This window comes from Centruroides vittatus, unplaced genomic scaffold (assembly GCF_030686945.1).
Source record: "Centruroides vittatus isolate TY-2023 unplaced genomic scaffold, ASM3068694v2 contig_318, whole genome shotgun sequence".
Taxonomy (NCBI): Eukaryota; Metazoa; Arthropoda; class Arachnida; order Scorpiones; family Buthidae; genus Centruroides; species Centruroides vittatus.
In genome coordinates, this window is record NW_027122045.1 from 680,450 (window position 1) to 908,179 (window position 227,730).

General features: G+C 25.5%; 2 protein-coding genes, 1 long non-coding RNA gene and 1 pseudogene across 4 annotated transcripts; 3 read left to right on the forward strand and 1 right to left on the reverse strand.

The window, feature by feature from the left end:
* The first annotated feature begins 3,076 nt into the window (after positions 1–3,076).
* On the forward strand, positions 3,077–28,790 carry LOC136973491 (nuclear receptor-binding factor 2-like). The gene is made up of 3 exons (XM_067268221.1): positions 3,077–3,183; positions 17,182–17,266; positions 27,890–28,790. The coding sequence occupies exons 1-3, from the start codon at positions 3,163–3,165 to the stop codon at positions 28,597–28,599; spliced, it is 816 nt and encodes a 271-aa protein (XP_067124322.1). The 5' UTR covers positions 3,077–3,162; the 3' UTR covers positions 28,600–28,790.
* A 7,734-nt stretch (positions 28,791–36,524) lies between these two features.
* Positions 36,525–220,451, reverse strand: LOC136973492 (uncharacterized). 2 transcript variants are annotated; one of them, XM_067268223.1, is made up of 12 exons: positions 220,074–220,209; positions 175,141–175,238; positions 159,483–159,537; positions 118,792–119,062; positions 63,073–63,309; positions 62,701–62,816; positions 57,385–57,514; positions 53,288–53,340; positions 51,914–52,011; positions 51,511–51,838; positions 47,929–48,003; positions 36,525–39,787 (listed from the first exon to the last, which is right to left on the reverse strand). In XM_067268223.1, exons 3-12 carry the CDS (start codon positions 159,522–159,524, stop codon positions 37,712–37,714), a joined length of 3,426 nt encoding a protein of 1,141 aa, XP_067124324.1. In that variant the 5' UTR covers positions 159,525–159,537; positions 175,141–175,238; positions 220,074–220,209; the 3' UTR covers positions 36,525–37,711. The 2 variants fall into 2 exon arrangements, with proteins under 2 accessions (XP_067124324.1, XP_067124323.1); XM_067268222.1 differs by lacking the exons at positions 159,483–159,537; positions 175,141–175,238 and having other exon boundaries at positions 220,074–220,451.
* On the forward strand, positions 60,050–61,386 carry LOC136973493 (uncharacterized; annotated as a pseudogene).
* Positions 220,452–220,980: 529 nt separating the features above from the next.
* LOC136973504 (uncharacterized) lies at positions 220,981–222,989 on the forward strand. Its single transcript, XR_010880508.1, has 3 exons — positions 220,981–221,035; positions 222,346–222,582; positions 222,716–222,989. It is a non-coding gene; the product is annotated as an uncharacterized lncRNA (long non-coding RNA).
* The last annotated feature ends 4,741 nt before the right edge of the window (positions 222,990–227,730 follow it).

Below are 227,730 nucleotides of genomic sequence, written 5' to 3' on the forward strand. Positions count from 1 at the left end.
TTACTTTTTGAGGCCTCTAGTGTACTAAAGCACCAGAAAAACGATTAAAATTATAATTTTTAAATAAAATACTTCACAAAATGAAACATTTTATTCCTAAATACACAGGAACTACACGAAATAAATAATATATAACAAATATTTTTGAGGTCCCAGCCAATTGCCCCTGCCACGTCTCGGACCTTAATGATAGATCCTGCTGTAATAATGGTTTTACATTGCATGAGATTACAGAAAGGGCCACGGTGGAGCGTTATCCTGTGGGCAAAAAGGACAATTGTTTAGGGCCCCCACCAACAGAAGGCCCCAAACCAATCTTATATAGAAAAATTTCCTCGAAAGAAAAATATCTCAAGTTAACACCGTACACGGGGATTTTTCTGGGCCCCGTGATGCCATAACGTGCCACTTCATGCCTAGGGCCTAGCACAAACTACATCTTAATGATCCTAATTTGAATATATTAATAAATTATACTTTCTTTTTTAATTAAATAAGTTATAATATAACTTATTTATTTAATAGAAACCAAAGAAACCAACGGATGAAGGGCCTGGACGAAATTCAATAACCGTTTTTATTATTTATAAACAATTGATAAGAATATAAAAAATGTACGAAAATAATAAAATTTATAATTTATTTTTTTTAATAATTTTATCAAATACATTTTTTATTCAATTGACTTTACTCCATCCCCGGATCCTCTGATGATCCCGTTTTATCCTATTGATTTTTTCTATGGGACACAATGGGCTTTATTATGTTATGTATATTATTATAATTAATTTATGTTTACTTTCGTGTAAAAATAGAAACATTTGACAAGAAATCCAATTGATTTAATTAGATGAAATGTTATTGTTTCATATCTATAATGCATTTGTCTTTCGTTGAATTTTTTAGAGTCACCTCCGGATATTTATTCAATTCGCTTTAAAGCTTATTTAATTTTGTTTTTCTGTTTTCTTTTGTCCATTTTATTTTTTTTCCGTTGCCATTTTCTTCTTATTTCTTCATAAATTCTTAAATATTGGCTTCTTATTATGCGTATATTAAGTCATTTTAGGTTAATGTTACCTTAGGTAGCCAAACTGGCGGCTCGTCTCTAACTCCAGCAAGGAAACAGTGGGACGCACGTTCTAACCTAACCTAACCTATTCTAATAAACTACCGTTATTATTAGCAACCAAATTATTAGGTTAGGTTAGGTTAGGTTAGAACGTGCGTCCTACTGTTTCCTTGCTGAGACGAGCCGCCATTTTGAGCTAAATTGAGCTAAGTAAATTAGATACAAGATATTAATGTCTGTAAGTCTAGCGATGACCTGTTTACATATCTTTCAATACAACTATATTTACTTTTTCTTACGATAAGATGACATGAAAACCTAAATATCAGTTAAATCGATAAAGTGTGCTAAATTCCTGTTGTCAACTAAAGATGAATTTCCTGTAATGCAGAAATTAAGATTTTGTATCACTTGAAGAGCAGATTCATTAGATAATTGTCCAACCGAAGTTTGGAGGATTCATCTTGTGGATCCTCCAAACTTCGGCTGAAGACACTTGTCCATGGGTTGATCCATTCTCCCTAGTCAACTCCACAGTGGCAAAACACTACTATAATGAAAAATTAAGTAGTTAGGTTATATTAACCGCATCTATTGCAAGTTAGGCAAACACGGGCAATACAATCCAAATCTAAATATTAGATGCTGGACGTCAAACATATATAACGGTAACATAATTGACGATGCATTATGCACCACGAGTTAGAGTACAGAATGACTAAGACAGTAAAGGATCTTGTTCTGAGTAACTCGGATTTGAGTTCCTTTCGAACCTTCAGAAAGTTTTAATGGGTACATATTGAATCCCGTTACGTCATTACTCTCATTACCCAAATGACGTAATGAGATCCAATATATCCAGGACAAATGGACTTAGTCAGGCCAAATCTAAGAGGGTCTCATTTCTTGTATTGCTTTGGACACAATAAATTTTTATCGTGTGCTGAAATTCTGACTCAGATGAATTTTAGAACAGAATAGAGCTGCAGCCGCTCTGCAGGAGAAAATGCAGTGAAGCAATTTATTTAAACATAATTGTGATTCTTGACAAGAAATACCTTAATGCTGTCCGGGTTAATCATGTGAATGAAGTAATAAAAGCATCAGCTTCCCACTACAAAAAACCAAAAATGCGTTGTTACCAAAAAACAACAGCAGATTAAGACCTTCTGGGCTTCTTAGGCACAGAAGATAGCGTGCCTTCTCCACATAATTTTACGATATAAACTAATAACCATGAACTGTAGCTATAGAATTGTTTTTAAATTGTAATATACAATTGGTAAAATTTGTTCGTATTTTGATGCCTGCAAGACCCGGGTCACTAGGCATGTGCCTTGCGTTCCTAGTGGATTACCTTAATCACTCTGGACTCTCTGGAGCATCCGAGATCGAGTGGAAAAACTCGCGGGTTTTAGAGGTGGTACGTCTTCCCCTCATCATTTGGTTGCAATAGCGTATAGAGGGGGAGACAAGGGGGTCTATCATGCCCCGGGAGCCCCTGCGAGTGGCGCCCGGGACATGAAAGTAATAGCAACTATTCTTAAGATATTATAGATATTTTAAGGTAGGTATTACATTTTATTATTATTTGTATTATATTTTTATTACGAGTAAATTCCATGTATTATATTACTACGTGTTTCTGGAGGGAGAGGGGGCGCCAATAAAGTGTCGTGCTCCGGGCGCCAGTTATGTTCGCTACGTCACTGTCCGGCTGTCCCATTGTGAGTCTGGTCGAACCCACAATGGGCTTCCCAGAAAAGCCATTTTAGTGCCCGCATATGGAAAAGAGTTATAATTAGATAATTATAACGAAAACAATTAATTTTAAAAATTAACTAATATAAATTTTACTACAATATACAAAATATTGCCAAAATAATAAAATATTAATAACATAAAAATTTAATTATAATTAATAAGTTACATTTAATTACATAATATTCTTAAATATTAAAAATATTAATTAAAATTATTAGTTCCAAAAATATTTTCGTATAAGTAGGATGGCGCTGGTTGACGTTGTTTAGATTTTTACACGCTTTTCCTTTTCTTTTTTCTCGGTTATTTTTATTTCGTAAGAAAAAATGGACACTCCGTTGAATCTGGTAAAGTATTCTTTTTTCTTTTTCGGTTTAGTCCATATTAATTCGAATATTAATGCATAGATTATTTATTTATGTATTGCATTTAATTAGAATTTGAATAAAATACGGTTGTAACTAAGCCTTAAACCTTTGACATATTATGGATTCGGCGTATTTAAATGCTTTCTTATAAGAAATTTTAATGAGATTATACTTAAAAAGTAATTTTGTAAGAGAAATAATTTAAAATAATGTTTTTTTATTCCATATTTGCTTTTGTTTCTTCGTGAAATAAGGGCTCAATTCAAGCTCCAAATGAGACGGTTGGGACCTTAACAGAGCTGTAGAGCATACCGGTAGGGGCAAAAAAGTCAAAGGAACCGCACCTCTGCGTGTGACCGTTTGCCGGATACGGCCCTCTGAAATCTGCGTATTTCCAGGTCATGTGCGATTGCGAGTCGCTTCACTCTGCAATTGCATTTAACTATTTAGCCAGCTATTTTATGTGGTTTTGAGTAGCGCACCTAGACTGTGGAGTATTTGATATTATATAGTTTTAGAGGGATGCTGAGGTGCGAGTGATAGCCAGTGTGAATGACTGTGTAGAGTGTTGTTCGATGGACAGCCTTGACTGACACGGAGTGTAGAGAATCGGCAGTAGTGGTTGACCTTTGGTACTGAATATCTCTCTAAGTTCTGTATGTACGATATGGCTACTTTGACATTTTTGCTCCTACAGGGGGTGTACAATTCTGGGTGGGTGGGAAACCCTTCATTCATTGTTCACATCTTATTGGTAAAATTGCAGTTCTGAATTAGAGATTTGGAACCCCTCTCCAAATTCTAGGTCTCCTGGATGACTAAAATAATCAAAGGAATCATGTCTCTAAATGTCATCCTCAGCAAGGTATTTGTTGTGGCCTAACAGTGTGTGCAGCATGACTCTACTTTCCTGAAGTCTGTGCAATGTAGTTTCTTGTGTTCTATGAGCTTTTAGTCATCTCTAGTAAAGTCAGAAGCAGTTGAGTTTTAGCATTGTTTTGAGAAATAGTTCTGGAGTTTTAAATTTTACCCCATTTTTGAGGGTCCTCAAAATTCCAGATAGGCTGATTTCGGGGATTATATCTATATGAAGGATTACATATAGTCCTTGGTTCCTTTGACTTCTTTTACTTCTATGGACATGGTCTACAGTTCTGAAAAGGTAGAGCTGTATTTGTATCAAATCGTTCTGAAATACATAGGAATCATTGCAAGAGCTTCTCATACCTGAATTTTACACAATGCCTGAGACTCTGCATCAGTACCTAGATTTTTATTTCACCAATTTGTTGTCTTAAAGGCAATTTGGAGTTTTAATGAAGTATCCCTCTTCATGATTAATATTTTATCTAAATATATCAATAGAAACTGGTAATGCACTCATGAAAAAATTCAGTATTCCTTAAAACTAAGCAAAAAAAGATTTAATGAACTAACTTTTTCAGTCTTTTTAAGGCTATAGACACAGTATGATATTTTATCTCAGAGCATTTTATTTCTTGGCCTAATTCCATTGCAATATGTGGGAGTGCAATGGAGACAAAAAGTTGCAGTGATGGCACCAGTTTGGTAATGAAACGTGCTCTTGTCTTATGTGTTTATGTGAGAGTATGCACATTGTGATCTTTTTGTCACCACACCAAATGTTGCGGCATAGCTGATGTTTAAGGAGCAAGCCACATGTGCCATGAAAGACAAAAGATGCCATGAATGATAGTTTTTGTCAATAATGACATTTTTGTTTTTTATAAAATACAAAAATCACTTTGTATTTTATAGAACTAGATGTAATAATTTGTTGAAACTATTGACGTTCATTCAAAAATCAGAAAAAAAAAATTTTATAGGATGTTTGTAGCTCTCTGTATAAATTTTCTTTTTAATGGATAGTCTAGTAATATTGTATGTACTCAGTAGGTCCTTTTTCTTCTTAGTTTTCTATGGCATTTCTTTGGATTCTACTTCTACTAGATCCACACCAAAAATGATGATGTTTTGTCTCAATATGCTTAGCCAATACAACAAAACATTTTATTGCTCAGTGTGCCCAGATAACCAACCAAATGTCGCTAAGACAAAATATTGCAGTGTGTCTATAGCTTAAAAGTTCTTCAGATTGAGTGAATAAAAGCTCTAATATAATTGAATTTGAACAGAGTTAACTGTGCATCTTGGCAATTTTGTATGATTCATAACTCTGTTTGAATTCCATTCTCTTAGAGCTTTGACTGATTCAACCTAAAGAAAACTTTTTTAAAATGTTGAAAACATTAGTTTATTAAATTATCTCTGTTGGTTTTAAAGTGTATTGAACACTTTCAATATTTTACCCATTTCTTTTGCCTCCTAAGCTTCATAGAGCATACTCTGTAGGAAGGCTTCTCAACTGATGTTCCCATCATATTAAACCATAAATAAATTTAGATTTGAGAAACTTCTATGTATTAAATATATTAAATTATTTAAAGATAAATTATAATAAATTGTATAAAGTAAATAATAATGAGTTTTTCAAAAATTTAGTTGCCAGAATGTGATGATCTGGCAACAATGCTTAGTTATTGCCAGATTATTGCAATTATCAGTTTGCAAACTGACACATTAGAAAATATAGATTCTTGTTAAAATAAATGTTGGAATATGAAGGACATGCAATATATAATAAACAATTTTATAAAATGCTATAATAATAATAATCATCCCATGAAAATTGAATGAAATAAATGATAGAAATTGATGAGAAATAAATGAGGTGCAATCTTACATTATCAAAGTGTTGCCCTTCCTTTCTACATCGTCAGCAATCATCAGATAAAAATATATCCTCCTCTTCTCATAAAATATTGACATAATACTTGAATGGTTCCTAAGTATAGCAAAAAGTTCTACTGACATAATTTAACAGATAAGATTTTATTACTACCAGTACTGTTGATACACAAGTTATAGTTTGTCTCTACATAAATGAAAAATCAAAATGGCATATTTGGTATAGACACATGAAATGCACATGTTCTTGTGTGATGTCACTGTATTCTATAAGTTAATGCACTAAACGTGTTCTGTACTAAACAAGTTATTCCAAACAAGATGGTAGAATGTGATTTGTATAATATAATATTTAGTAAATGTTTCAAAATTTCAGAATAAGATTGTAAAAAGACTCAACAATATTAATTAAAATGATCTATCTTTTAAATTTTTTTGCAGTTGTGGAATCGAAATACACTGTCACTGTAGTGTTCTCAATTTCTGTTGACAGTTATTTTAATGGACGAATTTATTTTGATGCAGTTTGTTCCGCTGCATGAGTAGTCATTTGGTGTATTAACGAATGACACAAGGAAGCTTGCACTAGTGATGATGAACAAAGGTGTGTAATATGCATTGGCAATGACAAACATGAGGTGCATGAATAATGGGGTTAGTGCATATGGTTATCAACAGTAATCTCTTGAAGATATTCTGCTTCAAAACACTCTATTCTATCTAGTTTTGACAGCGATATTTAAAAGTTTATTTCCTGTTTTGTAGAAGGAATTTTATAATGTTTGTATTATACTGGGCAATCAAATGAAAATTTACCTGTGAGGAATAGATTTGACAATGCTGGGAGTTGATATCTGACTGAATTGTTGTATTGACCATAATAGTGGTTTATATACACTGCTGGCCATTAAAAATGCTACACCAGGAAGGAAAGCAAATAGCAGAATCATATTTATTGTACACATACAGTATAATGGAAAGAAGACATGAATAAACTGACAGATAATTTTGAGGTTCAGAACATGCAGAAGTAAGTACTCAGAGCAGCTGCCTCTGGCAGCAATAACAGCTGTAATCTGGCTGGGCATCAAGTCAAACAGAGTTTGGATGGCTTGTATGGGCACAGCATCTGTGTGTCTTCAATTCTATTCCAGATTTATCTGTTGTACTAGCTGGTGAGTGGTGGTGTGCCAGTTTTTTGGCAACCATTGGACCAGATATTCTAAATTGGTGACAGATCTGGAGAACGTGCTGACCAGGGCAACAGTCAAACATTCTTTGTATTTAGGAAGGTCAGGACAGAATGGTCAGGACAATGCCTGTTGAAAGGTAGTGTAACAAAGGCCTTGAAGATAGGACACAGCAACGAGCCCTAACAGATTCGAAATGTAACAGTGGCTGTCCAAGTTACCATCTATGCAAACAAGAGGTGACCAGGATATGTACCCAATGACACCCCCTATCATCACTTTAGGTGCTGGATTTGTATAATGATGATGAATGCAAACTGGCAATGATTGTTTCCCTCAATACCTTCACACAAGGATTCGGCTATCATGATGCTGTATGCATAATCAAGCTTTGTCTGAAAAGACAACATGATGCCACTCCTACATCCATATTTGTTAATTAATGACTTGAAACCATGTCGTGCTTGATTCTTGTTGACTATGAACACAATATAGTGCTTACGATGATCACTTGGCTTTTCTTCTCCCTGTTATTTAGTTGAAGAAAAGCCAAGTGATTGTCGTAAGCACTATATTGTGTTTGTAGTCAACATCCATATTTGTTGTTGAACGTTCTATTGTAGGTGTGCCTGTCTCTGTAGCAGTTTCACGGAAAGCCACAGCAATGGTTGCCGTGCCAATAATCTGTGGTAATACAGATATCATCACACTGTGAGGACACATGATGTTCTGAAAACAACCTAAGTTCCTGACTCAGGGTACACGATGTGGATGTACAATCCTGCAAAGGTCATGTGGACAAGATGTCTGTCTTCTCGGGCGTTATTAACCGGTGGCCGCTGAGATTTCACATGGAGTTCTGTGTGACCCTCCTGGACCCATCGATTCCATATTCTCGTGACAGTCATGGGATCACAATTGATGCAAGTAGAAATAGTGTGGAACAATAAACTGCAGTCTTGGTAGGCTACAATTCTTCTTTAATCAAACTTTGACATATTCTGGTAGGCATTCCTCTTTGTTTCATGAGGCTTAACAAAACCTTTATAGAAGCAACCAATGTGTGAATTGTGATTTCCATATGAGAAACCAGCTTTACAATCATTCTTTTTATACAGACTCTAGGTAACTTTACTCCTATCTGCTTTGCATGCATGCATTGAAATCGAATGCTAATCATTTGCATAACCCAGTAGCCTATGTATTTTCATTGCAAATTTCATGTTTGTTGCATGCTGCCTTCATGGTGTACCAATTTTAATGGCCAGTGTTGTATTTATTTACAAATGCTTAGTTCCAAATGTTTTTCATTGAGTCTTCAGTAAATGTTCAAGCTTTGAGTGTTGCTTGTAACTTGCAGCAAGATAGTAACAAGCATTGTCAGCTTATGGAGCTGCAAATAAATATTTTTATTTGATTATTCTATATGTAATTTTGTTCTAATGTATTATGTAACTTTAACTCTAAGAGAAAACATAAGTGCTACAAATTTTAGAAGTACAAAGCAAAGAAGTTTAGGGAAGTAGTCTTTATGCTAAATATACATTGTTTTTAGTCTTCCTTTATAAAGAGAGAGAAATACTATTAGGATGCTGTCTGTTCCAATGTTTTTGATTTTAAATTTTTTATAGCAGTTTTCAAATTTTGGAGGATCATATCTTTAGAAGTATTTCTATTGAATCTATTGTTCATTTTGGTTCATATTGGATGGTTTACGACAGTAGGGATGCCAATGATGTCCAATTAGAGAGAAAATTTTTCTGTTTAATGAAATTTTATGATAATAAATTATTGTTTTTCTTATTTACAGGGTTCCTACAAACTGTGAAAGTCAGGAAAAATAGGGATTTTCATTAGTGTTTGTCAGGGAATTTGTTAAAAATTGTCAAAAAGTCAGGGAATTTGTTTCTTTGGTTTCCTTGTTGATTTTGTTTTCTGACAATATGGCTGACCAAGTGTAGCTGTCTGCGGGCAGCAGAAGTGGTACTGTACAATGCAACTTATGAAAAGGGGGTGCAGAATATTTTCAGGATTGAAAATTTCATCGAAACATACACAAAACTTTCCCAAAATTATAGTGCACAAAACATACAAGCGTACAACAATATCAATTGTTATTTTTAAATTTTAAAATACTTTTAGATTTCAAAACTGCTGTATTAATTATGCAGTACAGTGAGTGATTGGTTAATGAACAGTTTGGACTGCGAACAAATTGGACAACGAACACTTTTGCCATTTTTTGAACACTGGGAGTTTGGTCGTGGGTTTGTGCCTGGCCAGGACAGGCTGACCATTTAGAGTTTGCTGGGTTTTTTCCACGTCTGTAATGCCTGAATAGGGACCAGTTACCCTTAAAAAGACCTCCTAGAAGGCATCTCCCCTAGGCAGATCGCCTAAGTGTTTTGTTGCTGTAAATTAATAAACAAACAAACGAACACTTTTGCGAAAGATTTTTATGTTTGGACAACGAACACTTCACAGAACAAACACAAAAAGAAGCGACATAAAATAATGAATACCGATTGGTTTTTCCCTTGTCTTCAGGTAAAAATTCTAAACGTTTTGAAGCATGAATGATGTTGACATCGACGCTCAACCCGATACTGTTTGGATAGTATTCCCCTCAAACTTTGAAACAGTCTATTGTAATTCCTGCTTTTTGTTTACCTTTCTGACAAATACTTTTTTTATAGTCTTTGTGAGACTGTCGAGCACGGGCACTCATTAAGTTTTGCGCCAGTTTTTATTTTTTAAAGGTGAGAGTTTAACTGTCCTACCTGATATTCATTAACGTTTTAACACCAAAATTTCGAATTTCATTTGGAATTTATTCATTCGAATTCCTCATATCTACATAATTCTTTGGTGTGCTAGTTGATTTCTGTTCTCTGAATTTTTGTGAGTGGTTTTCTGAACTTTTTATTTCAAAAAGAAATTGATAATATTATGGAGCCTAAAAAGAGTGTCAAGAATCCTACTCACTATAGAAACAAAGCAAGAAATAATAGCCAAGATAGAGAGTGGACAGGCAGTATGGCTTGAACAGGTCTATAGTAGGCATAATCTTAGCTAAGAAAGATATAATCAAGAAGACTCAATGAGCTAAACGAGTAATGAAAATCACATCTGAGAAACAAAGATGTGCCATCCATGAAAAAATGGAGAGATTGATTTTGATTTGAATAAACGAAAGGGAAATGAAAAGTGATGTAACTAGTATGACTATCATTCAAGAGAAAGCCAGAGAAATTTTTGAAGAACTGAAGAAACAAACTCTACATTTGTCACATGAGGAGATAGAATTCAAGGCTACCACTGGATGGTTTGCAAAGTTTAGAAGGAGATCTGGCATTAAACATCTGGTAATTCACAGTGAGTATGCTAGTGCAGATAAAGAAGAAGCTGAGAAGTTTTGTCTCAAATTTGAAGAAGTATTAAAAAAGAAGAATATTGTCCACAACAAATTTTCAATTGTGATGAAAGCAGTGTCCCTCCTGCATTCAGGGAGATGGAGATGATGTCCCTGAAATTATGGATGAAATTGTGACAACTGCTAGAGATCTGGAATTGAAGAAGATGACATTGAAGAGCTCATAATGGAACCTGAAACTGATCTGACAACAGAATGATGACAAGAACTCTTGAATGAAGAACACCAAGAAACTCGGCGAGACATGTTTTCGTCTAAAAAAAAAGAAGGAAAATGAAAGAGGATCAATGCCGACATCTGCTATTAAAGATCTTTCAAAGAAGTGGGAGGATGTCGGAACAATGGTCTTAGAATGGCATCCAAATCAGGTTGAGGTTAATAGGCTTGGAGATCTCTACGACGATATTACTATTAATTACTTCCAAAAAAATCCCGAAGAAGAGAGATAAGCAATCGACATTGGACAGATTCTTTAACATCCCACAAATGGAAAAACAACATGACTGATAAAAATGCAAGACTGTGTATATATGTATTTTTATTATTACATATAAATAAACATAGTAAGAAAGTATATAATTTTTTATTTATTTTTTGGGTCTTCAGAATGAATTAATCAAATTAACATAAAATCTATGGTAAATTGATAATCGGGTAACGAACAATTAGATAGCGAACACAGTGTTGGAATGGATTATGTTCACTAACTAATCACTTACTGTATTATAAGTTAGAGAGGAAAAAGAGGAATTAGTATTATCATTCTTCATTTTAATACTTTTGATTGCATAATAAAAAAACAATTTCTGAAACTTATTTCCCAGTTAATTAATATTTTATAAAGTTTGGAAGATTTATTAAGGGACAGATTTAATAAATTTATACTTTTGTACGTCGATTATACAGACTTTTTTAAATAATAATTAATGGTTTTTTTTTCTTATTTTTCAAAGCCACGAAATTTTAGTATGAGTTAATAACAGGATAAATTATTTTTATTTAATAAAACATTTTAGTTTTATGTAGAGAAGACATGCCATAATTCTGTCTTTCTTATTTTATTTTTAATTTTACTAATTCATCAATTGTAAAAATATATAACTGTTAATTAGAAAAAATAACCAGTTAAAAAGTTGGAGAATCGTGCAAAATAAGTCAAGTGATGTTTTATTTTGTTAATGTGCCATACCGTAAAGGATGTGAGGTTAGGGAATTTGTACACAGTTGGTCAGGAAAAGTCGTGGAATTTAAAACAAAAATTTGAGTAGGAACCCTGTATTTAACACTCCTACTAAAACTGAATAAATTGGTAAGTTTGAATATATAACATTACTCAAACTTCAGCATACAGTGATCAGTTTGTAAAGAAAAACACTTTTTTTTTTACTTTTTAAAAACTCTTTATTGATCAATGCCTTGGCACCGCTAGGCATAGCCAAGGAAATAGTACATAAAGGTTACATATTCAACATAAACATTTGATGTTACAGATTTACAAAAAGAAATATGTGATGTACTTATATACATATTAACAAATCAACACAAGCAGCAGAGAACAATATGTACAGACACTAAAGGCTACCTGCCAGTAGTGGAGGAAAAAGTTGGGTTGAAAACCCTTGTAGACAATGCCCACGACAGCATTTTAACAGTTAGAACAGCCACAGGCGATACAATAAAGCCAATTAGGATAACAGTACTAATGCATAAGACATATAACAAAACAATGAAGTAGCTAAGATACAGTTAAACCACAAAACCAGGATGAGGCTAAGTCACAGTAGTTCTCCTAAAGTATGTTTTGATAAGATCCTTGGTAGCTTGGAACAAATTATCATCCTGAATCAGTACACTGAGGTTGGGCGGCCAGCCAGAGTCACAGGGCAACAAAGCAGTAACTCGTGTCCGCATGTCATCTAACATAGGGCACTCCAAAAGGTAGTGACGAGCACCATCAGGAACACCGCACGTAGTACAGTTTTGCTGATTGGATAACCTGAACCTGTGTAGATACTGATAAAACTTGCCATGCCCTGTGAAGAATTGGGTAAGGCAGTGCTCAATGTTTCTCTTAACAGAAGTAGAGACCAAAGGAAAAAAATTCCTCGTTATGTAAAGAAAAACAAACATTTTCAGTGGTCTTAAGCCAACATGATTTGTGGTCTTGGTGAGTGGCATTTTAGAGCTGAAATAAAGCTTTCCAAGTCTGCGCCTGGGAGTAGCTGCCCTTATAGTTGATGGCAGAGTCCAGAGTCTTGGATCGGCTCAGTTCTGGTCAATATTCAAAGATTTTTGTAAATTGAGGTGGTCTCAATCCTATCCATTTTGATTTATCAGGACTTACATATGTTTTGCTAGAATTGATTGTCATTATTTCTATCATTTTAATATATTAACCTTTATTACTTTTAATAATTCTGTCAATCTAAAATTTGTTTATAGTCGTATATTGTTATGCTTAATTCTCAAGTAGGTTTTATTTGAATATTCTCAGTGTATTAAACTGAAAATAGCAGGTATTTGTTGTTACAGATGCAATTTAATTTAAAAAATGGGCTTTGCTGCAACACACTCCATTTCATCTCAACTTCTGCTCTCGTCTAAATTTGCAGCTCAGCTCACAGCTTGCCTGTCAAGACCTTAGCTCACTTCAATATTTCCAAATAGCTTAGCTTTGACAAACTTTAGTAGCTATGTTGTATTATTTTTGTATCTAAGATGGTAATGCCGTCTTATAAGAATTGATTGATCAGTTGATTTGTTGCCAACCTGAAATTTTTTTGTTATAGATGGATGTGATCTAACCACTCAATTATATTGGGCAAATTTAGTAGCCAACTTGCCGACAAATTTACTCACTTCTATTAAACTAGACCAATATAATTACTTAGGCTAGTAAAGGAGCTTGATGATTTATCGAACTGAGCAAGTAAAATTTAAGAGTGGGCTACTTCTGTTGCCATTTATTCGTCCATTTGGTTGTAAGTTTACTCTCTGTCCAGGAATCTTGTTCTGCGTAATCGTGTGCAGCAAGTAACACAGCAAGTAAATAGCGTCTACATCTCGTCTTCTATTTTAACATTTACATAACTGAGATGTTCTATATTCCACAATAATGGATATTGTTTATAAATGACTAAAATATTAATAATAATAATAATATTTCAGTCATAGGACTGCCTTTCAAAAGTAGAATGTTTGTACTGGAATGTTTTTAACTTTGAAACTGTAGAATGCCACGTGGATTAGAATTTATTAAAAAGGTAAAGACTCTACATTATGGTTAGTCAATTGTGATCTTGGTGAGTGACTGAAAGTTTAGAGTTGAAATAAAGCTCTCCAAGTCTGCCTGGGAGTAACTGAGTGGATAAAGCCACTGAACACTTAGTTGGTCCTGGCTTTTCCTGACCAATAGTCTGACCATGTGGACTTTCCCGGATCTTCTTCATGTATGTAACCTCTAAACAGGGACCAGTTTTCCATAGAAAGTTCCTTACAGGAAGCTTCTGCCCTTGGCAGATTGCCCTTGTATTGCATTACCTTAGTTCATCAAATTCCTCTGGAACTCCTTTTGTCTTAACAATTCGATCTTTTACAACGAGCAGCCATAAGCAAAAATGTAATTTTATAATTTTAATTTAAAATTACAAATATAAATAAATTTAAATTATAACAATACTCAAACACCAAAACACTTGCTGAGCTTACTGCTATCTTTAATTTCTAACGTTTTCAACCTAATTTTTATAGGTCATCTTCAGGAAAAATGTATTACATTTCCACATTCGAACATAAAGCTTTCGAATGCTCGCAACATTTAAAATTTTTCGAATCTTTAAAAAATTTTTAACTGTTTAAATAATAAAGGATTAAATAATAAATATTAAACTAACCACAAACAAATTATTAATACACTACTAACCAACAAACATAAAAATAAATAAATAAATATTGCATTGAAAGTAGATTAAACTAGTTAAAGCTTCCATGTCCTTTCTACGGGTTTTTTAATCCCATTTCTTTTTCTATTATGTATTTCCAGGCTGTTGGGAGAGTATTGGCGTCTTTTGCATTTAAACACTTGTCTTCTACCTTACTCTTATATATTTCTACTTTTTCCATCCCTAACACAATCGTCGGGGAATGGACCGCCTTGACTATTCTCACTTCATCCCATTTTATGTTTGCTCCTTCTGTTCGTCCCATGATCGCCAAAATGGTGTTATTATGCCCTTTTTTTACATCATATTTGTGTTCGCTTTATACGCGTTGCCAAATTTCTTCTAGTGACTCCAACATAATCTTTTGTCACTCCTAATTGCTCATTCTCAAAGGGAATTTTATAAACTCCCGCCTTATCTTGCATTCTCATTATGTCCTTATCATTTCTAAGCAATCTGTATATGCTTGGTGCTCTTTTATATATCATTTTTGTATTTTTATATTTACATAACTCTTCCATCACTCCTTCCATTTTCCTGTTGTATGTGAACTTGCTGATCCGATCCTCTCTATTAAATCCTCTGTCTCTATGCTGTTTGTAACTCTTAAGCAATCCTTCTATTACGTTCGCTTTATATCCTAACTGCTTTGCCACTTTTTAAATTCTGCTAATCTCCTTAATTTGATCTTGTACGTTGGTGCAATATACGAACGCCCTTTTAATAAGCGCCGTAAACACTGACATCTTATACTTGAACGGATCATTTGACCATGCTGGTATATATAGTGGCGCAAGCGTGGGTTTTAAATACACTGATGTTTGTATACTGCCCCTTCTAAACCTTATGTTTATGTCCAGAAAATGGAGCTGTGTATGGCTTTTTTGCTCCATCCTTAGCTTTAACCCATGAGGATTGTCATTCATAGCAATAAAAAAATCTTCAATCCTTCGTTCATCCTTCCAAATTATTAATATGTCATCCACATACCTCTTGTACATTATAATGTTCTCTTCATATGATCTTAGGACATCTTTTTCTTGTTGACGCACCACCAACTCGCATAAGAGTCCCAACATGGGACTTCCCATTGGGACACCCTTCTTTTGCTTGTATGTCACCCCATCAAATTCAAAAAATGATTGATAGCACATCAAATCCTCAAGGAAGGAGGTTGTCTTCGACCTTGAAGACAACCTCCTTCCATCATACAAAATTAAACGTTTTTATACAACTTTTGATTTGGTTCATGACAGTAACATTCAGCTGCTGCTAAAATAGCAAGAATTATATCTACACAACTTGTAACTTGAAAATGGATTAGACTCTGAAGATACATTGACAGTTTAAAAATACTTGAGAATAGGGATACAATATTTTCAGGACCAAAATTTACCTGAAAACTATTGCGCACTTGTACACAAAATAATAAAACAATTTTCAAACTAATTAACAATTATTACAGGAAATCCTCATTAGTTTGAAATTCAAGGAACAAAATAATCACAATTTCGAATTATTCAAGATTTACATATTTCTGTACAGTATATCAAATGTTATATAACTGATGTAATTTATTAAGCAAACAGAATATGGCTACTTATACAGAACACTATGTTTGTTAATTAATAATTGATAATAATAATATAAATAAACTGCAGGTAAACAGCATGTGTCCTGTGAGAACCTCATATGATGCCAGATAGGTTTTATAAAAAGTAAAGCAGAATTCATGGAAATGTAGCCCAAATTATTCTTAAAGTTGCCCAAAAAGTAGTAGCCATGAGCTCTACAAATATCTCAATCTTGCAATCCGGAAACCTAGCTGTATTTTATGAAATAAGTGAAGAAAAGGGATAGTCCGTATGTAAGGTGACACCCGAAAATGTGTTACTGTAAAAGCAAAATCATATTGATCAGATTAGAGTCATTCTCGGTCTATTGTTCTTTTATAGTACGGAGGACTTTGATCTAAACAAATGAGTAAATGTACTCGAATCACAGTCCGGATGGAATTTTCACTTTGAATGTCAAAGTAGCCGTATTTCGACTTAAGTAAATTCCTTAACGTGTAAGTCTTTATATCCTCGGCTGGGACTAAAGTGTAGTTACAAACTAAATAACATTTTGAACTATTCAAGTTTGAAATAACGTGGATTTCCTGTACATATGTATGTACTGTATGGCAAAAAACATACTTGGTTTATGGGTTAGTTTATCATATTAAGATTACGATTGTTTTGCCAACTATACATGCGACAAACAATTAGCAACTGACACATACTTCAAGTGGTAACACAGAAATTTTACTTGCATTGCCTTATGGTGGAGTGTCGGATTACCGGACGTGTACTATAGAGACTCTACTGTAATACGAAATGTCTACTCTTGCACAACAGATTTACAGAAAAACAAAAGGAAAACGATGATGTAAAAAATACTTAGGATATTTTGTATTTTTTTGTAAATTTTAATGTCATAAATTCAATATTTATTTCTTCTCTGTTTCCTTTTGTCTCCAAATTAATATTTTCTAATTACAATTACCAGTTGAATTATTATATTTTATATTATACATAATTGAAATAACTTTCTACAGGTTTATAATGATGATAATTAAAACTTATCGATTTCTTTACTCTAGGCTCATCAGCAACAACGAAAAGCCGATTCATTCTTAAAATTGGGAAAATTTGACGAATCGGTAGCTTGTCATCAGAAAGCTACGGGTAAGTTTTAATTCCTAAATTTATAACTTTGAGCCATAATTGCTGTTTATTCGACAGAATAAATAGTAATGTATTAAATTTATTACATTGTGTACAAATAAACTTTCTTCGAGAACTAATAATGTGCGTATAATGATAATCATTGGTGCATTTTGGTAATTTATGTAATCGTAACTAATAAATTTAACCAAGCTCAACTAGATTTACTCCTTAAAAGAATTTTGCCGATTGGGCAGACCTATACATTTCCACTGTTATTCGTACGACCTTTGTTAATCTCAAGAATGGAGTTTAATAGATGAAAATTGAGACCGGTATGGATAGCTTAGGGCTGGACACCTCAATTTAACCTCAGACCTCGAACTTCTGGTCTGGACTGGAAATTGTGTGATTTTTTTTAAAATTAAAAGGCGATTAAAAATTGCAGCCTGACAATGTCACAAGAAATAAATGCTCATTTATGTTATATTAGTTGAAAAATTTTGAATAGCTTAAGAACAAACAGACGTGTGAAAATATTACTTACAGACACAAACCATAACATGACTTTTTAACCAAACTTAATTAAAACTGAGTTACTTTTGGGCTAGAATTAATAAATAAATTTTTCATGTAATAATCTTATTTTAGTCATGATTAAGTTAAATACAAGAAATAACAATCATGTAGTGCAATGGTATTCAAACATTTTAGCAGTGCGACCCCAAGATAATTTTCCGCGACCCCAAATGGGGTTGCGGAAAATTACCTTGGATTGAATACCACTGATGTAGTGGATGCATCAGTTGTTATATGAATTTATATAACAGTATATTCAATTAATTATTTCATCTATGGAGTAAATCTGATCCACTTGCAGAAAGTTAAGTTTGTGCTTCAGTAATCCGAGTATGCTTGTATGCCTGAGTATGCTTGTAGGGAACATCACTGTTGTTTATTACATAATGTTACTGTTTGTTTTTCTGTATACGTAACACATTAATTACAAAAAAGCATTGATAATGTACTGTACATGCCAGTATATCTTAGGCACGTACAGGGTGTCTGAAAAGTTATTTTGCAGTAAAAAAGTTGTAATGACATTAAAGTTATACATACATCATTACGTACAAAATCTTTAATTTATATGCAATACTGTATGGTCAACTAGTAACAAATGGGACCAACATACAGTAGATCCCCCCATAACACAGGTTCATATAACACGGATTCATATAACACGACAAAAAAGTTGTGATTGTGTTTGTATAACATGCTAAAAGAGACTCGTATAACACTAAAATGTCATTGTCGACTCGTGTCACGACAGGATTGGTCGAATCTGGACCAATAGCGGATATTGTATAAACTGTTTAGTTTAAATGAGCAGCGGAGCTACACGGAGCTACTAAAAACCATTTATTATTTAACGGCCGTAAAAATTATATTTTTATTAATGATGTCTCCGAAGTTCAGCGAATTTTTTGCAGAAAAGTAACATATCAGGAAACACGCGCCTGCCGTTCGACGAGCTGCTCCGCGACGAAAACAATCTTAAGCAATGGCGTCGTCGAATGGTGCACTCTTGGTAAGTAATCTACAGTTTTTTGTTTATAGCATAGTTTATATGGATTATTCCCAAAAAATTATACATGATTTGGAAATGTTGAGTCAAATTAGTCTAGAATTGGTTAATTTTATGGAAGAAAACCTTTCGAACAGCTGTAGCCCTTAAACTGCACACATACCGGGCTGTGATTGGCTCGTGTATTTAAGTGACTCGTACAACACGGAACGTATCTACCATGTTATAGTGGGTCTACTGTATAGGTTTTTTATGCAATGCTAACATGTAACTTCAATATTGTTACAAATTTCTTACTGCGCAATAACGTTTTTGACACCCTGTACAGTACCATCAACAAAAACATGATTATAACGTTTTATTTAAAAACATTTTATACAAGATATTTTAAATTTTTAATCCAGAAGAATGTGTATGTTTAATTTATTTTGCTTTTAGTAAATCCAAACTTTAAAATTAAAATTTATTCTGGAATTGTGACTTAGACATTTTATAGAATGTTAAATATGATTACTTCAAAATATACTTTGCTGAGTAATTGTTAAATATAAATAAAACAAGATGTCGTATCCTGTTTTGTTCAGTTTGTAGTCTCGTGCTTAGATGTCGAGAGACTCAACAAATCCAAATTATTGTTGATTATTGGTAAGAATATGTTCAAATTTTTTAATGATAAACATAGAAACTTATTTGTTTCTTCACACTTAGTCGTTGTAGTTTATTGAACGAACACTTTTGAAATTGGTAAACCAACATGTGCAATATCCATTAACATTCAAACATGTACAGAATACGTAAGTTGTTACTAGATATTTAAATTTTTAAACAAGTTGTCTCTAGAAGTAAAGTTTTGCTTTTTATGGTAAAATTTAAATATATATTTTATACTAAATTACTACGATTCACTAATAATATAAATGATATTATTTCTGTATATAGAGAATTTCTCAATGAGAATGAAATGTGCAAAATTGTATAATTACTCTTCTCATTACACATCATCTGGTTTACTTAAAGGAAAATTCCATTTAGCTAAAATAATTAACTTTAAAGGCTGTAGTTTCTTCCTGGAGTGTCTGTCTATATACAGATAAAGCATTCAACTCGTTGAAAAATCCAATAACTTACGCACGTATATTATTAATAATAATACAGGTTATTTCCTTTGAATGCCCTTAGTTTTAAACTGTTCTATAAAATTCATTTGTTCAAATATGTGAATAAAATGTATTGGAGAATATTGGTCAATACTCTGTTTCGCGTGCATACGTTTAGAAGAGCCACTACTGCCGCACGATCTAGATTGCCGACCCTATTTTTTGGTCTGCCTGATCTACCGATATCATCTCTATGAATTTTTTTCATCTTTGTGCACATATCAAGGATTGTCTATACGCCACAAATTATCAGATGTAAGACCTCCCCATACAAGAATCATGGGTGCCATTAACAGCGTGACTAATATACTAGCCACCTTAGGATGCATACTGGTTGCCATGTCAGGAGCATATTTGGAAATGTACTGATTTATTGTATTAACTAATTATTTCAGATGCACTTTCTATTACCATTGTCTATTGTACTATATTCATGTTTCTTTTCCAAAAATTAACCCACAACACCAGGGATGCTAGAGGAAAACATTGTGTTTTAGGCAACGGAGAATACTTTTGCCTTCTTTGGCTATTTAAAGTGTCTTCTGATCAACTTGCAAATAGGATATTCTCTCTGTCATTTGATTAATTTATTATTTTTATATAAAGTATCATTTACATTATTTAAGTTCATCTCTTCTGCTTAATTTTCCTTACTTCTTTATTTGTTCAAACACAATTTCCTAAATGAAATTTGAGAATCATTTGTAAATGAAAAAAACCATTAGTTCAAATGGAGTTTTGTTTTAAAATGAGCGAGTAATGCTTGAGGAAGAGAACAAAGATACTAGGATTGTTAAATAGATGAACAGATATTGAGAAGAACAGTTATTATATTATTATTTAATGGACACAATAAGTTAAAAGCAATTTTATAAGTTATGTTAATGTTAAAATGTTACTGTTAATGTATACTTGAAAAGCAAACTTATGGAGAGCATTTCATTAAATGAAATTATTTGAATATAGGTTGCAAATCTATAGAACTTGTAGATTTTCAACAAAATTTTAATATTCTCTATAGATACTATCAATATTTGCATGATATTAATTTGAGTGATTGATTTGAAAATTAAAACTACATACGATGCACACAATCTTTCAGTAAATAATATATATTTGAATTAAATACAAATGGAATGTTTTCCGCCTCTTACTGGGGCCTGCGTCAAGCGTCAATCATTACAGAATGTTAGAGATTCTAATTTTAGAATATTATTATGACAAAAAGCTATACGCATGTAGTACAATAACTTATTTATCTATTGTATCCTCTTGTTGTAATATTGTTTATTTGCTGTCATTTAGAGCAGCAGTTCTTAACGTTTTTAGTGGTCAGCACCCCCTTGAATCTGAAAATAAGCTCTTGCACCCCCTTAAAAAATTGTGTGTATTTGTTGCACGGGGATTTTACCCAATTCTCGAACCATGCTAGAGTGAATCCGTGCTATAGAAGTGCCATGTTATATGGGGGTTACCTGTAAATATTGTTACAAACCTCATTTACGTTCTTATTCAAGGTATTCGAACCTGTCTCAAGTAGAGAGTGAGGAAGTGGGGGTGCCGTGCTGCTGGGTACCACGGTTTGTAGAGAACAGGGTTGCCTAGTTCGTATTTTTTTTTTTTTTTTAAATTTTTGAAATTTCTCTTGCACCCCTGGAAATACTCTCTCGCACCCCTGAGGGTGCACACACCCCAGGTTAAGAACCACTGCTTTAGAGGATTATCAACCATTTGGTGGATATTGCTTCACAATCTTTACTATTAATGCAATGCAATGCTTCCAAGGTTCTTAGATTTTGAACATCAAACTTTCCTTAAGCTGGCCCAATATGTGAGCGAGCATATTGGGCCAGAGTTGTTAAGATTGTGTCTGTGTGGTATGTAGTTTTAATTTCTGTAATTGGAGACTTTTATGATAATAGGCATTTTTTTAACTGTATTATCATTGTTTAAATAGATTTTACTTCAGAAAATTGTCATTGAATGTTAATTTACCGTACATGTGTAAATTGACAACCTAAATACACTTATTATTTACTTTTTTGTTCTGTGGGCACTAATAGGTCCTTTTAATCATACCATCATGGGTTTTCCCTGACTTGTAATGGGGGTGACCAGGTGGTGAGAGACAAAGACTAAAATTGTCTTTTCTCTCAACTTTTCTGTAGAAAATTTATCTCACTTTTTATTTATATACTTTCTTATAAGTCTGTTTTGGGATCTTTTACAGAAAAATTTGCACAGATATCATTTAAATAGCATGACCGTAAAATTTCAGCAAATTGACCTTTCACATCGCTGCCCCTCACCGTGGCTCCCATAAAGCCTACCTATACAATTTCTTTTTTTCATAGATTTAAAATTTATATATTTAATATTGTTTTAACAGAGAATACAGCTCTCACCTATATAAATAATAAATGAATATGGCTCCCATTGTGATAAGGTTTGGCCATCCCAGGTATATTCTTAACCTGTCTTACTGGGTACAAGTCTCTTAACCTAAAAAGTGCATCAGCTAGCAATAATATGAAATCATTTAATAGAGTTTAATTTTTAGGCTTACACATTTAGATGAAGGCCCTAAAAAGTGGAAGCTGTATGATCTACATTTCTGTGGCATAAAAATATAAGCGAGGTTAAGGCCGAAGTTTTAAATGTGAAAACATGTATGTCGGACGTTCGCCGCCGCTTTCCTGTAAGCCTAGAAGTTTGACAATGGTGTTTGGAAAGTCAGTGGAATCGTGCTCGACATTCCAAACGCCATTGTCAAACTTCTAGGCTTATAGGAAAGTGGCGCCGAACATCCAACGTACACGTTTTCGCATTTAAAACTTTGGCCTCAACCTCGCTATAAACTGTGAATGTACTAATTTATTTGTCTTCTAAATATGAATAAATTGTAGTAAATTTCTGTCCCAGTTTATTATCCTTTTGGTTATATTTAAGAAACTTGCAAGATTCTATACTTTTACTCTTTTCCAAACATAATACATAGTAAATTTATGTATTTATTAATATTTATCATAGCCTTAAATGTGAATAATTTGTGAAGATGAAGTAAGCTTGTACAGTACATCAAGCTCTTTTTTTGATGTATGCTGGTATGTTGTCTTCATCAGCTGTTCACACGTAAGGCTATGAAACTATTACTAACTATTGCTTTTGTCAAGGAATGGCAAACACTAGACTAGTAGCATTTCTTTTAGGTGTGCGTGTACACTAATAGATTTCTGACAACAGTACTGGGACCATCAAACATTGTTCATAAGTCTAGTACACAATTCATAATATTCTCTACTGTAACTTGATTAATGATGCGACTAATGCGCACAATACTTATTCCATTTTCTACTAAGCCTTCATTAATTTCATTTTCCAAAGTACTTGTTGACTCCAATTTAAGTTGACTGCTTCGAATATTTGTATAAAATTTAATGTTTACATTGAAAAAATAAATATTTTAAAATCCTTATTAGTTAGACAAAAAAAGATATTTCTAATTCTGTTTACAGCCAATCCTATGTTACTAGTTCATAATTAAATAGCATTAGAGTAAGAGTAGAAATACTTGGCTGTCTTTGCGAACTGCATCATTCGGATGCCCATAGAAATCAATGGCATCAAGCAACTGGACAAAAATGTGCTAATGGAAGACTTGAGAAATTTTTCTAAAACTGTTCCATAGTCTACCAAGGCCAAGAAGTAAGTTTGCGTAGAGTACAACTTTTCATTTTTTTACTTTTCTTGTTTATTTTTTATTGATTATCCCATGTACTGTACAGTACATTCCAATAGCATTAAGTTAAACTTCTCAATGGGGAACTACAATATTAATGTGTAATATCCTCTATAAGCCAAACTCGACATGCTTTTTTGAATGACTGGAGAGACCTTGAAAGCATGTAGAGTTTGAGTTATAGAGGATATTACACATTAGAATTAAGTTGTTAACTTCATCTCATAACTACTGAGCTGGAACTTAACAGAATTACAAGTGTCACATTCTACCCACAGACTTAAAAGAGTACACGATAGCTGGGCAACAGAAACTTAAAACATTTTGCATGCTTAGCAAGCATACTATTTGGCAGTTTTTATTTGTAAAATATATGTATATATATATGGTTAAGACTTATCAGGTGTGAGTTATGAGTTATTTCCGACGTAGGAAAAAGAAATATTTTGGAACACAGTATTAGTAGCATCATTAATTATTGTATGTCAGAAGCAATTAACAAAAAACATCAAAGAAAAAGAGTTCTTTGAAAACAAATTCTTTCAAAGAACTTTTATACTTTTGTTTTAATGGATAATGTAGTGTATGTTTAGTTAGTTGCCCGCTTACCGTTGCCCAGTTGACTGTATTCCCACTTAAAAACTCATCACATTTTTCATCACAAAGCCTGCCCAAAAACCCCAATGTGGATGAAAACCCATCATATCTTGCAAATCTGACAACACTATCCAAACATTTACTAAAATGTACCAAAATGGTCTTTTCCTGACTTTTTTAATTAATATTTCCTCTATACACACTATTTTTCTCACTACAAGAAACAATGTGATGAATGAGAGCAAGGAATCTGTCTTTTACTTCATCAGTTGTCAACATATCAATTACAATAAAACTTCTATTATCCAGATTAATTAATTAATTCTGCAGGTGATTCGGATAATTGAAAATTTGGATAGATGGATTAATGTGTAAAGAATGAAATTACAGGGTAACAACACAGTATTATACACATACTGCATTTATTTATTTATCAATGTGCAAGTAGCATCCTACTATATCTTAAGGAGATCCTTAAGATATAGATCCTTAAGACAGATCCTTAATAGGTTTATCATACAGTTTCATGATGTAAGAGTGTGATGTCAGTGGGAGAAAGGAGAGCAAGTGGTGATTCAGATTAATTGATATTTGGATAATCAGAGTTCTGTTGCAATATGTTTTGATTAATCAGTGTTGGCAAACTTATTTTAATTCTCTTTTCTTCTAGAGAAGTTGGCTCAATAGCTTTCAAAGACGGCCAATATGCAGCAGTCTGCTGTAAAAACTCAAGACCATTCCGCACAAACTACAACTGAACATCTCCTTTTGCAATAATCTCTTTGAAGCAACATCTGCAGGATTGACCTTTGATGGTATTTGTAGGTAGTATTCAAAAGGAATTATGAATTTCTCTTGCTCTATTAGCTAAGACTTTCACTTTCTGGGATGACTTCCAATCCAAGCTACGTAATTGTTAAATCACACCACGCATATCTCAATGGAATGTTTGTTTGCAATAAGCTACTCTCCGAATGCAATAGTTTAGCGAGTAGAACCAGTCCTACATAATTTAATCTAGACAAAGAAACTATTTAAACATTATTGATATTATTGACATTAAGATTATTGATTATTAATGTGCTACTCTTGTTTTAGTACACAGTAATCTTACAATTTGATTATTTTCTGTGAATGAACTTACATGCACCATATGCTATCTCTGATGCATCGTAGAACCATCTGCATGGAAAGTAGATATATCTAGGCATTGCTATATCTTCCACAAGCTTGAGTTGGTTTTTTAAATGTTATCTCGTTCAACTTCAATATGTGGGAGTAGAAACTGATTCCATTCAACTGCACTAATCCATAATTTTGTAAAATAATCTTGGCTTGAATGATCTGGAGACAGCCATCCAGTTAGATCAAACAACCTACTATAGCAAGAGAATATGTCACTTATTTAACTGCTGAGTTGGGATTTTAAAGATGAAAGTATCTGCATTAGGATTACATAATACCGATGAAACCAAAACCTTAAAAATACTGCAAAAATATCTATCGCAATTTATACCCTATCGGTGTAGGGAATGAATTACAAATTTAACACTCCTGTTGTAGTCTTCATAAGCACATTGAAAACAGCTTGTGGTTCTGTGCTTGCATTTGTCTTCTTATGTAATGCGGCAAATAATTGACTTTGTCTGCTTAGTCTTAAACATACATTAGCCATATTTTTCAGTTGTTTGCATTCTGTCGTAAAGTCATTACACTGTTTTCGTAACTTTTGTACTGCAGTCAAGCAATACTCAGTAACGCCTTAAAGTCATTTCTCCTAATTGCTATTTATTTTTCTTAAATGATAACCTAACAATATATTGATTATGACTGTTTTTAAAAATTGTTTTTCAAATTCTTTAGTAAGATGATGATCTAATTGAAGTTTCTCAAGCTCCCAAAATTGTATCAGTTTGCATTGTATATTTGTTCTAACTATACAAGTCAATGGTTGGTATATACGTCGATAAATCATTTTAACTCACAAGAACAATGTTAAAATGATTTATTGACCTAATCCTACGATTTACAGAATTCTACGGAACGATAAGTTGAAACTAAATCGAAACAATACATCAGGAGTGTATTCAATCCCATTAACTGACTGCCGTTTTAATTCAGAGTTAGTTTACGTTGGTGCCACTATGAGGTCTTTAAAACAGAGGCTGCAAGAGCATAAATACTCGATTACTAAAACTTGGACAGTACCGTCTTGGCAGCCTTTGCAAAAGAACAAGATATCAATGTACATTGGGATTTCCATAATTAAGACTGCCACTAATAAACATGTTATTAAATATATTGAAAAACTTGAGATTTACAAGGTGCATAATACCAAAGGTTGTATCAACCATAGAGATGCTGATAGTCTATCCGGTGCATGGAAATCTTTTTATTACAACAATTAATTCTCTTAATACTTTGTTTTAATTTGTGTTATTTTTATGTTATATTATTATTTTAAATTTAAATGATGTTATTGCTGGCATTCTATTTTTATGTTCTATTTCATTTTAAAGAGGCTTAACCGAAGAGGACTATTGAAAATAGCTCGAAAACGTTCTTATTTTATTAAATTTAGTTTGTTGCTGGAAATACTAAGGTGTTTGATTTCATATCATACACAATGCTTCTAGATCAAAATACCCTGTAGCATTGGGGCACACCTGTATGTTCCTGCCTTTCTTTACTTTTAACAGCTCAATCAAAGACAAATAAAAACAATGCATGGAATCACAATGCTCTCAGTTAGAAAATATTTGCAAAAGTTTTTTAAGGTATTATTTCAGTATTAGGAAGTAGTCATGTATATTAATTAAAGGGGAGGAGGTTCTCCAAAAGTATGTCATCATATACAACAGGGAAGTAGGGGGTCAAAAATGACTCAAATTTGTAATTAATGGATAGTCCATAATAACTAACTACCCACATGAAACAATGAGAGAACCATTTCATCCACTAGCAGTTTTCACAAATTCAGTTTTAGAAACACCCCATTTTGTTGTATACAAATTGCTCAAAATATCTAGTGAATATAATATGAGTGATGATGATATCCTTGTTTAATTTCTTTAACTCTACAAACATACTAAGGCATTATGGTGTTGAACCTCTACTCAGATAATCAGTCTGTTCTCATCCATGTGTATCATCATTGCAGTCATAGGGAATGGCTGAATGTATTCTCTGGGTGAATCCCAGATATTTATTACTCTGTGTCTACTAAGTACATAGAATATACAAAATAAATGTACTAGGTCACAAGGTGGGGGACACAACCCAGCTTATACTATATAAGTGAGAAAGAAATATCAACTCTGCTTGATGTCATTCAAGTCGAGTTGTGGTCAGCATTGTTGCCAGCTTGCCAGCTGTTCGTTCCATTTACATTTGTTATGAATCAGTTGGATTGTCTTTGATTAATAAGATTAATACTCATTATTAAGCATTGATTTATTAAATAATTTATAAAATTTGATTTGGAGTTGTGTAAAACATTATAATTTACTGAAAATTTTAATGTAAAAGATTCCTGTTTAATTTTATTGTTTTATTTTCTGTATTAGATTTACTTAAAGAAGCTTTATTACAAACCAACTCTGAGAAAGCAAAAGAATCCTTGGAACTTCAGTTAAATTATCACGTTCGTCAGCAAGCAGTTGTTCGCCATAGACAGCATCAGTACGAAACCATTTTAAAGGCTAAAGAAACACTTGCCAATCAAATTAATACCGGTGCAATCTCTAGTGCAGCTAATGTCGAATCACCTCACAGTATAAAACTAGGAATAGAAACTGCAATCTATCGAACTATGGCAGAAAACGATTCTCTGTTACAAGTTCTAATGTATCGTCCTTCTGCTAATGGAGACAAAATTGTAGAGAACACGAACGATAGTAAAGATACTACTAATCTTTCGGACATTGCTCAGAGTGCCGTAAAGATGCCAAAGGACGATAAAATGATTATAGAAGAGTTACGCACGAATAATTGCGAGCTGCGTAACTTGGTTCAACAACTGATATCCGAATTGGAACAGGAGAACCGAAACAGCGAACAGCTTCGAGAAGAAAATGAGAAACTGCACAAAATGATAGATGATCTGCAAAGAATGAATATTAATAACTGCATGAGACATCTACCTGTTCACATAACGGTCGACTCTAATTCTCCTTACATGTTTTCTCCGGTAACCGAATTGAGCCCCGGAGGAAGCATGCGAGATTTGCCTACCTTACCGCCTTTAGACTTGCCAACATTTGATTTTAATACATGAAAATCTATACATAGATAATACACGTGTTAATAATTGTTTCAAGCTTCTGGAAAATGAAATTACAATGCCCATAAAGTACATTCACTGCCTCCTAAAATCTTGTGATTACTATAAACTTTGTAGATGTAATTTGACTTGTATTGATCTATCTTAATGAGTCCCTGGTGATTAAAGTGATTCTTTACAATGTATCAGTTAATTTTATAGTTTCTGAATAGAATTTATGTTTGAATTACAGAAAATAGTGTTTTAGTTATTCCAACAGGAAAAAAATACAAATATGTACAATTTATATTCAGTATGTCAATGAAATATTCGCTCAATTTGTAATTTTTCCTGGATAAATTTCAATTTTAAGCGATAGGCATTAATAATAATTCACTTAGTTTGTCTGAAATTTATTTTAGGTGCTTGAAACAAATTATTTTTACCTGAACTACAGTCCGTTTGCTATAACTCTGTGCATGTTTCTGCAAGGAATAGTTTGCAAAAACAGTACTCTTTGCTAACAATTGTCTCCAGAACCAACTCTATAATAATTAACGAATGGTAACATTTTTATTAGGACGTTGCTGTTTCTTATACGACGAGACGGTAATGCAGAAAGCTACATTTTGTAGCATACGTGACGAGCTCTTTGCATCTTTGTGTTTTATGCACAAAGTTAGAGCAAATGGACAAAATAAACTTCCATTTCTGAATCTGTCTTTGGTCGTACAAAATTGCATATATTTCATTTACTTATAAAATAAAGTCTATTTTTGTTATGATAAGTTAACAAATAAACTTTAATTTATTCGTTCTGTAAAGAAGTATTTGTAAATATCGGTTAATTTTATAAAGTAAAAATAACTTTTATTGACGTCGTGTATACTTCAGCACTCAATTTTTATTAATGTAGATGTTAGATTATATATATATATATTTAAATGATTGATTTTAATTTTAATTTAATATTTTATTTTTGTGAAATGATATAATGAACTGGATATTGAACCAGTCTTTAAGAAAATAAAGTATTTTTCCCGTTTATCTTAGATCTCGTGTGTTTTTATTGAGACAATTCACCTATACACACTGGGATGAAACCATTTAATCCTCTTGCAAACCTTGTAACCGGTGCTGTCAACGTTTGTACGCGATTCGGTTCGATAGATTCGGAATTAGACAATTCGAATTTTTATCCGGAAAGAGGATATTCTTTGATGTAACAGTTGAAAAAAGAAAATTTCGCTTGAAGAAGGATCTAGTGAGGAGCCGAAAATGTTTGCGTATGAACTTTGACAGTACTGGTTACAAGGTTCGCAAGAGGATTAAATGTTTTTATTGAATTTTAAAGTTACATTAAGAGGTTTTGTTACTCAAACTTTATGATAAGTAATAATTTAATATTAAGACAGATTCTTATTTTATTTTTGGTGATCTAAAATTTATTTAATATCATAAATTATGGATTTTCTTATCATTTTTAGTGTAATACGTACAGTATTTAGGCAATGGGTACATTCCAGTTTGCATCAGTTTCGGCCACAACCGATGCACCAGTGAACGATTTAATCATTCTTACTGGAATGTTCAGCAACCTAACAAGATGGAAGAAAACAGTGCTATCTGTAGACTTATTTTGTCAAAACAACTTTGGGTTAATAGGTATGAGTAGTAAAAATGGGCCCGCCAGTGGCAGAGCGGTTCCATCCCTGAATACTGGGAGTTCGGTTGTGGGTTTGTGCCTCACCCAAATAGGCTGGCCATGTGGAATTTTCTGGGATTCCTCCATGTCTGTAATGCTTGAATAGGGGCCAATTACCCTTAAAAGACCTCCTGGAAGGCATTTCTCTCCCACGTAACATCGCGTATCCAGAGAAGGCAATGGGGAACCACTCTGGTACTAACTTTCCCAGGATATCACTTGGCATACTAACTAATCCGTACTAACCTGTGCCGGGTGTTCGCCAACATCGGGGTGATCTGATATGGCACATGAAGAAGTAAAAATGGCATTGATAATATAATTATGGATGCAGTCTTATTGCTTTATCTGAGCTCACTATGCAATGTGCATCAGTTGCTGCATCAATGAACTCAATGTCAGAGCATATTATAGTACATTGCATTTCGTCGATGTGCTGTTTGATGCTTAGTGAATGTACCCAATAATTTATATGAAATAAATCACTACTGAACAGTTGAGATGAGAGTTTACTAATCATTGGCAGCAGGACCAATGGAGGTAGATGTGCAGATTGTTCACTGCTCAAGGATGGCTAATTAAAGGGGCAGCATTTGATTGATTATGTGTGTAATGAAATTTATTTTTATGGTACCGTTAAGAAATCCCAGAATTATATATACAATGTCCATATGATGTATCTGCCCCATATCCATTTAGAGATAATATAACCTTGATTTGGTATTGTCATTGTGTTATTGTATCTCGTGTAATCTTATATATATGAATTGACTATTTCTTAATTACTTTCATTGATTTTTAAGGGGGGATAGTTTTTTAAAAGTGCAAAACAATGGTTCATATGCTCTTGGTGGTCGTTATCGTCATTGATTATGATCAATAAAATCTCATCTAAGACTGCTTTGGGTGATCAAATGAAAGGTTTACTTGTGAGGCGTAAGCTCTACAGCAGGCCTTGGCAACCTATGACCTGCGGGTCACCAAGTGACCCACTTGAGTTCTGAAAACTTTATTTTCGGATAAATTTGAGACATTGTAGAAAGATTTGGAAAAATCATTATGATCTTTCCATGATATCAACGTGTTGGGCTTCACTTCCTATGAAGTTTTCATCCCTGAAAAAAATTGGCTTTGCCATTTTGTTTACATTCAGTTCAACTTATAAATGTGAGCAAATATTTTCACACGTGAAATTTATTTTAAGTAAGAACAGGAGCAGCTTAACTACTGAAAATTCAGATGCTTGTATTTGTCTTAAAACGACGAACTATAAGCCAGACTTTACTAAATTGACGTCGCAAGTTCAGCATCAGGGGAGCCATTGATATCGAAGAGAAAAATAAAGTTCATTCAGTTATGTTTGTTTTTATAATAATTAGAATTTTAATTTTTATGTTTAAAGTTTAAAGTGTATTGTAATTATTTTTTCAATAAAATTTATCTTATTATTCACCAAAAAAGACTGTTTTAAAATGAAAATACCACTGACCCGAGACGTCTTCTTAATACAAACATTTTTGGTTGATTTTGACTCACAGCCAAAAAAGGTTGCCGACCACTGCTCTACAGTGTTAGTAAATGTAATGCCTCAAGTCCATAATAAATAAATGCTCACGATTTAAATGTTTCTCATGATGTGTAGCAAAACAGTGACAAGCACATTGGCTCTTAGCATTACAAATAAACTTTTCATTTAGTTACCGTTGTAAACAAAAGTTCAGTAGATGTGTGTGTAGTTGAGATAATTTATTATTGTAATTCATTCAGGAGGTAAATTTAATCCACAGCCTCAATTTGTCATAGGTAGATTAGATGTGTGGGCAGTTTTTCATCTTTTATTCATACTGATCAAATGTTATGAGCTCACTAGTTAGTGAATGAAACCACTGAACATTGGTAGTTCTGGATTTGTTCCTAATGGTCAGGCTGGCCTTGAGGAGTTTTCTGGAATTTCTTTACATTTAGAACCATCGGAAAGAAAAGAACCGATCTGAGGTGGGCTTGAACCCGCAGCCTCCACTTGCCGTGCAGTGCGCTTGCCAGTTGAGCCACCTGGACCCCGAACAAGCCTTCTCTTCCAGACGTATTTAATTTTGGATATAATCGTCTACTTCTGGTAGGAAATTACTTTGTATTAATTATTTAAAATTAGCGGAATTGTAGCTCGATCGTTTAGGCAATCGTTGGATGTTTCTTTACATGTTTAACATGTAAATAGTCACCACGATGCTACTGGTATATAATTAAATAGAAATAAGCAATTAATTGTCATAATAAAATGTTTACTTCTTAAATGGTCGTCGTCAGGTTTTGATGTAAATGGAATGTTTGTAAAAGAATGTAAATTCCAAAATTAAAAAGTCGCACGTCGTGAAGATATGCGCTTGCTCGATGACATATTTAAAAGATTTGTCTAATATTCCAGCTGGAAGACTAATTTTTAAATGCGTCGTTGAGTTTAATTGACACGCACAGTTTAGACGACAATTAATTGCTAGTTTAATGGCAATTGCTTATTTTTATGTAAATAGAGGCTAGTTTTCCATATAAACTGAAGGTATATTTAATGAATAATGTATTCAGTATACATAATAAATAATTAACTAATATTTCAGACAAAAAGCTCTCTTACAATAGAAGTAATTCTGAATTCTATAATTTAATAATACAGTGTGGGAGCTTGAAAAGTCTTCAAGAGGTATTGTAGGCTGTATTGATTAAAAACACTGCACGCACAAACAATGCATTAAATGTCGTATGTGACTAGAATAGGAAGCAAATACAACGTCACCTGCCGTACAAGTACCAGTGTACTAGTATTGGTCGAAAGCAATCGAGCCGAAAGACTGTAACCGCAACCTACAATACACACCGTGGAGAGACTTTTCGAACGTCCCATAAATAAACGATTGAATTTGAAGTGCATTTAAGACAAGTGAAAGAAAATGAGGAGAGAGAAATACAACTTTAAAACATTTTATTTAACATTCTTTCTTTTATATTTAGTTTTACAAACTTTTTCTGCAGGACAATACAGTTGGGACATCAAATAGAACAAACAACTTTTATTTTGAGGAGGTAGTACAAACATGGTACTTGTCATCTGATGGATGGCCATGAATAATCGGCAACACGCTATGCAACGATAGCATATTTACGGCAATACAAAATCACAATTCCGAATAAAGTAAAATCAACTTTTTTAATCTTTAAATTGGAGTCTTCGATGCGCGTCGAACGGCACGTTGTTTGGATGTTCGCCCTTTTTTTTTTTTTTTTGCATTTTGTAACATTGCACCAAAGGAAAGGAGTAATAATGCATTTATTTACATTATTATTTTGGTTTTTTTTAATATATATATATATATATAACTAAGAACATTATTACTGTATATAATGATGCTTTGCATCACTTTAAATTGCCAGATATACATCACTTCATAAGGCAGTTCTTTTAAGACAGAAAAGAAAGTGATTTAATCTAGAAAATCATTTAAATTTTTATAATATCAAAGAATTTTCTTCTCTGTGGAGTAAAATTATACAACAAAATGAATAGTATGTATGTATATATATATATAGATAGATATATATATATATCATTACAAAAAATAGAAAACATGCACAATTTATTTTTATACACTTGGAATAATATACAGATCATACAAAATTTTTTTCTGAGCGCTATTATTCTGGAGTTCGTACGCTTAAGTACAGTTACATTATCGTTTTTTGGAAATCTTTCGTACGGGATTCTGTTACAAAATTGGTTTTGGTCTAATTTCTCATACATATATATATAAATACAATATCTTTTGTTCAGTTTTGTATAAATAAAAGCTTAGATTTTGATATACTACAGTAAATTAGCCCTAGAATTTGAGTAGTTGTCGACTCCTTTAGCCAACTTTTAACAGTAATTGGAGCATCCGTTCACATTCTTGGTCTTTTAAATTATTAAATCTTTACGATACTGTATGATCTAAGTAAATTAATGACACGTTCTATGCATATTTTGATTATTTTTTCGAGAAAAATAACGGTAAATGTACAATGAATAAGTTGAAAGCCGACAAAAATATCAATTCTGTAGCTAGTTCTTTAAGTTTATTTCCTGCTTTTCGTTCTAATTATATTAAAAAGTTCCTTAAAAAATTATTTTTTGTGTAAAATTTTGTATCCGCATCGACTTTCTCGATATTTGGTTTCAAGCTATTCAATGTATTTTAAATTATGAATGCATTAATACAGCACGATCGTAACAAGCAAGGCTAGGAATGTATGTAGTTTGCTTGATGCAATTATAAAAGAATTTATGTAAATGACTGATCTTGTTGATTGATTTCTTATCATCTCTAGATTGAAAAGAGATTATACATAATGTAGATTTAAATTTAGAAATTGAAGAAATAAATTTATTCATCTAAATATATTTGGTTATACATCTTTTTTGTTAATTACAACAAATATTGTGATAGCAATGTAATATATCTAAGAAAGAGTTGACATTTAACATGTTGCTTATCCAGCTGTATTAAAGCCACTTTGCCAGGCAACCTGTCTATTAATGAGGATTATACAGTTTTGAATTACCGTATCATGTCGGAAAATGGATTTTTCTGTACTTTACATTTCATTGCACTTCCGTTTGAACCCTTTTGTTGCTGCAATGTCCATTTGATATTCAGATCTACATTGCAAGATTTCACACCAATTGGTTTCTTCCTTCAGTACACGATAGCTAAAAGACAGGGTGTACGCAATTTAATGTCTATTAATCATTACCATCAAATGGTCATTGACTTCTTGACAGTTGATTTCAAGCTTAGAATAATACATGTATGAACTTATGTACAATACCTTTTAGTATTAATTAACTAGAAAGAAAGAAATAATGAAAAACTATCATCAGGTTGCATTGTATTCATTATGTAAATATATAGAAAAACTTTCTGAATATTTGCATATTGAATGAATATTATGTGAATATGTATTGTTGCTCATTTAATACCTCCTTGAAATGCCTTAAAACAGAGAAGAATCTCTGAATTGCTGTTCCATATGACAAACTATACAAACAGCTACAGCTCGATGATTGAGACGAGGTAGGCAAAATGAGAGGGACAGCAAAACAAGCAGTCAAAAATGTTCAAAAGGAAAAGAAATAAACACTCACAAATGCTTTTTATAGTTTGTTAATAGTTCATACAAGAGTGCTAGAGCTGGAAGTGCTCTCTATTGGCAACCATTCTGGAAGTGGGTGGCAAAAATTTGTACCATTGAGCTGGAACTGTATACATACCTCTGTTCATTCTCAGTAAAACTATGAAATGTATTTACTCATTCTCAGTCACTTATTGATAGCCATTTTGATATCCTACATTTTAAGGATGAAGAGCAAAGGATCATAAATATATAAATGGAAAGTTTAACCAATACGTCATCGAGCCAGTTATTTTAACACTTAAAGTATATAACACTTCTATTACAAAGATAACTTTGTTCATTTCATTATCGCTTCAGATAAACAATGTAAAGACTTCTTATTATGTATAGCATGCAAACAGATAGACCAGTTTGACTTGTTCACCACATAATCGAGAAGTATTTTACTTGAATATATATAATCAAAAAATATTTAGATGAATAAATTTATTTCTTTAATTTATAAATTCACTTCTGTCAACGAAATCTAAAACTGAAACGACAAAATAAATGCAGAGTTTATATTTTATTGACTTGAACATAAGAATATAAAGCCTGTTGGAGGCAAGCAACAAATGAGAAAAGTTGTTCAGAATTTCAGTGAAGATAAACGTATATGTAGGGTAGCCCAAAACTATAAAGAATATTTTCGCGGTTACTGACATTTGGATCGTCCTATATGTAACGGATAAGTGAGTAATTTATTAATTACAAATGCTCAACTCCTGTTCTGTCACGAAATACAGTCGAGTCCGCTTAAGTCGCAACCCGGATAACTCGACACTTGTCGGTACGTAGTCATTTTTTGTGGTCTCGGCCGACTTAATGCCCGTGTAAGTCGGCCGAGACCACAAAAAACCGACTATGTACCGACAAGTGTCGAGTTATCCGGGTGACGACTTATGCGGACTCAACTATAGTTCAATAAAAATTTAAAGTTGAAAGAAAATGAAGTTTTGGAGATCTCTAAATAATTATAACTACAAAACAATGTTTTTCTCAGTTGTGAATATTTCATAAATTTACTTGATATAACCTTTAACAATTTTCGTTGGTCCTGTTCTTTCTGTATTGCAGATTTTCGAAGCAAACTTACGAAGCTGCAAATTACAGTATTATAGTTCGAATGTAAGTTAAGCCAGCTCCACACATTTGGTATTCATCGAATGCCGAGCAAACATTTGGTCGGTATCTAGTAGTGTAGATGATTTACCTTTGCTATTCAATATTTGCCATTTCCCACGCTGTGTCGGTATATTGTGCCAAGTCAAAGGGGATGATGAATTGGCAATTATTTGGCAATTGGCTAATACAAAATGTGTGGAGCTAACTTTATGTGAAGGGTGTATAAAATGGCTAATTCTCTTAGCAATAATATAAAATTTTAAAGGTTACTTAATGAATTCTGAACAGCTTATTTCTTACTTTTTACTTGAATGTAACAGGCTTTATAGTATCTTATAAACAATTCTTACCAAATTTGCTAATTTTAGGGGAAAAAAAGCAGAAAAATGTATTGTAATTAGTTTATTTACTGCACTTAGTGTATAAAATGTCACTTTTTATATTCTCAGAAAGAAGAAAATTAATTACCAGTGTACTGTATCTGAACTAATGTATTATGCACCGTATTACACTACTACTGATGTAATCAATGTATTGAGAAATGTATGGTTGACTGCCTTGGATAACTGAAAGAAACACTCTGAGCTGCTATATGTGGGAATTTTTATATATATATATATATATATACATATTTTTTCAATTAAACATATCAAATTTATAAAAAATTCCTTCTGTGTCGGTGGTGTTGTAAAGGGAATGGAGTATATATAAACAGAAACTGACTAGGTAAATGCTCTTTTAAGTAACGTCTGATGAGCAATAGTTTGTTCCTACAGAAACAAAAGTTACAGCTACATAAAAACATGAAAATAATTGATAAATATAATTTATCAATTAAGATCACATCATAAATAATATATATAAAGCATGTTTCTGTTTGTAACTTTACAACATATGTATATATATAAATCAAAACAAAAGATTTATGGCACAAAAATCTTTTAAATATTTTAAGTATAAAATAACAATTGGTTTGTGTTTTTTTCTTTTTTTACAATTTTATTATTATATATTTTGTATATATCTCTTATTATTATTATTATTATTCTTCCTCATTTAATTGGTCGAAATGATATATAAAATACAACCTAATCATTTTGTATATGCTTGATACATACATCCATCGTTGTACATGAATGGATAGAGGTGAGAAACATGCTGAGGATCTGCGACTGTACCGGGGCCCATAAATTCTTTATATGTTGGTATGGTACCCGCTGTCGAATAATGAGGCGAAGTCCATGATGTCGAATTGTAAGGATAAAATGGCGGAGTTATGAATGATGGAAGTTGAGGATTGTATTCCGACACGCATACAGTTTTAGCCGTTCCTCGTAGTTTATACGTTAGCGGCGAGTGTACGTCACTTGTAGACCCATAGGGTAGTTTTAAGTTGTTGGAATATATAGAAGCACAGTTATCTGTAGCAAATGAATCGTTTAATTTGTATCTATTGTATTTTATGTCAGAAGACAGTTTTAGATTGTCTAAACAGGGACGAACTGTTGATAAAACTGATGGAGCACAAACGGGTGGTGACATAAAAGAGTTTTGATATACTGGAGTTTCCATTGTTGGTGGTGGCGGAGGTGTTATATCTTCTATTCCTTTCAATAAATCCGTATTTTTTACGTTAGAATTTAAAAAATTATTCTTCTTTATCGATAAATCCAGGCATTCGCTTTCTGTTGACTTATCCGATGTTGCTCGACTTGTTGGAAGCGTATTTTCTTCACTTTTTATTAAAGGTTTCTTCTTCTTTATGCTCAAATCTAATACCTCGTTCTCACAGTTTTGTGACTGATTAAAATGAAACAGTGATGAAGATGAAGAATTCTTATAATTTAAGTGAGATGATGACGATGACGGTGGTAACATTGCGGATGAAGTGGATATAGGAGGAGAAAATCTGGTTTTTAAACGTTTTGGTTGGTCATAAAATGGTCCAGAAAATTTACAGTTAGTAGATTTCATTTGGTATTCGAGATTTTTAGGCAGTGATTGATAATAATTATCTGTGCGTAAAGAGGATTGTATTGGAGTTTTCATCTTGTACGGAGTTTCTGAAACTCTTGTTAGTGGATGATGATTATTGGGATTTGCTATCGAATTATACAACCTTTTCGTCATCATTTTCGATCCATTAGAAGTACTGTCAATGTACATGGGTTTCTGATGGGGAAATCTATTCGCTTCCATATATGTACTCATGCAGCACCGTGAATCTGTAGGTCCTACTTTGGGGATAATTAACTCTACATTTCTGCAGCAACTTGTCCTATCTGCTGTTCTATATAGTTTTTCACTATTACATTGAGGGAAAGAATTACAAAGATTACAGGTTTTATGTGGGGGTGGAGACGGTTGAATATGTTCAGTGTGTTGAATGACAGATGGACGTCTCTGCATTAATTTAGCATCCCTACCGACTTCTTTATTGTTTCTGTGCGTTATATCGTCTATGGTTCTTCCTATTACAAAATCCGACGCTAATGTTTTCAACGAAAAGTTTAAAGATGCCATACTGTTTGTTACGGTTCTGTTACTTCTGCTGTTAGCCATTGTAGTAAGACAAGTAGTTTGGTTTTTACGATACAGTAATGGTGACATAATGCTAACATACGACTGGTGTTTCGCTTCCTTCCTGATCTCCGCTTTTGATTCTGTTTTTATGTCACTGATGCAACACCTGGGACTCGAAGATGTCGGAAAACTGGTGGAACCGTGTTTGTTGCTCTTATTATATATCTTACTAGGCAAATTTAAAGAATTTGTAGGTGTAACAGGATTATTAACATTAGAAGTGGTACTAATGGCATAATGACCATCTCTAACTGGAAGACGACCTGTTCTGTTAACACTAGGACTTTTCTGAACTCTTTCATGACTTGCAAAATTAGATAATTGAGAGTCATTGGTGGTGGTGGTGTTGTTGTTGTTGTTTAGTCTAGAAATCTCCTTAACATTATTTTTAGAAACATAAGAAGTGCTTGTGGGTACGGTCCCTTTCAAAGTCATTGGAGTGGATTTCAAGTGAGATTTTGAATCTAAAACCATAGTTTTAGGTAGCTGAGCAGATGGCAATGAGATTGGTATTGGTGGTTTATTTTCTTGGCCATGATGTGAATGATATTTTGAAAGTAAGCTGTGTTTAGAAGTACTTGAAACCTACAAATTTAAATATAAAAAATGTTAATTGTTATAAAATTATATATTAAAACACATCAATTCCGTCATTGAATTTGATTAAATTCTTCTGCATTTATGAATAGCAAAGCGTCACCATAGTCCACGTTTAGATAAACATGACATTAAACCGTATCATTGAAAATTTTCTAAAAGATTGGTGAATGGATTCAATTATTTTACCAAAATGAAATAAATAAGTAATGTATTATATATAGAATGGCCATAAAGTTCCTCCATTTTGCATATACATTTTCTTCCCCACCTGTTCTTTTATATTACAGTTGAAAGTTACAATAGATTTAATAAGGCAGAGTTGAGGAGTTTTCTCTGTCATAATGCAGTAAAGCAAGTTGATACATTTTAAATATCTACCTTGATAAAAACATGTGGGATTCATTTCAAACTGGTCAGCAAAATGTTTTTAACTGATTATTTGGCAGCCTTGGGGCAAGGAACTTTATGATCATTCTGTTTGATTATTTATATATTTGGCTTACAATTATTATTTGATGAATTTAACAGCAGTTGTACAGGATGTGGAGAAAGTATGTCCACTGTTACATGTTGAGACTTCTCACTGATTTCAGATATGTGAAAACATGTCTGATGATATGGAGTCATAGGCCTCAATAATGAAGAGAAGGATTATTGAAGCTTGTGACTAAACAGTGGTGCCTCGAATAACGGATGCTGCGAACAACAGACTTTCTGTTTGGCTGTTATGTGACTTGAGCAACGAACTGACTGTGAACAACGGACTTTCCGGCATAATTGGCGACTGCTCCATGGATGCATTCTTTAATAGTTCACTCTGCGTCTCCGCTGCTGTTTGTAGGCATTTAGGAACGACTGTGAAAGAAAGAAAGATGGCAGCGCTTGCACTATTGATAGTATCATGATGGAGGAATCTATAATTCTAAAATATGAGCTTTTAAAGGCAAAAGAAGGGTCCCAATTGTAAAATTTAACCATAAAATGGATTATTTGTTGAAAGAGCATTCAAAATAGACACGAAAAAAATCAGAATGCTGGCTACCATTCGAAAAAAATTCGTAAAGACACTTACATCATTGCGTGCACTAACTCGCGCTTTCACAATTTTTAAATTTTTATTCATAAAACCACATAATGGACCCAGAAACGAAACTATCTGAGCCATGGAGGACGCCATGTTGCTTTTTACCGTAAACTACTGCTACAAGCGGCTGTTTCTGCCGTTAGACGGTGCGCACTCCCACTGGAATTTAGGAACGTGTTCCGCAGGAATTTTTAAACGGATGTCGCTCACGCAGAGTTACGTGGAGGAATAAAAGAACGCACCCCATGTTCATTTTTTTATGATACAGTATGGTTACTTTATGCTGCGGAACGAATTAGATGTTTTAACATGTATTTCTATGGGAAAATGCATTTCGTATAACGGACGTGCACCTGGAACGGATTAAGTACATTATATGAGGCAACACTGTATATCACCAGACATGTAACTGATATCAGGAAGAAGTCTTGATATATGTATAACATATAACAATGGACATATTGAATGTATTAAAAAGTTACATACAAGATATGGCAAAAGGTTTAATATATATTAGATTTATAGTAGAATTTAATACAAGAAATGGCAAAATTAAATTATCAGCATATTCTTGATCAAGAGTATATAATTTGAATAATTTCAGCTGTCCGCAAAAGTGTAATCAATTATGTATATAATTTAGATCTGTTACAAATTTTCATTCACAAGTTAATTAAATATATGAAGGTGGAATTGGAATTTGATGATAAAAATAACTACATAAACTGCAACAAACTGTTTAATTGAAACATAAAAAAGTGAAAAAGGGTACAAACACTTCCAACTCATTAGCTATCTTCAGGCATTACATAAAAGAATAATTATACGAAACAGCAGGGCCATCGAGAACTTGTATGGAGCTGAGGGTAGAGCTCCTTACGCCACCTTTTTTTTTCTTGAACAAATGAAATAGAATACGTCTCTATTAGTAAAAAGCAGTCTTAATCCTGTTTTTACCAATAAAATCTTTAATTTATAGGGGTAGAATCACTATGACTTGCAGAAAATTCCCCAGCTCTCTCCACTCGATGGCCCTGTTCTGGTGTTAAGAATAACTATAATTTTCTTTGCTCTTTATATCAATATTTCAATTAAGCAGTGTGTCAACATTTTATTTTTGAGTATAATAAGATAAAAATTACATTTAAATACTTGAAAAAAATATCTTTGTGTCAATTCCAGCCTTGTTTTTCTCTCCAACAAACATTTTTGGCTCTAAGCCTGCTTCAGGTCTGTGTTCGTTATGTCTTTGTGAAATTACAACAGTTATGCAACAGAGCTTGAGGTGGTGGCAAATCTCAACAATGCCAAATTGATAAAACCAGTCCTTAATGAATAGCATCTAAGAAGTTTAGAAATTCTGGAAATTTATAAAGCCATTTTAAAAAGATTTTTCATTAACCAAAAATACCGTGAAACCTTATCTGGTGCCTGGAGATCATTTTATGAGAATCCAAATAAAAACTGCCTAATACGGGCTCATAAGATATAATTTTACAAATATGATGTCACAACATAAGCAATCACATATCCTGGAACCTAGAAAATACACAGCCATAGAAAACACTGTTACATCATCTTCAGTATTTAAGAATTTTAAAAATCTTAGAAAAGATATCATTACATGAGCAGACATTCCAATACAGAATGTCGACATTTAGAACCTTTGACAGACCTGAAGCAAGCATATCAAATGAGTCAAAAATGTTTGTTGGAAAGAAAAACAAGATTAGAATTGTAACAACGGTGTTTCTTTTTCAAGCATTTAAATGTAATTTTTCTTATTATACTCAAAAATAAAATTAATATAAACATAGAAAAACTGCTTAATTGAAATATTGATATAAAGAAGAAAGAAAATTATGGTTATTTTTGGCTCCTCACCAGGGCCATTAAGTGGGGAGAGCTGGGGAATTTTCTGCGAGTCATAGTGATTCTACCCCTATAAATTAATCCTGTTTTTACTAATAAAAACTCTAAGACTTCTATTTACTAATAGATACGTATTCTATTTCATTTGTTCAAGAAAAAAAATGGCATAAGGAACTTCTTTTCCCTCAGTTCTATACAAGTTCTTGATGGTCCAGCTGTTTGATATAACTACTCTGTTCACTTTTCTGTTTCAATTAAACAGTTTATTGCACTTTATGTAAGATATAGTCAATAGCAAAAGGTTCATTTTATCTTTCCAGATCAAAATCAAGAGAAGTCAAGATTGAAAAATTTATAGTTAGCATATTCAAATGAAACAGTAGAATCTCATTTTAACAGATCACTCAAGTTGCTGAAAATAACAGATTCTCAAAACAACAGATTTCCCACCCATTCAGGAAAACATCTGTTATTTAACACCCTACTTATAAGGAATACTTGTACTTGAAATTATTCATTCTCTTGATATCTTTACTCTATAGAAACAAGTACACACAGTAGGACACAGAGAATGTTGTCTTGCTAGTGTATACGCCTCCATCAATTTCACCTGGGAGAAGGAAATCTGGGGAAAAATCTTGTTTCTAGATTTAGATGTCTCCAGGTCACAGGAGGGCTTAGTTTACTTCGTATTCCACAAATTCAGCAGTATTCCCCCTGTAATCCCTGCCACAACATTCCAACTTCCACAATAAGTCAATGCAGCCATAGCTCCCCTTATTAGAAGGGCATTCTTAATACTTTCTACTTCAGCTATCATCAATATTGAGCTTGATGCCGTCCGGTCAGCAGTATGTTTGGCAGGCTATGGTATTGCCAAATACAACCACATCCTAAACAGGGTCAAGAGGTCGCTCTTCCCCACTACCAGCTTGCGGAACCCAAGGGAATAGACTCCAGTCTAGTCTTCTTTACTATATTGTGGTTGCCTGTCAGCCCATATGTCTCGTATCTTCAGACGAAACTCCTTGCATTTACCCATCTTACCTCGCCCAACTTTACAGATGCACTTTTTTAAGTGTGAAAGTCAGGTGTATATTTGGTTCTGTTAGAAAATACAACAACCTGGACACACACCTGCTACATAGGGGCTGTCCTCTTGATTAGTGGAACACCAGCATTCTGTGGCGGTGGGAAGGTGTGACACCGAATTGTCCAAAATGGTCATACAGCATAGCTACGCCCCACATTGGGACCACTCTGTGTTACTTAGGAGCCTTTTGTTTATTTGAGTCTCTCTCCTCACCACCCTATTGGCCCCATGCAACTCCTCCACCCTTGAGTTGCCTGATATTGGTTAATTTATATAAATGTATAAATAATAATAACTGACCTCTTGTCTCCACTTCCACATTTTAACATAAAATTTTTGAAAAGTTTGTATTCTGTTCGATTAAAGTTGTTCCAATTCTGTATTTCAAGTTTTGTTCTGAAAAAGTGTTTTATCTGTGTTGCCTAATGATGATATTTTTATCAATATCGAAAGCGTTAGCAAAGGAATTAAAAATGTCCTTTATTACCATTTTCTGTTCGTTTATCCTCTTTTCTTTCTGCCTATTGAATAAAACAACCGCTCGATATTAGCAATGTCCTGTACAGTACAGCACGGTCTATTCATTTATGTTGAAACTCATCAGGAGGGTCTTCACAACTCGGAAAGACTCCATGACCTTGCTAAGTTTCAATGCTACACTTGGATACACTTAATCAAATCAGCCTGATGACTCGCTAAGTACAATTCTTCAGTTGTACATAAGATATCCCAGATATAACAAGTATAGCATCTATCTCTATAAATTTCTGGAAACTAAATATTGAAAAACGTGAAGTTTGCAATAGATGAAGCTAGAAAAAGAATCCATTATTTGAAGTTACAGATCCACTAAAAGGGGAGGTAAAATTAATACGTTATTCTGAGAAATCCATTCCTCGAGCTGTTAAGACGAGATTCTACTGTAATTAAAAATAACTTACAAACCTTCAAATATCCAGTAAATTTAAGCTAATTAATGTGAATACTCAAAAGATCACTATCATTTTTGACCCTGTTAATGGACCATCCTCAGTGTACTTGGGTTGAAAACATTAATGTTCATATATTTTATCCACTATTAAAAGTGCATAATTTGGCTAAATTACCCAAAGTAAGTTCATTTTCATTAATATACTTTGTTTCTATGTAATATATTAATAATTCAAAATGTTAACTGTAAATTAAAATCAGGTTTGTTTTGAATTTGTGTTCTACAGTATTATTATTAGTGAGGTTGAGGCCAAAGTTTTAAACGTGAAAACGTGTGCGTCGGAGTTTGGCACCGCTTTCCCGTAAGCCTAGAAGTTTGACAATGGTGTTTGGAAAGTCAGTGGAATCATGCTCGACATTCCAAACACCATTGTCAAACTTCTAGGCTTACGGGAAAGCGGCGTCGAACATCCGACGTACACGTTTTCGCATTTAAAACTTCGGCCTCAACCTCGCTATTCTTGGAACATATAACACACAAGACTGACGATGGCTTAATTAGAATTGAAAACATTCCTGAAAACAAATTTTTATGAAATTGGTTTCCTTAATAAGCAGTGGAGTCTTCATGAAAAACATTTTCAAAATTCAATCATTAATATTTCTTGTAAAGTAAATCCTGAAAAATCCTTTTAGAAGCCAGATGATAAAATATATTTTAAGTGCTTTACACTTGGAGCTAATAAATTCTATAGTTAATTTTTTAAAATGTCAAACTTTCAGTAAAGGTTGAAGTTGAGGATAAACATATACAATGATGGAATATAAATGGCTTCAAATGATATTTAAACAAGATTTGTATATTACGATACAAAGTTTATTGCTTTAATACAACTGTAAGTTTTGGACCATTCTGTGAGAACTAATAAAGGTTTTTTATTGAAATAACTAGTAGAAACTTTCTTTAATTTTTTGTAAATGAACAGAAAAATAATACTGATATCTAATATTGTTCATTACAGACACTAACCGAATGCCGAAACTCTATCGGGCTAGTTTAAAGCTAATTACTAAATGAATTACGTACCAGTTTGGTTCTAGAGGTAAGCATTAGGTGCCATCTTGTATTAACATTAATAATTATAATTTAATTAATTAATTTAAATAATTTACAAACTACTGGCATTTGGTTGGTGTCTAGTCATCTAGTCATATAATATATCTGGTTTAACAATGATGTTCATTACAGACTCGCACATACTATATATATGTAAGAGTACGAAAGTAGTGAGCCATTTATTCAATAATTTATTTATCTTAACAGTCTTAGATTTTCCACTTGATAAATAATCTCTATGTAATATTTTATCTATAAAATTGATGTTTTGTGTGGGAAAGGGAAGTAGAACTTGCATTAGAAAGTTCTTATCACAATTATCTGACAAACATCTGTCTCTTGCATCAGATGTGTGTCCGGTCAGATGATCAGAATCCTACAAGCTGATTGGTGGGAACTGAGAATAAATAGGGGGAAAATTCACAAATTCGGGGCAGTCGACAAAGATGAGATTTGCCATAAGTGACAGGCAGTCAATAGAAACCTGACATTGCCATAATTGACGGCAGTCCACGACGAGAAGAACTTGCCATATTAGCCACAATCCACAGCTAGAAGAAACTGCCATAAGAATAGCAACAGAAGATAGTCCTGCATTCATCTCGCATTCTCCAAGTTTGATCTATGAGGTTTTATCATTATTTTTACTGATTGTAAACTCTCTCTCGGTTTTTACTTAGAGGTGTATCTTAGATTTAGAGGTTCAATTAATGATAGATTATAGTAATTTAAGTGTCTCGATTTATGTATCTTTGTTTTATTTTATTCGTTAAATCCTTTATCGTTATTGTTAACTTATTGATTCCCTCAGTTATTTAAGTATGGACATTCACACCGCTATGATCGGAACTTACCTGCGACTCCTCCTGCTCGATAGAATATAGCCCTCTGTTCAACAATTAGATGATAACATTGCGAGTTAGGGCACGAAATCTTTCCATAGCTGATGTCAGTCCTAACGTCTGAAGGATCAAAAGATTCCGAGGACATTCTATAAAAAGCCATCCAGTGACAGAATGAGTGGGACTAATGGTCCTGACGATTAGAGGGTATTACACCCTCACATATATATAGTGATTAGCAAGCATTCTTGTGAATTGAGCATTGAACTAATTAAAGTTGTTGTCATTCCTTGATCAGAATATTTACAGTACATGTTTTCTCTGGCACGACTCTTTATCAGACATTAAATGAGCTGTCTGTAACAAAGCTGAAAAAAGAAAATAAGGTGAAGATCTAGATCTATATGGACAGACTTCCTATTCAAGGCCATTGAGAGGGGATCTAAAGATTTATCCCTGACACAAAAGAAAACTTAGTAAAAATAACATAAAGAATAGCAACCTTATAAATGGCTTCAAATGACGTTTAAACATTTGTATATTTCATCATGGAATATGTTTGTCCTCAACTTCAACCATACCAACAAAAAATAAAATTGTTTATGTAGAATACTTTTCATGAATAAAGAGTTTGTTGGTTGAAAAAGTTGACAGAATGGCCTGCTCTACCCCATGGACCCCATACAAACTCTTAACAGCCCTGCTACTATTCCATTAGAAGAAATGTAAAAGAACAAATTGATGAAGTTATGTATAACAAGCAGCAGACATAAGATTGAAATATGAAATTTTCAAAGTACTTGATACAAGATGATAATATAGATGATTCAAAACAATATGTATATCTGCATAAATGAATAAAGGATGGTTTACAGTCTAATGGCAGTATGGTGCTCCAACAGCAAAGTTTTTGGAGTTCTACTAATTTTGCTGTTGTTAGCTCTACTTAGACATTGAACTCTGGAGTTGTGTCATTAGACTAGCTCCACTTTGATACTAATGAATGCTATGTTGAGTTAGCTGCCGACTAGATTTTGACTATAAACTGGATGATGATCTTGTCAGCTTCAGCAATGGTTAGCAAACTTCAAACTCCACACTGCTGTTGTACTATAAACCAGCCTTAAATGTATGTTTTTACTATAAAATACATTCTATTAATAATAATGTAAATGAAATCTTATTTACCCATGATTGAGTAATGCTCTTCTTTTTCTTCTCATTCCATTTAAATTCATTTTCTAGTTTTTCCTTTTTTATTAACTAAAAAATTGAAAATTCAATATAAACTTAGAAACATTCAAAAACAAATAATTGATAGAGTTATTTTTGAAAGATATTTGTAAAATATTACAACCAAATTCATATTAAATATTTCATTTTAAACCAAATTACAATTTTTTTTTAATCAAAAAGGTATTGTATTTTTATGTGAATTACTTGCAGGTTATTTTTATTTGAAAGAGAAGATATGGGTTATGCATTGGGGTGCATTATATACAAAGTTTATGTCTATAAGCATGGATGGGTTATGTAAAAGTACTTTTTCATTCTTGCAGTTTTCTGCAGAATATATGCCATTGTGTAGTGTATACACAAAAATACAATGTTAACGTTACGCACAACCTGTCAGAATAAACGATGAACAAATCCATGGCAAAAACTGCTACAAACAAATTAATCCCCAATGCCGTCCCTGGGTTTTTTAAAACTCTTTTTACATTACAGACTTTTAAAGGGTTTCTTTTCATTTTTATCATGTCAGACTCATAATAAATGAATGAACAGTAAAAGATGCAGCCTAAAATTCTATGGATCCTTAAAATTTCGTGAAATTTGTCAATCTAGATTAGAATCGGCCTTTCAGACTAAAGCCCCCACTTCTACAAACAGTTGAACATTATATTATATTATAGACTAGTGGCAATTATATATTTATGGGAAACTTTCCATGCCAAGGAGAACTTGAACTAACGAAACTACAATACTAAGTCATTAGCCATACTTTTGTAGAGTAAAACAAAGAAGTTTGTGTTATGAGGCTATGAATTGCATATTAATTAAACTACAACTGTAAAATTTTGTCTTTATATAAGAATAAGAATACAATAAGTACTACAGCTGGTAACACAATCTGTTATGGCCACAGTACAGTGATTGGCAGGGGCGAATCCTGACCAAGATTTTTGAGCATGCTGAAAGCTATAATAAGAATAATAGGCCTATCTCTAGCACTAAACAATACACAGAAATGTTATTTGGTGTGAATAAAAAAGTATGCACTATTATAAAGCCCATTATATCTACAGATGAAATATATTATAATGTAAAAATTCGAACCCGCCGGAACCAAACGCTAGCAATAAAATGTTTTATTGTTTGGTTCCCACAGATAAATTATGAATCATGAGGAACAAAATTCGAATAGTGCTGGTTGGTGAAGAAGAGGAACATGACCAAGACGATAAAAGGGCGACGAAAGAGGGAAAGGGGGTCGGTTACGTAGTGTCCGTTAGACAGTGTGCACGTTCCGAGTCCCGAGGGAACTCGACGTCGAACGAAAGGAACCCGAACCGAGGATATCTTGCACTTGTGACAATATCGACTCGGACCAAGAGATATGACTCCCCAAATTCGTGTAAACTCTCCCTCCGCGTATCCAAACCGTAGGCGACGGTAGCTCGCCCCTTTTGTAACTGTAGCTTTAGTCTTAATAAATTGTTGTTGTTTTTATATGCTGTTAATGTCATTTATTCGAGTATTGCCGCCGCTCTATCGTCGGACCCATCCACTTCCTCACTCTCACTCGCGTAACAAATCCAAACCGCCATCTTGACCATGGGCAGGTCTCACCGACCTGTTAGCCGAGAAAAAGGAGGTGCGACTCCGTCCATCTTCCGGTGCACCCACAATAATGAAAGAGTATTAAAAATTTGTGATGAGAATTCAATTTTTGTGGGCCCTTGACATTGGGGGCCCAGGGCTTAAGCCCTATTAGTCCCTATGTAGATCCGCCCTGTACACAATACATGTATGCTGAATGGGCACTGCAAGCTTTTGACACAATCTGGCCACATTAAATGCTTCGAATTACAAGAGTTTACACGTTAGAATAAATTATTGTTGGCATATTTGTTCTCATATAAAAAGTATATTGACAGTCAAAATTTTCTCTTAAGCATACAGTGCATGCTAAGCAAACTGAGAATTCACCCCTGGTGATTGGTAAAATTCCTGAGATTTTAATACAGTGGAATTTACCTCATCACATTCTCACTATTCATATGTTACAAATGACTTCTCAGTTATAGATTGTCTTTAACTCAACAGATCTTAGAAATAAATAAGATAATTTTGTGTATACTGTATACAAAACTTCAATATCAGTCAGGGCACACTACTGTATTTATAAGCAGGATTATTATGAGGGAGAAGCTAGAGATTTTTATTGGGGCCCATGGCAGTTCCTATCCCTATAAATTAATGTCATTTTTACTAACAAAAATTAAAATTGCTTTTTATTAATGAAGAAACATTCTATTTTTTTTTTATTTTTGAACAAACAAAATAACTATGGCTAAGGAGCTAAAGGACCCACTCTACCCTAAGCTATCAATGGCCCTGTTTACAAGTTAAGCAGTTATTGATTGTGTGTAGACTTGTTAAAAATGTTTATTAAAGTTTATTTTTAGAATATTACCATGGTAAAAGAAAATATAGAGAAGCTACACTTGATGTTTTTTAAATCTGTAGACTATACATCTCTCATACACTGTAGAAACACTAAATTCCCAACTAAAGTGTTCCAAACAACTTTTTGGAAACTTTAGTTGGGAATGTACAGTAGACCCCCTATAACACGGTAGATACGTTCCGTGTTGTATGAGTCACTTAAATACAACACAGAACGTATCTACTGTGTTATAGGGGGTCTACTGTAATGCAGATGATGAAGAGCAGATGAATGCTGATGACATAGACATGACAGAACAAAGCATGGACACACATGTCTCCAACATTCCCACTGTGTCAATTGGAGAAAACACAATTTGTTAGCAAGGTATAGCAAAATTAAAATTTTGCTGCTATTATGTAGTATTTTATTTTGATAAAAGTGTAATAAATCATTTTCAGTTAATATCCGTTACGTAATTGATGCAGTATATTTACAACTTAATAATGCAAAGGCTTTGGCAGAAAGAGGTGATGACTAATGTGTCATGGGAGAGGAGGAAGAGGTTAAAATGTGGAATTTTAGGTTGAAATCATATATGGATGGCTCTTTGCTATTTGTCCCGAAAACAGCACCTAGAACTCCTTCCCCTAGTAAACATGCAAAGGGCACTTATAAGCAACATTTCCAATGTTGTACCATATGTTCATCAAGAAGAGAGGGAACAAATAAGTGCATTTGGTTAAATGGTGGTCGTACAAAGTGCATTTTGTGATTTAAAAGTGACTGCATAATAAAGCACATTTCCTTGCTTACGTATGAAGTCTTTAGGTAGTAAACAATGTATTTAACACTTAAGCAATGAAATTGATATTAAAAATAAAATATATTATGTATTCTAATTGAAATTTTTTGAAAAAACCACTTTACATCAGTAGTTTATTATTTTTCTCAGTGATTTTTTTCATTATGTTAATGAGAAAAATAATAAAATGCTGGTGTAAAAAAGTTTTGAAAATGGTAGAATATGCTACAGTTCTAAAATTATTGCTAAGAATATAAAACAGACAGAGTCAATGATGACTTATTAAATATACCTTGCTTGGAAGGAGACTTCTATGCAAACCTTTCCAGTCTTTTTTAAAGCACTTGAGATCTTTCACTTTAAATTTGATGTTGTCCTTATGAGCATCTCCATTCTTTTCTAAATCAATGACTAGATTGTTATCATCATGCCTTTCTTCTTGACTCTCGTCAGTACTGTCATAATTTTCTTGAGTTTCACTATTCATTCGTAATATTTTATCCGTTTGTATTCTCTCTTTCATTTTTAATTTTTCTTTCTTTGCACATGTTGCCGGTGGAGGTAACGAAAATTTTTTCCCTTGATTTCCTCTCATGTAACGCTCAAATGGTAGCAATAATCTAAAATGTATTATTATTATTAGTTTATTCTACTAAAATTGCTTCTATACACTTAACGCAATGAAGAAATGTTACCTTTCGTAATGACGTCTTGTACAAGTTGCTGCGCTAGTGCTTCCTGGATTTCCACCCAATTCGTCGTAAACATGCTTCCATAATTTTTTATAGGTAATCTGCAAAGAAAATAAGCTCTCGAATACAATTTTCAAAATTTTTTTTTTTGTTTTTAAAAAGAATTAGAACATTATCGATAAATATATACAGAGTGGTTCAGTGCTGAATGGGGTACTTTGATAAACAGTAATTTTTTGAATACATCAAGGGAGTGATGAAATAAAATAATATATACTAGTTTACATGCAAAACATTTGTTACTTTTATAGCTGTTTCAAATATAAGTGGCTTTCTTCAAAGGTATTATCTTAACTTGGTCACAAAATCTGCACATCACGTTACGACACAGTCTCAGCTTCAATTGCATGCTTTAACTTCTGGACTAGGCTGAAGAGAATTTTGTTGCCTAAGAGTGTTTGTTACCAGTGCACTTATATTTTATATAGATTACTATATTTATTTTGGCATATCAATAATAATTTAACCTTCAAATGTAACAAAAACAAAGAGGGCTTCACTTCACAGCAGGTTTTGCACATTTGAGAAGCCTTACTCTTCATCCCAGAGAACAATTACTTCCGCTTCAATGGGAGGATATACCTGCAAAAGCAGGGGGTACTGATGGACTCACCACTATCCGCTGTATTAGCGGAGCTGGTCCTGAGACATCTTGAACACAGGGTTTTTAAACTCCCTCTCACGATAGCTTACCCCATAATATACTTGAGGTACGTAGACGACATTCTTTTGGCGTGGCAGGATACAAAGGACTCCTTCCTGATAACAAAAATTTATCAAAAGTAATGATATATTTTGACATTCCCTTTCAATTTTATGCCTGAGGCAATGCTACTTTGCCTATTGGAGCAACTTTGCTTCGGACAATCTGTAAGGATAGAACTTTGATATCATCTAACTCTTTCTATATATTCCTATGATATGAAATTGTTGGTAAGCTAAGCAATGTGGATTTTTCTCAAAAGATTCCATTACTATCCAAACATACCATGTATATACATCTGTTACATTATTAATATCTTCATATATTTGTACAAAAACTCATTTTATGGTAGAATCAATTCATGTTTGAATGAACTTTGTCTTTTCTCTACATTACACTTCATCTTTGCATTGTAACTGGATGAATTTTAAAATATCAAATTCTCTATGATTTAACGCATAACAATACTTCCTTATCCTGACGTACTTCACAATGCAAGAGAACATTCTGAAGTACATCAGTTGACTCTGCACCATTCTGTATTATATATTTCAATATTAACAGGCGACCGAGATGTGTTTTAATATAATAAATATTTATTTAAAAAATTTTACCTTTTCATAACCACCCAGTTTCTGCGCATACATATAGAAGAAATAGAGATCAACTGTAAAGATAAAATGTTTTAATTTTAGAAATAATCGAAACAAAAACTTAAAAAATTAAATTTTGATAATACAGTAGAGCATCGATTATCCGACTTATCGGTTAACCGACCGCGTTCTAGTCGGCAAATTCAAATGTCCGCTAGTGATGTGGCGCTACAATATTTGGTTATGTCTTGGCTACTTTAATATTATTTTTGTTAAATTTTTGCATGTTTTAGCTGGCAGCACTGGCTCGACCATGAAAGGGAGGCTAGTATTTAAACCAGGCCTAATACATTATACTAATAGTGTATTTTTTCATACTTTTTGGTTATCCAACTTTTCAGTTATCCGACCAACCTCAGTCCCCAATTAAGTCGGATAATCGATGCTCTACTGTATTTAGGTTTTTTTCATAAAGGTATCCCAAGTGGAATGTTGGTAATTTGTTCCCAAAAATCAGACAGTTTGACGTTATGGATAAATGTATTTTTATTAAACGACTTAATTTTGCTCTTTGTATATTTAGAAATGAAATTCTTGAAAAATTCTAGGTGTGTTTTGGGTTTCTTACTCTAAAATGGTGCCATATATTTTTCAGAACAGATTTCACCGTCTAAATATACATTTTCAAATTCTAAAAATTAAAAAAAATAAGCTTGTTTCTTTTTATTTGAATTGTCTTGTATAAAAACATAGTAAGGGTGATTAACTGGTGAGGAACACACCTGAGATATGAGTTAAAATTACCTATGAAAATTTTTGTCTGGATTCAAATCTTTCAGAGTAATAGCTGGATGACTGAGGGAGTGTAAGACATTAGTCTGTTGTGATCATTTAATAACTACCATATTTCTATATATATTGCTATTCATACAACTTACTGTACCTTCTTTGCTGTAACATCTGATTTATTGTTTCTTAAAAGGTGTTTCTTATGTAAATCTTCATTTTCTGATGGAACCCCCTTATTGTATATTTCAGAAATCATCGAAGGAAGGAACATTGAGCATCTAGATCTTATAGAGCGTAACTTATAGGAAAAAGTTAACATCAAATCCCTAATGAAATCTCTAAAGTGTAAACCCTAAAAGATGATCGGCTATTCTATATATTAAAAGGATGCATGCCAAGTCGGGACAATCACTGTTCTTATTGTTTCAGGAGTAATAATGACTAGAAGTAATCATCCGGAACACTGAATTTGTCGGTTCTTCTATGATATTGCCAACAGCTTGATTAAAGAAGGCTACTTGTTGACGATTGAATTCCCATGCAGCTTCCTGTGTTGTTCTGTGATTGTTCCCCACACAATAGATCAAGTTCCATTCATTATATAGTCAAAATGAATTTGTGTGGTTGCAGCTGTCTGTCTTAGCCCCCCCAAAATTTTTTTTTTAATTTTATTATTTTCTGCAGTGGAGTTAAAAGGTTGGCAACCTGTTGAGTACACAGGAAGGGTATTTCAGGCGACGCCAACTGGCTACGACGTCTTTTTTCTTTTGCTCTCCGTAAGAACGGTGAATCGTACAGAGTAGTGCAGCATTCTCTCCATGAGGACAGTTTTACAGGCGTGTGAAGTACAATTTGAAATCAAGACCCATCGACAATTTTTTGTCTCGGACAAATACGTGGTTTCCATATATATTTTAGTGCCCTTCAAGTGACGTGTGTCGCCGAATATATATAGAAAAACATTATCATCCATTGTGAAATATTCTTCTCTACTATGATTTCTTTGTTCTTGCAACGAATTTGATTATGGCGCGTGAACCATCTGTGACTACAATATTGTAACGGTGAGAACTTCAGGTGCGCATGGAATTGTATCTTGTGAACTTAGATATAATGATATATTTATGTTGTGTATATAAACTTATTATTAAATTGCATCTTTGTGTCTCTTCACCACGTGGTAATTCACCTACACCTACAATTAGTGAAGGTATTAATTCTTGCAATTTACCACAAATTACTTCTGGTCATTATTGCACCTGAAACAATAGGGATTACTCCTATTTGGCAAGCTACTTTTTGCTCACAGTGTACTTTTAACTATCATTTCTATATAATTATACAAATACTTTTGTTTCTGTTGTTATTTTTTAATACTGATAAAAGAAAAATATTCATTGAAAAGTGCTGCTGTACACCTGATGCAGGACTTAAGGACTTAAGAGTCCAAAATGGATTTTGTGAATAGTGACAGCATATAGAAGTAAATTACTTTGGCAAAACAATTGTGGTGTGGTTTCTATTTGTTTTGGAAGAAAATTCACTATAGTATAATACTGATTACAAGCAAGAGGATTAAGAACTATTTTTTCTTAATTATTTTTTAAACAAAATTACAGATGATAAAACTTAAGCAGTGATAACACATTAATACTTAACATTGAGATCAATGTTCATTGAGTTACTTCACATACTAATATGCAAATCAATTTTAAATTTTAATAATTACCAATTACAATTTTTCTTATAATTACCACCAAACATTGCCGACGAAAACAGATATTGATTACCACATTGTTAAAATGAATTATACTTATTAATCTTTGAAGTATCTTACTGACCAAACACTATGAGATTTGAATATTACTGTAAATATTAAGTAGAAATAATGTATTATGTTTTCTGATTTATAATTCCATTACGAAATGATTTAAATGGCAATTTTTGTGTTTTTACATTAAATTAGAAAGTAATATCTTAGAATAGAAAAATTAAAAACTATGGGCATTAATAATTCCTTTTTTCTACGAGTTTAGTCATGTCTACAGTGAGAATGGCCAACTGTCGATTAAAAAATCCCCAAGACTTTCAATCCAGATCCCCAAACAGCAGGCTGATGCCTGTACTGCCTCAGTCATCTCAGTTCTCGGTCAGCGACTGTTATTTTATAATCATAATAAAAATTAGTTTTGCTTAAGAATCTTTCATTATGGACTCTGTAGCTCCATTTTATAATAAAAATTCATTGCAAATATATTCCTATTGATATGTGCATAGAGAATTTTGTTAAAAGAAACTTTTCTGTTTTGTCTTCAATGTTTATTGTATTAAGAATTTGTTCATGTTATTAAAGCTGTATCATTGAGTACATTCCAGTACACATCAAACAACATCAATGAACCACAATGTACTAAAACAGTGGTTCCCAATGTAGGTACTACTGCCCCATGTGGGCAGTGAGTAAATCTATGGGGCAAAAAAGAACAAGTGGGCAGCAGAGGGCACAAGGGCCAGGGTATTGACCGAACGGTTACCATAGGCAAAGGCTGCGGTCATTGACAACATTTCTTTTCCTCCGTTAAAACGAGTAAGAAGAAACATTGTGTTTAATGGCTTCAAGATGTGGAGAACAATATATAGTAAGGACAAAAAGTATGAGGTTCGTAGAAAAGTTTTCTAAGAATATTTCCAAGACTTTCTCACACAAGAGAAAGGAGGTGTTGAGATACAGTTGGGCCATTGGGTATAAGTTTATGGAACCAAGGGAATGGTGGCTTGAAAAAGTTTGGTTATCACTGTACTAAAATGTTATCTAATATTCACAAATGAGTTCATTGGTGCACTGATGGACTCATGTGATCCCAGTGAGTGTGATGTGAGTTTGTTGCTGCACTGATAAGTTCATTGGTGCAGTAACTAACGAACATTGACTTTTCAGGCTGTGAATGTGATCTCTGATGAAGCAGTATGGCCATCTCCATGGTTATATTATTAACACCATTTTTATTACTCAGCTGTATTAACCTAAAGTTATTTTGACAAAATAAATCTGCAAATGCCAATATAGAACTGTTTGCTTCTGCCATCTTGTTAGGTTACCAGACATTCCAGTAAAAGCATATTAAATTGTTCACCAGCACACTGGTTGTGACTGAGATTGATGCATATTGAAATGTACCCACTGTCAACTTAATGCATGCATTGAAAATTAATTTGTAATTCTTGCATTGTTATAAATATATACACAATTCTGTTACACAATTCATAGATGATGTATTTATAATTTATGTAAAAAAACAAAACATTTTATTTATACATAACCTACTTACTCTGTTTAAATCCTAAATGAGGAACACGATGAATAGGTGTATTCCTATTCTTCATGAATTTGAAGAGAGTTTGCAGGAATTCTTGTTCATCTTTGCATGAAGGTTTCTTTAACCCATTCTTCAGATTTATCTGAATAATATATTAAAAAAATTTATTATTTGTGTAAAAATATTTAGAATTATTAATACAGATTTTTCTATAAAAGTATACATTAATACAGTCATATTGACTCATATGATTGATGATGTAACAATATATCCTATATCTTGCATCTATATTAATTCAAAACACTATGAATTACTCATATACGGAGCTACACTTTGGAATTCTTCAGATATTGAGAGAGACATGGACAACGATGCCTGAAAAACTATATGTTTTGCCGCAAGACATACCATATGATTTACATCAACTAATCAACTAAATATTTACTGAACTGGTTCGTTAAATATTACAGCTCTTGTTTAGGACTTTAACGAGAGTTAAAGGACCATCTTGTTACGTATGGATTATATGCTTATATATTTCAGTGTAACGATATTATATTTTTACATAATACCTTTGATTTTTTGCTGAACAGCAATTTTATAAAGCAAAGAAGAGAAAAGAAAGAATAAAGCAAGTGGGAGGAGCAAATGTACTCTTGGCCCTTTCTGCGGGTGCCCTTGGCTTTGAATGGTTCATTGCCATTGGAATTTTCATTCATTCTATAAAATATTAAGGAACTTTGCACAAACCACGTAACCAGAGATGGCAGAAGGAAAGGATTTATAAGTAATCATAGGCAGACAGCTGAAGGGAGGGAGGTAAGGGTTGTTTTTGCAACCAAGTAGCATGGGTTGATTCAGTGATTCTAGATTTGACGATTTAAGAAGGATATGTTTGATGTTTTTTAGTTATTACAAATGAGTAAATAAAAATCAATGTTTTTGATGAAATGGCAATGAATTTTGAAAACATCTCCGACAACTTTACTTACCAAATATTTGGCAGCACTGAATTAATTTGCCATCGTAAAAGCAAACTAGTCCACAAAGCAGTGCAAGTGAAAGGCTTTTTTGTTGGTATGCTGATAAACGAATGAATTTACCTGCTAGTTTTTCAAAACGCATAAGGGGTTTATGAGGTCAAGTATGAAAAGTGCAGAACTAATGCCAGATGGAAAAAGAACACGTAAGACATCGCAAGATGGAGGATGCAGAGTATACAGCCAAAAGCAGAGTTTTCAGAATACATTTTGGAAATAGGTACAAGAAAGTAACAAATTTCATGTAATGATATTTAGAGCGTTATATTGCATGTAAAGTATACATGCATATTCTATAAATTGCCAAAAATACAATGGCACGTGATAGTGAGAGCAATGGTTTTATCAATCAAGACCCACGATTTATAATTTACATTATTTTCTACAGGGTCCTTCAATTGCAAGTGCACCTGTCAAAATTTGCATAATGTATGTACGGAAGCAGTAGGTAAGAATGCTACCTGTACAATTTGTAGTCATAACTCTGTCCAGTAAACATTTTCGTGCACAGGAGTAATTGTTAGCAACAATAAGTATCAAGAAAGAAACTTCAGTCTTTATTTTTGGGGATACTATAGATTACCACCTATAAAATTTCGGGACTTTGAGTATATATCTGAACTGAGGGGACCGAGACGAGTTCAACGATACCCTACTTTTGGACCGGAGACGAAAAATAAAAAAAGTTATCATACTTTTTTCAGCGATCGCGCGACCATCGGGAGTCGCGTCGCTAAGCCTATCGCATGATTAACAGGTAGTCCGGCAAGTCGGCCATATATACCTTCAACAGAGGCAGACGTTGATCCACGAGCACACTGATCGTCTGCAGTTGGAGTTAAATCCGGTTAATGTTATCTTAGGTGCCAAGATGGCGGCTCGTTTCTGATTCCAGCAAGGAAACAGTGAGACGCACGTTCTAACCTAACCTAACCTATTCTAATAAATTACCATAATTATTAGCAGCCAAATTACTAGAATAGGTTAGGTTAGGTTAGGTTAGAACGTTCGTCCCACTGTTTCCTTGCTGGAATCAAAGACGAGCCGCCATCTTGGCACCTAAAGTAACATTAACCTTAAATCCTTTTTGCACGCCCTCGCGCTCCTCGATCTCGGGGCCTACGGCCCCTCAGCCCGGTCGGCTAGTACAACGCGCTGCTTTCGCGGCTTGTCCAACAAACCTAACCTATCCCTCCGGGAGATGACCGTAGTCCTACGTCATGGTTTGCAGACTTTACCGCAAGATGGCGGTACTAACACCGTTGAACTCGTCTCGGTCCCGAATTCAAATATATACTCAGTCCCGAAATTCCATAGGTGGTAATCTATAGTACAGTCTTACTTGCTCTCTATAATTTAAACCAAAGAAAAGTTGCAAGTGAAGGAAACTGGAAACCAGGAAAACAAAAAGCCATATTCAGAAGATTTCATGATGAACGATGCTTGAAACTCAAGATACGCTTAAATTAAACAAAAAGTTGCATGTTCAAACATGCTTAGGAAGGCCACAATTCAAAGCTGATCAGCTGGAGACTATAGTGAACATTTCTCCTTATGGTACTGTACTTCTACAAATGCTAAGTAGAGAAGTGATGCTCTCCGGGCATTTAGAACTTTGATTTAGTATATACCCTATGATGTACAGGATTTCAGTTGAGTCCCACTGTCACGTATTTAGTCTGCTGCCCAAATCTTCAGTGACAACTGAGGGCAAGTGACATATATATGCTGTTCCTGTAAAATTATATCTGCACAGAATGGCCAACACAAATTACATGCTGATTCCAAATTTGCAATATGTACAGTAAGTATCCTAGAAGGTTTTACTAACGCTCTGGAACCTTCACAAAGTAGCTATTCTGTCTCAAGACCAGTACAGAGTTACTTTGTAAGACCGTGACTAGGTCATGGGGACTAACACAAGCATTCTCCAAGTCGTTGCTTTCTATTTGATCAAGACATGCAAAATAGATCAACTTGGCACATGATATTCATGCATATTAGACACACATATGTTGCCATAAGTTATAGTATGCACACATCTTCAAATGCACTGACTCATATAAGAGATTTTGATTGATTATACAAATTGCCCAACTTTTGAAAATCATGAACGAATTGCTCAAGCCTGTATTGATATTATTTGTGAATAGTGGGACCAGATGAAAATCTTAGGTGGGTGAATTCATGTATGCAAACTAAAGTATTTTAATCTATTGTGGATTATGACACTAATACGAGAGTACAGTACATTTTTTTTCCTTCTGTAAATTGTATTAACAGGATGATAAAGTTATAAAAATGACCATCAGATATTTTGAGGAATGCAATTTTGATTCATTTTTTCTTGCATTCACTGCTTCAGGACAAAGTGCCTTTAATCATGTTGAGAGACAATATAATTTATAATTCTGTTATAATTCTCCTAATCAAGGAATTAATTCTTTTGCACGAACGTTAATGGAAGACGTTTGAATGCACAGGGCCAAATCATTAATGAGGGTTTAGAAAAATAGTTTTGAGTTTGCATGTGAGTACCATGATAGGAGACGTAAGTTACGACTTGTTACAATATTATTTTGTAATAAAATTCTGTACAATATGTTAAAAGTATGACAATGGCTGATATTTAGTCAGAAACAATAATATCAGGCATCCTGTTGTGGCAGAGTTTGTTCTTTCTACTGAATCGTCATAACGGATCCAACAACAGAAGGTACAAATAACAATATAACAACAACTGTAATAATTATATGTACTATTAAAATATTAGTTTCGTGATTTTCGCTTGATTCATGTTTGTAATAATACGGATAACTCAGTGCATAATAGTGACAAGTGTTTTATGTAAAATATCGCAGAGTCCGGATGGAAAGCTATTTGTGTAAGGAAGTCTCGATATCTCTTGCAAATTGTAAAGTGCACTGACATAACTTGTTGCAGCCCCGGGAGAAGTAATTTGCGAACAATTTAGTCTATGCGCTTCCCGTCATACCAAATATTTCTAATTTCCAATGCTAACAATGGACTGCAAGCCTATGATTCAGTTATCTCTATAAACAATGGAATCTCAATTAAATTTATTAATGGATTTATATACTTATATAAATACAATGCCTCTCAGATGTCGAGAGACCAAGACCCGTACTTTCGAAGCACCCAATATGTAGAAATCAAAGAAAGAACAATTTTTACTCTATTTTTTATTTAGTCAAATTCTATTATTTAAAACAATGATTATTCGTTATAAACAAGAAATGCAATGGATAGAAAATTTGTAACACGTTTTTGAAACCTCTGTAAATGTGAGGCGTAGGATAAATGGTTCTGCTATACTTTGTGATATTGTTTTCAAAAATTCATAATTGTAGTGTAGCAATAAAATGGTCATTTAATAACAACCGCCGACTATAAATGTGTAATATGATAATCAGTTTTAAGTAATAGAGCAATAAAAACCAGTGCTTTAATAGTTTGCAGATGATAAGATTGATCAATCGATCATGTTGCATTGATGTATGGAAACATTTGAAAGAAGAATAAAAAAAATAGAAACGTAAACCAAGTATCTAATATATCAAATATAGAAAATGAATTATTAAAAAAATTCTCCATCTTTACTACTGACATATGCAAAATGACAGGATAAAAATTTTCGTCGAATTGCTTAAGTTATTGCATTTGTGAAGAGGATAAATTGTTCCCAAAGTTCAACCTCTCGTAATTATACTTGACTGCTGTCTCTCCTTTCTGTGAAAGATTAATGACCATGACAGGAGATACAAATTTCTGTAATTATATTTCCTCTCGGATGAAGAATATCTGACGTGAAATCATGTTAAAGAGAAACGCAAATAATATTTAAAGGAATTGATGTAAAAAAAAAATTTGATTGACGATCATTTCCTTCCCCTCTTAATATCCGATTGGTTGATTTAAATCCATTGGCTTTGCATTGGCTTTAGTTTTGACTAAAAAAAAGAAAGAAAAAAGTAACTGAAATAAATAATAATGCTTCTTGTACTTCATATTTTGATCGACAGATGGTGTTAGGTTAAGCAAGCATCATCAATAAAATTTTTCCTCAACGGTAGGTGGCGTAAATATTTGTAATCTAGCGCCATCTGTGAGTCGACGTTAACTAAACGGCTATCGGATTGTGTAATGGATACAAATAATTTTAATTCGACAGGTGGCGCTTTGTTAAGCTTGTAGCTATGTAAGCGCCACCTAGCGATGATTATTATTGTTATACGTTTTTCAATCACAATCTAAGAATAAATCTTACTTTTACTTTTATACTGACTTCTCTATTTTCTTCGGAAGTGTTCGATTCAGAATCTGGTGATGCGCTCCGTTTCGTTTTGATTTGCTTCTTTCGTGGTCTTCCTTTTAAATTTGGAGCTTGAATATATACATATAAATTAGAGATATATTTAATTTTGCAATTTAAAAATAAATAAATTTAATTCAATTCTCCATATTTAAATTCTTAATTATATTATTGCTCAATTATAAGAACAAAGATAGATTTGGATAAAATGTGGATTCTATAAAAAAATAAATTGAATAGAAATTAAATATACTGTATTTAAAAATAATTTTCTGTAACATGAAACGTATTTAATGTGTTTTTTTTTTTAAATAAAATGAACCTTACCTAAGTGATCACAGTTGAGATCATTTTGTAACAGAGCATCGTGATCGAAAGTATCGCGGCAGAAAAGGATGAAAGTGTTATGTGACGTTAATGTAAATCCACCTAATGCTATCACCAGTGCATTTTTCAACCAAGAATCTGATGTTTCTTCTATCCTCTTTAACATTGTTCTATATCTACAATACCTAGGATACGACAGCACTTTAACCTTTGGTACGTCAGGATTCGCTTGTTCACCTGAAACAAAAATTAAGTTAGATGTGTCAAAAACAATATTGAATTCAATATTGTAATATATAGGCTACATATTACAATAAGTAGGCTACATTCCAAAATCTTTACATTATTACTTAAAATAAGTACACTTGAAAGGATGAATTGCTTTACTTTATTATAATTTGAACAGCATTAACAATTTATATCAAACATTAACTTTGTTATAACGTAAAAAGCACAATACTTCATTAATAAATTAAATAAAATTATAGTAATATTTTAATAAACGTTTATAATTATAGCAATTATTCTATTTGCCGACATTTTCGTGCTAATACTAAAAATCAAAGAAGTAGCTAAGTTCATTATTCATGAGGTTATGTAATACTGTATAAAATATACTTTTTTCCCTATAAATTATATTATAGAGTCAAAAGAACAATAATTTTAAAATAAAATTAGTACAGGGGTGTTGGAATGAAGTGACAACCCATAACAATATATAACCCTCAGATTATATGTATATACATTTCAAGGAATAAAAATATTTCACTATTTTTAAAGATTATATAAATCTACATTATAGAAAAATCAACAAATATATAGTTATTCACTAAAAATAACTGCTTTCCTTTAAATGAATTGCAATTATATAAGTTCCATTAACTTACATAATATGATATATTGACTTTACTAATTAATTTATATTGACTTAATATAGAGAATTATATAAAGCAAAATAGTAATTAGTGAATACTTATATTCTTTTCTTAATACTTATAGTTTATTCAAATTACAAAATAAGTAATTTAAACTTTTACAAAATTTCTAAATAATTATATAGAAATAATAACAACTCAATTAAGAAACATTAAACACTATTTATTTAAAGTATATAAATTTTAAACGAAATTAAGTGAGTGAGATTATATAATTTAAAAACACATTAAATTTCATTATACAGCAACAATAACAAGACAAATGGAATAAATTAAATTATATTTTATTTTTAGAATAATTGAAAATTAAAATAATAAAAAGATTAAATTTCTAAATAAATATATTTAAATAATATAAATTTTAATTCAAATAAATACTGGTATATAATTTCAGTAATTATTATTATTGTTGTTATTATTATTTTACTTTTAGTTAAAAATATTTTCTTGAAATCAATTTATTATATTTATAATTAATAGAATTCTGTCACAAGAATGGAAATTAAATTCCTGTCATGTGACTGGGAAGCAGCCAAGAGGCTTGTAACTTGTTAGATTATGTGACTGGAAATAAATTTCTAGTCAAGTTGACAGATTTCTTCTCCTCTTTCCTTTCACATTTATGAAAAATTTATTATTCATGCAAATAATATTTTCTTCCTTTTTTTTTTTTCTTCTGAAGTAGGAAAAAATTTATTAAATAATATCCTTAAAATAATTTTAATATATATATATATAAATTAATGTTTTAATTGAATATTTATCTATAGATACAAACACCCATTTATTAACTAACATTTAAATTTATGAATAATATAAATTAATAAGTAAATAACAAGATTTAATTTATTAATATATCAAAAGAAATATTCAACATGAATAATAAATAAATAAAAATTTTGAAAAAGTAGAAAAGATATTTTCTTTTGACCAAAAGAAAATTAATATTTGAAAATAAAAAATAAAATAAGGAAAAGTAAGAATAAGAGGAACATTTATAACAAAAAATTTAAAATTTAAATCATGGAGTATCATTCAATTTTATATTTTAACAAAGAATCTTTGGAGGGAAAATATTTCACAATGTATAATCTAAAGAAAACAAACTTTGAATTTAAATCATTTAAAATGCTTCATATATATATATATATAAATTTTAGTTGAAGAAAAATCAATAGATTTTATCACTCCCAACATACTTCATATTATTTTTAGTTTTAATAAATTAAAACAAAATAATTTATTTAATGAAATATTTCCAGATCAGTCAGAAAGATTATGATGATAAAAATTAAATTATAAAAGGAAAAATTCAATTTAAATTTCCCACTTTAATGTAAATAATAAACTGAATTAAATATACATAATTGAAAATATGTTTATAAAGTAATATAATTTTCTAATAACATCTTTTGAATAAATTTAATTAGTAAATTATATACAGAAACACTTTTCAAATATTAAAATACTTGACTTTTAATCTTTAACACGTCTATCAATATCATTATTATGCATTAGTTATCTTGCCAAGTTATATCTATCTAAATTTAATATAGATTTACAAGAAAAATTGAAAAATTTGTCGAGTACATTTAACTTATATTATATAAACAAACCACTCGATCAATTTACGGTTTAATAAAGAAAAATGTGTTTTAGAAAAATAAATAAATAAAAAATTGTTTAATAAAGAAATGATTTATGAAACTTTTAACTTTTCCCTCCTCCTCCAACAATAACAACAACACAAAAAAAATTAATTTATAAAATTAAAAATTATTATTTTTTAATAAATTTCATGGACAATACATTAAACTCACCTAAATTAAATAGCTTATCGATTATATTTAATGTATTTAGCGTGCAATTATGTAATAGATACCTTTAAATCGTATTAAATATATTTCAATTTAATTAAATACTTAATTTAATTGTGTTTGGAATTTAAATATATTTAACGTAAATTAATTGTTAATTTAAACACATTTAAAATGTAATCGACATAACACGTGATCGTGAAATATGCATTTATATATTTATTTATTATTACGTAGGTAAATTACATTTAAGAGAAATATACACGTTCCAACAATACCTTGTAATCGATATTTTAAAACAGCTGATGTTTTAATTACAATTAAAAAAAGAAAAAAAAAGAAATAATAATAATAATAATTAATAATCTTTTCGTAGATTCGATGCGAATGACGTTAAATTTATTAAAGAAAAATAAAAAAACAACAATTTTTATACATTTATTAACATAATAAGGAAGTATAAATAACAATTACAAGCACAAATATACATGTAGTCTCTAACAATGTGTAATAATTATCCATTGTCAGTGTAGATGTAGACTAATTAATTTTCGGAGCACAGGGATGAATTTATTTTCAGGCCACAATCAAGCCTATTTCATCTCATTTAATTAAGTTGCTTGGTCCTTTTATTAAAGAGAAGTAATTTCTGTCATTTTGTAATCTCCTTCAATACCTGAATAAGCTATTTATTATTGAGTGAATCATTCTCTGAGGAATATCTCTTGTATAATAATATTTTATTGACATTCTTCTAAATAAATTTTCTACTTACATAAATAATAATTTGAAAATTTAATATCACTTTATATTAAAAAGAAATTAAATTTTAACATTACATAATAGCTTTCTCTATTATTATTATTATTATTTTTCCTTCTTCCATTCTTTAAATTATTTAAATTTCTAAATTAAATCTTTAAATGTTTTGGTATGATTTTTTTTTTTTTTACTTTAGAAAAAATAATAAAGTAAAATTTCTTAATTTAATTATTATTATTATTTTTTAAATATTAAAAATATTTAATTTAATGGAAAACTTGAAAAGAAAAAAGAAAGATTCGCTTGTATTAATTTTATTTTTCTTCTTTTTTTTAAATCATTAATTAAAATTTAATAACTTGAACTTTCATTTACTTTATTTTTCATTTTTTTAAAATGATTTATTGAATAATTTTTTTATATGTAAAATTTTTATGAAGATAATTTTTATATATTTACTGTATATAACTTTTAATATTTTACAGTTTACTTGATTTATAATACTTATTTATTATATTTTTAATAAAGAAAAATATACATGAAAGAAAATGTTTTTTTAATAAAGAAAAATGTAGTTTATGAAAATTTAACATGATTAAATAATAGATTTACTCTATAACTTTTAAGTATTACAAATTTAATAAGTAATGAATTTAAAATATATTTTATATAATAAATATTAAAAATGATCAATTTATTATTTTTTGTAATTGTTTGAAAAGGGGGAAAAACAAAATTTAAAAAATTTAAATAATAATTAATTTAACTTAATTAATTAGTAAAATTTAATTTAATAAACTTTATATTACTTTAATGTACTATTTAGTAATTTTTATAACATACTTTTTTCTATATATTTATATTTTTATGTATTTAAATATAATAAAACTAAAAATTATAATTTTTTAAATTCATTTTTTGTTAGTCGTATGAAGATTATAGATACATTAAGTTTATTATAGTAAATTACTTAATATAATAAATTATAATTTATATAATAAGTTATTAAAGCATCAATATATTGTAATCTATATTCTAAACTAATTACATATAATAACATATAGGTAATTATATAAAGTTTATATTATATTGTTAATTAATACGAAGTGGGTATATATTGTTTGTAGATATTGGGAAATTATATAAATATAGAAATAAACATGATAAATATATAACTAATTATGTATATTTTTTTAAGTGATTAAAAATATTTTATCTACGGTTATATATATATATTTTATTGGATAAGAAGAAATTATATTTATTTAATAAAATAATAAAAATAATAATTATAATGTTAACATATTAAATACAATAAAAATGTTATTATTATTATAAGCAATATAATAAATATTATGATTATAATCTTATTTATTTATTTTTCCATTTATAATATTTAAAATTAAACAATAAACATTTGCTATTTTTTTTTCTTTGTATTTTAAACATAATTAACTATATAAATTTAGCATACTTGATTAATTACAATTTCTTTCACTAGTTAATTATATTAAAATTTAAAAACGAATTAAAAGTATTTTTAAGAAAAACAGTTTTAAGCATTTATTATTTATTTATTTTTAATCGAAAACCGAAATTTATTCTATTGTTTCCATCTCTTTTCTCCTTATTATCCAGTTTATATTAACATTAAGTAAATTTTAAAGTACATTTATAAAGAGAGAATTGTTTGGGAATTAATTTTTTATTTTATTTTATTTTTATAAGCTTTAAAAAAAACACGTGAAAGCTTACAAAAATAAATGTAATAATACCTCTTTGCTATGAAATCTAGCAACGTAGATTCCATTTAGTTAAGAACAAAGCTTAGATTTGATTCAATTCAGTCAATTTGTTTCCATACTGATGACATCTTGGGATTGTTTTCCCATCTCCCAACATAAAATTTTCACCGGATGGTCACATTATCTTTTATATTCCATCCATAAAAATGATTTTTTTCTTACTGCAAAACCGTATGAAAATTTTATTTTATGAGACGAAATATATATATATATATATATATACTTTTTTGGTCTCATGAAATAAGTAGGAAAAATATTTTTCGTATTTAGCTTTCCTACTTTTCCTTTGAAAATATTAAAATTAAAGGGAGATAAATAAAATTAAATAAATTTAATACATCATTTATTTATTCATTTCCTTTTTTTTTCTTTAGGTTACAAAGACAAAATGTTGATTGACAGTGGGTGAATGAAGCTAGGTAACATTAAAAAGTGATAAAATTTAACGTGTATAATGAACGTATTCAATGTGAAATTTCACTTAAACATGTGAGTAATTTGACAGGTTAAGGAGTGAATCCAATTAAGTTAATTTTTAATTTATTTACATTGTAAAATATTAAATTTTGTTGCCAATAATAAACTTAAAGTTTTATTTTATAAATCATTTTAAAATTCATTTTTCTTGGTTGAAACAATAATAAATGAAATAATTTATTAATGGGTAAGTTAACTTAATATATTTTTATATAATAAAAAAGTTTTATTGATTTTATTTTATTTTCTTTTATATAAAATATTCATCTTTAATGTAATTTTGTGTTTACAGTTTAATGACGTATTTATGTTATATCATGTTAGTTTTTCTGATATTTATGATGATAAGTTAGTTAGATTATCAGTAAATAAAATAAAACCTCTGTAAACCGGAATATTTTTTCGGTTTCCGTTTTAAACAGGTTTTACTGTAAATACATTAATTTTTGTGTCATTTATAAAGTTAAATAATCAATTAAATTTTAAAAAAAGCTATGTTAAATTAATGTTTAATATAATAAATAAATTACAAAATACTTCTAAAGTTCAAACAGCGAAGCTTTCATTACATAAAAACAAATTACATTAACTTCCATTAAGAAATTGTGTCATTTATTATTGTTTCAATGAAGAAAATTAAAGTAATTTTAAAGGATTTCCGTTTCAATTACATTATTTTATATGTTATTTTCATGTAAATAATACAGGCAGAAAAACAAAAATAAATGTACACACAGAAAAAAAAAACATTTTTAAAAATTAACCATTTTGTTTTATTTTAGAATAGAAACAAACATCTCAAAAAATAAATAAAGTAATAATTTATTTCCATCATAAATAATTGAAGAAAATAAAAGTTTAAATTATTTATAAAGAATTCATTTTAATATATTTTCTTAGTAAAAATAAGAAGGTAAAAAAAAAAAGAAAGATTTTAGATGAAAAAATTTTACATAATTAATGAATTTTTTCGATTTACTTTAAAGGGAAAAAAAATTCTTATTTATATTTGAATAGATACTATAATTTAAAATTTCGATTAAAGAATATTTGAATTTATTATGATTTTATTTCTATTTCAATTTCTCTTCTTTTTTAATTCCTCTCCCTTTTTTTAGTGTCATTTTTCAAATGTACTTAAATTTAACTCGAAAATTTAGCACCAGATGGCGATACCATTCTTGTGCAGGCTGTTTCGCTTCCTTTTACATAATAAACAAATCAAATCCTCTTAGAAATTGCACAATTAGTAAACGTTAAAGATTTAAATATTTATTTCGATTTATTAATTATTTATTTATTATAATATCGCTTATAATTTTTTCTATTTATTTTTAAATAAGTAAATAAATAAATAAACGAGATATAATTATAATAAAATATTCAACAAATTCCTTTTATTTAAATATCTATTTATATATAAAAGAATACGCTTTTATCAATATTCTGAATGCCTATAAGCAATATAATTTTCGAGGCGTTTAATATGTTAATTTTATGGCTCAATAAAATGTATAGTATGCGGGAGTTTAGTATCAGTTTTTCTTTTATGTCATGCGATATATTCCTTACATTGTTTTTTAAATATTGAAAAATTGAATTTTTATTTCTTTTTTATAAATTCAATATTTCGCCGTAGATAAGTAAATAAATAAAATGTATTTAACATTAAAATATTCGACTATTATCTACTGTACTTTACCTTATCTGTTATGTACTGTATTTACTGTACTTTATGAATTATATACTGTACTTAAATGTTATTATTTAATTTATTTCTACATTACCATTTGTTTATTATTTCATAAAAATCAGTAATTTGTACGAAACAGTAAACATGTTTTTTCGATAATAAATTATGTTGAATAAAAATCGATTTATGAACAACCAATTACTGATTTCTCTACGACAATAATGTGAAACGACACGTAAACTATTGTCATTAAATATTATTTATTAATTATATTTAACTTAATGTGTATTTAACAATAGGGCCTTACAGTATATTAATTAAATATAAGGGCGAGAGACGTCCCGATAGCGTTTTTCGTACGTAAACGATTACACCAGAATATTTACTTTCACTTTATGGCTATGTTTGCATCGTAAAATGCCAGAGATAAATTATGGAAAATTTTAAAATATCTAACTAATTTCATAATTAACTATCGCGTTTAATTTATATTATGTGTAAAAATAATTCATTCTGTATAATTTGTGTAAAGAGAAACCGAGCTTTCACTTAACTTTCATTGTCAGTAGTTAAGTAAGCAATGGAGAATTTAATATTTTCATTAGCCAACAAGATCATTGGCAACTGAGTCAGAGCCTCTTTCAATGGGATATAAATTACTCACAAATACTGATAATGACTGTGCATGCAACAATCGCAACCAAATGTTAACAGATGAGGCATAGTTATCTAAGTGTTTGCACAGTTATGTCGGGAATGCCAAGCTTTCATTTGAATATATTCATTGATTCTGTTTGTGATTCAATAGTTACAATATTGAGATTAATTTTACGAGGTCTCTGTTGTGAAATTTCGCTTCAATATTATAATTATTTGGTGATAATACTAATTATTATAATTAACTTTTGACGTATATAATAGTCTATATTTATACACAAGTATTTTTATAACTAAATGTAAAACTCGAGGAAATAAAATAAAATTAAAATGTTTATTATTCGGGGCACTTCAAAAGTCAGTTAATTGTGGCAAAGACAAAATTTTTGCCGTATTGTAGCGAAAATTGCTACATTTTGATACGGAATAAAACAGAAATTTAGTATTTACAACGGTTAAATGACTCTTGGGCGTACATAAACATGTAAATTTACTCCTATTGTAAAAGATAACCACGTTATTCTAAACTCAGTTTACGATTTACATTTGCGAGGTGTACTCGAAACACGCAAACACGCGGTTAACTTACTTTTGGACCCCACTTTATATGTATAAAACGTTTTTACTTATGTATTAATATAATTAAAATAATTATAGCAACGTATATTTAAAAAGGCAATTTAAAAATTTTTCTAAAACTTTATATATATATATATATATATATATATAAAGAAACAGTAAATTCGACAGCTGTTTGACAAAGATGAGAACAAGTATTGGTTGAGTTGGGATTTTCAACGACAGAGATTTTCCAGATGAAAACATCAACTGACAGTTCAAGCATGAACTTGACTTGTATGAAACATCACTCAATCCCGAAGAAAGGAAGGAAAAAAAAAAAAAACACTAATTTACTATCACAAACTAGTTCTATATAAGAAGAAACAATATCAGATAATGGCATATCTAACAAAGCAATGATAATGATAATGATAATAAATTAATTAATTGAAATTAACGCTTGAAGGCATTCACGTAATTTCAACACAATAAAAACCCATTAAAGAAATTCTAATAATATAATCATTTTGAATTATTTACTTGTTTCGTATTCTTTTCTCTTCGTCTCTTGACAAGATTTAATTCTAAGAAAACAATTTTCTTCCCTCTTAAAAAAAAAATAAGATAAAATAAAACAGAGTAAATAAGAAAACGACCAGATTACGTAGAAGTAAATATATTAGCCTATTGTTAAACCAGTGTAATAACGATGATAGTTGAACCATTTATTTATTTAATAGACTCAGAATTCTCAATCCATCACATAAAACTCATTGTTCCAGCAACATCGTATATTTAGTAATCAATAATTGCCTCCAGCTGCGAGTGTATTCAATTCTCTCTAATGCATAAATGTTTCCTTGCTTCATTTCCGTGCATTTTTTAATATATATATGTGCATATTTATTTATATATATATATATATACATACGTACACTTTATTTACTGAAAGTATAAATTAACTTTGTCATAAATAACATAAAAGTCCCATTATAGTTACTGACGTTTTGATTATTCTAAGAAATAATGAAACGAATAATATCCTTCATTCCTTTCAAATAAGAATAAAATTATAGAAGACGTCGATTTAAAAATGAATTGTTTACCGTTTCGAGGTTAATTTAATATTGTTTTCAACATTTAATAGTTACTTTAACGGTGTTTTCGATATTTAATATGGATAATTCGACGTGGTCAATTTAACGTGCTTTATCAGCATTCAGCATAGTTAATTCAATATTGTTTTAGAGTAATCAACGTGATTTTCGACATTAATTCAACGTTGTTTTTAACTTTCAGCATGATTTTTAACTTTTAATATGCTTAATTTAATATTAATTTATAATAATCAACATGATTTTCGACATTTAGTATGCATAATTCAACTTTATTTTTCTAACTTTCAGCACGGTTAATTCGATATTGTTTTCAATACTCAACACGGCTAAATCAAACATGATTAAATTTAACATGTTTTCAACATTCAACACGGTTATTTTAGTCTTATTTTCTTTGATAATCATTAAAAAGTTTATTATGTTTTTTTTTTTCGGCAAAAATTTTATATTTTCCAACGATTATCATCACACAGCAGATGTTTTTATGGATACTCAGCAATGTCTTTTTTTATTTTATTTTATTTTATTTATTTTTCTTTAGATTCGTTGAAAAGTTACGATAGTGACATAAATCATTATTACAAAAATAATGCCACTTTCACTTTCTTGAAATGTGATGAAATAAATGTAATTCACTTTCGTTTAAAAAAAAAACAGCAATAAAATGAAAAAAATAAAATAAATCCTTTTGTAAAAAAATAAAAAAATAAAAATCCGAAAATCGAAATAAGATTATATACTTATAAAACACTTATTTTTAACAATTAAACATTAAAAATAACAATAATAATAATAGTAAATGTATTTTCCCTCTCTTCTAAGAAATTTCAATATCATAAATAATAATTATTTAAATTTATTTAAATTGTAATTATTTAATAGTGGAATTCTTGAAAAACATGTTTACAAATTGATAAAACTGAATATTTGATATGGTAATAATAAATAAATAAATAAAATCACCATACAAACTTCAATAGAAACATAACAAGTCACATCGATTCTTGTGGACATAACAGGAAACAATAATGAATCATGTGGATTAAATCACGTGATTGGGTGGGGTTATCATCGGTGACGTCAGCGGACACTATCCCAGCCAGACACATGAATAAATGAATACATATTTTTTTATGAACCACACACCACACACACACACACCACAATATTGATTCTCATCAATATTGATTGGGTCTTACTTGGTGAAGAATATTATAAATATCACAGACAGCAATTTCTGAAAGTGATAACGTATTTATTAATTAAATAATTTATTTCTCGTGTTGTAAATTGGTTTTGAAATCATCCAGATGTTTATGAAACATGTGAAAATATTCCCTTTTCCATTATTTTCTAGTAAAAATTTATTGAAAAATATATGAAAGAATAAATTTATTTATAAACTATAAATAAATTTATTCTTTCATATCTTTTATATTATGTAAGAATAATAATAATATATATATATATATATATATATATTTTACTTTTTTAAAAATTTATTTTATTCACACTTACAATTTATATAACTTTTATTAAATGTTTAAATCTGAAGTTATTAATTTACTGTATTAATTTTATAAAAGTTATACTAAAAAATACAATTTATTTATTTAGAAATAAAATAAAAATTACAGTTTATTATTATTATTATTATTTTAAAATTTAAATTAAAAATTTAATTGTCTTTTTATATTTATAACAGTTATAAATTCAGTTTCAAAAGACATTTCTAGTATAGACTTTATAAAAAAAAATTTAAGTAATAAAGTAAATTAATTCCTTTAAAAATTATACCTGAAAACTTCAAAAAAAATAATTAATTATATTTTTAAAATTAAAATTAAAAAATTTAATTTAGTTTTTTTTTTGCTAAAATTTAATTAACATTAAGAGATAAAAAATTAAAAAAAATTAAATTAATTAAAGATATTTTATTTATTCATCTCAATTTTACTTATTTACTCTTTTATATTTATATATATATATAAAAATGATTTTTTTAAAGTACAAAATTTGAATTAAATAAACAATTTAATTGAATATTATATTATTTTATTTTGTTTAAAATTTAAATTTTAATTAATATTAATGCCCGAATTTTAAATTAATTAATTAATTACTTTTTAAAGGATCTTTCTAAAAGTAAATAAATAAATAAATAAATAAATACTCAGCATTTTATTCCAGCGATTTTATTGATTTATAAAACTTAAATAATCTATAATTGAATTATTTATTTATTAATTAACATTTTTAAATTATATTAAATGGTTTTAATATTTCGTCCAGATAATTTATTTAAAAATAATTTAATTAATCAGCGGATTAGAAATTTTTAATGATAAATGAAAAGAGAATTTTTAATTAAAATTTATCTTTCTTGGTTACAGTCAGTGAAGCAATTCTTGTTATTTTGATATAAAAATTATACAAGAATTAATTGTATTATATTGTTACTTGTAAAGCATTTATAATTCTTTACAAGTAACAGTATACATTGCGAACTGTTACATCAGTTGTCAGTGAGAACAAATTGAAAAAAAAACCGAATTTATATTGTTGTGACGTCATAATACAGGGCTGCAGTTTTTTAATAATCTTTTCATTTAAAAAAACCACGTGACTTCCGGTCCTGACCGGAAGTTTGCATATAGTTAATCGGAGTCTCTGTCCATAAGATGAAAATCGAGACCGTTACATATCTGGTCTCGATTTTAATGTAATTATTTTAGTTCTCGAGATTAAACAAGGTGAGGCGCGAACCACTGACCATAGTCGCGGGTTCGGTCCTGGCCATTGTTCTACATAGGTAAAGAAAATCTGGAAAACTCCACGTGGCCAAGTCGTTGACGAGGTGCAAACTCGCCACCAGTGTTCAGTGGTTTTATTCACTCGTCCAATGGTGGTCCCTCCCTAGAGGCACCCTCCCTGTCAGATCGTTCTTGTGTTGCTTTGCTTGATCCCATCAAATACACTAATCTCTATTACTTTCATGTTTACTGCTGTTTATTATACTTCAAGAAAATTATCAAATATGTTTACCGTTTAATTAATTATTTTAAACTACATTTTTCTCAAAAGAAAAAAATATTTTTAAAACTTGGGGGTGCGTTTTAAATACAAAATAACTAACTTTTTAAACTGGTAGCATTGACACCTTTCAAATTATGCATTGAATTTAAAATGCACCCACTATTAAAAAGATATTTTTAGAGGAAAAGTTGATGATAAATAAAAGTAAATGCGATTATATTTAAAATAATATTGGTATTATTTAATAAATTATTTTTAATTATATTCTTATTATTGACGAATGTGTTTATTCTGATACTTTCTCATTCACCCTCTCTGCTTACTATCCTACTGGGACTTTCTCTCCTCTTCCTTATTCTCTTTCTCATTCCCCTCATTCTCTTTCTTTCTTCATCCTAGACACTTGATTAAGCTTTACCTCTAATAATAATTATTATACTACTACATTTTTTCCCTTGAAAACACATTTTTAAAGTGGGCATCTTTAATTACAATCTACAATTTGAATTTTTTGCATGAACCGAAACATATAAAATATAATTGTAAATAAATTAATTGCTTAATTTATTTTAAACGTTATATTTATATAAATGTTTCAAATACAATTTCTACTGATTCTTCTCTATATCGATTTCTTCTTTGTTTATTTACACCCTTCACCTCACTATTTTTTTCTCTGTGTACGATAACTTTTAGCGTTTACTTTTATTTTTAACTTTTTCAATTGTTTAATAATAAATTTTTTATTTTTTAATTCTGATTTTATTTCTATTTACAAAAAAATAAACCAATCATTATGAAATATTTTCTAAAAATTTAAGCTATTATTATTAAATTTATTATACAAATATTACGAGTAGTTACTTGAATTTGTTGCATTGTACATAATGTAAATAATATGAAGCACACAGTAAAATTATATTTTATACCCATATTTTGTGCAAAATTACAATTTATAATATATTATGCAGTAAATTAAAGTGTACTTCTATAAAATAAAGCAGTTTTGCTGTCATTCTATCCTTTATACAAACGGTTTTCAACCTTTTCTCACTCGCCTACCACTTGAGCCTTTTATGTATAGATTTGTAGCACTAACTGGGAGGGGGTTGGTTGAGAACTGCTTTTTATGCTTATAAAAATTTTATAAAGCATACAATAGTACACTTTGGAAGACACAGTTTTAACATACAGTATTAAGTATCTCATAACCTATAAACCGTACTGTTTAGCAGTAGTTTAAGAAGTTTACACTGTTTAACAGTGCTGTACAGTATTAATAGTGTAATGTATATGATAAATTGTACACAGCATTAAAGCATACTTTACTCAATTAGATTGTGTACTGTTTAATTACGGCATCAGATGATACAGTAGAGATTAAGACAAATCGTACGCAAGTGTTATTTAAAAAAAGTATTTTTCATTTATACTTTTATCAATAAGACAGCGTAAGAAAGCAATAAATACACAAGTACCATTTATTTAAACTCAACAGAGCTACCCGTTTAACATTAGAATATTAAATCCCCCGTAACCGCAACGGCAACAATTACACATTAAGTATTCATACACTACTGTTGAAGTATTGTAATCATAACACTAAAGTGATATTCCCTAGCGTAGTAATGGATGAGTATTTATATTTGTCCACGGCAAGTCGACTACAACGAATCATACATCTTAACACGTATCGAGGGATGGAGAAAATCGAAAGAGGGAAGATTGCGATAAGGAATTATAAGAGGCCATACATAAGTAAAAAATGAGTAAGGAAGATAAAACTGTTAACGAATGATGCAGACAAAAATATTCGAAATCATTCTTATCTGTCCCAGTTGACATCACAAAGATTCAATGGTTGGTCGATCTCGATGCTTGGTTATATACGACGACAATTTAGTAGACAGTTTTGTACCAACAATTTCTCTTGCTTTATGGCTGTCATTAATGTTCAATTACAAAGAGTGCTATATTTTATGCGATCCATTCTGTCAAGTTTTCCAGTAAAAAAAAAAAAAGGAACGTACTGTATTCACTTTCTTTATACAGTATTTATTTATTTTTTTGCATACTTTTCTTTTAAAATTAAAGTGATATAGATTAATGGAAGAAAGGATAGACATACGTAACGTACTCCTTTATAACTCGTCTTACAGGTAATGAAAATTTTATAACAGTCCAAAATGAAATTATATTAGATTTTTTTTTTTCAATGTCTTCGGAAAGTGAAATGAATTTTTTTTTCTTCTTCTCCTTCTTGAAACTTAATAGAATATTTGAATGTGTTATTGAAATTTTAGGGAAAATTGTTAATTTTTTTTTATATTAATTGTTTTTCAATTTTTAAGAACTTTTAGAAAAATTTAAAAATTATTATTTTTACTTTTTTAAAAATAATTTTCAATGAAATTTAACAAATTTCTAACTTTTTTTCCGAGAAAAATTCAAAATTGTATATTACGTTTGCTAAATTTTCTTGAAAGAAATGCTGAAATTCTACTAAAGTTTTTATTGAAATAATGCTGAAAATCTACTAAATTTCCTTGAAATAATGCTGAAAATCTACTAAATTTTTCTTGAAAAAAATGCTAATGATTTATTAAATTTTCATTTTCAAATGTTCTAGACAATTTTCAAAGAAAATTTCGCAAAATTTTAACATTTTTCAAGAAAAATATAAAATTATTTCACTTCAAGCGTTAAAATCTAAATTGATTTTCTTGACTTTTAATTGTTAAACTCAAGAGAAACTTAACAATTAATTAACGTTAAACAATTTTCAAAAAGAAGAAAAAAAATTAATATTTGTTTTTGAAATTTGTTAAAGATTACAACTAATTCCATTTAAAAAAAAAAAAAAATTGATTGCTCCTCGTAGAGATAAAATTCAAAGATGCTTTTCGGATTTCTAAAACGTCACCATACCTAAATTGTTGAAATTCTTGATAATGCCACTTCTGTAACTAAGTTGAATCGATATTTAGTTCTTGAATCTATTAAACTAAGTTGAATTATGTTTAATCATTAATTCATTCATTTCATTGGAATGAAATTAATCAATAGATCATTATAACGGTGGATTATCAGAGGTTGATGAATTATTAATTTGTTGAATTATAATTAATCGCTGATTTATTGACTCGATTAATTATATTAAATGAGTGATTTATTCATTTATATGTTGTTTTTTTAATGAAAAATTCATTGTCGATTTTTGTTTATTAATATTCTTACATTTTTATAAATAAATTCATTAAAAATTCGAGAAATTCGTTGTGAAATTCTTTAATTTTTCTCTTATACAATTAACTGGAAATTTAAATTTTGCATCAAATTCTGATGAAAATTTACTTTTAGAAAGTTCAGAAATCCACGTTTATATATTTATAAATGAAGAAATTTTTCATTGAACACATTTATTTACGAGCATTTGTCCGTTTTAAACAGTTTCTGGGTCGAAACAATCCGACAATCCTATTTTTAAGATGTGATAATTATTGTTAGACGTGAGACATTTTTTCTGATAAAATATTTTTGAGGAAAAAATTTCGGTAGCCCAAAAATCAGTTAACCACTGTAAAAACTTAATTACTTATTCAAATAAATAAATAAATAAAAATAATATTTCCATTAATTCTAGTCGAACCTCCGATACGTCAACCTCTCTAGAACGGCCATTTTTTTCAGAAATATTTTAATTTAAACAAAACTACGTATAAAATAACCTCCAAACAACGGCTATTTTTGTGTTCTCGTCAGTGGCTGTTGTTCAGAGGTTTCGATGTACGTAAAAAAATAAAAAAAAAATAAAAAACACTCGGACTTTAGGGCCACCCTAATAAATAAACGAAGAGAACTTTCATCGAGTATTCACGAAAGATTGAATAAATTTACTTTAAATATATAAATTTGCAAATTATTTAAATAAACTAATAAAAAATTTTAAATAAATATATAATACAAATAATTTTAAATAACACGAATATAGTATTTAAATAATAATAATAATAATAATATAAAAGATTTGTTTAAAGAAATAAAAATATATTTTTCGTCTTAAATGAGAAAAATAATTACAGAAGAATTACTATCATTAAATTTAATCACTATCAGTGAATTTAATAATGGATAAGAGAAAACTTATTAATGCATTTTTCAGTGTTTTTCTTTTACTTTACATTCGCTCCAACAAATTTCATGCATATTTAATGAGTTGCAAACATTCTCAGAAGAAATGTAATATTTTATCTGAAAATTAAACAGATAAGGAATATGGAATGAGGAATTTACTCAATAAAAAAAAATTATAATAATAAAAAGAAGGAGGGGGACAAAAAAAGGACACTTTACTAAAGAATGTTATTCAATGTTATTAATTGTTATTTCATGAAAAATTATATAAATATAACATTTTATTAAAGCTTATTAAAATATAACATATACAGTAAAACCTGTGTAAACCGGATGCGAATATTCTTTCCGTTTTATTCAGGTTTCGTTTTGGACAGGTTTTACTGTATATAAACAGTACTTTTATTTAATTTTTGAAATATCATTATATGAATAAAAAAATGATAAGTAAGTAAAAGTTTATTTATATTATTTCGACTAATAAAATCGATAATAAAATAACAATAAATATTTATTTATTTATTTATTATTATTATTATTATTATTATCGTTCTTTAATCATTTATAATTTAATAAATAATATTTTAAAAATTAAAAAACACAAATTATATTAATAAAAGTGTTATTTATATACAGTAAAACCTGTCCAAAACGGAACCTTTATAAAACGGAAACCTGTCTGAACAGGAAAAATCCTTTAAAACAGAGCGATTTTCTGTGTTAAAAAAAAACCTGTTCAGAACGGAAAAAATATTCGGTATGGTGCGAGTCTGGTTTACACAGGTTTTACTGTAAATAATATTATATAATATATATACATTTATTAAATGTTAAAAACTTATTATTTTTAATTATTCTTACTTTAATATCTAATTTTAAATTTCCTCCATTACAGTTATATATTAATATAAATAATAAAAATTTAAATTCTTGAAACTTTAATATTAAAATCAATTTATTTAAGTTTTATGTTAAAATTAAATTTTAAATATATTTTTAAATTACTTTTATTTTTTCTCTTTTCCAACGTTTCTTTTTCTACGTCATTAATAAATAAATTTTTTCTTATTTTAAAACATTTTCTTTGCATTTTTATTACTTAAAAGCAAATCAATAAAGTAATATAATATGTTTTTTTTTAAGATTTAAAAGAGTATTATTTTATTTTATTCCAATTATCATCAATTAAAATCATTAAATTTTAATTTAATTTATTAATTATTATTTTTTACGCCAATTAAATGAATAATAAAATGATTATTAATAAGTTTATAAAATTAATTTTAATAAGCTAAATTTATAATAATAGGAAATTTAGTGAATTACGTTAAATTTCTGTAAGTTTATATATCGATCTTGATTCTTATTTACTTCTCTTATTTTAATAAATATTTATTAAAAATTTATAAGATAATATCTAATATTTATAACATTAATTTAGTTTGCTACATTTGTTAATCATGGAAAAGTTAAACATAAACATGTTTTCTGCTTGAATATAAACATAAACATTCTCCTTGTTATTATTTAACTAGTAAATATGTTTACGTTTATTTCTTTATTTTATTACTTTTAAGGAAATGTAATTAGATTTTTATAAATTTTGTCATTTTTATTATTTAATATTCCTACTTTTAGTTATAAGAAAACACGAACAAAACAATAATATTGTATTTTTTTTTCCTACGCAGTTATCATCATTTCTATTTATATAATTTAATTTAATTTAAAAAAAAATATTTTTAAATTAATGTAATATACTTAATTTCTCTAATTTTAATCACTGTAGTATTTCAATCTTGTTTTTATAAGCATTAATTTTGTTTTATTACCTTTAAAAAATTAAAGAAAACGAACAACGAGTTGCGTAACTTTCCCAGCAAAAAAAAAAAAAAATTAAATTTCGTGTTGCGCCATCTGTTACGATGTTTTATTTTAAATAATTAAATAATTTTTTATATTATTAATTATTATAAAATGGAAAAAAAACTTAATTTTTGGAAGTACAGATGATGTTTATTTTTAAAAAAATTATAAATGTTAATAAGGAGTAAAATCTTCATAAGTCCGACTCCACTAGAGTTATGACATGAGTTTCTATTTCCCTACCCTTGACCTTTAATCATCAAAATTTAATAGCACCAATCCCTCTAATAAATAAACCTCCTTGCAGAATTTCGGAATATTTCGGCAAAATGCACAGGAGTTATTAAGCTTAAAAGTGGATGGACAAAATCATGCCCCAGACACACTAACATCCGTACTTGTACATACAAAAACCCCCATTTTTTCACTTCTTGACGTTTGAAGGTCTCCAGTCCGAAAATTAAAACTTTGGGGGTCATTTTTCGACCGAACGCCATATTTTCCTGCGTTACAAATAACAGCCGAAAAGTAAAAAGTACTTATAAATGATATACTTTGCTTTAATTTTAAATGTACTTTTCGAAAAATTATTTAAAATATGTTAATGGTAATAAAGAAGTCAATTAAAAAAATAACGCAATTAAAATTAACATAAAAAAAGTACTTTTATTAAAATCTTTCTCTTGTAATTTATCATTTATACATCACTAAGCCATATATTTTATTAAAATGATTATAATTGAATCATTGTGGAATCCTAAAATCGATATCACTTTCGATAGAGACTTTCATTAATATCTAACACAGTTCATCAGGAAAATAGAACACCTAATATCGATTTCAATACATTATGCGTTTTATTTTATTTTTTTTTTTAATATTCTTTTCTAAGAAATTCAGAAAAAAAAACCCAAAAATTAATTCAAAAATTTCAATTTTTGTTAAATTTAATTTTATCTCTTCAAGCAAATTCTCTAGTAATGGATATAACAATTCTAAAAAATCCTTAAGGCATTTATAGTGTTTAATACTCGTTGTAAAATCGAAATAAACGCTAATATATTGTTAAATTTTTATCTTAAGTTTAATTTCTATCATTTAAAATATATATATATATATATTTTTAAAATATTTTTATATTTTGATTTTGTTTTATTCGATTCCATCAATTCACTAACTCGTAACAGCATTCTTAATATCTTCAGATTGAAAATCGATATCTACAAAAGTGTTTCTTCAAGAGAAAAACATATTAACGTTACAGAAATCCAATGTAAGGCAGATGTTTCTATTCATTGAAAATCGTGCAAAGGGAATAATGTTTGATAGAATGCTTCAGAATAAAGAGATCCATGCATTCCACGGATGGGTGTAATCACTATTTAGAAGTAGTAATCAAAAAGATTTCGTTGTAAATCTCCTTTATACATATAAAGCTGATACCGCTCTTATATCATCTTATCTCTATCAGGATTACATGAGATCACTTCACATCTTAATATACTATGATAAAACATAATTAAACAAGACGTGAATATACGTCGAAATGTTATACAATGACACACTTAAAATCAATTATAAAATATAAAATTAAATAATTTTATTTAATTATTATTAATGTTATTTTTATATAAAACTACGAATATATATATATTTTTTTCACCGAATATCTAAAAGAAAAAATACAAGTAACACGATATTTTCCTTTTTTTTTGTGATTATGAAACCGATTTTTTTTTCCTTTTGAGTTCAGTAATGTAATCAGAAGAAAATTAAATTTTCTGTTTATTCACTTTCACATAAATAAATTTAATTCAACTCTATTATATAGATAATAAAACAAATATTATGAACATTATATAATGCTGAAAAAAATCATTATCTTGTATTTACACGATCTTATGTTCAATGTAATTAACATTATTATTTAAATTAATAAAACAATACATCGTGTACAATAAATGTAATTAACTTAAATATTGTAAACTGTAATTGTTATTAAAAGATTAAAAAATTTTTTTTTCGTATGCGGATCTTCGTATTAAATATAATTATTTAAACACAGTTAAACTTGTTAAATGTTAATTAACATTAAGAAAAATGGCATTTAATTTTTACTTAATGTTTTAAAATTATTACTTTTTTTTTAAATTTAAGCAAAGTAATAGTATTTATAACCTCCGAAAAATAATAAAAAAGATAAAGAATCCAATAATGCATTCAAGCTATTTTTAACTCTTTTTCAAAATTTACAAATCGACTTCAAACGATCAATTTTTCAAACACGATTCGGAATCTACATAAATCTTTAAAAGAGAGTAGTAGTAAAGAAAATTTAATCAACCGTTTCTTCCATATTTTTATAACGTATCTAGTAATATAAAAAAAGAAGAAGAAAATACTTCTCTCTCTCTTACTATGGATACGACCTAGTTGGATAACTAAACTCATATAGAATGTATGTATTTGTAATATGTAGTCATTTTCAACAGTATTGTAAATTACTAAAAAAAAAGAGGAATATTTCAGTGAAATATCCATCTTGTATAATTTAAATAAAATCACAAACGTGATCTCATCTTTTATCCAATGAATGATAGACGTAGTCGATATAATGGAAACATCGAATTTTGGCTTTCTTCCAATAACAGCTTGTATTGACGCACCTAATGGAATACTGTCAATCTTTCTAACCATAACAACCTCAAGGATAAAATAACAAATGATGTACACAATATACACGGTTTATAGCTGATAAAAACCTATTATTAATGTTATTACATGTTAAAAAACATTGAGTGAAAAGAATAGAAAAAAAACACTTTTTAATTTAATCTATTATGAAACGTTCTTAAAAGATAAATGTAATATATACTTATATACGTGACTGTTACTGTATAAATAAATAACATTTTTTTACTATATCATGTTAGATAAATTGTATATATTCTAATTTCTTTTCCTTTATATTTTATCTTCATCTCTAATAGTAGTAGTAGAGGCACTACATATATTTTTTCGTCTTGAGATTTTTCTGTCTGAATTTTATGTAAATTTATTATTTAAATATACCTAAAATTTACTTAAAAATAATAAAGATTGCAAATACAATAATGAATAACAATTATCGTGTTTACTTGTTAAAATAATTCAATCAAAGGTTGTCATTCGTCAATTCAAAATAAGTAAAAACGGATATTTTTTTCCTATTGGTCAATTCATTTTTGAACTGTTTAATAGTGAGCATTAGGTAACTATAAAATTGTCTTCGGCAGAAATAATTTATTCTAATTGGTTTAAATAATCTTTCATTGTCAAATGAATTATTTATTACTCGTTAAATAAATTTATACTGTATCGAAATAAATAAATAAATAAAATTATTGCATGTTATTATTAGTAGTAGTAATATATTATTCTACATTAGTGCTTCTAATGTTATATAATTATTACATTATAATTTTATTAACGGAAATAAAAATCTAAAATAAAAAATCAATATATAAATGACAATAATTTTAATATTTTTTACAATTTTTATATAGAAAGCAATAACTGAATTTTTTATCAACAATAAATCTATATAAGACATTTTTAAATTCAAAAATTTGAATTTAAAAATTTATAGATTTATCAGTTTTTCTTCGAAAGAAATTTGCATTTTTTTATTCTATTTTATTATCTATATTTTAGATATTATTTATTCACATTTTTCAGATTTATTTTTTACTTTTGATAACAAATTTTGATAAAGTTCAGATTTACCCTTCGATATCTTATAGTTACAAAAATCTTATTCTGTGGCAAACCTTTTTTTTTTTTTTTTAATGCATTCCTAGCATAGTTTTGCTTTACCACATGGGACCTATTTTTTCCTTTTCCTTATTCTGTATGATTCAATCGAACTTGCATTGGTAGGAGGAAAGAAGGAAAAAAAAAAATTCCATTTTGTTCCAAGGGACCTTCACGCTACTTTCGTTACCAATAAATCGCTTCTTGAGGATCATTTCGAAGAGTTTCCAATGTAACTCTATTACCGAACAGAATAAAGAGGAAAAAATAATAATAATATAAAAAATACAGTCGTATAGATCCCAATTTTTAACATTTAAACGTTAAATCAACGTTTAAATTTTTATCTATTTATTAACTAAATAAAATTTTTAATTAATTAAATAATTACACAAATTTATTTACAAAATAAATTTAAATATTGTTTTCATTTCTGTTACCATGTTTACTCGTTAAAAATAATCAATTATATTATTGAAACGCTCCGATTGGTCAATTCAAAATAAACAAAAACGGACATTTTTTCTCTATTGGCCAATTAATTTTTAAATTATCCAATAGGATGCATAAGATAACTTCAAAATTGACTTTAGTAGAAATAATTCATCTTAATTGGTTAATCTGATAATTTCTATCAACGCCCGTTTATCTTAATTAGTCTACTTTAATCTTTAATATATCCAACAGCACGTTACTAAATTCAGATTGACAGAAAATTTAATTTTTAATGCAAAAAAGAAAAAAAAAGAAAGGAAGGGAGAAAAAAAGGTAAAATAATTCTCTTAATTATTGAAAAAAATTAATAATTTATTAATTTTAATAATTTTTGAATAATTTTAAGTTAAATAAAACCCATTTAGAGAACATTAAAAATAATCATATAATCGTTCTTTAAATGATTAATATAGAAAGCAATTATCAGTAAACAGTAAAAAAGTAGAATTAAATTATTGATTTTTCCAAGTAAAATTTTCTTGACAGTCATCTTCCAAGTCATTAAAAGTTAGTGATGTCTTTCATTTTATCATAAAAAGTCACCGAGAACACGATTTTTATTAGAACTTCTTACAATAAAAACAACAGGAGAATAAAAAAAAATTTTTTATCGCTATCATAATCTAACTGAAAGATTATTTTCATATATATTTTTAAAAATTTGTTATTTAATTAACCATTAAAATATCCTTTAGCTGCAGTATCCAATATCATGAATGATTCGAAAAGCATTTTTAAGCATCATAAAAACCAGTAAGGCAGAATTTTTCCTATGGTTTATTGATTACGAACAATTCTTTGTTAAATTTTAATATTTTTCTTGATATCTTGATATCATGAAATTTCTTAATAATAAATTTCTTTACTATTTATATAACCTATTATTTTTATTATTTTTAGTTTCTTCGTGAAAAAATCACAAATGACGAATGGCTTTTTGTGATTTTTTTCTCCCTTTCCTTTTTTTTTGTTGATATTCGATATTCTTGCCAATATTTTATTTTCTTTATTTCTTAGAGAATATATTTTTTATTTTCTTATTTTCTTTATAAGTTTATCTGAAAATAATTCGTAATTGATTCTCTTGAATTATATGCTATTTCTATAGAAAATTATTCAGTGTATAGAAATATTTTTAAGGAATAAACAAACAAAACTTTACATTTTTTAAAATTTACTTTATTATTTTACTTTATTTTTTAATTTTTTCATATAAGCTAATACTCTAGAACATCATTTACTCTATAGGAACAAATTCAAGAATATTAAAAAATAAATTTAATTAATTATAAATTTAGATATTAATTTATATATATTTTATTTTTTTTTTTGTAAAAATTTATTTGAAAGTAATTTTTTAATGACGTTTTTGGTATGACAGAACTTGAATTATTCTATAGAAAGAATTTTAAAAAGTGAGGACAAAAAATAAAAATTGACTTAACGAAATTTCTAGTGTTATTTTTATAAAAATTGATTTAAAATTTTAGTGAAAGTTATAACAAAAATTTCAAGTAAAATATACTAAAATGTATTTTGTATTTTTTTTTACAATTAAAATTTATACGTATATATTAAATTCTAGAATATATAAATTTATATTCTAGAGAAACAAGTTTAAATATAGGAAAACAACATTAAAAAGGAAGGAAATTATATATAATTAAAGAGAGAGTAAACCATTGTCAATATGTGATCGAGGAAAACGAATAGCTAATTAAAGACATACAAATAATAAAGTAAAAACATAATTAAAGAAATATTATAAGGAATCAAAAGGTAATTAAAGATAACATAGATATGAATTGAGGAAAATTAAATATTTCCTAATTAAAATCTAAAGTAATTAAAGTTTTGTCATAAAACTTAGAGTTTCTGTTTCAAATTAAACAGTAATTAAAGATATAAATCAAAACCGAAGTTTTAAAATTACATTTCTTGAAAATTTTCCAAAGCGAAATTTTTATTATATTTATTTTCTAATTTCTTTATTTTCATTTAATGATTTATCTTGTAATTTTCGAAGTTTAAACATTCATTCGTAAATTGTAAAGTGTACATTAAATTAAGATTTAGAAATTGAGAAAGAATATTAAATATTTTAAATAATAAAAGAAGCGATAATTATCTTTAAAATTTAAAATGAAAAAAAAACTGATTGAATATTTTAAATATTTAAAAATCTTGAAAGAATTTCGAAGATTTTTATTCCTTTTTTAAAAGTTTCATTGAAAAATTCAAATTTTATTTATTTATTATTATTTTTGTTTGGAAAAATTGAAGAAATTGAAAAATAAAAAATTCAATTTTTTTTTTCAATTCAATTTCAAAATGTTCATTCGAAATTTTCTAATTTTTTATTGAATTTTTATTGAGTTTTGAAAAATATAATTAAAATTGTAATTTACCTTTTTGAATTATTTAAATAAATAAATTAAAATAAAGAGTAAATTTAATAAGAATTTTTTATTTATCATTAAATTCCAAGTCAAATTAAGTTTTTATTGTATTAATGAAACCTTAATCTTTTAAAAATGATAAATACTATTAAAATAAAAAATAAAAATAAAATACAAAATTAAAGATTAAATAAATGAAATGGAATATGAAAATTAAATAAATAACTTTTAAGTTATTATTTGTTGACTTTTAAAATTAAAAAGAAAAAAAAATTAATGTTTTATACACAAAATTTTACATTTTTCTATCATTTTTAATTTTATAAGATGAATTTTTATAGAATAATTTTAAAGAATAAATTAAAAGTTTACATAAATTTTAAATTTATAATTAATTTTTTTAATTAAGTAAATTAATTTAATAACTAATGCAAATTAAATATTTATATATAGTTTGTAAATTTGAGAGACATCGAAGAAATTTTTTTTAAATTTATTAAAAAAGTAATATAAAAAATAAATTAATTTTACGAAAAACAGGCTTTTAAATAAGTTTTATTTAAATGAATAAAAAGGATATATTATTATTATTATTCATTATCGATTTTTATCGATGATTTTAAATTTATTCCATTATTTAAATTTAAAATATCGCTTTTAAAAAACGTATATCATTAAAGAAACGGATGGTTAAATTAACTAGAACAATGTTTTCGCCATTAGTTTCAATATAATTCTTGAAGCTAGAATTCTATCGATCCATGATCAAGAAACGAAAGGATCAACGACACTATTTTCAATAGTTAAATTCAATTGTCATCAGTGACGTTCATTCAAATTTTAAATCAATAACAGTTTTCCCTTTCCTAAAATTATTTTCTAATTGATATATAACAACATTTTGATACTTTAAAGTAAATATAAATTAAAATTAAATAATAGAAACGTTTAAAAACACTATTATTATTATACAGGGGTGGCAGAGAAGTCAGTTTATTGCTTTTTATTCGTGTGAATAGAAATGGTTAACTAAGATTAGGGCAACCTATTTTTCTATTACAAAATCGGTGAAAATACGAAAAAAATGTGATTAATTATTTAAATAAGATAGCAATTTATTCTTCTCAATGGTTAACTAAATTCTGAATCACCCTGTATATAAATTTATTATGATAGATTAGATTAAGATAAAATTTAATGTATGATAAGATTAATGGAAATTGATGATGTTATTCATTATAAGTAATTAATTTATTATTATTTTATTAAGTTCTTTCTTTTTATTTTTTTAAATAAAAAAGCACCTTTCATTAAATATGAGATAAATAAATAAATGTTTAAATTATTTTTATACATGTATCACAGTAAAATCTAGTAAAGTTATATACAACATAGTGGAGCCAACATAAAATGTGAGCTGAATCTCGCATCGTTTACAATCGTTATCGATCAGATGTTGGTAGACAGACGTACGGATCACGATGCTAATCACTTTTGATAGGATAAATCTGTTATTTTTTTATGGAGTGTCATTCAAACTTTCGCCAGGGACTGAGATTTTTAATATAAGTTATATAATATATATATATATATATTTAAATTTAAATCACAATATACCATCAAATAAGTGTAATTTAAGCATAAATATAAAATAATTATATTTAAATTGTTTTTATGTACCTTAACTTTGATCAATTGGAAGAGTTTGATTTACCCTGTTACTGGAGACACTTGGTTCATTATTTAATTTTTAAAGTTTTAAAATTGAATTTTTTAAAATTAACAATTTAAAAATTATTTGAATTTTTTTAATATTTAACAAATTCATTATTATTTAAATATCTCTATTTTTATTTTTTGATTTTATTTTTGCAAATTAAATTTGATAAAAAAATTTTTTTCTACAGAAAAATAAATATACATACATAAGATTTAATTAATTTAAAAGAAATTACATTAATTTAATTAACTGTAATATTAATCTTTTAACTGAAAAAATAATTAATTAAAAAAGAATAAATAATAAAAGGAAGACAATTTTTAATTACTTAAAAATTACAATATAAACTAAAAAAAAAACCGAATTAAATAATGGTATTTTGGTGAATCATCATCATTATTTATTAATTTGTAATAAATATTTAAAAATTTTTGATAACATTTAAAGAAATAAAAAAAAATTGGATTTATATAAATCAATTTTCTGTTACAAAAATAAAGTTTTTAATAAAATTGGATACTTTACTACACTTCATAAATTATTCTCTCGATTTTTTTCCCGTAAAAGAATAAGAAGAAGAAAAAAACATTAAAACGAAATTCAAAATTGAATTATAAACGACATATCGAAATTTTTATTTTATTTCATTTTTAATGAATATTTTATCATTACAACTCTGCAAAAATCTATTCTTTATACTTATTTTTTTACAGTATAAGACCCTATATATTCCATTTTATTTATTTACAGTACTGAAAACAATTTATTACATTGAAGTATTGTATTCACTTTTTTTCAACAATATGGTTACATATTTTATGAAGTGTAACTTTGTAAAAAAAACAGTTTGTTTTTTCCTTTCTAAAAATTGCAGTTGATCTTATATATATATATATACTCTATATACAAAATAAAGTAAGATAATATTAACAGAATATATGATTACTTTGCTTGAATGCTTTTGAAATATGTCTCTAGCAATAGAGAAAGCAAATAGTAATTTTGAAGTTTTCCCTTTTTTTTTTCTTTCTATTTTATTTATTTTTTCTTGCAGACTTTTCTCAAAGGTTGAGATAATTTGATCGAAGTAGAAAATATTGTTGATATTTTATATCAAAAACATACTTTTTATCGATTTTGTCAGTCGATAAAATAGGGAGTGACGTTCGAAAATAAATTCTTTTCTTATTATTTTTTCACTTTATATATTTATTTTTGTATATAAAATTGAATGAATATATAATAAATTTGATATTATATATATGATATTATATATATATATATACATACATACACATACATAGAACTTTTATAATAAAAATAATAATAATATAAATAATTTTATAGGAAATATTTAATAACAACACTTTTTCTGACGAATAAAATTCAAAATTGATTTATTATAGTCCAATAAAAGAACATGGAATTGAAAACAACATAAAGAAAATTTAATAATATCTTTTACAATAAAAAATAAGAGAAAGAAAAATAAATTTAGTTTATCGTTTTTTTTCCGGGAAATTTATTTTATTTATTTATTTTATATTCAGCTTCATTTTTTTCCTTTCCAGAAAGGATATTAAATTGAACATATTTAACTAAAATGAAGAATAAATGCGCAAAGTTAATGTTATATACTTTATAGCTTAAAATTGATACGAAAAATAGTAATAATGATAATTAAATGGGTATTAATAAAAATATGTATTAATGCTCCTTTAATCCTAACATAATTAATTCTTATATTTATTTAATACCTTACTAGCTTAATGTCTACCTTTATTAATATCCATTACTTTTTTTAAACTTTTTTTCTTTATAATAATAATAGTAATAATAATTGTATTTGGAGCATTTAGTTTTATAAAATTTATTAAAAATAAAAATAAAAATTTTCTACTTATACAAAATTTACTTTAATAAGTAATTATGTTTATTATATCTAAAATTTAACTTGTACAATAAAAATTTTTTATAATTAAATTAAGTACTGTACTTAGCTATGTTTTTCTCATTTAATAATACATTTAATAATTAAAATTATAGTTTTTTAGAAGTAAATAAAATTCAATTAATTTTTGAAAAGTCTATATTAAATGGAAAATAATAAAGTTTGTCTATAAAACTTTATTTTTATTTCAGATTTTTTTTTCTTCCTTCAAGTAAAAAGATTCAATCGATTCTCAACGTATTGTTTTCTCGGTAAGTACAGTACATTATTTAAGAGTTTCTTCTATGTTAGAACAATAAAAGTATATCATAAATTTTTTGTTTATCAATTTATTTATTTATATTTTTTCTTATCTTGTGTAAAATTTAACTCTAAAACTTAGTCAATTTTTATTATATATCATGTTGATAAATTATTTTTAATAATTAAAAAAATATCTGTTTGTAAAATGTTGTAAAGTATATATAAAGAATTTTACATGAGCCATATTTTATTTTTAGACAGGAAATTGCATTTTTAAGTATCTATGATTAAGTAGTAAAGGATTTAGTAGCACTTTTAAGATATTACACCACGGTTATGATAGAGAGTGCTTTTACTTTCATGCCAAGTTACTGCTTAGAAAATTATAATTGTATCAGATTTGATGGCGATAAAATATCTCTTTTATTATTATTTTTAATCTTAAAGTATTTTATCTTCATTTTTTAATTAATAAATAAGATTTTTTGTCAATTATATATTTTTAAAAATTCCTAATTATAGGTGTTTTTGTCTTATTGTCTTGTCAATTTTGCACGCCCTTTATGTTTATTTTTATTATTAATTTTTTTTTTAAATTTTGATTTCTATTTAATAAAATAATAAATTAAATTTTAGTATATTAATTGAAATTTTTAAAATTCAACGTCAATAACAGTTTTAATAAGATTAAAAGAGTTTTTATTACTAATGTTTACTCTTAGGAATTTTAATAAAAAAAAATCTTAATTAAATGAAATTTTTTAATACAAGTTTTAAAATTAAAATTAAAAAATTACTTTTTTAATATATAAAAACCCACACAATTACGTTGTTCCATTACAAATAATTAAAGTAATTATAAATGTTTAAACTTTTTAATTTCTCTTCTTAATTCATAAAGTATTTTTATCTTCATTTTTTAAATTTAATTTTACTAAATTAAACTGAAAATTCTAAATTTTAGGAGCCTTTATTGTATATAATAATAATAATAATAATAATAATAAATTCGTTTTTATTAAATAAAATCTCTCTTCTCGAAGGCAAAATTAAATTAAATTTTAATTAAAATTGATTTAATACTAAAATTCACAAAACTCAACGTTAATAATTACAATAAATAAATCTTAATCTATCAAGATTTTAATCAAAAGTTAACAATTATAATACAAAATTTTATTAATATAATTAAAATATTGTTTAATTTAAGACTATTTAATAGCGTAAAATTTGTTCATGCTTTTAATATTATAATTATTATTATTATTCAATAAGCTCCTCTTAATCTTCAAAATCTTCACGTTTCATAAATAAATTAATTAATCGATTTATGGCAAGTAATATTAAAATTTTCTTAAGAGAATTTACTTATTAAATTTTTATTATCAAAAACTTGTTTGCGTAAAGCATTTATTCAGCAGGAAAAAGAAATATATATATATTTTTTTAATGTAAGAAAACGGTGTAACTAACAAACAAATAAACTCGTAATTAGAATGTTAAAACAGATTAAAAAATTTATTAAATTTTATAAACTTAATACATTTTAATTTGACTTTAACACATTTAAGGCTTTTACTACTTTATTATTTTTATTTTAAAGTAAGGCTTTGTTTAAAGTGTTTCTTCCCCTTTATCACGTAAAAATGTTGTATAAAAAATTGTAATTATGTTTAATTTGATTAATTACTAAAGATTTGAATCAATTATTTTTCTATATTTTCTTTTGTTGATTTGTAAATTTACAGGGAAAAAAGTGATATTCTTTAATTCAACTTTTTCAAGATTTAATTATAAAAATCTGTGAAGAAAAAAAAAATAAATAAAACACGAGAAGTAAATATTTTATTGAGATTTATATTTGCAGGTGATCGAAATGTTGACACTGATGATTATCCTTTAAATAATTAAAGTAAAATAAAAATAAATTTAAAAAATAATAATAATATATCAATGCTATTTGGTTACCACTTAATTCTATTAATACTTAAATAGAATTAATAAAAGTAGCTATTAACATTTAATTTTTAAAAAATATATATATTTTATAATTCAAATAATCTGGAATTATAATTATAATTATTGTGGAGAAGGGCCTATTCTAGAAAAAGGAATAGAGTGAGGAGGATGTTAACAAGAATTTCATTTTATAAATTTTAAAACTTTAGTAAAATTTATTTAAATTTTACTAGATAAAAAACGAATAAAATTTTAATAAAATCTATATAATTTTTCATGTATATTTTTAAAATAAAATAAAACACTAACTTTAAAGAACTTTTAAAATAAATTTATTACTTGACCTTTATTTATTAAAGAAAAAACTATATGTAGAATAAATAAAAGTTTTAAGAATTTAAAAATATATATATATATATAAAAAATTAAATAAAAATCACATTTTACAATTGAATATACCATTTACTTATTTTCATTTTTTGAAAACAAACGTCTATAAATAAATAAATATATATATATATATATATATCTTATATATTAAGATGAATAATGTAAAAGTTCATCTTAAATATAAAAATCCCAAGCTATTATCTCGATTTATCAAATGTCAAAATATTTCTATCGGTAAAGAAGAAGAAATAGTATATTTCATATCAAGAAGGATTCTAGGAAGCAATAAAATGACAACCAGGAAATCATTCTAAAAAATTCAATTTCATATCCAACGTCATCGACTGCAAGAATAAGAAATGTTTCCAAGATCTGAAGAAAAAAAATATATATAAAAAAAAATAAAAAAATATTCGACAAATAGCTACAGCATATTATGCCTCTGAGCGATTATAAACACTGAAAATAACCTTAAAATGATATTCAAACATGGAAAAATATATATATATATATTATCATAAACAGCATGAAAAAGTCAAAATTTTCGTTAGTTTATATCATATTATTCAAGATTTTATACTAAATTTATTCAACTTTTTTATGTATCTTGTTAGATTTGCACGATAATAACCATAAATTTAATGTAGAAAATATATTTATGATTAAAAATAACATGAAAAATTCAAGATTTTTCAAATTTTATTACGAGAAATATCTAAATAAATGATTATTTATTTATACAGACAAACGGACAGATAATGTTAATAAATATAATACGTATTTAAATTGGTTAATTATTCGGATTTCTAATTAAATTTCCATAATTTTATACATGTATAACTCGTTATAAATCCATAATTTAACTTAAAATTTCATTTACTAGATCATAAAAGGGATAAATTGAATGGAATTAGAACAACGTACATGTTGAATAATGCTAATTAATTTTATAACAAACATGTATTTTTAAATTTTTTTTTAATTATTATTATAAAGTTATACTTCATATAAATTTATTAAGAACAGTTTATAAATGGAAACTTCATTCGAACAAGCAATTTCGTGATCGTGATTTCGATCCATTTATTACATCCAACTGAGAGCTTCACGTAATGTTTAGGCTAGATAAAATTAAATTATAAGTATAAATAGCTTAAATATTAAAGATATATTTTGAAAATTTAAAATTTTTATCAAGATATTAACATCTAACGTAATTTTAGATTTAATATTAATGATTTTCAGCATCATTATCATTGTTTCTGAATTTTATGAAGTGAAATATTTAATAAATGTTGAATTATTTGTACAGACAAACCGACAGGCAAATCATGTTAATAAATGTTTAATTTATTAATGCGATAAAACGTATATACGATATTGCTACAGGAAGATTGTAAAATGTAATGATAATGATTTAATTGTATCGAAAATGATACAAAATGGGAACTTTGCCAACAGAAAAATATAGAAAAAAAAAATTAAAATAAAATAAAAAGGAAGAAAATAAATAACTTACAATTTGTTATAGAAGTTAAAAATTAGTTTTCAGAACTTGACATTTAAAAACAAGATTTATTACTAGCATATTATTAAATAATAATAATAAACTTTAATAAAAATCCTGACAATTCTCTGAAAACTTTTAAAACTTTCCAAAATTGAAGCCAATAAATTTAAAAAATAATAAATAAAATCTAAATAATTTTAAAGTTTAAAACTTTTATAATTTTTTTTAAAATTTTATATTGATTCTCTGATGTTTATAAAAAAAATAAATAAAATAAAAATAGAATCAACTTTATTTGTTCTAATTTTTATTTATTAATGAATATAATAAAAACAATTTAAACATTTAATTTAATCAATAAAATAGATTAATTTTATTATTTAATAAAATGATATATACATTTATTATTATTAATAGTTTATTTAAAAGAAACTAAAATAAAATATATATAAAGTTCAAAAAATCTCTTGAATACTAAAGTAGAAATCACATAAAATAAACATAGTTTGTATACTTTTATAGTAACATAAATAAATCGTTCAAAACTATCACACACCCCTTCCACATAAAGAGTAAAGTAAACACCAAGTATGTTGTACAAAACATCACATTCTTATTTTATTATTATTATTATTATTTTAACCAGAGTTTTAATGTAAGAAAATTTAGGAAAATACTAAATAAATAAATATTGAAAAAATATTCGGAAATTATTACAAATAAATAAATATTTTAAAATGTGAATAATTTTTTTAGTAAAAAAAAAGAAGGTAATAAATAAATATATATATATATATATAAATCTATACTTTAACGAGCATCCATTATTTATTTTTACTCTGCTAATACTTCTTTAAATTTCGTTATATTCGGTCGTTAAATGAAGAAAAACAAACATCGATAGTGGTTGTGTGTTTGAGATGATATTTTATTGATTTTCTGAAAACACACGAGACCCATCATCCATTTCCAAATATTACTTTAGTTCCTGTAATGCCCTTTCTTCTTTTCCAACTATCACCCTTATAGACCCGAACATGGATAAACATTCGTAAGTTTTGGGCGGAGTTCCCCCATTTGTCTACCAATAGAGAGTAAGATAAATGACGTACAAATATTTGATTCTATTACTGGTTCAATATTTTTCTGGTACAATAATGGTTGATAAATATTAAACGTCAGACATGAAACTGATAAAAAATGAAAGAAGATTACAGTCTACATTTAATGGATGTATAAATGATTTATTCAAAAAGTCAAATTACTGTTTAAAAACAAAAATAAAAAAGAGAGAATTAAAAATAAAATAAAATAGATTAAAGAAGTAATAATGATGTACTATTTTACTGCTTCTTAATTTTATTAATTGCTACTTCTTTTATTAATACTTATTTAATGTATAATTTTATTACTAATCACTTAATTATAAACAGATATCGATAAAAATATATATATTAAACAAATATTAATTGGGTATTAATTAAAATAAATACTAATAATTAAGTAGTAGTTAGGTACTTAATTATGTATAGGTAGTAAATGAATGTTAATCATTCCTTTTATTATTAATAACAAGTTTTTGTTAATTTTATCCAGTATTAAACCCAGTATTATTTAAAATTAATACTGGGTTACTTAGTTTTATTTATACCAATTTAATACTAAGTTTTATTAAAACTTTTATAAATGTTACGACCTACTTTATGTATATTTATATATATTTAGTACCTACTTATTTTATCAGTATTTCTTTGTGATATCATTTTATATCACAATTAATAAATTGATTAATTAGAATTATATATAATATTAAAATATGATAAATTTAAAATTTATATAAATTTTTCTACATTTTATTATTATTATTTAATTAAATGAATTTATTATTAAGTAATTAAGTATGGATGCTTTGTGATGGTGGATAATAATGAGTTATGTACACGTCACCCTTAAAGAGTATTACTGGCTGCAACAGATTTTTATGTAAAAGTTAGTTAAGATAAATTAATACGATAAAAATTTTAGAAAAATTCAAATAATTGTTCTTTCCCCTCCCTCTAAAAAAATGAATAGAATCAATATGTAGTTGATATAAAAACATTAATATGTAATTAATTAAAAGCAATTAATTAGTTAGTTAATTAAAATAATGTTTAATTAAAAATCCTTTCCAGCTTTTAATATTAATCAATTAATTAATTAATATTAAAATATGATAAATACTATATAAAATCTTTATAAATGTTTATTAAAATTAATTATTAATCGGTTTTTTAGTTAATCTATTGTTAATTTTTTAAAATAAAATTTACATTTTTCAGTCACGTTTTTTGTCAAATTTCACTTTAATTTTCTCAAATAATTATATAAACTAACAATAATAAAAATAATTAATTTTCATATTAATTTATTTAATTAAGTTAAGAGAATATTTATCTAAACCATTAAAATCAACAGAAAAGTACTTGTGTATACCAATTTAACAAGTACTTATTCTAATACCTATTTTAATTGATACATCTTAAGTATTATTTAAATAAGGTATTAACATTTATTTAAAACTGAATTAATTTATTCTTATTTATATCGAGATTCACTTATTAATTATACCTAAGTCTTATTAAGTGTTTATTAAGAAAATTACGTATTAAATGGACATTATTATATACAAGTATTAAATGGTAATATTAATTTTTATATTTTAATTTAATATTCTATGTTATAATGATATTAAAATTAAAACCATTCAGATCATCTGAACTCATCAAATATACTCTATTGAATATTAAGAATAAATTATGTATTCAAAACACAATAATTACCATACCAACTATTCTCCGTTATATATATTAAGGAACAATTAACAGCTATGAATTATGAATATGTTCATAACACTATATGTAATAATTAAAATGATATTAGTAAATGCTTAACCTCTAAATTATGTGCTCAGTACACAATAATCATTGAAATATTCACTACTAAGTATATTAACAGAACAATAAAGAATATCTACAATATTCATTAAGTAGAAACTTTCTTTACATTTAAGTATTTAACCTTTAAATTATGGAATTGAAAATACAATAGTTATTAAACAATTAACAGTTATGAATTATGCAATATGTTAATTATTCTTTATCCTCTTAAGGAATAATTATAATCAACAAATTATGAATAGTCAGACAAGAGAGGAGATATTGTTAAGTATTCTCTATCATGTGTTAGAGAAACTCTTAATCTCTGTAAATGCTGAATATTCTCAGAACATTACATTTGCTAATTATTCTAATTATGTGTCAGAAAACTCTTAACTACTGTAAATGATTTATGTATTTCAGACAGTAAATTTGTTAAATATATTTAACAAATTTACAGTTTTGAAAATGTTAAAAAATAATTTGAAAGATATGTTTATTTGTTTAAAAAATAATACAGAATTAAATTAATTTAAAAATAATTGTTACAGGTGTATCGTAATTAAAAGTTTATTTATAATGTATTTTTCTTTAACAAATCTAATTAAAATTATTATTTTTTTATTATAATCAAATTACTTAGAATTATTTTTTTTTTATTTTTGAAATGTTAGTAATTAAGTTTAATTTCTATTTTTAATTGTATAAAAGTAATATCTATAATTATCTTCATTAAAATTTTAATTATTTACTGTTCTTAAAGAGCATTTTTATAAATTATTATTATATTTACAAGAGTAAAATAATATATATATATATATATTTAAAATTTAATTGAAAAATAAATAATATATTTTACTTGATTAATCCTTTATTTAAATACAAGTAAAGAATAATTTTATTTACTATTGTTTAAATTGCTTATGAAATTTTAATTCCATCAATACGAATCTAAGCAAATATTCATTAATTTATTTACTTTAAAATTGTGAAAACAAATTTATTTACAAAATTTAATTCATTATAATATTAAATCCAGTTATAAAATGAATAAAGTTTATTTTTATAATTTTCATTTAAAGATTTAAATTTTACCAAATTTTTTCTTTTATATTTTTTAATTGAATCATTTATTAAATGTAATTTACGTTAATTTTCTAATAATAAGAATAATGAGAATGTAATTTTAATTACTTAAAGTAAATTGCTGTATAAATTTATATTTTAATTATAGTTTATTTAAAACTCAATTACGAATAGACTTTTTAATTATAATATTTTAACAATATAATTTATTTATTTTTATAAAATATATTTTTTATTTTATCATGATTATATATTTATTAAAGCAGAATTTCAAACATGTTTTTAAAATTTAATATTATATATAAAAAATATGCTTATAAACATAGAAAAAAACAGAAAAATTAAAGTTATATGAGTAATATTGTCAGATAAAAATGGAAAAAAAAATTAAATATTGATTGTTTATTCTTTTTTTCATATATATACACAATATTTTCATTTATTTTGGAATCAATATTTTTTTTTATTTTTTTTTATTTTTTGGAATTTGTTGTTGAGTTAGAAAAATAAAATTGGATATATTTTGAAGATGACATAAACTTGCCTTAAAGCAATAGCCAACTCAGTGGGATGTTGAAGATGGGGATCGATGTCCTTTGCATTCTCCTTGTGACGTCAATTCTAGTATCTGCATTAAATTGTCCCATGTTACATTTATCTGACAACCAGTACTTTTGACCATTGAAGAATGTAACAGAGTTCTACGTTTTATTATATAAAGTGGTTTCCTTTTTTCCTTTTTTTAAAATCTTTCTATTCGATTTTAAGTAATTCATTTTTGTCTTTAAGGTACAGAAACAATAAAACTTTTAGTTTCGAACTTACCTAATAAATAATAACTTTACTTGGAAAATATACTTTGTAAACTTAAATTGTATTATATTAATTTATATCCGCTTTATATTGATAAAATTAAATATAAATTAGGTATTAAAATAACGAGGTATTAATTCCTACTTATTATTTATTTTTATTCACACATCTAATTAAAAACGTTAATAAAATTAAATATTAATTGTAATTAATTACAAAGTATAGTTATTATCTATGCTAATAATGGTAGTAGTAATAATAAATGTAATATTTTATATTAAATAATTGCTAACTGTTGCAATATTATTAATATTATACGCTAATAGTGTTATTATTATTGATACAGTTGAGTCTCCAATAACGTCCAACTTTCAACAACGGCCACTTCTAAACGGCGGCCATTTTTAGGAAGTTTTTTGAACAAAATGTTTAGAAAATAATCTCCAAACAATAGCCATTTCTAGTGTTTCCATCAGTTTCCACTGTTCAGAGGTTTAATTATAATATACTTAATAATATATATTATAGTATATAACAGAATTATTTATATTTTAATATAATACAGTCTACAAACACTGCTTGTAATACTATTTATTTACTAATTTTACTACTATAATTTTCATTACTTTAATTATAATAGTAATTAACTATTTTTGCTGCAAAATAATGGATATAAAAAGTAGTGTAATTAAACCTTATTATTATCTAATAATACTTCTTGTAATAAGTGTTTCTAGTATTAAAACTAATATTATTTTATCACATGATTTTAAAGTAAAAAAAAAAAAAAAAAAAATTTTAAACAATAGATTTATAATAATAATAAAGTAATTTTGAAAAGTTACTTTAATTATCATAACACTAGAATTAGATCACTTGTGTAACACTTAAGTATTAGTAACAATGATGTGGCGTAAACAATTATTCTAACGCTTATTATAATAGCAATATTATTATTATTATTACTATTGCTGTTATCGCTTTTACATGATGGTTACGAAAGAAATAATTTTTTCCCTCCTCTACAAGTAGAAATAATAATGATTATATCATAAAAGTTTTTTAATATGAGAAAAATATTCTAATTAATTTTTTCATAATAATTTAATTAAGATTCTGATAATAATTATTAATATAATGTTGACTTTTTAAAGCATTTTTCTTATTTAGTATTGAAGTTTTTGTTAAATCATTGGAAATAAATGTTTAATACCCCTTAGGTATTCATCTTATTTCCGTAAATAAATAATTAAGTAAATAAAATAAGCAGTTGATTATTATCTCTATATTTTAATAACACCTTTAGTTCTACCAGTTATATGTGATCAGGCAAGAAAATCGCAGGGATTTATCAGTGCAACATGATTCATTATCTGTTAACTGAATAAACTTGCCACTCAGTTATTGATATATAATATTGAACCATCATTAATATAACATTCAATAACAGTTTTTGTGATTATAAAAGAATAAAATAATCTTATTTAAATTATTCGTAACAAATTGTAGAAACATTGTTACAAATATAAAAACTTGTGATGTATATTTTGTACTGTAAAAGAAGCACAAGAAAGATCATTTTTCTTAGTTTATGTTATCTTTTATTCTATTTTTTTTAATATAAACAAGTGTAATGTTAGCTAATAAAATTTACTAGACAGAAGATTGATTTATTATATCATCAAAAGATGGCGCGAAATTCCTTTATATCTTTATTCTATCATCTATATTTGTTGTTTTTATGTTATTATACGTTCGTGTCTTAAAAGTATACTTACATTTATAAATTACATTTGTTTTAATAATAATTTTTAAATAATATTTACAATTAAACAGTAGAAACAAACATACTAGACACTACATAAGTATAGATTACACTATCTTATTAAGGAATACACTACTGTAGTGTTTATATAGTACACTAAAATTCAAAACATTTAGCATTGTTTAAAGGACTTAATTTTAAATTAAATTTTTAAATATTAATTAATTTAAATTCTTTTTTTAAATTTATTATTATTTTAAAAGGAGCAAATCACCTTTTCCCCGTATTCATTGATCTTTTTCTTCCTTACTATTATTAAAGTATGATGGATATTTTTGAATTTAATAAACGTGTTAGATAAAAATTGATTTTTCAACAAAACTTACAAATTTTTCTTTATTATTATAATAAAATCATTTCATTACTTATATATTATGTCTGTTAAATAATGAAAGAACAGGTTTTAATTTTCCTTAATTAAATTTTATTAAATATTTGAATATTTTTTTTTATAAAAGGAAAAAAAAAATCAATATTTTTATTTTCTTTAAAAGCTTTAATAATTTATTTAACGTTACAAAAATACATTAAATTAAATATTTAATGTAATTTTGCTAATTATTTTATTCATCTCGAACTTTTACAAATTAATTAAAATTTAAGGTTTATAATAAATTTATTTTATGTAATTAATTAAAAAAATTAAATGATGCTAGAAATTTAATAAAATTGTACTTTTTCTTAAATATCTTATTATATAAAAAATTTTATTAAATTATTAAAAATATTTTTACAATTTTAATTTTCTTATATTTTTATTAAATTAATATTAAATATGTTAAAATAAATAAATATACTTTGTAAAATTTACCATACAAATATTTAATTTATAAATTCCATATAACATTCTTTAAAATATGTTTATTATTTTTTATAGTTTAGTATAGTTATATATTATATAATTTTATTTTTATATATATAATATATCAAAAATTTAATATTCTTTTAACAAAATTTATTATATATAATAATAATAAAAGTATAATATATATCGGAAATGACTATAAAAATTTTTATATCACTTATTTATATAAAACTTATTTTCTGCACATGTGAGCACTGTTATTAAATTTAAAGTAAACATGATCGAGAGCAAGATCAATAATCTACAATTTATAAATAGAAAAAAAAATTTCCTAATATACCAATATTTTTATTAAAGGAAAATAAAATATAATTTTTTTTTAAAAAATATATTAGAATAATATTAAAATTTTATAATATTTTCGCTTTTTATCAGCACTAAAAATTCAAGTAAAGGAGTAAAAAATGATGGGAGAGGAAGGAGGAAAATTTTTTAAAGTGGTAAAGAGGAAGTAAGAGAAAGTATAAAATTTAAAAAGTGAGGAAGAGAAAGTATAAAATTTAAAAAGTTAGGAAGTAAGAGGAAATATAAAATTTTAAAAATGAGGAAGAATAGGAAGTACAAAATCTAAAAATTAGGAAGTATAAAATTTAAAAATGAGGAAGTAAGAGGAAGCATAAAATTTTAAAAATGAGGAAGTAAGAGGAAGTGTAAAATCTAAAAAGTGAGGAAGAGAGGAAGTATAACATTTAAAAAATCAAAAAAGAAAATAGGAAGCAAGAAAATGTTTTAAAAAGTGAGGAAATCAGAGAAAGTAAGAAATTTCAAAAAATGAGGAAGTAGAAGTAAGTAATAAAAGAAATTGAGAAAGACTTAAAATGAGGAAAAACACACGAAAGAAAATAATCTTAAAAAATTGTGAATTAAATAGCAATAGATAGCAAATAGATAGCAAATAGCAAATAAATGTTATAATTAAGTTAAATTTTATTGTTTAAAGTAATTTAAATTTCGAATAAAATATAATTTACATATTTTAAAATATTTTCAGAAAATTATATTAAAATTTTATATTTACCCCCCTTTATCAATAATATAAAAAAAATTGATATGAGAAAGTGAAATTCAGAAAGTAAATTAAAGGAAAGAATAATAATAAAATAAATTAAAAGACAAATTAAAATAAAATAATTTAAAAATAAATATAATATTAATTTAAAATTTAAAATTTAAAAATCAAAAATATAACTTTATGAACTTGTTACGACTTGTCATTTTCTATAAAGCAAACAATAAAAAGCAATCTATGTTTTATGTATTATATAAAAGAAAAATAAATAATAATAAAAAATACACGTAATAAAAATAATCCAATGATTTATATTATGATTTTTATTTACGAAATAATTTACTTTTTAACTTGACAGGATTGTAGATAAAAATGGAATCTACCAAAAATCGTTTGATCTACAAACGTGATCTTGTCACATTCCCAATGTGCTTTTCTTGTCATTTCACCAAAAGCTATTTCTATTTGTCAGTTTGTCAGTTTAAAAACTTCTTTTTTATGTTTCTTTTTTTATTTTTATTTTATTTTATTTTACACGATTACACATGTAAAAAAAAACTTTCCTCCCCTTTATTTGTAAGAAGTTTATTCACTTCAATACTATATTTAGTACTTATTTTATTCTTGAAATATTTAATGTAACATTTTTCTCGTAAAAAAAAATAATAGAAATTATAAAGTTTATTACATTATTAATAATACAATTTTAATTTCGTTTTCTAATTGTTTAATATAAAATATTTAAAAAATTACAATATTATATATTATAATTAAATTAAATTAAAAAGTATAAAAAATATTTTAAAAAGTTGTTATATTAATGAATTTTTAAGTATTAAACAAAAGCTTACGATATTAAATATATATATAAAAAATTAATATAAATTACTAAATGATAAGAATTAAAAAATATATTTTATATCGTTTATTTTTATATAATTTAATTTAAACAATTTTATTTATTTATTTTCGAAAATGTTTCTACTAAAAAAATAATTCTCAGATACGCTGAATTTATACATATTTTATTTACATAAAACTTTAAATAAAAATAACTTTTATAAGTTTTTTTTATAAATTAAAATAAATTTTGTATCTTTAAATTGTTATTTATGAAATACTTATCAATTTATTAATATTGAATTATAAAATATTAATAAAACTTTAAACAAAAATAGTAAATAGTTAATCTAAATGATTTATACATTATTAATACAAAATTAATTTAGTTTTAATTTAAATATTAAGATGTAAAATTAAAAAAAAATTGTTAAATAAGTAAATAAATGTTATAATTAAACACTAATTAAGAAATAAATAAATAAATGTTTTCTGAATTAAAAAAAAAAATAAGAGATACTTTCATCAATCACCAGAACACAAAGTATATAAAACATTAATAAAAAGTTTTTATTTTATTATTATTTTTTTTTAAACTTTACACTATGTGACTGATGTCATGTTTTGATATATTACATTTCTTATCCCTTTTATGGATAAGGCAACAAACACGATAGAGCCTTGAGTGATGCTTTAGAAAAGTGTAGAAAAGATAGTACAAATAGAGATAATCGCAAATAGTAAAGGATATGTACCTTTAATTCTTGCAGTGTCCAGAAAATGTTTAAATACTCATTACCAATATTAAATTTTCTTAATTACTGAAAATTGTATATTTACTACAGTAAATTAGTTATAGAATACATAAATTTATAAATTAAAATAGCGTTTTACTAATTTTTTTAGTTATTATTATAGGAAATAAAATACTTTTTTTTTATAGTTAAAGATTATTTAGAAGAAAGTAAATATAATTTATATATGTTGTATTAGTACGTAAGAAGAATTGGCTAGTGTAAGAAAGAATTACTGTGTTTATTTGTGTATAAGTTTTAATGAAACTGTTCAAGAAATTTAATAGTTTAAATATACGTTTATATAATAGATAATATACCATAATAATTTAATAGATAATATATTTTGCATTCTTTTAACGTATTATTTTGGAGTCATTCTAAACTTCTATGATGTAGGAATTTATAAATGATTTTAAGTTGAAGGTAATGAAATATTTATTACTATTTTTATATATAAATGTTTATATTTTTGATTTATAGTAGCTTACATTTTAAATTTTTTAATACTATTTTATAATGGAACTAGTTATATCACATACTTAAATAAATGAAAGTATAGCTTTAGTTATTTCATGAAAATGTTATGTAAGAAAGTAGGAGTATTGAGTATTCTTAAAATATTTACAAAAGTAAACACTTAAAAGCTCTTCGTAATAATAGCAAGGAACACAAAACTTTCATAAATATTTCATAAACAACAGCTTGTAAATTGAATATAATTGATACAAACTAAACCATATGTATTGTTTGCTAAACTAGAATATCAGCAATTCTGAATACTAATAATTACACATATAGCAATAATAATCATTTAAGCAATATCAACATGATTGACCAATGGGAATTATACACGAGAATTACCCATTTGGAAACGTTTTATCCTCTCAATACCTATATTAATATACTACTGTACATTTAATAAGAGTTAATACAATTTAATAATAACCAACGTTTTAAAATCGAAAACAAATTAAAAATGATAATAATAGAAACAAGAGCTTTATTATTTGTAAAATTGATACTATTAATTTTACCTTTATCTAATTGAATGCAATATCAGTTATATGATAAAATACTTCTACTCAAATGATATTAATTCTGTCAGCAAGTACCGCAACTATCTCTTATTTGCTAGCATTTTTGACCATCAGGTTGATCGATTTTGTGTCACAACAACTGTTAATGTTGATAACGTCAGGATAGCAAACATGTTTAGTGTGAAGATCCATAAAATAGAATCCTTACATGTGTTAGTTTAATCTGATAAATCAATGAATAAAATTCAGTTCAATCAGCAGAATTAATCGTGATCAAAAGTACGAATTAATTTTTTTTTTATATATTATATTCCATTATAAAATTTCGTTATTTTTGTAAAGTTGTTTTGATTTTTTACTACTATTTAAGTGATTAAATATACTTAATTTATCAAAAACGTCACTAGAATTGATGCCAGGTGTTGATTCTGTAGCAATATTTAAGCATTTATAACACTAGAAAAACTTATATTTTGCTATGTGACGAGGCTGTTTCAGTGCTAAAAATTTATAATGCTGTTCTTATTTTATGATAAATATTTTAACATTATAATAACGTCATACACGGTTATTACAATGTAACAGATTTTTATTGGATTACTTGAAACTATAACAGTGTATAACAGTGTATGCTGGCTGTTACATTAAAAATTCAATATTGTAATTTATAAATTATTTTAAGTGAAGAATTTACTTTTTATGACTTTTCCTTATATTATATTTTATTTTAAGTCTATTTTAACAACAATTACAATAAGTCGTAAACCTAAACTTTCTAAAAATAATATTATTTTTACAAATTTAAAATAATAGACAATATAAAAATATATGTTATCTGTACGTAAACAACCGAAATACCACGTATCGACTTAACAAAACTCGTGCTAAGTCGCAAAATTTGAAATGGTATTATAAAGATTTACTTGGAAATTCTATGCAAACAGACAGATTATCTTATTTCGTTATCGTTTTTCCAACTCGTAATATACTTTACAGTGTATCATATTATGTAAAGGATGTACAGTACATTACCCATTAAATAAACTGTAAATCTCTTGTAATGTGTAAAAATTGTCGTGAAAGATTGTAGCAGAAAGTTAAACGAAAATTAATATTTACATCCCTCGACGAGACTAAAAATTTCAAACCACTTAATGTCCAAGAACAAATCTTAATTACAGGAGACAGAAATTTTCATTTCCTTAGCGCTTTTCTCGATTATTTCTTATAACCATTCATAAGCTTATTTATATTATAATAAGTTTTAACGTTAAATTAACGTCTAAGAAAAATTTTATGAAGAAAATAATAATAATAAATAAGCATTAATTATTTGTACTATTTTCCTTAAATTTGTATTATATTTATATACAGGCATTATTTTAATTTAAAATAAAACCACATTAGTTATTAAATACAAAAAGTTGTTATTAAAAGTTAATCTTTTCACGTTTACATTATTTACGTTTAATTTTTTATTTTCTTAATATTGCTAATTTCAATAATGAAATTAAATTTCTATTTATATAAAGAAATGTGCAATAAAATGTATTTTTAGAAAAATAAATGTACATTTCAAATAGAAAATAACAATTACAATAATTAAAATTTTAAAAATAAATCCATCTACAACAATTAAAATGAAATAAATGAATAAATAATAGAATTTATAAACATTTAACACTTATAACGTTAGATCAACGTTGAATTAAAGTTGATTTACTTATTTTTCTTATCAAATTAATTGGTTATACTAAAACATTTTGTAGTAGAAAATTTTATTGTTAAATTGACTTTTGTTTAAGTTATTAATATAAATTTTTATGTTCACAACATTAGAAATTACATAAAATTTAATTTTTTTTTAACTTTACTCGAATTTTATTAAATATTTCATTTTCTTAATTTTATTAATTTCAACAATGAAACAAAATCTATTCTTAGAAATAACTTGTACATTTTAAACTAAAAATAACAATTTTTAGTTTAAAACATTAAAACTTTAATAATATTCACTTTAATAATACATTCACTTACAACAATTAAAATGAAAATAAATAAATGAAAAGAACATTTATGAAGAATCTTTTCACTTTACATTAGCTTTCAAGAAAAATTTAACTTGTTCATATTTTTATTAAAATTAAATTAAATTAAATTAAATTAATTTTTCTTAATAAAGTAATTGAAATTTATTTTATAAGTTGTTAGAATTACAATGAATTTTTTTTTTGTTATTAAACTATACTCTTTTCTACGTATTTTAATCGGATCGATGAAGCTTAAATTATTCATTTGATGGTGATTAATTATTTGAACTATGTTAATTATAAAAGTGCTATTAATATCAATGAAGAAGTAAAGAGGACACGCCTAATTTTACAATTTAGATAGAAAATGCTATTTTTCTTCTCCTTCTTTTGTATTTCTTTAATAGGATTACTTCTTTTACTCTTTAATTAGGTTATTAATATTGCAATTTTTCCCCCTTCTTAAAATTTAAAAGTGAAAAGTTTGTTATAAATAATTAATTATCTAATCGAAATTTTAGTTAAAAATTCTTCTCTTCTTTTGTATTTTTACAAAATGAGCTTCTTTGACATTACTTTTTTTTCCTTTCCTTTTAAATTAGTATAAATAAAATTTACTTTGCAAATTAGGTAAGACATAAAATGAAACAAAGTAAAGTAAAAATTCATTCATCACTTTAATTGTTTAGAATATTTTCTAGTAAAATTGAATTTTATAAATTTTCTGAAATTTGTAAATTGGCTTTCTTCTTCTTTATCTTATAAATAGACGAATTCAGAAAATTAGAAATTATATTTATAAACTTGGTTAATTTCACTACATTCTGAATTAAATTATTATAATTATTATTTTAATTTACTTTTAGTTTATTTAATTTTAATAAACTAAGTTTTAATTTAGAATATAGTTAAATTATTATAATTATTAATTAGTAAACAATTAATTATCCTATTATTATTAAAAATTAACATTTTCATTTAATAAAAGAAATGTATATTTTAAGTTAAAAATAAAATTCAAAGTGCGTTTTTATGCCGTAACAATTTAGGTAAGACTTAATTAAAAAGAACAAATTTCTGAAAAAAATATAAACAAAATAACGACAAAAAGTTTTGGTATTAAAAATAAAATAATTAAAATGTTTAAATTAAATTAATTTAAAATATGATTAAAATATATGCTCTCCACCTCAAATTAGTAGTGGCTTGCCCCTGTATACATCATACCTTTTCTTTAACAACAAAGTAGTGCTGGTCATCTATGTAACTCCGTTGGAGGGTGGAATTTTTGAATTGAATTCACGTGACTTCCGGTCTTCATATATAATTAATCGGGGCTTTCTGCCCTAAAGCTTTACATATCTGGTCTCAATTTCGTCTATTTAACATCGTTTTCGAGATTACAGAACGACAGACAGACACACAGATTATTTATAGGTCTACAATTTTTTCATATTGCAGTCCAAAAAACTAAAAAATTTCAATATGAAATTAAGTCTAATATAGCATTTTCAAAATAAAATTAACGTTATGTAAAAAATAACATAAGATTAAAATAATGTTTAAATTCTTATATTGTTTATATATTAAATACAATTATTTAAAAAAATTTAACTGTAATTTTTAAAGCTTTCAAAATATTAATTTTTTTGTATTTGTTTATTTATTACGCGATAGAAAGACGAAAAATGTTGTAAATCCCTGCTTTAAAGAATGAAATTTTTAAATTTAAACACGATTTTAATAATTTATTAAAGCTTATTTTGTAAACATTAACAATAAAAAAAAGTTATTGTCAATAAACAATTTTTTTAAAATTGTCAAGATGTCAACATTAAGATATTTTGATAAATTTATTTTGAATGATTAAATAAAGGAAAAAAAATATTCAATTTTTTTATTGTATATACAATGAAAACGATTTTTTAAAATTTCTTACAATTTTATTTTATCAAGTTAAGAAAAATAAACAAATTGAACGGAAAAAGAAATTGAAAAGAAAATCAAAATATCTGAAAATATCAAACATAGCCACTTGTTAGCGCTTTAAAGCACATGCTGTCAGTGCTTAAGTCCTATTTTAGTTAAAGCAAGTATAGAGCAAGGCACCCCCAGCGTGTGACAGTTGAGCTTTACAATAACTTTTGTTAAAAGATCCAATAGAACATAAATGTTGGTTAAAGTCAACAATGGCTCAAGAACTTCGTCTATTAAAAATGGCCAACTTCGAAGATTGCTTCGTGTCTCTCTTCCTCCTTTTTTTCATTAAGTTTCAAAGTGAAATACCTGAAATTTTATTCTTCTGTTTTATTATCCAGGAGTAACAATAACTTTTATCAAGTGTTTATTCAATATATTTTCGTAAAATCATTTAAATAAACTGAAATTATTTTTAATTTTATTAAAAAATGTGCTCTTATTCTTTGGCATTTTACGTCTTATTGATCTTGAAGTGGTAGTTAAAAATTCATTTCGAGTAGTTAAAGTGTAATGTAATCTTTGATCGATCATTCGTCTCTTATGAAAGATTACACGAATCATTTTTGACAGCTAAAGTTATAATTCAATGCATTTACTTGCTTTATGTATAATTATGTAACTAATACATTTTTAGCCATTTCAAGTTTATCCTTAACATCTATTGCTTTTCATATTTTTAATTATATATTAGCGATGATAGATCCGTAGTTGTGAAATTTACCCATTGATTGAACATTAAGATGAAGACGTAGTAAATTTTCAAAGCGAATTTAATTCAATTCAAACATTGTAGGATCGAGAAGAATATGTTTTTCTCGTGAATTTTATGGTAAATATTCATTCAACTACATGAGAATTTTCATAAAAATTGAGCTTAAACATTAGAGAAAGTAAGACATCCTCAGGAAGATCATAAATAAAGGAATATATTTGAAAATATATAAGAATATTCACTGAATATCGTGCTAGAGTACGAATTCTAGAGTAATGGTGCCACTTGAAATGGTTCATCCTTACGAGCCATTGATATTGTAGATTAAGAAGGAATCTTATCACGTTGTTTAGAATTATGTTAAATTTTCGTAAATCTTCTGTAATAAATTCTTTAATAATTTAAATACGTAAGAATCAAACAGTTTGAGTTGTTTCTCATCAGAAAAAATTGACTTCTCTTCAAGCTTTGAGGAAATTATTCGAAATTTTTTTGAAGAGATCGTAGCAGCAATTGGCTCATTTAACAATAAAAAATATATATACTTGATTAATTTATGCATGTATAGAAAATTGAAGATAAATATTTATTCTTATATTCGGAAATTGAAATACTTATTTTACGAATTCGTTAAATTGAAATGTATCTCATTGTTATTCTTATCATCTGGTCTCTCCAATGATGCCATTTTGGAAACATTTCGTTATCAGAAACTGCTAGAAAACACGATACTGTTTAGCCGTGAATGTTTATTATTTACTGTATATATATACATTTTTTTCTTACATTTTCTCATAATGAATCATTATACGTATCAATGTTGTCGTGCATTCAACAGAAGGACAAAAGATTTTTTAAACATTTCAAATTGAATTAGAAAGAAGAAAACGAGTATTTAATTGTAAAACTGAGGTTTTGGTTTCGTTATTTCGAATAACCACATTATATACAATGTACGAACATAGATGAAGAATTGCATACTCTGCCATGAAGACAGTGCTGCAAATCTTTGAAAATCCTATCAAGTTATCATAACAAAATAGGATTAAGCTCAATTTCTGCAACATTTAATATCTTAACGTTCTTTATAGATATGTAGTTTTACGTTACGGATGTTACATATTCCGCAATTTCGGGCAAACGTGCCATTTAGACAGATTAACATTCGAAGATGGCAATATGTTACAGCAAATTTAGAAGAGATACTTCTAATGTTACCAGAATTGGAATTTCTGAGTTCATACAACGAAGTAATTACAGATAAAGAAACGATTATTGTGTCAATCTTTGGAGAATTTACAGAAGTCGCAATCTAATGGCAAGCAAAGGGGTGCAGATCTTTGACTATCGATGGAGCAGTCTCCATTGTTTAATAACATCGGGTCGCAAGTTGTTGCACTTGACATTAATCAACTTCTCTTATGTTAACCTTCACCTAATCGGTCGATATTGTAGAAACCTACACGAACTCCACCTGTTTAACATTCGACACTTATAGTTCAAAGCAGAGGATGAGGATTGTCCTCGAATGTTCAAGCATCTGAAGAAGATAATCATAAAGTGACATAGAGGAGATATTTGGGAAAATAACTTAAAAGTGTTTTCGCATGAATGCCCCAAATCTAGAATATGTGCGTATGGATAATGTATCCTGTCTCACTGATGAGATCATTTCAGAGATCGTTCCCTATCTCAATACTCAGGAATGCTTGGAATTGCATAATTGCAAGATTGAGAGCGTGTTCTCTTTATATCCGATTATTGATAGCGTACATACTTTAAAATTTTTTCCCTTTCTTTCAACGAAGAAGAAAGAGAATTTGTAAATTACATTCTCAAAAGTGAAAAATTATTTCGTTTCCATTTTAATTCCGCGCCAATGAAAAGATTAGAGTGAATTTTAGTACATTAAGAATTATTTTACTTAAGTAAATTATAATTAAAGTAGATGCTACATTAATGAACTTTGTTTTTATAATTTTAGCTACTTTTGTGGAATTTCTTTCAGAATAATTTTATCATATTTGCACTTAAAATTCAATAAAATGTTTATTTTACAATAGAAAGTTGTATATGAAATGTGCCTATCTTAAAGATAGTAAGCTCTACCTAAATGAATTAACGAAATAAGGCAACGTGGCTTACTCCACGTGCCTTAACACACGTGGACCTTGGCAAACATGTTGCCTTATTGTAGGTGCATCTCGTGGGAACTTTCTACTTTCTTTGGAAAACTGACCCCCATTTAGGTTTTAGGCACGCAAAGAAAACCCAGAAAATTCCACATGACGAAATAAGTGTTTTGGTATACATTTTAATATTAATTATTAATAAAAATAACCAGTTTGCATTAAAATACTTCAACTTGAAATTCAAAATTCTAGTAAATTGAGTTTTAAATTATCTTATATACGTATCATTTGCTTAAAAGTGATAAAATATACAAAACAGATTAGTCAGTCAATCAATTATTATCACTCATATTGGAAGATAACTGTGAAACAGTAAGAATTTCTTGGGGATCGCAGCCTACCAATTGAGAAATTCTAGTGAAAAATTGTTTTATATACTGGACTTCTGATATAGTGACTATCCGATATAGTGAATGATTTAGTCCAGTTCTTTGAGAGTTCACTGTATCGAAAGTCTACTGTATACACGTTGATAACTGTATAGTAACGTAAGTTCGTCAAATTATAATAATTTTTAATGAAATTAAATTAATTGATTTTGATAATTTTAACGTAATTTTCTAAAAATATAAATAAATTAGCGTACTCCAAACCTATATTGTAAGGACTCTAGATTCGAAAACATTGCGTAACATTCATGTTTATTACTAGTCTCTAGACCTTATCTAGAACGTTCTGACAGGACCTAAGGGAATAATTAGCAGAAATACAAACGTTGAATGTATCTCGACAGAAGATTCGGGAATAGCAACTTAATTATTTAAGTTTATACCTCGCATGAGAACTCTATCAACAAATACTACGTCATTAATAGATCCAATGGGAGATATTTAAAATAGTCAAGTCAGAGAAGAAAAGAAGCTAATTGAAGAAATATTAAAGAATCTGTGAGGTAACATTGCACTCATGATACATTTTATTCAATTAGAAAACTTTTCTTCTATTGTTTATTCGCCATTCCAACAGCGCATCGATAATGCAATTTTAATAAATATTATCGAAATGCGCAAATTATATCGCTAAATAAAACTAAGAACAGAAATAACGGCATTTTAAATATTTAAAATAATTATTACACACGTTAGAATAAAGGTGTAAACTTTTTAAATTCAATTTTATCAATACAGCGCATAATTTAATCTCATTGGTTAATTCAAATTCAAATTCACCAATAGATGGTGGTACAATACTCGTTACAAAATATTTTTGTCTTAATTGGCTAACTTAAATTCGAACAAACAAATCAGACGAAAAGATAAGATTCATTACCTCCTATAAGACGATTTAAATTTGAATTAACCAATAATCTTTTCAAATTTTGAAATTAACGGTTTTATTCATTAATTTGAATTTAAATAAACCAATTAGGAATTAAAACAAATTCTGATCAAATACCGCTTAAATTTTCAAATTCGTCTTATTTTTAAATCTTAAAAGAAAAAAAAACGATTTACGATTTAAAATTACCTTTAATATTGCATGAGAAAATTTATCGAATTTATATATATAAATCTTACATTACAACGTAAACTGGTTTATGTTATTTAAAATGGTTTACGGTTTGATATTCCTTACACTCATAGTTATAAATTGAATCGAATCTTCTTTGAGGTTCTTCTTTATCAATGTCAAAATCGTTTTCTGTAAAAATTCTAACTTTCACGTTTGACTTCACAACTTCCATCAAACTGCATAATCAAATAAAATAGTCAGTGCAGTCATATGAAGGATAAAGTTCTGATTTGATAGAAATGTCACGAGATTTTTTTTTCTTTTTTACTTTTCTTAAAAAAATAATAATAATAATAAAAAGACATTTATCAGAACGGACATCGATGAATGTTCAAGAAAAGTACATTTACCTTTTATATTACTCATAAATTAAAGATTTATTTTTTTACCAATTTTAATGTATTAATTTAAATATTTAAAATGTTATAAATTCTAGAAAAACGTACATTAAAATTTTATTTATCGTAAAATTCGATTTTAAAATTTAATTTTTTATTAATTAATTAATTAATTAATTAAATGTATATGTTTAAAATTAATTAAACCAAGATATATATTTTGAATTAAAATTATTTCATTAGTAAGAATATTTAACATTTTTTTGGTCTAATTATTTTTTTTAATTTTCTTGAGGAGGAGGGAAAGGAACGTGAATAGGAGACGGAGGAATGTAATAAATTTTTAAAAATTTAATTAAAAAGTGTAGTAATAAATTCATAATTAACTAAATATTGTATAGTGAGGATAGTCCATTCTTTTTAATGGTTAAAACAGCTTTAGATAGTCTTTTCTAATGAATATATTTCGGATAGCTAATTTTTGGGCTACCCTGTATTCTATTTTACACTGTATGTAATACTCAGATTTTTGTACAGAGACTAAAACAGATAAATAACTTACATAAAACAGCGAACAGACATTTTTAAAAATGTATAAAAAAAATAATTTAACGTTTTATCTCCAAAATTCCATCTCTATTTTCAATAAGAAAAAAGTTTTAAGCAATAAAATAAAGTATAATAAAAAAACTTTTATTTTTCCCCTTGGTTAAAATTTTTATTCTGTCACGTAATATAAAATGTTACATACGTGATAAAAGTACTTTATGTACTCAGTATCACTCAATGCATAATATTCAGTATCACATTGGTTGAAACAATTTCACTGTCTGTAGCCATAAAATAAATATAATAATATGTATAAATTTTATTATATAATAATAATTATTATTATACATAAATATATGTTTACATGTAAATAAATAAATAAATCAATCAATAATTTATAATTTTTTTATATGATTATATTAATAAGTATTCTTTTAAATTATAAATTGTTAATTTTAAATAATAATATAAAAACTTATTTTTTAGATTATCTATGTATCTATTTTACTTTTTAATTATTTATACATTATTAAAATTCTTAAAATTATTTATTAAAAAATAAAAAATGCCCCTGTACATCATACTTTTCCTGATAACAACAGAATCTAACTCAGTTCTTGAAATTAAGGAAGGACAGACAACAGATGGATGTCAGTTTGAATATATATATAAATATATAAATATATTGTAAACATGTAAAACACATTTATAAAGTTAACCGAGACATGATTTAAAATATATTTATGGAACGGTCTATCATTTCAAAACAGTAAAATATACACGAAACAGTTTATCAGAAATGTAACGATTAACTGGAAAAAAAGTAATTTAAAATTTAATGTAAAATAATAAAAAAAATTAAGTATTATTATTTATCTTTCTTTCCTTACCTAGACATTGTTTCTCTTTAAAATCAGATTGTTTTGTTTGTAAAAAAAAGAAAAGAAAAAATTCAATAGAATAGGTTACGTATCGTTAGAGTAAATTTAATGTTTTCTATGAATCAGGCCAATGATGTCTTTCAACTTGGATAACAAATAACACGATTAAAGGGAAGAAGTCGCGCATCGAGCTCAGTAAACTTGAAACGTGACCAAAGCAACCACCGTAAATGATTTCCTTTTTCTTTAAGGAAACAAGAAATATATATATATATAAAGGAAACCAAAACAATTTTGTGTCTCGGATCTTTTGCTATTATGAGATTCGAGGCATGTACTTCATCAGCAACAAGTGTAAGTATACTACAAGACCGTGTATCTCTTATACTAAAAGAGAAAGATAGATTAAATCTGAAAATTCTTTAGTTAAAAATTATTTTATAGATTTATTATTATTTACACACTTAACAATTTTCATGGCTAAAAAGATTTTACTGTATATAATTTTTTACATTTTAAGAAAAAATATGTTTAAATTTTTAGTACTTTTATCTTGCTGTGATTTTTTATTATTATTATAGTTTAAATTGTACTTAATTTGAAAATTTTTAAAGAAAGTAATAATAAACTCGAGTAAATGATGTAGTTTATTTATTATAAATTGAAAACGAAAGAGCCTAAAAATGGAAAAAAAAGATGTTTCCTTAAAAATTGATTAAAAAAATTGTGAGGAGATCAATTTAACTCAATGTTTACCATTTTTTTTAAAGCTTCATTAGTGATTCGTTTAGAATTTTCCTTTTTTTAAAGTTACTTTAGATATTTATTTATGTCTCCTTAGAGACTAACTCCACTTTAGTTCTGAATTTACCACTATTATTGAGGGAATCATGTGAATGTTTTTAGATTAGAAACAATGTATCGAGAAGAGGAAGGTATTAAATGTAATCCTGTGATTACTTACAAAAGATATTGATAGATTGAATTTAGTTATAATGACGAAAATGGGACTCACCCATTTGCTTCTCCCGACTGATCTCCTTGATGTCAAATCCGCAGTTGTTATCCGTAAAGATCTTGGCCAAATCTCTTCCCCCTTCGAAGACATTCTTAGTTTCTTCCAAAGATTGTGGAGGTAAACCGACATCAGGTACAGGTGCTGTGACATCTTCATCGCACACGGATAACAGTCCATACGACCAATCCACTTCATGGTTATCTATGATCCACTCTACTAAATCGGATAATTTAAGTATCACCTTACCGGAAACGGCCAGAACTTCATGCTACAAAATAAATAAATAAATTAATTAATTAATTAATAGTAATTAAATTATTGGGGGTTGTTAAATTGTGCATAAAAATACATTTTGCCAGACAACAATATTTGCATATTAGGGTACTCAATTGTAAAATTCTTAATTGATGTTTTTCAAAATTACAATTACGGTAAAATCTGATCAAAACGGAACGGAACGGAATTATTCTTCTGAAAGGAGCGATTTTATTATGTTAAAAGAATAAACCTGTCCAAAACGGAAACCTGCCAAGCCCGGAAAAATATTCAATATCGTGCGATTCCGGTTTACACAGATTTTACTCTACGTATTAATGAAAATAATGTCAAAACTTATAAACATAATTAAATTTTATTAAATAATTTAAATCTTACCAGAGAAAGTCTAAAGGATAAGTAAATAAAAACGCAATTAGCAAGTAACCTTTTATATTAAAGTTCATTATTGCGTTGTTACTTTTGAAAAATTACAATTAAAAATTTACTTGAAAATGTTAAAGTTTATAAAAAATTAATTACACTTCATAATTTAATTTAATTCTGATAATTTAATTTTTATTCAAGGAAAAAGTAAAAAAAAAATAAATAAATAACACAACTAAACACATTACTTAAAAAAAATTAACATAATAACAAGAAAAAAATTGAACAAAATTAAAAACTTTTTTAAGGGAAAAAAAACAGTAAAAATGTTTATATTTTTATAAAAAAAATGAAAAAATATATTTTATATTTTACAAAAATAAATTTAAATTTTAAAAACACACAAAAAATTTAAATTTTTGTAAAATATATATACATATATATATATAAAATAACAGTAAAAATTTACTTTATACAAATTAGAATTTGTAATATTAAAATATAAAAAATATGTAATAAAATTTAAAAAATAAAGTAAAAAAATGCACATGTATTATTTTTTAAATAAGATATTAAAGATTTGTTTATAACATTTATAAAGGAGTAGAGAAGAGAATATTAAAACAGATAAACACAAAAAAAATGTTATAACTTTTGAAATATGTTACAGGATAAAATTTTTTAAAAAAATATATAAATATATATTCGAGAAAATTGAAGTGAAAGAACATTTTTGAGATTCTCTATCATAAAATTCTTTCACTGTTAAAAGTATTCAAATGTTTATCAAGTTTCTTGAAGCGTAAAGAAAGAGATTATATGAATGTTTTTTTTAAACATCTGCACTCCTGTTTAATCTAATTTTTCTTACTCTTTTTTAATAAAATAAATTATATTTTTTAACCTACTTAACTATATAAAGTATTTTTTAAATAAAATAATTACACATTTTTACTCAGACTATAATAGATGTTAATTACAAAAGTTATAAAATCGTTTAGGAATTTCGTGTTTTTTACTTATATAAATACAATAAAAGTAGTATAGGAAGGCTTAAAAATTAAATAAACTGTTTTTATTGGTACTTTTATTCGTTACATAATACAAATTATTCAGGGTTTTGTATACTTTATAATTAATTTACCTTTTAGTATGAATAAAATTATCAATACTTTTAAGCTATGGGGTGATGTGGGTGTTAGATCCCTCTACAGGGTTTAAGGATTAAATTTAAAGTAAAAAATATAAATAAATAAAGAAATAGTTTATAAACAAACGGTACTTTACGGTACACTTAATTTTAATTGTACTTTTTGCTTCATCTCCTACATCACCCCAGAGCAAATCTTAGTTACGTCAATGGTATCAAGTTTAGTGTAAATAAAGATACCTTATAAGAGCTTAAAAATTTGTACAAATATTTTTTATTGATAATAAAATTAAAATTAACAAATTGTAAAAATGTACAAAGTTTTCACCAGTAGTTTTCATAAATTATTTTTTAAATTTATGAATAAAAATGCGCTTATCTTTAAAATTTCATTTTATTTTATTTTATTTTTTTTACAGTATTTATAAAAATGTACATCCTTAAATTTTACTTAATGTAATTTATTCTCTTATGTAAGAATATTTATCGAGATATATTTTATCTAGAAAGCAATATATATCTTTTACAAATGTAATTTAGTTTAAGATAGATTTGTTTTCGTTACTTGAAAGCTTTTCTCTGAATTTATTTTCATTTTTTTTTATTTTTATTTTATTTTTCTTTCTTTCTTAAAGTTAGAAGTAGAATGTAAGATTATCCAAGAAAGGAAAGGAAGCTTGAATGACATAAACAATCTTAAATCAATAAAAGACTTTGGAGATTAAATTTATTATTCTTGCTTATAAATTTTATAGCATGTAATTCAATATTATAAATTATGTAAATGCTATTATATAAATTATTGAATAGTGTTTTATTTTAAAAATATCCTCGAAATATTGAAATGTATTACATTTATATTTTATAAATTCTAGTGAAAGTTTCTTTTCTTAAAATTTATCTCCTTTTATTGTTATTGACGTTTTCGTTTTTATTTTATTTTATATATATATTTTTACTATCGAATATGTAATTTCGTTTGATTTATTTTTTATTGTTTTTTTAATTTTTTGAATTTATTACTTATATTTTTATTATATTATTTATGTAGATTTTCATTATATAAATTTTTTTTATTGTTAAATGTAATCAATATTAGAAATAAAACAAAATACTATTATTATTTTATTTTTCGTTTTTTAAAATGGCGTGTTCTTCATAAATTTTTATTTGGAAAATTGATTATTTATTAATATTTTTTTAAATCATTGTTACGTCATTTTTCACTTTATGAAATTATTTGCTTTTTAAATATATTTTTTTTATTTTGCGAAATTGATTATTACATTTTTTTTATTGTTACGTCAATTGCTATTTTGTGAAATTAAATCGTTATTTTTCCTCTTTCGAAATTGAATACTTATATTTTTATTATTGTTACGTAAGCATTTATTTCATGAAATAGTAAAAATATACGGCATAGAAATGTTTTTAACTGAAAAATTAATTTACTAGACATTTGTGAAATAAATTAAGCACAAATTTATTATCGTGTAAATTAAATGAATTAAAACCACGATTGAAAATTTAGGGCGTGTTTTTTGACGTGTTATTTATATACTTATAATCTCGTATAATTATTTCCTTTGTGACGTTAAAATGCCGAATGGGAATACGGTATATACATGCAATAATATATATTAAACTCAAAAAAGTCCTGTTCTTCTAGATGTAGGAGAGTTTAATAATGTTTTCAGGGAAATATAATTAAATGAGTTAGAAAAACACGTAAAAAATAATCTTATATTATTTTTGTTGGTTTATTTATATACCTTTACTAATTAATATTACTTAATACTATAGAATTAAAATTTCATTTAAAGAATATTGGGATTTATATCATCAAAGTGAGGATTTCATAGTAAAAAATAAATTTTTTAATTAAATGAATGAAAATAAAATGACATACACTTAGCACAGCAATTTTTTCCAATAGTTCAATTTAAATAATATAAAAAAAATAAAGCTGGAAAATCTTCACACAATAGCTTTTAGCAATACAAAACAAACAAATCAATTTTAAAAACAATATCTTAAAAGAATCTCCTTCTAGTATTTATAATTTTCTAAGATATCGCTTCACCAGACAGATAGACAAATAAACTGATAACGTAATCTGTTAAATAAAACATGTTCAATATCGATCTATTTATTTAAACGTATTATGTTTTATGCATACGGTTTTAAACATAATATTAAAAAAAGAAGTAAATTTAGAATTAAATTAAGAAAATAATTAGATGCTAATTTTTTTTTATTTTAAATTAAATAAAATGGGTAGTAGGCATAATTTAAAATAAAATTTAGTACATTTAGATTAATTTAAATAAAAGTTCAATGTATTGATTTACATCAATGTGTTTTAAAATAAATTTAATTTAATGTAGAAGATACAAACTTCTTTTTTTTTTATTGAAATAAAATAAATTAAATCTAGTAGATTTTATTTTAAATTTTTTTTCCTAGTTTAATACTTTAATATTTTTTAAACTTGTTCAAAACTATTTTCAGAAAATGCCTCATAAAAATGTTTTATTTTTCAGTTATAGCTTGTGGAGCAATATCAAACATCTGTTGACTCATTATTGACTCCCTATTGGAAGTTATTAGAGTTGAGTGAAAATAGCATTTGATGTTATTTCCAGGAGTCATTTATCACCTCAAAGAGAGAAGTCGATCAATAGAATCTTTCAACATAAATCGATGGATCATAATCAGTGTATTACTCTTTAACTCTTGTTTACTTTATTTTCACATTATTTCCCCCATCCAAAAGCAATATAAAATATATTAGGTGAACATGGTAATGATGGAAAAACCGAATTTTTATTCGTATCAGTATGATAATAAGCTTGAAAATTTCTAGAAAATATATTATATTTATACATTCAATGTTAAAAATTTTATAGTAAAATACTTTTTAAAGTTATAAATAAATGTAATAATATATTTTTAATAAAACATATTTAAAATATTTTTGTATAAACATAAAAAAGCAATATAATTTTAAGCTACTCGTTAATATACAAGAATAATTTTAAACAGAAACAGAATTAACATGTTTATTTAATGTCTTTAACATGTTTATTTCGTACATTTAGAAGTTATTTTTAGTTTAAATAAGTTACTATAATTGACACGTGAAGCCATTCAAATGCTGAAAAATAGAATTTAAATTATAATTTCAATCGATTGTTACGCTTAAAGAAGACATTCAAGAAATAATTTTGTTCGCTTATTACGTATGAAATACATATTTATACTGAATTTTAGTATATTGCGGAACATTTAATAAAAGTTTAAACAGAATTAATATATTTGTATAAAGTTTAAAAATAGTTTAGAATTAATAATTAAAGAACTATAAGCTATGTGTTTATATACGAAAGGTTCTAAAGTAAGTGTACAGTTATGTTTGGTGTTTATTATTATTATTTTTAATCTTTTATCATTTCTTATACCTTAATTTACCCATAAAAATATTTTTTTCGTAATGCCTACCTTTGCATACCTTGTATTCATTTATATACATAATATATAACATAGAATTTATAATATTGAAATAAATTAAGAAATAATTTTAGGCTCGCGTATTTTAATATATTATCAAACTTAGTTTACATTAAATTTACGATATAATTAGAAGCAGTGAAAAATTTGGTATTTAATTTTCATATTATTATTTGTTTTTAGCAAACTTTAAATTATACGTTGTTTATTATATAGAACAACGTGTTTTACTTTTACAAATATTAATGATAACATGATTAAAATATAATTAAGTATTTAAATTTAGTCTTTAAAATGGTTAACTGACTGTTCGGCCACCCTTAATTTTTTTTTTAGTTTTCTTTGAAATATGAATAAACAGAAGGATTAAAATCCATGTAAATATTTATTTCCATTATATAAATAGATGAAAATATCCATATAAATAGAATTTTTAAAGCTTTTAAATACACAAAAAATTAATCACGTGTTTTGAAATTCGATTTAAATGTTTACTTCAACCATTTACTGCTTGAAATAGATATTTTATAACAGATTTAATCTATAAATAGTGTATAAAAATACTGAAAAATACAGAAATAACAAAGCTTAAAGTATGTTTATTCATACTTTGAGCTGCATTAAAGAATTTTATACTTTTAAATTGTTATTTTGTAATGTGTTTTTTAATATATTTAAATGTACAGAATTACAAATTAATTATAATTTAAAACAAAATCACTATATAATACATTTTAATCTTCGTTCGTTCAGGTTAAAAAAAAAAAAAAAAAAAAAAACGTTAAGATCCTAAGATAAGGCAGAAAATTGCTACTAAACTATAAGAATAAATAAGTGAGTAGAACAAAAAATAAATCATTATCAATAAATAATTAACTTCGCATCCTACAGTTTCATTCATTTTATTAATACAGAAATAGGAAAAATAATTGCAGATGTCTTAACTGGCCCAACTGGGATACATTTAATAAATTATAAATTAATATAAATCCAATAAACATATTATTCAATGTTTTAAGACAAATATGAAGCTGATTATCTATTAAAATAAATAGTACATAGTTCTAAATTAATAATAAAAACTATTAATACATAATTAGTTATAGACAAGAGGAATTAGTTGTAATGAATAATTTTATTCTTAGTTGTTAATATCATTATTTATTTCCTATGGGGTATAGTTTATAAATATACGATACGATACATTATAAAATATTAAAATTATTTAAAATTGTGTGTCATTATATCATATTAATGAAGTAAAATTTTATAAAATGTAAATAACACATTACCAATTAATTACAATTATTTACTATTATTCTTATTTATTCGTAAATATGTATTATAAAGTATTAAAAGTTAAATATATAAAATGTTTATTATATTATCAGCATTAACGAATCAAAATTAATCGTATTTAATATTTTATAAACTGTAATTAGTGAAATAAATTACTCATTAATTATAACTATTTACTATTATTATTTACTACCTTAATTAAGTTATGCTTCATAATTGTAGTAAATTGTCTAGTATAGTAAAAAAAAATCATTAAAACATAAATATCGAAGATTTCTAAATTATTTATTTTAATTTATTGACTGTTTATAATAATTAACACACGAAAACTAATTCCAATTAATCACATTTCTTTCTTATACTGAAAAATCTTTACTTCTTTATCAGCAAGAATTAAAACATATTTAACCATTTTATAATCAGTAAGAGAGGATACACATTACCAATTAATTATAATTATTAACCATTATTATTTATTTATCTCCCTGGAGTAATGGTTTATAATTATGTACTACGATAAATTAATGTAGTAGTATTATAAAACAGATAAATATATATAATATTTATTATGGTATCAGCATTAATAATGACTGAATTAAAATGTTTTGATACTTTAATATTAATTTATTCTAATTGAGTTAAGTTATTATTATTATTTTCTTTTCTTTTTTTTTACATTCTCATAAAGAAGAATGCTATTTAATGTCTGAAGATAAAAGCAAATTCAGTGCAATCTACTGTACTAAACTAAATGATACAAATGACAACATTGATAAATGGAAAGTTTCATCTTCAATATTTCATCCACTTCTATTCATCTGCATTCACAAATATGTCTGCTCTCTACCTTATTTTTTTTATATTTTATTTTCTTTTATTTTTATTTTAATCTACAGATCAATCTCTACTGATTATCAATCTTTTCATGAACATTTTTGGATACTGATGGAGATTAATGTCAAATTTTCAAACTGATTTATATTTTTTAATAAATCAAAGTCAAAATTTTAATATATTAGTTTTGATATCAAACTTGAAAATCTTTTTATTTTCTTGGAAAAAATATAATTCTTTTTAATATCTGATATGTAAATAATGAAAATAAATCTTATGACTTTTTTTTCATTCCTTTTATTTGAATTGTGAATATATATATATACACTTACATAAATATTTATATATGTATATATATACATAATTGAAGTGAATTTACATAATGCTAATGCATGTATTGATGTAGATATATACATTAAAAGTGTTTATGTATATAATTTTTTTTTAATTATTTTTCTTTTCAAGTAAGTAAATTGTAAATTAAAAAAAGTGAGTAAATATTTAACGAATGTCTTTAAAAAGAATATTTAAATTCAATTTATTTATATTTTATTAAATGTCATTATCGTTTTTTAATGTTTTTTTTTCTTTTTGGGTATTTTTCTGATGGAAGAAAAACGTTAAAATATTGAAGATTTAATAGTTAAGTTATACAGTATTTTACAATTAGAATATAAAGAATTTTAAAAGGATAAAAGACATTACTGGGAGGATTTATATTGTAATGATTCTGAAGTGTCTACATAACAATTTAGATCAGTGTAATTACAACATTTATACGAATTACAGACCGTCATCTAACATACCTGTTTAGTACAGTAGCTATTACTGTACTATACTGGTACGTATACAGTAAATTTATTACAGATGCAGTTTACCTGTAATTAATACAATACATATCTATACTTGGCATTATAATTTCTGTAATATCTTAAATAATTTTATATAATACTAATAAAAATTTTTATTATAGTATATATTATATAATAAAATAATAAGTTTTTAACAATAAAATCATATAATAAATAACCCATTAAAAATAATTGAATAAAAGTAGAAACACATAAAATAATGACAGAAGGATCTTAGTAAATAAAGATTGATGTTACGGATGAACTTTTGATAATAAAAAACATCATCATAATAAACTCATTTAGCGAGAAAAATATAATAATATATAATTATTTATTAAATCTATTCAATTCAATTTAAGATGAAATGATTTATAAATATTCACAATAGTTATATTTAATAAAATAAAATTATTTATTATATCTTATTTATTGACATTCTCTCTTTAATTTAAAGTAAATAAATATAATTTTACATTTAAAAATGTACACATATAAATATTTTATAAAAATTATTAAATATAAATATATATAGTTTGAAACAAATAAATAAAACATTTATCAAAATAAATATGTTTAAGCTTAAAATATTAATTGATCGTGTTTAAATGACAAAACAAGTTTAATTTTAAAGTAAATAACCTATAAAGATTATAAATTTAATCACTTTAAAACGAAAATTATGTTATATATTATTAAGTTTATAACTTTATTGTAAATTCATAAATAATTTATTTCCATATTTTTAAAGAAATACTTTAAATTTAATTTATTTGCCTTACATATATGCATATAATTTATTATTATTATTATTTTTATTACATAAATATTTATTACTATTATTATTCAGTTTAAATATAATATAATGAAAAATGCATTTAATGTTTTTTAAAGAAAATTTTTCTCTTTATATTTTATAATTTTAAATAAAAATTTTTTTTACCGTTTACATTTATTTTAGCTATAAAAATATTTGTACTAAAATAATAACAATAATAACTTTATTGTAATAAAGGCAAGACTTGTTACATGGGAGAGAATAATAAATAATTACACGTGGGAAGAAGGATAAATTACAATTTTACAAGAGATTAAAAATATGTTTATTTAAAAAATTAAATATTTATTGTAAAATATTCTCAATCTCTGAATAAAATATTTAAGAATTTATTCATTTGGATTCTACTAAAGTGTATAAGATTAAGCTTAAGGCTATATAAAAGGATTAATGATGGAACAGAGTAATGTAGATGATAATCTATGAAACTCAATAATATCTCTTTCTACAAGAAACAGACGAACCATTATTGCATAAATGACTTTAATCAATATCATGGTTTGCAATTATTATCTACCTAGGACAATGATAAGTATAATAGAGTGATACTAATCAATATCCATCACATTGATTAAAGTCATGAATGATTTTGTTAATTCGACTAATTAAGTAATTTCAAGTACTAAAAATAATATTAAAATTCAAATTAAAAACAACAGCAGAGAGGAAAAAAAAATCAATGTAATTTAATTTATTTAAGTTTAAAAGTTGTAGGAATTTAATTTAACTTTTGATATTAAATTTTATTTCTTCTTCTTTTTTTAATTCTGTAACTTAAAATAAATTATTAATTTTCTTTAAATAATTTATTTTATGATTATTATTTTTTCCTCTTCGTTTTTTTTCAAAATAAATTCGTCAGTAGTAGAAAGTATTTATGTAATAACTTTAAATTATTTAAACATTTTCGAAGAAGAAAAAATTTAATTAATGATGTTTATTTTTAATATTTCTTCTAAGAATTTCCTCTTTTTTTAAATTTATATTAGAATTAAGGAATCATTCATTAATTTTTTTATGGTCATTTAGAATAAATACATAAATAAATATGAATTTATATAATTTTATTAATGTGTCCTGATTTTCTGATGTATAATTCATCTGATGTTTTGATATCCATTATCTAATGGATTTTCTCAGCAGAGGTTTAGATATTAAAGAATAAAATATTAAATGTAATTAATTTTTATTCTATATCATATAAATGTTCTTAATAAAGAAGAATATCTTAATATTAATATATATATTTATTACTATATTATATACAAATTAATATGTAATATAGGATAAATTATCATATCTTTTTATTTATTAACATTGATGGTTGTTTATCTAATTAAATTTATAATTTAAACATTTTATTCTTAATTAATGTATAAATTAATTAAGATTATTATTGATTAAATAATTTTTTATTTAGATAAAATAACATAAAAATTAAATAAATTAGTTTTATTTTTAAGCCTCACTGAAAAAATATAAGTAAAAATTTAAAAATTAATAAATAATTATCTTTTAAAACTGAAAATTAAAATGATTCTTTAGTTAAAAATTTATTTATTTTTTTTATATTTAATTATAATTAATAACAAATTAATTCTATAAAATCAAAACATTATTATTATTAAAACGTTTTTATATAATTCAATACAAAAATTTCCTAATAGCTTATTAAAGTTTAAAAGTTAAAAAAAAACGATAATAAAATAAACTTTTAAATTATTCTTTAGAAATAATTATTTAAAAAGAAACTTAATTATATTTATAAAAATATAAAAGAAATTCATTCAATTGTAACAATAAAAAATATATATAAATTATTTTTTTAAATTAAAAAATATATAAATAAAATTTATCTACATCATTAATATTAATGAAACATTTGATTTATTATACATTAAATATTTATTTAATACAGTATATTTTTTAAAGGAAAGGAAAATATAATAACTTAAATATTTTCATTAAATTTTTTTTTAATATATATCAAAATCAGTAAGATTCTAGTAAGTGGAAATAAACATTTATTTTCTTTTCTGAAACATAAAAAGACATTTATTTGCTATCGTAATATCATTTACACACCAATGGAGAAGAGGAGCGACGTGGAGTCTGTTGCCATGACAACATGGGATTGGAATTTTGCCAAGTGCAGTGAATGGGATGTTTCGAGTTACTCAGTTTTACGAAACAAGAGAGAAAGAAATTGATCGCTAGTTCGCTACAACCTTTGCTTTTATTGCTTTGCTTTAATACAAACTTCCACCTCCCAGCGGTAGAAAATTATACTAAAGAAAATAACATTTATAACAAATGAGGAAACAAGTAATAAATAAATAGGTAATACTAAAAAAGTAAAGAAAAAAACAATTAATTTTACTACAAGTTTAAAATTTATTTATTTATTTATTTTCATTTCAAATTTTCTTTTACTGGAAATAAACTTTAAATAGGTTATTTTTAGCTATTATTTTTTTACAACATTATTTTTTTATGTTGTAAAAAAAAATTAAAGTTAAAGAAAATATTAAATAAATATTAACTGAAATTGGAATGATTTTATTGTACTTAAAAAAATTTCAACTTTAATTTCCTAGCAGTTTTGTTTGATTATTTATACGTTAAAAAAAAGCGTTTAAATAATGCTTTTTATTAACAATAGTCTATCAATTTTACGACTTTTTCTTCGATTTATTTCTTTAAAAAATGGAAAATTAATTTTTTAAAATAAAATTACTTTTTGTTTAATTTTAATGTTTAAACAATCGAAAAAAATCATTAGGAAAAAATAAGCAGTTAAAAAATAGATTTAAAATTTTTTTAACCATTATTTAGGGTCTTATTTTACAATAAAGTTGCTTTTTTTCATTGTATTTTTTAGAAAATTCAGGTTTTGAAAGTCTTCTAACAACTTTGTCTGATTGTTTAGTGGCATTTAAGTGGAGATAAGTAACGTAAAGATCTGTAAATTCTTAGTGACTTCGTTGGATACATCTGAGAAATGTCTATTGACAAACAGTATTTTCTTTTTTTATTTTTCTATCTTTTTTTTCATTGGAGTGGACATGGATCAATATGATTTTATAACGTTCAAAGGAATAAATTTACGATCTCGTTATAAGAAAAGATGTATTTATTAATAGGAAAAAAAATTCCTCGTATTTTATAACCAACTTAAATTAACTTTAAATATTACATTTTAAAATTGAAATAATTTTGCTTATAAATTTTATCTTAAAATAAATAAAATAAAGTGAAATTTTACGATTTTTCGTTGCTACTTTGATTTTTTTTATGGGCGAAGAAATTATATTATATGGCAATTTTATCTAAAGAATTTTAATCTAAACATGTTTAAAATTATTATAAATTGCGAGAAAAAATTAATAAAAACTTACATAATAATTAATATAAAAATTAAGTAATATAAAAGAATTTAATTATTAAATAGTTGAACAATTATAGAAAATTCATCTTGTGTAATAATAATAATAATAATAATAATAATAATAATAACAACAATAACAAATTAGTGACAAATAAATGGTAATTTATTTATCGGCAAGAAACAAATTTACGAATTACGCTGTTAAAATAATAATAATGATTGTTATTATGATTATTATTTTTAATCATAATTAATTTTTATCAAAGCGAAAGGCAATTTCCATAATAAATGAATACAAATTGGGCGGAGCGTAAATATAATTAAAATATAATGATTAATAAAAGTTTATTAGAATATTTTAGCCATCGTTTCTCGAGATAATTTTATTTAATCATACTTTAATTTTTAATGATTCCAGTTGAGTGAAGCTAAGTAATATATTTACAGTTATCAAGGAGATAAAAAAAAAGTAAAGAATGAAGCTTTAAAAAAGGAAAAAAAAAAAAGTAAATTCGAGCAATTCTAGATAAATAAATTTCAAGCTCTTTCTCTAAAATCAATAACAGTCATTTTTTATTGATTTCAAAAGAGGGGGGAAGAAAAGAACTTCTTTCTTTAATCTGTTTCTCGTTTCTTCAACTTTTTTTTCCTTTTTTACTTTTATAATTTTACATTTTTTTTTCCTTTTTAATTTTTTGGAACGATCAATTTTACGAAACGGATTATAATTTTATGATAGAAAACAATTAATCATTGTAATTCTTTACTCAAAAATTAACCATTTAATATCATTTTATTAACATTATGAATAATGTCGATAATGATAAATAATTATCCTTCAGCTGCAAAAATAAATAAATAAAATGTCTGAAGATAAGTTTATTTAACTCTTTTTTAAAGTAAAAAAAAAAATGTTGTATATAAGAACACCCTAATTTTAATTAAGTAAATTATGTTTAATGGTTATTCTTAAGCTTATTAAAATCATTAATATATAATTAAGTTTACAGTTTAAATTTTTTTTTTTAAGATACAAAATTGATATAAAAGTTAATAAGGTTTAAACCTTGATTTCAATTTATTACGTAATTTAATGTAGTAAATAAATTAATATTATTTAATATAATTTATTTTTTTTCACGTATCATTTTAAATTATGATTGATTTATCGAGTAAAAATAAATAAATGAATTTATGAATATACATCATCACTTAATTGTATTGTATTTAAATTATATGTATATTTTTTTAAAAGATTTGAAGTATAGAACAATGAAAAATATGAAAAAACAGAACAGAAGAAAATAAGTATCATTGAAAATTGAAGAGCTGTCAACCTTGGAAGCTTTCAGGAAAGAATCTTTGATGAAATTGTGGTCTTGCTGTCATTTCAGGTAAAATTGGCACTATAACCACTTTAAGTAAAGTTATGGCTTTATTATCGTTTTAAGTAAAATACTGGCATTATCATAATTTTAAGTAAATTTGCCACAATGCCATCATTTTTATATACTTGTTAAACGATCCTTACTTTAAACAGAATAAATTTTCCTCTGTTATATATTTAATAAATATTACAAAATTATTATAGTGTAGTTGAATCATTTTATAGAACATTTTTGCTCTTTCAAATTCAATTTTTTATACTTTTCCTTCATCTTTCAGTCAGTTTTAATAGAAATTTTCCACTTTATAATGTTATTTTAATTATAATTATTTTTAATATACATATATTATAATTTCTGTATTAATTGATTTATGTATTATTTCCTTTTATAAATGTATTAAAATATAATAGAAAAAAATTATCGATTAAAAAACTATATTAAAGAAAATATATTTTAAATATTTTAGTGGAAAAATTAATTTTTTTTAACATACTTTTTCCTAAAATTCATTTTATAAAGTAATACAAAAAGCTTATTATTAATTATTTTAATTTAAATCATTAAAAACATATTACACTATTGACTAATGTTATTAAAATTATAGTCTGTCTGATTGTCTGTACGCTGCTACGATATAACAAGTGCAATATTGTAGTGTGTATCTACTAAACTATCATTACAACGGTAATAGCTATAGAGTTTTCTGATTGATTGCTACTATTTCAACTAAGAAATTACATCCAGAAAATGCCATATTACCGTCTACTCACGGACACACATACAAACTTATATATCGCTAATATTAAAATGAAAAGCAATTTTGATATTTTGACAGTGCAAGAATATGTAAATAATTAAAACTAGCGAATTTAATTATTGTTCGCCTTATGCAAATCGGATTTTAGTGAACATTAATTCCATCTGAACGCATTTGCAACCATCAAAACCATTAAAATAACGATTTTCCAACTAAAGAGAAAGCTTTTAATATTTGATAAGATTTACAAAAGGAGGAAGAAAGTAAAGCAAAATAAATAAATAAATAACAGTAAAAGAAAGAAAATACTACTTTAACTAGATAAATAAAATCGTCATTACTATTGAATTTCTTTTATATTTGATAGAAAATAACAGGAATATAATTTACTTTTTTATATATAAAATTGAGAATTTAAACCTTTTCAGCTATTAGTTTCATTTGATCAAACTTAAATATAAAATAAACTGTAATGCAAAACAACAAGTTTTCAACCCTGTTTAATGATTATATGAAATAACAAGAATTCGTTTTATTTGAAAAATTCAATAATTTATTTTCTCTTTACATTCCTGAAAAGAGGAGAGGGGACGTAACGAAAGTAAAAATTGAAAAAGTAAAAGAAAAATCCATTTGCTTGTATAAATTATTAGAAAAATACTTTCACTCACTTTCATTATTATTTAATAATTTAAAACGAAAAAAAAAAATTAAAAATAAAAATACAATTTCCCCCTTTCTTTTCTTATTATTATTTTCTTTCAAAAATACTTTTAAATTATTTACTTTTTTACAAAAAGGTGTTTACGATTAAATATCAATTTTTTATTATGTTTTGGAACTTAAATATTTTAAATATTAATTTGTTTTCCTTGTTACATATTAAGAATTTTTATTTTGTAATATACAAAAGAAATTTTGAATATTAAATGAGATTTTATTATGATGTTTATTGTTCAATTTTTGTAAATAATTAAATATATCAAATTCAAATCAAATCTTTATTGTATTGGTGTGTTTACGTTCGTGTTACGTATTGAATTAACAAAGGAAACACAATTATACAATATATTTTAGTATTTTCATATACATTAAGTATTGTGTATCAAAAAAGAATTTTTTTTATACGTATAGTATATTATTAAGTCATAAATTAATAAATAATATAATATTTATTCATCATAATTTAGTGACTATTATGATTTTGCCATAGTTTTCTTCTTTATATGAAAGAAAATGCATTGTGGACATGCATACAAACTAATACCACTAATATTAATTACTTATTTACGTATATAAATACCGCATATAGAATTTTTTTCATACAATTTGGTAAATTATCAATCACGTACCCATTTATTTTGGGATAGTTTAAGATAATTGGGTTTTGATAATGTTTAAACAAACCTGTTAACTCTTTCTATAAGCTCCTTATAGAAAAACCTAGTTTATTTACATTATTATATTAGTATAGTATATTAGAGAATAATTAAATTTTTAAACAAATTGAGGAAAAATATCAATCTTAATGTACAAACATGAATATATATCTTAGTAATTAAATGTTTAATAAATTGTACGCTTGTGTACAGATTAATCATTGTATTTTAATATCATTTATAACGTTAAAGATGAACAAGCAAAACGATTATTTCATTTAACAAATTATGCACTGTTAATACATTAAATTTACTGATTAATGAATAGAATGATAAGCTCAGATCTAAACATCAAATACATATATTTGTACGAAAAATTAATTTATTATTAAATAATATAATCTTTTCTTTAAAAATTTATAAAATTTATATTATTATTTTTTAAATAAAAAAAAAATATATTTTTTATTTTATGTGTTTTCCATTTATATTCTGTCAGATTTCTACCCTGAACATGTCTTTCATTTATGTAATAGTGAAGAACATAGAAGGAAAGTAAGGGAAAATAACTGGATATTTTGGAACAAATCCAATAAAACTGAATGAAACGATTCTTTCTCTTTAATTATCTCTTTTCTACAAACTTTACTTGTCATATATAAAATTTATTTTCATTTATTTTTAATGAAATTTTTGCTTTTGACAGAAATTCCATTTGTTAGAATTTCTATTCAGTTTACATTCCCCTATAATTATCTATTCATCTATATAACAAATTGTTATTAGTTTCCATTTTAATAATTCTAGTAATTTTGTTCAATAATTATAAATCATTTATTTGTTTCGTATATCCTATTCTACGTTTATTATCATCATTTTACAAACGAGTAAAATTAATTTTATTTATTTTCTTCCTTTTGAAAATATAATTCCGCCTCCTTTCTTATATAATTCTTCTCCCAAATGATTTACTTTATTCATATTTTATTTTATTTCTTTGAAAAAAAAATAAATAAATAATTTCAAAATTTTTAATCTTTTTTAAAATTAATTTTTTATAATTTAATTATAAATAAAATTCTTCCTATTATTTTTAAAAACAATTTTAAAGACGTATCTCATATTAAAAGATAAAAAGTAATGTATAATTGAATAATGTTTATCATTAATTTAAATATAAGAATTAATAATTATAAAATTAATAAATTAATTAACATTTGTTTCTTAAAAAGAATTTATTTTTAATGAGGATAAAATCGAATTTTATGTAATAAAAATTAAATAAGTTATTCGACTGAATAAATAACTTTGTAATTTATAATTTTAATAAGATTCTTTATTTATTTTAAATTATTTTATTTAAAAATTTATAACGTTTTCAATCTTCTCTAAATATTAAGTAAACAATTCATTTCGCATCCATAATACATGATAGCATTTTTATGTTTATAACAATAATAATAAATATAAAATAAAAATTATATAAATTAGATTATTAGACGTATCTACAGCCTTTATATAAGTAATTTTTTTTCGTAAAAATAATATAAATTAACGTAAGAAACTGTTAATGTAATAAATTATATAATAGATTAAAAAATACACAAACTACACTATTATTATCCACGCTCAATTATTTATATACAGATTATTACTTCAATAAGTTAAACATGTAAATGCTCATATTCATTAATTTTCTCTTTGTCACATATTTTTTTAAACATGAAAAAAAAATCAACAGATTTTTCCCCCTTCTCCTTAAAGATGTAAAGCAAGATAAACAGTAATGGATAACATTTTCATTACCTTCAGTAGAAAGCAGTAATGTCAAGACAAACTCTGTTCTGCTCGGATCTGTTGATTGAACGTCAATAAAGAGGATTAGAGTAGACATTGTACGAAATCCAATCTCCAGTTTCATGTAGGAAATGAACCAATATATCTGATAATAAATGGTCCATAAAATATATTCTGTTTCGTATTGCTGGCGACATTTTTTTTTTTTAAATTTTATTTATTTTTTTATTTTCATTATTCTTCTTTAAACTTAAAATCACTCTTCTCTTGGTTTGTTTATATTATGTGTACGTGTTTAATATTGTATATAAGGGCATGAAAATTTAATATTGTAGGTGGAAAATAATATTGAAGATATTGCTTGAGTTTACAGAAATTCCACTGTTGTAAAATTCATCATTTTAATTATTTATTTTGTTGAAAGGTATGATGTATCAATTCTTCCGACAGAATTTTTATGGGCATTAAAATAATAATGTTATTTAATTGTGTTAATGTATTAATTAAAATTAATTTAAGTGTGTTAGAAAAGGAGAAATTTTATTTAATTTATCTTATATATATATATATATTAATTTTAATTGAGCAAATTTATAATTTAATGTTTACATTAGTAGCGAAGCGAGTTATTCAATCACAAACAAAGATAAATTATTTATATGTGATATGTAATTTTCGTAATATCGAACAATGCTTTCATATTTAATTATATTTATTCAAGCTATACATTTATTGATGATAAGTTTTAAACATTAAAACTCATCACGAATTTACTGTCTATTTATATGATAATATAATCTCAAAAGAAATCAGATATAGCGACACGCGATGCGAATATAAATATATACTGTATATATATATATATATATATATATATAAAAACTTGAACAATTTTTATAGCGAATTTATATCTATTAATAAAAATATTTCCTTATAGATATAATAAATTAATATAAATATTTAAATAATTATATAATAATAGCGATTTTCTCGCAAAATCGCATAGCGATAAAATTTTCTTAAAAACGTATTAATTTATTAAATAAATTAAAAATAAATATTACTAAATATATTTAACGTTGTTTAAAATATGTTAATAAGTTTTTTTTTTTTTTAAAATTAAGTAAAGAATCTACTTTCTAAACGAGTTAATGAAGTTTATAAATATTTAATATCCATAAAAGCTGAATTATAAAACATGTTTGTACAGCATAAAATCTCGAATAATAATGATAATTAAAGAAGAAAAAATTGCATTTCTATATAAATAACTGGACAATAACCTCTTATTTAGAAAATTAGAGAAAGAGAGGGGGGAAAGGAAAATATATCTTGACATTTGCTTTACTTCTTAACGACCATAATAGGTAGTTCATTCAGTAATGTTTGCTTTTATACATAATAACCTTTTATTATTTTCAGTTGCTAGGCAACGCATCAATGAAAAGATGTTGAGAAACACTCGGAACAAAATATCAGAATTTGAATTAATGATTCAATTTAATGCCATTATCTATGTTAAAAAGAAAGGAATATAAAAAGAATAATGTATATAAAAAGTATTCTGTACTTTAGTAAACTCTGAATTGCAAAATATAATAAGAATGGACATTTTTTTAATCAATTTAATCAGATTTTTTTAACCTAAAATTTCCTTTTTTTTAGATTTAATCGTTCGAAAAAGTAAGACTTTTCATTGTAAAAATAAAATTTATGTAAAATATTTTTTTCTCTTTTTTGTCATCAATTTTTTAAAATCGGAATTAAGTTTCTGTGTTAAAATTAATTAAATATTCAATAATAATAATAATAATAATAATTTATTGAGATAATGGCGGACGAAAATCTATATAAAATTAATGGTTTATGTAATTAAATAATGTATAATCTGTTTAAATTAATTAAGTTTATAGCATTATATTAACTTACAATTAAGTAGCTCATACTTAATAATTTTTAAGAATTGTTTCCAATTTATGTAATGGTTATCGATAATTAATAATCGTCTAAATAAAAATGTACATAATTCAGTTAAAATTATGATTATAAAACATACTAACTAATGCCATAATAATAGTTATTTTAAAAGTTTTATAATTTAGTAATGTATATAACACTTAAACATTCATATATTCAGTAATAAAATAGGAATTAATTTTATTCTTTTTAAAAATAGAAATTAATTAATTGGATGCCTTAAATAGAGAAAGACATTTACGTTAGATATTTATATATATATAACTCTTATATTTATTTTAAGGATCATTATTTAATGAAGTATTCTGTGATAATGGGTTCTTTAAAATAGAATATCGATCAAAATATAAAAATAATATACATTTAAAAAAATAATAATTTAAATATACAGGAAAGCACTTGATCTGGTTTCTAGTAAAAGCAGGCTTTTAAGTTAAATTTTAAAGGGTATTATACATTTTAAACTTAACACAGGTAATTAACGAATTAACTAGAAAGCCTGTAATTTACATTTAACAGCTAATAGCACTCTGCTCCATTTTATTGATAAATTTGTTTATTTTAAAAATTCCTTCATTTAATTTTATAATAAAGTAAAAATGATATTTATTTTATTACAGTTTTATATCGATCTAGCGAAGTAAAACGACTGCCAACATATCACAAAATGAAAACAATTTTATTCTAAGCCGCAATCATGAAAATAAACAGCACGACCACGTGATCACTTTGAATGATGTCTTTCCATTTTACTTGATTAAATTTTAAATTAATTTTTCTTTCCCCCCTCTTTAAATTTCCACAATGGAGCAAGTTTTTGAATAATTTTAATCTGTTCTCTTTTTATTAAATAAATTATTTACTTTATATATAAAAATTTAATAAATTGAATCCTAAACAATTTCTTCGTTGTATTTTTTCCCTCTTTACTTTTCCAGGGAGGGAGGTAAGTTTGGTAATGTTTTATTTTCTCTTTTAAATTGAAAATAGGAATAAAAAAAAACCAGATAAATAGATTATACCAAATGCTTTGCTCTTTTGTATTGTTTTATAATATTTTAACCAATTGTTTAACTGTAAATCATTTCTTTTATTTTACTTTTATTCACTGATTTTTACTTTATGTTATTATATAATTATTATACATTATTATTTTTTCTAATTAATTTTCTTGCCTTCTACAAACTTTTCTAAGTACAAGCCAAGAAAATAATTAATTTATTAAAAATTATTATTTTTTCTTATATAATTTTTTTTACATTTACTGCCCTATATAATTATTCATTTATACATAATTTACAAAAGAGTAAGTAAACTTAATATATAAGATATTAAAAGAATTTTTAAGATATTTATTACAATTTAAAAATATTTAAAAATTTAATAAAATTTAAAAATTATACTGGACAAATTTTAATTTTAAAGTTTTAAGGAAAAAAAAGCATTAAAAACAAATAAATAAATGTAAGCACGTTAGTTTAAAAATTGAATAAATATTTTCGTTAAATTGAAAATATATTCTACATTTATTTATTAAAATAAAAATAAATTTAGGTAGGTTTTCTTTTTAATAAAAACTAAATTTAAAAATATTCCTGACTTTAATCATTTATTAAAACAAAACAGTTTTTCTTTATAAAAAATTAGTTATCATCTGAAAATTTTCATTAAAAGTTGAAAATAATCTATCTTAACATTTGTTAAGTAATTTTAAACTAGATTCATTGCATTTATTCATACATTAAAAGTTTTTTTTATCTCTTTCCTTTGTTTAAAATGGAAGAATAATTAATTATCATTTAAGTTAATATCCATAAATAAAAATTAAACAAACATTTCACGACAAACAGGAGGATTAATATCCTATCACAATGAATTAACTTGGGTGTTTGGTAATTAGAAAATTTATCAGAATATTTTACAAAGTTTGCATAAAAAGTCACACGAACTTTCTAACCCAGAAGATAAATTGAGTAACAATAATTTATGCTTTGCTTCAGCTATAAATGGAAGCCAGACTTGTTTCTGATGTTCATCATTTTACAATGAGAAGTCTGGATAACTTAAAGAATAACAATACACGAAAAAATTATTGTATTTTTATTATTTTTTTTTAAATAGTTTTATAGGAGAATTAATGTAAATATTAAAAAATACAAGTAAATAAATTGAACATATATCTCTTGTTTATATATCTTTATATTTTTGTAATGTGCATAAATAATAAATAGTGAAATTTCATAAATACAATAATTGACAGAAAAAAAATCAAGAGAAAATTAAGTGTAAATATTTTACGAACATAAACGGTACTCTGTTAAATATGTAAGACAAACTATCAAATAATTGAACATGATTCGCCTATTTAAACAATGATTGGATGGAGAAATAGATATATCTCCGCCTACTTTTTTTCAAACCAATCAACGTTGAAATATTCAAATCAATCATTCAATAATTTATTTAAAATATTTACAACTTAAATTTTAAAACGGGAATATTTACTGTATTCTGCTTATTTTTAAGATTTACTTTTGTCTGCTTTATAATTTATTTTTTTAAATTATTAATTAACGGTTAATTCTGTTATATAAGCAGTAAACAAGAATACGTAAGAAAATATTGACATAAAGTAATTAATATTTCTTTAATCCTGTTTGTTGAAAATATTTTTATCCTGTTTTTAATTGAATTATAAATATTTTAATGAATAGGCATTTATATTATATCTTACACCCTGAAACGGTTTTCGAGATAATTATCGAATACAAACGAACAGATATCAGGCAAAGAGAGCAATTATTAAATTTCTTAAATAGATAAAATCACTGTAATATAATTTGCAATTAAACGTGCAATTATTTTATTGTGATATCGTCACAATGCCGGGCTGAAATTTTTAATCATATTTTTATTTATCTAATTTAAGATATATGCTCTCCACCTCAAATTAGCAGTGCCCCAGTACATCACACTTTTCCTGTTAGCAATAGAATCGTGCTGGTCATCTATCTATCTCGTTTCGGGAAAAAACTTTTGAATTGAAATCACGTGACTTCCTATCTAGCCCGGAAGTTCGTATAAAGTTAATCGGGGCCGTCTGCTCTAAGGTTTCCATATCTGGTCTTGACTTCACCTATCTTCCACCGTTCTCGAGATTTAAAAGGACAGATAGCAGGCAGACGGGTGAATTCTACACTGTTTTCAAATTGCAGTCCAATTAATTAATATAAAATAACTAACTACGAAGAATTTCAAATGTAATTTAAAATGACAATTTAAATTTCGTGAAATGTTTATTATACGATTATTAAATCAATCAAAATAATTAATTTTATGATGCTTCCTGATATTGATTTTGTAATACAATATCATTGAGAAATAAAATATTATTATTATTATTATTTTATTTTATTATTATTTTTTCTTTACTTTCAGATCATTTTTGATAAAATTACAGAAAATTCTATATATCTATAATGATACTATTCAAGTTTCATAAGTAAATTTCTTGAATTTGAATAAAACAGGTAACAACATTTGAATAAAATTGCATTGTATTGCGTTAGACTTCATTCAATCCAGAATTTTTTTTATTTTATTTTTATTTTATATGTGCCAATACATTTTAAAATAAGGAAAATGCTTCAAATCAAAGAGGCAAACGGGCGATAAGCAATAAAAGTTTAACGTAAGATATATTAAACTTGATAAGTTAAACATGGCAATGGAATTTCATTCAAACTGTATTTTAAATCTATTGAAAAGAAAAGAGATAAATGGCAGTCACATTGTTTTAGTATATAAAGATTCAAGCATTCCTAGATATATGGCACAACATACAATGTTGATAAGATATAAACTATGCTATAAACTGACGTTAAAATGAATTTGAAAACAAAAAAATTATATATATATATATTCTATATGAAAAAAAATAAAGCTTAAGTCAATGTAACGTATTACACTTTGGCTCCAAAATGGCGCATGAAGAAAGAAAACAACAGCTTACACTTGTCTACAGGGATATGTGTTGAAAATTTCAAACTTCTATCCCTTATAAAAAAGGTTAAAAGTTATATAAAAAACCAAAATAAAAATTCAAAAAATAAATTTTAATATTTGAGCTTCTGTTACGTGGGAATGGTCATAATTTATCTCAACGCATTATCTTCGTAAAATTGACAAATAAAATTTAATTAAATTTTTTTTTTCCTAAAAAAAAGAGGAAGAGATATTTAATTTAATTAAACATAAATTTAATTCTATAACACAACTAATTTTTATGAAAATAACTTTTTAACAATGTACAATTAAGATTAAATGAATTGTTCGTTCAATATTAACGGACACTTTGAACAAATAAACTGTCAATTCGCTGACATTTATCATAGTTAACTCTCCAATACGTTGTAAAACGTCTTTAATATCGATTTTTCTAAATACAAAATAGAACAATCTCCATCTATTACTTTATTAACTATACAATTTAATTACTCTATTAACTATTAAAAATAAACTCGATAGTTTATTGTAATTAACAAATAATTGCAATTACAGTTTGTATTTAAATTTAATCAACTTACATTTAATAATTGATATTAAATTCTTATTACAATTATTATTTTTTTTTTCAAGAGTAGAAATTCAATAAAACAAATTATTGATTTTAATTATTTAAAAAAATTATGAATTTAATTTAATTTACGTTCAATAATGTCTATAATTTATTAATTATTCAATTTAATATTAAAAAATAAATCGATAGTTTAATGAAACTAATAAGTAATTAAATTTAATAGAAACTATAATTACAATTAACTTAATCGAAATTAATGTTTATTTAAACTTTTTATTATTATTTTAAAAATTTTAGGAAGTTAATTATTGATTTTAATTATTTAAACGATTATGAATTAATTAAAGTTTTGATTAATTAATGTTTAAATATATTTTACTGTTTATGCTTTTCTAATAAAGGAAAACATTATTAAGTAGCGTAATTCTATGGAAAAATTTAATTATATATATAATATATATAAAATAATAATTTAAAATTTGATTTATACATGAGAAATTATTAAACTATTACATCGAAAAAGATACAAATATGAAATTTAATCAAATAAAACAGAATTTGTGATGTATAAAGAAGATAAATTTAATTTTCACTCTCAAGATTAAATATTGATCACACAACTAAAGTAATATGAAACATTGAAATGAATCGCTGTTACGATATATAATAACAAAATTAGGCTTTTAACTTATTTAAAAAATCGTTATTTTTAATTATCTTTATTAAAATTCATTTATAATTAGAAATATTTCACGATTTTTACATATAAGTAACGTTTACGCATCGTCTTTTCGTCGCCATGTTTGATGGCGAGCGAAGTTTTGCTAGAATGTAAATTAAATTAAATTTAAACGTTAAATATTTATATGTAAACTTTTTTCTTTGTTACAATGTATAGATTAGAAGGAAAAGAATAAAGTATACTCTTTAGAAAATTTACAAAATTTTAAATTAATTTGACACTAAAATAAATCACCAAAAGAATTACTTCCTACGTTGAATCAATAACATTGAATTAAATTCGTTGTGAATGTTTAAATAAAATTTACATTATTTAAACAAATATATAACCTGATTAAATTTTTAATAAACAGAATAAATGAGTTATTTTTTTATTAAAAATGTGTACATATATATATATATATTTTTTTTTTTTAATTTAAAAAAATAAAATAAAAGTGTTTAAATAATTCATGCTCGTCGCTTCTCGCGCGCGTCGCGACATTGATTTCTTTTAACGACGCGACGCTTTGAATCATGAATTAAACATGATTTATCTTTTCCCCCTCATACATTTGATAAATTTCTATTAAGTTCGTTTGAAATTTAATATTAAAAGATAATAATTTAAATTTCTGGAAAATAAAATCTTTTTTCTGAAAAATTAATAATGATTTTTCCTTCATTGTTATTAATTTTAAATGATTTCATATTTAATTACAATTAAATTAATTTCCATACAATTAAATGTATTCAATTTAGTCTAATGTAAATTTTTTAAAATTATAATTAAATATATTATTACAATTTTTGTTCAATATAATTCTTTGTATAATTTTTCGTCTTTACAATTAATTAACTTTTATTTAATAATTGATATTAAGTTCTAATTACAATTACTTTTTTTAATTACATATTTTCTGAAATTCGATAAGTCAAATGACTAATTTTAATTATTTTTTAAAATATGAATTTAATTTAATTACTCAATTAAATATTAAAAATATATCGATACTTTAATGTAATTAATAACTAATTAAATTAATTTCCATGCAATTACATACAAAGTATAATTACAATTAACTTAATTGATATTAAACTTTTATTGTTATTAAAAATGTATTTTTTGAATTTACATTATAAATATTGATTTGTATACACGTACTCGATACTGTATATTTCACTTATATACATAACAATGTTATAATTTACATACTATACATATAAATAGATAGACATGTATGTATATATACGACAATATATATTAACTTATATATGTTATCATACCATCAATGTGTATCGTATGATTATATGACCACATATATCATCATGTATCACATGTGTATCATAGGTTACACATGTGATGCAGATGATAAAGGGTGATATATATATATATATACTATATACATGACATATATTTATGACAGTATATATCATTTATATGCTATTTATATATATATTATATACAGTAAATATATTAATAAAGTGTAAATTAAAATTAAATTTATTACAACGAATAATTACTATTTTGAAAATTAATTGTGAAGATAACGAATTAAGTGTAATTAAGTGTTAAAAAAGAATTGTATTGTTTACTAATTTTTTATTTTAAAATTAATTATAATTATTTATATAAGTGCTTAATTAAGTGACAAAATAAATAATTAAAAATAAACGCCATTAAAAAGGGGTTTAAAGGTGCAACAATTGTTATAAATCGCATCACGTATGACATCACATTCTACTCACGAAATGACGAAAGTGAAATTATAAAAGTGAAGATGAAGAAGAAGAAAAATGGAGAATTTTTATTAAAATAAATCTATCAATTATATTAACGAAAAGGATACTTTTTTTTAAAATGTAGCCTATATTTATATTCACTTCTTTATAAAATTTAATGTTAATCTTTACATTTTTACAAACAAAACATAAAAAATAATATACATAAAGAGAATTAAATAGTAACGAAATTCGGTATGAGAACATAAATCTAGAATCGTGACATGGCTCAAAGATGTATGCTCCATGTCAAATTTACTTACGCTACATATAAATCGACATGGCAATCTCTCCCGTTTTCAAGAATAAAATAATAATAAAAAATAAAATAAAATAAAATAATAATAATAAAACACACGTGACGTATTAAAAATGCTAACAACACATAAGTCTTTACAGTCACGTAAAGTAATTGAATTTTTTTTATCTGGTGTGCTTAAATGAAATTGCAAATTGAAGCAATTTACTTGACAATTTAAAAAAAAAATCATTTTAAAATATATATTAATATGTAGATTTAAACGGAATGTAACTAACGAATCGAAGTAATTGTCGTCGGTTCGGCTCTTGGATCGAGAACCGAACCCGCGACTTTTAAACTTATTTGTTAATTTGTTTTTGTGTAAAGTTGTATGTAATTAATTAGAAAAATGACATTTACGGTCGTGGGTTCGGCTCTCTCTCAGCAAAGATGCGTGCACACGACTTTTCTATAAGCTGTAAGTCGTGTAATACCGCGAGTCGTTAAGTGAGTTCGATGCAATAAAATGTGATTGAGTGCGCGAATACTTGTAAAGCAAAACTGAACCCCCAACTGTAAATATCTCTAAATTGATATTATTTAGTCTAGAGTTCAGTTCAATTGGATGCATTCTCGCACTTAAAAACAATAGCTTCTAGAAAACAAAATATTTACAGTCATGAGTTCGGTTTTTTTTGTAAAGAACCGAACCCACGACACGTGTTATAATTAATTATACTTAATTTTAATTTAGTTTAAAATATACTTTACGTATTAAATAGCTGTTTAAAACTAAATAAAAAATAAAAATCTCGCAAAAATCGAGCAATTATTTAGTTGTTATTATTAATTAATATACTGTAAATCTTTTAAACATGATTAAAAAATATAATTTTAATTGCGGATAATAAACAACTTGTATGTTTATATGGTATTTTTATTATTATAATTTAATTTGTTTTATAGGAACAGCAATTTCCTTAATTCATAAATTTATATGACACGCATAGACATACGTATACATACAAAAAATAATAATGACAAAGTTTCATTATGACACATGTATGACTTGGCAACCAATTCACGTCAGCTTTCTCACAAAATTAGCGAATGTGTCCATGCTATAAGCTAACTAATGTAATATCGAGGAAGCCATTAAATGCATTTGATACAATAAAATGTGATTAAGTGCACGAATACTTATTAAACAAATTTTAAAATTACATTTAAGCAACAGCTTAATAATTATTAAGTAGTATACGTTAATTCGATTAAAAATTAACAACTCAATATATATTTAATTATATTTAAAGACGTTTTGTTGTAATTATTGTTTGAATAAATTTAAAATTTATGAAATTATTTATCTAATTATAATTTGTGTATTTATATACTGAATAAAATAACGTTCATTTAAAATTACTATAGAATTTAAAAAAAAAAACAAACAATTTTCAAGTCGTGGGTTCGGTTCTTAAATCAAGGATCGAACCCACGACTTTTAAATTACTATTTTTTTTTTTAAATATGTGAGTTAAAAACAATGAGTTTTGTCCTTAACTTATTTACAGTAGTGGGTTCGGTTCCTATCAGTATTCTGTTTATTTATTCTGAATTTTTTTCAGTTTAAGATAAACAATAGACTAATTAATAAGTAAAATAAATTTATTCGGATGTATTCTTATCAAAATACATCCGAACCCTCCAATAACGGCCACTTCTCTATGTTTTCGTCATGGCCGTTGTTCACAGGTTTTACTGTATATAATACTCAAATCAATTGAAATATATGTATATGTAGATTAATATTATATTTATAGGGAAAATTTGAGTAAAATTGGAAAGATTTTAAATCAAATTTTCACTCTTTACTAATCAAACTAAGTGTTAAGTAAAAGATAAACGATAAATCGAGAGTTTATACATCAAGTATTCAGTACCTGATTTGTAGGATATCGCGATTTAATAGTCCCTAAGGCATGAGTCAGTGATCAATTCTTTATACGTTAACTCATGCTTTGAACAGTTTAAAATTGACTGTAAAATCTTACAAAGATTATTATTTAAATTCTACAATATAATGAATTTTACAGTTTTTTTTAAGTTTGTCTCATTAATCAATTTATATTATTTATAGTTTTAATAATATAATATAATTTTGATCATTCTGACAGACACACAGAACATATTGTTAATAATTATTATTATTTAAAAATACAGTCAAACCTCTGAATAAAAGTTACATAAAAAGTGGCCGTTGTTCGGAGGTTGTTTTGTATGCTTTCGAACAGGGAACATCCCAAGAAAAAAATGGCCGCCGTTTAGAGGTGGCCGTTATTGGAGGTTCAACTGTAGAAAAATTACATTTTTTAAAATTCTCTAAAGTACATTATTACAAGTGTTTTAAGATCTACAGATAATCTATACATATATAAAATTGAATTCTCGTTTGTCTGTCCGTTTGTTCGATTGTAACGTAAGAACGGCTGAACCGATCTGTATGAAACTTTGTATTTGTATTCAGGATAGTCTGAGAAGTATATAGGCTACTTTTGAATTCACTTGTCTGTTCGTGTATTACGCGAGAACCTATTATAAATACATATTTTTTCTTGTTATACACGTTTTTATGTGTGATTATTTATATAACCTTTACTTAATACACCATTTTCAGCTAGTTTTCGAGTTAAAATGGTTGAAAATTTTCAGTATTTTAATAACATACGCAATACACAATAGCTATTACCTTTAAAAGTCCAGTATTAGTGTTCAATATTATTATTAGACATCTCAACAAGAAGTCTACTAAAAATTTTATTGCTAAGCTATCTTTATTACTAATAAAAATCAGTACAAATCCGATCATTCAATGGCATTCTAATCCTGTATGTAGTACCCCTACCATTAGAAAAATTGTAAATTCAAGTATTCAATAGCATGCAAAGGGGACAATACAATTCCTTATATCTTCTCGAAAAGAAAATATTGTATCTTAGCATGTAAACAGCAACAACTACTGATCTACAACTCTATAACTGATAACTTTTTGCAATGTGTATCATGTGTAAATTGTTTGTATTAGGAATGACAACGTCTACAAAGCGTGTTGTTTTGTTTACATTGTCGACTTTACTACAATGTTTGTCCTGTTATGACGAGTTGTTTCATCTGCGAGTATTGTTTCATTCTATTAATAAGTTGGGACCTTAATATAGTGAACGTCTCTTGCATATTCTTTACCTATACAGCGAAGTCTCGATATAGTAAATGATTTATTCAGCCAGTTTTAATGCTTATAAACGATTAAAAAATTGATAGAAGGAAACAGGGAAATTTTATTACTTTTATTGATAGTTTGCTATTTGGTTTTTTTTCTTTCTAAATTTAAAAATAAATTGCAAAACATCAAAAAAAAATTTTTATAAGAAATTGACTTGTTGCAATATATTTTCTTCATCTAAACAACTTATTTCTTTACTTCATAAACACAGTAAATGTAAAATAAAATCGATTTTCTTCATTTTATGTGCATATAGAAAACATCATGTTCTTATTTTTTTTCCTTGTTGTTGTTTAAAAAAGAAAAAAGAATTTTGAAAAGACGTAACATCAGTTGAAAAATATTTTTTCAGCTGATATTACTTCTTTGCAAAATATTCTAGCTGACGGGACTTTCGATTATGTTAGCCATTTTCTGATTATTCCTTTATGTTGTCGCATTTTTATCCTATATTTTTCTTTCTTCCTTCCTTTACTACTGGGGTATTAAATTTATCGTCGGAAAAAGAAGTGAATTGTATGACTATCCGTTAAAGTAAATTATGTAAATGCTACGGAATAACATCAACACCAGACGTATAATAACCGTGTATACATTTACGGTAATAAAATAATAAATACGTTATATACATAAATTATTTTTCTAATTCCCCATTTTATCTGGTTAGTTTATTATCAGAATTGATATTATTGCAGTATAATTATGTTTAATTCGCAAGGCACACGGCTGTCACAACAAGAGCGATTATGATTAATGAATGAGCTATTAATATACAATTATATGATATAAACATAATAGTAAATTCTAGAACAGTTATTGAACAATAAAACAAACATCTTGTGAATTATCTGAGTTAGCACAGAATGCTCTGAAGGAACAATAAAGATAACGATCAGAGATTTATCGCTTATAACGTGGGCATATCATCTGAGTAATAACTCGGGGGTGCCACCTTAAAGACATGTTAAACCCACCATACACAATATGAACTAAGTGAGATCATGCGCTATTACGAGACAATAACTATCGAAATAACACCAAACATAACTAATATCGAATTTGTTAAGGAATATTATTACAAATAACAAGTTTGTGGTTAGTTATAACATACTCCTGAATAATAAAATCTGTTGTAATTCTAATTATAACCTATATTACACGAGAATAAGTTATTGTGACATAGTCACAATTCCCGGCTGCAATTTTAAATCATACTTTTAAATTTATTTAATTTAAAACATATGCTCTCCATCTCAAAATTAGTACTGGCTTGTCCCTGTACATCATGCTTTTCCTGATAACAAGAGAGAAATACGTCTATGAAATTCTGTTCTAAAGAAAATATTTGCATTGGATTCTCGCGATTCGGATCTAGACCGGAAGTCCCTAAATAATTAATCGGGACTTCCTGTCCCTGTTATCCATACTGGTTTCGATTTCATTTATCTAACGCTGTTCTCTGCTCTACATTAAGGAAGGCCAGATAGACATACAAACAGACAAGCGACAGTGAGAATTTATTGGTGTACAATTTGTCCAAATTGCAGCTCAATTATAGCAGCACGTATTAAATAAATATGGATACAAAAGTAGAAATATTCGTGTTACTGTAGAAGGATGAAAATATAATATACATTTTATGTATATTATATATTATAATTATATATATATATATATATATATATATATTATATTTTAATATAGTATCAGCTATCAGCAAATTAATTTTCGTAGAGTGTAGTCGAAGTATATGAATGCTATTACAGGGTTACACATGCTACAACAATAGCACTAAGTAGGCTATAGTCAGTTTATTAAGGTTACTTAATCATATTAAATAATAAATTTGTTACATATAAATAATTTAATTGCTTTGTCAAGCACAAAAAATTCATATAAAAAGTTAATTATGCCTGAAATGACTGTATTGAAAACATTAAGTATGCTGCTGTAGTAACATGAAACTAAACTATATTATAACTGTGAATGCACTAGTTTGATTGAGTGATAATTTAAACAATTCTATACAATTTTAAAATGATAATTTTGTATTTTTAATTTAATTTAATATAAAATACATGCTCTCCACCTCAAATTAGTAGTGGCTTGTCTGTACATCATACTTTTCCTGATAACAATAGAGTCATGCAGGTCATCTACGTAATTTTTTTCTGGGGAAAATTTTGAATTGAAATCACATGACTTCCGGTCTAGACCGGAAGTTCTTATATAATTAATCAGGGCATCCTACCTTTCAGATTTCCAATTCTGTTCTCGGCTTTCATCAGTTTAACAATGTTCTTGAGATTAATGAAGAACAGACAGACAAAAGATAGTGGATATTTATAGAAATTTCGACCTCTCTATCACGGCCACCTCTAAACAGAAGCCATTTCTTCGAGAAGTTTTCTTAAACAAATTGCCTACAAAATAAACTCCAAACTTCGGCCTTTTTATGTTACCTTCAGTGTCCGTTGTTCACAAGTTCGACTGAATACAGAAAATTTATTTCAATAGTGTTAAATAATAATTTCTACAGTTTTAAATAAGATATTTTTATATTTTTCAACTTAAAAAATGAATTACATGTTGAACTTTTAATCACATGAATTAATAAAATTTATTACTTGTGGATTATTAAAAATTAAATAGCAACAAAATAATTAAAGTTAGTTACGAAATTAATAAAATCGTAATATAAAATTTTAATGATATTAAATAGCAATGCTTTCGTTAAATAGGTACATTAGTTTATTAATATTTCACTTTATTTATATTAATTATTAATAAATGAAGTTAGCGATATTACTATTAAATATAATTAAATATTTAATTAAATCATGAAAGAGTTAAAATGTTAATTGAAGTTGTAAAGCAACAACCGAACGCAAACCTCATTAAAACAATTTTAATTTCATTTAAAACTTTAATCAGAATATTTTAAATCATTTAATGTTTTGAATATTTTCTAGCAAAGTTTTCTTCTTATGGGAGTTTTTAACATATGCTACAATAAATAATAAAATAAGAAAAATATGAACGTAAAAAAAAGAGAGTTAAAAATAAATGTTTCGTACAGTTGTACATCATTTAAAATATTATAACTTTAAATGCTGTTGTAGTAATAAAATTAATTAACTTTATTTAATAATACGCTTTATATTATCTGATATAAGTACTAAACCTCGTTTATAGATCGATAATTAATTTATTTACTACAGCAGATTCGATATAGTGAATAATTTAACACAGTTCGTTATATCGAGGTTCACTGTATTTAAATTAGATATACAGATATACAGTAAGACCTCGCCAAAACGTAACCTGTCTAAACGGGACAAAATTTTCTGTGTGGAAAAAAAATCTGCCCAAAACGAAAATTTGCCAAACCGGATACAAAATATTCGATATAGTACGAGTCCGGCTTACACAGGTTTCACCGTGTTATAAATAATATCATAAATAAATAATTATATTTATAAAATTAACATTTTCCTGTATGATAAAAATTGTATAAAACGTAACCTGTCTAAACTGAAAATCCCATTCCGTTTTACGCAGGTTTTACTGTATAATTGAACACTTTTTTTAAAGTTATAATCATTAAATATGTTTCTTAAACAGAATTAAATCAAATCATAAAAAAATTAAATCATGATTAGTTGTAAATTTAAAATTACGTGAAAATTTTATGTATATTGAATTTTATAAATAAAAAAATAAAATAAAAATAAAAATGTAAGTAATAAGAGTTAAAAATGATTTTTTATTTTTTATATATATATATATATATATATATATATAAATCAATAAAAATCCATAACGTGAACTTTAAAACGAGAGCGTGTGTACAAATCACATGGAATGAACGGTTAGTTATAGTTTAATATATACACGTATATAAATAAATAATACAAAAAACATTTTATTGCGTTTTATTGGATTGTATTTTATTGGATTCAGTAAACATATCAATAATATTTTAACTGAAATGTCGTGTATAAAACAAAATAACAGTTGTACAAGAATATCAATTTATTGATTTCACTATAAATTTATTACTTTATTGACAGAAAATATAAATTAAATAATGAATTATATTTATTTTTATTTGTAGTAATGCTTTTATAAATTTAAAAAATATTAAAAACGTAAATTATATTTTTACTTCTTGGGCATTCGATTGTACGTAGTAAACAATTTTATTGATGCTTGCTATTGTTGATATAGTGAATGGTATAGCACAGTCCTTCGAGTATTCATTATATCGAAAGTTCGCTGTATATAAATTAAGCTTATAATTAATTTAAAATTACAGTAGAGCTTTTGATATAGTTTGCCTGCTCGATGAGATACAGGAACCAAACTGGGTGGACTTTTTACACGAAGCTGGCCCTTATTAAGTCGTTAAAAATATGGAAAAACCCCGGAAAATTCTACTTAGACAGGTGGGAAACCATGACTAAGTGTTCAGTGTTCAGTTATTTTATTTACAGGGCGCTAAAGAGAAGATATAAAAATTAAACCACGTTAAATTGAATTCAATTTACACATAAAACACAGAATCGTGTGAGTAAATTTTTTCCTCTATATGAAAATAACCGTGATCCTAAACTTGAACATGAATTATTTTTAAATTCGGCACAAAAACAAGAGCACATATCAAGTGACAATTGTTTCTATAGTAGCACACTTTCATTAATACGAAAATCAAATTATATATTTATTAAATTCATCTAATATTAGACCAGAGTTATATTGTGTAAATCGATCTACAACACTAAATATATTTAATACGGTAGAAGCATTCGGGTCAATTTATATCGAGTCTACAAATCTAACAAAAATAAAAATGAAGTATTTAGAATATATATATATATATATATTTTCTTAACGTTTAAATCTAAAAATTTATTCAACATTATTAAATTTTTTAAGGAAAATGTAAGATTGTTATAATAAAATTTTTTAAAATGTTCCTAATGCTTTTATATTAATACTATCGATATCATCTTTACGAAAGGAAATGGAAAATGCGATTTATAAAAGTAAAGAAGAAGAAGAAGAAGGGGAAAAAAATGTCATTTCGAGATTTAGAATATTGGAATATATTTCAGAATATAAGAAAGTAACAGAAAGAAGAAATGACAAAATCAATTTTAAAAATGAAAACTTAAATTCTGTGAAAAATGAGAGTAATATCTTGAAAAAAAATTCCAGTTTTGCTGTTGCAATAGTAATAAAGAACATAAAAAAATGTATATATATATATATATATATATATTACCCATTTAAAAAAAATAGAAGAAATTTAAAATAATTTTTTCTTTGTTTTTTTCTTTGACAGATTATATTTATTCTTACAATTAATTTTTTTTTCTTAAATCTAAATTTAAATGCTATTACAGTACTAAAATATATTTAACGCACTGGTAGCCAGTAGATCGATTTATAATATAAATTATCTAAAATTAAACGAAGGAATAATTAAGTGTCCATCTTAATAAATGACTCATCTGAAAATAAGTGAACTACTTTACTTTCTCTCGTTCTATATTTACTGCGAATTTTTATAAAAATTTTATCTTGTAATCATGGCTTAATTTGTTAAATTTTTAAATTCAATTAAATGCTACTTAAAGAAACGAATCTATACTTATTAACTAGAATGTCTTGTCTTGTCTGTCTGTCCTCTATACGCTTGTAAATCTTTTCTGCACCGATGTTTTAATAGTTACTCTGTAGGCTGCATGAAAACTGCGCTCTTCACTCCCCTTAGATTTCACACTTTCTTCGACATTTCTTCGTAAGCTCAACAATGGCAGCCTTTATTATAATGTTTGTCTTTCTTGCCATTAATAAGCCTTATTTTAAGAGGGAAGGTTTTTAAAGTACGACAAGCGAAAAAAAATCATGTCATAATTTATGGTATAAATAAAAGCGCCCATTAATTAATTAATGGACGTTTTAATTATTTTATTAATTATTAATTAATAAATTGCCACTTTGTCATAATTCTAGTCATTAAAACAATTTTAATTTTAATTTTTCTTAATTAATTTTAATAAGGTTACATTTTTTTAAATGTTATTATATAATTATATAGAAAAATATTTTTTCAGATTTTTGAATTGAAATAATAAATTTTCCTACAATTCTTCTCCGTTAATAGAATAATAAGTCATTAAAATAAATCATTAGACAAACATTAATGTAATATTAAATATAATTTAATGCTGTAGTAGCATGGAAATCGATTTTATAAGAACGAATTTATATATAAAGTAAGGATTTCCTTCTCGGTAATTGCTCGTTTAAAATGAATTCGTGCCACTACAACAACAATTTGATCAGGTGGATGCATTCTTTGTGTTACGGTGAATGTAAATAAATTAAATTCCAAGTTTATGATTATTCCTGATTTCGTTTCTAAAATTCATTTTTATTCGCTAAAATGAATAATTTATTATAAATGATTGGAATTAATATTTTTTACTTTATTGTAATTAATTTATAAATAAGATGCTGCTGTATCATCTGCAGCATTATCTTCGCTTAGTAAGTAAGTACAGTACATTTAGCACTGTCACTTAGTTCTTAAGTGTAAATTTACTGTACCAAGTGTTGTAATGTATACTTACTACTACATTTAATAATATAAAATTATTTTACCTATAAATAATACAAGAACAAAGTTTGTTTCAGTTACTGCAGTTATCTTTATTTTAATTATAGTTAGAGCTATCAGTTACATTTATCCTTATTTTTAAACGACACGAGTGAATCAAGCTTTATATTATTGAAGTTATTAAACAGGAATGCATAATTTATTATAAAAACATTAAAAATATTTCATTTTTAAAATTAAAATTAATTTAATTATAAATATTTAACAAATAAAAAATAATAATAATACAAAAAAAATGTTTAATGTCTAATTATTTTTTGTACTTTTCATTCTGGATTATATTTTAGTTTTTTACAAAATAAAAAGTGTTTTACTCTTAAAAAAATTTTTTTTCAAGAAATTTATTTTATAATATTAAATAAAATTCAATTCAATTCAATTCAATTCATCTTTATTTGTAATAGGCCTTGGCCTGTTACAAGGGGAGTTCATACTTAAAACATGGAAAAAATTTTAATTCTGAATTTCTATAATTGTACAATAATTGTAATATTTGTTACTTGTAACATTAACAATTAATTTTCATAATTGGATTTTTAAAAATATTATTATTATTATTTTATACTTGTTTAAATTTATAAAAATTCTTTCATATTTATTTATTTTTTACTTTAAGATTTCGTTTTATAAGGTTTAGAAGCATGTTACTAAAGAATAACTGAACTGAAACCGCAACAGCTACTCCTTTATCTGCTGAATCTTTACAGTTGTTCGAAGAAAAATCCCAAAAGCTGTTGTATATATATAATATATATATATATATATATATATAAAAGAATTCTGGTTACTACAAGATCTCTTACAACACATTTGCAAAAAAATAAAATAATATGTGTATATATATAAACGAGCTGCAGTTAGAAAATATTTCGAAATATAAATAAAGATATTGTATATAAAAACATATTTTTAAAATTAATAATTATATTTATACTCGTATTAATTTTATTTCGATTTAAATCGAATTAACTTTATGAATTTAATTTTATTCTAATTAATAAGTTACATATAAAAATTAACAATTATTGTACGAAAGGTACAGAATTAAAATTTCACACTTCACTTATTGTAATTTTAATTTAATTAATTATAATTTACAAATTAATTTAACAAATAATGTATTATACATTTGTGTAATAAAAAACTAAATTAAATTTTTATTTTATAAAAAATAAAAAAAATATAAATATAAATATAAATTGAATTATAATTCATTTCAACATTAGTTATTTTATAATTTGAAAAAGAATTTAAGATATTCGATTCGTACATTTTATCATTTAATAAGGATCAAAGATTTCCAAGGAGAATAACTCAATAATGTACAAAGCGAACTGAAACAAATAACGTAAGATATGGTAAATAAAAATAAAATTTGTAGTAAATTTTCTGTATTTTCTTGACTAAAAAAAAGTAATTAAAATAAAGTTTTTGGGCTGCATTTTTTTTTTTTGAAATTGCATTCCTTTATTATGACGTCACGATAATTTTTGTACGTTTAATTCTTTTTCCATTGAATTTTGTTTAATTACAATTAACAATGTTCTTGATGTAATGACCCCCATTATAAAAAATTTAATTTTATTATATCGAATAATTGTATTTTATATATTAATGAATATTTTCTTTATTTTTATCTACCAATTATTCGCAGTTTAATGCTTTAAAAATTCGGTATTTATTAATATTTTTATATTGAAAAAATTACTTTTTTTTTCTTAAGAATAAAATTTAATTTTACATTTATTCAACATATAAATAAAATTTCGAAAATATTCTTTTAAAATTGCTGTTCGAGATAAAATCATTTCGTAAAGGATAACCTGAATCTGTATTATCTAAATTAGTTACTGAACATTTTTCTCTAATATAAAATTCTAGTACTTTCCTAATGTAAAAATATAAAAAATAATAAAGAATTTAATAGTGAAGAAGAATCATTAAAAGAATTTAGAAACATTTTAAACAATTTTCTAAGTCACTAAATAAGATCACAAAATCAATAACGTTAAGAGATTCGTAAGAAATGAATAGAGTTAGTTAAAAATTCTATTAAATTTCTGTAAATAAAAATCAAAATGATATAAATTTTTGTAAAGAATTTTATGAAATTTAAAATATTAAAAACTTTATTATTATTATTATTTTATTTTAAAATAATGTTTATACAAATATTAACGTATCTAGTTAACGATATTTAAGACTTAATTATAATGAAATCGATATTATTTAACGCTCATTTTACAACATAATTTAAACTCTGCAATAAAATAAATTTACTTAAATTATAAAAGAAAAATAGTATTTAATATTTTATAAGCCATTATAATAAATTAAAGATAAATGTATTTATACTTAAATGCATTTTACGCCATTAAAAATATTTGTTACAAATAATTTAAATTTTATAAGCACTATAATGATGTTTCTTAAAAGAAATTTTTCTTGTTTTTAATTTGTAATTTTTAAAATGTAGTTCTTTAATAGAGACTTTTCCCCCTGTTTATTTTTATTTTATTTTATTTATTTTTCCATCAGCAGATGAATAAGACTCGGTGATAAATAGTTTTTCAAATCTGCTTCACATCACTTTGTGTAAATGAAATTCAAGATTACTCCCCTTCTCGCATGCTGACAATTTTGTTAAAGATTCACGAATTTTATTAAAGACACAAAGCTTAGTTTATCTTTGCAAATAAAATACTTAAAAGTAAATAAATTTTCTCATCAGAAATGATTGGGGGGAAAAAATGTACTAAATAAAATAAAAGTAAGAATTCTTGTTATTAAATTTATAAAATACAATTAAATTATGATTAAGTTTAATTATAGTATTACGTTTGCTCTTTTATGAAACATTAAAAAACACAATAAAATGTTATATATTGTAATTTTATAAAATAATAATTTATTAAATTAGTAGTCAATTCTTTTTAACTAAAACTATTTAATTTTTAGTTACTACTTTATTTTAAAAAGTATTTAATTATTAATTATTTTTTCTGAAAGATGTTTTATTTTATTAAAGAAATTTTTCCCATTAATAAAATTTAAGAATTTAAAATTCAATTAACTAAGCTATTTATTTATTTATTCCATTTATAAAATTATTTTTACTTATTTATAAACTTTTTAATAACATTTTAAAATGAATTATAAATTATTTTAAAATATAATTTATTTATTATTTTTTTAAAAAGTCAATAAAAATTCCATTATTTAAATCAATAAAATTTTTCTTTAAAACATTAACATGCATTAAATTTTTCTCTTTTTTTTTGAAGTGTTTACTAATGCTTTTCCTAAAATCGATCCATTTTCGAAATTTGAACTTAAACATTTTATTCCTTTAAAAATAAAAAAAAATCAAAGATTATTTTGCCAGACAGACAAACAGACTTACATATTAATTCGGTAAATTATCATCAATTCGATTCGTCAAACTGAGAATTTATTCTAATTTTAAGTAATTTTTATCAGGGAAAAAATATTATTAATTCACTCTATTGATATACGTTTAAATTAAATTTTATATACGTAAAATTTAATTTAATAATTGGTCACGTTTAATGAGGTATATTGATTTACTGTTGGCAGACAGACAGACGTTTCTCGGGATTTTATGAGCATTAACGACCTTCACCTAAAATGATAGATAGGATCAATGGCCGAAATAATGAAAGAATTGTACTAAATTAAATTATGTAATTTGAAAAATAATTTTTCATTTTAATTAAAGTTTAAAATCTGTTTTATAAAAGTAATTAAAATTATGTAAAAATTGGAAAATATTAAAAAAAAATTAAGCTGCTATAATTACTTTTAATTTAAATTAAATAAATAAAAAAAATAGTTTTAGTAATTTCGAAAATTAAAATAAAATTAAAAAAAAAACAAAATTTTTCAATTTTATATAAATTTATACAATTTAATAATTTCATACTAAAAATCAATATAAATTAATTAAAAACGTCAAGAAAAAACATAATTTTTTAAAATAAAAATTAATAAAATTATTTAATATATATATTTAATTAAATTCTCAATATATTTTTGTTTAAAGTCTTTTTAAATTTTTTTATTCAAAATTAATGAAGATTGTTATAAATAAATTTAAAATCTCGAAACGATATGAATATTAAAAACTGTCTTCATGAAAATTGAAATTAATGAAAAGAATTAAAAAAGGAACGTGTTTTACCTGCATCAGTTTTTATCACATTTCATTAACCTTTAACTTTACGTAACAAAAGAATTTTCAAGAATATTTTTTTAGTTTTTAAATTACAAGGAGAAGATTGTTGCTCTCTCTCTCTTTAATTTCAAGAACGTGCTATTTTTTAAAAATTATTTACAAAAATTAACTTTTTTTCCTTTTTCTCACTCCGTTCTTTCTCAAAGGAATTTAGGAATTTTTATCTGTTACTTAAATGAATCTTTATGTTGCTACCGGTTATCATTTTCATTAATTGTTTAAGTTATAAAAAGGAATGATTATTATGTGATAAAATAGGTTATCAAGCCATTGTAAATAACCATTTTTTAAAATAATTATTTAAAAGAATTCTCTTATCTACACGATAAATCGAAAATCTACACTGTTATATGAATGTTAATTTATCCTTTTTAATCTTTTTAAAATCGATTTAACTAATCGATTAATAATAATACGCTCATGAGCTTATGTAAATTACATCACTTTTTGTTATATTATTACATCATTAATAATCGAGATCAGGTAATCGATTATTTTAGTAATCGATTTCAGTTAGTGATTTTTAAAAATATGTAAATTATACCACTTTTTTTACATTATTACGTCATTAATAATCGAGATCAGATAATCGATTATTTTAGTAATCGATTTAAATTTGCGATTATTTAAAAAAATAATTATAAAGCATAAAATATGAAATAAATTAAATAAACGTATATTGTTAGAGGCGTATGCGTTTTTTAAGGTGATGTAAACTTTTATGTCAATTTTACAATTTATTATTACAGAAATGCAGGAATTATATCAAACTGACGTAAAATTACGGCATTCTAACCAAAAAATTATAAGAATAATTAAAAACATTATGTATATAACAAGTTAAAATCGATACGATAACTGAAACTTAATTTACCTATTTTTATTGCTAATTTTTATTAATCGATTAATAAACATTAAGCAAAAAAGAAAAAACATTAACAAAGTTGAACATTTTTGGTAATTTTTTTGCTTAATTAATTGCAGGTTTTAAATATAATTTGCAAAATAAATATGTAAATTAAATCGCTTTTAATAAGCATTATTACATCATCAAAGTGCAACTTAAATAATCAATTAAAAAACAATCGATACTCGATTTTAATAAGAAGTTTTCAATGAATAATTCTAAATTTTAAAAAAATGCAAAATTTAAACATTGAAGCTCATTGTTAACAAGCTTATTGTATTATTTAATAAAAATATTCAAAGAAAATTAATTTTGTTAAATGTATTTTACATGTGACATCAAATTATCAACTCAAAGCTTGAAACGTTTGAATTGTTACCTTTTATAGCTGTTAAATGTTATAATACAAATTCTATATCAGTGCATTATAATATGACAAAGTGATATATATTACGTTATCTACAATATAATATATTAAATTACAATATATGACATACGTTACAATCGACTGCATTACCAAATGTAATAAGAGTACTTTAAATGGATTCTACAGCATTATTAATGTAGCTGCATGGCTAAATGATCATTATATCAGTATATATATATATATATATATATCGTATATATTATTGAGTATCTTAAAAAATGTTTTACACAATTAGTATTGTTTTTAAGCAGCATTTACCATATTAGTTTCTTATTTTAGCTTAATTTAAATATGCTTTAGATGGGCGAATGAATTTACACGTAACATGTACTGTACAAGCCCAAGCTTTTTCAAGGCAGGGAGACCGAGTTTTATTTCAAGGCCCTTTAAAAATGATCCATAAAGTCGGCTTGGGACCTTATATAAAATGTTCCTTATATCCTCAACAAATGTAAATCATGCACTTTTTACAGGTGTATAATTTAGAGACGAAAATGCGATTTATAGTAACCTACACTTCATTGATTTACTATAACAATTTCCATAATCGTATTATAAATTTAATAATTATATAAAAATGATTGAAGACGTATAAGAAAGAAAGCATTCTTAATGTTGAATTAAAAACTGTTATTCATTAATTAATCATTATTTAAATAATCTTCACTTACGCTCCTGTATACGTAAACGTAAATAAAAAAAATTAATAATTTAAGTACATTTGTATTAGATTTACGAATTATTAAATTTAATAATATTCTAATAACATTAAAGATAAGTTTGTTTAAGTTAGTTTGCTTTTTATAATTATTAAATATGCTTATAACCCAAGATGAGTGAAAGGAAGAAGAGAAAAGTCCCGCTTACTTTAAAGATATTTGAAGAAATAATCTGTAAAAGATACGAGTTTAAGTAGATTATCATACTAGAAACTGTTTACGGAGATTTTACAGTTTGTTAACCTTTCATGTTCTTTAAGAATTATGAAGAAAGAAAGAAAATTGTTGTTTGAAAATTTAATTCTAGACGTTAAAGATAAAGAAAGATAACAGAGATTTAAAATTAGATTCTAAATATATGACAAAAATAATCTTGCGTAATATTTTTTATTATAATTTAATCAATGTAATAAATTTCAAAATATCTTTTTAAAATCCTAAAAGTATTTATTTTAAACTAAAATAATTTCGTTATTTAATAATTACATTGTAGCAATAATTAAAATGTCGAAAAAAATTTTTTATTGGAGGAATTTAATTGTTGTTATCGGACAAACAAAATCAATTTTTATTTAGTTTCAAAGATATTATTGTCATTAAAACATAAGCTAAAGAGTGGAAGATTAGAAAGAAGATTATTTAAGAAGATAAAAAAAATATCTTATTAGCAAGTACAAAATTAGAAATAAAATCACTATGATGTTACTTAGTTGTTAATAAGTATAAAGGTACTTTTGATAAGATCATAAGAAATAATTATAACGTTTTAATTTGGAAAAAAAATGTACGTATTTTCAGCGTATTAAAACGTTAATAAAATCAACAAAAACCTCTTTTAATTTAATTTTTTTCCGTCTGATAATGTTAATTAAAGTTTTGTCCACGGTAAAAAACAAATCAACAGTTAAATTTGTTGGAACGAATGCCAAATTGGTAGTTTTTGTTTATCATTGTTTTAATTTAAATAATTGTTGATCGCAGTCAACAAGATAAAAATTCCTGTAATTATTATAAAAACCATTTGTTCATACTTATCAGAGCATATAAGGTTCCCCCCCCCTTCATTTTAATTTTATTTTTAGACGAATATATTTAAATATTTTAGTACAACTCATAATAAATTCATATTTATTAATCCTAAAGTCGTACCAGTAAAGGATAGTTTATTTTTATTTTATGTTTCAGCTCTGTTGATTTTAAGTGAATTTTATAAATTAGAATCAATATTGTTCTTCGATAATACATAACTTTTCTAATAAAAAACGAAGTAAAATCGTTTTCGGAAAAGCAATTCAACGAAAAATCTAATTGGTTATTTTAAATTCAAAATTCAAATTCACGAAAGATGATTGGATAATTTAAATTTAAATTGCTTTCTTTCGAATTTATTTTAAATTTTTTTTTGCAAAAATAACTATTAATTCCTTGAATAAAATAATTAAATTTTTATTCTATGAATTAATTTATTAAAATTGAAAATTTTATATTATTTTAAACAGAAATTAACATAACAGTTTTGCTATATTTATCGGCTTTTCAAGCCTGTCATCTTTAAATCGTGCAGATTAAACGAATTTTAAATTAGACAGAAAATTCGAATTTTCTCAATTTAAATCCACTCAATCAACACATTTTAAAATTTAGATAATTAAAGCTAGTATAATTCTCTTGAATTTAATTTTTATCATTTCCATTTACTTGTAAACAGTTCCTTTACTTAGATATATACTTCATTAAAAATTACTTTAAAAAATAAAAAAAATGTATATAAATTTTCTTTTTATACATATCAAGATTCATATTTCGTACATCATTATTAACATATCATAAATTTATCATTTTTTTTATATAAAATTACATTTAATTCTAGAGTATCACACGTGCCATCTTTTATGTGATTTATGATCACTCAGAATTAGTAAAATTTATTCTCGTATTAATAATTTATAAACATAAATGAAGCCGGTTATGATAAATAAAAGAGAGATAAGTATGAATTGTCCTTTAGTAAAACAGTGAAAAAAGTTAAAGTAGAAACAAAAATATGAGGTTATTTAGTAATGAAAAAGATAAATTGGTAGAATAATATGAGATTCTTTAGTAAAATAATGAAAAGAAAGAAGAGGGAAAAAATTATGAAGTTCTTTGATGAAAATTTTAAAAAATCAAGTAATAAAAATGTGAGGTTCTTTGATGAAAATGTAATGTTTCAACACATGGAAAATACAAAACAATGGGATAAATAAAACTAATTCTTTTGAAAAGAAAAGTAGAAAAATATTAAACAATCGAGTAACTTTGTTGCACGAAACAATAGAAACAAATAACAAAAATAACGTTTTTTTTTTAAATTAAACGGTAAAAGATAAATTAAAAAAGTTAATTATTAATAGAAAATAATTACAGTAAAGGTTATCATATTCTTAAATGCAATAATTATACATTCTAAAAATATATATATAATTTTCCATAAAATTAATGACATTTTAATTATTTTCTAATTAATATAACACCGATTTTATTTTTCAAAAATTAAAATATATTGTATATAATTTATTAATAAAACATTAATTTATATTATTAATTTTTACTTACAATACTTCCAACATAATAAATTTAAAATCATTATGTTGGAAGCATTGTAATAAATTTATTATAATAAATAAAAGACTTGAATTTTTGTTTACATTTCAAAAAATAAAAAATAAAAAAATAAAATAAAATAAAGAAATAAAAATAACCAAAATTCTAATTTTATATTTTAATTATTTTAATTAAAGCGAACAGAAAGGATTGCAATTTCATTAAAATCTAATAAATTTTTTTCTTTCGACACACTATTTTTGTTTAATTTTTTAATGTAAAAAAGTTTTATATCTAATTAAAAAAGATATTTTTAATTAAAGAAACTGCTTTAAATGGCATAAAAATTAAATATTTTTTCAAATGTATTTTTCTTAAGGAACTAAATTTTAAATTAGTCGATAATGCATATATTTTTTTCCCCTATTATAAATAAATTAAAAATAAAAATCTCCATTAATAACTTTATTAAATTTTTATTTTTATCTTCAAAATAATAACTTTATTATTAGCAGATATTTTCAGCTGTTTAATAAAATATATTTTAAAAAATATAATAACTAATAAAGTTTTCTTTTTTAATCTTTTAGTTTCTTTATTTTATATCTATTTTTTTTTTTAAATTTCTAGTTATTAAGCTTGAATATAAATTTAATATATTATTAATTTAATAGAATGAAAATCTCATTAATGTTTCATGTAATCTACTTATTTATCAATTCACTAGCAATTTTTAAAATTCAATTAAATTTTAAATGAATATTAAACACATTCTGTAATTAAATGTTTTAAAATTTTACTTTATTTTTTAAAATAAATTTCATCAAAATTAAAAGTAATTTTCTTTAATTTAATTTCGTTTTAATGTTAAAGGGTTTTTTTTTAAAATTCAAATATAAAATTTCGTTTTTATTAACTGTTATATATTTTAAATTATATATATTGTATTTTTTAAATGTTTAACTATGTATATAGTTAGCTATGACACTCATTTAAAGAAAAAAATTATAATTAATTTTAAGTAAATTCTCTATAATAATTTAAATAACTGTTTAGAATAATGCGGTATAAATCGATATATTGATAAAACTGACCAAAAAATAAATATTAAAAAATAAACAAAATATCGATCTTATTATATAAAAATACATAAATATATTTTACCCTTTTATAAATGATTACTTTTTTTATATCTGTTTACATTATTATTCTTTAAATAGTATAAGAAGAACGAAGCAAATATATTCAACAGGAAAAAATAATTCAAGTTTTTGAACATAAAAATAGGCAATAAAATAAAAATAAAGTATAATTTATAATATTTATATTCACTTGAAAATGTATTCAAAAATTCATTTTATTACTTCAAAAGTTTAATTAAGAAGTAATGTAATTAATAACTAAATGATAGCATCCCATTAAGAGTAAAGAGATTAACTGAAAATTTGTAACGTTCTTTAGAATTATTAATATTAAATAAATAAGTTATAATTTATTAATATCCTAAAGCATAATTTATAATTTTAATTACAGTAATATAATAGAAATTTAGCATATTTTTATTGTTATTTTTCTACTAACATGTTATTAAATTAAAAAAAAAAAAAAAAAAAGATAAAATCGCGTATCGCCAGCGACGATCGCTATAAATCGCTGGCGATATCGCATCGCTTACATAATAGCGATAATTATATGGTCAATTAAAATTAGCGCAATTACAAAGAATAATTAGTAAAGTTGAATAACATTTTTTATTTTTTAAAGTTTGGTAATTATGAAAGATGATATTAAATTCCCAGAACAACAATAAAGTATAATTAAAGAAACGAAAAATTTTCATTTATGTTGGATATTTAATTAAAACATAATTCATTTTGATGGGCGTTAAAATTTTATATTTTAAAAGAATTTTACGTAATATGATTTACAGCTATTATGTTATCGCTACTAATAAATAATGGCAATGTATTTATTATTTGTGAAGAATTTTACTTGGAATTATTTTCGCAATTATTGTAATTACCGTGACAAAAAATTAATAATAATTATATTTATATTCTAAAATTATTTGTTTATAAAACATTAATTTTAATAATGTGTATTTTTTAAAGTAATCGATACAACTTAAAACGGTGCCAACATTATTACAGTGTGTTCGGTGGGGCCCAGACAAATTTTGACGAGGAGGCCCCGTGTACAGTGTTAAATCCAGGCATTTTTGTTTGGAAGAACTCTTATTGGGAAAATATTTTCTCATAGAAGATTGCTATGGGCAAAAAGGGCAATTTCCTGAGTCCCTCTGTTGTTGAGGGCCCCAGGAAGTTGCCCTTTTTGATCATAGGAGTGTATTGTTCAATCTATCCTTAGAAATTGCTCGCTGACAATATTTTAAAATAACATACTTTATAATTAGTATTATTTTTGCAATTTATTCACAATACTTAAAACTGAGTGTTAAGGATAATATAAATAAGAAATTCTTAAAGACTGTACTTCCATTTTTCGGAATGCACTTGAGAGGTCCCTTTGAAAGATTATTATAAAACAAGGATCATATATCTTTGCAGGGCACCGATATTTATTGTAATTTAACGTAGAAGAATTCGTTATTTTATACTTTTTATCAAAATTAAACTTTATTTGGGCCCTGCTATATCTACAGCCCTACTGCGCCTGTTTATAAGTAGAGCTCTGATTATTATTATTATTATTACTATTATTTGTATAAACCTTCTGTAACAAGGCCTAGCTTTAATGCAAATAAAGATCTTTATTATTATTATTATTATTATTAGCAGTATTATAGTGTAAATCTCAATTTTTTTCATACTAAGACTAATTTATGCCTTATGGAACGTACTTTTTCCCTGAAGAATAATAGTTTCTATCGAGAAGCGCTGCTGTAAAGTAATATAAATAAACTAAAAACAATTATTTTAAAAATAAAATAAGTTTATTAAATAAATTAAATTAAAATAATTATTTATATATTTGAAGTTTTTCTCATCTTAGCATACAAATTATTGATTGTATAAAAATATTTTTACAAAAGTTTTTCTGTATAAAAATGTTAAACTAATTAAATTTATTAAATTAAAAAAATAAATAAACTATATTAAATTTTTAAAGTGGAATTTCTTAAACACATTTTTTTATTTTTTATTTTTTAAAACAGCTTTATAAAGTAAAGAAAAATAAGCTAATAAATTAAATTTATTATACATGTTATAATATATTAAATTTATAAAAATAAAAATATATATTTTTCGATTAAAAATTTGATTTTTTAAGTTATCCCCTTTTACGCACTTTTAAACAATTTTTGAAAGTTACATTTTAAAATAAAATTCCTCTTATTTCTGTTTTTAATTTTATAAATAGCCGTTTTTGTACTACAAATTAAAAAGAAAATGGAAATAAAATAAAAAAAACATATAAATGAAATTTAGGAAAACTGATGTAAAGAAGATAAAACAAAATAAATTGAAGATAAAGTGAAAAACAATAACGACGAGGATAAATAATTTATAAGTAAAAACATTAGAAAAAAAAGAACAGATAAATGAACTAGACAATAAAAATAAATTAATTATATCCATTACATCCAACATTCTTTAAGTCCGTCACGATTGCTGTCCGTTGCATTAAATCTCTCCATTTATATCAATTTTTAGATCATAAATAAAAATAACCGTTTTAAGTAAATGAATTTATTCCTATTAATTACATAAATAAATTCGAAAATATAATCTTTTCTTTCATTAAGAAGATTATTCTTCTTTCATCATTAAGGAGAAGAAGAAGAAGAAGAAGAAGATTATTTTAAAATTAATTAGATTTTTATGTATTTACAGATCGCTCTCAGGTTATTGATTTCGGGTTGAATAAATTATTCAATGACATGGTTAAATATGTAATGTATCACGAATAGCTTTCACAGTAAATATTTTATTACGAAGATGATATTCGTTCATAAATGTGACAGAGTTGACGATTTCGTGATATTCTCTGAATAATAAAATTGTATTTTGAACTTTTACAAAAATCAAATTCTATGATGGATCTTGTGGAAAAATATCACGTGATAAGTTTCTTTACTATTTTTCTTTTCCCTTGATCAATAAAAAGTAATTTCATAACATAAAATGTACATAAACATAATTAAAATCAGTAGATTAAAATAAAACAACTTGATATATATTGTATAATACGTTATTCATAAAAGAAATAATTAATTTACCGACTCATTTATTTACATTTACTACAACCTTAAAAACCTGTCTAATACGGAAACCTGGCTAAATGTGTAAAATATTCGGTACCCTTAACATAGCCCATAAATAACTTATAAAGTAATTTATATAAATCAGTAGTATATAAACTTAAATACAATTAATGTACAAAGGCTGGAAAATACTTAAAACGTTTTGTATAGAATGTCATTAAGAACATAATAAAGTGAATTTACGTACACATATATATCTTTATACACTAGTAGATAATACTGTTGCCTACAAACATTTTATGAGGTAGTTTTATAATATAAAATGAAAATATAAATTGTAGAATTACATAAAAATATACATATAACATAATTAAAATCAGTAGAAAAGAATGAAAGGAGCTAAAATATATAAAATGTTATATATATACGAGTAAAAATGAATTTACGTACATATATATATATATATATATATATACTGATAAATAAAAACTGATATATTTCCATATTGCCTATAAACATTTTATAAAGTTATAAATTCCGAACCGTCTCATATTTTAAAGATAAGGGAATAAATAGCATATATCTATTTACAATGATATACTTCACTTCAGTACACTATATTCAATATATTTACATCCTATATTCAAGACTCTACTAAATTTTATTTTATTTTATTTATTTTGTATCTCATAACATCCATATTCTATATAAGATTATATACTATATAATATATATATAACAAGAAGAATTCTTCTTATCGAGCATCAGACAATAGAGAAAGTTCTTTTTTTTACAATGTTAAATCTAAATAAATAAAACAAAAATTATAAATATTCATTTCATTCTTTTTTTTTAAATAGAAATGTTTATAATAAATAATTCCCTCCTGGTTTACATGGAAAATATCATTTTAAATTATTACATAAAATATTTTTTATACAAAATGTTTAAAAATATTTACAAAACATTTTTTATAAATAATATTAAAAAGTAAAATATCAAATTTCCAATCGACTTTACTTTCCATTAGTTAAAAATCGATACTTCTAGAAAAAGAAATCGATTAGTTTACTACAATAGCAATAATTTGATTATTACGTCATTAACGTTTACGGAATAAATTATTTTTCTAGAAATGTTCATTTAAGTAATTATCATTTTCAAACATTTCATTTTCTAATTACAAAAAGGAAGGGGGAAAAAAAGTACTTAAAATAATGTTATTTTTAAAACTTTAATTTCTAAAACAAGAAAAAGTGTATATATATATACACTTTTTTTAAAAGTTGTTTTTTTTTAAAGAAAATAAAAATAAAATTCGCATTAAGTATAAACAAAACAAAAATTTCAGCTTTTGTATTAATGAACACAAAAGTAATTAAGTAATAGCGAATGTTGTATAATTATTTGCATTTCTAATAGGTAGTGTTTTAATTACTTTTGTAAGTAATTAAAACATCCCTTCCCTCTCTCTTTCACTCTCCCTCTGTCTCTTCTCTTTCTCTCGTTCTCTTACTGTATATTTTCTCTATCAAAACTGCAAAAATAATTATACAAAAATGTATTTTTAGAAAATTTTAAACTTTATTTTATCTACTTTATCAGAAAATTAATATATTAAAAATTCATTATTTCTTTTTCTTCCCTCCTTTAAATCGATGCTGGAAATGTTATTTTAATTTATATATATGTATATATAATTAAAAAAAAAGGAAAGAATAATTTTACTTAAATTAGACAGTTTTTAAAAATATAATTTAATTAGTTGGAGTGTGGATCAATAATTTCCATTTTGCTAAATTTAAATATACGTTCAATGATATTAAGTTAAATTATTCTGTGATGGAAATTTAATGCTACTTTAATAATAATGTCGTATATTCTAATAATAATGATTCATTAAATATGTATTTGTTTGCCTTGGTATATTTGAGTTTTGCAAACGATTTTAATAAATTAGTACGTCTATAGCACTAATATAATATTACATGGAGTAAAATTAACTAAATGTTATGTTGATCGCTCTTAATAACACGACGATAAATTTTTTATAAATTAATAAAAATTTAATTCCATACGTTTCGATAGAAAATATTACATTTAAATTGTTTGAATATAATTTATTAAAAGATTATTTATTAATTAAAAGATGAAAATCATATTAATTAATATTTATAATATAATTTTTATTCATTATTAATACGTAATTATGAAATGTGGCAATGTTATAAATATATAAATGGTGTATTATTATAAGTTTTATTAATGTAAATTTCTTAAATAATTGAAATTTTAATAACAAAGGTCGAAGAAAAATAAATTAAATAGATTTAAAATATTTAAATATTTTATTATAATGTATAATAATAATAATAATAAATATTTATATGTTATATACATGTAAATTTTATTCAAATTACAAACATCTTCTATTCATAATGGTATATTTTACTGCATTATTATTTATTTAATGTTATATTTGTAATAATTTTATCATTCTTTATAGAAAATAAAGCATTTTTCTTGAAATTATTTTCAGAAAAATGCAATAATTAATTATATTTAAAGTCGAGTTTGTAATATTTTACAATTTTTTTATTTATTATTCTTTTTACTTTTACAAATAGTTACTTGAAACATCTTCAATAAGAAGGATCAAAAGTCTGTCCTTTGTATGAGACAATTTTTCATTTTGATTACTTGATGAAAGCGCAAATCGAATGTTTGAAATTTTTACGCTTTAGGCAATGTGAAAGTGTCACATTTTATTGTTTGTGATCGAGTTAATTTTCTTTTTATACAAAAGCATTATTAATCATTGTTCTCCCTCTTGATATGTCATTTCAATTTCGATTATTTCCGTACTATAGTCTTATAAACATTGCTTACTTAGCTGTGATATAATCAATCTTGTTATACAGTGATACCGAGGAAATTGTTTTGAAGGTCTTTTCAAAAATTTCATTGTTCTAATTTTAGTATATGACAAAGAAATTCAGTTTTAAAATTTCTTTATTCTCTCTTTCAAATATAAAAATACAACCTGTAAGTTTTCTCTCATTGTAAAATCTAAAACGTAAAATGTTTGATAGATAAATCTATATAACACTAAAGCCTTACATGGGTTTTAAAATCTTCCAACCAACGTAAAAAAAATATTCTCCAGGATTCATTGGAAGCTCGTGAAGGAAATAAAACTGCAGTTTTTTTAAAAATATATCTTTAAAAAAAGGGAAAAAAATATTATGTATCAGGTAAGAAACTGAATATTTTTTTTCTTTCTCTATCTTAGGAATATCCTTCTTTTCATATTAAAATATTCATTTTGCATTTTTTTTTTTAAATATTTTCTTTTTGAATATACTTTTTATAAATATATTATATTAAAAACATTTATTGAATTTTCTCTTACATTTTTTTAAATAAAATACTTATACAGAAATGTTTAATAAATATTATATTAAAAAACAACAAAAATTCAAACACTATAATCATTTGAAAATTTAATAAATAATATATATTTTATATAAATTTATTATTATTATATATATATTCTTAAATTGCTTTAATTATATATAAGTCTTAATTAAAAATAATGACATTAATTTAATTTCCATTATCTAAATTTAATTACAATTAAACAAGAATTCAATTCTATTCCATTTTTATGTTACTATCAGTAAGTTCAATTACTCTTATCATTTTTTTTTCTTCTTTACCTTTTTACTTTGTGATCTCACAAGGGAAAACAACAAACACAGCAATTTATCCAAACTTCAATTTATCTGAGATATCTACTCGGATAAATTAAACATAAAATACGAATTAAGTATACTTATATAAATATATTTATTTATAAGATAATGTAATTATATTATATTAAAAGATAAAGCACAGAAAGTAATTCTTTTTTTTTTTCCTCCTCTGTCTCTTTTTATTCTATAGGGGAGTTTCTATAGGAGATAAACAATGAAGAGGTCTTGCATATAAATCTAAGTCTAACTGACGTCGTAAACCATTCAGTTCTCAAGAATAAACTGCAAGAGAATAAAAGTCAATATTTTACATGATTTAAGATCGATTTTAACACAGATCTCAGAAACAAAATTAATATTGATCGGTTTTCTGAAGGAAGAAACAAAGTGGAGGGACATCAATTCTTTCCTTTTTCTGAATAGAAAAATGTATGTTTAACTCTTAAACTCTACCAATTTTTTTAAAACTTATTTTTAAAAATTAAATATATATATATAATTTTTTTTATTTGTTTCTTATTAGGACTACAATTTATTTTTTATGAGCCAAAAAAGAAAATGTAATTCTGAAAGTTCCATTAAAAATAATCATTTCTAATTTTGTTCCATACAATATTATGTAGTTTAAAATGATGTTCGACCCCCTTTGTGTAGCCCCATATTATTATTAATTTAATTTTCCTTTTGAATTATTATGTTTTATTTTGTTGATTCGATATTAAATTATATTTTCTTTTTTTTTTAATTATTTTTTCTTCTCGAATTCAATTTTTTTTAATATTATTATTATTATTGAAAATATCAATAATAGATTGCGAGAAAAATGTAAAAATCTAAATTTAATTTTAGTAATGGGTAATAAAATTTTGTTTATAAATTAAATTATAAATTTATTTTATTTTATTTTTAAAGTTAAACAAACGTTTACTTTCGTGTAAATTAATCTTAATGCGGAATTATCGATCGGTTTTTATATTAAGAAAGTCGTAAAAATGGCACATTATTTAGTAAAATAATTAAATTTACGATTTATTTTTATTAATAATTTATTATTTTTAATAAATTTTAAATCGGGATGTGTAAAATAATAATTTATTTTTATGAAATTTAATTTTTTTTCCTACAAAAAGAAGAAAAAAAAAGTAATTCATTAAACAATTTATAATCAATTTAATGTATTTACCATAACTAAAAATTAAAGAAAGGAAGTAATTTTTACGTTAAAGAAATCGTTATTTTAGTACAATGACATTTATCGATTTTCAATAATTACCTAAACCAGAAAGGAAAATTATTAAGAATTTGTCATTACTCGTTTCGCGTCGCGTCGCGTCGCATCAGCCGCGCGCCAGCAAAGCGATTTCTCAAAAGAAAACAAAAATTCTAAACTAAATCTAATTTCTGTTTTGTATAATGTTATATATACAATTAGAAACAAAAGGGCTAAAAAAAAACAATTAAATCAAAATAATTCAAATATTTCTTCGTTTTAATTAATAGTTTAAAAAGCAAATTAACGTTGAAAAATTAATTAAAATTAGCGAAAAATTTAATGATGTTTAAATATTTTATAGAAATTTTTAACGTATATAAAACTTTACAATTAATTATTTACAATGTCTGTTATACGTTTTCAAATTAAAAATATATAATTTAAAGTAATTAAAGTTTTATATACATTTTCTACAATAAGAGAAGCTTTATTTTCCCTATAAGAAAATTGACAATAGTTTGATATAAGATTAATTAATTATAAATTTAAATTGAGTCATTCTATTTAATTATTCTATCTTTATTGATTATATTTATCTTGCGAGTCATTACCATCATTAAATGCAACAGTTTAGTACATGATACCTTATCTGCATTATCTAAATTATATCAGATCCTAGTCTTGGATAAACTCAATATTGACAAAAGGAGTTTCAGTATGCAAAGTTTTTCTTTAGAAAAAGAATAAAATAAAATTTTATTATTATTATAATACTTACAAAATTTAAAAAAAAATAAAATTTCTATTTTGATAAAGGGAAGGAAAGGAAGAAAAAAAAAAACACTTAAGTAGCAATATTTAAGTTCAGTATAACTGAATATATCATGATAAAATAGCAGTTTATAACAATTTCCACTTAAAACTTCTTGAATAACAACTAATTACTCAACAGTTTAATGGAATATGTACTGTTTAATGTGATTATAAATCATTATAGTCATAAATTTTGAAATCCTATTAAAATATTTGAAGTATAATGTAAAATCAATTCGGTAATTATATTCAAACAGCATTTCTAAACAAGAATAATTAGGAATTAATTTGATTGATTAATTTTATTTCCGTGATTTAAAATTAAATAATAAATTTAATTACAATTTACCTTTAAATCACTGGATTTAAATTAGACAGGCATATTCCACTAATTCAGTTATCTCTTGAAAACTTTTCTCTAATTTTAGTTCCCCTTCACCAAGCTACCTACAAAACAATAAATTTATACAAATACTTTTAATATATTATTACATTTTTTTTCGATTTTGATTTTCTAAATTAATTTTTAATTTATTTTGGATAGTTAGATTAAATTCTGATAAATTTTTTAATTGATTAGAATTTAAAAACTGATTTTCTTTTCTTTCTTTTTTTTTAATTGTCAAAATAGCCTGGATTAAAAAAGGTATAGCATAATTTGTTTTAGTTTCAACTTAATTTTTCGGATAATTTTATTCACTTTTTAAAATGTTAATATCTTCTAAATCCCCTCTTTAAATTCCTATATATATATATATATATATATATACTTCTTTTAATATTTTTGTCTTTAATTAACATATGCATTCAGTTAGAAGCATACAGGGCCAGTGCCAATGATATAAAATAGCCTACAATAGGCAAAACTATATGTTTTTAGGCCCATGTATATAAAACTTAACAGGATATTCATACCCAAAAACACTTTTTCTTCAGCTCTGGACATATATAAATTCTAACTGAATGAAAATTCCTGCAAAATATGCCTGCCTACCTCTTTACTCAATTACAATTAAGCATAATATCATATATTTTATATAACATTTAATTAAAATAAATTTATTATGATAAAAATACTTATTATTATTATTATATTTATATACTTAATTATTATATAATTTTATAATAATAATAGTAATAAAAGAAAAAATTAGTTTTCTGTATTTTAAATTGACTTTTTAAAAAACAATAAAATAAAATTTTGTAAGTTACATTATTATACAAAAAAATAAATTTATTGGTTATTTAATGATAGAAATTAAAAATATATAATTAAATAAAGTATAATTATTTAATCATTTTCTAAGAAAATGATTCTTTCTTATACAAAAAATTATTATTACTATTATTATTTTTTTCCCCTATTCTATATAAAAATTGATTGTGAGTAACAGGAGTATCAATGTGTCCTCTGTAATGAGTGTCAATGTAACAATGTCGTTCTTTCTTCTGAAAGAGGAAACATTGATACTGTACTTCATATATAAAAAAGGAAAAAAAGGCATTTATTCTGTAGAAAATACTATTACAAAAAATATTTTGAAAGTATTTTAACTTTAACTTTTTATTTATTTTTTCTTCAAACTGTTTATGATGTTCGTTTATCTTACATAAAGAAAGTTTTACAGCTGTAGAAAATATATATAAATTTTTCTTGATAAGTAATGAAAAAATGCAAAGCTGGCAACAAAAAAAATCAATAAAAAATATTAAAAATAAAATAATAAAATCTGCTTGTGAAGAATATGTTAATCAGATAATTTAATTTACTTTTTTTAAAAACGTAATTAATTTTAATTTAGATATTTCATATACGTAAAATTAAATATTAAACAAATTTTTAATTTAATTCTATAATTATTTATCATGAAAATAAATGTTATTGACACTACAAAAAAATTTAAATTAATTATAATAAACTTGTAAGGTTGATAGCATCTTGGTACTACTCAATTTAAAAAATTAATTTGATTAAAAATTTAAAATGTAATTTTTACATCTGCCATGTTCATCATTGTTCATAAACACATCATAAATTTTGAATAGTTATATTTAAATATGTAATTGATATTGCCCTGCTTATATGCAAATGGTTGAAATTTATGTAAAAATTAATATGTATAAATACATTTAATTTAGTTTAAATCTCAGGTGATAATTATAAATTAACAGATATTACATTTCAGAATATGAATTGAATAATTACATATAAACATCTGTTGCATTTATTCATTTACAACATTTGCAATACAAAATTGATTTATTCAATAAATCAAGTTTGCATGTTGTAAATTTCCATATTACAAGTTTAATTTCTTTTTTTCTTTTTCTTTTTTAGATAAAATAAAATACGTTATTGTTCTATAACTCTGAAATTTACACAATTCATTACTTATTTTTGATGTAATTTAATTAAATATATAATTAAATCTATTCATTTACATTATAAAAATAATAATAATGAATGCTAATTAAATTACTAATTCACAATTAAATGTTTGTTTAAAATGTATAAATCATGTCTTAATTTGTATTATGATTTTTATAAATAAAATAATAATAAATATTAATAATAATCAATCATAATAATTACTTTCGTTGGCTTCCATGTTAATTTTATGGGACACTGAACATAAATTGACGATTTCTGCTCTGGCAAAAAAAAAAAAAAAAAGAGATAACTTATTGAAAGAGAACATATTGATACTGTAGTAAAAAAGGGAATTTTTATTACGATTATTATTATTATTTTTTTATTTCATAAAGAAAGAAAGGGAAGAGAAATATCCCATTTTTATAAGAACCAAGGAAATCAAAGTCCTGTTTACAGTTTCAATTCAGAGGGGCGGACACAGTAATCTTATCGAGTCATACTTCTCCTTTTCTATCAACTTTGAGCGAGGAGATGGTAATGCTCTGTCATTGTAGCACAGGCTTTTCTTCCAAAATACTTCTATCGATTGAACAGCATTCCAGTCACTTTCACTTTTACTTCTTCAGCTGCTGAATTCGCAACGAAACCTCCACTTTTTTTTTTATATATTTTTTTACGTTTCTGGTCACCGACAAATACCGAGTTTATGTGTTTTCATATCCTTTTTTTATGGACTATATTTTTAAGAATTTTCTGAATTTAAATATTTTTCAACAAATTTTGATATATAAAATATCTTTTCTTATACAATATACTATTAGATTATTGTTGCTTTTATTAGATGAGATATGTAAGCGTTTCGAAAATATTTTATATTTTAATGAGTTTTGCAATCATTTCTGGAATTTTATGCAAATATTAGAAGATTTTTATTATTATTATTTATTCGAATATACTACATAACTCGGTTTAATTATTTTTAATTAATTAATTTATTTATTTATTTTTCTTTGCTTAACGGTTGAAATTTTCTTACATTTTTTTTTTTTTTTTAAATTCTATTTAGAAGGGTTTAAAAACTTATATTAAAAGTTTAAAAATTTTAATTGCTTTTTATAAATTATCCGTTTTAAAATAATATTAGAAAAGTTAAAGCAACTTTAAAATTGACTTTTTAAAAATCGCTTTCATAGCGCGCGATAAATCGCAAGCGACGTCGCGACTTGCTTAAGCGATATATATAAAAAATAAGGAAAAAAAGTAATTATTTTATCCTAATTTTTTCATGTGACACGTTGCAAATGTAGAATAAATATTCAATTAAATTAGAAGAGATAAGGAGGGGAAAAAACATTACGGTTGTTTTATTTCACTTCACATAAGAATTTATCCGGGAACCTGTAATAAAACAGACCCAAATTTACCCATCAATGAAGTAATGGGTCAATGAAACCTTTCTATCAGTTTATCATCATCACATAATGGTGTCGAAACTCAACCCATAACATTTCTATCACGGTACTTTTCCATATTTATTATTTTTGTTGTGAATAGTCTATTATGGAAACAGGCCATAACCATGATGATAGCGTATAAAAGTTTTATTGTGGTAGGTATTAAAATAAATTTTTAAATATTATTGTTTCGATATCAGAAATTGTATTTTTTTTTCAGTCTTCCAATTTTTACGCAAAAATCCACGGAATTGTACATTACAATGTATTAATAATTTATGATGATAATGATGATTATCGACTGGATTGTGTAATAAAGAGGAAAGAAAAAGGTAGAAACAGAAAGTTGCTCAATATAAAAGATCAATCCCTGAGGACTGAAAGAGAATTTATGGGACAATTTATTTTATTGCTAAGTAATGATAGTATTTTACTTTACTTGATAGATAGAATCTATTGATAACATAAAGTAAAAAGTCCATTTATTATTTTCTATAATTTTTCTTCAACGAAATATTTTTTCTATTTTTAACTATTAAAAATTAATACATAAAAGTTTGGCTGCTAAAAACAACTGCAGCAACTTTTATAACTTTAATTGGATTAAGTTTACTTTAACTGAAATATTAATTCTTTCTTGATGTATATTATCCCAAAACCTATTTACAATTTAATTTTTTTATGTTCCTAACATAAAAGCATTAAAATTAATTCCTTTAAATGGTTTCAATTTTGTTAAAATAAATCTTTAAAATTAAAATTAAACAACATTTTTTCCCCAATTTTTATTATCATTATTATTATTATTATTTTATACAAAATAACCTTTACATAACCGATATTTATATATATATGCCACTGTCCGTTGTTGATAAGTGTGAGTAAATATAAGTTTATACAACATCCAAGAAAACAATTTATAATTTAATTTTTTAATGCTCCTGTAATGAAAATGAAATTGATATTTAAAAGAATTAATTTGAAATTTTGTAAGAATTAATTCTTTTAAATGAAAATTAAACAAAATTTTTTTCTAATTTTTATTAATAAATTTTCTACGTTAGCATTTACATTCATTTATAAGACTTTAAGACATTAGTGCATCGAAATGAAATAAAAATATTACATTTTAATAAAAATTCTTAGAAATTCACAAAGTAATTACAAATCTTGATGGATTTTGTAAGTCGAAAAATAAACAAAAAACTGAAAAAAATAAAAATTTATTTTCTACTCGCAACAGACTAGATCAAGAATTAAATAAGCTTATAAAAGTAATCGCGTTAAATGATGATATAACGATTAAACTTTTAACCTATTAAAATAAATGATAAAATACTTATTTTTTTATAGTTAAAAAAATTTTTTTATTCTATAAATGTGATAAGTTTTTCCCTGATGTAAAACTTCACTTTTGTCAAAAATCTATTTTAATGCCCAAGTGCAGATTAAAGATAAGATAAATACCCTCCTAATGCAATATTTTCTATTAATATCGAACGAATTTACAATTCTGTATAAAGATATATTCCTTTTTTAAATATTCATACGATTAAACAAACATTCTTTGTAGATTTTAAATAATGTCTGGCGATTTTTTTTACATCAATAATGAATACCCTGTGAGATATATTGATTAGTTAATAAAGCAAATAACGTTATTGAACGTGGTTAAATTATTTCTAGCTTTAAGGTAAATTAACGTGATTAAATACTTCGAAAATTTATCGGATCATCTAGAAATTTATTATATTTTATGTATTTTTTTTAAAAAATGGAAATTACAAGTTATATCTTCTATTGAATGGTGCTTAAAATAAGATGGTTGATGAAATTTGCAGATAGTTACAACTGGTACTTCCTCAATGAACACATTAAGCTAAATTGATGTCAATGAAGACTAAGTTAAGATATATGAAAGGTGAAGAAAGGTCAGGATCAACAGCTGGGAGGGATCACTCATCAACTCATTATTCATAGAATCGTGCGGGGTTCAGCCCGTCTAGTTTACACGTGCACGATTATTTATGCTTATCACACGAATGGTATCGTGTAAGTAGACGTGGATGATTAATTTTTATATATTTTAAGTTTTACTTTCATTAGAAATATGTATATAATGTTTCCAACTTTAATTATGATGTTGAAAAATTAGACATGAAAAAAACATGATTAGTTTAAACTCTATCATTAACCTTTATTTACAATATTTAAGAACATACAAAACGAGATATTAATGGTTTTATTGATGGAAATTTTATTTATATCATCATCTAAAAGCTATAATTAATTTATATAATGTATCTTTTATAATATTCGTATCAATTGTACCTTTGACACGAGACCTTAAAAATTTCATAAATATGTGAGGTTCTGTCAGTAATTTTTAAAGGTGTACCCCCTCGTGTATGAGGAGTAACTTATGTTAATATTATATAGAGCCTATGAAAAATGTAACTGATGTTAAATACATATCAGAACATCCATATAATATAAAGCAGATGTTAAATATTTTTATATAAAATATGGCAGAGTATAACATTAGAGAAAGGGAATATCTTACAATAACATTTCTCTCCCCCTTTATTTATATATATTTAACTTCCTTAAACTGATTCTATAATGTTTTATAAAAGATAAAGTATGAATTACAATATATATATATATTTTTTTTGGGGGGATGGATTAAATAATTTATTTACTCTTTTTCTAGAGGGATTGTATGTTATAAATATTTATAAGAGAAAGAGTGATGTATAATATTTTTGTAGAATGGATGTAATGCGTTTTTTTAAGTGTACGGAGTGAATTGTTCTTTTTTTTATGTGGAACAGGATGCATTTTTTTGATACACAGCTTTAATATTTTTCAAATGTCTACTTACAATGGAAAAAATTATCATCAGTGAATCGGTAGGGATTTCCTGTGATTAGAAAATAGTGATTTACAAAGATGCCAATTGATAGAAATCTGCGATTTAGTGAATGCCAAGTGATTATAATCAATCCAATGATTTTAGAAGGGTATCACACGATTAGAGCATTGATCTTAATGTCACGTGATTATACCTAACTGCACTTACAGGAATGCAATTCGTGATTAGAAACTATAGATTCAGTAGCTGTCAAGTGATCGAAAGACGAGTTGAAATGCCAAAATTCTAACTGTAAAATAACGAATGGGTATTACTGTAAATGAATTTGATCCTTACATAAATGATAAGCGGAGTTATTAATTCATGTAAATTGTGGTTACGTGAGGATTAACAGTAAACCAAGTATGTTTAATTCCGATTAAAGTGTATACAATTTAGTTAAAATTGTAAATTAAAAAAAAAGTGTATCGGTAAAATTGTTACGCCGAACGTTAAAAACAAATTATGCCTTTCATGTCTTTATAAATATCAAAAAATACCAAAATCGATTATTCGATTTCCTTTAAATCGATAAATTGCATTCTGCCGTCGTGGAAAATTGTATATCACGATATTAATAGACAATATGATATTTCTACGACCAAAAAAAAAAAAAAAAAAAGAAAACGACATAATAAATTTTAAATTGAATATTTTCTTCTTTGTTTTCTACTTCTTTCTTACGTTTGAAATTGGCAGAAGTAGCAATAATTCCCTTTTTCCTGGAACATAGACAGACGAGAGAGAAAACTCTTGATTAATTACTCTTAAATGGATCAACTTACAGGACAAATTTGATCATTGACAGTATTTTTTTTCCTGTATTTTTTTCTCTCTTTTATGTAAAGAAAATTCAGTGAAATTGATCAAACGAGATTAGATCAAATGATTGAATGATATTAACTCGTAAATGAAACATAGCACTTATGAGCAAACACTTATTAAAATACAGTGACAAACAGGAGAATAAGCTGTAAAAATATGCATGAATTTTAATAATTTAAATCAGTGATTCATAAAGAGGGCGCCTCTTCCCCTCTTGAGAATAATAGAAGACTCCCTGGGAAATTGCCTGGAGCCCCAACCAACAGGGGGCCCTAAACCAATCTTTTATAAACTCATTACTGTACTACAAATATCGAAATATAAATTTGGGCCATATCTGAGCATTCCAGATTGCCGGTGTGGTGCAGGCACAGGGTGCACTGGCACAGAGCAGAGGTCACGTAACGAAACGATCGAGGATACCGGGAGATTCCCCCAATATATGTTTGAAGTCAACACTGTACACGGGACCTCTTAATTCAAAGTTTTCTAGGGCCCCATAAATCTATAATGCGCCACTGGCAGTGAAAGACAAGGGATATGAATTAACTGAAATATATGCACTAAAAGGGGGGCGGAGTCTGAAAAGTTTAAAAAACATCAGTGGCGCCTGATCCCGTGAGCAAAAATTGCAATTTCCTGGGGGCCCTCACCGAAAGGGGCCCAAACCATTCTTTAATAAAAAAAATTTCCGAAGTCAACATTGTACATGGGGCCCCTAATTCAAATTTGCCTGTGCCCCACGAAGCTATAAAGCTCTAATGGGAAGCAATGCTGTTTTTAAATGTCGTTTTTTGAGAAGGAAGTAAAACCAATAAAATCAATTAACGATGAAGAATAAATATTGTACCATAATATACTTTTCTATTGTGATCGATAACAATAAAATATATTATTAATTATTATTAAATCCTTACTATTTACGTAAGTACAATATTACATAATGCCTGAAGGTACTTCATTTTACAAACGACCATATTATGAACGTACATTAGTTAAGTAGCTGCAGGGGGATTAATGAAATGTAACATAATTCATTACATTAACAATAGAATTTGCTTAAGAAAAGGATAATATTTGAGAAACTTCTGAAAAATGTAACAAAGTTGAGTATTTACAACTAAGTAACTGTGATGTGTTGAATGTAAGTAGAGATTTATTAAAAAGATTGCAGAATTAAATTATTCCCCCCTCCTTTTTTTATGTATGTATACACAACGATACGCGATAACAGAGAAGTTATAATATTTCTCCAGTTAAATAATTACTAGGCATTACTATATTAACCTAATATATTATTAAATTTAATAAATATTTAGCGCTTAAAGGTACATTGCTGTATAAAAATCTGAATTATTTATATGAGCCTTGTGAATTTAATTAAGAAACTTTTATATAAATAGCAATTATTTTTCTTAAAATTACACTTTTTTTTTAGTTTTATTATATTTTACATATTTTAATATTTTAAAATTTAATTTAAAAAATTAACTGTTTTGTTACTACTTTTAAGCTGTAACATGTTACAAAATAATAATAAATACTTTGATTAATTTTATTATTTATTTCTTCGAAAAAATAGACAAATTATTCTTTACCGTTTTCTTTTATATCTGTCCATTTATCTGCAGACAGACAGACTGACAGCGAAATAAAAACAGCAGGAGATCTTACTGTATGAACTTTTCTATGAATTTATAGGGTCTAAGAACTCCAAAATTTTATAAAAATACATTTCTAAACTGTTATTACTACTCATTAATATGTTAGAAAATGGTATTCATGTTAAATTTTCCATGATTTTTGAATGAATTTTTTACTAAATTAGTGTTATTTGTATGCATTATAAAATTATACGCTCCCATAAAAACAAAATGGAGAATTGAATAATTTTTTTTTATTTTTCTTTTTACATTTTAAAATTTCAAATTAATATTTATAAACTTTATTAAGATTCATCCACGAAAAATTGTTTTTTTTTCTGTTTGTTTTATTATATAATAGAGTAAAACCCGTCCAAAACGGAACCTAAATAAACCTGTGAAACCGGAAAAATATTCGGCACCGTGCTATTCCGTTTTACACAGGTTTAACTGTACATATCTATCGGACCAATCTACATCGTGCACGTATTAATAAAAAGGTACTGTACTTACATAAAAACCTGCGTAAACCGGAATCGCACGGTACAGATATTTTTTCCGGTTTGGCAAGTTTTCGTTTTTAACAGGTTTATTTTTAACAGGTTTATTTTATTTAAATTATTTTACTTTATTTAATTCTTCAAATACTTTTTTTTGTTTTTAGGTCAGCTCCTTACTTTTGGGCACTTCTGGATTGGAAACTGTATATACAATATACGTAAAAATATTTATGAAAAATGACAAATTAAATAAATAAATAAAATTCAAAAATTTATATTCCATGAGGCATAAGTAATATAAATGTAAAAGCAAAGTATATACACAATTCTATTCGAAATGTTCAAATTATATTTACCAATGTTTAACCGATTCAATAATTAATTAGTTAATTTACATGTTTAATAACGCACCGTTGATTAGAATTGACAGACAAGAATTATTAAACGCTGAATTAATTTAGGAAAATGAATGAATTAAACCAGTATTAACCGGTTTAAGTCACTTTAAAGTACATTAATTTTGTTTATGTCATACTTATTACTTATTTGTACAATGATTGTACTAAACAAAAATTACCAATTACAGCAAAACCTGTCCAAAACGGATCCTACAAACTCTTCAAAACGTTCCGTCTTGGATAGGTTTTTTGAACGTTCTACGTACAAAAAAACCTATCTAAGACGGAAATCTTTTCGGAACGGAATAGTTTTCGTTAAAAACAACCTGTTTAGAACGGAAAGCTTCCAAACCGGAACAAATATTTGACACCGTGAGATTCCGGATTACACAGGTTCTACTGTAGATTTCTTCTTATTATAATTTATCATTCAGGTAATTTGTAAATATTTTCTATGAAATACATTTAAAAGAAAATTATTATAATAAAATAAACAGAAATTTTTCAATAGATACGTCATTAATAAATAAAGTAAAAATTTACATTTATTTGTTATAAAATTAAAATAAAAACTAATTTATTCTCCACCAAATTAAATTTAAATATTTATGTAAATAAATTTTAAATTTCATTTATATTATTTCTCTTTATTAATATGCATTTTAAACTTTTTTCTCTTTTATTCCGTTTATAATTTTAAAAAAACCTGTTCAAAACGGTAAAACCTGGATAGAACGGAAAAAATGTGGCGGAACGGAACGATTTTCTACGTTAAAAACCTGTTAAAAAACGGAAAAAATATTCGGTACCGCAAAATTCCGGCTTACACAGGTTTTACTGTATATTATAAGTTTTATTAAAAACAATTTCTTATATACAAACATCATGTATCGTATATAAATATTAGTATAAAATTAATAAAATTTATTATAATATACTCTTTTAATTATAATTTATTGAACAATTTAAGGGATTTTTAATATAAAATTTAGTTGAATTCTCAATTTTATTCATAATATAGAATTAAATAAATCTTAAAGAATATGGCTCCATTCCAAGATTTAGAAGGGAAAAAAGTAAAGGAGAAAAAAAGGGGGAAAAAATTTCTTCTCTTAGATTATTGAGACGAATTTTCTGTCTCATCAAATCGTCTATTAGTCAAGTTAATTATTATTGAAAGCGTATTTAAGGATAGGTCTGTTTGTCTGACCTTATAAAAACTTCATAAATCGAGATAACAAGTTTAAAAGTTTTTCCACTAGAGAAACGAGTTTTATACATACAAAAATTAATAAAAATTTATTAATGAATAATTAGTTTAAGAACTGAATTTTATTTTATCTTATATTGTCTTTCATAAAGCTCAGAATTGCAGTAAAACCTGTCCAAAACGGCAACCTGCCTAAACAAAAAAAAAAAAAAAAAATTTCTTCGGACGATACGATTTTTTTACTTTACAAAGAAAAAAAACCTGCTCAAAACGGAAACAATATTCTTAATCGAGCAATTTCGGTTTAGACAGGTTTTACTGCACTGTATATGTAAAAAATAATAAAAAATTTGAAAGAATTGCACTCGCAAACATTGCACTGCTAATTCTTCTGTTATTGATTAAAAGTCAGAACACGCAAAAGCAATATGCAAATAAATGTTTCACTTAAATAAACATAATAATTTTCAAGCAAAATCTGATAAAAGTAATACAAAATTTAATGCAATAAATCTATAATTTCCAAAACACTTTAAACGGTTAAACGAAAATTAACCGTTTAAAACCACACTTTAAAATACAAGAAACCAATAAGATAAATGGGAATTTTATCATATCGATTGAACATATTAAAAAAAAAAAAAATTAATTACAAATAAACTGCTGCTGTAAAACCTGTATAAACCGGAAACTCACGACATCGAATACGATTTTACAGGTTATTTAACGTAGAAAATCGTCCCATTGCGGCTGTCCGGTATAGGCAGGTTTACGTTTTATTCAGGTCACGTTCTGAATAGGTTTTTACCGTTTTGTATTATAATATTTTTAAATTAGAGTAAAACCTGTGTAAACCGAATATTTTTTCGGGGGTTCTTTTTAACGTCGAAAATCATAGGATTATCTCCGTTTAGGCAAGTTTCCGCCTTACACGGGTTCCGTTTTAGACAGGTTTTACAATATTACAAAACGACGAAGAATAAACCATTAAATTATTATATTTGTATCACGTTACCTAAATTAAATCAAATTTATAACTTGACCTAATTCTGTAATTTAATTTCCATTCGACTGCACGTAAACTAAGATTTTTTAAATATAATTTCAATTGAATAACATGCTTTTTAACTTTATTTTTAAATGTAATTTCCTTTTTAATTACAATTATTTAAAGATAAATCATTATTACTGAAATTTATTCGCGAAACAAGTAAATAAATAAATAGTTAAATTGTTTCCCGTAAATAATTTTTAAGTCATAAATTACTTCATTCTTGAATAAAATATTCATAATAATGAAAGGAAAATAACGAGAAGATTTTCTTGACAGAGATAAATAACTTTGAATATTTGATGAATGACTATTACTTCCAGTTTAAATAATTACAGAGGAAAAAATTCTCTCCTTCTATTTACTTATTACTTTGAAAATTCGTACATATTTAATTAAAATAAATGATTTTTTTAAATCCTTATTTTTCAAATTAAATTTTAAAATTTTTTCTTTAGTTCTCTACAATTAAATTTAATAATTCCTCTGTGCTAAAAAACATAAATAAATATATTTTATGTATTAAAATAAACTGCGATAACACCTGTGTTAGCCGGAATTGCACAGTACCGAATACCTTTTCTAGTCTGGAAGGTGTCCGTTTTAAACAGGTTTTTAAAACATCAAACATAGCTCCGTTCTGAAATATTTTCCCGTTTAGACAGGTTTCCGTTTTAAACAGGTTTTGCTGTATTTTTTAATTTTTAAATTATTCAAAATTATATAAATTTAAGTCGTATTAATGTTCTTTATATTAAATTTATATTTCTTGTGATTAATGTAGTAAAACCTGTCGAAACGGAACTTGACAAAACGGAAACTTGCCTAAACAGAAAAAAATAATTCTTGTTAACAATTCAGTTTTCTACGTTTAACAAAACCTGTTCAAACGGACACCTGCCAAACCGGAAAAAAATTATTCTGCAATGTGCGATTCCGTTTTACGCAGGTTTTTCTGTATAAAATATTAAAATATAATAAATAAATAAGATATAAAAGTAAAACAGGATAAATAATAAATTTTTCAATTATTTTAAGTGCTTTTATTTGTATTAACAAGCTTTAAAATAACACAGAATTTTAATTCTTATTACCTAATGTTTATATATAACATAAAATTCTAACGATTCTAAAAAATAAAATAGTAAATAAATAAATGATTTGATTACATTTTATGTAAATTTAAATAAATAATTTCCAATTTATTTCTTCCAATTACTTTATTTATAAATTTAAATCCAAGTAATTTAAAATAAAATCATAGAAATTGTAATATATTTTTTCCCCCCATCTTAAATTTATATATTTTTTTAAAAATTATTTTAAATATAATTATATATATGTAAATTATTTTAAATATAAATAAAAGTGTGTATATATATATATATATATATATATATATATACACTTTTATTTATATTTTCCCTTAAATATCTCCTTAATTCAGAATATAAATGAATAAATTTTAGTTTTATTGACTTAAGGAATGGAAATAAGTAAATAGAATTTTTTAAAAAAATTTAATAATAATAAATAAATAAATAATTCCATAAAGTCCAACTAAATAAAACACCATTTATAATAAATTTTATATTTAAATATTTATAAATTTCAGTGTAAAAATATTAAAATGTTAAAGAAAATAAATAAATATTTATTTATGTTGGTTTATAGAAATGAAAACATTTTTTAAATATTTATTTAAAAAAAAAATTCAATTGCAATTTTTCAACAGTAAATATGAAAAGTTAAACTTAGAAATTAGTTTTCTTTCCCCCTTTAACAAATTGAGTTTTATAAAATAAAGGAAAAAAATGTCAAAAATTTATATTTATAAATTAAAAAAATACAAAAATAGTTTAAAATTTGTTTGGAAAGTTTTATCTTATATTCTTTTTTTTGCATAGAATAATTTATAGTTTATATATATTATAGAAAATTGTGTAATTTTACATATAAAAAAGATCAAAATCTTTTATAAAAATATAAAAAATTACAGAAATAATGCCAAATATTTTAATAAATAATCAAGTATATTTCACATAATTTAGAGTAATATAATTATAATTATAAAAAAAATTATTCTAGAAAAATATTTTATTTAAGAAGAAAGTAATTTTTTTTATAATAATTTCATTTTACATATTAAAATTTTTATATAAAAATTTTAATATGTAAAATGAATTTATTATATAAAGAATTATTTTTTCTAAAATAAAATTATTTAACATTATAACACATGTTAATAATGTAAGATTATGTAATTTTATTTTTTAAAATGCAGAAACTTTTTATAAAAATTAATAGGAAAAAAATTAACTTTTCTAATAAATATATTAAAAGTGTATAGCCTAATTTAATTTAATTTAATTATTAAAAATATAAATAAGTAACTGAAATTTATATAAAAATTTAATGATGTTACTTAAAAAAATAATAAAAATGTATATAAGAGTACATTTTAAGTATTGTGGAAGTGTAAATAATGTAAAATTTATTTAATAATTAATTGAATTTGTTAGAAAGTATCAATAAAAACTATATTTACACCACAGTAAAATATATAATGAATAAGTACCAAGATTTATATATTTATGTGTGTATATATTTATACATATATATATATAATCAGTAAACATGGCTACTATTTTGAATTGCAAAACTGAAAACAACATCCTCATTTGCGATAAGATATTTATTAATAAAGTCTCATGTTTATTAAACTGTTAATTAACAAAGCGAGTTTGTTACGCTATTAGCATGCATTTGTTGCAATTATCGATTACTTTAGCTATTAATTAAAAGTGCAGGCGTAACCATTAATGATCAAGATATAGATCTTTTGCAGTTTTTAATTGAGGGAAAGTAAAAATCACGTCTTTTACATTGCACTTTTATTGATATTCAACGAAGGTTGATAAGAAAACAAATATAAAAGAACAAAAGAAAATGACTAAGAGATAACAACATAAGATCCAATATAACTCCAAGCAGTTATTCAATGTGATCCAATGGTTTCTTCTTAGTAATATGCAAAAATCGACTACAGGAGACGAAAGAGGAAGAGGAAGGAAGAAGGATGAAGAAAGGAAGAAGAAGAAATAAGGAAGGTGGAAAGGAAGAAGTAAGGAAAAAGAAGAAAGGAAAAAAAGGAAGGAAGGAGGAAAGGAAGAAAAAGGAAGACGAAAGGAAGAAGAAGACAAGCGGAAGAAGAAGGAAGAAGAAACAAAGAAGAAGAAGACGAGAGGATGAAGAAGAAAGGATGAAAGAAGGAAGAAGAACAGGCAAAAAAGGAGACAATCTGCCAAATGCTATATTGCTTCAAAAATGATATTACTGACGTACGAACGAGGATTGATAATCTTTAAGATATATATTGGGAAAGCAAAAATGATATTAACTTATGTAATATTGAATGAAGGATAAAATATAACGTGTTCGTTCTTCAATTTGTCTTTTATATTGATGTTTTCATCAATGTAATTTGCATGTTAGCTTATATCAGATGATAAATTCTACTGTTGGGAGTACTATAAACATGACATTCGGCTGATTTATTCTGTACTGAAACATGGAAAAGTCGAATGTAGATAACTTTTGAAATATGTTATATATTTTCAACACCATTTTTGATAAATTGTTCTTAGAGAAATATTAAAATGAGTTAATTTATTTATCATAAAAATTCTGAAGGGGCAGAAAATTACAAATAAATAAATAAATAAAAATTGCATTTATGATATAAAAAAATAAATTATTTAGTAAATATTAAATGAAAAATAACACTTTTATATATTAAGAGAATGTTCATAGAATATTCAACAACAAAACTTTGTTTATTAAGTAATATTTTATCATCTCATGAATAATTTTATTCATTAATCTCATCTTGATTTAACTAAATTATTATATTATAAAATTAAATTGCATTTAAATTATAAATTACATTTTATATCACATATAATTTATTTTTAACTAATTAAAATTTGTTTTAACTAGTTTAATTTTTAAGAAAATTATCTGAAAAATTAAAGAAATTTTCCTAATATTTATTCAAACATTAATATAAAATATTAAAGTAAAGTAAAAAAAAAACAATTAATTTAAAATTTTAACAACGTAAAATTTGCATAATTAATGTTGGAAATTAAACAATAATATCTTTAAAAAATCGTTAAGTAATTCAAGTTAATGCTCGAAATATTTTAATATTTAAAAAATTAAAGTAATGTGAGGTGATTTTTAACCCATTTCTTCTGATACAGTAATATATTTTACAGTGTAATATGTCTGACTTGTTTGTCATACTAGAATTACTTTTTTTTTCTTCTTTAACTTATTGAAATTGTCAAATATATCACTTACAGGTAAAATATTTCAAAATTTTGAAAGATTTATTCGGAAATAGGATAAGAACTGTAGAGTAGACAACTTAACAGGACAATAGAGGGCTATGTATTATATATATAGCTATAATTTCTGTCTAGACGAAACTACTCTTATTTAAAAGCATTACAAACCCCATCCATAAGCGTTATTGAAACTACTCTGAAAGTATAACTGTTGTACAGTACAATATATATATAAATATATTAGGATAAAAAGATTAAAAGCTAGAATATATTTAAATTTGATATAACTATATAACTTATGTACTGTACGCATTTGCATTTATTAGATGCAACATACACCAGAGTAACTGTTTAGCTTTCGTTGATATATATAGTACAGTACTACATATTATATGCCTTAATTAAGGGCATTTTCAAATATATATATATATCACGTGCTCCCTATTACACGTGTCGTCTCCATACAACGCATGCCACTTGTTACAAGGTTATTCGATATTATTAATATAATCCTCTTATAATACAGGATTTCTTCCTTAATTATATGCCTCTGCTATACAGTATTGTCTACATTATTAGATGACCAAGCTTAGGAGTACACAGAAAATTTTCCAGGGGGACAAAGCATGGAGACAATTACACCAATAAATTTGTATTTAATAATTTAATTTTTTGGATATTTTTAAGACAGATAAATTACACTATCGAGGGTGTAAGGTTTACAGTACATCTCAATCACTTTTACGAATATAATTTGTGGGATTTTTCACTCAATCTCAGGGGGTGTGTTCGTTTGCTCCCCCCCCCTGCGAAGGCCCACGTGTCCATTATACATTGATAGAATTTTTTCTACTATACTTGATGGCTTTGCCTTATTAAAAGCTCTTAATAAAGTGTTTTTACCTTAAAATATTTCATTTATGAATTGAAATGATAATACCAAGCTATTGTTTATTCTGCAGTTGTCAAATACCAAATATCATTACAGAATTGAAAGAAATATCGTGTTTATCAAATGGCCAAAGATAATTTACAATCTTTTTAATGCATTTTCTAAACAGTATATCTTTAAATGAATTAATAATGTAACTAAATATTTAACTGCAATTTCTACGCTTTCAAGTCGAGAATCACAAGGGTCAATTAAGGATATTCTAATTTGCATATGTAATTTGTGGCGATTTATTTCCGTAAATTCTAAACATTAAGATGTTTTAACTTGTGTTTAATTATACACGGTGCGAACTTCGTTAAGCATAATATCATTAAATTTTTCTGAATCAAATTATAGTTAATTTACATTAATGACAAAAAAAAAGAAGCGTAAAAAATTAAATGGCATTATTTTAAGAATAAAATGTTTATTTATATATATATATATATATTTTTAAAACGTAATTAAAATGATTTAACTTGTAATTTTATTTATTACTATTACATTATTTTTTAGTTGTAATTAACAACTAAATTACCATTGTAAATATTTCGAAATTTCTATTTCCAACTGTCAGCTTCGTTATAATAAAACTTAATTATCATCATCCGCCTTTAGTTAATTTTAATTAATAATTAAAATTTGTCTATATCATAAAGTATTAATTACGTTTGAGTTACATCTCGTTTCGTAAGATTATTATTTTTGGAATTTTATATCCGTTCTAATGAAAGTTGAATATAATTATGAAGCACGTTACTAGATTATTATTAAATTCCGATATTAATTAATTTTTCTCAAAATGTTAATGCTATTATATAAACCTTTCCTCGTAAGTTTCTGTAAGTAAAGGAGGAGGGAGAAGAATTTATGAGTTTTCACTATGAAAATAATTTAATGACATAAATTTCCAACGAAGAAGAAAGTATAGTAATAAATAAAGGAAATCACTCTTTGACCAAAAATGGCGTACGTAGTAGTGTTTAATTACTTAAAAGTCAATGAAAAATCGAAGGGATGTGTTGTATAATTATGAAATCGTTCATTTGTTGTAATCAAGTCTAAACTCTTAGTTCGTAAATTAATTGCTAAAGATGCTGTTTAATTTCCTCCATTTATTGCCTGTGAAATTTGGTAGAGTAAGAGAAAATGCAGGAGATACAACCAGAGGTTTGTTGTCTCTATCAATCTAACTTTCCCTACAGAGGTTTGTAGTAACTCACTTGGGAGGATAATCAATGAAACCAGCGTCGAAACAAACATCCGCTATGGTTAGAAACTAAAGTAAATCTTGTAGCAATCTCTTCTATCGTCTTCTTTATTCTGTTGCATTTTGACGTCTGTAGAAGTGCGGAATAAATTTCAAACAACTTCATTTTATAAACTATACGTGTAATTTAAACGGTCCTTTTTTTAAAAAAATAAAAAAAACTCTTAAATAATGGTTTAAAAACATATTTAATTTGCAATTACGTCTGTCATTTAAGCATTTAAAGCTATTTTATTTTATTAAATTCACTTTTAAATAAAATTACGCTTGCGTTTACTAGAAAGGAAATTAATTTTTAAGTCGGGGTGTTTAATGCTCAAATTTATATCTAAGTAATTTTAAAAAAAAATGCAATAGAACTATTCAAAAATAGAGCGATATTCAAGGATATATATTACGCATTTTTGTATAAATAAATAGTTTATATTTTCACTCTTCTGACATTTTTATTCTTCGCATCTATACATTTTCCGAAAAATTATGGGTCAAGAAACTTGTTCCGGTATACTATAAAAATCGTAAACGATGACCAAACATCATTCAATATCTAAAACATTGTTCCCATATTGTATCAAAAACTGTTCACCATATTTAGAAATGTTGATTCCATTTATCAACTATTGCACGAAGGAATTGTAGCAATGCAATTCTATACCATTATTGATATGAATGTTTATAGAATGGAATAATGTATTCCGGCTTTACTTCCTCTTCCCGGAACGGCAAAAATCGGAATTTCCAAGAGAATATTTCCATAAACATGATTTATCGCTGAAGAGAACAATTTTTCACTGTTTATAGGGCAAACCAAGGATAATATCTTTTACTTTTCCCTACATTTTTGTTTTTTTTTACAGAACTCTTCAAGGAAAATAAGTGCAGTACAGGGAACAACCATTCTGAAAAATTACTTCTCCAAAAGTAAGTAATGTATTTTTTTGGGAAAAATCAAGAAATTTGTCACAACATGTTTGACTTATTGGCTGATCAACTTATGTACTAATGTTATTTTTGTTTTTTTTTTTTTCCCTGTAGATCCCATGTTAATTCTCAACGATGACCCCAACAAGTAGAGAGCTTCTCTCTAGAGAAATTTACGAAGGAATATTCTTATATTTATAAAATTTAAAAACAATTTTAATTACTATTAACTAAGGAAAAACGAAAAATGTGCTACAACTTAAATTAATATTCATTAAATGATTGAGGAAATTAGCAAGTGAAATTTCATATTGTAAATTTTTATCGTGTAAAAGCGAATTCTAATTGAATTTTATATTAAAAATATAATAATAAATCGCATTTTAATTAATATTTTTCATTAGAATTCACTTTATTAGTTATTATTAAATGATTACTGAATTAGAATTTAACTTCTATACTAAAATGTGATGAATGAAGTTTAATAATGATTATTTATTATAATTTTTTTTTTTTTGTTTTTTCACAAATTTTTGGGAGTTGGAGTTTAGTTTGATGGGATATGGCAACACAACATACGGACGTTCTGTCAAGGAGGAGAAGTTTCTATGGGAAATTGGCCCCTATTCAGGTGTTAAACACGTGAAGGAAACCGGGAAGTCTCCACGTGGCCAGGCGCGAATTTACTTTCATGCAGCATTATTTACAGTACGAAGAGAAAGTAAAAGTGTACAAAGCATAAAAGTCAGAAACAGCTAGAGTTTTTGTCTTCCATGTCTATTTTTGAACTTCTTTTTTAATATAAGAAAGCAATTTAGAGATGAAAATGGAAACATGAAGCAAAATAGTGACATTTTTTGAAAATAAAAAAATTTTTGCACCTTCAAAAAAAGAAACGAAGGGGCAATGATCATGCTGTAAAAAAATGATGAAAATTTTATTTTGAGAAAGAAGGTGTCAATTGCTCTTTTGGAAGCATAAAGTAACAATTACCCTTTTCGCGAGAGAAAAGAGTGGCAATTGCTCTTTTGGAGCATCAAGGTGGCAATTTCTCTTTCAAGCAAAAAAAAGGGGGGGTGGCAATTGCTATTTTGGAGTTAAGACGTTGGGTGACGTTTTCTTTAAACCAAAAAATGGCTTAATTTTTCAGGTCTCTCGCCGAAAAAAAAAAGGTTCAAATTTTGATTGATTCCCCTTAAAATCCATAAAATTTATAACAATTCTTTTATAATGTAGACAATAATTCATTAATCCAGATTTTAATTTTCATTGTAATCGGATTAATTTAAAAGACGTACAGACAAAAATAAGTATCATAAATTCTGAGTTAATCTCGCTAATTTGCATTCTTCCAATAACTTTATTATGCAAGAAAAGCCATAAAAAAGGATATCAATAAATTTAAAAAATAATTATAATATACGTATGTTACAAGACAATTAACTCAGTTTTTAAATTTATTACTTTTTTTTTTCTTCTTCAAGAAATCAATTCTTTTTGATAGAAAAAGATACATTTTGTTAAAATTTAATTATCTTTTTTTTTAATGTATATATATAGAAAAAAAAAGATCCATCATTACCTTCATTATTACTAAATCTTCTATTAATATTATAATTATTATTATTTTATCTAAGGACATAAAAGAAATATTACAATTTATTTTTGTTTTTCGTTAATTAATTTAATCTTGAATTAATATTCTTTTATTTTTACATTAACTTAATTAAGTAAATACATAAAACAGTTTAAAGTATTAATCTTTGTCTAGAAGAAAAAAATGTTGAGAAGGTAAAAATATGCCTTTTTTTTTTTACTTTGTAAAAATTCTAGTGAAAATAAAAATAAATTTCTTCTGATAATTAGTTAAAATTTTATTCTTAAAATGTCAGAATTCTTTTGAAAATTATTTAAAGAAAAAAATAAAAGTAGTAATAATTTAAAGTATTTCTTCCATGTAAAAATATTTATTTTTATGCATTTTTTTCCCCTTACGAAAATAACAGAAAATTGCTATTTATTTTGTAAAATAATTGCATTATTTTAAGTAGATTTTTCCACTTAAAAATTCTGATGATTTTTATATTTGAGGAGCAATGAAATTATTATTATTCTTTCATCCTGTTTAAGTAAACAGCCATTTTTATATAACTAATTTACTGAACCAATTAGTTAAATAAATTCAAAACAACAATTATAGAAAAATAAATTCTTTTTCTATCAAACAATATTAAAAATCAGCAATAAAAACTGCTAGAAAATAATATATATTTTTTGAATTTTATTATATACAAAAATTATTTGTAGAAAAAACGAAATTAACGATAAATGACATCTTCAAACATTACTTATACTTTTTCTTACACATTTATTTACAGGAGTTATTTCTTTAAAAATTTGATTTAGGAGAAGAAAAAAATATATATATATATATATATCTTAACAGTGTTTACAATTTAATAGCAAAATTAAATTTACATCTACTTTACTGCATTTAAATTAATTAACTTTACGAAACAACATTAATGATATCATGACAGAATGAAAGAATTAAATCAATTAATTTCTTCCTTAGAGATTTTTTTAGGTAAGTTACAGATTTTTTTTTTGCATCACTTTACTTTTCCTTTCTAAAAAGATTTACGTCATATCGCATTTGCTATATTATTAGTTGTGTTTTTTTTTTCTTTATTATTTTTTATAAAGTTATCCAATCGTTCTTCATCATCGTCTTCTCTTACAAGTGACATTTATTTATATTATCACTTAATCCATTTAATTATTTATAGTATTTTTATACTAAAATTTAACAATATTTCACTATGATGTCACAATAAAACAATTTTTACAAAACAAAAATTACGACCTCCTTGCCCAATAATAGAAAGGTATGCAATAAAACTATTATTTTGCATAATTTTTTGCTATTTTAGGATAATTAAGTAAGAGCATAGTTAAACTTTACATTTAAAGAAGTAGTAATTAAATTACGTTCTTACACAGTTATTCAATAACGTCCAATAAGAGGAAAATTATGCATAAAACACGATTTAATCTTAATTATATTTTTGCACAATTATTTATAATTTGTGCAAAAACACGATTTTCTTATTATGTACTACTGTACGTTCAATTCTATTAACTCGTATTAATATTTAGAATTATATTATCTATTATTAGAAAACATAAAATTCTCTCCACTTTTTTTTTTCCTATATGTTTTTAAGCATTCTTGGAATCTTGTAATGCGAAAAAATAGAATAAAAAAAAAAGAAACTAATACTTTAGTTACGTGACTGAAGCATCAGAAAGCTAATCCACATAGACATTAATCAAAAAAACCATATTTCTATCCTCCAAATAATTTATAATCTTCTGCTAAGAAAAAAAAAGAATGTAATAATATCGAGTTTCCTTTTCATATTATTAAACAACATCACTAAGAAGAAACTAAATATATTTAATATTTGATTATCTTATTTATATACATATAAATAAATATTTATCTTTAATTTTATTATCATCTTAACGATAATTAAAATACTTTTTACAATTTTAATTAAGAATTTTTAGAATTGATCCAAGAGAATCAATTCTGTATTAATTAAAATTTAATTAATTATAATTTTTTTTTTAAATAAAATTTCTAATTAATTAAAAGCTCTTTCATTTTACACTCGGCATTAAACATTTATTAATATTTATAAATGCCACATATAATAATAATAATAATAATAATAATATATAATATGCTTATACAAATTACTAAATTAGTTTAGTTAATAAATTAGAACAAGAATGTCTCATGAAATTTAATAACATTAAAATTTATTTAAATATATTACAAAGTAAATAATAATTTTTCGAAATTTAAATAAATAAATAATGTTTTAATGTTTATTAATTTGTTTAAAGATTTACAACGTCTGGAATTCTTTATTTTTCTTCTAATAGAAGCGTATTAGTGAAACATGAGGTTTATTGCCAAGTATTGTAGTAGAGAGAATACTAATGCAGACGTTTTAACGGATTCTTTTTAAATTCTTCTACCCCTTTTTTTATTACAGGAATGCGAACAGATAAAACGTTTTCCTTTTATTTATCCTACCTACTGATAGGTTTCCTTTTAATTTTCTTTACCTCAGTATAGATAGAAATGCTCTAGACATAAACTCCCAAACCAACCAACCAACCAGTGTTATAATTTTTCTTGATTTTTTCTCGTGTTTTCCTGTTATTATATCGTTTATTTACGTTATTTTTTACGTTTTTTGAAGACTTTCCAATTTAAAAAATCATTTTCTATACATTTTATTACTAAATTTAACTTAAATATTCGCTTTCGTTACGTTGTAAATACTAACGACGTACGTAAGAAAATTATTTACATGTTTATATTACCATTTTAAAATATAATTAAGTAAAAAGTAATTTTATTTATTAATTAATTTCGCTAATTTTATTATTTTAAGCATCGCAAAAGATAAATTAAGAATAAAAATTAATTAGATAAATGCATATAGGAGTATAGAAATTACATTTTATTGAATTAATAAATTTTTAAAAAATATATTTTATTTATTATATATAAATTATCTTAATTATTAATTAATGGAACTATATACAAGAATATTTTTTATAATAAATAAAAAAAATACATCCGTAATAAAATAAAATGATGTACATCATCTTCATTTAATTGATTTAATGATGCAAAAATAATGTAACTAATTAAACAAAGATAAGGGAAATGATTATTAAATATTTCTGTTTATAAAAATACAATTTACCTTATTATTTTATTGTAGAAAAATATTTTATAAGATAAAAAAAAAAAACATAAATCATTTATTGATTTATATTTTGCATGTTATTTACTTTTAAAATGCATACAAATTCTATTTTTAATATGAAATTTCTAATATGAAACTATCTTTTGGAACACCCTATATTTTAAATAATTCATACAAACTAATACCAATTAAAAGATTTGAATCACTGATTTAAAAAATTGCCATAGACAAATCTGTGATTAATAGTAATAAAATCCAGATGATTATTTAATATTTAAGGGAATAGGGTGGTCCAAAGTTACCCGTTATTATTAATAAATTAAAAATATATCCCATTTAATTGAATTTTAAACTATTTACATTTTAAATAGCTTTATATACAAAAACATTACCGAACTTTGAAAAAAATTCTAAATAATTTTATAATGTGAATAGTTTTTTATGGACTTGAATTGAGGAAAGACGGAATGGTTTCCAAGGGAATTTTTTGAGGAAAACTGGCCCATATTTAGGTGTTAGACACGGGAAGGGAACCCGGTAAAGTCCACTGTTGGTCAGGTGAGAACCCACGATTATTCATTGATTTTATCTACTTGGCTTCTGGTGGACAATATTTTTAATAGGATAAAAAAAGAAATAAATAAGTTATTTTATTTTTCTTTTTAAATAAATTATAAAAGATAAAATATACCTATATATTATTTTGTTTCATATAAATGTAAAGATATTTATATATAAATCCGAATGTTTTTATATACTTTACTAAATTCTACGTATAAAAAAAAAGACATAATTGAAAAGTTTTAAAAATATTCTACAATAAAAACATGCAATTCTTTTTTTTACTTAAACGAGATTTTAAATGTTTGTTTTCGTATAGTAAAATCGTGCATTAAAATCTTTTAAAGACATAATTCTCTTTACGTTGTGTTACAAAAATAAGACTTCTAATGAATTCTGTAGAGATTCTAAAGATATTCAATTTAAAAAGATATTAAAATTCTTAAAATAAATATATAAATAAATAAATAGAAAATATCCCGAGTTTAAAAACTTTAAAGAGGAAATTAAATGGGGGAAAAATAAATTTAATTCTTTAGATGTAAATATTTAAATTAAATAAAATGTTTTCTGCATTCGGTTAAGTATTAAAATCATCTAAATATACATTACTTTAACAAACTTAATACGCTACTTTAAAAATAAATTAAGTCCAATAAAAGCTGTTAGCGTGTTAAGAAATTTGATAGAAATCAATTTACATTTTACTTTATTTTATTTTCAGAAAATTTAATTAAAAATTGATTTGTAAATAACTTATAAGTAATTATTTATATAAATTAAAGTTTCTTCAAACAAATTAGAACAGTAAATTATAGCATTCATTCATACTTAGCAAAAATGAGGATATTAATAGAGGAAAAGCTGAAATTTATTCAGCAATTTATTGATCTTTACAAACATTTATTCTTCAACTTTTCAATGATTATTAATTATTGTTAAAGCCTTAAGAGAATTGACTTTATAATACATTTACAATACACGTACGACAGGCTAATAATAAAGCAAACATCAAGAATTTATCTAGAGATATTATCAAAACAATCTGTTATTGTTTCGAAAGTGAAATAAGTCCCTCTAATAAATTCAAAATTCAGATTTCTGAATGATTAACTTGGTTTTCTCTTTAATGCTTCAGCAGATTTAACGTAGACGTTGCAATAATTGAATCTGTCAATCTTGTATGAAGGAAAATATGTTATTCCCTGAAGAATTTACAGAGAAAATTACTATGAATAAAACGAAACGGATAGAGAATGGCTCTACATCTTAATAAATCATCTGTTTTTCTTGGAAATATTTCGTGGAAATGGCAATACAATGAAGCATATCTAGTGTATTATGTGTATTGCTAGAACGTACAAAAGAAGGGAAAAAAATACGTATTTATGAAGATTTATATGCTTAAACTTTAATGACAACATCCGATATGTAAAAAGGAGATTTAGAACTAAAGTAAAAGAGCCACAAAACTGTAAAATTGAAGAAAAAGTATTGATACAAATAATCAATTTTCACAATAAAATAGAAATAAAACAAGGAAGATAGTAGAGGAAAAAATTGACAAGTAGAAAATTAATACTATTACATTTTATAAAGGATGATATCACAGTTTAATAAAAGATAATCGAGTAAAATTTCTCCCTTTACAATTGCAGACAATTTTCAATTTAAACTTTAGCAATTATTCATTTATTCATCGTATAATAAAAGGAAATGGTGTAATAGTTTTCCTAAGTTATACAATAAATGTTTGTGAAATGGATAAATATAATTACTTTTAGACAATTTTAAAAATTAAACTATGGTTATTATCCATTTATCTGGAACACAAGCTGTACTTGTATGTTTAAATGGAGATGCCGTTTTATTTCAAACTAGATGGTGGTTTCGATAATGCTTCTGCATTAGTAAATTCCCTAAACGCCGATAAATTTGCATTAAGTTGAATACAAACTTCCACTTATACCTGAATATGCATCAATGAAAGGATCCAATTTTCTGATATAATCAACAACTGAATTAAATATGTCCTTCCTCTTTTTTTTTAATCCCTCAACTTACGTAACGCATTTTTTATGATTATCCCTCAAAAATAATAATTAAGTTTAACACACAATGAAAATCAAAAATTAAATAAAAATTAAGTAAATTCCTCAAAAAGTTATTATTTTTATATTTAAATTGCCTTTGATTTCATTCTATAGTAAATTTAATTACTACTTAATTGTATACTTAACTTAATTATTATTAAGATTAATTTTTAAAATTGTTTTTAAAAGTAATTACATTGATTTTTTTGAATAAATAAAATTCATAAATAAAATAATTACGGTAGAAATTGAATTTTTTTCGTTTTTTTTTTTGTTTTTCCTTCTTTAAATTTAATGAATTTTTATTTAAGTTTTAAATAAAATTTTATTCCATTTTTTAATCATTTTTATTCCATTTTTTAATTATTTTTATTCCATTTTTTTGCACTAAAAACCAAGGAAAAAAATTTGAAATTAATTGAAATTATTCTCGAAAAATCAAAAAAAAATTCATAAAATTTACAAAGTAAATAAATAAATTTAACAATTATTTTTAAATTATTTGAAATTAAAAGTGTAATTATCATTAAGAAAACTTCCTAACAATCAAATTAAAATTAATTGCAATTAAGTTATCGGAGTTTTTCTTATTGATATAAATGTACACTCGCTAGATATTCAAGAATATAGTTTATGTAAATAGAATTATATAAATTTTTCTAAGCGATCCTTATACAAATTCTATTATAGAAATTAATCTAGAAAACCTTTCTTAATATCACAAAAAATTTAAATAACAAATAAAAAAAAAACACTAAAGAGATAATGAAATTTATAAGGAAAAAAAATGAAAAATAATCCAAGAAACTAATCTCTTGTGAGTTTCTCTAATGCCTTAATCTTATTAATTTTTGTTAGTGATTAAACTTATTATCGTTTAGTTATTTATTTACATTTATAGATTTTTTTTAATAAAGAAAAATAATTAATTTAAATTATTTATTTAATTTTCTTTTACTAAAATAATTAGCTTTAAACATGCACCATTTAAAACGCTTTAGTTGTTAATTTTTAATTACAAAACAATTGTATAATTTTTTTAAAGTATACATTATAATTGGGATCCGAAAAAGAAACATTTTAAACACGTTTAAATTAAATTTAAATGCAAAAAAAAAAAAATGATATAAAAACAATTCACTCACATAAATTATTCATTCATGAAAGTTACAGTTAATTTAAATATAGATTTTTACATAATAATCGACTGCATACTTCATGATAAATTATTAAAGTATTAGTCGAACTAAATCATGTCAAAAGCAGTTAAATTCTAAGCGTAAACTAAATGTATCTTTTATATTAGCTCATCGTCCTTTTCTGGAATTAATTTGACAATAGTTAACTAATAACGACCTTTATCGTCGTCGTCATCATCATCATCATCGACTTTATCATCATGCTTCTAACCAATTCGTTTAATAAATAATTTTTTAAAAATTAATAACATATTTAATTTGTTTATAAATTGGTATAAATTAATGAATTTTATCAATTTGAAACTAATTATTTATAGCATATTTCCACTTCCTTAAACGCTTCACAAGGGAATCCAATTAAAAATTCGAAATTAGTTACAAAATTAATAAATTTTAAATTAAATTTATCAAAATATCAGAAAAAAAATTATTTTATGATATTTTATGACAATTTTATTTTTAACATGCAAATTTTTATATTGATTTTAATCTTTTCTTTCATTTTGTTTTCGTAGTTTCTTCTCTTTGTAAATTTAATTACTCCTTCGATAATTTATATGAAAATTTTCAAGTGTTGAACACAAGATCGCGTTAATAACAATCATTTGACTTATTCCACCTTTATTTAGTTTATATCAACAAATATGTTATTTAGTTGATATCATTCTCAACTAAATAAAGGTGGAAAAAGCCAAATGATTGTTATTAACGCGATCTTGTGTTCAACACTTCTAAGACAATACAACACTGTTTCACAATAAATCATAAATTTTCAAATTAGCTTCTCGAATGAATGGATTTTTTTATAATTTATATTATTATTATTAATTTTTTTCACCGTCAGTGGCCGTAGTTCAGAGGTTTCAGTGTATATAAATTTTTTTCCTTTCTTTTTTAGTGTTTAGTCTTATAAATAATAGTAATAATAATATTCTAAATGTATTTTTGATTACTTTAAAAAAAACATTTTAATAAATTATTATAATTATATAGAACACTTTTTATATGCTTTTATATATTTGTATGGTATTTATATTTATTCAATTATTATAGTATATATATATATATAGTTTAAATTTTATAGTCTAAATCTGGTCCGGAAAAGGGTGAGATTCGTACAGTTATAAATTCTGGGACAATCATAAATTTAGGGGTGGCAAATAGTTTACCCACTTGCCACCCCAAAATTTATTACGGGGACCAACGACTTGTCGTGGGTTCGCGCTTGACCAAGGAGCTGGCCATGCGGAGTTCTTCGGGTTTTCTTCACGTGTCTAACACCTAAATAAGGATCAGTTTCTCACAGAAAGTCTTCCCAGAACCTTTGGCAGATCGCCCATGTGTTGCGTTGCCGCGTTCTCTCAAATAAAACAATAAATGTAGGATCAATCCATTTCAATAAACAATGTAAATATACAGAAAAATTGATAACAAATTTCTTTTCATAAAATTTGAAACACTTTCCTTACAGAAAAAATTCTAAATTAAAAATAAAACCTGCGTAAGCTGGACTTGCACGGCACTGAATATTTTTCCGTTTAGACAGTTTTACTATAAATGAATAAAATTAATAAATGAAAACATATCGAAGAAATACGAATTATCATAAATATAAATTTTTATAGTCTATATTAATTCTTCCATATTTTTGTACACAAATGTAAAGTATAAACAAATAAATTAGTTGTTAAAATTTTAATGATAAGAACTATAAATACCCTAATAAATCTCCTTCTCAAGAGGCCCAGGATAAAAAAACCAAAGAGAAACCACAAGAAATCACTACGGGATTTATTATAAAAATAATAGATACCAAAATATTTAATAGTGTGGAAGTGAAAAAATAAAACAAACGAGTCTATAGGAAGCTTATATAATTATAATCATACAAATTTGGTGAATTAATTACATAAATTTTAGAATTATACTCCTGATACCATTACACATATCCTCCATGTCTTATACCCAATGTTTGCTCTTCTATCATTTATGTTTTCTAGTTTAATTCAGTATTTTGCTATTATAAATTTAAATATAGTAATACTTCGTACTTCGAACGTTCCACAGTTCGAACGGCCTCCTGTAATGAATTAAATTCGAAGTACGAAGCACCGCTGTGTTAAAATAACACAAAATATCTTTGTTACGTTCACATAAATATATTTTTATTATTAAGAATAAATGTAAATATATCGTAACTCTTTCCACAGAAACAAAAATGAAAAGATGATAAAATTATTCTTCCTTTGAATTATGTATAAGTCTTGAAGATAATTACGATATTAACGTTAATGAAGACGTAATGAAAACGGTAAAAAATTAAATATAAACGTAACAAACACGTATACATAAAACATTAAAATCATTTACATACATTGATTACTCAAGAATATTTAATTAAAATTATAAATAATAAAACATTATTTAAATTATTTATAAATTCATAACATAAATTTCAGTATGCTGAAAGTAATAATAATAATAATACTTTCATTAGAAATAGATTTAAATATTTTTTGAAGCTGATTTTAATATTTAATAATTAATTTTCTGTATAAAATTAAGTTCTTAAAGTAGTGTGAACAATTATATTTATAGTAAATGAGTTGAAAACATTGCCATAAAAGTCAATGAATATGGATGAATGAATAAATTTTATTTATTCAACTATTAAGAATCAAAGTAAATTTTCTTCTTTTTAATTCTAATACCAATTGTCCGTCTGGTAGTCTGTCAGGTTAATTTAATTTTTTTTTCTTAATGTCTTGATCGATTGTTTCTATTTTATTTTATTTTTTTCTAATCTATTCTGAGAATAAAAGGTAGAATTTCTACGTAAAAAGCCGGTTTCCAACTAATTTACTTTAATATAAATTATTAATTGTAGAACATTTTAAAATATTTTAAAGATTAAATCTTAATCGTAAAATAAATTTAATTAAATTACGTTTAAAAAAATAATTGCTTAATGGTCATTTATATTTAAATTATCAAATAAACTTTAAAAGTATTTTTTTTAAAAATTAGTCAATTAAAACATATTTTACACGTTTTCAATGTTTATTATACACTGTAAAACAATATAGGGCAGTTCAAACGAGCCAAGCTAAATATAAGTTATGCATAACAACGTAATTATTCACTATATCGGGGTTTTCACGTTTTAATATAATTTTTTTTCAGTTTAAAAATATATAATATATTTAAAGCTAATTTAAAATTCAGATTAAATGTAATTAAATGTAGAAAATAATTTATAAAACTTAATACAAATGTAGCAACATCTGGTTAGAGCGAGAGAGGGGTGAGAAAAAGTGCCATATTGTTCAACATCTGATCTTGATTTGGCATGCAAAGAGAAAATGACGACAGGCAAGCCAAGTAGAAAATGGGAAAAGAAAATAGTGAATTGGATAGTAAATTAACATAAGTTTCAGCGGGGGGAGGGAAATAGTAAAATCAAATCAATTCATGTTAATTGATTTTTGCTCTTTATTAATGTTCTCTTTCTATAAGCATTTAATATAATATATATAAAAATAGGAAAATTGATATTTCATAGTAAAATAAATAATAAAAGAAAGGACATAAAACGGCAACAAAAATATCGATTTTACTAACGTTGAAAAGTGCATTTACTTTTAAAATATTTAATTATTTTCTTAATTAAAAAAAAGTATTATTAAATTACGATGAAAATAGAGTTAGTTTTAATTTATAAAATTAATTAAATTTTATACATAAAACTTTTCATTTTACTTAAAAAACAAAACTAAATGCTTTAAAAAAACAACAACAACATTATATGATTTTGTTTTAAAAATTATCATTAATTAATTATTATATAAATAAACAAACAAAACTACTTTTTAAATGATATATTTATTATTAAATACAATTTTATTTGTAATAAATTTGTAGAGTAAAGCAAAATGGGACATAAATAATGGTAATTGCTTAGAAATTGTACAAATTAATGACAACATTTTATTTATAATATGAATAGAGAGAAGGTCAATCACATCAAAAACTTTTTTTATATATATATTTTATTTCTTTTCTTCTCCCCCTTTCTAAAGAACTGTCACAAAAGTAATTCCATATTCAAGCAAATAACAATTTAATATTGCATAGCAACGTGTTTCATGCTTGGCTGCTTTGCAGTATCTCCCAGAACACGCTTGTTATTCAGTAGAACAGATCAATACTCAGAAATGTAACGCTCAAAATTAAGTCTGCCATTCAATAAAATGGATGTATTCATTCAAAAAATGAATAAGTAATAACTGTTATAATATCAGTCTTTCTATTTAATATATATATATATATAATTTTTTTCTAATAAATAATTAATGATAATGTACATATTTTTCTCTCTTTTACTTCTAACAATATCGATAATTTAAAAAATAAATGTTAAAATTTTATTTCCGATTTTTTATTTTATTTTATTTTTTATATTATAATATAAAAAAATTTTTTCTATTACAAATTTCGTAATTAAGTCTTTGAATTTTTTTTATGTAGAAATTATTATTATTTTATTGTATTTTTTTCTGTGTATTATATAGTGTAGACTTTCGGTAAAGTGAATGATTTACTCGGCCCGTTGAGTATTTACTATATCGAGAGTCCACTGTATATAAAATGTTATTTTTCTTATATATACATACTACATATTTGTTTCAGTAGAATTCATTTTTCTTTCATATTTCGTATTTCATATGCGTATATTTCTTTATATTCTAAAAAGAAAACTTTCTTTGTTGTTTACGTTGTATATCAATCCATCCGTTTTTTTGGTTTTTTTTTAAATTTTCTTATTTCTTCCGTTTTCTGAAATTTATTATAAACATTAACTTCACCGTATGCTCTCGATATAGTGAACTTTCGAAGGAGTAAACTAAATCATTCAGTATATACATTAAAAATAAACACCAATAAAAATTGTTCACTATATCGGGTGGAAACGATATCAAGAGGCCATTACATAGATATATTTCTACTCGTTTAAATTGCATTAGTTTTATTTAAATTGAGGAAGTATTCAATGGCAATTCATGGCATCAACTTGTAAATAAAAATATAAGTTTTTTTTATACATCCTCCGCTGATTACTTTACGCATAAACACGTTAAATTTAATGGCATTTTTTAAAGTAAAATTTACTTTATTTCCACACTTATTATCATCATAAATAATTAATTAATTTAAAAATTAAATTTATTTTTATACACCGAGATATGTTCTAAAGATAAATTTAAATAACTTTTATGGCTCTCTCTTTCTCTCTCTCTCTCTCTCTCTATATATATATATATATATATATATATATATACACATATATACAGTTACAATTACTGTATACGTAATTAAAGTTTAGAAAAGAACGTATATTTATATCTATATATACACGTATATATATTTATATATATTTAAATTTCCATCACGTAACTAAGATCTTCAAGGCATTAATTATTACCTCTAATAAACTCCACGATTAAATGACAAACATTTAATGAAATAATTAACGATAATAACATCAAATGCGAGAACGAAACGTTGAAGCGAAGCAAAATCGATCGAGTAATGCAGAACAGTTTGATAATTATTATTACAACTAACCAATTAATCACGTGACTCGACGGGTTTTATAAAAATCCCTCTCATTCGTCGTCCCCCCTTATACAAAGTAAATTTAAAAGAAGACTTTTCATTAGTTATTATTACTATTATTATTATTATTATTATAAAAATGTTTTGTTATATTAATAAACTTAAATGTAGATTTATTATCAGTCAAATATCAAAATCATAACCTGAAGGGCATCATTAAGTGAAAATAAAAGCAAAAAAAAATAATAATAATATGTTAGAAAGTAACGTGTTTCTTCCTTTGTAAAGTCCGGTATTACTTTTTTTTGTATTTTTATTTTTTTAAATTTAATTTATCCTATTTCTTTGTTACTGATAAGAGAAATTTCATTTTCTTCTCTACATAACGAGATATTTTTCATTATCAATTTAACAACCGTGATATTTATTTAATGAACCGTCTTAAAAGTAAATTGCTAACAGAAACTGAATTTAATTGAAAAATTTAAGAAGAAGAAGATGAAAGAGAAGAAAGTATAAATATATTTTTAAATGATATTCTTTTAAAGATGTGGCTAATGATAAATTATATCGGTGATACATGTATTTGGTTATAAATATAAATAAAAGAATGTCACGCATATATACATATATATTTATTTATCGTCAGTCAAATAGTTATTTAAGAAAGAAAAGAAAAATAATGTAATAAATTTCCTCTTTTCATAATAAAAAACAAAAGTATAGATAAAAAGAATTATTTTTGCAATATATTCAGCATTAAATTGAAGAGAAAAAAAATGGTGCAGTTAATATCAAAACTAATCAAGAATCTATATTCTTAATTTGCATAAAAAATTATATAGAATTATTGTATAATATAATAAATTAATATACCAAAGAAAATAATATATTTATGTAATAAATATAGAAATAAATATATATTCTTATAACAGAAAAAAATGTAGGCATATTGTTATAGCTAATACAGGAAATAACTCAGATATATACCAATAACTAATAATATATATATATATAATTATTTGAATTTAATCAAAAGGATCAAAATTAATTTCTTTTTCCCTTAACAAAAATCTTTAATCTGAGAAAAATAATTTAAGTAATCATCTCCAGCTGGTGTAATTAATTACATTTATTGACTGAACAAATTTTAATTTTCTTTTTAAAATTTTATAATTATTTTTAATTTTTCTACAGCTTGTTAAACTTAATGTAAATAGTTAAGATTTTATGAAGTTATTTTTACTTTACGAAGCTTATTTTAAATCATTTTTAATTCATTCACAATGAAAGTATTTTCAATGTAACAATGGAAGAGTCATTTAAAAAGGTCTTTTATGTAATTTTTATTTATAAAAAGATTTTCAAAAGGCAAAAATAATTTCTTTGGTGCATACAGGGAAAAAAATAAAATAAAATAAAATAAAAAGAGAAGAATATTACAATGTCTGTATGCAATTTCATGTAAAAGTATATTTTCTACAATTCTATTTTCTTCTTCGATTCTATTCAATTTTAAAACCTTTCTTTTAATAACGTATAACAATGACAGAAATTCAATAACAGAAATCAATTTTTGCGAGAATAAAAAATAGTAATAATATAGAAAATATTTTACTATTATTTTCGAAGAAATAAACTAAAATAAAGATAATTTCATTCAATACATTTTTCACCATTTTAATAAATTAATTACAATTAAAGAGCGGAGGAGAAATCATTTCCGGAAAAAAAAAACAATTAATTAAAATCTATTTAAATTATATTGTTAAAAAACTAAATAAATATAATTAATAATTATTTATTTAATAATAATATAAGTACGAATGTAAACATATTTAAAAACTTTTTAACGTTAATTATACACCTTTAAACTGATAGATAAATAAATATATTTTTAAAAAGAAGAAAAATTTAATTTAAAACTACAGTTAAACGACTTTCGCGTATTTAATTTTATTGTTTCACAATCGTGAAAAGATAAATAAAATAAATAAAATATATTTTAAACAAATAGATTCTAGGGGGGAAAATAAGAGAAAAGGAAAAGAAAAAAGTAACTACAAAAATGTCGTCGAATAAAAGATGAAAGTAGCTTTGATCAATGATAAATGTTTACTCGAGAAAAACGATTTTCTTTTTCCAACACTGTAGAAACTTATCTAGTTCGATATTTTTACTGAATTGTTTCGAACTTCAAGAATAAATAAAAACAGCGAATTTACTGAATTGAATGATGACCATCAATAAAAATTTCGCAAACGATTCCATTAAATAATATATTTTTTGGTCTAGTAAAATACAGTTTTTGATAAGAAAGAAATACATATATATATATATATATATAAGTATATTCGAATTCAGATGTCTACCATATCTCTAACATGTGTACTAAACTTGGCACGTATTGATTTTAACATTTGACATATTACTTTTTATAGAAAATATTTCTAAATTTAAAAACTTATTTTATTTTATTTACTTATTTATTATTATTTTTTTTTGGTATTTCTGAACGGAGAAAAATAATATAAATATAAAAGGTAAGGATGGTGACTCATTTCTACGTTATTCAATGAGATAAAATTAATTTAATTTTATAATATAGAAAATAATAACGTTTCGAAACAATTTATTCTTTTATCAGAAAATTAAATTATTCATTATAAAGAAAAAAAAACAGGGAAGAAAAATTTAAAATGTGTTCAATAAAAATACACACGTACCTAAAACAAAGTTAAAAATGTAAGAGAAATGACTTGAAATGTAATTGAATAATGTAAATTATATGATGTTAAATTTTTCCATAAATTTTTATAACATTCAATTCCTTTAACAACACTTTACATCGATTTAAATTCTATTTTTAAGAACGTTTTCTAGATTAATAACTGCGATCTTTCGAGGTCTTTATCGCATAAAAATGAATTGATGGATGTATTTTATCTATCAGATTAACACGAAATACATTCAATTGCTAGAAATATTTCTAAAAATATTACCCTAATTCGGAAATTACTGCTTTATATAGCGAAGATTTACTATCATTTGTTCACTCGTGTATTTTTCTTCTTATCATCTTAGTAGTAGAGTTAAAGTGGATGTTACGACTGACTTCAAAGTTATTCAAACAAAGTTAAATTAAAGTGATAATGAGAAATAGCAAAATTGCATTTCAATTGCAACTAATTGAATAAAATCTAAAAACTAATTATACATTCCACTTCATTGATACTTTTACTTTATTTTTATCAAACAAAATCATCTCCTTTGAAGTTCGAAAATTTTTCATTACTTATCTGTTGTTATCAATTATCTGCACCTTTACAATTTTTTATTTTCCAAAATAAAATAATTATTTATTCATTAAATATGTTTTATTTTAAATTTTAAAATTGTTTTAAGTTGTAATTTAATTTTTCTTCTTTTCTTTCCTTTTTCCTCTTTTCGTTTTCCTCATCCTCTTAGTTCATTGCGATAAGAATTGATTGAAAGTTTTCAACCCCCCTGCTCTTTGCGTGTAGTGAATTGCAGGGAGGGGGGGTCGAAAACTGTTAAATCAATAAAATCGATCTCATAAATGGTATCCCTGCAATCTCACTGAAATCGAGCTCTAACAAGGAGTTGCTATTATATATATTAAAGAATTAAATAACAACATTAATATGAAAGATCTAACAGAAATTTAATTGTTCGCTTGATAAACTTTCCTCGTTTATCCTCATTACATAAATATAAAATAATAATTTAAATAACGATAAATTTATACCAAAAATTCCCTTCTTTTTTAATTAAATTATGTTACTTTCATCGATTTTTTTTTTCATTGTTCGATGTTGGAAATTCTTAGTAAAATTGCGTACCACGTTTCTGTTTACTAAATTCTCGTATAAGAAAAGAAGTGGTTTGAATACGTGTTTAAAAAACAAATAACTTAATTAATTAATTTTTTAAAGACATTTTTACTATCTTAATATATATAAATCTCGGTTGAAGGTATGATTTATAACAAAAGACAGTACTTAAATTATAATCTACAGATAGATAAATAATACTGTATCTATATACTGAATCATCCTATGACTTCGAAATATAGTTACCAAATTTTCTGAATGTGGCTTTCTGCTATTATTGACAGATCACTGAGCTTAGACTTAATATAATAGAGAGCGCACATTGATATTGATCAGTAAGATCTATATCACTAGGATATAAATCATTTTCGTGTGGCGGAGTTTAAACCTGTTAAACTCCGCCCAAAGTTGTAACCTGCACTTCTGGATTTGAAACTCTTGATATTTCATCATATTTCTTTATAGTTTCTAGAGAATTTTTTCCTCTAATTTATTATTTCTTTTTCTTTTATTATTTTTTATATTTTAAGTAATAAATATCAGTGTCAAATCTTAGTACATTTATCCTCTTTAAAGAACGATCTTCTAATAAAAAAATAGCAGTTAATAACTTAAATGCTACTTTTTTTAAAGGCATTAATAAAATTAAATAATTATTACTTAATAAATTAAATTTTAATTTTTTATTTGTACAAAATCAGAATTTATTTATCGCTTTATTTTCAACTATTGGAAAATAAAGATTAAAAAAAAAAAATATTGATCTAACATACGTTAAGCTGTGTAATTTAATATTTAGTTAAATAATTTAATACTTTCTTTCTATATAAAATATATATTTTTCAATAATTTATCACATCTTTCAATATTTATCAACTCTCCAACTATTTTTATTTATACAGAACAAAGTTTCTTACATGTGTTTAAAAATTTTATTATTTATATTTTTAGTGAAAAAAATCAATTTATTTTGTTTATCTCCTCCTAAATTATTTATTAAACTTATGTTAAAACCTAATTAAATACTGTAATTTCTTAACAAACAAGTATTAAAAGAATAATAAAGTAGACAGACAGACTTACTGTTCAAACGCATAAAAAAAAAGAAAAAAAGAAAATGGCGGTTTAAAATTTAGATTATTTATTATTTTATTAAGTAAAAAAGAAAAATAAATTATTAAATTAAAGTTTATTTATATATTTTAATATATTTTACCATTAATTAAAGTATTCACATATATATTTATTTATTTATTTAATTAGATTTATATGATACTTAATTAATGATTTAATATATTTTTACTTATAAATTTTTAATTAAATCATTATATCATCCTTGAATATTCATCACTCTTGAATAAAAATAAAGTTTTAAATAAATTATTTTAAGAACTATTGATTTAAAATAATGCTCTTTTATACTTAGAATAATTTATAATTAAATTAATTCTTTAAATAATTCTTTATTTAAATATGTAAAAAAAAAAAAATTATTTTTCCTCCTGCTAAATTTTATTATATTCATTATAGAAAAGTTTATAAATTAATTTAAGTATTTAAGCAATAAAAAATTATAATTGTTCACTTAAAATGTTTTTAAAAAAAGTCTAGGTATAAAGGAAACATTAATAAAAAGTTATTAAATATTTTTTTTTATAAATGAATCATACAACTGGGATTTTATTTGTTATTTTATAATGCAGGGCAACTATAACCGAATTGTCGTTTATCCAGTTTGAAAGGAACTAATATAAAAAGAAGTTACAAATTCAGTGAACAACACGTGTGCTGCATGTATTAAAGTAGTGCAACAGTACTAAGATGGAATAATAGGCTATCTTTTTCCTCTTGTGAAAGTCGACTATGGATTACAGAAGCAGTAAAATATTTTCTTTTCCTTTATTTTTCAACTGGGAACGTATCTTCAATTTATTCTTTCTCCTTTCATTCTATTGAGTACTCCTACACAGTATCAATACTTGAAAGTTTTTTTTTTTTTTTTTGAAGTGGTCACAAGGGTATTTTATTGGTCCATGTCTTAATGTTCTATCGAAAATATATAACGATTTAATTCTTTTACTTTATTTATAAACTTTAATATTTTTTTAAAAAAATACTTTACTTTTATAAAGATAACTGTACGAATTAATGAGATTTATTAGTATGGAAGTACATTTTTCATGAGTTTAGATGTACAGACAGACAGACGTATAAATTGTGTATAAATCCTAAGTTTTATCACTATAAGAGAATTAAAGTACAGTGTAAACTTTTGTGACACAACAAAACTAATTGTTTTCCAATTTTTCCATTGTATTGTAGTGATTTTAGTATTGTCACTCGAGTGTAATGATACTATAACGACAAAAATATCATCGATATACCCTGTCTGTAGGCATTTAGAGACTTTAAAATATTCAATTTCTACGAGTCTTTAAACGAAAACCGCAGAGAATTATAAAAAATAAAGGTTAAAAAATATAATTTATTATTTTAAAATGATGGCTACGTAACTATTTATTTTTATCCCTAATAATTGCTACCATTACTTTTTTAGCCTTCAGATTGGTTCAAAAGATTTTAACGGGGTGGGGCTATATCTCTCGAACCAATGGTCCGATTTTATCGAATATTTCTAAAAACAGTTTTCCCTAATGCTCAAACCTCCCTGCAAAATTTCAGAAAATTTCGATAAAAGATACAGGAGTTATTAAGCTTCAAATTGGGTACCACCTACAGCAATATCCTCATATATAGAAAAATAAAAACCCCAACTTAGTTGCATTTATCCACATTTCAAGGTCCTCCTAGTCCAAAAATATAAAAATCTTGGGGATCTTTTATTTGACTAATCGCTTCTGTTATATAAACCAACCGGAAAAGCAAAAACAGAAAATAAAATAAAATAAAACCTATTATCGAAAGTGAACCCATCAGATAGTTAAATAGAAATATATTAAATTAGAGAGTAAAGCACATGGAAGACATAATACCAATCACATGATCGATAAATATCCTTAACGTATTTATTCAGTTGCAAAATTAGATTTTTACATCATTAAAGTACAGAATCGATTCCATTCATTACATACAGAAGAATTTTTTTCTCCCCTTCCTTAATATAATCACATGACTTTGTTACTGTAACAGTGGGACGAGCAATAGCATATTACGACTGCTAAACATTTACAAGTTTTAGATGATTAACTCAATTTGATAAAGTGCTACCACATTATCATTTCCTGTACGTTCCGATTCTTGCAATGGCAATGGTACTAATTGTTTCTCTGATATCGATTTATTCTAAATGAGCATTTTCTTGTTCTGTTACTATATTAATACACAAATGCTATGTTTTCCTTACAAATTCATCCATTTTTAAAAAAAAAATCTATTACATTAATGTGCTGTACTTCTGTTACGTTGTGGTCTCGTGTCTCCAACTACACCCTTGTTATTAGGAAAACACTTTTAATAATTATACATACCATACATACCAAAAAAAAGGGGTGCAATCGTCTGTGCACCTGGTCTCGAAATTCTGTTACTGCACCAGACCTGGAGGCAATCTGTTCGTGTGGTTGATCAAAGAAGCACCTGATCATACTGGGGATAAACTTACAACAACTTTATCCCCAGAACGTGTTATTGCACGTGGACTTCAATGGGTGTTACATGGTACAAAATGGTTCCCCTCTTAAGTGCTTCAGATTGAAAAAAACAATTCAATCTTTCTTCCTCTGTTCTCGAGCTCAGATGAGAAGAGGTATTGTTTTTATATTTGAATTACAGTATATAGGTTAATTGTACCTACCCGAAATCGATTTATATACGGTGAAGACATAATATATGAATGCCCGACAATGATTTAGATTAAAGAAGACTAATGAACCTTTTGCCACATTTGATCTGAAGTGAATCAATTATTGCATCTAACCCCAGGACAACTGACTTGGTCAGAAAACAATTCACTAACGCACCACTGCACACAGCAATGGATAAGAAAAGTCTGTTACAATAAGAAAAAAACAGAAATCTTTTCAAAACAGATGGAGAGAAAAAATAATAATAAATACGTACAGTTGTATTACAGAACCCTATTTTGTTATTAAAACTGTAAGTCTTTTTTTAATAACTGATCTCGAGTACATCTTCTATTCTACTCACCCCCCAGGATAACCCATTATCGCACCTGACGATAGACAGGGACAATTTGTTACAATAACTAAATTGATCTCCTCAGGAGAAGTAGAGGGGGGACACAAGATTTGAAGATATTTCCTCTCACGAATAATGGAGGCGAATCGTTAAGTTCGTGTGATTTGCTACCTATCGGCAAATAAGTGAAAAAAAAAAAAAAAGAAAATTGACCGTTACGTGACACAGATATTCGGCACGGTCACGTGATTTTAATAACCCCCCAACCGAGGTCGCGTTAACAAGCCGTACGCTTAACGTGATTTTGTTAAAATCAGCTTCACTTGCCACTTTCGATTATGATATCACGTGATTCCGGTAAGCGAACCAATAATTCCGAACCTAACAAATCACGCAAAGGGGGGAAGGTCGAGTTTGAATACGTCACTGACGGGGAAAAAGTACTGTACATTGACGTTGCTAAGCAGAAAATTATTCTTTCCGAGTTTACAATAACTCTATTATATATAATTCTCGATTAATCCTTTAAATGCTGTATAAATTCTTTTGAAAAATGTTTTATTAACGTTTTCGAGATAAAGTAATAAAAGAAGATTTTACACAATAATCCTCTCCTCTCCTAGAAAATAATGACGTAATAACTGTAAAAGTTTTGTTAAGTTGGTAGTATTTAAGAGAGAGGAGAAACATTATTATTCTCCTCGTTTGGTTTAATCAATATTTTACTTTGTGAATCCAATTATTGGATACATTTATTATTATAATAGTTTATCCCTGTTGTCTCTAACGGCTCTTTAAAAAATCATTAAGAGCGATAAGTTACCAGGAGCTAAACGAAAATCACGTGATCCTCCAGACACTTTCTTAAACTTTTGTATTAATTGCCGCACGCGACCATCCCGCAATCACGTGCCCATTTCAATACCTCTAACGAACATATTTTTACATTTGCTCCAAGAAAAGAAAAAAATATTCCCCAGTCACGTGACTCTATTGTTTAAATTTATTTTAAAAAACAAATCAAATCACGTGCTGCTGAAAAAGTTAAATTTTTTTTACTGTATTTTTTTATTTTTTATTTTTGTTTAACAGGAAATTAAACTGTAACACGACCCACAGGATAATTTTATTTTTGTTTCTTTTTTTAAAAGTCTATCGTACCCAACAGTAACGTACAAAAGAAAAGAAAAAAAAATGGCAGCAATATCACGTAATTCACAAGAGGAGTCAATTTGTTTCAGTTTCGATCGCGTGATTCACCCAACAAAATAACGATTCTACTTCAGCGGTTTTCAATCGAATGACAAACCTTCGATCACATGATTGTAGATTCTGCTACAAGAAATGTTATTTTCATTTCATCAAAACCATAGGAGAAAAAAGGGGAAGAGGGGGAAAAAATCAGCCGGAATCAAGTAAATCACGCGTAATCACCACCCAATTTTTTATTCATTAAATACATTTAAAGTGAAACAACACAGAACTAACTGAATAAATAACCTTTTAATGATTCTTACCACGAAATAATAAATAATAAATGAACGAAAACGTAATTTAAATTTACAAAACACCACCTTCCCTTTTTTTTTAAATTTATTATTAAATATTTGTTTTATTTTGCTGTAATTGCAACTAAAATTCGATAAAGTATTGTTGATTTCTACTGTAAAATCGTTATTTTTAAAATAAAACAATACACCAGAAATTTACTAAAAACACCAGTTATAAAACACAACCCCACATTTAAAATTAATTTTTTTTAAAAAAATTCTAGTAAAATATGAGCGATTTTAACTAATTTATAACAATAATAAACACTTGAAGAATGAGTGAAAAATAATAATAAAATATTAAATTCGAATCACGTGAATGACGCATTCTTCTACGCTCCTTTCCGTTCTAAGTCAGATTTATAGGATTTAATCAATGATCCGTCAACAAAGAGGAAGACATTCGTTCGGGCACAGTTGAGAAAACAAATATTTAAGAACATCAAAATCTGTTCCTTCCCCAAGTAATCAGATTTAAGGATGAATAGGAGAAGACGATGTTATCGCGGCAACATTTATTATCGTATAAGTATCGCAACTGACTGATACTCCCTACTAAATCTTACTTCGACATCCCTAACGTACATAAAAGACTTACTTTTATCTACAAGAGATAATCGAAACGTGATAAAAATCACCAGAAACTAATTATCATACACTACATAAAAGTATACATTATCATAAATACTTGTGTAGCATCTGATATACTCCCCCTCCTACTTTTTTTTTCTTTCTTTCACGTCACACTTAATGGTTTTAATGTGAATATAAAGTTAAATTCCCGGTAAAACATTTTAAAATTTTAATTTATTTTTTTTAAAAATTCACTTTAATTTATTTTATTTATTTATTTTTTCTTAACGATCCTTTAAAAAAACTGCGGTTTTACGCGTTTGAAATTTACTTATTTATATTTATAATTAAAATAATTTAAAATTAAATAAGGTAAATTAATTTTTAAAACAGAATTAAACGACTTTTACACAACGTAAATTTATTATTACTAGCGTAAAATCTGGATAAATGCCAATAATATATTCATAAACAACTGACGAAAATCGGAAATTTTCGCGTATTTATTTATTTATTTTTTCGTCAGTTGAATAATTATAAAATAAAAAAAAACTGGCATACTTAATTACTATTATAATTTTAATAATGTTAATTATAATTGTAAATTTATTAAGGTACAAAAGCAAAATAAAATTTAACTTAATTTCAAAAAATATAAATTATCAGGAATTAATTTTTTTTCGGTAAATCTACTTTATATACCATTACTTTCAACACTAATTTTCACGCGACTCTACCCTTATTTTTTATTTTTCCTGGCAATTTTTTTTATGAACGCCGCGAACTCTTTAACGTCACAGTTATTTATTTTAACACTACTTACAAGCGCAACCCCAACTTATTATCAGAATCTCGAAACCACTCGACGAAGTATCCCGTACGAACATCACGCCCTCCAAGTGAGCAAACGCGAAAATAAAAATACCAAAAAAGTAAAAAAAAAACACACAGAAGAGGTGGGGAAACACAACAGCACACAATGGAAGAGAAAAAAAATGCGCGTAAACGAATTAACCAATCCATTAATGATAAACCTTACCTGACCATGATGTGATAATCTACCTTCCGGTGTTTGTTCCGGTAGGAAGTACAATCGCATACTCGATAGCACTTGATCCCGGTGACGGTCCTCCCATAACAAATGAAGTTCACCAATACACGGATCCTCATTGGGCGATATCCTGACAAAGAAAAACTCTCCTAGAGTCAAAATCCTGCTTTTTCCTAACTTCTGGTACTTGAACGCCTTATAGAATGTATAAGGGCCGTGTTGACCACAAGCAGATCCTACAAACTGCGGAAATGTCATGGACATATCAATTCACACACCACTACAACCAGAGCCTGCCTCACCACAGGAGAGCACACATGCTACTACCGCATGACAGGTCGAAGCAGGCGTACATCTGCAAGGTCGACTACCCCCATCTCCCCTTCCTTTTATATATATATGTATATATATATATATATAAAGATATATATATATATATATAGATAAATATATATATCTTTATATATATACTGTATGTATTTCTATAGACACACAACTCCTACTATCCCTCAACCGGTGGTGTTCCTTGGATGGGTTAAAAAATTCTTGCGCGCGCTTAAATAATTTTATAAACTCCCTACACAATCTTCAGTTTTGTACAACGTAACACTATAGTGTTATACTCTCAACAAAGGAGATAATCTTAGTTATTAGTCTCACGATAATGCGAAGGAAATTCTCATTATCTGTACTGATATATGGACATTGGCGCTGCGCAGTAAACCTTTTATTAGATTGGTCCGACAAATGTTGGAGGAAAGGGGAGGGGAGAAAAAGTAGGAAAGAGCGCGCCGCGTGCATAAATAAAAATCCAATTGCAAATAATCGTCGACCAATAACGTCTGTCCGTTTCTGTCGATCCCATAATGCTCTGGGTCAAGTTAATATGGCGTACGTTTAGATCTCTCCCTTGTCTTTACTCATCTAAGGATTTCGCCGGCATTTTCTAGGTAATAATTATCTTCTGACCTTGAAACTTTTTAATTATTACGTGTTTGGCGTGACGTCGACTCGATTGTTGTGTAATAAACGTCGGGTTTTTTTAAAAGAGGCGAAATTGACAGCACTGTGTGTAGTTTCCTACTTTTCCAATAGATGGCAATATAATTTAGAAAGTTTTTTAATTTTTATTTTATTTCTTTATTTATTTTAAAAATTAATTTAAACTTTTTTTAATTCGAAAAATTAAAAACTTACGAGAAAGTAAAAATTAATTTTATTTTAATGTAAAAGTTTTACTGAATTCCTTAAGGTATTTAAATTAATTTAATATTTAAAATGTATTTTTTTACGTCACATATTAAAAATTATCAGATATAGGCAAAAATACATAAGTTAAAATTACTTAAGTAATATAATTTTATTAGAAATCTTCGAATAAGAAGAAAAAATTGATGTATATTTCGAAAATATAAATTTAAAATTCTAAAAATATTTTATTAAAATAGAAAAAGAAGCTGTTTAATTTTTATTAAATTACTTTTCAAAATTTAATTATTATTATTTTTAATATAAAAGCTTTTAATTATTTTTTACATGTGTGATGATAAAATTTATTAATTTATTTACAAACTTCACATCTTATCAACAGATGGCACCAAGTATATTAAAAAAGAAAAATTCGAATATAATATAATAATAATTTTGTAAAAAATCATTAACAAATAAAATAATAGCATTAACTCCATTTTAATGAATAATAATTAATTTTACAAAGAAAAAAGTGACAATTAAAATAGAAATTATAATATTTATATAGTTTGTAGCTTGTCCAACAGATGACGACACATTACAATTCTGAAATTATAAGAACGTCAACCTCTATTGATCCATTGTGCATGAAAACAGTTATCAGCATAAAAAGAAATGTTTAAAAATAAATATTTGAATGTAATTAAATTTTAAAATATTTTAAAAGAAAAAGAAAAGTAGATAAATTTTATCTGTTTATAGAAAAATTGTAACATAAAAATGTATTTTAAAAAATGCTTTTATGATAAATTATCTTAATTAACTTGTTGAAAATTGTGTTAAATTTATCAAAAAGTATAAAAATTTCAAATTTATTTTAATTAGCAAAAAATATGGCAATTTTTAACTTTTATTAAAGCTGGAGGACTTTCAAGTGGAGGTTGTTTTTCAAAAAATATTTTTATTTAATAATTTAAAAATGTTAATTATTATAGCATTAATTAAATTAGCAAATAAATTAAAAGAATTTTCTTAAAATAACACTGAAACTTTTAATTTTATATTACAGATGAAGCTGCAATAACAACCACTTTCCAACCACGTTACCTGGTAACAGCGGCCATTTTCTTAAACGTTGCCTTCTAATATTCATACGAAATTACCGCCAAAAAATAGCCAAATTTTTTGTGTTGTCGCCCGTGTCCGTTGTTTAATGGTTTACATGTTTTTAGAAAAATTTACTTCTTTGTGAGGGATCAACAGTGCTTTAGAGAATGAATACTAAAAAATTAATCATCAAAAACTTGTAAGTAATGCTACTTGTAACAGGAAAAAATATTCGGTATCGTGCGATTCCGGTTTATACAGGTTTCAATGTGCTAAATTAGCATCATTAGTATCTAAGATATTATGCTATCATCGTCATAATTATTTTTCAGTTTTATGGACCAGGCGATTAAGTGGTCAACCTAATGCTCCGGAGCATCCGGGATCGAGTCTGGCCAGTATATTCGGATGGTGATTCGTCCCAGGCACTGTTGTGAGCCTGGCCGAACCCACGGTAGATTTGGAAAAAAGGCCCCATAGTGTGCACAAGAAAGAAAGAGTTGAAAAGAAACGTTTCAGTTGATTTGAGTGAATACGGCTAGAAACTATAATAATTATAATTTGTAGATATTTCAGTAAAATTTAATAAAGTCTTTTATATTTAAAGTGTGTTGTGTCTAGAATTTTATACGGGATTTATAATTAAGGGTCGGATTTTCATGCATGTGCATGTTTTTTTTTGTAAATTCTATGTTAAAAAACCTAAGTATAAACACAATTTCTCTTATATTAAGGTTGTAAAAACGCGAATAAATTATGCACAGTTAGATTTTCACTGCATGTTTTGCAGATTTGACCATTTTGTTTTTTGGCTAAACAAGTGCTTCTTTGTTTGGTTTGGATTATTTGTTTATGGCAACGAGACATGTAAGCAATCTGCCAAAGAGGCTTTGTATGGAAACTGACCCCATTTAGGTGTTACTAACGTGAATAAAACCCGGAAAAATCCACCTGGCCAGCCCGTTGGCTGGGCGTGAACCCACGACCAACTACCAGTGTTAAGTGGTTTTACCCAATCTGCTACTAGTGGGCATAAACCTGTTTGCATGATTGTAAATGTTACTTTGCTGTGAATCTTTTTAGCACATGTACAGTACAGTACAGTCCATCTGAGAAACATCACTTCCCCCATCCAATTACAAATGAACTCTCAAAATTCAAATGTTTCAAATTTAAACGCGCCGTTTAAACGGACATGTTTCGCGTTGCCAAAGAAATCTCTCATTTTTCAAATTCTGAAAACTTTTTGAATTAATTAGGTTAAATAGGAAATGTACAGTATCTGTGAAGTTAATAATGTTACAATTAAAATCTTTCTAAACCTGTTTAAGTGAATGTTTAATTAAACATCAAGACGGTTTCTTGTGTGTTTATGAGTAAATCAAGCTGGATGGTTTGCACTTCTCAGTTTCCAGGCAAGTGTGATCGAGATTTCGAGAACGTTTGGCAACGTCGATAGGAACTAGAATCTTCCTCACCCATTTTTTCTCATATTGAAGACGTGATTGGAATTGTGTAATGGTAATGACATCATTTTAAGCTAGCTCAAGTTTCTGATCTGGCTAGTAATAGTAATATAAATTACTACAATTATTAAGCTAGTTTAAATTGCTATTGCACACAAGATAAAAGGTTAACAATTCTAGAAATTTAGTTAGAATTACATACTTTTATCCTAAAATTGTAACCTGCACATTTCAGGCTTGATTATGTATCCCTGTTTCTTTTTATATTGGTGTCTCTTCAATAGCTGCTAATCTTTAATAGCTGCTGTTCTATCTCACATTTTAAATGAATTCATTCATTGGTCGGTTTTATTCCCAAAGAATGGAATTTATTTCCAGCAATTGTAGCAAAATAATAATGATTCTTACCGCCGTATTTCATTATCTTCTGCAATGTTAAAAATTTTTCAAAATTTTTGATTATGTTTACCTCTAATAACTCGGGCCTCACCATCAGGCTGGCCACGTGGTTTATCGGGTTTCCGCCAGGTGTCTAACACTCTAAATAGAGGCCAGTTTCCATACAAGTCTTCTGGGAGGCACTCCCATTTGGCAAATCGCCCACGTGTTCGTTGCTCCAAAGCATCCTAATTTTTATATTAATAGCAATTGTATAAATTTATATAAGACCCTGGCATTGTGTTTTGGTGAGAAACTAAGATTTAATTGTTCTATACTCCCTTTTGAAAAAGAATTGACTATTCAGAGAAGTATTTCATGGCGTAATTGCTATACCGTTTCTTACCGTCTGACCTTACGTGAAATATTTTTGGCAAGCTTTCATTCTGTAATAGACAACTGTTTACCCGTGTGAACAATGTCTACATCTTTGTTACTTCAAGAAATCTCCCTATAACTTGAAACCATCTACTTAATTTTTAATAAACTGTGCGATATACCTGCGAGTGTACTGGAGAGATTGCAAGATTCCATTAGGGTTACATTTCAATAAAATCTTATTATAGAAATACTTCATGTTTTCTTCAATTTGCTTTCTTTGCGTTAAGAGTATCTATAGTCTGCACAGCGAAAGAGTAGACACGAGTCAGCCTGAGTTGGAAGGGACTATGTCAGATAAAAGGGAAGAAAGGAGACACATGGATCTGTTTTCTTTCAGCAGATTTGTTTATCACACATTTAAAACGTTTCTATACCGTTTTTATCATAAATAATTTGATTGCTATACATTTTTACAAAGTTTATTACTATGTCAACGCCCACGTTTCCTTCTATCCCTTTCATCTGACATAGACCCTTCCAGCTCAGGCTGACTCATGTCTATTCTTTAGCAGTGCGGACTATAATGGAATCACTAGAAATAAACTTGTATTTTTTATTTATATTCTGTTTTTCTGTACTTTTATCGGATTTTTCTATTATTGGGTGTAATTATCACTTGCCTATTGGCACTACTAATGTATGGGATAAATAAATAAAATAAAAATAAATCTATTTTATACTAAGATAAACTAAAATTTTATACTAAAAATAATGTATGCAGCACAGCGTATTAGTGAACTAGCCAAATGACAATGATCAGCATTGTCACTTGGAGTCTGCAGACGATATGGACCTCTTGTGAGGATTTTTGTAACTACTATAGTCCGGGTAAGATTCAGTTGTAGTATATTTCGATGGCAGTTCTGACAAATACAAAAAGTAAAACAATTGTTGTGTCACTCCTAATCAATCGACAAGGGTCTTATATAAACCTTAATGTACAGCACGTGCTAATGGACTAAGATATTACTATGACGACCACATTGTTTTCATTTACATGATATCCGAAGTCCGTTTTGATTCTTTAATTTACTTACTCCTGACTGTAAAATCACGTGCCAGATGGTATATTCACAGAGTCTGCTGTTATCCTGTTGGTTGATGCAATCCGGTAACCAAAAAATATTTATATCTCAACTGAGACCATATTATAATATGTTGGAGCACGTGATTTTGTATTCTTCATGGTAAATAGAACTTTGAGAGTTTAATGGTTCACATGCAAGAAAATATTGAAAATATTTATTATTGATATTTTATTGCTGCAAGGGCTATAAAACAAATTTATGAACACACTAAATACACAGGTGGAACGCCGATTTTCCTCCACTCTTGTACTAAAATTTTGCCACTCCAACTGATGTCTCACAATAGTAAGTCAACAGTGCGTAGAGAACCACTAGTTATGTGTAATGTATGTTTCTTGAGGCTGCTAGAAATTCAAATTAAGTCTATATTAAATAGGGACTGGCGTTTTTATTACTTTAAAAAAGTTTCTCATACACTTGGGTAAGTGAAAAAGTTACTTATATATGATAATAAAAAATTTCAAATATAATCGGGGCAGCTATAAAGCCCCATTATTTTCAATTGGGACAATTGAAAATAATGGGGCTTTATAGCTGTCCCAATTGCCCCAATTGTCTTCAAGCATGCAGATTTCGTGTGCACAGGCACACCACATAAACTATGACGTCTTCAGACCTTAAGACAGATGACGACGTCCTTAAGGTTATGTTCCAAAGAGGAGCAGAGTGCCGTTATCCGGTTTTTCAGTATTGAAGTTACTGGTGACAAATCATGGTTTCGCTACTTTCAGCCAGAAAGTAAGAGAGCATGCGAAGAGTGGCGACATTTCACGTCACCGAAACCAAAAATTTCGCAGCTTCCATCTGTGAAAAGTGTGAGCACTAACACTTCTCTGGGACTTTCTGTAACTCTATATGCCAAGAGGATTATTAGTTAACACTACAGCATGTTGTGACTTGCTCCAAAATCACTCGAAACCCGCAATGATATCCAAACGTCGTGGTTTACTCAGTTCTGGTATACTGTTACAGCATGACAACGCACGACCACACACAACTCGACACTCAAAAAATTTGGGATCTGCTTATAGAGTGTCTTCCATATTCCCCTATGTGCGTGACCTTGCGTCAAGGGACTGTCATACCTTTGAACCACTCAAAGAAGTTTTTGGTGGTAAAAAACTTCGGTACTTACAATGAGATGTAAACAGTGGTGGATTCTACAAGTGGTGGAATACACCACTTGTAGAATACAAGCACTAGGGAGACACTGGTGCACATATATTAAATGTAGTAGGAATTAGATTGATAAGTAATGAAGAATTTTCATTTGTATCTCTATACATATTTTGTCAATAAAAAGTAATTAAGATTACTTTTTGACTCACCCTCGTATTTTTCTATATACATGAATTAATGAATAATTTTCCTTCTTGTACATAGATGGCACCATACATTAACGAAAAAATTTATTGATATTAATAAGAAAGTTTAGACATAAAATTTATAATTATATTCAATAAAGATAAAGTTATTAATTTTAAAGAATTATTTTTAGTTTTCGTACAGAAAAGTAGTGATTAAAATAGAAAAATATATTATTTATTTAGTTCACAATTTGTAAGATAGATGACGACACATTACGATTAGGAAATTATACGAACGTCGCCCTTTATTGATCTAGTGTACGGAAAGAGTTTATGTGTTGTTAACAATTAAATTTAAAATTAAATTCTAAATTTTTATATTTTAAGTAACTTAATGGATACATTTATTAAAATACATCATTAAAAATACCGGAGTTATTAATATAAATATATATATATATGTTTTTTTAAAATAGTGATATGGTTTTCACGCGAAGTTATTTTTTGATATGGAAATTTCTGCAAGATAAATTCTTATTACTTATTTTTGGTGTTAGAGAAACACACCTTAAATTTATCATTATTTTTCAATATTAAAAATTAATCGTTAATTGAGGCCAAAATGATTGGGCTCGATGGAATGGGCAACACATGGGCAATCTGTCGA

Bases quoted from the DNA above. Each gene is read 5' to 3' on its own strand.
- LOC136973491 (XM_067268221.1), top strand. From the start codon at position 3,163: ATGGACACTCCGTTGAATCTG. The intron at 3,184-17,181 runs GTAAAGTATTCT...TCTTTACTCTAG, and splicing joins TGGACACTCCGTTGAATCTG to GCTCATCAGCAACAACGAAA. The intron at 17,267-27,889 runs GTAAGTTTTAAT...TTTCTGTATTAG, and splicing joins TTGTCATCAGAAAGCTACGG to ATTTACTTAAAGAAGCTTTA.
- LOC136973492 (XM_067268222.1), bottom strand. From the start codon at position 220,349: ATGTCCATGACATTTCCGCAGTTTGTAGGATCTGCTTGTGGTCAACAC. The intron at 62,817-63,072 runs GTAAGGTTCATT...TATATATTCAAG, and splicing joins TCTCAACTGTGATCACTTAG to CTCCAAATTTAAAAGGAAGA. The intron at 48,004-51,510 runs GTATATTTAATA...TCAATTTTTTAG, and splicing joins GAAGTCTCCTTCCAAGCAAG to TTAATAAAAAAGGAAAAACT.